General features: G+C 37.1%; 1 protein-coding gene and 1 pseudogene across 2 annotated transcripts; one reads left to right on the forward strand and one right to left on the reverse strand.

Moving 5' to 3' along the window:
- The first annotated feature begins 37,589 nt into the window (after nucleotides 1-37,589).
- On the forward strand, nucleotides 37,590-180,414 carry LOC131070284 (nucleotide pyrophosphatase/phosphodiesterase-like; annotated as a pseudogene). Its single transcript, XR_009112303.1, has 11 exons — nucleotides 37,590-37,900; nucleotides 38,198-38,270; nucleotides 38,487-38,609; nucleotides 103,223-103,315; nucleotides 108,934-109,066; nucleotides 157,050-157,131; nucleotides 157,403-157,535; nucleotides 158,018-158,223; nucleotides 158,372-158,497; nucleotides 179,071-179,380; nucleotides 179,774-180,414. The product of XR_009112303.1 is annotated as a nucleotide pyrophosphatase/phosphodiesterase-like (transcript).
- On the reverse strand, nucleotides 152,948-154,195 carry LOC131875271 (uncharacterized). Its single transcript, XM_059219350.1, has 2 exons — nucleotides 153,703-154,195; nucleotides 152,948-153,590 (listed from the first exon to the last, which is right to left on the reverse strand). Exons 1-2 carry the CDS (start codon nucleotides 154,188-154,190, stop codon nucleotides 153,263-153,265), a joined length of 816 nt encoding a protein of 271 aa, XP_059075333.1. The 5' UTR covers nucleotides 154,191-154,195; the 3' UTR covers nucleotides 152,948-153,262.
- Nucleotides 180,415-264,924: the final 84,510 nt, after the last annotated feature.

Consider the following 264,924-nt stretch of genomic DNA (forward strand, 5'->3'; position numbering starts at 1 on the left):
GATGCCTTATGTAGAAATACATATACTACTTGCAGGTCATAAGCTGTGTTTTAATGATTAATAGTCTTAGGTTGTGAAAAAAAAAGGATTTTTTCCCTCTTAGGACTGTGATTATCCAGCCTGTTTATGAAGCATTGATGCAAGGGTTATGAGTTGTTGGTCAGTGTAAAAAAGGGTTTAGTATCATTGCTGTACTGTGTGTCTTTTGCTTAAGATAGATTCCAAAAAGAATACCATCTGGTGCAATCACCTTAGTTTCAAGTTTTAGTTTTGCATTTTCTCCTCCTTACTCTTTTCCCCTGAAGAGATTGTTAGTTTAGGTGCAGAATCTGAAAAGAACCAGCTTACTCTGGAGGTTCTCTCCATTTTTTAGGCAACCCACAGGCCTAGGAGGGTTCCCATGTGTCACAGGCCTGCTGAGTTGATAGCTTAGCAAATAGGGGTGCAGGTCCAAGTGATAACACTAACATCATCCTCTATTTCGACTAACCTATTTGTTTCCTTCATCTTGTCTCGTAATCCGCATCTGGTTGTGCAGGATAAATGCCTAAATCTACGGTAGAATCCTCAAAGACACCTGGTGCAACAAGAACATCTTGGGTCTCTAAATATGACATTCCCCGTAAAGGCGAGAAGATGAAATACCAGTATTAGAGAGGAGGACTGAGGGAGTCAAAAGTTCAGAGCATATGAGAAAACATAGGTGATACCGATTTGGGTCACATAGACATTCAGGACTTCAGAGACCAGGTATATTCTCCTAACGCCTATGGCAAGCTTAGGCAGATGGTGGAAAGTGGTATCGCGCAGGCAGTAGGATTTCCCCCATCCGTGCAAAATTATGAGCTAGTAGTTGAGGCTGCCCGACATTATCAGCCAGAGACCAGACTAGTGGTTCTAGAAAATATGGTGCTAGCTGACTTCACACCTGAGGCCATTGGCGATGCATTTGACATCCCATTCTCGGATAATCCCATTGCTACAACCATAGATGAAGCACAAGTTGCTTATGACATGAACCCTGCTAAATGCAGGACATTGATAAATGAAGAATAGTATAAGGAGAGAAGGCCTCCGAGTATTAGAATCAGTAAAAAGACCCCCAGAAGCAACTTTCATAACGAGCATGGTGACATGGTCACCTTACTCAGCTGGGTTATGGGAATCCCTTAGTCTAACCTTGTTGAAGAGTGGATGTTCTACTTTACGGAGCAGGTCTTTGCTGGAAAATCCAAGTTCGACTGGGATCAGATCATCAGTGATAATATTCTTACACAGCTGGTCAAACTTGAAGAAAAGAAGTACTTCACCATGACCTCTTACTTGGTTTATGTGTTCGCCCGGCACCAGCCACTAACGGGATTAATCAAAATAGGTGAAATCGGGAACAGCCCAAATCAAGTTAGGGTGTACGATTGCTATCCTCAACTACATTACTACGACATAGCTCAAAGGGAAAAGAACAACCCAACTTATGCAATTGGTCAATATGAGCATGTCAATGACGCCTTCACAATGCGCCTAGTCAGGTTGATGCAAGGGGGATTGCACATAAGGCTCTTAGAGCAGGTTAATTTTGGTACAAAAGTACGACACTTGGTTTTTTCAATTCCCTAGGTTCTCCTATATCCGGATAACCGGCTTTGAGGGGGCTTCGTTCCGACTTCCATGCTATCCAACAGACAAAGTAGTTCTTATGGAAGTTGCAAGGCAAGCAAATCTAGTTGGTAGCTTACTCAGAGATAAGAAATAGTCCGGATTCACCTTCCCTATGATTTTGGGTAGCCTCGATGTGCATTTCAAGAATTCAGTGCAAGCCGATGAGTCACTTGCTGAATTAGCATCTTATGGCCTACAGGAACATTTCCCAAGGAAATGTTTTGATCATGACAATTTGGCAAAAAGAGCCTATGGCAAGCACTACAGAGCAAAGGAATCAATTGAGGATATTGGAGAAATTGTTCCGATGACTATGAGGTCCAACGACATGAATATTCAAGGTTAAGTGTGCAGCAGATGTGACTTTGTGAATACCGTCGGGTCCCGGATCAAGTGACAGATTCTGACAATTGCTTGCAAGTTCAGGAGTTTGAGGCAGTAAAGTACCTCTTGCTGGGCATTGATTGGTCTCAGGATCCGATTATTGATTTTGGGGCAATTATGGCAGCTCCAGGAAGGTACACCGATCATTGGTTACACCAGCAGATTGAGAGACTAACCCATGAAGGAATTCAATTTACATACCATATGATGGGTAGTCTCAATTCCTAGTCTTTGGAAGATGAGGGAACCTCAAGTGCACCGAAGGAAGAGGTTGAGAAACCCGAAAAGAGGAAGAAAGCCAGTGTTAATAGAGGGACTCGGATATCAAAAAGGACTAGAAGGGAAAAGATCCCTATTAGAAGGCCAGAAGTCAGTTCGTCATCCAAGGACCCCAGTTCCGAGGATGATGTAGTTGAACTTGACTATATACCTGCTCCGCCCTCCCAGAGCGATGTCGATGCATTCGAGGCTAATAATTCTCCGACACAAGATGAGCTAGATGCAGAGGTAAGGATCATTGTTTCTAGTGAACTTGGAAATCAAGTTGAGGAAGGAGAAATTCCGCCTAATCAAGAGGCTGATATGCATGAACTCACCTAGGGGAGTCAGCATGAATTACAACTGAATAGTGCCGACAAAGATGACACCACCATCGAAGGAGAACGAAAGGCGGATGAGACCCACGAGCCCGACAGAACTGAAGAGCAACCATCACATGGGGATACCCGACAGTTGTTCAGTGAGGTAGGGGAGAACTCAGCTATAAGTAAAGGGCTAGATACTGCATCTGTTCCTTCTATGACAGATCAATTGCAGATAGGCAGTGAGCCAGCTGAAACCTCTAAGGAGTAGAGTGGAAATTTGGCCATAACATCCGGGCAAGCCATCCCTCAAGACTGGTTAGTTGCTCGTGCACAGCGGAAGGCAGCCACCAAGCCACCTATCGACTGGGAGGATATTTTCTCTCACATAGGGGAAACAAAATCCAAAGGCAAAAAGAAGCCCAAGACCTATTCCTGGATCACCAAGGATGAGCAGAGGAACTGCACCATCCATATCGCTTCCCCACCTCTCGATAAGCCAACAAATCAAATTGCGCTGGCCGATTATAGCATTACAACTGCCCCGATAGGGCAAGCCACCAAAGAGCAAGAAAGGGAAGAGTTCAAGGACTCCGTGCAAAATATGCTCAGGCAACTCGACGAAATAACTGCTGAGAGAAACATGTACCAAGTTCGTGCTGAGCAAGCTGAGGGGTATATTGATCACCTGCTAAAACCATTGCAACATGCCCCTGAATCCCACGTCCCCCCATTGGCATTGGCGCAAAGGACTACAACAGAGTTTGAAGGAGTACGTGATACCGCCAAAGCTGTCAAGGAATGGATTCGAGACATTAAGGAAAAGGGAGAGTGGATCATTGAAGATGTAAAGGAAATGGCCCACCACAGAGAGACCATTCTGGTCAAATTGTTCGAGGTAAAGAGGGAATGTCTTAGGGGTCATGAGGTGGTTGGTACAACTCTTCCCCTCATGAGGGCTCTTTTCTGGACCCACGTGAAGATTCCCACATTGTCCGCTATCCTGGATCCCTATGACATCAGCATCTTTAAAGAATGGTACTGGACCGCCACCATGAAGAATGAAACAAAAGATACCATTAATAAAGAGCAGGCGGAATGCGAGGAAATCTTGAAAGACATGAGGGACCTTGGTGGAATGATCCTCCAATCAATGGTTTTGGGCTAGAAAATAAGTTTGTCCGATGACCAAGTGCAACCAGACTGGGAGGATAGATTGAGAATTGATAAGGTCGCATACTCCACGAAGGACCTGGAGTTTGCCATTGGATTGCATTCAGACATTTTATGTTTTGAGGCTCATCGGTCCAACTGGAAGGATGGGTTAAAGCATGTAGATCGCCACTTGGAGGGTATGCAATACAAATACGCCATCCTCCTATGCCTCAAAGCATGGTGCTGTTCCAGCTATGCATCAGATTTCAAGACTATGTTCGGGCAGAGCGTGCAGCAGGTTGGGACCTCTGGAAAGAGTATTTGCAAGACGAGGATGAATTTCTAGAAAAAGGTTCTACAGCAGAAAATAAAAGTGCTTTCATAAAGTGCAAAATTCTTTTAAAATCTTAAAAAGCATTTTTTGGCCATAAAGTTCATTTCTAACTACCAAAACAGTTGTAAATCTTGAGCTTCGGGCATGTGCACTTTTTGAGCTGCTTTTTGGTAGTTATTAATTACCTTTTTGGGTAGTTATTATTTCTCCTTTGGTGGTTGTTGATATTTTGCCTCCCATTTATGGGCATGGGTACTATGTTGTATTGATGAATCTGGGCCACTTGTTTTGTTTTAATCTTGGCCATTCATCTAAGTTCTGAAACTCTATTTAAAGGGGTTGGTTTTCCCTTCTTTTGGTAAGAAGTCTAAGATTGTTGCTGAAACTCTAGCGAAATTCATGCAGAATTAATGGAAATTAAAGCTGTCTTATTTCTTTGTGAGTGCATGGTCTCCTTCTTCACCATTTAATATTCTTGTTATGCATTTTGCTTTCAGATAGTATTTTTGGGATAATATTTGATAGAAACCTTGGTGTTCATACCATTAAGCATTGGCTGATTGCTATTTCCCCCTGCATGGTTAGTCTGAACCCATTTATGTGTTTAGTTCGGTTGTTAAACATCAAATGAATTGATGTCAAGTTTTGCATTTATGTTTAGTAACATGAAAATTCAACTCCCTTTGAAGATTGCACTAGATTTTACAACATAGTGCTTTATTAGCTGATAATGTTAAATCTGGTTTTTTTTTTAGGTTTCCGTCTATTTTCTTGAATATGTTATCTTAGATAGATTAATTAGATATTCTCTATCTCTTTTCCCTTCCCTTTTCCTTTTTTTTAAATCAAAAGAAACCATACAGTGAAGCTGAGATAGTATCAATCCAAGCAAAATCAAATGATATAGGACTGTTGAACTTTAGGGAACTCGCTCGAAACCGATTCCGTCTAACCTTAAGTCCCTTTTGTGTTTCCAGCCAGACACATCAAACTGCTAAGCTATCCTATGGTCAAGACCTGACAACCAAAACATTGAGGTCATCCCCATTGATCAAATTTACACAGCATTAGGGATTTCCTTATCTCAAGAGAGGATAGGATTCTTAGCATTTCTATTTTGTGTTGGCCGGATGAAGTCGTAAGCTTAGCGATTTTAGACACGTCAACATGTACCTATGCTTATTGTAAAATGCCCTTTGGGCTAACCAATGCAGGTGCCACGTTCCAAAGAGCAATGGACATTCCTTTCAAGGGTGTATTAGCAAAGTTTGTGCTTGTGTACCTTGATGACATAACTGTTTATTCGAAGCATGCAACTGACCATCTTGGTCATCTTAAGCAGGTTTTCATGAAATGCAGGGAGTATGGTGTATCCTTGAACCCTAGAAAGTGTGTATTTTCTACTGAGCATACTGTTATCACAAAAGCTTGCAAACTTGGCTTTCAGTTGGACCAAGGAGGGAAGGGCTGGTTTCGAAGAGATCAAACAAGCAATTGCTCAGGCCCCTACCCTTGTCAATCCTAATTATGAAAGGGATTTTATCCTCTATACCTTCGGAGGAGAATCCAGTATCTCAGCTGTCTTAACACAGCTGAACAATGACAATTTGGAGCAACCCATTGCTTTCTTCAGTGAGGGGCTAAAAGACTATGAGCTTAAATATAGCTATGTAGAGAAGTAGGTACTCACTGTTGTAAGGGCATTAAAAAAATTTAGACACATGCTGTCCAACAACAAGATCCAACTCTTAGTTCCATATGCAAGTGTCAAATATTTCCTTCTGAACAAGGACATCAGTGAGAAGAGGGCTGGGTGGATAACCAAGGTCATGGAGTATGACATCAACATCAAGATCACCAAGCTTGTAAGAGGCAGGGGCCTATGTGAACAGCTTGTCTCATCTTCTGAGACTACTTCAGAGGTCGCCCTTGTGTTACAAGAGGATCAACCAACTGGCAACAACACTCAATTCAGTTGGGTAAGTGACATGACCACCTTTTTAATGGAAGGTAGATACCCCAAGGTCTAGACCGGACCAAAAGAAGGCACTTCAGGTTGCAGTCCATTCCCTATGCCTTAGTGAATGACACTCTTTTTTGAAAAGATTCTAATGGGGTCTTACTAAGATGCATCGAGCAAAACCAAGTCAATAATGAGGGCTGGTTATTACTGGCGATCCTTATTTAGTGACTCACATAGATGGGTGAAGAATTGCAAGAAATGTGCTCTCTTCTCTAGGAAGCAAAGACTAGCTGCCCTACCTCTTCACCCCATCCAAGCAGATCAACCGTTTGCACAATGGGGTTTAGACTTCATTGGCATGATAAACCCATCTTATAGTGCTGGCCATAAGTGGATCTTGGCTGCAATAGATTACTTCACTAGGTGGACAGAGGCAATTGCATTGAGGGATGCCACTGAGGCCTCAGTGTTGGAATTCTTTGAGGGAATTGTGACAAGATTTGGTGTTCCCTCCATCGTCATATCAGACAATGTCAGGGCATTTGTTGGAACGCAAATCAGTTCTTGGGCAGTTAAGCATGGTGTATACTTGAAGACATCATCCAACTATTATCCTCAGGGTAACGGCTTAGCCGGCTTAGTCGAATCTTTCAATAATAACCTCATCAGGATAGTTAAAAGGACAATTGAAGACAATCAAAGGGCATGGCACACTAAGTTGAGGACAACCTTATGGGATGACAAGATCACACCCAAGAGGGCGATTGGTAACTCCACTTTCATCTAGTATATGGGAAGGAAACAAGACTCCCAACTTCCTTGTAGTTACCCTCTCTTGAACTAGCACATCAACTAGAATGACACCCTTGGTCCATCAATGAGAATCGATCAAAGATATGTTCCATGGACCAGCGCTGCCCCAGTTGATCAAGGAGAGAAGAATCATGAAGTGTGAAGTGTTGCCTTGTCCGGAGGAAGTTCCTCCCTTGGCCTTTTCTTCTTCCCTGGAACTTTGGAACCCCGAGGTTCCAAAGTTCTTTTCCCTTTGCCTTCTCCTCTTCTCCTTCTCCGGAACCCCGAGGTTCCGAAGTTCTTTCTCTTTCCCTTCTCTCGCTTCTCCTTCTTAGGAACTCCGGAACCCCGAGGTTCCGAAGTTCCTCTCCTTCTCTCCCTTTCTTTTCTTCTCTACCGGAACTCTAGAACACTGAGGTTCCTTTCTTTTTCCCTTCCTCGGAACTCCGGAACCTCGAGGTTCGGATGTTCCCTCCCCTTCTTCTCTCCGGAACTCCGGAACCTCGAGGTTCCGAAGTTCCTTCCCCCATTGTCTTCTCTCTCTAGTTCCTTTGGAACTCTGGAACCCCGAGGTTCCGAGGTTCCCAGACTTCCTTCTGACTGGCGACACTTCCAGATGGCGTGATCGGCACTCAAGGCTTTTAATGCTCCGACAGTTTTGGTAACTTGTGCACTTTTGTTTGTGGAGCCACAAGGGTGCATGTCATAACCCCTCTTTGGACATTGGATTAAATAAATACGATAATTAAAACATTTATTAATTAACATTTAATGATATTGGGAAATCGTCTCATTTATGAGACTTCACGATTTTCCTCTAATATATAATTATTAATGTTTATTATTATTTGTTATGATTATTAATTACTATTATTGTTATATATGATTATTATTTATTATTATTTATATTGTAACTATCAAACAATTATAATGCAATAAGCGTTGGAATAGATTGAGAACCCATTAGCAAAATTGAAAATATCTCTTGAAGCCAAACTTTAATGTTTACCGTGATGAGAACAGGTAAACACGGGAATCATTATAAATACTGATAAATCAATTATCGGAAATGTTTGACTGTTTATTCTGTCATATCCCCTCCTTGATCGTTATATATATATCCAAAATGAACCAACTATTATTATATTAATTACCAACAAATAATTATTTATTTATTAAATATTATTATTTAATTAATATTAATTAATAATAATATTCTTGGAATATTTAAATTAATAATAATATAAATTTTACAACTATTGATACTATCAAGAAGTAAACAACAGCTGAAGAGGCCCTTAAAAAATATATATAGGCATAAATCTTATAGATCACCATTGGTAAACCAATTGGTCAACAACTGCAAGGGATAGCCAACATGCTATTAATCAATATCACAAAACCAGTCGATAACACATGAAGAACACGACATTGACCAAACATTGGTCGATAACAATGATTATGTTATTAATGATTAGAATTATGAATGAATTGTGAGGGGTCACAGTTATATATCAGCGATTATCCTCATATCGACAATCAGCATCCAACCAAGGGACGGGTATAGAGGAAGCAAGAATGATTAGGATAAATTCCTAAGTGTTATTAAGTGGAGGTTAATGTTACATATGGAGAGTCAATAGTGAAGCATTGAATAAGGGTTAGTCTTCCCATGAAGCCGTTCATGAGCATCAATGTTAATAACGTTAGTATCGGAACTATACAAACCAGAAGAAAATGATATCTAAGACATAACAATTACCTTGAAGAGACGAGTTATCATATGCGATATAGATCAAAAGGAGTAAGGATATCATGAAGAATAATATTACATTATAGATAAATTGAAGCCAAGCATCAATGACTTGTAATAATGACACCGATCACATTATCATAAGCAAGTCAAAATAATACACTAATCGATATCTACTGGAAGACACAAGAATCGGGATGGCTAAAGGCAGCGACTATAATCGCAAGCAACCACTACCAAGTTAGATTGAATAAGATAACCTATGCGCCTATCATAAGATTAAGATTGGTTAAAGGCAATCGATAACCAAATTAGTAATGAAGTGGTGCGTTAACATAAGACATGTCTCTTGGCAGCATAACTTATCAGTCCCACGAAGATATAAGAAATCATTCACAATCATCCCAGGAGGCATCGGGGGGGAACCTTATTAGTCAGACGTAGTAATGGAAATAGGGAAAAGGCTCAGATAAGGAGATGTACGGCAGAGAATAGGAGGGAGGATTGGATCAGATCAGAACTATTATTAAATTACAGGTGGAACATCCTTGTTCCTAATGGTATGCATGGTGATGTGCTTAATTTGTATGCTTGGTATATGAAACCCGATAATGTCTTAATGAAGAATTTCAATAATAGTATTAACATAGTCTGAAAATATGTATTATAGTAATATATAATTTCATGACAGTGGCAGACCAGATCTGACATGCGTCAGATCTGTCTGCCATTACAGCCACTAAATATACTCATAACTAATAATGTACTAAGCACTGGTAGTATTAATAATAGGTTATTAGCAAATATATAAATAATTGATAATATTATTTAACTTATTTATTTATTGATTTATATGATTAAATCAGAATAAGAATCATATATTATTGTAAATAAAAAAAGGAGCCCATAAGATAAAAGACGGTAAGGAGGATATGTCTATATGTCCTTGTTACTACTGTCAGTGTTTAAGAACTTGGGAAGGAGATGTTTCTATGTTAGCGACATCAAAATTGGTTTGACACTCGCATTAAGGATTATGGATGTGGGATAGATGAACAATTTATTAATAATTTGGGTAGTGTAATATCACTGATTAGATTCAAGTTAAGGTGGAAATATCTCCTAATTTATTTAGTTTGCGTCATAAGTATATTGAAATAGATTGATTATGGTTAAAACATGTCTAAGCCTAGTAAAGGATAGTTATAATATCAAACCCTCCTTGATAGAGAATTCCGATCACTTATTAATCTCGCTATTTCTATTGAGATATAGATATGTGTTCAAATGTCAAACCATTACTAAAAGACTTATTTCTTTGAGCATACTGGAAGTGATTTCCCTGTATCTGCAAGCTTTAGTATTGCCCAATCTAGGAATATTAACCAGGGGACATTACAGTGCATTAAATGTTTTGGTAGGATTTCCATCAAGGGAGGTACGAGGTCATACTACGTGACTTATGTCATGTTTGACTTTGGAAGGATAATCAATCCACCTTCCTCAGAATTGCCTTTGGAGGTATGGCTAGGTTGCTTGCATGTACAAGTCAAGTGCATGCACTTCCTTGCATTTCCAAACTGACATGCAGGGGTCATGATCACCCTTGTAACCTTTTTTTTCTATATAAAGACTGTTAAGCCTCATTGTAAAGGGTTCTCTCCTTGCTGCTTTGAGCTTTCCTATGCTCTTTCTCTTCTTTTGAAGACTTGTAATTATTTTTGCATTTTTGCAACTGTAAGATTGGCTTAAAATCACCATTCTTGCCTCCTTTCAACCTATGTATGCTGTGTATGCTTTCTTACCTTCATCATAGGTGTATGTCTTGTGGCTTTTCTCTCTATATATGCTGTGTTAACTTGTTTTTTGAGTGTGACTTGTGGGAATCCTCCTCCCCTCTTGACACTTAGCAAATTGTAACCTCCATACATGCGTTTGGGTCACTTATGCAATTGAAGTTGTGCATCTCTTGGGTTTTTCAGTTGGTTCCTTGTGCCATTTCGGTAGGGAGAGAAACAATCTCTTCTTGGTGCATCACCTCCCTTTATTTCAAGCATTCTCTCTTCCCTTTACCTCTGCAAATTGTTAGGATATGCTTAGGAGTTAGTTTTGAAGTGTTGAGTTGGTTAAACACCTGCACCTGGATTGAGTAGGAAGCCGGCCTTCTTCGGAGATTCAACCCCCTCGCGCAAAGTCCCACACTTCGGGGTTGTTTCCATGTTTCACAAGGTTGTTGAGTTGACAGCTCAGCAAGGGTGCAAGCTTTTGTGATAACAGTATGCTCAGACTTGTTTTGCTAAGATGTCATACATTCTCTGACAAAACAGAGAGCATTATTTTTGAGGCCCTTCCAAGAGATCCTCTCTCTAATCTACCTATAGGTTTGGAAGTAACCCAGATGCTCTGCCAATGGAGTGTTGTGAATAGCTCTCAAAATTTTCTCTTTTAGTTTAGACTCAAGAACTAAGAAAATCCCATCTTTGTAGTAAATGATATCATCTACTACCTTGTACTTGTCATCCAGAATTTGACCATTCATCATTTCATAGGCAATAGTGTTCTTGGAGTACTTGACCAATAAGTGAGCTCTCCGATGAGTTGAAACATTTGATAGTTAGCATATAGTAGGTTTCCTGGATAAAACATTTGCAACCATATTCTTCTTCTCCTTCACGTACAATATATCAAAATCATACGCCTGTATCTTACTAATCCATTTTTGGTGGCGTTTATTTAGATCCTTCTGCTCCAAGAAGTATATCTCAAACTATTATGGTTGGTATACAAACCTCCCACCAACCAAATACTGTCTGAATTTTGTCAAGGGCGTGCATTATGTTAAGCATTCCTTGTCTTATATAGAGTATAATCTCTCAAAATCTCTAAGCTTCTTGCTCTCATAGGTGATGGGGTGCTTGTTTCTTGCATTAAAACTGCTCCAATACAATCCCCTCTCTTGATGCATCAAACTCCAACACAAAGGGCTTGGTGAAATTCGGTAGCTCTCATAGGTGATGGGGTGCTTGTTTCTTGCATTAAAACTGCTCCAATACAATCCCCTCTCTTGATGCATCAAACTCCAGCACAAAGGGCTTGGTGAAATTTGGTAGTGTAAGAATGGGGCAAATACTCATAACCTCCTTCAGTTTATCAAATACTTGTTGTGTCTCATCTATCTACTTGAATGCTCCTTTCTTGGTAAGATTTGTCAGGGGAGCCCCAAGCTACAAAACCCCTTAACAAATCTCATGTAATAACTGCATAAGACAAAGAATCCTCATAGCTCCACGAGTGTTCTTGGTGGTGGCCAATCAAGAATTGCTCGAATCCTCTCTTGGTGCACTTGAACCCCATGGGCACTAATGATGTGGCAAAAGGACTCAAGTTGGGCTTGATGTGTCCCATGTCTAGTAGTTCCTTGATGACTTTCTCATTTTCATTAAATTTCTTGGCATGCTTGTAAGGGGTAGTAATGACAAGCTTAGCACCCTCTAGCTCTATAGTCTACTCAAATCCTTGATCACGTGGTCTCCCTAAAGGTATATCACAAAAAAATGGCTATGCAAGACTACTTGTAAATCATTCTAGTAATGCTTAGGTCTGCTATCCAAAGACTTAGAAGAAACCAAACATTGCGCTGCCCATGCAACATCTCCATGCTTGAAAACTGCCTCCATCCGCTCGATTGAAACAATCCTGGGTGCACGGTTGGACATGCCCCTCAATACCACCTTCTCTCCATCAAACTTGAATGAAAACTTTAACCTCTTGAACCTTTGGGAATATTTATCAAGAGATTCTATCTGTTGAATGCCCAAGATATCATCTATATCATCTAATCCCACCACATAAAAATCATAGTAATGATGTAGTTACCTAAAGTGATACTCAACCATGGAATTTTGTATAACCAAGGCAATTGATGGCCACTAGCCACCTTAACATCAAATCCTTCATGTTCCACGGTTTGCAATCCACTCTTAGCAATCAAAATGACATCTATGAAGTTGTGGGTAATGTTGTGCGTTGCACACACTCCTTGTCGTCGACAGGATCCCCCTCACTTCTTTTCCAGCCTTCGTCTTGCCAGGTTTCGAATTTAATTTTTATCCGCCATTTTGCGATCCAGCAAGTGGTAGTGAAGCAATGAGCTATGTAACCATTAGGAGATGGGGCGTCTGTTAGTTTTAAGCAACATGGCCTGGGAGTCCTGCGCAAAGAGTGTCACAATCTGATTGCTTAAAATCAATCCAAGGGAGACAAGTTTTAGAGCAAGCCTGAAAATCGGCTAAATAGGCAAGGGTGTCAGTTGTCCCTAGGTTTGCAAGATCGCTTTGAGGGCCAAATTTGGTTTCAAGGTCAAGCTTTTCAAAAGGGTCTTCTAGCCCGAAATTGCAAGCATAAAGGGCGTTTCACTTTCAAAGTTTTCAAACTCCCTGTTTACCCCGAAAATCGCCTGATCAAGAGAAAATGCTAAAGTTTAAAACTTACAAAAGTGCTTTCCAAGCCGAATTTCGATATAAGACAAAACGTTTAAGTTTGAAACACTTTTCAAAATCGGAAGTAAAGGAGGAAGGCATTGAAAATGAAAAGTTTGCGAAATCGCTTCCCGGCCCGAAAATGGGCAAACATCAGTGAAATCGCAAAGTCGCCAAAAGGAAAAGGGTGTTTTAAAAGTTTACATTTTGGTCTTTCAACCCGAAGAACACCAAATTTGCAAAAATACCCATCTAGCCGAAAAGCTAATGAAAAGGTGTTAAGTCTTAAAACTTTTCAAAATTGTTGTCCTCATTTTTGAAAACAAAAATAAAGGACCATTACATGAAATTTTTGTCAAAAAATGAAAATTTTACTCTATGGCACGCTTCTTGAGGCATAATTTTGCCTAATCCTTGGACGGGCTTAATCCTCAGTCCATCCTTGAACTACGTTTTGAATTTCGTTGCATTCTGGGTCCGTTCGCTATATCTTTCCTTCAATTTCGGGTTTTTTCTCCCTGACTGCAGGTGGGAAATTTTCCTTGAATTGCAAGTTTTAATGATTTCTTTTGTTTTGGTCTTTGTAGGGAAATTTTAGGCTGATTGCAAGTGCACTTTATTGAAAAATAAGAACTTGTAATTTGCTTTTTATTTCCCCCTTGTTGCTTTTTGGTTATTTAAGTTATAATAGGGATTTTTTGGATAAGTTACAAGTTAACTTGTAATTCTTTTGAAAAACCCCTATTTTAATGTCTTTTGCTTGTAATAGGGATTTTTAACCCATATTACATATGTGCAAGTTATTAAAACTTGTTGTAGGGATTTTATTTTCTCTTTACAAGTAATTTGTAACTTGCACATCTCTCTCCAAAACTTTATTTTGCCTAGAAATGAAATAAAGTGACATTTAAAACTTGTTATATTGTCCAAAAAATCCGATTTTCTCTATAAAGTGCAATTTGAAAGATTTTAAACTTGTAATTGCATTTCTAAAACCCGATTTTGCCTTGTTGATGAAAAAGTGCAATTTTAAACTTGCTATTTCATCTAAAAAACCCGATTTTCACCCATACATGCAAAATTGAACTTGTTCATCTTTCTAAAAAACCCGACCAACCAAGAAAAACGGATTTGTTGAAGATTTCAAACCAAATTTTGTGGAGATTTATTGGAGATGCAAGGCGTTTAGGATTCCTTCCTATTCTGCTGCAATTGCAAACATCTTTCACGCCATTTGGGGTTCTTGTTTGCTGATTTTATGCTAAAATCGCCTTCCACGTGGTTCGTTGAATCCACATTTTGGGGGTCGTTTTTGCCTCTTTTGCCTAGGCGTTGAAGTTAGAGGGAGATTTGGCCACTTCTTATGCCATTTTGCTTGTATTTGATACCACTTTTTTCTGCCGTAGGCTTTTTGGTAAAAACGTCGCAACGGTTTTGGGAGTTCATTCATTGCTTATTTAAGGGATTGTTTTCTTCATTCAAAGATTAATCATCTTGTTGAAGGAGCATTTTCAGATTGGAGCAAGGTATGATTTCTTTCCTTTTCATGTTTCATTTTCTTGTTTTCTTGTTTTCTTATTTTCCTTTCTAGTTGTAAATTTGTAAATATGTTGTTCTTGCCCCAAAAATCGGTGTTGTGAGAGATTTTTTCCCCCTTGATAATCAATTTTTGAACTACATTAATCTTCCCCATTTTCCCTCTTTACTTGTATTCGGGATTTTAAATCCCGATGACAAGTTGGATGAAAATCATTGTTCTTCCCTTACGGTCAAATTTTTTTGACCATCTTTATTTGAAATTACAAGTTGCAAAGATGAAAAATGCCCATCCTTCCAAAATCGGGTTTTTAGAACCGGATTGCATGTTCAAATTTCTTCCCTTTTTCATGAAAATGTCATTCCCAGAATCTTTCCATTTTTATCCATCCATAACGCCTATATCCGTACTTTCCGTTCACGTCATTTCCTGCAAGTCTAATTCCCATTTTTCACCCATTTCTCCATTTATCATTTTACAAGTGTACTTGCATTCAGGTTTTAAAAGTCTGATTGCATGTGCGCTCTTCCAAACCTGTATACTTGTAGAATTTTCCCCAAGATCCGAAATCGGTCAAAGTCAAGATTCTTGGCATTTCCCATTTATTTCCCCTCTTTCTCTCACAAAATCGTGAAGTGCAAGGGTTGGAGTTCTTCCCATTTGAAGAAGGAAAAATGTTAGTTGCAATTGATTATGATGTTGCCTTAACACTTTTAAGTCTTCATCGTAGTATACTAGGTTGTCCTTCAATGTTAGATTTACCCTCATCTCTAATTCCAAAGAAGATGAAGTATAAATATGATAAGTACCTGTTGACGTGGATGAAATCGCATTGCTGCAAACTCCATACGGTCAACGCAGAATAGAATAGCCAACTGATTATCCTATCCTCTCTTGAAATAAGGGAATTCCTAATGCTATTTTCTACGCTTTGATCAAAGGGGATAACCTCAAGGTTTCTTTTGTCAGGTCTTGACTGCGGGATCTCTCAGTGGCTTGATGTGTTTATGCTGGAAACACAAGGGGACTTACGATTTGCAACAAGCTAGTCTGCTGTGATTCTCAAATTACGCAATAAAGAGCAAAAGGAAAGGTTTAGGAGATCTAAAACTAACAACACGGGTATGCGGGTAGACGGATTCCACATAACCAATTCCTGCTTAGCCAGAATAGCTCACAACCTTGCAGGAACGGTGCAATCTTCAAAGGGACTTGAAAGATTTTCAGACTGGAGACGCATGGCTAAGCACCCAATTCTGGCGCAGCTTAGACGGACACCTGCAATTGAACTAAGCACAATCGAAGGCTCAGGTTAACCACACAAAAGGATACACAATCAGCATATCTTCAATGGTATGAGCCCGAATCTATCAAATACCTGCACACCCAAAATAGAAAGATCCATCTAAAATGCTGAAAGAAACCATGCAAACAGGATGAAAACAAGACAATAAACACCAAATCAATGTTTATATATTGATTTCAACTGCCTATTACAACAATTTCTGCAGCATCTCTATGCTACTGCTAAGATCTAACCTATTCTAACTCTAAAATCTAACTATCTAACAATCTCTAACCTTTTACAAAAGAAAGACCTCTGCCTTTTATAGATATTACAATTTTGAACTGAAGGCTAGGATGGACTTCATCCAAGGGTCCTGATCTGCCTTCCAAAAGCTGGCAGCTTTAACCCATGCCTAATTAATTCTCAGTTATCCAACCAGCAACTATCTCAACTACCTACCACTATTTGGCTTTAATTCAGGTCTATCTAGTCTTCTTGGTGGTTGGGAATAGTTATCCACAAAAATATCTTGCATGGGACCCATAGGCAGTTTACAATAAAGCAATTTCAGCTTTTTAGGAATTGGATTCCTTGAATTAAATCCAGCTGTGCACTTTTTGAGAATGCATAGACTGAGTGTTCTTTTGCCTTTTGCCTCCAATTTCGCCGATGGACTTCATCTTTGTTCAATGACACGGTTCCCAATGCTCGGTTGTTCTCGCGCTCTTGCATCTTTTCTTTTCCAATCTTTAGCGCCTGGCCTTGAATTGCGATCCTTCCTTGATTTGCGTTTGAGGTTTTTCTCCTAGTTCTTCGATGACGTCCTGCGATCAACCAATTTCACTTAATTAAATTAATTTGGAAAATTAAATAATTTAATTTTAACAAACATTAAATTTAATCACGACGTCTGGCTTGAGAAGCTCTTTGCGAGATGTATCTTGAAAATGCTTCTCTTTCTCTTCGAATGTGAAATCCGATCCTTGGGCTGTTTACTTTTGCGTGATTTTACCTTTCGAGTGTTGGGCGTTTTGAATGGGTTTATGGCACGATTCTGGAGGTTTGAAGAGCTTCTGCAGATTTTAAAACTCTAACTCTCATGCTTTTCTGGTGAATTTCGGAGAACTTAGACGCTATTCTGCAATTTCAAACTGCGTTTTCCAATCCTAAGGGTGAACTTCGTATGCCTTGGCATATTTTGTGATTTTGAAAGAACTTCGGAGCATTGGGCGCCCTCTGCAAGTTACACAAACTTCGGAGCTGTTGCCTCCCTCGCGATTTTCGCGTCTTTGGCAATTTTCGGAGCTTTAAATTTATTTGTTTTACCAAGGCGTTTTCGGACCACTTAACACATTTTGCGAACTCAAAAAACTTTGGACCTTTCAGCATATTCTTGCAAATTTAATGAATTTCGGACCTTTGGACATGTTTTGCAACCTTTTTAAAAGACTTCGGACCATAAGGCGTTTTTATAAATTTCGGAGCTAAATGCATTCGCAAATTTCGACGGTTTGAAGGCATTTTTATAAATTTCGGAGCTAAATGCGTTCGCAAATTTCGGAGGTTTGAAGGCGTTTTAACCCTCTGGCGAATTTCGGAGCGCTTGGGGTTTTCGTTCCAGCTGAAGGGTAATTTTCGGATCATTAAACACTTATGCAAATAAAAAAAAACTTCGGACCCTTCAGCAAATTTAGAATTTCGTGTTTTAACCCTTTTTTATCCCAAGGTCTGAATTTGGGAATACTTAAGTGATTTCGGAGCTTTCAAGCATTTGGCGAACTGGGAATACTTTCGGAGCTAAACACGTTTTGGCAAATTTGATGGGTTTTAAAATTTCGGGGCCGGGGTCCGAAAATGGATGTCTAAGGCGAACTTCGGACTTGGAGGAGCCTTGCAAGATTTCGCACCTTTATACCTTTTTTTTCGATTTCGCCCCATGGTCCGAAAATAAAAACCTTAAGCGATTTTCGGGGCTTCACAATTTTCGCCAACTTTGGAATTTTCGGACGTTAAACGCCTTTTGGCGAATTCACATTTCCTTATATCCTTCTCCTTTCTTATACTTTAAGTTATATTCCATATATACTTTCAGGATGTTTGAGAGTGGTTTCAGACCTCCAAGAGTTATATCGCAAATTCTGGTTTTTGGAGGTTTCCTCAGTTTTCAGAGTTAGCCAAATTTCAGGATCAAGACATTCCAGACTTAGCCAAATTTCAGGATCAGGAATGAAAGGCACAAACTGGGGGGTCCCTATCCAAGACGGGGATGGGTGTGCGATTCGCACAACAGTACCAAAATGAGGTTTCACCTTCTTAAGTATCTTCTCCTTTGGATCGCATAGAAGATACAGAGATAGGGCATGTGGACATGTTAGAATTTGTCAAGAGAGTGGAGGATCCGCAGGATAGCAATATGCAGCGGCTGTTGGACATCCATATCCATCGCACATCTTCTTTTCCAGTGGCTGCCCTAGAACCTGAATTTGTTCTCGCTTGCGCCCATCACTTTGACAATGAGACAAGAACCATTAAAAATGATGATGGCGAAGCAATAATCCGCCTTGGTGCAGACACAATTGAGAAAGTCTTCAGAATACCACCGGCACCTATTTATATGGAAATCTCCAAAGATAGTGCAGCTGAGTACTATGTGAAAAGGGAAAAGGACTACGAACGTCATATTAACAGGTGGATTCATGAGCCATGAGCCGCCTTCTCAAGGTGGGCTAAGTTATACTGCTGTGACTTCAAATGGGAGATTGGAGACATCATAACCCTCCTCAACAGGATAATGGGTCTTGAGCATTCTAATGTTTTTGAGTCTTGGATGTACCAGTTCGTCATGTTCATAAGGCAGTCCCATCATATATCATGGGGAGAAGTCATCAGTGATGCCTTGTGCGAACAACTTGCAGCAGTCCCTTCCACCATGAATTTTTATATGAATTCATACTTAGTGTATTTGGCAGCGTCACTCAGACATTTCCCTGGACTTTCTACCAAGGGTGACCGCTCGCTTATACCGGTATGGTAATACTGTGATCAGCTTCCTTTGAGACCCAACAGATTGCATTTTAGAAGAGTTCAAGATGCATTCTTCGGTCACTTCATGTGTTAGTTTGACAGAACTCTGAATAACAAAAGGGTATTAGATGAGGCATGGGAAAGAGTGAATGAGTATGGATGCTTGTTTCTTCAATTCCTGACCTTTACCTATATGAGAATCGGATGCTATAGTGGGCAGCCATACATGCTCCCTAGATACCCAACTGATAAGATCATTCTTATGGAGTTGGGAAGACAGATGATTGCTGTCCACGCTCATCAGTTCGTCAGACATAAGGTTGGAATGGGGATCTCTACAACAAACCCATTAAAAATTGGCCCGTATTCTCTTGTCACATCCGTCAAAGCCAAGGCTATGGAGACTGAGATGCAGGAAATTAAGATCAAAAGGTTTAAGTCCAAAGCTGATTTTGATTACCGGGGTATGAAGGAAAAGATCAAAAAACCCTTCGTGCACGTGCATCATATTGAGGATATCTGGGTAGGTCTCCATACAGAGGTGGAAATTCTGAAGATGGATTACTGCAGGCTCACTGTTGAGCAAGTTGTTGATTTGAACTTGGTGGATATTCCACAAGGGATGCTTAACGATGGGCACGTACTTGATCGTGAATATATTTCACGAAGGGTTGAGGAAGCTCCACTTCCTTTAATCCAATGGTCACACAAGGAGTGCATATCCATTCTTGAGAGATTTCAGCCTATCTTGGCTAACATCAACGCTTGGCTGAAAAGTAATGCTATTAGACTTGTTGTCCTCATTTTTATTTTTAAAAATGAAGGACCATTACATTAGTTTTTTTTTTTTAAATGAAAATTTTACTCTATGGCACGCTTCCCGAGGCATAATTTCGACTAATGCTTGGACAAGCTTAATCCTCAGTCCATCCTCGAACCACGTTTTGAATTTCATCGCATTCTGGATTCGTTTGCTATGTCTTTCCTTCAATTTCGGGTTTTTTCTCCCTGACTGCAGGTGGGAAATTTCTCTTGAATTGCAAGTTTTAATAATTTCCATTGTTTTGGTCTTTGTAGGGAAATTTTTGGCTAATTACAAGTGCACTTTATGGAAAAATAAGAACTTGTAATTTGTTTTTTATTTCCCCTTTGATGCTTTTTGGCTTTTTAAGTTAAAATAGGGATTTTTTGGATAAGTTACAAGTAGACTTGTAATTCTTTTCTAAAACCCCGACTTTAATGCCTTTTGCTTGTAATAGGGATTTTAAACCTCTATTACATATGTGCAAGTTATTAAAACTTGTTGTAGGGATTTTATTTTCCCTTTACAAGTAATTTGTAACTTGAACATCTCTCTCCAAAACCCGATTTTGCCTAGAATTGAAATAAAGTGACATTTTAAACTTGCTATTTTGCCCAAAAAACCTGATTTTCTCCATAAAGTGCAAATTGGGGAATTTTAAACTTGTAACTGCATTTTTAAAACCCTATTTTGCCTTGTTGATGGAAAAAGTGAAATTTTAAACTTGCAATTGGATTTTTAAAACCCGATTTTGCCTTGTTGAGAGAAAAGTAACATTTTAAACTTGTTGTTTGCTCTCAAAAACCTGATTTTCCTTATTGCATGCAATTTCAAACTTCTTGTTCTTTTCTAAAAACCCGACCAGCAATATTGGAGAATTTTGTTGAAGATTTCCAACGATTTTTTGGAGAAATTCAAGGAGGAGGAAGACGTTTTGGATGTTGAGACATGGACCAGCTAGGACTCGAACCTAGGACCTTCCATACGCTGCTGGAGTGCTCTACCACTGAGCTACTGACCCCTCTTGGACCAGTCCATTCTCATTCCGGGTGTGGCTTATTTCCAACACCAACACCCCCCCCTTAAGCCACACCTCTCATGTGCTTGGGGCTCCTGGCCTGGACGTGACTTTGATACCATGTTGAGACATGGACTAGATAGGACTCGAACCTAGGACCTTCCATACGCTGCTAGAGTGCTCTACCACTGAGCTACTTGCCCCTCTTGGACCAGTCCATCGTCGGTCCGGGTGTGGCTTATTTCCAACACCAACATTGGATTCCTTGCTATTTTCATGCATTTTCCAACTCTCTTCATGCCATTTGGAAGACATTATCACTAGTTTTATGGGGTTTTAACAACAAAAACGTTTTTTGCCAAAACCATGATTTTCTTTCCCAAGTTGCCACGTTTTCATCTCTCCTTTAGGCGTTTTTGCTTATTATGCTAAGTCGTTGGGGTTTGATGGAGGATTGATCACTTCTCGTGCCATTAAGTTTGCATTTGGTGCCACGTTTTGCTGCCCAAGGCGTTTTGTTAAAATGTGGCTAGGGTTTTGGAATGCGGTTAATTTCTTTTTAAGAGTTCTCCTTCCTTCTTTCAAAGATTGTCAACCATCCAGAACCCGAAATTGGTCCAAAATGCACTCAAAAAACACTTGAAAAAGAGTTTTAAAGGTCCAACTACAAGTGCAAACTTGTAGTTACCCATTACACAAATGAAGTTGCATGTTTGTTCTCCACAATTGCGAGTTAATGCTCTTGTTTTCCCCACACATGTAATGCAACATCCAAAACCGGAAATTCACTTGTGAGCCCATTTTTGCATCAATTTATCCCTTCCCTTGTCAGTTCGGCTTGCACACACGATCTACAAAATCAATGGATTAAGGCATGGGCCTTATTTTGCAAGAAGATTTCAAGAATGGAGGATGATACAAAGAAGAGATACAACAACAATTCATGGTTGAGAGCATAAAATGCTTTCAAGACAAAGATGGGCATGACGTGAAAAGAGGAAGGCAACCCTTTCCCTCCTAAAAAGATAGTACTACCCCAAGCAAGAAGACAAAGACGCAAGTTCCAGTTCCGGTTCAAGATGTCTTTACCAATCCAGAATACTTCAAGTTGTAGCATCCTGAAGCGACATGAAGATCATAACAGACAAAGGATGATGCAGTTAGAGTCGCGTCTTTAGACACATGGAATAGTTTTAGTTATGCATTTGTAATTTTGTTTTGACAAGTTACATGAAAAAAAAAAAAAAAAAACTTTGTATTTGCAAGTTAACTCATTACTTGGACTTTTGCAATTACATGTAAAGCAACTACAAGTTGTGTTCAATTAGGACTGTAGTTGGAATAAGTCATAGTTAGTTATTGAATAAGTCTTGGTGGTTGAGAGAATTTCTCAAGTTAGTTGGGATCCTCCCACCTTTTTCTCATAACTCCTCTCCTATAAATACTTGAGGGGGTCAATTGTAATTTTTATCTTTTGGAAAGCAAGCAAAAACTCTACAAAATTTACAGCAAAGAAGTCTTTGAGCTTTCATGTGTAAATTCAAGAATTGAAAGGAATAGAAGGAAATTGCTCAAGCTTTGAGTCTTTGTGCAACATACTTGAGCTTGTGTTCTATATTATCTTTCTTGCAAGTGTTTCTTAAAGAGCTTAATTGTATTTGATTTGCAGTCTTTGTGCTGCAAGTATTTGAGGTTCATATAAATTAGAATAAATATTCTTTTGAGCGGAGCTGTAAGTCTTTGTGCTTGCACTTATTCTTAAGAGAGTTTAGAAGCAGATTTTGTGAGAAATAGCTGTGAGTCTTTGAGCTTATACTACTTCCCATTGTTTTAAGTAGAAAAGAATAAGATATTCCAGTCTTTGAGCTGTTATAATTTGTTCTTGATAGCGTTAATATAGAAAAGGGTAGATAGAACTTCATATAATCAAGACTTTGAGCTTGATATTGTTGTCCCGTCCCGAAGGAACTGACGGAAGTCTTTGAGTTTTCAGGAAACTTCATTTCCTTTCTCTCATTTCATTTCAAAAGTTGTTACTGTTGTTTTATATCAAATCGCTATCACTTTTTTGTGAAGAGAAAAGGATATTGTCTTTCTTGAAAGAAGAAAGATTGTTGTCCCATCCTATTTTATTTTTAAAGTTCTAGTTAGATAGGGGGAGCCTTCCTTAATTAGGAGAGTTCTACTCACACACTGTGGTTGAAACCACAATTTTGTATATTTCCCCAAGTGTACAAAATTTTCAACCAACAAGACTCATTAAAATCAAGATTGGAAAAGAAGATGATTCTACGGGGCCTCTTGGCCGTAAGTCTGAGATTCAGGTTGACAACAAGGAAGGTGCATCATCTTTTGGCACCAGGATCATATTGCGAGTTAGTCAGGCAGTAGTGATTCCTCCTGAGGATGCGACAGTTCGTGGAAAAGAAAAGTCACGGTTCCATGTTCAGGTGATTGATCTTGATAATCCAAAAGAAGGGTAGCAATTTGATGATGTTCCTAAGTCTCCAGCTTCGGACTCGCCTCATGAGATCCCTTCCTCAGTTTCCATTGAGACGCCCCTTTCTCCTCCTGACTTAATGGTGGAAGAGTCTCCTTAGAATGTCGTTCCTATTTCAGCATATGAGCCGCCTCCTGATCATCAACAAGAGAGTGTGCTAGAAGTTCCTGAAGATGCTCCTGCATGTATCCAGCAATCAGAGATTGATACCTCCACTTCTGGCTTTGAAGAATTTATGAGGCAATCTTCATGCCCATTGGTTACTGAGCAAACCGTGGTTGCCATCCAAACAGATACTCCTCCCAGGATGACCACGGTTGTTCAAACATAAACTGCTTCTCCTTTGCTTACAATTGCTACTGAAGGAGAGTTGATAGCTTTACCTCCATGGCTTAGTTCTTTTACTCCAAAAAGGAAGAAGCAAAAAATCTCACCCAATGCCTTTGATTATCAGCAACTTAAACAGTTTAGACCCAAGGTTGCTAAAAAGGCCAAGACTATCTCCAGAGTAACTGTTGACAACAACAAGATGAAGGTAGCTGAAATTGTTGAACCCATTGTAGATAAGCCACTTGAAGAGATGTCAGCTGCTGATTACAAAGTTACAAGGATAGAATTGGGTAAGCAAACGCATGAGGTGATTAAACATGATGCCCAGTATTATGTAGCTTCACTAGTGCAGCGATACGATGAACTTCTAGCTAAGAAAGATAAACTAAAAGAGGACAAGCGGCAACTTGTTGCAGCTGTTCGTAAAATCACAAAACCAACTGGTGAAGTGAGTAATTCTACAAGTCCTTCCGAGGCACAAGAATCAATCCAGGGAGTTGAGAGAGCTGCTCAAAAGGTACAAGCACTAGAATCTTGGGTTGATCAGCTTCATAATCTATCTGCACAAGTCTTGAAGGAGGTTTTCCAAATGATAGCCAAGTTGAAAACCATTGAAGAACAATTGAACCAAGTTTCTGATACTTTCAAACGGAATTTGGAAAAGGTAGAAGACAACTTGACTATTTGGCTTAGAATTCCTCAACAAAAGTTAAGCATTTATTTCCTTCAAGAGTTGTATACTTGGAATATCAAGAGCTCTTGGAGAACAAAACCCTTGTTCCTAAGTCACTTATTGAAGACATTGATGATGCTATGAGGCTGCGAATGGAATTTTTTCAGGATATGGTCTCTCATTGTCAGAAAGGTTCTTGCGCCATCATAGGTCATGATGGAGAATTGTTGATAGAAGGAAATGTTCTTTCAGATCTACAGTTGAAGATCCGTCAAGAGTGGAAAAGCGAACCATTTTCAGCAACATCCATTCAAGCCTTAGTGACTTATCAAGGTTACTTATGGGAGATTCAGTCTTCCTTTGAGAGAAATAATGTCACAATCCTTCGTTGCAGCGATGTTGTCATGAAAACCATGATCGTGGCCAAGAACACCCATGAACCGGATCTTGATGAGCTGCAAATGATCATCCAAAGTTCGAAGGATTCATGTCTTCACATACTGCAACTTAAGTGTTGTTTTAACACTTAGTTGTATGTTTTCCAAATTTGTAATCTTTTAGTTGTAGTTTTTCTTTTGACATGTTACATGTAAAAGTCTTTTTGTAAATTGCAAGATAAGTCATTACTTGCACTTTTGTAATTACATGTAAGGGAACAAGTTGTGTTCAGTTAGGACTGTAGTTGGAATAAGTCATAGTTAGTTGTTGAATAAGTCTTGGTGGTTGAGAGAATCTTTCAAGTTAGTTAGGATCCTCCCACCTTTTTCTCAAGCCTCCTCTTCTATAAATACTTGAGGGGTCTATTGTAATTTTTATCTTTTGGGAAAGCAAGCAAAAACTTTGCCAAATTTACAGCAAATAAATCTTTGAGCTTTCATGTGTGAATTCAAGAATTGAAAGAAATATAAGGAAATTGCTCAAGCTTTGAGTCTTTGTGCTACATTCTTGAGTTTGTGTTCTATATTATCTTTCTTGCAATTGTTTCTTCAAAGAACTTAATCGAATTCGATTTGCAGTCTTTGTGCTGCAAGTATTTGAGGTTAATATAGATTAGAATAAATATTCTTTTGAGAAAAGTTGAAGTCTTTGTGCTTGCACTTATTCTTAAGAGAATTTAGGAGCAGATTTTGTGAGAAATAGCTATGAGTCTTTGAGCTTGTACTACTTCCCACTATTTTATATAGGAAAGAATAAGATATTCTAGTCTTTGAGCTATTATAATTTGTTGTTGATAGCATTAGTATAGAAAAGGGTAGATAGGACTTCACATAATCAAGCCTTTGAGTTTGATATTGTTGTCCCGTCCCGAAGGAAGTGACCGAAGTCTTTGATCTTTCAGGAAACTTCATTTCCTTTCTCTCATTTCATTTTGAAAGTTATTGCTATTTTATATCAAATCACTATCACTTTTTTGTGAAGAGAAAAGGATATTGTCTTTCTTGAAAGAAGAAGAAAGATTGCTGTCCCATCCTATTTTATTTTTAAAGTTGTAGTTAGATAGAGGGAGCCTTCCCTTAATTAGGAGAGTTTTACTCACACGCTGTGGTTGAAACCACAATTTTGTATATTTCCCCAAGTGTACAAAATTTTCAACCAACAAAAATAACCTTTTACCCCGAAAATGTAAATACATCAGTAAAAAGCGTTAAGTTTAAAAACTTTTCAAAAGCCATTACCAGCTCGAAATTGAGGAAGGCGTTTGTTTTTATAAAGCAAAATTTCAAAAAGGGTCATTCTCGCCGAAAATCGCGAGTCAAGTGAAATTGGGTAACTTAGACGTTTTGCCAAAAATGCCTCCCCTACCAAAATAAAGCAAGGCGCGAAGTTTGCAAAGGGGGTTTTTACCTCGAAAAAAGGTAAGGCAAACTCATTAAGCTTGCAAAAGGTCGTTTTGGCCCAAAATTGGGCAAGCCCCAAAAATCGCGAAATTTTAAAACACTTTTGCAAAGTGCCCCTTACCCGAAAATTGCGAAACTATTGATGAGGGCGCTTTATGAGTTTGCATTTTACGCTTTTGGCCCGAAATTGGGCAGGCAAGTGAAATCACGGGAAAAGGTAGGAGCGTTTTAATTTTGAGACCTTGCGAAACTCCTGTTTCCCCCGAAATGGAGAATCGAGATAGTAAAAAGTGTTAAGTTTGAAAGCTTTGAAAAGGGGGCCTTTAGCCCGAAACTCCCTCTTACTCGAAAATCGCCTGAAGGGGGTTAAAACACCAAAAGTGATAAAGACTTTTAAAAAAAAAAAGGGTTTGCATTTTGTTTCTTCAGCCCCAAAATAGAGCCTCGCGCGTTTTAACAGAAAGGGGCAGTGTTCTTTTAGCATTTTTACTAAACCTCTCTTAGCCTGAGATCGCGTGATGAAGAGAGGTTTAGCTCCCCCGATTTTGCAGTCACCTTTTTTGCCGAAATACAATATCGCGCAGTTGTAAAGGGCGTTTTATCTTATTTTTGAAAGTTTGCAAGGTGGGGTTTCAGCCCGAAAGTCGTCAAACAAAGAATCACGCGAGGTGGGAAGGATAGAGAGGCGGCATTTTTTTTTACCTCAGCAAGTTTGCAAGATCCCTGCAGTCCAGTATCGCGCGGGAGAGAAAAGTAGAAAGGCGCAACATTTTGCAAAAACTGCCCAAATCTCTGAAGTTCGTTCATCGATTGGGCAATTTGCCAGGTATGATTTGATTCTCTCCTTTGAATCTTTAATTTGTGCAAAACTGGTTGTAATGTTTAAACTTTAAATAGTGAATTGAAGAGTGAAGTTTCATAGGTTGTAATTTTACAAAGCATTAAACGTAGCGCAAAAGCAAAGCCTGTCAGGAAAATTAACCCTGAAATGTAAAATTCAGACTTAGGGAAATTTTGAACATTTTGAAAACTGAACTTAGGCAAGACTCTTCTTCGAGTGCGAAAATCGACAATCATTAAACACCCAAGCCCTAAACTGCAACCAAGTAGCAATTTTTAAACAGAGCCAGCTTAATTTCTTATTTCAAATAACGTTTCACTTCCAGTTAATTAAGCTCTTTTACTGAAATGTTGTACTTTCTTCAATTTTGGTTTTCCCATCGATCGTTATGTGCTAGCATTATCCTCTGTTTTGACTAACCTATTTGCTTCCTTCATCTCGTTTCGTATTCCGTGTCCGGTTGTGCATGATAAATGCCCAGATCGGCAGTAGAATCCTCAAAGACGCCTGGTGTAACCGGAACATCTCGGGTCTCTAAATCTGACATTCCCTGCAAAGGCGAGAAGATGAAGTACCGGTACTAGAGAGGAGTCAGGGAGTCGAAAGTCCAGAGCATATGGGAGAACGTAGGTGATACTGATTTGGGCCACATAGACATTCAGGATTTCATAAACAGGGTATATTCTCCTAACGCCTATGACAAGCCTAGGCGGATGATGGAAAGTGGTATCGCTCAGGTAGCAGGTTTCCCTCCATCCGTGCAAAATTATGAGCTACCAGTTGAGGCTGCCAGGCATTATCAGCCAGAGACCAGATTAGTGGTCCTAGAAAATATGGTGCTAGCCAATTTCACACTTGAGGCCATTGGGGAAGCATTTGACATCCCATTTCCCGATAATCCCATTGCTACAACTTAGATGAGGCACAGGTTGCTTACGACATGAATCCTGCTAAATGCAGGACATTGATAAACGAAGAATGGTATAAAGAGAGAAGACCTCCGAGCATTAGGACAAGTAAAAAGACCCCCAGAAATGACTTTCATAACGAGTATGGTAATATGGTCACCTTACTCAACTGGGTTATGGGACTCCCTCAGTATAACTTTTTTGAAGAGTGGATGTTCTACTTTACGGAGCAAGTCTTTGCTAGGAAGTCCAAGTTCGACTAGGCTTAGATCATCAGTGATAATATCCATACACAACTGGTCGAACTTGAGGAAAAGAAGTACTTCACCATGACTTCCTACCTGATTTACATGTTTGCACGACACCAGCCACTGACAGGATTAATCAAGAAGGGTGAAATCGGGAAACGCCCAAATCAGGTCAAGGTGTCTGAATGCTACCCTCAACTGCATTACTATGACATTGCTCAAAGAGAATAGAACAGCGTTGCTTACGCAATTGGTCAGTATGAGTGTGTCAATGACGCCTTTACAATGCGCCTAGTCATGTTAAAGCAAAGAGGATTGCACATAAGGCTCTCAGAGCAGGCTACCATTTCGGTACAAAAGTATGGCGCATGGTTTATTCAATTCCCTAGGTTCACCTATATCAAGATAGCAGGCTTTGAGGGAGCACCATTCCAACTTCCACGCTATCCGACAGACAAAATAGTCCTTTTGGAAGTCGCATGGCAGACACATCCAACGGGCAGCTTACTTAGAGATAAGAAACAGTCTGGATTCGCCTTCCTCGTGATCTTGGGAGACCTCGATGTGCATTTCAAGAATTCGATACAAGCTGATGAGTCACTTGCTGAATTAGCATCTTATGGTCTACAGGAACATTTCCCAAGGAAGTGTTTCGATGATGACAATTTGGCAAAGAGAGCCTATGGCAGGCGCTACAGAGCGAAAGCATCAATTGAGGATTATTGTAGCAACTGTTTTGATGACTATGAGGTCCGACGGCATGAGTATTCTAGGTGAAGTGTACAACAAATATGACTTTATGAGTACCGTCGGGTCCTAGATCAGGTAACAGATTATGGCAATTGCTTGCAAGTCCAAGAGTTTGAGGCAGTTAAATACTTCTTACCAACCATTGATTGGACTCAGGATCCAATTACTGATTTTGAGGCAGTCATGGAGGCTCCAGGAAGGTATACTGATCACTGGCTATCCCAGCAAATCAGGAGACTGACCCATGAAGGGATTCAATTTACATACAATATGATGGACAGTCTCGATTCCCAGTCTTTGGAGGATGAGGGAACCTCAAGTGCACCGAAAGAAGAGATTGAGAAACCGAAAACGAAGACGAAGAAAGCCAGAGCCAATAAAGGGCTCGGACATCAAAAAGAACTAGAAGGGAAAAGATCCCTATCAGGAGGCCGAAAGTCAGTTCGTCACCCAAAGACCCCAGTTCCGAGGATGACGTAGTTGAGCTTGACTATATACCTGCTTCGCCCTCCTAGAGTGATCTTGATGCATTCGAGGCTAATAATCCTCCAATACAAGGTGAGCAAGATGCAGAGGTTAGGATCGTTGGTTCTGATGAACTTAGAAATCAAGTTGAGGAGGGAGAAATTCTGCCTAATCAAGAGGCTGGTAATCATGAGCTGACACAGGGAAGTCGACATGAATTACAATTGATTAGCTCCGATAGAGATGACACCACCATTGAGGGAGAACGAAAGGGGGATGAGACCCAGGAGCCCGACAAAACTGAAGAGCAACCATCAAAAGGGGATACCCGACAATTGTTCAGTGAGGTAGGGGAGAACGCAGCTGTGAGTAAGGGATTGGATATTGCATCCGTTCCTTCTATGACAGATCAATTGCAGATAGGCAGTGAGCCAACTGAAACCTCCAAGGAGCAAAGTGGGAATTTGACATTAAGATCCGGAAAAACTATCCCTCAAGACTGGTTAATTGCTCGTGCACAATAGAAAGCAGTCGTCAAGCCACCTATCAACTTGGAGGATATCTTCTCTCGCATTGGAGAGATAAAATCCAAAGGTAAGAAAAGCCCAAGACCTCCTCCCGGATCACTAAGGATGAGCAAAGGAACCATACCATTCATATTGCTACCCTGCCTACAGATAAGCCAACCAATCAGATTGCATTGACCGATTATAGCATTACAACCATCCCGACAGGGCGAGCCACCAAAGAGCAAGAAAGGGAAGAGTTCAAGGATTCCATGCAGAATATGCTCAGACAACTCGACAAAATGATTGTTGAGAGAGACATGTACCTAGTTCGTGCTGAGCAGGCTAAGGGGTACGTTGATCACCTGCTGAGACCATTGCAACATGCCCTTGAATCCCATGTTCCCCCTTTGGCATTGGCACAAAGGACTACAATCGAGTTTGAAGGAGTACGTGATACTGCCAAGGCCGTCAGGGAATGGATTCGGGACATGAAAGAAAAGGGAGAGCGGATCATTGAAGACGTAAAGGAAATGGCCCACCAACGAGAGACCATTCTTGTCAAATTGTTTGAAGTAAAGGAGTGTTTGAGGGTCCATGAGGTGGTTGGTACAATTCTTCCCCTCATGAGGGCTCTTTTTTGGACCCACACACAGATTCCCACATTATCCGCTATCTTGGATCCCTATGACATCAACATTTTCAAGGAGTGGTACTGGACTGCCAACATGAAGAATGACACAAAAGATACCATTAATAAAGAGCAGGAGGAATGCGAGGAAATTTTGAAAAACATGAGGGATCTTGGTGGAAAGATCCTCCGATCAATGGTCTTTGGCTGGAAGAATACTCTGTTCGATAAAAAAGTGCAACCCAACTGGGAGGATAGGTTGAGAATTGATAAGGTTGCATACTCCATGGAGGACCTAGAATTTGCCAGTGGATTGCATACTGACATATTAAGTTTTGACGCTCATCGGTCCGACTGGAAGGATGGGTTAAAGCATGTAGATCGCCACTTGGAGTGTATGCAATATAAAATACGCCATCCTCCTATGCCCCAAAGCATGGTGTTGTTCCAGCTATGCATCAAATTTCAAGAATATGTTCAGGCAGAGCGTACAATAGGTCGGGACATCTGGGAGGAGTATTTGCACAGCGAGGATGAATTTTTCCACAACAAGAAAAGAGAAAGTGCTTTCCTAAAAGTGCAAGTTTCTTTTTAAAAATCTTAAAAAGCACTTTTTAGTCAAAGTTTATTCCTAACTACCAAAACAGTTGTAAATCTTGAGCTCCATGCATGTGCACTTTTTGGAGCAGCTTTTTGGGTAAGTTATTAATCACCTTTTTGGTAGTTATTGTTTCTCTTTTTGTTGTTGCGGATATTTTGCCTTCCATTTATGGGTATGGGCAGTTTTGATAGAGGATGAATCTGGCCCACTTATTTAAGTTTAATCTTGGCCATTCATCCATTTTTGGAATTCTATATAAAGGAGTTAGTTCCTCCTTTGTAAACAGGAAGAAAACAAAGATTGTTGCAAAAACTCTGGCAAAATATATACAGGATTTAATGGATGTTAAAGCTGTGTTTGTTTTACTGTGAGTGCATGGTCCTCTTCTCCATTTATTTCATATTTCTGCAACTGTATATAATTCCAGATAGTTATTTATGCATATATTTGATGGAAAATCTTGGTTCATGCCATTAGGAAATTGTTGATTATTGTTTCTTCTGCATGGTTAGTCTGAACCTTTTGTGCTAAGTTCGGTTATTAGATTTGGATGAATGGGTGTAAGAGTCCATTGTTCGTATCTAATAAACTTGAAAATTCAAAAAAAATCCCTAGATGATTGCACTGGTTTTTACCTAGTTGTGCTAATTAGCTGGCAAAGTAATTTCTAGTTATTTTGAGACTTCCGTCTATGTGTTGAAATATGCTGTCTTAGTTAAAATTAGTTAGCTGTTCTTATTCACTCTTTATCCTTATCCTTCCTTTTTTCCCTTTTTATCAAAGAAACCCTCCAGTGAAGTTGAAATAACATCAATCAAAAGCAAATCAGATGATATAGGACTGTAAGACTTTAGGGAACCAGTACAAAACCAATTCAGTCTAACCGTAAGTCCCCTTTGTGTTTCCAGCAAAACACACCAACTACTAAGCTATCCTGCAATCAAGACCTGACAACCAAAACATTGAGGTCATCCGCATTGATCAAATTCACACAGCATTAGGGATTTCCTTATCTCAAGAGGATAGGATTCCTAGCATTTCTATTTTGCATTGGCTGGATGAAGTCGTAGTTCCGCGAATTTAGACACATCAACAGGTAACTCCACTGTTGAGCATCATAATCACTCGTTGTCCTTGTAAAACACCTCACACCCGAAAAATATTATAATGTCGTGTACCGAATAGAGCAGCAATGGTTCCACCTTTTTTATCAATAGGTGTTGATTTCTCCTCATGAGGCTACTCCTCATTTGACTCATAACGTTTGTTGTCCTAATCCTTCTTTGTGCGTTCTTCCTCTTCACTATTTGATATAGCCTCAATGTAGTGAATCTTTCCCTTACTAGGACACTTATGTCCTAGTTCCTGAGGCTTCTGGCAACTAAAACATAACTTCCTTCTTTGCAGTTCCTATCTACTCTCATCATTTGTTTTATTCCTCCTAGGCCATTGCTTCTGAAAAGGCTTATTTTCTTTGTCCTTCTGAGAAGATGATCCCTTGGATTGTAATTTGTTCTTTGAAGTAGTTGAATCCATGTCCCTAGCTTTCTTAACTTCCTCCTAAAGTGAGCTAGGACCAATGGCTTTGATCTAACCCCTTAAAGTGTCCATCAATCTATCCATGAGAAAGACAATTAATCTCCTTTCAGATATATCGGTGACCAACACGGAGAGCCTTTAAAAATCAACAATGTAGCTATCAACCATACCCCATTGTTCTAGTTGTGGTAACTCCTTGAAATGGAGTTTCGGGTCTTTCTTGTCAAACCTCTCAATAAAATCAGCATATGAGGTGATTTGATCATGGCCCATGGTGATCATACCATGATGCCACCATTCATGAGCAACTCCATCAATATGTAAAGAAACATATTTGATCACTTCATCTTCAAGCATCAGATTAAGCTGAAAATGTGTCAACCTTTTGAAGCCAGGCACGTGCTAGAGGCTTCCTTGAACCATCAAAGAAAGGCAAACTAAGCTTGCCGATCTTCCTCCTAAGATCATTATTGTGATCTTTGTTACCTCTATTGAGCAAGTGTCTCATCTTGAGCTTGATATAATCCTTAAGGGACATATTCGGCTATAAACCTACATCAACCTAATCCTGTCTGAATTGATCCTGTTATTCTATCAATGTGGGTCCATTGCCCTTTCGAGGCTCAAATCTACGTGGAAAAACATGCATCATTGGCCTAGAACTGATTGTAGTGGCACGTTGATTGGGAGTCCTACCACTGGCTGCATTATCACCTTGTCCATTATTACCTGCATTGTTGCCCCCATTACTGTTTGCACCAATATTCACTCCCATTTGATGAGCCATCATTTTTGTTAATAACTGCAAATGCTAATTTTGTTGTTGTGCCCTTAAGCTTGCTATCCTCTAATGAGGGCTTTTAACAAATTCAAAAACCTTTCTTCTCCTTGATCTTTGGCACTCTTGTCACCCAAATGATTTCTCTTTGCTCACTACTCTTTGTCAAAATCTTAGGATTGTTTGCACCATTATTTGAATGTGATCTCTGATGTGTACCCAAAATGTCCAAGGCTGTCTCGCCTTCCGGAACCTATGTAGTCTACCACCGTCTCCTTAATTCTCTATTACAGTATCTTCTCTCTCTTTCACTCATGAAAGACATAGGTTGGCAGGAAGACCAGCTTTGGTACCACTGAAATATCCCTGGCTATGTTTCCAAACAAATTGCAATATAATCCTAGGAATTTTTACAAACAATTTGCACAATGTAGTAGACTTAAATTTAGAACTATACTCTATTTTGATTCAATCAATAGATATTTGCAATTCATCAAATAATAGCTGATTAAGGAAGCCCAACTTTAGTATATTTGATTATAAACAATATTAAAATCTTGAGTGGTAACAATGATAGAAATGTTATGCACCTGTTTGGATCGTCCCTATAGAGATACAAGGATTGGATACACACGCCCAACAAAGTGGTGCTTAGGCAAGTCGAATTGATCCTGCTATTGTTTGGATTGAAGGGAGCTCCATAATCAATTGGATTCTCTTCAATGCATTATGTCTCGGTATTCCAACTAAACATAGGTCGATTATGATCTGGCAACCAATTTTTTTGTATATGCTGCAATAATTATTACTATCCACAAGAGTGTTTATGCACACCAATAAGGGATTATCCACACGCAAGGAAGAATAATAATAATATTATTGGGTGTTTACAGTATCCCTACGTTTTGCATCTAGTTCTATTCCCATATGTTGTCACCTTCAATATATATTGCAACATCTGCACAAAAATAAGGGATTATCCACACACGAGGAAGAATAATAATATCATTATTGGCAATTTATATATTTTCTATGTTTTGCATCTAGTTCTATTCCCATATGTTGTTACCTTCAGCATCAATTGCAACCTTTATTGCCATTCATAAGAGCAATATTAATACGTGAGGTCCTCATATCTGATCACAACCTTATCAAGGGACCCTCAACACACCATACACAATGAACATAGCAATTGTAAATTCCTGCTGCACTATCTCAAAGGTGACACCAGAAGTGTTTATTCATGGTAACAATCCATATCCAATACAATGAGAATATGATCGCTCCTAATCAACAATAACAATGGCTTCAAAAATGATCACTTGATCTGTAATCAATCCATCCCGCATTCATTGATTCTCTATTATATCCAGACTTGCAAAATTTGTTTTCTATAGAGACTTTACAATTTTGTTCTCACATTGGAAGCTAGGGCGGATTCATTTCACCACTGAAACCCCCAATTGAGTATACTCTTGTAATCATTTCAAGGGAATTTGTCAATTACAAGCTTGTAGCAAATCTAAATAATATTTTAATTTCCAAAATTGTTGTTGTAATCAATCTAGGTTGTAAGCTTTCGTTGGTTGCATCAAACCTTTCTACACACCAAACAAACAACCTTCTACACTCTCCAGTTCTGAAAGACCACTTTCAAAATGAAATATAGTATTATTAATCTAAAATTAACCAGCAGGTTTCAGTTTCAGTGTTGCACCTGGGGTGGGACATTATAGTGGTATCAGAGCTCAGTACACAACAACAACCAAGAATTGTTGTCTTCAACATCCTAAATGAGTTAGATGAATGTTTAGGCTTGGTGGAGCAGTCACCTTCAGAAGTCCAATGTCACTTCTAGGATGATATGTAGTGCTGCTTAACAACTTTCTTATGCACATCGAGAGGAAAGAATCCTTGGGTGCATTATACTACACAGTTGGCCTTGTTATTGCAATGTGTGGTTGATTGGACCCAACAACAAATGTCATATTGCAATGGTTTGATTACATCTCTTTTCCATTTCCTCCTTTAGTATGAAGATGTGACTTTTCACCCAAGATTTCAATTAACCACTCTCACCACACCCATTGTGTGTCTAATTGCATCCCTCAAAGATAAGATTCAAAAGTTTGTTTGTCATAGAGCCTTGCAAAGGTTCTCATTTCTTGAGTTTGAGATGGTAGTGCTTTATTGGTTTGCTTAGATGGGAATGCTATCACAATTGGTCCATTGTGCTTGGTTTGAATGGAGCCTTATGAGGGTGGGGTTGCTTCTCTTCTTGTACTCGAATGAATTCATCATTGTTCTCCTTCTTAGAGACCAAGCTAAGTTGATTGTTTATTGTTACACATTATGTTTGGAATGGTTTTGAGGAGCTTTGGTGTTGGCCTCTTAGGGTGCCTTCGTGAATGGATTGAGTAATTCTTGGTAAGGATGGGGGTGTGCTGCTACCATTCTTGGTGACAATAGGGGTGTGCCACCACCATCATGTGTGTGGGTTAAATGAAGTGCCTGTATATGTAATTCTGTCCGCCATTATCTTTGCATCTACCTTGATTGAGGCCCAAATCTCGTGGTGACTTCAGCTCCATGTATAAATTTTTTTAATATTGCTATTAGGAGAGGTGATTTATTTAGTTTCCAATCTCACTTTGTGACTACCCATACCCCTGACAATATATGGGATGGGAGATTTGGGTTGTGCTGTGTTCTTGTGTTTGTGACTTTGATATCAATATGGTGCCTTCTCCCAAAATACTTCTCATTGGGGGGCTGTGTGAAGGTAACTATAGTCATCAACCTTTGATACATAAATTGCAAGTGCAATTCTTGATTCTACTCTTCCTTTATTGTTGATGCTTGTGTTTGGCCCAATCTGTGTTTTGGTGCTCTCCATAAAGAAGCTCCAAACCCTTGATATTGGGAGATCATAGTTCTTTCTCATAATAATCTTTCTAATAATGACCTTGTAATAATACAAAACATGAGGGACAAGGAGTAAACCAAAGCTGAAAGTAATACTCATTCTATGAGTTCATTGTCTTTTGAATAATCTCATTGGTGAGATAGTTAAGTCTTTGAAATGAGTGTGGTTACCACAAATAGTGGTTGCATTCATTCACACCTTGTGAAAAATATTGATTGCAATATGACATCATGTGATCCTTACCTGCACATTAGTCATCTCATCTACTAAGATGCTTTTCTATAACTGACCAATGTGTAGATTTTCTAGGCTGACCATTGTGTGCTTGGGTCTTGCAAAGGTGTGTCATCTTTACTTAACATCGAGGCATATGCAAGACCAGTTAGCTTCAATATTGTGTGTGTGGATTAACTACCATCACATTGAGATTGTTCAAGTACATCTTGTTTTTGAACCTATTGAACAAGGACTGCATCGATTTATTCACCTTTCTAAAGTATGGGAATTCGTGTTGGTCTAAGACTATTATATGAGTCAGCACCTAGTTGGCATCTATGAATGTTTGTCTTTTTTGTCCTTAAGGAATTGTATAGGTTTTTGTGATAGGATCAATAAATAGCTGAACATCATCGGGGTTGAGATGGTTCCATTCGTTGATAATGAACTTCTCTACCTCTCTATAGATGTACCATGTGATCTTGCAACCCCCAAGGATCTGCGATAGCTTTAAGGAGAAGGTGATGCCTCCTTGCATGTTCATCCTGCTTGTTGGTCAGTTGCTGATCCTTTTGAAGGGTTTCTTAGTGCACTGTGCCCCCTTGTTTACATTATTCTTCTTGTTGACCTCCTTGTGGTTCAGACTCTAGTCACTTCAGCACATCTTGCTCTCTTCAGTGCTCTGCAAAGTTGCAAACAGCTTTCCTTTTCACTTCTCTGCCTTACTAATCATGTTGCCTCACACTTGTGCCCTATGGAATTTATCTATTGCTCAAAATTTCTTTCAAATGCTCCGTGGTTAACAGTGAATGCTGAACTGCTATTTATCAACTAAATACTGCAGTTTGCGTCATAAATGTGCTTCAGTTCACCTTAATGCACCTTAATTATATCCCACTCTTCTTCCACAATCACTTATGGAATCTAAATGTTTATCTCTCTGATATCACCAAATAAATTTTATTTCATAAGCTGCACAGATTTTTGATATTATCCCACATTATCCTCACTCTGTTTGCGTTGAAGGCCCCCTTTCACATATATTCGTGGGGCATAATATTTTAAAAACTCATGTCACCTGTTTGGTTCCTTTTCCTCGTTTGCAGCTCTGTATCATTTATATTTGTAAGTGCTTACTGCTTGTGATTTTAGATGGAGAGTCCTACCTCATAGATGATTATTGTAAAGATTATATTTTATGAGAAGAGATAGATTTTTCATAGGCTAGTACAATTATACTTTTCAAATTAATGCTCTTATTTACTTTACAATTGCATTGTGAATCTGCAGGGTGAAACATCTGGGTGGGTGACAGTGAAATTCCACCACATTTCTCCATCAGATGATGATTGGGTTGGAGTTTTCTCTCCAGCAAAATTCAAGTACTAATCTTTCGTTGTAGTTTTCAGATAGAAAACATTCAAAGCATAATCAATATATATTTAGTTCTCATCTGACTATCAATTCTTACTTTTCCATGACCACCTTTTATGTTTTTGATTTTTTACATTTCTCCTATATTTTTAATCTTGAAAGAACAATATATGATAGTAACTAAATGAAATTAAAGGGTTGTGTTTCTTTTAAAGAAATCGTTCAGGTTCATGCAAATTTAGTCTGATCTCATATCATAAACAGAACTTTTTCAACTAACAAGCATATCTGTTTAAATATTTCAGTGGTTCTGTCTGCTTAAATGATACTGCTCCTGAGAAAGATAAAGCCCCATTTCTATGTACTGCACCTATAAAGGTAATAAGCATGTTTATAGATTATTCATATTTCATATGAATTGAATTATGTATATTAGAGGGAAAACAGTTAATTTCAAAGAAAGTACTGCTGCATAAGATTCATCTTTCATGTGGAATATGAGGGAAACTATGTATATTAGAGGGCAAACTGTTGATTCAAAAGAAATCATTTCTGCATAATGTGCATCTAATAAAATTAATATGTGCTTCGCAGTTCCAGTATGCAAATTTTTCATCACACAACTATGCTCGCACGGGAAATGGATCTTTGAAGCTTCTGTTGATCAATCAACGAGCCGACTTTGCCTTTGCATTATTCGCAGGGGGGGTTTCTAATGTACACACTTCTGTATAAAATTACTAATTTGGAATTTCTAGAAATGTTTGCTTTATTATTATTATTATTTTTTCCTTGTAAAGTTTTACATCTTGTGCAACATGGTTCCCTAGTTAACAACTTTTTTTCAATTTGGTAATTTGTTTTCTGTAATATATTTCTATGGCTTCCTTTGCTCAAAATGGTATTTTAGACTCAAGGAGAGGTAGTAATTAGTATGGACTTTGCATTAAGAAAATGAAAATTGTTTGTGGGCCCAAGTTGCAGCCCATTAGAAATAGCAGCTTCTTTATGCAAGTTTAATATTGTTTGTGCAAGGGGGACAAAATACTGAGAAATCTAATTCCGATTTCCTATCTTTGGTGAATAACTCCTCCTTTGGTCTGTTTACAGCCCTATGGAGTTTTAGAATATATCTGGCCTGCACCCCTACTTGATAAAATCTTTGACTTAGAATATATTGGGACACGTTGTGAACAGGAGTGTTATAAGAGACCGCCAGGTACGTGTTGGTGGCGATACGCCTCTGAGGTCAAGGTGAGATCCCATGAGGGACTGAGAGGGACGAAGAGGAAAGTAGACTATGAGTATGATGAGTATGGTGAAATAAACAAAAAGCAAAACCACAATAAAGGAGAAATGAAAAATGGAAAAATTAAAGGGAAAAAAGATGAATAAAATATGGTGAAAGAGAGCCTTGGAAAAAAATTAAATTGGCCAATGTGATGGTGACGAGGACAATAAAGAGAAGCATGGATGAAAAAGATAAAAAACTGTTGGTGTAAATAATTATTCATCATGGATATTATTACACCTTACTTAAGTTTACTTAGGAAATGCATTTCATAGTAATTTGGGTATGAGACACTTGGGTGTTTGTGCCACAATGGGATAGTGTGTGTAGGAGAATTTCCACCTTTTATGGTGTTGATCTTATCTTGTTGTTACACTCCACCTCATGTGGAATATTATATTATTTCTCCTACCTACCCACACCTATTTCCTACCTACCCTTGTTTCTTATTGAGCCACATGTCATGTTTGTGTGCTCACATATCCCTAGCCTTGCCTATATAAGAAGACTCATCTACATTGTTTGTACGGGCAATCAATTTATATCTTGTAATGATCCAGTTGATCATATTTTGCGTCTTGATAGAATATAGTTTATTCCTATCATATATTTTGTCTCTCTTATTTGTGCTTTCCATTGCCTCTTGATCTTGGCAAAATCTCACATGGTATCAGAGCTGGTCCATGTCTCACATGGTATCAGAGCTAGTCGATGTCTCACATGGTATCAGAGCCATTAGAGTGTCATTGGTTTGCCAATTGAGAGAAATTTGGGGTTTTGCATTTTGGAGCTTTCTATTGCAGGTTATTATTGGAGCTTGATGGGTCAAATCTGAGGTCACCATTGGATTGAGGAGGTTCAAGAAAGTCAGTTTTGCCTTTTGTTTCATCCAAATCAGACTTCGGAGGCCAAATCTAGAGACATTTGAAGTTTGAAGCTGCGGCGGAAATTTTCGAGAAATTATAATTTTCCAGGCAATTTTCAAGTAGCGATATCTCACTCATCCGAACTCCTTTTTTCGAGCAATTTTTTTTGTTTTGGGGTAGAATTTCGTGATTTGTACAGTGGTGTAGGAATGTTCTATTTTTCGGATATAGGTTTTTCGGAAATCATGAAATCCCAATTTTTACAACTTTGAAGGCTTCATTTGGGCTCACATGTGTAAAGTATATTCAATTTCTATTGAAGAACAAGTTAAATACTAGCAATGCTATGTGATTGCAATTTATAATTTTGTGTCTAACAATTCTGATTTATTTATGTGCAGACTGTGGGAGAGAGATCATTTTAATATATTTTCTATGTCTTCTCCAAATGAATTCAATTGGTATATATATCATTTAGGCAACCGGTCAATAGGTGTATTGACCGGTCATGCCTTTTGGCATGACCGATCAATGCACCCATTGATTGGTGCCTTTTCAATATACTTTTGTTTTATCTCTTAACACAATGCTATTTACATAATGGATTGGTTCACATATAACCCCAATAAACATATTGCATATCATAATTTGGATCGGTGCCTTAATGCACCCGATAACCAAAGTGCACATTGTATATTTGAATCGGTGCATATTTCATTAATTAACTAAAGTGTTTTACCAAGCAATGAAGAGGTGCTTGTTTACACCCGATAGCAAATACTGAATCGGTGCTTTATTAACAACAGCATTTAGTTGAGGTTCGATGCACATAATATGTTACCGGGTTTTAACAACCCGATAACATATCAATATATATTATAGCAATCGAATGAATACCATTATTTATAGCAATTTATCATGTTTCAAATCAATAAGAAAAATATAAATGATAACAGACATATATGAGTATGGTTTACTTATCTTGCAGGAGCTACAATGCATTAACACTCCCTCTGTAATGTCCCCTTCTCAGGCATGATGTTTCAGTTGACCGATGGCCTATTTCGGAGACCCACAGGCTACTCAATGGGTGAAATTAGAGTTTCCAGTTTTGAAGGTTGTTGTTGCTCGTGAATTAGAGTTTGGATCACGGATTCTTTCTGGGTTTTCAGAGGGCTTTGTAGTGGTATGTCCGGCTTTGCGTTCTGAGCACTTTTTGGAATTTACTATTTTTAGTAAATTCTATTTCTCGCAGTGGTCCTGATTATTTCGGCACAGTTGGTTCTCTTCTTCAGTTGGTTCAGTTGGCTTCGTCACTTTTGGCCTTGGGATGTTTTTGGAGAGATAAGTTCATTTCATTTAAATAATGTTGTGTTTTAATGTTATATTTTAAAGCTGACCCCTTGGCCTAGCTTCATCACTTCAAGTTGTTTTAAAAGGTGGTCTTCAAGGGTGGATGCATCATGGAAGGGATTTAATATTTCCTAAGGTCTAAAATCTTGCTTATGAAAAGGGGTGCCAACTTTATGAAGAGAAGTGAATTAAAATAAAGGTTAATTAAAGCTTTTAAAAGTGGCGCCATCTCTTGGAGGAAAATTCAAATGTGAAATTAGGGCGCACTTTTTAGAAGCCTCTTGAGATTCCTTGTTAAGCTTATAAATGGAGGCCTCTTCCCTTCATTTGGGCATCTTATGTCTATTGTAACGTTACTCTGCCGGAATGGTATTGGGGTTGCTTCAAGGAATGAATGCCTCCTAGCCTTGGCATTGCTTCTTGCTTGAAAGATAGCAACTAGTGGTGATTTAGTGTAGTTGTGAGAGTTTGTAGCGAGGATTGCATTGTAGCTTGAGTTGTGTTGGAAGTTCAGTTATTTGCATTTCATTTCATTTTTCGGGAGTCGCGGTTAGCAGGGCAGATTTGTAGTTTCACTCATATATTTCAAAACAAAAACATATTCATTCTGGGTATTGCATATTTCCTCTTGTTTTGGCTGGGCGCTCCTTTGTGCAAATTTGCAGATTCTAATATGAAGTGTTTTATTTTATAGAGAAGAATCGCCATTCTTGCCTGGCGTCACTGCTATGAATTGTCTTGGGGTTCGTGTTAAATGATCTGTTGGGTTAATGTCTGATTTCTTGGCATTGGTTTGGTCGCCTCCTTCATAGGAAGCCATTGCTTTTGGTTTTGGGTCATTCGGACTAGTATTGAGAGAGTAATGAGCATTGTAGTGATTCCATGGTGTTGTTGATTAAGCATTTCAAGTGCAGGTCTGTCATAAATCAGAATATTAAGATTGATCCTTGAGAAGAATTTCTTGGACTTATCATTTTTGTTAAGCCCAAGAGAGTCTTCTATATTGTTGCAGCATTGTATAGTCTTAATCTTATGATATTGGCAAGCATTCACTATCAAATTGTAAGTTGAACAGTAGTACTGGCAGCATTTCTTCTCATTTTCATTTCACGCTTGTTATTTACATTTAATTCCATTTCTAAGTTCTTAGCATCTCCGCCATATGGTAGCTCCATTCCCACCTTGGGTTTGAAAGCACATGCTTGGTGTCGAGTTTTCCTTTCAGCAGTTGTAATTGTAAAGATCCTCTAACCATATGTTAGTCCATCTTGGGCACATTCTTGGTTAGAGTTGCTTTCAGCATGCACTAAGATCCTCTGACCATATGTTAGTCCATTTTGGGCACATTCTTGGTTAGAGTCACTTTCAAAATGCTTTAAGACCCTCTGACCATATGCTCACGCCTTGCCCAACCCGGGATCCTGGTGTACATTCTTGGTTAGAGTTGTATTCTGCATCGTTTTGGTTTAAGTGCTAACCCTAATGGATGTGTGTTGCATTACTTTTTGTAATTGAAAAATTGAAAAAATTGGTCTGGGATATTTCACCCTCTTAGCTCTGGAAGATAGGTAACTTGCATCACATTTCTCTTTCATAACCAAGATAATGTCAGTCATCAAAATCTTTATCATGTGAAATATCATCAAAACATATGATATGAAAAATAAAAGAACATCACTTGAGCATGTTATATAAAGTATCACCTAAGCATGTGATACAAATATTTATCAAGATATCACCTAAACATGTGATATCTGTATTGCCTAAACATGCAATACTTTTAAGGATAATCCATATGAGAAGTGTTAAGTTCTCATCATATCCAAGTTGTAATAAGTGCAATAACATTTTATAAATTTTTCTCACAACACAGTCATGACACATCCATGACTTACCAGAGATCCAACATGATCACAGGTTGAGATATCACCTAAGCACGTGATATCAGTATTGCCTAAGCACGCAATACAAGGATAACCATATGAGAAGTGTTTAAATTCTCATCATATCTAGGTTGTGATAAGTGCAATAACATTTTATAAATGTTTTATCACAACGCAGTCATGGCACATCCATGACTTACCAGAGATCCAACATGATCGCTGGTTTGACTACCATAAGATCGTCACCTTATGATGTCTACATGCAAGTGTTCAGTATCTGAGAGATTGTCACCTCTTAGATATGAACATAGGTGGCAAAAAAAATCAAAGATTGTCCAAACATGACAAAGAAGTTTACACATAAAACATCTTAAATATATGTAAGTATAGATTACAAAGCAGATTACCTTTCTATCATACCTAAGCCCTTTCTGAACTGATCAACCTTCACTCTGGAAAGAGGTTTGGTCAGAATATCTGCAGTCTGATCTCCTGTACATACATATTCTAATTTAATCACATTCCTGTCAACCATATCTCGCACATAATGGTATGGAATCTCAATATGTTTGGACCTGTCATGAAATACTGGATTTACAGAGAGTTTTATGCAGCTTTGATTATCACACTGAATAACTGTAGGTTTCATAGGTTCTCCAAACAATCCCACAAGCAACTTCCTAAGCCATACTACCTCTCGGGCAGCCATGGAAGCTGCAATATATTCAGCCTCAGTGGAACTCTGAGCTACTGAAGATTGTTTTTTGCTGATCCAGGATATCATGGCTGAACCTAAACTGAAGCAGCACCCTGAAGTGCTCTTTCTGTCAGTCACACTGCCAGCCCAATCTGAATCTGTAAATCCATGTAGGTCTATGTCAATTTTCTCATATTTAAGACCAAGCTTTAGAGTACCTTGTAAGTATCTCATTATATGTTTTACTGCAACCAGGTGTATCTACTTAGGTTCACACATGAACTGACTTAGAGCATTAACAGCATAATAGATATCTGGCCTTGTATTTACTAGATATATCAGGGACCCAATCATCTTCCTGTATTGAGTAGGGTCAGTGGGTTTTGACTCTGCTGCCGCTTCTTTAAGTTTATGGAAGTTGGTTTCCATAGGAGAGGTCATGGGCCTGCAGTTTAGCATTCTGAATCTCGTCAATATGTCCAAGGTGTATTTCCTTTGGTTCAGTACAATATTATCAGGATTCTGCCATACTTCCAATCCTAGGAAGTAATGAAGAAGCCCCAAGTTCTTCATATCAAATTCTATAGATAGATCTTTCTTGCATTGATCTATTAGGTGATCATTTTCTGTGATTAATAAGTCATCAACATATAAAATCAATATTAGCATATCACCTTTATTTCTTTTGAGGTAGAGATTAGGATCTGCATCATTCTTAGAGAAACCTAGCTTTGAGAGATAGGTGTCAATTCTTTCATACCAGGCCTTGGGAGCCTATTTGAGCCCATAGAGAGCTTTCTTGAGTCTACACACATGAGACTCTACATCATGAATTTCAAACCCTTCAGGTTGCTCTAAGTAGACTTCTTCTGAGATCTCGCCATTTAGAAATGTTGTCTTTACATCCATCTGATGTACCTTCCACCCTTTTGCTGCTGCAATGGCTAGTACAACTTTTACTGATGTATACTTGACAATAGGTGCAAATGTCTCTTCATAATCTATTCCTTCCTTCTGTGAGAACCCTCTAGCTACAAATCTGGCCTTGTGCTTTTCAATACTGCCATCTGCAGCATGCTTGATTTTAAACAACCATTTAGAAGACACAACAGATTTCTTGGTTGGCCTAGGGACAATCTCCCAAACATCATTCTTCATAATGAACTGATACTCTTCAGACATGGCATCTTTCCATACTTGATGTTTGAGTGCATCTGATACATTGTTTGGTTTAGCTTTAGAGAGATCATTCATAAGGGCAACATAGTTGGTGAACTTATTAGGCCTCTTGCTTTCCCTGAAGGTTCTTGAAGGAGCAGCGAACTTCTGAGCTTCTGCTACAGTTTTGGTGGCCCATAGTGGTCTTTTCTTGAGTTTTTCTATAGGTGGGTTTTGTGTTTCACCTATAGTTTCCTCAAGATACTCCCTCTGAAGCTCAGGAGTAGGATCTTCTACTAGGTTAGGAGTAGGATTATAGATTTCAAGTTCTATTATATTTTAGGCCCTTTTGAAGGCTAAATCTTCTTTGAAGATTACATCCCTACTGAGTTCAATATTTCTCTGCCCTTGTACATAGATTTTGTAAGCTTTAGAAGTTTCACTGTACCCTACAAGTATTCCCCTTTTTCTAGAGGGCTCTAGTTTTAGTCTTTTCTCTTTAGGTACATGTATATAGACAGGACACCCAAATATCCTAAGGTGGCTGATATCTGGCTTTGTTTTGGTAAAGACTTCCTCAGGAGTTTTATCTTTAAGGTGTGAATGAGGACATCTGTTTTGTATATACACAACAGTGCTAGTTGCTTCTGCCCAAAGATTCAAGTTTAGATTTTGATCTAGTATCATAGCTTTGGCAGCTTCTACTATGGTCCTATTTTTTCTTTCAGCTACTCCATTTTGTTGAGGGTTATAAGGTATTGTAAACTCCCTCTTAATCCCATAATTTTTACAAAAATCTTTAAATATTTCTGATGTGTATTCCCCCCCATTGTCAATTCTTAGGGTTTGAATTTTGTTTTCTGAGAGGTTTTCTGTTAAAGTTTTAAACTCTTTAAATCTACTTAGGATCTCTTCTAATTCTTTACATTTCAGAAAGTAGATCCAAGTCTTCCTAGAGTAGTCATCAACAAAAATTACATAGTACAAGAATCCCCCTAGAGAGGGTACAGACATAGGTCCACATACATCAGAATGAACTAATTCCAAAACTTTGCTAGTTTTCCTAGTACTATTCTGAAATGCACTTTTGGTATTCTTACCTAGGGCACATCCTTTGCATGCCTCTGAATGATATTGCTTCAACTTAGGTAGACCTGTGACAAGGTTTCCCATAGTTGACAAAGCTCTATAATTCAGATGGCCTAATCTCCTGTGCCACACTTCATTTGCATTAGTGGCTTCATGGATCAAGGCTAGATTGGGCTCTATGCATAGCTCATACAAATAGCCTTGTCTTTGACCAATGACCTTAGCGTTCTTGATGGAGGATTTCTTTGGCCAAGCCAACACCTTGTTTTCCATGAAGGTCACTCTGTATCCTTGATCTTCTAGTGCTGATATGGAGATTAGATTTCTTCTGATGCCAGGAACATATAGTACCCCTTCAAGTCGTAATGACATGCCTGTCTTTAGTTTGATGGTGCAGGTTCCAATTCCTCTGACTGGATGTGATGAATCATCTCCGATGGTCACTTCCTCATCATCCTCCTCTATCATGGAGTCTAGTACTTATCTAAAACCGGTGATGTGTCCGGATGAACCACTGTCGATCACCCATGAGTTAGATTTGTTTGAAGCATGGCTTGTAAGTGCTGAGTAGAGGACATAGTTCTCGGAGTCATTTTCTCTTTTGGATTTCCTCACTATGGCAAATGTGGCTTGCTTTCCTTTCTTTGGACACCTTGCAACATAGTGTCCGAATTTGTCACACCTATAACATTGAACATGTGATAGGTCTTGCTTTGAAGTGTTCTTGCCTTGGTAAGCTTTTCTCTTCCTAAATTGCTTCTTCTTGTACTTCTTATTAGTGTTTGTATTTAGGACTTGCAAGTCTTTGTCTATATTCTTCTGTTTTATTCCTACCTTGTTCAATCTTGATTCTTCTTGTAGACAGTCATCTCTTAATCTTTCAAACTTGGGCTATTTAGACCTAGCATTGATGCCTTGGACGAATGTGTTCCATCCACTAGGCAACCCATCTAGAGCAATGAGTGTTAACTCTTTGCTTTGGATCTCGTATCCAAGAGAAGCTAAGTCATCTCTTAGGCTTGATATCCGCATAAAGTAGGAGTTAATTGTCTCCCCTTTGTTCATACTGATATGATTGATCTCTCGTTTCAATGCCAGAGTACGACTTGCATTTGATATCTCAAATGTCCTTTCGAGTGCCTTGAACATTTTATAAGCTGTCTCATACTTTTTAATGATGGGCATTATGTTATTTCTTACCCCATCCACTATTATTTTAATAGCCTTTTCATTTCCCTCAATCCATGTTGATTTGTCAGGTTCATCTTCTGGCTGTGCATTTTTAGTTTGAACATATGAATCAACTTTGTTTTCTCTCAAAATCATTTTGATTCTAAACTTCCAAGCTGAAAAATCTTCGCTACCTCCGAGTCTATCTTCGAATCTGATAGCATTGGCCATTTTAGAAATTTGATGTAGCTTATAACTTTGTCCTTGAATTTATCAAAATCTAATAGCCTTAGGTTCGATTACCGTGGCTCTGATACCATGTAAAGTATATTCAATTTCTATTGAAGAACAAGTTAAATACTAGCAATGCTATGTGATTGCAATTTATAATTTTGTGTCTAACAATTCTGATTTATTTATGTGCAGACTGTGGGAGAGAGATCATTTTAATATATTTTCTATGTCTTCTCCAAATGAATTCAATTGGTATATATATCATTTAGGCAACCGGTCAATAGGTGTATTGACCGGTCATGCCTTTTGGCATGACCGATCAATGCACCCATTGATCGGTGCCTTTTCAATATACTTTTGTTTTATCTCTTAACACAATGCTATTTACATAATGGATTGGTTCACATATAACCCCAATAAACATATTGCATATCATAATTTGGATCGGTGCCTTAATGCACCCGATAACCAAAGTGCACATTGTATATTTGAATCGGTGCATATTTCATTAATTAACTAAAGTGTTTTACCAAGCAATGAAGCGGTGCTTGTTTACACCCGATAGCAAATACTGAATCGGTGCTTTATTAACAACAACATTTAGTTGAGGTTCGATGCACATAATATGTTACCAGGTTTTAACAACCTGATAACATATCAACATATATTATAGCAATCGAATGAATACCATTATTTTATAGCAATTTATCATGTTTCAAATCAGTAAGCAAAATATAAATTATAACAGACATATACGAGTATGGTTTACTTATCTTGCAAGAGCTACAATGCATTAACAACATGGACTCCTTTTCAGGTGCCGTTTTTTTTGAGAGTGCATAATTTTTCATCTACTTTCATAATATACCATTTGTTTGCAGTGATTTTGAGTAGAAATTGTACTTTCAATATTTGGCCATTCTTGGCCTATTTGGTACTTGTATTTTTCTTGGATCACAGTTTAAATCACTAGCAGTATTTGTTGAAGTCTCTTATATCTCATTTTGAGAAGTTGTAATCATTGAAATTAGAAGTCCACTTTTTCATTATTTGCAAGTGCCAACATGATCTTTTTATGGGGGGTCAGTTGTTCATTTATATCTCTTGGTGAAATTCCATTCGGGGGCATCTTCATCTACAGTATTCTACATGGCTTCTTTGTTGGTGGCATCATCTTCATGTTTCTACATTTGAATATTTTATCATGATGTATGCTCTTGCTTGAGCAATGTTGTACTCGCACTATCATAAAGTGCCACACTTCTTTGTATCTTGTCATTGTTGACTATTTGATGTAATCCTCTTGTACACATAGATTAGGAATATCTTGTGAGACTTGGTGCATGGCTCCAGTTGACACTTAGATTGTACACATTTGTGCATGGCTCCCGTGAGACTTGGATTGTACCAGTATTTCTGCTATTTCTGAGTATCCAAATGATGCTCACAACAAGTTGTCTCCATGCCTGATCTTCATTTTGTTGCAGCGAGTGATTCATCATCATCGACTTGGTACCTGGTTTTGTCACACTTTGACATTATTGGTGCAACATTGGCTCTTTCTTCCTTATGGGGAGGAATTTTGGTCTTCATCATTGGACCATCTTTGCAGGAGATTTGACATTGAGGGGGGGCTTCATGGTCTCTTCTTCTCTCTTATGGGGGGGACATAGTTTTGTTCTTCTCATTCATCATTGAGAGCATTGTGTGCTTTCATCATCTCTCTTTTGGGGGAGGGTTTTTCCCCATTGGGTTTTTCTCTCTTTCCTCGCTTTATGTGAGATTGCATTTGCATTTGTACATGGGTACCTAACATGGCCTCGTAGCCGGGACCCCTCTTGCATTGCTTAGTTGCATTGTAGACTTAAGTGCATTCCCCTAAGTTGCACTTAAGGGGGGGTGTTGGTGTAAATAATTATTGATCATAGATATTATTACACTTTACTTAAGTTTACTTAGGAAATGCATTTCATAGTAGTTTGGGTATGAGACACTTGGGTGTTTGTGCCACATTGGGATAGTGTGTGTAGGAGAATTTCCACCTTTTATGGTGTTGATCTTATCTTGTTGTTACATTCCACCTCATGTGGAATATTATATTATTTCTCTTACCTACCCACACCTATTTCCTACCTAGCCTTGTTTCTTATTGAGCCACATGTCATGTTTGTGTGCTCACATATCCTTAGCCTTGCCTATATAAGTAGGCTCATCTACATTGTTTGTACGGGCAATCAATTTATATCTTGTAATGATCTAGTTGATCATATTTTGCATCTTGATAGAATACAGTTTATTCCTATCATATATTTTGTCTCTCTTATTTGTGCTTTCCATTGCCTCTTGATCTTGGCAAAATCACATGGTATCAGAGCTGGTCCATGTCTCACAAAAACTAAAGGTGAAAAATTATGGTGGAGCAATAAAAGTAAAGAAAACAAAATTAAAAAATACAAGGATGGGAAAAATATGGAAAAAACAATTTTATATATATATATATTAGAGTATTAAAGTTGGGAAATATTAGGTTGGCACAAAGTGTTATAAAGGCAGAAAGTACAAAAAAATCATTGCAGTACCAAGAAAAATAAAAAGTTGGAACAATATTGACAAACCTAAAGATAGAAAGGGTTGGCATAATAAAGGTCCTTATTAGCATAGAACAACTTCATTTTATAGACTTCCTTTTGGCAAAGGGTGTGTACGGCGAAGTAATCTCCAAATTCATTTTGGTACGGTACGATTTCCACGCATATTACATACTCTCCATTCCATACATCACACTCTTGAATCCGTACAACATGTGCATCTCCCCTATGCCGTATGACCCCATCTTGGCATTCCTCACCTACGGAACTATCCTATACGACCAACACCAATCCTACAACATCGAATATCTGGCTGAGAAAACACTATTCAATCATTCTCTTATCGAATTGTAATAGATGCCACCAACCAATATCACCTTTGGGTTGTCTTCATTGCGTAGATTCACTTTGTTCATGTTTGGCTCTTCATACTTTATGATTTTGTCCCTTTCAAAATGATGGGTTGGCATGTCATCCACTCGTGCCACTCCCTTCTTGTACTCTTCATACTTTGAGGGAAAGGTAGCACTCTTCGTACCCTTGTCAACTTTATCAATCTCCTAGATTTGCAACATTTTGTACTCGAGGTGGAAGACTTCATAGTTCTCTATCTACCAATGGATCAATCCATTTAGGGAACTTGTTTCATCCTTCGAGCAGTCTTCCAATTCAAGTACTCCTTCGTCAATAGCTTCCATTACTCTTCAAACTTTGTCCATCTCAAACTCTCCATCTTCAGCCTCTGAGTTGGAGGATGCCAGCTCTTTGCTCTCCAGCTAATTCCTCAGGTTGATGACATACTTCCTTCACTCTCGATTGAAAGTATGTTTCTCTTCTAGTTATGGTTCACTTTGGCAGTGATCAACCAACCCCTCTCGAGGAGAGCATCGTACGCCTTCTTTTCAAGTGGGATAACTACAAAATCAAGGAAGAAATATTGTGTGCCTATTTTTATTTTTTGTGCCATCAATATCCCCAATGGCTTGATGCCATGCTAGTTGGCACCCACCAAATGGAAGGTTGGCAGCTAGAGTGTTGGCTTCCCTAGACATTTCCATGTTTCCTTTGGCAACACATTGATGCCCATGTCTTCGTCGACGATGGTGTTTGTTAGCTTCCTTCCCATTATCTCCATCTTGACGACGATTGGCTTCCTCCCAATGCTTACTACCCGTAACATGGGATCGGTGGCCAGGTCGCTGGAAGGTTTCGCCATTTGTTCCTTCACTGGTTTGCATTGTTTCTGGCTGACTGTGTCATCACAAACTATATTGGTGATGCCAATTTTTAAATGTGGCATGGTTTGTAGAATGTTAGTTACCTATATAGGTATTATGGTTTGCAGCACCTGTCTTACTATGTTCTTCTCAGACTTTGACCGTAGTGGAGTATTGGCGGCTTCATTTGAGGCCCTTCTTTTATTTGCCATTGCCTGTTCCACCTCGGCTTTGGCTACCCGAAATATTTCCTTCTCCATATGGGGATCTGGATATACTACGTTCTTTGTTATCACTAGCACTTCCTTGTCCGACTCTTCCACGACCATCATATTTACCCCTTTCCGATTCGGGTAGTTGGCATCTTCATACTTTCTGGGTCCACACCACTTGCACAACATGTCTGCATTGTTTTGACTGGTTTGGCATTCTCAGGCGCAGTGACCCCATTCATTGCATTTGACACTGGATCATGGGTTTCCTATTCACATCATATTTTATCCTACTCCTTTTGCCACTATTATTGTTATTATAATTGTAGTGGTTGTTCCCTCGCCTGTAGTTACGATATGCTATCTTAGGCAATGGAATTAGCAAGTGGTTTTGGTGGTGTGGTCAGAGGGTTTTCTTGTTCCGCTTGGGCAAAGAGAACTTGTGTGCTTCTTGTTTTTAAGTTGTACAGGAATTCTTTGATGGAATGTCCCAGTACTTGATAAATGTCGCAAAATAGTTTCTTCGAACAAGTCATTTTTGTGTGACCTTCTACCTTGTTGTCCTCATTTTTTTTGTTCTAAAAAATGAAGAACCATTACATAAATTTTTGTGAAAAATGAAAATTTTACTCTATGGCACGCTTCCCAAGACAAAATCTAGACTAATCCTTGGACTGGCTTAATCCTCAGTCCATCCTCGAACTACGTTTTGAATTTCGTTGCATTCTGGATTCGTTTGCTATGTTTTTTTTTCAATTTCGGGTTTTTTCTCCCTGACTGCAGGTGGGAAATTTCTCTTGAATTGCAAGTTTTAATAATTTCCATTGTTTTGGTCTTTGTAGGGAAATTTTTGGCTAATTACAAGTGCACTTTATTGAAAAATAAAAACTTTAATTTACTTTTTATTTCCCCCTTGATGCTTTTTGGCCTTTTTTCAGTTAAAATAGGGATTTTTTGGTTATGTTACAAGTAAACTTGTAATTCTTTTCTAAAACCCCTACTTTAATGGTTTTTGCTTGTAATAGGGATTTTGAACCCCTATTACATGTGTGCAAGTGAATTAAAACTTGTTGTAGGGATTTTATTTTCTCTTTACAAATAATTTTAAACTTGCACATCTCTCTCCAAAACCCGATTTTCTCTTTAAATTGCATTTTTGAAGGATTTTAAACATGTAATTGCATTTTAAAAACCTGATTTTGCCTACGAATGAGATAAAGTGCATTTTAAACCTGTTATTTCCTCCAAAAAACCCGATTTTCAACAATACATGCAAATTCGAACTTGTTATTCCTTCCAAAAAACCCGATCAGCAAGGAAGAACGTTTTTTGAGAATTTTAAGCAAGTTTTTGTGGAGAAATTTTTAGAGGTAGAAGGCATTCTGAATTCCTTCCTATTCTTGTGCATTTACAAACATCCTTCATGCCATTTGCAGGTTATGATTGCTGGTTTCTTGGTTTGGAACAGCAAACATGTGTTTGGTGAAAACCACGATTTTCTCCTTCAAGATGCCACGAATCAGCAATTTCCTAAGTCGTTTTGGCTTGGTATGCTAAGGCGTTGAGGTTAGAAGGATATTTGACCCCTTCTTGGGCCATTTCTCTTGCATTTCACACCAGGTTTTTATGCAAATAGCGTTTTTGTAAAATGTGGCTAGGGTTTGGCATTGTGGATTATCTTTATTTAAGGGATTGTCTTCTTCATTCAAAGATTGTTTCATCTTTTTGAAGAGGCATTTCAAATTAAAGCAAGGTATGTTTTCTTTTCCTTTCTTGTTTCTTATTCTTGTTTTCTTATTTTCCGTTCTAGTTGTAATTTTGTAAATGTGTTGTTCTTGCCCCTAAAATTGGTTTTGTGAGAGAGATTTTCCCCCTCCATAAGCAATTTTTGGATTGCATTGTTCTTCCCCATTTCCCCTCTTTACTTGTATTCGGGATTTTAAATCCCGATTACAAGTTGGCTAGAAATCTTTGTTCTTCCCTTATGGTTAAATAATTTAACCATTTTTGCTTAAAATTCAAAGTTGAAAAGATGTGAAATACCAATCCTTTCAAAATCGGGTTTTAAGAACCGGATTACATGTTCGAAGTTCTTCCCATTCTCATGAAAATGACATTCCCGGATCTTCCCATTTTTATCTATTCATGTCACCCATATCCGTACTTTCCATTTTCGTCATTTTCCGCAAGTCTAATTCTCATTTTCCATCCATTTCTCCATTTGCAAGTTTACAAGTGTACTTGCATTCGGGTTTTAAAAATTCGATTGCATGTATGCTCTTTCCAACTTGTATACTTGCAAACATTTCCCCAAGATCCGAAATTGGTCAAAGTCAAGATTTCCCCATTTCCATTTATTTCCCCTCTTTCTCTCACAAAAATCGTGAAGTGCAAGAGTCGAAGTTTTTCCCATTTGAAGAAGGAAAAATGTTAGTTGCAGCTGAATATGATGTTGCCTTAACACTTTTAACTCTTCATCACAGTATTCCAGGTTGTCCATCAATGTCAAATTTGCCATCATCACCAATTCCAAAAAAGATGAAGTACAAATATGACAAATACCAAAACGAAGTTGCACCTTTCCAAGTTTCCTCTCCTTTGGATCGTATCAGAGAGACAGAGATAGGGCATGTGGACATGTCAGAATTTGTCAAGAGGGTTGAGGATCCAGAAGATAGCAATATGCAACGGCTGTTGGACAGCCATATCCATCACGCATCTTCTTTCCCAGTGGCTGCCCTAGAATTTGAATTTGTTCTCGCTTGCGCCCATCACTTTGACAAGGAGACAAGAATCATTAAAAATGATGATGGCAAAGCAATAATCCGCCTTGATGCAGACACGATTGAGAAAGTCTTCAGAATACCTCCTGCACCTGTTTACATGGAAATCTCCAAAGAGAGTGCAGCTGAGTATTATGTGAAAAGGGAAAAAGACTGCAAACGTCATATCAACAGGTGGATCCATGAGCAACGAGCCGCCTTCTCAAGGTGGGCTAAGTTGTACCGCTGTGACTTCAAATGGGAAATAGGAGACATCATAACCTTCTTCAGCAGGATAATGGGCCTTGAACATTCTAATGTTTTTGAGCCCTGGATGTACTAGTTCATCATGCTCATAAGGCAGTCCCCTCATATATCATGGGGAGAAGTCATCAACGATGGCTTGTGTGAACAAATTTCAACAGTCTCATCCACCATGACTTTCTATATGAATTCATACTTAGTATATTTGGCAGCATCACTCAGACATTTCCCTGGTCTTTCTACCAAGGGTGACTGCTCGCTTATACCGGTATAGGAATACTATGATCAGCTGCCTTTGAGACCCAACAAATTGCATTCAGAAGAGTCCAAGATGCATTCTTCGGTTACTTCATGTGTCAGTTTGACAGAACTTTGAAAAACAAAAGGGTATTAGATGAGGCATGGGAAAGGGTGAGTGAGTATGGATGCTCGTTTCTACACTTCCCGACCTTCACCTATATGAGAATCGGATGCTATAGTGGGAAACCATATATGCTCGCTAGATACCCAATTGATAAGATCATTCTTATGGAGTTGGGAAGACAGATTATGGCTGTCCACGCTCATCAGTCCGTCAGACATAAGGTTGGAATGGTTATCTCTACAACAAACCCATTAAAAATTGGTCAGTATTCTCTTGTCACACCCGTTAATGCCAAGGCCATGGAGACCGAAATGCAGGAAATTAAGCTCAAAAGGTTTAAGTCTAGAGCTGATTTTGATTACTGGGGTATGAAGGAGAAGATCAAAAAATCCTTCGTGCAGGTGCATCATAGTGAGGATATTTGGGTAGATCTCCCTACAGAGGTCGAGGTTTTGAAGATGGATTACTACAGGCTCACTGTTGAGCAAGTTGTTGATTTGAACTTGGTGGACATTCCACAAGGGATGATTGACGATGGGCACGTACTTGATCCTGAATATATTTCACGAAGGGTTGAGGAAGCTCCACTTCCTTTAATCCAATGGTCACACAAGGAGTGCATATCCATTCTTGAGAGATTTCAACCTATCTTGGCTAACACCAACGCTTGGTTGAAAAGTAATGCTGTTAGACTCATAAAAATCAAGATTGGAAAAGAAGATGATTCTACGGGGCCTCTTGGACGTAAGTCTGAGATTTAGGTTGACAACAAGGAAGGCGCATCATCTCCGGGCACAAGGATCAAATTGCGAGTTAGTCGGGCAGTAGTGCTTCCTCCTGAGGAGGCGACAGTTCGTGGGAAGGAAAAGTCACGGTTTCATGTTCAGGTGATCGATCTGGACAATCTAGAAGATGGGCAACAATCTGATGATGCTCCCAAGTCTCCAGCATCGGACTCGCCGCATGAGATCATTCCCCCAATTTCCATTGAGACGCCCCTTTCTCCTCCTGACTTGCTTGTGGATGAATCTCCTCATAATGCCATTCCTATTTCGACATACGAGCCACCTCTTGATCATCAAGAAGAGAGTGTGATGGAAGTTTCTGAGGATACTCCTTCTTGCATCCAGCTGTCAGAGATTGATACCTCCACTTCTAGTTTTGAAGAATTTATGAGGCAATCTTCATGTCCATTGTTTACTGAGCAAACCGTGGTCGCCATCCAAACAAATATTCCTCCCAGGATGACCACGGTTATTCAAACAGAAACTGCTTCTCCTTTGCCTACAGCTTCTACTGAAAGACAGTTGATGGCTTTACCTCCATGGCTTAGTTCTTTTACTCCAAAAAGGAGGAAGCAAGAAATCTCACCTGATGGCTTTGATTATCAACAACTTAAACAGTCTAGATCCAAGGTTGCTAAAAAGGCCAAGACTATCTCCAGAGTAACTGTTGACAGCAACAAGATGAAGGTAGCTGAAATTGTTGAACCCATTGCAGATAAGCCACTTGAAGAAATGTCGGTTTCTAATTACAAAGTTACAAGGATAGAATTGGGTAAGCAAACGCATGAGGTGATTAAACATGATGCTCAGATTTCTGTAGCTTCATTGGTACAGCGGTGTGATGAACTTCTAGCAAAGAAAGACAAGCTAGAAGAGGAAAACTGACAACTTATGGCAGTCGTTCATAAAATTACAAAACCTGCTGCTGAAGGGAGTAAGCCCACAAGTTCTTCCGGTTCCCAAGAATCAATTCGTGGAGTTGAAAGGGCTACTCATAGGGTACAAGCATTGGATTTCTGGGTTGATCGGCTTCATGATCTATGTGCACAAGTGATGAAAGACATTTTTTAGATGATGTCTAAGTTGGAAACCGTTGAAGATAAAATTGGATAAGACTTCCGATACTTTCGAAAAGAATCTAGAAAGTGTTGAAGATAGTCTGACAATCTGGCGTACCATGCCACAACAATAGTTGAGTGTTCTACAGGAACATGCCATTATCTCTTCCAGGGTCATGTACTTAGAATTTGAAGAGCTTCTGGAAAATAAGGCCCTTGTTCTTAAATCCTTCATTCAGGAGATTGGTGATGCAATGAGATTACGGGAGAAGTTTTCTAAGATATTGTCTCTCATTGTAAAAAGGCCTCTTGCAACATAATGAATCAGGATGGAAAGCTGATTCCAGAAGAAGAAGTTCTTGCTCATTCACAGATGAGGATTCATAATGAATGGAGGAGCGAACAATTCTCAGCGGCTTCAATTCAAATGTTTGATGAAACACCAAATCTTTTTGCATGAAATCCAGTCCATTCTGGGGAAAAACAGCTTTGTGCTCCTCTGATGCCATGATACCATTGTGAAGACCATGGTTGTTGCGAAGAACACCTATGAACCAGATCTCGATGAACTACAAGTGATCATCTAGAAGTTTGAAGGATTCATATCTTCACGTGCTACAGCTTAAGTGTTTTTCGACACTTAGTTGTATTTTTCCGCATTTGTAATCTTTAGTTGTAGTTTTTGTTTTGACAAGTTACATGTAAAAGTAACTTTGTAAAATGCAAGTTAACTCATTACTTGCACTTTTGTAATTACATGTAAAACAACAAGAAGTTGTGTTCAATTAGGAGTATAGTTGGAATAAGTCTTAGTTAATTATTGAATAAGTTTTGGTGGTTGAGAGAATCTCTCAAGTTAGTTGGGATCCTCCCTCCTTTTCTATAAATACTTGAAGGGTCTATTGTAATCTTTATCTTTTGGAAAGCAAGCAAAAACTTTGCCAAATTTACAGCAAAGAAGTCTTTGAGCTTTCATGTGTAAATTCAAGAATTGAAAGGAATAGAAGGAAATTGCTCAAGCTTTGAGTCTTTGTGCTACATACTTGAGTTGGTGTTTTATATTATCTTTGTTGCAAGTGTTTCTTAAAGAGCTTAATCACATTTGATTTGTAGTCTTTGTGCTGCAAGTAGTTGAGGTTAATATAAATTAAAATATATATTTTGTTGAGAGAAGCCGTAAGTCTTTGTGCTTTCACTTATTCTTAAGAGAATTTAGGAGCAGATTTTGTGAGAAATAGCTGCGAGTCTTTGAGCTTATACTACTTCCCATTGTTTTAAGTAGAAAAGAATAAGATATTCCAGTCTTTGAGCTGTTATAATTTGTTCTTGATAGAATTAGTATAGAAAAGGGTAGAGAGGACTTCATATAATCGTCTTTGAGCTTGATATCGCTCTCCTGTCCCGAAGGAAGTGACTGAAGTCTTTGAGCTTTCAGGAAACTTCATTTCGTTTCTCATTTCATTTCGAAAGTTGTTACTGTTGTTTTATGTCAAATTGCTATCACTTTTTTGTAAAGAGCAAAGGATAGTCTTTCTTGAAAGAAGAAGAAAGATTGATGTCCCATCCTATTTTATTTTTAAAGTTGTAGTTAGATAAGGGGAGCCTTCCGTTAATTAGGAGAGTTTTACTCACACGCTGTGGTTGAAATCACAATTTTGTATATTTCCCCAAGTGTACAAAAATTTCAACCAACAATTTTTTGGCGACTCTACTGGGGACATGGACGCATTCAGAAACGTCATGCTTTCGTTTGAAGACTGGTGTCTTGCTTATTTTAAAGAAGAAATAACTTTTCTTGGGTTTCTTGTTGATAAGAGCTTGGAAATATTTTAATTTCTCTAAGTTGGAAGTTTTGCGAGTTTACGCTCGTCGCAGGAGAGGTGAACATATTGAAGAGATATCTCTTGTTGAACGAGCTAGATTCCATTTGCTTATTAGTACATCCTCCCTTTCACGAACCACAATTTACCCTCCTCCAAGAAAAAAGAAGTCTATCCCAAGTGAAAATTCCCCTTTCTTTTTCAAACCACTGATATCTTCATCATCTAGTATGGCTAATCCACCTCCACCTCCTCCTCCCGGTCGGTGGGGAGTAGCTTTTCGTCCTTTGGCCTTAACCCCACCTCTTAATCCACTTCCACAAGGTTCTCGTAAAAATCTTCCCAATTTCTATGGAGATGGAAAGCAACATCCTAATGAGCATGTCAAATCTTTCTATATGGCATGTGGTGTTCTTGGAGTAGAACATCAAGATGTTGTTGTTCGTTTGTTCGTAGAAACTCTTCAAAGTATTGCAGCTGATTGGTTTTTCAATCTTGCTGCTGGTTCAATCGTTTCTTGGAACTCGTTGAGAGACAAGTTTGAAGAACGTTTCAAGACCGCGAAAGATGAACACGCCTTGTTGGCCCAATTGACCCAAATGAAGAAGGATACCCATGAAGGCATGTGTGAATTCATTGCTAAGCTCAATAAATTAGCAAATAGAATTCCTATCAATTCTAAACCTACTCCTGAGAATCTCAAGTGCTTTTTCATTAATACTCAGTTGCTCGAGGTCAGTTTCTTTTTGAGGCGAGCCTCTCCTGCTGATTTGGCTGTTGGTCAATCAATGGTGACTGAAATTGAAGATGATTTGATCCTAGCTGGTAAAATAGAAAAGGATTCTAATCGGTCTAAAGGAGGTTCACATATGGAGAGTTCATCTTCTGGTTCTACCGACCCAATGGTGCAGAAATTGGCGAATGAACTTCTTGCTTTAAAGAAGCAAGTATCTCAGAATTCCTATCCTACACCATACAAGGATATCCCAAGACGGACGTATCCTAATGCTGCTACCAGTTATGCTGCTAAGAATCAACCCAAGTTACCTCCTCCTCCCGAGAGGCTTGCGCTTGAACCACCTCCTTCAAAGGCAGCAGTTGGCTATTATGAGACGGATCAAAATGAGTCTTTTTATTTTGATTATCAGTCTGATGACGTTGCACTTCCTCAACAAGAAGAAGAATAAGATGTAACTGGCGACTCTACTATATGCTATATGCACTATGATGACTCTAATACTACTGAAAGGACTCATAGTCAAGCATTTGCTGTGATGACAAGATCCCAAACTCGGTTGGCTCAACAAGATGAAGCCGCAAATGTTGCAAGTGATTTAGAATCACCTGTTATTATTGCTAAAAGGGTAACACAGCTGCCCTACATCCCAAAGGATGCAGCAAAAAGTCAAGTATGTAACAAAAATCCTCCTTTTGCTTCTTCTATTGATTCCAAGCCCAGTATGCCTAACCCTGGACCATAATTGTACAATGTTAATCCCTCTCTAGCTGGTTCGTTTCAAGCTTTCGATATTATTGACCATGCTAGGAAGACCAAGATTCAAATGTCCAAAGTCGAATACTTACAAGTTAATCCTGATCAATTTGATAATTTAGCTGACTTTGTTAAAATTAAGGAAACTCATCCTATACTTGAAAATACTGCCCCTCAAGAATCAAAGAATTTGCCCAATCATTTGGTGACCATTCCATCTACTAACCAAGGAAAGAAAGAACCTTTTTACATTTCCCTGTTGATCAATGGTTTTCAATTGAGCAATTGTGTCTCGGATTTTGGTGCTTCCGATAACGCATGCCCGCAAAAGTTGCTCAAGCTTTGGGGCTGACCTTGACCAAAACTTTTGGTCATTGTTATTCTATGGAAAACAAACAAGTGCCTCTTATTGGGCAAATCAAACATGCTCAATGAAAAATTTGGTTGAAATCTTCAACAAAAACATTTCTCCTTGCTGGTTGGGTTTTTTGAAGGAAATAGCAAGTTCGAATTTGCATGTATTGTTGAAAATCGGGTTTTTTTGGAGGAAATAACAAGTTTAAAATGCACTTTATCTCATTCCTAGGCAAAATCGGATTTTTTGGGCAACATGACAAGTTTAAAATGTCACTTTTCCCTCAACAAGGCAAAATCAGGTTTTTAAAATGCAATTACACGTTTAAAATCCTTCAAAAATGCACTTTATAGAGAAAATCGGGTTTTTTGGGCAAAATAGCAAGTTTTAAATGTCACTTTTTCTCATTCCTAGGCAAAATCGGGTTTTAGAGAGAGATGTGCAAGTTTAAAATTACTTGTAAAGGGAAAATAAAATCCCTATAACAAGTTTTAATTCACTTGCACACATGTAATAGGGGTTTAAAATCCCTATTACATGTAAAAACCATTAAAGTAGGGGTTTTAGAAAAGAATTACAAGTTTACTTGTAATTTAACCAAAAAATCCCTATTTTAACTGAAGAAAGCCAAAAACCATCAAGGGGAATATAAAAAGCAAATTACAAGTTTTTATTTTTCAATAAGTGCACTTGTAATTAGCCAAAAATTTCCCTACAAAGACCAAAACAATGGAAATCATTAAAACTTGCAATTCAAGGAAAATTCTCTACTTGCAGTCAGGGAGAAAAAACCCAAAATTGAAGGAAAGACATAGTAAATGAATCCAGAATGCGACGAAATTCGAAACGTAGTTCGAAGATGTACTGAGGATTAAGCCAGTCCAAGGATTAGTCAAAATTCTGCCTCGAAAAGCATGCCATAGAGTAAAATTTTCATTTTTTCACAAAGTTTTTATGTAATGGTCCTTCATTTTTGAAAACAAAAATGAGGACAACAATTGGCTCTGACTAGGGAATTATTTCATTTATCCTTCAAGATTGTGAAAGAATAGAAACCAAATGTCTAAGTGCCTTCCTCTTATCCATTGGGTCAAAGAGTCAATCAACGCAAAAACAAAGAAACAAAACACAAAAATCAAACAAGAAAAAGACATTATTTACAAGAAGTTACCTCGAACCTTCATTCAAAGTAATGCTTCAAATGCTGACCATTATAGGGCAGAGCAAATGGTCTACCATCATGATAAGCCAAAATAAAACTATCTTCTCCAGCAATACGGTGAACAGTGAAGGGTCCTCGCCAAAGAGAATCAAATTTTCCATGTAAACCTTTCGGTTCCCTTCGCTTATCCCAAAGCAAAACCCGATCACCAACTTGGAATCCTCTTTGCTTTGCTTTTTTAATAAAAAGGACTTTGACTTGTTGCTGATGCTGAGCAATCCAGTCCACCACTTGTGTTCTTTGCTCTTCCAGTTGATAAAGATACATGATCCTTTTGTCTAAAACATTCTCAAAAGTTTGATCTTCAATTATTTTAGCCAACTTAAAAGCAGGAAGTTCCAAAGTGATGGGTATTTTTGCATTGATCCCATAAAGAACCTGAAATGGTGACATACCAATAGACCTGTTGGGTGTAATTTTGTCCACCCATAAAGCATCAAAAAGAACTTTATGCCAAGACCTTTGATTTTCTTCCACAAGCTTGCGAATAATATAATCAAATTTTTTTTACTTGATTCCGCCTGACCATTACCTTGGGGATAATAATCGGATGAACGAGTTAGCAAAATATTATATTCAAAGCAAAATTGTGAAATTTCAAAGCAAGAAAAGGTGGCTGCATTATCAGTCACGATTTTGAATGGAACACCAAATCTAGAAATAATATTCTCCTTGAGGAATCTGCACACTATCTTAGAAGTAGCATTCTTTACTGGTTTTGCTTCCATGCACTTGGTGGAATAATCTGTAGTAGTAAGGACATACGAATGACCTGCACTTGAAGAAGGATTCATCACACCAATGAAATCAATGCCCCATTGACGGAAAGGTTCTTCAATAATAACCGGCTTCAGTGGTAATGCTGCAAGCTTTTGTTTGCCCACAAACTGTTGACAATGTATACATTTACGCACCCATCTAAAAGCATCTTGAAAGAGCCTAGGCCAATAATACTTAGCTCTCAAAATTTTGTGACCAGTCAGTGGTGCAGAAAAATGACCACTACAAGCCTTGTCATGGAAAGATTCCAGCAATTTGGTTTGTTGTGCTATGTCAACGCAACGGAGGAAAGTACCATCAATTGCTCTTTTGTACAAACCAATATCCCATAATACAAAGTTCACAACTTTCAACTTGATACTCCTTTTTTCCTTGAATGACAAATGTTGTGGACATTCACCATATGTCAAGAAAAATGCTATATTAGAGTACCATTCATCAGTAGTACTGACAAACAACACCTTGGGAAGATCTTCAAAATCATCCAATTCTCGCTCCTCTGGAATCCCTTCCGCCATCAGCTAACAGAGTCCTCTTCCTCGAACAAGCTTGGTAGGCTTAATCTCCAAATCATACTCTTGGATTTTAGCAATCCAATTCCCTCTTTTTGTTCCAAACTCCTGTTGTGTTAAAATAGACTTGACTGATGTATCAAGAAGTAACACAACGGTATGAGAATTCAAGATGTAAAAATGGAAATTCTTGACTGCTTTAACAACCGCATAGGCATTCTTCTCAATAGAGGAATACTTGAGTTCATGATACTTTAAAGGACAACTCATGAAAGCAATAGGAGATTCAATCTCTTCTGAATTCTTTTGCATCAAAATAGCCGACATAGTATGCTCGGAAGCATAACTATACATGATGATCTCCTTGGTGTAGTTGGGACATACCAACACGGGTGCATGAGCAATTGCATCTTTGATATCATTGAATGCAACTTTGCCTTCTGAATTCCAATGGAAAGCAGTCTTTCCTTTCATCATATCCACAATATGACGAGTCTTTTCTGCAAAGTCAGGAATGAATCTCCACAGAAAATTTACCTTACCAAAGAAGGAATGAACAACAGTCTTATTGGACGGCAGAGGAAGAGTTTGAATAGATTTTACCCTTTCAGGATCAACTCTTATCCCTTCCTTGGAAACAATATGACCAAGGCGTTTTCCCTCTGTCACCCCAAAAACTGACTTCTTAGGATTAAGGGAGATGCCGTGCTTGTGACATCTTTCAAGTACATCTTTTAAGTGAAAAAGATGATTCTCACGGTCTTTAGAAAAAACAATGAGATCATCAAGATATACTACAATATATCTTCCCACAGTACCACGGAAGGCCATGTCCATAGCTCGTTGGAAAGTAGCTCCTACATTGATCAACCCAAAAGGCTTTCTGCGGTAGGCAAATGTAACCCATGGAGTAGTAAATGCAATCTTATGTTGATCAGATTCACTAACCTCAATCTGATTGTATCCCAAAAATCCATCTAACATAGATAGCATTTCAAAACCTGTCACTGTTTGTAAAACTTGATCCATGATTGGCAATGGATAATTGTCCTTGAGTGACAGTTGATTAAGATTTCTGAAATCAACACAAATACGTATTTCTCCATTCTTCTTATGCACCAGCACTATATGTGCCAACCATGTTGAATGATGGATGGGAAAGATAATCTGGGCATCAAGCATCTTTTGAATTTCAGAAAGAATGGTACCTGAAATTTTTGGATTATACTGGCGCTGCTTTTGTCTAAAGGGAACTGCAGTAAGCTTTAGGGGAATGTCATGCTGCACTTCCTTGGGTTGAAAGGATTTTAGATCATCGTATGAATATGCCAAGACATCACGATATTGGCGCAAAAGCTGAATAAACTGATCTCTTTCATCTGAAGTGCAGTTATTGCCAATATTGACAAATTTGAGATCTTCATCTGAGCCAATATTATATTTCTCATATCCCATAGGAGAATCAACACTTTCTTGTTGCCGCCTCTTGATATAATGATCATTTTGATCGAATTTTTTTTCAAGAGAAACCAGGCCCTTGGGAATCTTATTTCCTTTCAGCTGAAGAATATTTTCATCCAACTTGGATTATGTTTCATACATTGAATCTGATGACGAAGTAGGAAAATTACTTCCTTCGAAATACAGGTTGTTGAAACCATCTTCTGCTTGTAGGAAATTATTAATCTGTTTATCATAATTGAAGATCTGCCAATGATCCCAATTGTTAGGCACACTAGGCTTGCAAATTAACTCAATAATGTATTTATCTTGACCAAAGTCAAGATGGGGAATTAACAAAGTAGCTGAAACAGCAAGGGAATCAGCCCTATCATTGTACTCACGAGGCACAACTGAGATGCTAAAAGCATCAAAATATTCAATATTTTCCCATACTAAATTACGGTAATGCCCGAGTCTGTCATTTCTAGTCTGATATATACTCCTTACTTGACAAGCTACTAATTCTGCATCACCTTGGACGTGAAGATTTCTGATTCCTCTTTTCAATGCAATGCTCATTCCTAACAAAAGCGACTCATATTCAGCCATATTGTTAGTATTAGCGAATTGCAATTTTAAAGAATAAGGGAAGATCTCTCCCTTAGGAGATATGAGAACTACGCCGGCTCTGGATCCATTTGTAGCGCAGCTACCATCAAACTCAAGAGTCCACACATCATTCTAATTGTCGTTTTCATTGGAATGATTAGTGCTGCATTCATCCCAAACGGATGCATTATCAAAAGAAAAATTGTCATTTTCTTCCATAGGAGAAGATTAACTCTCCTCTTGTGTAGGAGAAGAGTGAAACTCTTCTTGTCGAGAAGGTAATGAAATACTTTCATCAGCAACAAGAGATGAAACTTCTTCAACCATAATATATGAACTGGAAGACCCATCTTCCGATGCTTGGTCTTGATCAGTATCAACAAATTTTTCATTTGCTGAAAGTAGTGAAATGTCGGAGTTGCTAGAAGGACAATCTTCAGCAAATTATGAGATTTCATCTATATGGAGATAATAATTCCCGAAACCCAAAGATTCAAAAAGAATCTGAGCATGGGGATCATTAGACTTGACAACCGTGTACTTGGTTTCTCTTTCAGGAATTAACTTCTGCACAACACCTTTGACAGGTATTCTTGCTTCCGGCATATCCATGTTGAGTTCACCTCCAACATCCTTGCAAAAGTTATGGCTAAGTAACATTCCATATGACGCAGGAACATCAGCTACCAAAACAGTCATCTTTATTTTATTATCTGGAAAAGCTGCAAATGCAAATTGAGCATCTTTAATTTGCCCAATAAGAGGCACTTGTTTGTTTTCCATGGAATAACAATGACCAAAAGTTTTGGTCAAGGTTAGTCCCAAAGTTTGAGCAACTTTTGCGGGCATAACGTTATCGGAAGCACCAGAATCCAAGACACAATTTCTCAATTGAAAACCATTGATCAACAGGGAAATGTAAAAAAGGTTCTATCCTTCCTTGGGTTGTAGATGGAATGGTCACCAAATGATTGGGCAAATTCTTGGGTTCTTGAGGGGCAGTATTTTCAAGTATAGGATGAATTTCCTTACTTTTAACAAAGTCAGCTAACCTATCAAATTGATCAGGATTAGCTTGTAAGTATTCGACTTCGGACATTTGAATCTTGGTCTTCCTAGCATGGTCAATAATATCGAAAGCTTGAAACAAACCAGCTAGAGAGGGATTAACATTGTTCAATTGTGGTCTGGGGTTAGGCATACTGGGCTTGGAATCAATAGAAGAAGCTAAAGGAGGATTTTTGATACTTACTTGACTTTTTGCTGCATCCTTTGGAATGTAGGGCAGCGGTGTTCCCCTTTTAGCAATAGTAACAGGTGTTTTTAAATCACTTGCAACTTTTGCAGCTTCATCTTGTTGAGCCAACCGAGTTTGGGATCTTGTCATCACGACAAATGCTTGACTATGAGTCCTTTCAGCAGTATTAGAGTCATCATAGTGCATATAGCGTATAGTAGAGTCACTAGTTACATCTTCTTCTTCTTCTTGTTGAGGAAGAGCAACATCATCAGACTGATAATCAAAATAAGAAGATTCATTTTGATCCATCTCATAATAGCCAACTGCTACCTTTGAAGTAGGTGGTTCAAGCGCAAGCCTCTCGGGAGGAGGTAACTTGGGTTGATTCTTAGTAGCATAACCGGTAGCAGCATTAGGATACGTCTGTCTTGGGTTATCCTTGTATGGTGTAGGATAGGAATTTTGAGATATTTGCTTCTTTAAAGCAAGAAGTTCATTTACTCATTTTTGCACCATGAGGTTGGTAGAACCAGAAGATGAACTCTCCATATGAGAACCTCCTTTAGACCGATTAGAATCCTTTTTTATTTTACCAGCTAGGATCAAATTATCTTCAGTGGCCATTGATTGAGCAACAGCTAAATCAACGGGAGAGGCTCACCTCCAGAAGAAACTGACCTCGGGCAACTGAGTATTAATGAAAAAGCACTTGAGATTCTCAGGAGTAGGTTTAGAATTAATAGGAATTCTATTTGCTAATTTATTGAACTTAGCAATGAATTCACGCAGGCCTTCATAGATATCCTTCTTCATTTGGGTCAATTGGGCCAGCAAGGCGTGTTCATCTTTTGCGGGCTTGAAACGTTCTTCAAACTTGTCTCTCAATGAGTTCCAAGAAACGATTGAACCAGCAGCAAGATTGAAAAACCAATCAGCTGCAATACGTTGAAGAGTTTCTACGAACAAACGAACATCAACATCTTGATGTTCTACTCCAAGAACACCACATGCCATATAGAAAGATTTGACATGCTCATCGGGATGTTGCTTTCCATCTCCATAGAACTTGGGAAGATTTTTACGGGAACCTTGTTGAAGTGGATGAAGAGGTGGGGTTAAAGCCAAAGGACCAAAAGCTACTCCCCACGAACAGGGAGGAGGAGGTGGAGGTGGATTAGCCATACTAGATGATGAAGATATCAGCGGTTTGGAAAAGAAAGGTTAATTTTCACTTGGGATACACTTCTTTTTCCTTGAAGGAGGGTAACTTGTGGTTCGTGAAAGGGAGGATGTAGTAGTAAGCAAATGGATTCTAGCTCGTTCAGCAGAAGATATCTCTTTAGGATGTTCACCTCTCCTTCGACGGATGTAAACACGCAAACCTTCCAGCTTAGAGAAATCAAAATATTTCAAAGCTCTTATCAACAGGAAACCCCAAGAAAAGTTATTTCTTCTTTAAAAGCAACAAGACACTAGTCTTCAAACGAAAGCGTGAGGCTTCCGAATGCATCCGTGTCCCTAGCAGAATCGCCAAAAAGCTATTGGTTGAAAATTTTGTACACTTGGGGAGATATACAAAATTGTGGTTTCAACCACGGTGTGTGAGTAAAACTCTCCTAATTAAGGGAAGGCTCCCCCTATCTAACTACAAGTTTGAATATAAAATAGGATGGGACAACAATCGGTCTTCTTCTTTCAAGAAAGACAATATCCTTTTCTCTTCACAGAAAAGTAATAGCGATTTGATATAAAATAGCAGTAACAACTTTCGAAATGAAATGAAGTTTCCTGAAAGCTCAAAGACTTTCGTCACTTCCTTCGGAACGCGACAGCAATATCAAGCTCAAAGACTTGATTATATGAAGTCCTATCTACCCTTTTCTATACTAATTCTATCAAGAACAAATTATAACAGCAAAAAAATTGGAATATCTTATTCTTTTCTACTTAAAACAATGGGAAGTAGTATAAGCTCAAAGACTCACAGCTATTTCTCATAAAATCTGCTTCTAAACTCTCTCAAGAATAAGTGTAAGCACAAAGACTTACAACTTCTCTCAACAAAATATTTATTTTAATCTATATTAACCTCAAATACTTGCAACACAAAGACTGCAAACCAAATGCGATTAAGCTCTTTAAGAAACACTTGCAAGAAACATAATATAGAACACAAACTCATGTATGTAGCACAAAGACTCAAAGCTTGAGAAAAATCCTTCTATTCCTTTCAATTTTTGAATTTACACATGAAAGCTCAAAGACTTCTTTGCTGTAAATTTGGCAAAGTTTTTGCTTGCTTTTTAAAAGATAAAGATTACAACAGACCCCTCAAGTATTTTTAGAAAAGGAGCCTTGAGAAAAAGGTGGGAGGATCCTAACTAACTTGAGAGATTCTCTCAACCACCAAGACTTATTCAATAACTAACTAAGACTTATTCCAACTACAGTCCTAATTGAACACAACTTGTAGTTGCCATACATGTAATTACAAAAGTGCAAGTAATGACTTGCATTTTACAAAAAGACTTTTACATGTAACTTGTCAAAAGAAAAAACTACAACTAAAGATTACAAAAGTGGAAAAAATACAATTAAGTGTGGAAAAACACTTAAGCTGTAGCACGTGAAGACATGAATCCTTCAAACCTCTAGATGATCATTTGTAGTTCATCGGGATCCGGTTCATGGGTGTTCTTGGCAACAACCATGGTCTTCACAAAAGTATCATGGCATCGGAGGAGCGCAGAGCTGTTTTTCTCCAGGATAGACTGGATTTCGTGCAAAAAGATTTGGTGTTTCATCAACATTTGAATTGAAGTGGCCGAGAATTGTTCGCTTCTCCATTCATTATGAATCCTCATCTGTAAATCAGCAAGAACTTCTTCTGGAATCAGCTCTCTATCCTGACTTAATATGTTGCAAGAGGCCTTTTCACAATTAGAGACAATATCTTGGAAAACTTCACCCCGTAATCTCATTGTATCACCAATCTACTCAATGAGGGATTTAAGAACAAGTGCCTTATTTTCCAGAAGCTCTTCAAATTCCAAGTACATGACCCTGGAAGAGATGATGGCATGTTCGTTTAGAACACTCAACTGTTGTTGAGGCATGGTATGCCAGATTGTCAAACTATCTTCAACATTTTTGAAAGTATCGGAAGTCTGATCCAGTTTCTCTTCAACGGTTTGCAACTTAGACATCATCTGAAAAGTGTCTTTCATCACTTGTGCACATAGATCATGAAGTTGATCAACCCAGGAATCCAATGCTTTTACCTTCTGAGCAGCCCTTTCCACTCCACGAATTGATTCTTGGGAACCAGAAGAACCTATGGAGTTACTCCTTTCAGCAGCAGGTTTTGTGATTTTATGAACAACTGCCATAAGTTGTTGGTTTTCCTCTTGTAGCTTGTCTTTCTTTGCTAGAAGTTCATCACACCGCTGTACCAATGAAGCTACGGAAAACTGAGCATCATGTTTAATCTCCTCATGCATTTGCTTACCCAATTCTATCCTTGTAACTTTGTAATCAGCAGCTGATATTTCTTCAAGTGGCTTATTTGTAATGGGTTCAAAATTTTCAGCTACCTTCATCTTGTTGCTGTCAACAGTTGCTCTGGAGATAGTCTTGGCCTTTTTAGCAACCTTGGATCTACTCTGTTTAAGTTGCTGATAATCAAAGGCATCGGGTGAGATTTATTGCTTCTTCCTTTTTGGAGTAAAAGGACTAAGCCATTTAGAGATTTTCAAAAACAAAGGAAATAATATTGTATTTATTTATTTTTGAGTTAATTTTCCTCAAAGTTATAAAATTGCAATTTACGTACTTTTTCATCACCTTTTTATACCATGAGCCTAGCAACACTTAAAATTAACATTTTATAATTTTGTTTTAACTAATTAAATATATGTTGTTTTTTAATTTTTACTTTTTTACAACTTAAATATTTAATTTTCTCTTGAGAAGGGGACATGACACACTATGAGAAATACTACCATCCCATTAGTCTATGAGAAAAATATGATAATTAGGCTAAGGGTCATCTATGATTTTACGCTTGAGAAGGGGACATGACACACTAGTTACAATAAGCATTGTTATTGTAAGAAGATATTGGAAGGTTTATCATTGAATCCACTTTAAATTGTATATCTTTATCCACAAATGTAGTGCTGATTTAGAGGTGAATGATATAGTCTACTATTTTGTCAGTGATGCATTTTTGCTTTTATTTGCCAGTTTAGAATTGTTTGAAATTTGCATGAATATCTACTATTTGGGCTTGATTGATTCTATTAGTTTAAAAAGGGCAAATATTATTGTTTTATTATTTTCTAAGTTGTCCTGGTTTGATGTTACCCTAATTTTTCATTGAATTTTTGTATATTGGGGCTTTGGCTTTCTTTTTGGGGAAGTTGAAGATTTATGATATTTCTCTCTGGAGAAAACCCTTGGGTTTTGGAGATTGACACAGTTCATCTCAGCCTTCTAGAGGACGAAAATCCTTTTGAAGAAGATTGGTTTTGGTGGTGGAAGATCTACCCAGGTTAATGCAGTGGGATTCACTTAGAGTCTCAGCTTGGGCATAATTGTAGGCTTCAGATAGTTGAAGAGTTTTTCGTTGTATCCTATCAGGTTTGCAGATTTGAATTTATTGAAGTTTATTTTGAGATGCTTGTGTGTGTGCTTAATATTTCTATTGCTGGTAGCTGTTTTCAAAGAGAATAAATAAGTATTTTTATGAGCTCGTGGGAAGAGTCTGTAGCATTCGAAAGGGTCGATCTTCTCTTTTATAAGACAAAAAAAATGAACCGTTGAGGTTCGGCTGTATTGATTTCTTCTTTAGTTGGCACTGCAGACAAATCTAACAAAGACAAACACAGACAGAGGCAAATTCTTGAATCCTTATGTGGACTACTTCTTTCGAAATGGGTGCGAAAGCAAAATAAGGAGACGGCAGTTCTAGACAAAAAGATTACCTTCTCTTTTTTTAATCTATTTTGACTAAGGAAATGCATTCTTAAGTCTTGTGTAACTCATAAAAAGGGAAATTGCAGATTGAAGGAAAAATCAGATATATCGTGCAGGTTTGACTGGTCCAAGTGGTGGATTAAGGGTGGTTACGTGGAGAGGCAGCAAGAAATTAGGAAAATGGAATCTAGAAGATATCGTTGAATACTGGGAAAACAACTACAGCAAACTTGTCATCTTCATAAGTTATAACTGAATTATGCAGGTCAGACTGTAAATGTCTTGTTAGAAGTTTTCAGAACAACAATATAAACTTCTTTCTGCTCATTAGAGCCAATGTTTTTATAATACAAATATGTGAGCACTGCAAATCTGATCTATATTACATGAAATTGTATGTTCAAGCAAGACAACTGTGTTGCATTAATTCAGTAATTTATTGCAGAGTACTCTGCATATCCCTTCTGTGCAATGCATTTTAATTTCATGAATGAGTATCAAACAATGGGAATGTCATACGAGTAAAACCTTGCACATCAGTAATACACCATAAGAGACAAATAGAAACTCAAGTTTTGCATTCATGCAAACTGTTTGATGAATTGACAATTGTAAAAGAGGGCAAACAATTGGTTGCAAGTCAGGGTAGGACTTTACATTGGGATCTTGGTGATCAGAGAGAGCTAGGATTAGAGTTGATTGAAATTTGTTAGTTTTGAGTTACCCATATTGCAAGGGACATTACACTGTCACTTTAATTTTAAAAAGTATTACATTTTATTTTAAATTGAGGTGTACAAAAGGAATTTATAAAAGGAGGGAAAATAGATCAGAAACATCAAACATTTTTGTCATTGCAGTCAAATTCTTTTTCGAGGCTTGAGGACTTGTGCTCATCATTTCATTGATGACAAAAACCATTGGTGTGTGAAAATTAAAGGATGAAAACTCCTTTGGTTTCCAATTGGGATTGGAGGACAAAAATCCCTTATTCGACTGAGGTGATTCCATTTGGGGATCACATTGGTATTGAATATTGAAAGTTTAGTTCCATCTTTGGGCGACTAAAGAGCATTTTCAAGGGTTTCAATTGTGCTAGAGGTTATTAGCAGGTTGCAAGTCTGATTTCTGAGGAGAATTAGAGTTCTTCACAGTTTTGTGCTCTAGGCTCTAAGATAAAAAATAGACAGGTCAAGTTTGCTTATTAAATTTATCTTTATGGAAAAATCTAAAGAATAAATTGTACAATATTTTTATTAGCAGGGTTATTTTTGTTTTAGAATTTAGAGTAGATTAAGCTAGGGGGGTTCCCATGTGAATTTGAAGAGAGATTTTCCTCGTCCATTTATTTGTTTTTGATTAGAGAAGAAGGGATTAAGGGCCCTGACCCTTTACATCGAATAGTGGTGCTTATCCCGAAAACTAGAAAAGGCCACGATAGGCACTCACAACACACGGGTCAAAACCCATAAACAACAGCCCAATGACTACAAAATGAAAGAGGCCACCAAACTACAAACAGCCCCTAGGCCAAAAAGGTCAACCAGAAACAAATGACTTCTTGCAAAAAATAGTGAGAAGACAACCCACAGAGTGGAGAAACCAAACAAGCAAGGTAAGAGGCTCCCCAAGTCAACCAGAAGATCACAACGGCCGTCCCCCAACAGGAAGTCAAACCCCCTTCAACAAAACCCCTTTTCACCTCAACAGAAAAGGGGAAGAATGGTAGACTAGTGAGCCAGCCAAGAGTCCATTGAACAACGAACCCACCACAGAGAAGAGAAGACCACCAAGAACCAACGACTTCAACCCCGCAACCAGTCACCACTTCTAAAGGAGACGCATCCACCTCCATAGGATTTGCAAAGGAAGAAGAAGAGAAATGATGGAGCCAAAATCTCATCATGGGAAACAGAACACTCCCCACCTCAATAGGGGCAAAATCAAACTTCGAGGTAGCCTCAAAGGTGAGCACGACCCCAAAACTAACACCAATCCATAAATGAAAACTAACAAACACAGGGACGAGCCCTTGAAAACTAACAAAAAGCCCCTGGCCATGGCCAACAGGGATAACATGATAACTGTCCATAGAAATGAAGAGTCTCATCGAGGAAACAAAATGCAACCCAATGGTGAAATCAGAAACCACCACTGGCCAAATCCAAAAGGCATAACCCCTATCACCATAAACCAGAATAGATACCATCAAAGGAATCACAACAAAATAACACATGGAGAACAAAACCCTAGTCCAAAAGCATCGGGAGCCACCCATAGAGCCCAACGAGTTCCATGAAGGACGTACCCCTGCCACAGTTCAAAATCTCACATGAGGCATTCACAATAGTCCACCTAGAACACATTAGCATGAACATGAAACCTCACGTATTCCATACCCCAATGTGAGCACCAAGCAGGCTCAACACCACATGACCACCAAACCAACTCCATGCCACAAGGGGAAATGGGATCAGGCCAACATGAAGGGAAAGCAAATCCATCGAGTTACACTTAGAAACCCACTAGCTCACACACCTCAGGCGCATCCACAACAAGTCAAGACACTTGCACAACACGCAAAGGGAGAGAGGGGACAACTCCCTCCACAAATAGGTGTCATAACCACCAACAACACAATTACCAACAACTCTCCTGCAACCACAAGAGGGAAAAATCCATAGTAGCAACATGGGCAAGGAATAGCCCAAAAATCGCAACTAGAGAAACACCAAACGCAGGCCAGGCATACACCCCACAATCAGCTCCATCCAAGGCTCATGGGCAAAGGTCCTCAAGACCTCAATGAGCACCTTGAGTCAAATGAATCAAGGCAAATTAAGAACAAGGCTCAATAAGATCCCTAACTAAACACACACGAAGGGAAAACCTACTCTAGAGCTATATACAAGACTCCTAGACTTGACATGACTTGAATAAGTGACATATGTACATGACTTTACATGATTCCTCAAGGTATGCAACATGCACATGGCAAAAGTGATAGTTCGTAATCGAGCAAATTCATCCTTAAATACAGAAAAGCAAACTCTCAACACACATCTCTCATATTCAGGTAGTTCCTTAAGCAAGATAAGCAATTGAGGCAATTCATTAGGACCGTGATTAATCCAGATGCAAGTTGTTTTCCCATAACCCCCATAATCAAAATCATAGCATTCAAAATTGAGAGCAAGGAAAGAGACAACTTGGTGTCGTTCGTGCTTGAATGGAAGTGCTTGCTCGAAAGGAAATGTTTGCTCACCATTCAGTGCATTGTCGGAAGCGAGATCATCAGTTGTTTTAGGAGGTCGCCATGGTGATGTACTATTTCACGAGCATTCACAACATGTTGATCCTCACTTGCAAGCTCTTCTTGAAACAAGTTTAGCGCCCCTTCGAATAGCTCAACTTTCTTTGCTTTCACAATCACATCTGGCTCATCTCTATGCATAAACCACACATCTTCATGAAACACTGTAAGCATATCTTAAAAAAATAGGGACTCCTTGATAGATTGAGCTTCACTTCAAAATTTTCCTCTAGTTGATCAAATATAATCTCTGGTGGTATTTCATCTTCAAGGATTGTCTCGGGAGGTTGGAGTTGATGATGAATCACATCACTTACCATAACTTGTTTGTCTTGATATTTTTTTGACAGTGATTTCATTTGTAGTTCATCCATGAGATCTTTCAAAGCCCCCTCAAATAGTATGATGATGATGATGATGTCTTTGAGCACCCCCTTGAATTGTTCTTCATATTTAGGCTCGCTTATGATGATTTGTAACTCTTCGTTCAACATGTCAACTTGATTGTCCTCTTCAAGGATGCTACTTAAAATCTCCTGTAATTCACTCTCAAAGACCTCCTTTTGTATCACCAATGGAAATTCGTTAAGGAATTCCTCTTCTTCTTGCTTGATTGTTTACTCAACACTTTGATCACCACTTGTTACTAATTGCACATTCTTAATTTTTTCCTCAACTTTTATTCCATTGTACTTATCTTCAGGTGCAAGGCATGGTGAGATACTCACTACAATACATTGATCATTAGGTGAACTTGTATCTGTTGAGACATCGACCAGCTAGGAGTCGAACCTAGGACCTTCCATACGTTGCTGGAGTGCTCTACGACTAAGGTACTGACCCCTCTTGGACCAATCAATCGTCGGTCCGAGTGTGGCTTATTTCCAACACCAACACCCCACCTTAAGCCACACCTCTCGTGTGCTTGGGGCTCCTAGCCTGGACCTGGCTCTGATACCATGCTGAGACATCGACCAGCTAGGAGTCGAACCTAGGACCTTCCATACATTGTTGGAGTGCTCTACAACTGAGCCTACTGGCCCCTCTTGGACAAATCAATCGTCGGTCCGAGTGTGGCTTATTTCCAACACCAACAATATCATCAACTTGTAATTGCCTTCCTTCGCTGTTTGGTGATGTAGCAATGTCTTGCTCACATGTTCTTCTAAATTTGGCTGCAAGGTGTGCACTCCAAGATCTATTCGCAATACACTCTTCCTCAGATAAGGTTGGTAATCCAAACTGATATCTGACTTGGTTGATAGCCATTTCACATAATGGGCAAGTAAATTCGGAATGGGGTGAATTACGAATCCTACACCACAATGGTAGCAATATGATTTCTAAATGCATTTCACCATTTAAAATAAGCTAACTTTCAATCATCCATAAAAAACTTGAAAGAGGATCCTTTCTCTCTAGGACATTGAAATGGTTTTCTTCCGCTTCTGGCTTGGGGACATCCCAAAAGAAGATCTTTCCTTGCGTTGTCGATTCCATCCTTGATAGGTATGTCAATCAATGTATCTCATCATGTTCATTTGTCTCATGGATTCGACACTGCCCTGGCCTTGCAAACTCGGACAAACGGTGTGGGTAAAGCTGTATATTCAATCTCCACCAAAGTTAAGGAATATCAACTTGTTTCTCATCATGAAACTATTGTTGCTCCATCGAGAAATCTTTCTTTTTGATTTTTTGATTTTTGTTAATGTTACCCGATTTTCATCTACATGCTCAATCAGGTAGAGCCACTAAGTTTTTTTTGTGAGCAAATGGTATTTAATGGCCTCTCTATGTTGCATTTCATTACAAATGAAATAACCTCAAAAGAATGCAGAAAGCAAAGATTGCAAAGTAAAAGCATTTCATTGATATAAATGTACGAAGCATAGAAAGATTAGGCAAGTCTTTTGGAAAGAATGTAATCTTTATTAAAATGATAGAATGCATGTCTCACACAATAAACCGTGAGACTGACCGTGTTCATTCAATATGCATGATGCACATGAAAGCTAAATTATACATGAATAAGTAAATGCCAAAAATGCATGTCTAGAGGGTGACCAGTCATTGCCTGAATGATTGGCGCTTGTTGGCTGATCCATAAATCTGCTGGTATCGTCCTGCTCCTCCTTGCTTCCCAAGTCCTCAGTGCTCCTTTTTCCTGCATGATTCAATAGGCAATAAGTTAGAACTATGTTCTAAGCAATGAAAGGTCATACACTATACATGAGCATTCACTTATACATGTATAAGTCAGTCTTGATGTGCAAAGAAAGGAAATGCATATTTTAGGTGTCCAAGAGAATTCAAGAAAATCATCATACATAGGCATATAATTTCTAATATTTTTGCTTCATGTGCAGCTACAGGTTTGATTATGTTCATTTTCAGCATGTGGGTTAAAATGGGCTCCCACAAGGGTTGAGCCCAACATGTTGTGATATTAGGGAAAATTATTATGACAAAGATGATTGCATGATTATCATGAGGAAATAAAGCTTATCATTTAATGTGCCAATATCAGAGAGATGCCATTACAGTGTTCCAGAAGCTACATTTCTAGAGGTCAAAGCCAATAACAACAAATGGGATCTTTGTCAAAAGGTAGCTCAGAACAGCGGTGAATAAAGTTTTGAAGCTTTGTTGCCAAGGGGACAGCCCTCTTCCAAAGGACAGTTAATATCTTTTTAAGGGTCATGAAAGGATGTAAGGCATTAATGGTTGCCAAACAACAGAATGACAACTATCCTATATCAGTCTCCAATCATAAGTCACCCACAGTATCATGAAGAATGCAGTCAATAGGTGCAGTCCCGAAGCGATAGGGAGGCATCAAAGGGCAAACATATGAATATATATTCTAAGATAAAAGTGAAAGATGTATCCATGCGAATATGAGTAGCTTTAGTACAGCCCTACTGCTTAAAGATGGCAATCCGTTTGACTGTCATAGGTTTGACAGAGATTGATCTTTTCATCAATAACATTTAAAAGAGAGATGTATTCATCACAAAGACAAGTGTATAAAAATTTGCAGTCAAGGAAGATAAGTGCAGATCCAGTCACAATGTATAACAGCAGTCACTATGATAAGTAAGTGATAGGCCTGGTGCGAAGTTAGAGCAATATAAAATATGAAGGTTGTATCACAAGTTCTGTGCAGGCAAGAGAATACACAGTTCTAGAGGCCTCCTTTGACAGTGTTCAAAGATGGTTGCAGTCATAACCATATATCAAATACTCCAAGATGGATAACAATACACACTTTATACAACTGAATTTTCAACTAATAAGAAGAAATTATTTGTCAAGACATCAAAGGATGATAAGTGGTGTGCTGGAAGCCTGGAAGAGAAGTGATCACAATTAATTTCTATCAATTGCAGTTCCAGTTGTGATATTATTTTATGACCCGGGAATGAAATGAGATCTTTAGAGGACGCAGATGATAGGTAATACATTCAACAACCTTCATGAGGGAGCTATTGTTGTCATCAATTTTCAGACAGTCATATCCAACAGATGCAATGACAAACAAAGACTGTTATAAAGCTGAGTTTAAGCAGACCAAGCCATTAATGTGCAAGTTTGACATAAAATGGAGCAAATCGCGTACGGTTAACAGCAAATAATGGCTTGAAAATATATATCAAAAAAAAAAAAAAAACTCAAGGCACACAGATGTTTATAGTTTTCAGTCAATAGTGGTGAAATGGAGGAAAAGTCAAGTGCTATGCTCAAAAAAACAACTTTCAGAAAAGAACTATGCTCAGAAAATCCATTTTCAGAATTAAGAATTAATGTGCACCTGAAGTCGCCATTAATGGCGGAAAGATCTGCATTTTTTTTCGTTCCAAAAACCTAGCATGGCGGCCAAAGAAGATAACACCCAGAGCAAACAGAATTGGCAAAAGGATGAGTGAAGGCAGCCTTAGCACGTACTACACAAAAAATCAATGGCGGTTCCCCTAATATGGATGGAGATCGCAGAAAATCGCCCAAAAATCAAGCGTGGCAGCACCCAGCAGAAGGAAGAATCATGCCTAGCACAAGAGACCTCAGAAAAGCAACCATGGCGGCACATATAGATGCTCAAAATCGATAAATCTGCAGATTATCTCCTACAGGAAACCCTCATGGCAGCTACCTCACGATATCAGAAGAATAAAATTTTTATCGAATGCCAAAGACAAAGATGAAATGAAAACTTTAGGGTTCTATTTACCCTATATGCATCGCTTATTACATTGGCATTTATTTTGCCTTTGTTTTATTTTTTATTTCTCTTTCTATATCTCCACGTGATTTTCCAAAGGAGTGAGCTTTATTATATTTTTACATTTTAAGTCAATGCTATATACTTATTAAGTGATTCGTATCTTATCACTTAATAATTGGGGATAAATAATATATATATTTATTAAGTGGTAATATACAAATCATTTAATAAGTATAGATAATAAAGTTATAAAAACAAGACATTAATGAAATAATAAATTTATTTAGTAAAATGATTTTTTTTAAACATTTTATTAAATATATTTCTTATTATATTAATGTCTTGCTTTTATTCTTTTATTATTATTTTTTTTATTTTAATAAAAATATTAAAATTACTTGTTAAAGTGAAGTGATTTATTTATCACTTTAATAAATAACTTTATTATTTTTATTAAAATTTTGATTTAAATGTAAAAGATAAAAGATAATGTAAAAGCTTATTAAAGTGATGTTTTATAAATCACTTTATGAGATTTTATTTGCATTTTTGATAAAGTCAAGGAGATATTTTTGCATTTATGAAGGCTTGCAGGCCTGTCAGTGATATTTTGGGGGCATTTATGGTGCTTTTAAGAGCTTTTATGATTGCAGCATGGGTTGGCTTGACTTTTAGCCCAAGTTTCTCCCTTTCAGACCTGTTTCAGGTCTTTTGAAGGTGGATATATACTACCTTCCTTCTTCATTGTAAGGGTTCTGACTTGTTCATCTTTTGGCAGATTGTAATTTCAGAGTTATTTCTGCAGAAGTGGATGACTTTGTAACACATTTCCAGGGATAATATAGCTTGGTGATACCTTTTGGCAGGGATAACAGCTTGTACCTTCTCATTTTTTTTGTTATTGTGTGTCTATAGTGTTAGGTAGTTCTTTGTGGTTGGCTTTTTGCCCCCCTTAAAATTGCTCTTTCTGTTGATACATTATACAAGAATACATATACTCTTGCAAGTCATAAGCTGTGTTTTCAGTAATTATCAGTCTTAGGTTGTGAAAGAAGGAGTTTTTTTTCTCTTAGGACTATGATTATCCAGCCTTCTTATGAAGTATTGATACAGAGATTATGGGTTGTTGGGTAGTGTAAAAGAGCTTCATTATCACTGTTATACTGTGTATCATTTGCTTATTTGAATTTCAACATATCATCTGGTGCATCACCTTAGGTTTAGATTTTAGTTTCATATGTCCTCCTCACTCTTTTCCCTAAAGAAATTGTTAGTTTAGGTGAAGAATTTGAAAAGAACCGGCTTACTCTGGAGGTCCACGTCAGTCTTCAGGTTACCCACAGCCTCGAAGTGTTCCCATGTTTCAATAGGCAGCTGAAGTTCATAGCTTTAGCAGAGTGTGCAGGCTTAATTGACAATAGTTAAGGATATAGCTTCATTCGGATTGAAGCAAGTAATATATAACGACAATGAATGAAGGGTCATGTCCTTGTAGGGTCATGACTCTACGTGGCATAAGCCACGTAGAAGTCATGCCCCTACCTGGACATGAATCTTCATCCTTTTATTTATAGGCATTGACACTTGCTGTGAACCGAAACCAATAACTGTGGCAGTTTCACGAACCAGCAAGCTGTCGATATTATCATAGAAGATTAATAGTTAGAGTTATGTATATATATATACATATCGGAGGTAAAACATATTCATTGCAGTGATCTTATTAAAGTCTATCCTCACTACAGATTACCAGACTATTGTATTCTCTATCTCTGATCTAAATTCCTTAACATGGTATTAGAATCAAGTTGGTAGAGAAATAATAAAATAGTGACACCTCTTTTCTAAAAAAATTCAGACTTGCACTCAGAATCAAAGGAAAAACAATCATGGTGAACAGTGTTAGAGTGGAGGATAGACTCAAAAGCACATCCAACTTCGTCTCATGGAGAATTCCAATAACAACAATTCTTCAAGAACTTGAACTAGATGCATACATAGAAGAAGATACTTAGATGCCCGAAGACGATTCAGAGAAAACAACTTGGAAAAGACACAACAACAAGGCTAAGAAAATCATAATTGATGTTGTTAAAGATCACATTCTCCCAACTATCTCAAAACTAACTACAACTTATGATATTTTCAAGACCATTCAAAACTCATATGAAATAAATAATGCAAGCAGATTGCTCACTTTAAAACAACAATTGATGCATATCTACATGAACAATGGAGAAACAATCACATCCTATTTCATGAGGATTTCAGAATTAAAAGACCAATTGTCAACTATTGGGAATAATATAGATGATATGGAGCTATCTCTAATAGCACTTAAGGGATTACCATCCAGTTGGGAATCCTTTATTCAAGGCATTAGTGCTCGTCCGACACTACCAAACTTCGATCAACTCAAAAATGATTGTACTCAAGAAGAATCTCGACTAATCACAAGAGGATTGGGTCCAAACAAAGGGGGAGAAATTCAAGCACTACATGCTAACACAAGCAACAAAGGGAAGAAAAGGAAGTTCAAACGGAAGAGAGGAAATAATCACAAAAGCAAAGACTTCTCCAAGATTCAATGCTACAAGTGTGATAAATTTGGACACACTCACAGGTTCTGCCCAGAAAGAAAGAAAGCTCAAGCAACCATAGCTGAAGTCAAGGAAGTAGAGAATCCTCTATTTTTCTTAGCCTTATCAAGCGAACTAAACTCAAACAAACAAATGTGGATAATCGACAGTGGAGCATCTCGACACATAACCGGTTTTAGAGATCAATTCGAAACCTTTGAAGGCCACTTAACTGAAGAAGTTACAATAGGAGACAATTCTACCTGTCCAGTGAAAGGAATTGGGACCTGCTCAATTCAATTAAGAATAGGAGTTACATTACAATTGAAAGATGTCCTCTTTGTACCAGGTATCAAAAGGAATTTGGTCTCTATTTCAGGACTAGCTTATCAAGGATATCGTGTCACCTTCCATGAAGATAAAGTTCTACTCTGGCATAAAAACTCTAACATAAAGAATGCTATTCCTATAGGATCTAGAGATGGCAGTTTATACAAATTATGTAATACTCAAAAACAAGCACTAAATCATGAAGTATCAAACTTTAATGAAATTTGGCATAGAAGATTAGGACATCTTTGATTTAGTGCCCTACCTTCTATAGGAAAAATTACCACAGGATTACCCAATCTAAAATCTGATCATGTTGGAACTTGTAAAGGATGTGCTCTAGGGAAGAACTCAAAAGGGTCCTTTCCCTCAAGTGAATACAAATCAAAAGTTGTACTAGAACTTGTCTACACTGATTTGTGTGGTCCAATGTCATTACCATCACTAGGGGGATTTTTGTATTATGTGATATTTGTTGATGATTACTCTAGGAAAACTTGGATTTATTTCATAAAAATCAAAGAATCAAATGAAGTGTTATTGAAATTTAAAGAATTTAAGGCCCTAGTGGAAAATCAAACTGAGAATAAAATAAAGATTCTAAGATCAGATAATGGGGGTGAATATATCTCTGAAAATTTTAAAGAATTTTGCATTTTTGTTGGGATTAAGAGGGAATGTACTCTACCTTATAATCCTGAACAAAATGGAGTTGCAGAAAGAAAAAACAGAACCATCATCGAAGCTGCTAAAGCCATGATGCATGATCAAAATCTACATATCTCATTTTGGGCTGAAGCCTCAAATACAACTGTGTACATTCAAAACAAATGCCCTCATTCAATCCTAGAGAATATAACACTTGAAGAAGCCTTAATAGGAAATAAACTAGATTTAAGCCATCTAAGAATATTTGGTTGCCACGTGTATATTCACGTTCCTAAAGAAAAGAAAACCAAACTAGAACCCTCCGGGAAGAAAGGCATATTTGTTGGCTACAGTGAAACCACTAAAGGATACAAAGTCTATATTCCAGGACGAAGATCTATTGAAATCGGTAGAGATGTCAAATTTGAAGAAGATGATGCTTATAAACTATCTCTAAGTGCAGAAGATGATCTAACCGCAGAATCAGATGAAAATCCTACAATTGAAAATTAGAGGGAGAATAGCATAGAAAATCATGAACTTCAATCACCTAATTTCGAGAGTGCTGAAAATCCTAACAACAAGAAAAGACCACTATGGGCAAGAAAGATGATTGAAGAAAATAATGTGGAACCCGATGAAATCTTCAAAGAGAATAAGAAAACAAGAAGTCAATCATGCTATGTTGCACTCATGACCGAACTTACAAAATCTGAACCATCAAATGTTGAAGAGGATTTAACATGTCAAGCTTGGAAAGATGCAATGATTGAGGAAAACTAATCTATCTTAAAAAATGATGTCTGGGACATTGTACCTAGACCAAAAGACAAATCAATTGTCTCATCAAAGTGGTTATTCAAAATCAAATATGCACCCCAGATTCGTTGCCAGGGGGTTCTCTCAAAAGGCTGGAATTGATTACAAAGAGACATTTGCTCCAGTTGCCCAATATACTTCTGTAAGAACCATCATTGCCTTTGCAACTTCCAAAGGGTGGAAGATACACCAAATGGACGTGAAGACCGCATTTTCGAATGGTGTTATTGAGGAAGAAGTATATATAGAACAACCTGAAGTTTTTGCTACACATGATAGAAATCTCTATGCGTGTAGACTAAAAAAAGCTCTCTACGACCTTAAGCAAGCTCCCAGGGCATGGTACGGAAGGATAGATAGTTATCTCTCCAAACTAGGATATTCCAAAAATGAACCAGACTCTAACATATACTTCAAAATATTGGATGGTGACATGTTAATACTTGTTCTCTATGTTGATGACTTGTTGATAACAAGAGAAGATCACCTGATTGCAAAATGCAAACAAGATCTTGTGGCTGAATTCGATATGAAGGATCTAGGTCTACTGCACTATTTTCTGGGCCTAGAAGTATGGCAAAAAGAGAATTATATTTTCCTAAGTCAAGGAAAATACACCACTGATATCCTGACCAAATTTGGTATGATAGATTGTAAGCCTCTATCCATTCCAATGGAAACAAATCTTCATAAGCTCAAAAGTGAAGCAGTAGATTCAGAACCTACAGATCCTACATACTATAGACAAATTATTGGATCTCTTATGTACCTAGTAAACACTCACCTTGATATTTGTTACGCTACCAATGTGTTAAGTCATTTCATGTGTGAACCTAAGAAGACTCACCTAATGGTTGCTAAGCATATTCTGAGATACTTGTGTGGCACTATTGGACTTGGCCTGAAGTATAAAAATTGTTGAGATACAACTCCAAGGGTATTGTGATTCCGACTGGGCAGGAAGTTCCATTGATCGTAAAAGTACAACGGGGTGTTGTTTTAGTCTTGGATCAGCTATGATATCCTGGTTTAGCAGAAAACAGTCTGCAATTTGTCAGAGTTCCACTGAAGTCGAATATATGGCTGCCTCCATGGGAGCACGTGAAGCAGTATGGTTAAGGAAATTGCTAGTTGGACTATTTGGGAATCCCCTAAACCCCACTGTGATTCACTGCGATAATCAAAGTTGCATCAAACTTTCTATAAATCCAGTTTTTCATAATCGATCCAAGCATATAGAAATCCCATACCATTACATAAGAGATATGGTAGACAGAGATGTCATCAAATTGACCTACATCAGCACTGAAGAGCAAAGTGCCGACATATTCACCAAACCTCTTGCAATGTTGAAAGTGGAGTACTTTAGAGGTAAACTTGGTATGGCTAAATTATAATGGAAATTTCTAATATTAATCTTAATCATATGTAATTGATATATTCATGAATATCTTGAATGCAATATTGCATGTATGTGTTATGTCATGGAAGGTGACGATCTCTCCTGTGATGTAAGTGTAAGATCGCTATTGTAAGGTGACGACTTTCACAATAGCCTGATCTGTTATCAAGATTAACTACATTAAGTTGTTGTCCCGAAATGTGCCGGAAATCTTGATACTGAATTTGCTATGATGAGTTATTGAATTGTTATCATTAAATGATTGTTCCGAAATATGTCAAAAATTATGACAACAATCATATCATGATTGACTACATTAATTTGCTGTCCCAGAATGTGCGGGATATCATGATACTAAAATTATTTTACCTGTGATAATGAGAATGTTACAATTGTCACTAGAATCAAGGTTGTAATCTGATAAGACTTCAAGTAGTTGTTGTCCCAGAGTACTGGATATCAGATAATCCATATCTCTCTGAGATATGAAGCATTTCACTAGTAAGTGTTACTGAGTGAATGATCATGTCAAATGAATGTGTATATCTAGAATGTTGTTCCTTAAAACTTAATCATGAAATTCAATCCTCTTTTGCTAAGAGGGAGTGTTAAGGATATAGCTTCATTTGGATTGAAGCAAGTAATATATAACGACATTGAATGAAGGGTCATGTCGCCGTAGGGTCATGACTCTACGTGGCATAAGCTACGTAGAAGTCATGCTCCTACTTGGACATGACTCTTCATCCTTTTATTTATAGGCATCGACACTTGCTGTGAACTGAAACCAATAACTGTGGCAATTTCACGAACCAACAAGCTGTTGATATTATCATAGAAGATTAATAGTTAGAGTTATATATATATATATATACATATCGGAGGTAAAACATATTCATTGCAGTGATTTTATTAAAGTCTATCCTCACTATAGATTATCAGACTATTGTATTCTCTATCTCTGATCTAAATTCCCAGACCGACGATAGACTGGTCCAAGAGGGGCCAGTAGCTCAGTGGTAGAGCACTCCAACAGCGTATGGAAGGTCCTAGGTTTGAGTCCTAGCTGGTCCATGTCTCAACATGGTATCAGAGCCAGGTCCAGGCTAGGAGCCCCAAGCACACGAGAGGTGTGGCTTAAGGGGGGGTGTTGATGTTGTAAATAAGCCACACCCAGACCGACGATGGACTGGTCCAAGAAGGGCCAGTAGCTCAGTAGTAGAGCACTCCAACAACATATAGAAGGTCCTAGGTTCGAGTCCTAGCTGGTCCATGTCTCAACAATTTTCTGATTTTTTTGAGTTTTCTGGTTTTTCACCTTTTTTTTTTGGATTTTTTGGAATATAGAGAGATCTTGCAATTCTCAAATTTAGCTTGAAACCTCATTGGTTTGGGCTGCGCGAAGTGCTTCTTTCCTTTGTAAGACCATCTTTCTTTTCTTGTACAGATTCTGTTGGTGATTGCTTTAAAGTATGACTTCCAACATCAACTACTTCATTCATGTATCCACAATCATGCCTTGTGCTTCAATTCTGTTGAGGGCGAAGAGGAAGATGCGAGTCCTTAAGATTACTCCTTGCAAATATGAATTGAAGTTCAGCTGTTCAAACTTATGCAAATTTTGTTGAGCATGAAGATGACTCTCCATTGATCTTCCTTGGATTCACCTATTCAAGAGTTCGCATTCGCTGTCATGCCCTCCTTCTAGTGCCAATTCTGTTGATGTGTTTTTTACGCACATGCGAACACAAAATAAAATACTTAAAAGTATCTTATCCTCTCTTGAACAAAGTTTCTCAAATGCTGAAGATTAGCTTAAGGATCACTTGAGATAACTCCAGGGTTCTTGTATGCCAGGTCACGACGTGTGGATAAGCATAGTTGGTTGATGTGATTGTTGGTTATCATAAGGGCACTTACGTTGAATTGTGGAATGCTTGAATCGTTGGAACTTGATCATCTAATGTCGCAATCTTGTGATGCTTTTTGATCCTAAACAAATTTGAATTGAAGAAAAGGGCAAAAGACAAAGGGTCGAGAAAGTCTATTCTAAGGCCTAGAATGTAAGAAGATGGGTGAATGATTAGATGGAATCCTACTGAGCGAGGTCTCACCATCAACTTGAACAATTTGACACAAGCCCAATGCAATTTTCTAAGGACATTTCAAAGATGTTCAAATCATTACCATCAAACATTTCTCACCATCCAATTTAATGCATAAACAAAGGACACATAACAATTTGAGGTTAGATTCCTATCATTCCAGTTGACCATGCAAGGCACACTTACAATCAGCAAGAGGCTAGTGGTATGGACAAAACAGATTCCACACAAATGCATTCAACAATTTCTTCCATTCAATCTAATTAACATGAAAATAAATTGAGAAGTAAAGATCATGCGAGTTGTTGAAGTAACAAATCAAATTCACCATAACTTCAATGAAATCAATTGTTCTTTACAACAAGGTTTGGCAACAATTTTTGCCTTCTCCTAATCTAACTTTTATTCTAATCTAGCTATGCTTCAAAAACTATCTATTTGCTAATTATTCACTATTCACTATTTATTAACTATTAACGTTTACAAATGAAAGAGTTGAGTCTTTTATAGTGCTCTCAATACAATTCATTGGCTCAGATCAATTTAAGATCAATGGGCGATACTTTACAATGAAAACCCTAATTAGGGTTTGTTACAACAAACTCAATTCTAGCCAATGAAATATTTACACACTTTGTCATGACCAATAGATGATAAGGGTAGGTGCCTCGAAGTTTGTGCCATCACGGGTGAGTCAAGTACATTGCATCTAGACATGCTAATGTGGAACTTCTCTGATTGGTGAGTGGTGACTAGGATGACTAGAAAGCCGCTTCAACTTGCACTTGTAGACTTGATTCATGACCATGAAGGGATGTTGAGAGATATCTCTTGATACTCAACATTTGAAGCTTGCTCAAAGTAGTAGTGATGGGAAGCATTGAGGCAGTTGAGTCCTTCCTTCATCCTCGCTTGCTTGCCTTGGGTTGATTGTATAACTTTTCTTTTGCACTCCTTTGATCTCTTCATGTCTCCTTGATGCGGTGAAAGTACTTGAGATTCTTCCTCCCTTGATACTCTTGTGCTTGCTGATGTAATTTTTCCTTTGAAGTTGCATGATGTAGATTTTGCAATCTCCTTCTCCTTTTGCCTTACAATCACCATCCTCTCTCATCTGCAAAACAAAACGAACGTAATATCAAATACACATAATATATAACCTTAATAGTTCTTCTAACTTGATATACTCTTTGATTTTATATGATTTGCAGGTTTGATAGGAGGATTTAGAGAGAATTCGCCTTCATGAAGGAGCACTTGAAGTTGGTTTTTGCTCCTAGACAGGAGCTCTTGAAGTTCGCTCCACCCTTGATGTTCTTGAAGTTACCCTTAACTTGCCTTTGAACTCACTTTCATTCATTTATCTTCATTCTATGGGTTCCAACATTGATCCTTTCCACCATTTATTGATGCAAACATGATGAACTGTCCTCGAGGAAGGCTACTAGAAGAAATTTGCTCCCCTTGCTCAGTTTATGAAGTCCGCTTTCAACTCAAAATCACTATTTCTTTGCATATGAAGTTCACTCTTGGAGGTAATCACATGAAATTCTCTCTCAAACTCATTCTCATGAAGTTCACTCCATCCACAAGACATGAAGTTCGCTCATGTATCTCCAAACATGAAGTTCGCTCATAGGTGCTTGAAGATGAAGTTCGCCCTTATATGCTTGAACATGAAGTTCACTCATATACCTTGAATCTTGAAGTTTTCTCATATACCTCAATTTGTGAAGTTCGTTCATCTATCTCATTTCTTGAAGTTTGCTCATGTTGTTGAATTTGTGAAGTTCACTCGTGTAGTTGAATTTGTGAAGTTCACTCGTGTGGTTGATTTTGTGAAGTTCGCTCATGTCATTGATTTTGTGAAGTTCGCTCATGTTCTTGAGAAAATGAAGTTTGCTCTTATGCTCCATTTTGTGAAATTCCCTCATGTGGCTTTATCCTTGAAGTTCACTCATGTAGGTTGATTCTTGAAGTTTGCTCATATGCTTGAGCTCATGAAGTTCGCTTATGTATGCCAAAACATGAAGTTCAGTCATGTAGTGGAGTTCATGAAGTTCAACATGAAGTTTGCTCATATTGTTGAGTTTGTGAAGTTCGCTCATGTAGCTCCAAACATGAAGTTTTCTTCTTTCACCAAGCACATGAAGTTAGATCCTATCATCCATCACATGAAGTGACTCTTGAACTTCCTTTGATCTTGCTTTTAAACCACTCTTTCCTTAGCTTGTGAAGTTCGCTCCTATGTTGCTAAAGGTGAAATTCACTCATCTCCCTCAAATTGTGAAGTTAGCTTATCTCCCCTCAAACGTGAAGTAAACTTGCCTCTTGAGTGCTTGGAGGTGAAGTAGATTTCAAATGAGCTTGTCTTCAATCATTTTGTTGCATATTGATTCCATCCTTAGACGATCTCATTCAAACACTCAAACTCATACAAGGTTATCCACTTGACTCCTAGCTTCTTGATCATCAATACCTCTCTAATGCAAAGGCTAATAGCCGAGGACTCAAACACTACCCTAGAAAGAAGAAAAAAGTGGGGGTCCCCATTTGCAATGGGGCGATGTGTGAATACCTCACAATACAGCCCAGTCAAAGCTCTCAGCCATAGAGTACAGGCCCAAGGAAACACCAGGCTAGAGCATCCAGTGTAGATGCATCCAAACCGCCTCTTGAAGTCTGCAACCGTCTCTATCATCATCTGCCTTTGCATCTCCACCATCACTCATAGTTTGAAAACCTTGGTTTCCCGCTCCTCTCTCCCATTTGGGTCTTTGTTTCTCAGCTCATCCATTTATTTGTTGTTGTGATGAAAGAGACAAATTAAAACACTAAAAATAGTCTCCATTTATTCTAAAACTATCGTGTTTTACTATTTGTGTTATGTGAGTAGATGCTTAAGCTTGTGGCTTTGTATTTCATTGTTGCATGTAGGCATCAACTGAGGAAGTTTCTAACAACATTTCTAGGCCTATCTTTTACATGCTCTATTATTATCTAGTATCCTTGGCATGCTATGTGTTAATGTGGGAAAAATATTGCTACTCTTTCGATCAACACATAATAGAATGCTAAGTATCGTATCTTCTCTTGAAGAAGGAAATCCCTAATGCTGCTAAAGACGATCAATAGGGACAACCTCAAGGTTCCAATTGTCAGGTCTTGACTACTCAGGATAACTCAGCGGTGATGTGTTTTGCTAGTAAACACGAGGGGACTTACGAATACAACAAGCTGGTTTGCATCTGTTGATGCCTTGATTTTAGATTGGGGAAAATAAAAGCAAAAGGGATAGGGTTTAGGGATCCTAAGGACAATGATACTAACGATTAGTGTTGTGGGTAGACAGATTTCAAACAAACTAATCTCTATTTTGCCAAAGATATACTCACAACTCCACAGGAATAGTGCAAGCTCCAAGGGAATAAAGGATTTTCAGACTGTAGATTTTCATTCAGACACCCAATTTTGTTGCAACCTGAAAACAGACAACTACAGTTGCACTAAGAACAATATTGGGTTCGGGCTAACCATACACGGAGACCTACAATCAACAAACCCTCAATGGTATGAACCTAAAATCAAATCAGATACCTTCACACTTCACCATTTAAATCATTGAACACTAACTAACCAGATGAAGAGAAACTACGCAAACACACTAAAACAAACAACAAAACACCATGCTTCAATGTTCAATTTATTTTTTCTAGTTGTCGTTACAACAATTCCTTTCTAATTGTCCTATTCTACTTCTACTCCTAATCTACTAACTGCTAACTTGCTAACTTTTTAAAAACTCTAACTATCTAACCCCTTACAAAGAGAGAGGCACTAGCCTTTTATAGATTTTTACATTTTGAACCTGTTGTGACGTATTCACACGTCGCCCCATTACAAATGGGGACCCCTACTTTTTTTTTGCTTTCTGGGGTTTGCTTTCTAGGTGTTTAGGGTTCGTCTATTAGCCTTTGCATTTTGAGTGTCGCCAGGGGATCAATAGGATGGTAGGCTTTGCTTGAGCCAGGGGAGTCAGCAGGTGCTCCAGGTTAGGGTTTCTTTGAGAATCATCTTTAGGGCCTGGTTTTGCGCGTATTGCTAATTGTGTCTTGCTTTGTGATTGGGTATCATCCTTGAAGGTCTGAGTTAGGTCGAGTTGGTGAGTGATGAAGTCTGGAATGTCATCCTGATCTTCAAATACCCTGAAATTTGGCTAAGTCTGGAATGCCTTGCCCTGAAATTTGGCTAAGTATGGAATGTCCTGATCCTGAAATTTGACTGTCTGGAAAACTGATGAATCCTCCAAAAACTAGATTTTGCAATATAACTCCTGGAGGTCCGAAACCACTCTCAAACATCCTGAAAGTATATAAGGAATATAACTTAAAGTATAAGTGACATTTCCTTTATACTTAAATGTTATATTCCATAAAATGATCCTGACGGAGAGTAAAAAGGGTCCAAAGCAAATTTCGCTCTTGACCCTTCCAAAGGGTCCAAAGCGAATTTCGCTCCTGACCCTTCCAAAGGGTCCGGAGTGAAATTCACCATAAGACATTCTAGTTTGACCCAAACTTAGAACCAACTCGTTCCCAGGCATTTTTGAGGGCAAAACACTTGTTTGGATGGAGAAATGTGAAAATGAAGTCAGGATCTTGGCCAAGATTAGGAATTTCGCTCCTGACCCTTCCAAAGGGTCCAGTGCGAAAATCTTTATAACTCTTGTTTTCCTCCTTATTTTGGCTAGGCGTTGGCTTGATGGGAGATGAATGGGTATGTTTTTGCCTTGTGAGGTGGTTTGAAACTTGAAAACTGAGCAATTTGGCCTAGAATGGAGATTTCGCTCCTGACCCTTCCAGAGGGTCCAGAGTGAAAATCTTATTAGAGCTTATTTCTTCCTAACTTTGGCCAAGTTTTGATGTGCAGGGTCTCTTGGAATGAAGATTGGACTTTATTTGATACCTTTGTGGATTTGGAAGCATGTAAAAATGAAGAATTTTGGACAAAATGGTGGATTTCGCTCCTGACCCTTCCAAAGGGTCCAGAGCGAAATTCCCAAATGCTCTTATTATGCAGTGAAGAAGGTCAAGTCTTTGGCATGAATGAAACAAGAATAGCTTGTTTTTGCCTCCTGAAGAAGTTTCAACTTTGAAGAATGAGGGATTTTGCTTAAAACCTAATTTTCGCTCCTGACCCTTCCAAAGGGTCCAAAGCGAAAATCTCTATGAGGGATATTTCTTGCCTTGTTTGGTCAAATTTAGGAGTCTAAGGCATGATGAAAGGAAGAATGAGCGTATTGAAACCCTTGGGCATGTTTAGAAGTTATGAAAATGAAGGATTCTAGCCAGGAAAGGAAATTTCGCTCCTGACCCTTCCAAAGGGTCCAGAGCGAAATTCCTTGTAAACCCATTTTTTGGCCTTTCTTGGACATGAAACCTTGTTCCTAGGGTAATGAAGGATGAAATCCCACTTGGCAAAGAGGTTTCAAGGTGAAAAATGAAGGATTTTGGTCAAGATTGAGAATTTCGCTCCTGACCCTTCCAAAGGGTCCAGAGCGAAATTCCTAAAAACACCTATTTTCTTTGCAAGGTCAAAACAAGATTTTTCTATTCATGACTTGGATGGGAGTGAGGCGTGATGTTCCATGCCTTGGAAATGATTTGAAGATGAAAGGATGAAGGAATTGCCCTAAAACCTAAAAATCGCTCCTGACCCTTCCAAAGGGTCCAGAGCGAAAATCCTCAAAGTCATCCTTTCTTCCAAATTTTGGAATAAACCAAGCTTAGACATGGGTGTGAGAAGGCATTTGGATTGCCTTAGAGTGGAAATGGATTGCCAAGAATGCAAGTTTTGAAGCCAAGAAACAAATTCGCTCCTGACCCTTCCAAAGGGTCCAGGGCGAAATTTCTAAATCCTCCTTTTTTCCTTGCAATTCAAGACAAGATTTTTCTTTTCATGACTTGGAGAGGAGTGAGGCAAGATGTTCTATGCCTTGGAGGTGATTTGAAGATGAAAGGATTGGAAAACTGCCCTAAAACCTGATTTTCGCTCCTGACCCTTCCAAAGGGTCTAGAGCGAAAATCCTAAAACCAATGAATTCCTTTCAAGTTTGTGCTAAGACAAGACTAGGCCAAGGTTTAAATTGCCCTTGAGACCACCTTTGAGTGGATGTTTGTTTCAAAAAAATGATGATTCTAGGTCAAAGAAGGATTTTCGCTCCTGACCCTTCCAAAGGGTCCAGGGCAAAAATCTCAAAATCCCCTATTTTGCCTTGCAAGAACAAACCAAACTTGGGTGGAGTGAATGAAGAAGACTATTGCCTAGCCTTGAGGGGTGGATTGAAGTTAAAATGATGGAGGAGTAAGCCCAAGCAAGGAAAATCGCTCCTGACCCTTCCAAAGGGTCCAGGGCGAAAAACATCAAAGTCACCTTTTCCTCCAAAATTTGAGTAAAACTAGGCCTGGACTACAGTGAAAGAAGCCTTTTGGAATGCCTTGGAAAGATTTGGATTTTCAAAAAATGAGAATTTTGAGCTCAGGAGAGAATTTTGCCCCTGACCCTTCCAAAGGGTCCAGAGCGAAATTCCCAAAAAGGTGGTATTTCCTTCAAAATATTGATGAGTCAACTCAGTGATTGAGATGAATATACCCTGGAGATTGCCTTGAAGGAGGTTAATGATCAAGCTAAGGTAAATTGTGACCTAAAAAGAGAAAATCGCTCCTGACCCTTCCAAAGGGTCCAGCACGAAAATCACATTTTCACCTAATTTCCTCATGAAAAATGATAAAATTTGAAATGCAAGACTTTGATTAGGTCAAAGCAAACATGAACTCGCCTTCCGGGAGATTTTGGAGTGAAGGGAATAAAGTATTGAAGTCTTAATTGGAAAAATCGCCCCTGACCCTTATAGAGGGTCCAGGGTGAAATAATCAAAAAACCTATCATTCAACCTTGCTTGATTAAGTTTAGGGAAAATTGCAAGGTTGTAAAGACAAAGACATGGAAATTTGCAAATATAGGTTGGGAAAATTTCGATTCCATCAAGGGAACAAGCATGGATAAAGGGTTCAAACAAGTCTTGAAGTGAATCTTGACCTTCATCAATTTAAATATTTCAAAGCCTAAAGAGAAAGGAAGCTTCACTAAGCCTCAATCAAACCTCCATATTCCCAAATTTTCGCCAAATTTACTAAAACTAAGACATTTGGGGAGGTTAGATCAAATGCGCATGAATTAAGGTCATTATAATTGAATTAATTAGTTTTTAAAGCCTTAATATAAATATAAAAGACACCTTTCAAGTCTTAAAATCATTTTTAAAATGTAAAAAATATAGGTGAGCACTCAAAATGAATTTACTTGCTTTTACAAGCAAGTCGGCCTCTTCCTAAAGGGAATTTTATTTGTTTTGTTGCTAAAAAACTAGGTCGGCCTCATAGTTAATTAGGGTGAGCGCCCTATATAAGAGAGGAGTATTGTTTCAAAGTGCAAATCATTCATTCATTGTTTTAAATGCGATTTTGAGAGGCAGATTGGAGGAGCGAAATCTAGCAGATTGGAGGCGAATTTCTTAGCAAGTTGGAGGATAATTTCCAGATTTTGAAGGTGTTTGAAGGCGAATTTCCAGATTTTGAGAAGCTAGTGGAAGGCGAAGCTTTTTGAAGGCTAATTGAGGCGTAATTCATCCAAAGGAAGACCACAATTCAATCCTTATCCAGCAAAATCTGATCTTCTTTCTTCATTTTTCAAGGTTCATAGTTAGGCTTTCAAAGGAGAAGGTATGAAGAATCCTTTTTGAAGTTCTTATTCAAGACTTGTTTTGATTTTATAGCAATCTTTTAAAGTCTAAGTCTTGAAAAATCTAATTTCTATTCATAATTAATTTGAAAATTTAGAATTCTTGAATTTATTTTGTCATTTTCAAATTAATGCCTAATATGTACCTGTTACCTATTTTTCGCTTCTAGCTGAAAAATAGGTTAAGATATGCTAGTTTTTACAAAATGAAACAAGTGTGTACTACTTTTGCTATTTTGGTGTTCCAACTGCACTAAGGAATGAACTAAAGATGGTATTTTTTAAATACTTCTAGTTTGTAACAGCAAGAGAGAGAGACATCTCATCAAAAGGAGAAGTATTTTTATTAATATTCAAACATGCGTCCTACACAAAGAGCCGTGAGACTAGCTACATGCATCAGGTGTAGAAAGGAAATACACAGACATGTATACATAAGTACAAAAAAATGAAGAGAGCATGTTGAGAGTGGAACCAGTCATTGCCTGAATGACTGGAACGGTTGGAGTAGACTCGATGTTGCCTTTGTCTTGCTGCTTCACCCTGGTCCGTATCTGCTTTCCTTCTGGTATCTGCAAAAGAGTTAAAATATGCAATGCGTTAGAACATTTTGTTCTAAGCAATGGCTGACTACATTCCTAACATGTGTACTAATGCATGCATATATATATATAATTCCTACATGCATCAGATGCATATAACTAGCATCACAGAGGGATCTCAAAAGGCAAATATCAGATCAAAGGAAAATCACCATACATATGCATATTTTTGCTAACATGTTTGCTTCATGTGCAGGATTAGGAAAAAGGACAGCTTGCTGGTCATAAAATTCACAAATGAGTGGGGATAAATGAGGCTCCCACAAGGGTTGAGCCCAGCTCAAATGAAACAATAGCAAGGTCTCATACAATTAAGTTATGTCAGAGCTGGGGATAGAAAAAGAGTAACAAAACGCAAGTATGCGATCACATGATCAGCCAATAAGCATGATAAGGCTGCCCTTTCTAAAGGACATGGACAAGGTATTTATGCATGCTAATGAGATATGCAGTGCATACATAAAGTTGTACACTAAGTATAGAAAATGCAGCAATCAGTTTTCAGTAATGATACAGTAAGTCCCTATGACTAGATGCAGTGGTAAAATACAGTCATAGGATTTTTTTTAGAGATAAATCATGAAAGAGACAGTCCCAGCAGCAATATGGGCAGCGAAGAGCAGTAAAGGAAAGTTATAATACTAATTCAAGAGCAGCTTTAATCAAATAGCTCCATTTATGATTGTGCATTACCACTGTGCAACCCAGAACTAAATAGAAAGCTCAGACATTAAGGCAGGAATCAGTGATAGAAGCAGTGACAAGAGAATTTTCGTGCCTATTACAGTATGATTAAGAATACATCATTAGCATGAACGAAATGAAGGAATATTATAAGTAATATACTGATCAATGGAAATGCACGTAATAGAATAGTCACAGCAGTTTCGGAGATGGCAAAATCAGTCATGTCAAAAAGAACATCATAGCAGCAATGAATTTTCAGCGTTCTGGGTTAATAATAGTGGCTGAACAATGATGGAAATACATCAAGCATAAGGTGTTATGACATAAGCAACCATCAACGTTGAAGATATGATAATCAAAGGATTTTCGACCATTACAATATAAGCCTTTCAGCTATGAGCTGAATGTGTAAAGAATTGCTAATGCCATTATCATTTGTTGAAATCCAAATGAGATAAAAATGAAGAGAAGCATCATCTACTTTTACTAGAGCTACTGAAGTTTTCAGAAAATGAATATTTTTGTAACAGTTTCAGGCATAGACCAAATTTCAAAAAGCAAAAGGAAGGTTTATAATGCTTTTTCCACCATTTTCAATCCTTAGAGATGTTCAAAACCAAAACAGAACAGATCGAATTAAATGGAAACAGAGGGAAAATTGCCTGAAGCAGTCATTAATGGCCAGCACACAACAATATTGTTTTCACATTTTTTGTTCAGTATTTTTTTTAAGAAAAATCTGATAAAACCATTATTTTCGAAAGGAACTATGCTCAGAAAATCATTTTCAGAATTGAGAAAAATCGAATTGCTAAATGGAAAACAGAGGGTTACCAGTGGCAGCCATTAATGGCGAAGAATACCTGCAATTCCTTCTAAAAACCCATGGAGACCTGAAAATCGCCCAGAAATCAGAAAAACGCATGCCTAGCTTGTTTTTTTTTTGCAAAAAGTATGCAAAATCAGGCCACGATAGCCCAGTATGTGCCCAGAATCGGCAAAGGAGAAGAGACTCTCATGGCGGCACCCAACACTTGGAAAAGTCACGCCCAGCCAGAGATAAATCATCAAAAAATCATGGCACCCAACACTCAGGAAATAAAGCCCTAGTTCGCAGCGCACGATAGAGGTTTCCATCAACAGCAGAAAGATGAAAACATCAAATGCCGCAGAGAATGCGAAGAGATTCGTGTATTTTACAACCAGTACACAGCAAATCATCCAAATTTCCTTTTTTTTGTGCCCTGTTCAAACCCCAGCATGGCGAGGAGTTCTCAGCAGCAGAAAGATGAAAATATCGAATGCAAAATGAGGAGTGAAATGAAGAGTTTTAGGGTTATATTTTCCCTAAAATATCTATCGATGACTTAGGCATTTTTTTTGCCTTTCATTTTCATTTTTATTTTCTCTTCTCTCATTGCCACGCAAAATGCCTTGGGGGGTCGGTGAAATGGTCTTCATCCCCTTGTTAAAATTTATTAAGTGATATTAATAAATCACTTAATAAATTTTATTTCTTTTATGAAGACTAAGCATAATATTATTAAATAATAAATGTAAATGAATGCATCTTTTTTAAAGTGGTCTAAAAAAAAAATCTCATTCCTTGTTTTTTCCTTTTTTTATATTTAAAGTAAAAATGTAATAAATATAATAAAGAAAATTATTTATTAAAATGACAAAAATAAAACACTTTATTAAATATATTTTTTAAATTACATTTATTATTTAATAAATAAAGATAATAAAATTATCTTATTAAAGTGATTTATTTTATTTATCACTTTAATAAAATAATTTTATTGTTTTTACGTTATTAAAATCTTTATTTTAAATATAAAAATAAAATTAAACAAATGTTCAAATTAGGTAATGAGATTTTTTTTAATCACTTTAAACAGATATTTATTTTCATTTATTAGGAGGTCAAAGGGGATATTTTTGCAATTAATGAAGGTTTGCAGGCTTGTCAGGGATATTTCAGAGTCATTTATGATGCATTTAGGGGCTTTTATGGTTGCAGTATGGGTGGCTTGACTTTTTGGCTCAAGTGCATTCCCTTTCAGACATGTTTGGGGCCCTAAAAGTGGGTTTTTTGAGTCTACTCGACCCAAGAAGAGGAGATGGAGTCTTTTTGACTGCCTTTGCAAAAGCATATATACTAGAAGACTTCATTTTTGTAAGGGTTCTTCTTCATTCATCTTTTAGCAGACTGTAATTTCTGAGTTATCTCTGCAGGAAAGAATGTTTTTTGTAACACATTTTCAGGAATAAGAGAGCATTGTAATAACTTTGAGCAGTAATAAGTAGACTATACCTTCCCATATTCTTTTGTCATTAAGTATTTGGTGTTTATGCAGGTTTTTTGTGATATCCTTGTCCTTTAAACTGTATGTTCATGAGGGTACTTTATGCAGAAGCATAATTATTTGCAGGTTATGAGTTGTGTGAAATAGCAGTTTTACATTGTGAGAAGTGTTTTTCTCTTCCAAGGACTGTGACTTTAGCCTTCTTATAAATTATTCATGCAAGGGTTATGACTTACTGGGTTGTGTAGGTGAGTATTATTACTGTCATATTGTTTGTTGTTTGTTGTTTTTATTCCTCAAGATATTCAGTTTGGTGCATCACCTGTTAGACAGTAGGTTCATTTTCATGTTTTCCTTCTCTTTTCTCCACAAAAATTATCAAAGGTAGTCAGAATTAGGTGATAGCCAGTTAAGAACCAGCTTTATCTGGAGGTTCACTCCAAATTTTAGGCAACCCACAGGCCTAGGAGGGTTCCCATGTGTCACAAGCCTGCTGAGTTGATAGCTTAGCGAACAGGGGTGCAGGTTCAAGTGATAACAGTTCCCTTGAAAGGTCTTAGATCCTATGCTATAAGATATTATACTCAAAGACTAACTTTAATCTTTTGTGTAGGCATCAAATGACGACCCCCAAAGCCGAAGGATCAACTACTTGGCAGACCCTCATCAAAGAAGATCAAGTTAGGACAAGGACGATCTCCTCCAGTCTAGCATCATTAAGGACGACCTTCTCCATCTATCTTCCAGTCCAACATTTGAAGGAAGGCATCACCAAATTGGCATCAACCAAGTGTTTGACAAGGTGGCATCCCAGTCATCACTCCTCCATTCGGATTGATCCACCTCAGCATGTCCAGATTCAATGTACCTGATTCATCAAGAGATGGCACTAACTTCGATGTACCTACCCCGGCTATCCATTGGTCGAATATTCCAGAGAAGACATGTGTCCAAATAATGCAATTATTTCATTGGTCAGAATTAAGTTTGTTGTAACAAACCCTAATTAGGGTTTTCATTGTAAAATCTTGGCTATTGATCTCAAATTGATCTAAGCCATTGAATTGTATTGTGGGCACTATATAAGCCCTGGCTCTTCATTTGTAAAGGCTAATAGCAGGTCATTAATAGTTAGAAGGTGAATAGTTAGTTCATAGAGGTTAGAATAGCTAATGATTAATAGCAAATAGAATAGCAGTTAGAGTAGAATAGGAGGACAAGGCAAGAAATTGTTGCCATTGATTGTAAATAAACTCCATTTTCATTGAAGTTATGGTGAAGTGTGTCGTTTCTTGCAATATGCATGGTTTCTTGTTGAATCTTCAATTCTAGATGGTAGATGATTAGATTGAATGAAGAAAATTGTTGAATGCACCTGTGTGGAATCCGTCTAATCCAAACCACTAGCCTCTTGCTAATGGTAAGTGCGCCTTGCATGGTCAACTGACATAAAATGAGCTTAATCTTAAGTCGTTACACGTCTATTGTTCATACATTATCTTGAATGGTGATCATTGTCAGATGGTGTATGATTTGAACATATTGGAAGCATCCCTTAGAAGATCGCACTGAGTTGGTGTTGAATTGTTCAGCCTGATGGTGAGACCCAGCCCAGTAGGATTCCACCTAGTCATTCATCCTTTTCTCGCATTCTAGGTAGTAGAGTAGACTTCCTGAACCTTACATCTTTTGCCATTTGTTTGTCTTCCAATTAGTAAATAGGACTTGTGATTCCAGCGTATCAGACGTTTAGTCATCAAGTGTAAGTCCCATTGTGATTCCAACAAAATCACATCATACCACAAAGAGCTTATCCACACGTAGAGATCCTACAACAAAAAACCTTGAAGTCATCCCGATTGATCCTTTTCGCAACATCTTCAGCATTCAGAGACTTTAATCAAGAGAGGATAAGGTACCTTTAGGTATTTTATTCTGTGTTTGGTTGTGTAGAAAATACACATCAAGAGAACCAAAGGCCAGGATTGAAACCATTGAATGGCTTTGATCTGCCTTCTAGAAGCCTAACAGCTATAACCCATACCTAGTAATTCTCATAACTTCCCAACCGCCCCTTTTCAACCACTTGAGCTAGTTGCAACTGTTCTTAATCAATTTTGTCTAGAAGACAAGACCTTTCTGGGCTCAAGGCAAGTCGGGTAGCTAAGAAATAACTGACTTGTGTCCCCTTTGTTTTAAATTGCATTAAATGGGGCCCACAAGGAGTCATTTTACAATAAGGGCACTGTTTTACAAATAGATTCAATTTTATGAAATCTCCAACCGTGTATTCTTTATTTCTGCATATCCCTGTAGCATTCTGTGTAACCACTAGCCTTCAATCTTGTGATCTTGACCTCATCCTACTGTTGGTGGTGGTTGTAAGGGTCTTTGCTCTTCAAGTTTTGTTTCTTTGATCTTGAGCTCCATTCGTGGGCTTCCTCAGGTTGCTAGTTGTGAAATTTTTTTCTCTAGCTCCATCTTGGGGATCTTCGGAAGGGTAGCATCATAGAGCTCCTTTTGTGTCTTCGTTACACCTGCCATCCTACATGAACACGTAGGCAAGGATCAATCGATATTTTCATTATTCCTTTATCACCCTCCAAATGTGATTTAAATATTTTTTTTACCATCACACCAACGAGGGTATCTTGGCTTTGAAAAAGTTGTAGGCCATGAGCTTGGGATGGAGATTTTCTAACTTCAATTCTCCGATGAACATTGATTTTGGAGTGCAACCCAGTTGGTCTAGAAAAGACCCATGACGTCTCCTAATCTTACCTCTTGTGGCTACATAATCCAACCTTGAGATGTCAACTTGGATTTGAACCTTAGCATGCCGAGGATATCACCGAGCATTGGCCCAAACTGAGAAAGTTCAAGCTTGGGTGCCATGTCAAATGCCGAACTTTGCTTGGCTTGCATTCCTTTTAAATTTTAACTATTTTTAACACCTATTTTGGTACTTTCATCGGCCTTATAAGGCATGATGGGAAAGAGTACGCCTTGTTTCAAAACATACGAATTCCATTGATGATTGAAATGATCCCCACTTTCACCATTTCATTGGCATCTTTACTTCAGTATAAGTTTCGGGCTTTTTATTAGTATATGCAAAGGTGTGATGATTCATTCTTTTCTTTTTAAAAGAAAACCCCAACTTTCCTTGCTTTGATTTTTACTATGTTGGCCTTTTGATTTTTTATCACATCGTGCCTTTTTCGGTATTTATGTCAGCCCTTTTAGGAGGCTTGCGATGACCAATGAAAAGACGATTTCATTTTTCTTTTACACAGATGTTCGAGCTTTATTTCTCTTCGTTCTTATCTCGAGTATGCTTGGCATATGACTCTGCAAGAAAAATATGTTGAACCTAGACCCTTTCAAATTTTCACCCTCCCCATCATTTAATCGCTTCGCTTCAAGTGTTCGGATTTTTGGTATTTTTTGTGGGGATTGGAAGGAGTGATAAAACAATTCATAAAACAAGAAAAACCGAACCTATGCTTAGTTTGGCTTACTTGGGCCCGACATTTCATTTGCTTTTGATTTGGCTTGGTATTTCCCACAGGATGGGTAGGCACGAAATATCACTACGATCCCAAAAGGGTTGAACTTTATTTGCTTTGACTTCTCTAAATGCTATCTTTTTCGGCATTTTTATCGGTGTTCTTAGGGGCCTTAGAAGGATGCGACTTTGGACTTTGATTCGTGCCTCTTAAGACTTTCGATTTCGCACCTATTTGCTTTGAGATGCAACTCAGCGTTGCTATCGACATTTTTGGCGGAACTGGAAAGGGATTTAGGAAATGCTATTTTCATTGAGCTTTTGCTTTGTTTGGCAAGTTCCTTGGGTGGCTTTGACGTCGATATTAGAATTTTTATCGGGTCATTAGCAAGTGATTTCAAGATGATCCTTTTAAAAGCGTCCAGGCTTCCATTTGTTTCGACTCATCTATGTTGCATTCCTTTGGCACATTTTCGGTGCTTTCTACGACATTGTGAAAGGTGATGACAAATTTTTGGTCATAGGAAAAAATAGGCTTCCACTCCATTTGTCTTCAAAAACGCAAACTTATGCTATCTTGAATATGTTTACGGGTGCTACTTCGGGGCTATTCTTAGCATTGGACATGTAAGGAAACCGATAATTTATGATTTCGACTCCTCATCGCCTTAGAACAATACCTTGATGCTTAAATTGGTATGTTCGACTGGTTTAGCAGGCTACTGGGAGGCAACTAAAAGCTTGAGTTTTGCTCAAAGCTTCTCTTCTTTCAAACGGAGCAAGCTACAGGCAGGGGGTCCCCCTCAGGAGGCGGGGATGTGTGTGCATCGCGCAACACTATGCTCTAATGCACTAAATGAATGAAAATAATGATCTTTTTCCCTTTCAATTTAGTCTCTACTTGTATTGAGACCTCCAAAGTTCTGGCATGGAAGTTTTATCTTTGCTCATCATTATTGAGATGAAACCAACCTGTTTATATGGAGTTTTGGATATCTATATGATTATTTGAGGATGCTCTTTGTGTGCAGCGAAGGAGGGTCATCAACAAACTTTCTAGAATATCTATTCTTTGTTAGCAATAATAGGGGCCATCGGTGGAGCTCTACACAATGTTTTTGAACTAAAATGTTTGGCTTTTTTGTTATGATATTCACATAGCATTGTTATATGTCAATCTATTTGCAAGTCTTTACAATTCAAGAACAAATAGTATCCATTTGTACTTGTCCTTGGGACATTAGCATTTAAGGTTCAGATGTGGTGTTAGCTTTGTATGAAATATTTTAAATTGGTAAATTTGTTTTATATTCAGATGCTTTAAAGTTCCATGATTTATATGGGATGGTAGGTTCTGGTTCATTTCTTACGTTCCCTATTTCTATTGACAGGAAAATATAAGTTTAAACCATTCAACTAAAAGGAAGTAGACAATCTCATTTTTTTGGTTTTAGCTGTCTTTGGTTTTGTTGCATATAGGATAATCTTAGATCAGATTGTAAGAAAGTGTGGTACTTTTAGTGCATTAAACTAACAAATCTGATACATTTTTCTCTGAACAGCCAGTGTTGTTGGCAATCTCAAATACTGTCAGCTTTTTGTATCCAAAATCTCCAGTTTATCCACGCCTTGCACAAGGAAAATCCTGGAATGAAGTAAGATTCTGCATTTATTACAACATAGAATTAATAAAAGGCCTCTTGTTACTTTGTCTTGTACTGCAATCTTTCTTTCAGAAATTACTGGATCTCTTTTCATTTTCTTTCAAATCATATTCTTTTCTCTAGAGTTTTTGCAGGCTGATGTTTGTAGTGAATTTTGACTTTTCTGTGGCTTAACTATCTATCTGATAGATCATGGTTATAATATTTAAAATTGTGAAATATACTAAGGACCCCTTTCAGATAACTGTAGCCCCTATTTAGTATCAAAATTTGCAATTTTAAAGTCTAGTAATAACGTAAAATTCTGAATTATAATATCGTGAGATTTATTTACCATAATGGTACATTGATCCATAATATTTATTGCATAGATGTAGGGAAAATTGATAAATATTTCACAAGAGTAAAGTAGTATCACAAGAATAACACTTTAAAATATTTTATAAAACGGTCAAAACTAGTATAAAATTTTGAACTTTTAGAAATGTGGTCACATTTTTTATTTTTTTTAAAAACGCAAAACATTGTATTAACAAAAATGAATGGATTACAATTTGTGAATGCCTGAAAGGAAAACAATTACGCATTCTGTAAATTTCTACATACATTTCAGAATTGCATTAAAGTCTCGGGTTCTTGATTGTGAGCGTCCTTCCTTTCAAATTCAACCCACTCGTAATAGACATCACTATCACTACCAATATTATCAAACTTGCTGAAAGGACTGTAAAGACCATGAATAGCTACAAATACCTTTATCCTTAGTCTTTTTTTCAAAGAGAAAATTGTCGTATTAATATTAATCAGTGGATTGCAGTTTGTGACTGCTTGAAAGGACAAAAATCATGTATTTAGTGATTTTTCACATATATTTCAGAATTAAATTAACATTGGTGTCTTGGATTCTTGATTGAGAGAGTCGTTCTCAGCCCACTTGTAATAGATATCACTACTACAACTACCATATTATCGAAATTGGTAAAGGGACTGTAAAGACAATTATTTATGAAGAGCTATACAGAATGTCATGTCCCCTCCTTATAGATATATATGAAGTAATTATTATTTATTAATTAATATAATATTTATCAATGAATGATTATTTGAAATTATTAAAAAAAAAAATTTATTAATATTTATTTATCAATAATAATCTTCTTGAAATATTTAAATTAATATTATATTACATAAATTATAAACAAATATGGTGATGTTGATTATTTACTTAATATATTTGGTATAGTAGTTGATTAATTATTTATTTAATTTAATTATTTATTTTATTTACTAAAGGATAACTAAGAAGGAATATCATTCTCATCAAAGAAGTGATATGATCTTAAGAGTGTCGACTTAAGGTAATTGACTAAATACATGAGCAATCAGCTTATTCGATAAAGAGGCTAAACAATGTTTAAATTAATAATTTACGAAGGTTAACTAATGATGGGACACGATAACTATAATGGAAGGGTACGATCTGGAACTCAATCACTTAGTTAATGAAAGGAGAATGAAAGGAGGTGATTAAAATACGAGTCTAATCAATTAGCATTAAGACAAGAAAATGCTATGATTAATGAAGGGGTGCGTTAGACAAATGTAGAAATCAATCTGACTAGAAGCTGTTATAGAGAGTGGCGATTACCAAACGGGATGAGACATGTCTCGTCCAATATGACTCCTCATTCAAAAACATCGATAAGAGAAGACATTTCCATCATTCGTTGAAGGGGGAAAAAGGAAGAAAAAAATATAAATTTTCTGGCAGCATCGATCAGATCAGATCAGAACTGTTATTAAGTTACATACAGTAACATCCCTGTTCTGGGTGGTATGCATAGGGGATGTGTTTAGTAAGTAACAACCCTGTTCTGGGCGGTGTCCCGATAATGTTTATATGCAGAATTTAATAATAATATTAACATAGATTGTAGATTGTAATATGTATACTAGTAATAATTAATTTCATAACAGTGGCAGACCAGATCTGTTATGCATCAGAATCTGTCTGCCCTTTTACCAGCCCCATTGAATATATTAATAACTAATGTCTTAAGCTGTGGTAATATCAATAATGTATATTATAGGTAATTAGCAAATATATCAATAATGGATTATATTAATTAATTTATTTATGTGTATATATGTAAATCATAATTAGAAATAGATAGATAGATAGATAGATATATAGATATGGTGTGATATCAATAATATTATAAACATATATATACATAATGTCTTAATCAGACAAATAACAATATTAGATTGTAAATTAGAAAGAGTTCATAAGATAATAAACGGCAAGGAGAATATGTTTATATGTCACTACTGTCTGTGTTTAAAAAGTTGGGTAAGGAGATGTTTCATGTAGGGGACATTACAATTGGTTTGACACTCGCATTAAGAATTATGGAAGTATGATAGATGAACAATTTAATTGTTCATAGTTAATTGATTGAGTAGTGGAATATCACTGTTTGGATTCATATTAAGGTGGAAATGTCACCTAATATATTTGGCTTGAGTCATAAGTATATTGAAATAGATTAATTATGGTTAAAACATGTCTAAACCTAATAGGGGACATTACACAGAACTTTCTCCTTATATTCTTATTATTGTTAAAGAACTATTGCAACTTCCATATATCTGGCTGACCCATTGATATATCAAGTTTGGTATGATTAAAGTAAAGACAAAAAAACAAAATAAAACTGCTCATAAAGTTAAAAATATCACTTGAAAGGATGATCCATTGCATGTGTGGACAAGAGCAGAGTGATGTCATTGTTGGAGCAAGCTTTGGCAGGCTGGATTGGAATGAGTTGCTTGAGGTTTATATAGGGGTTTGTGTCATGCGGAGCTCCTCATTGTTGTTGCAGCTGAACATGTGAAAGGGGCCAAGCTCTGCCAGCTCCTGTAACATCTCACAGTTCTTGCATTCTATAAGAAGAAGAAACTATTAATAGCTTTAAATGTTTGTTCATGCTGCTTATAAGAGTGTTCTTACGGTCAATACAAGTGTTCATTGTATCAGTTCTTTCATATTGTTTAAGTGTAATAAACATATTAGGTACGTAGTAAATATATAATAGATTTACATAATAGAATATAAAATAGATTATATAATTTGATAGTTTTGTATGAATGAATATAGGGTGATGTTTATTTATATATAGATCAAGGGGCATGCTCAGCAAGACACATCCTATTAAGATGAGAGCTCATATCTCTTGGTATTGATGATTAATAACTAATTGAGATTAATTACTTATCTAGCACTAAGCAACCCATTTTGGGGGGGTACAGTGCAACACAATAGAGATCAATTTAGATCATGGACACTCTGAAGGTTTTAAGCTTAGCATTTAAAGGGTTAGAAATTGGATTCATTTGAGGACTGGAGTTAAAAGAGCTTTTGTCACTTTTACATCTCATTCTATATTGTAGTAATACTTGTCTTTGAACTAAATAAAATACTTCTTTGTCAAAAAGATTTTTTTGTGTGTGTGAAAGGATTTTGTGATGGCATTGGGTTTGAACATAGATGGTTTCAATAATCAAGAGTTGGATGAACCCAAAAGAAAGTAGAAGGTCAACCTAGTACTATTTGAAAAGGATAGGGCTAGAGTGTCTAGAAGCCCTTTTTGGCCATTGTGGTCTTTTGATAGAACCCCATTCTTGACATTTGGTTTTAGGTGTGTTGTGACGTTTTCACACATCGCCCCATTGCAAATGGGGACCCCTCTTTTCGCTGGCTAGGTTAGGTGTTTTGTTAGTTTAGTGTTCTCTTGGCAACATTTTGTGGTCTTTAGCCTTAGAATAAGAGGGTTTCATCTGGACAAGTCCAAGAATGAATCCAGGATTGAGAGAGAGGTCTTGAAAGATGAGGTTGGAAGATTTATTGCTTTAGCTGTTACAAGGGTGGAATTGCAAGCTCCCCTTGCAATTTCGCCCAAATATTGCCTTTAACCTTTGTATCCTTGAGTTGCATTACAAGAGTTGCCTAAGCTATGAGTGCCAAAAGTGGTGAAGTGATGAAAACTGTGTGTGAGCACTACACAAGCCCGCCATCCATGCATGAGCACTGCACAAACCCACCATCTTTGCTTGAGCACTGCACAAACCCACCACCCCTACATGAGCACTGCACAAACCTAAATTAGCCCACACAAATCTAAATTATGTAAATATTTTCATTTTTAGATAGCTTTGAACTGAGATCCTATGCCATTGTTTAACAATCTTAATGGAAGAGTTTGTTTCTATTTCGTAATAGATGATGGAAAGTACTTTTCAAAATTTAAATGACCTTTCAATTTTAGGATGAATAGTGATTAATAATATTAGGATAATCTTTTGATTTGGTAGACATCTTGATATGTTAGTGTGGTGGTTGAAAAGTCATGCAAGGTGAAAGTCACCTTGTCTTGATCTCACAATGGGAGGCAAGATATAAAGAAGTTTGATAAATATTGGGTGAGAGTTAATGGTGCTCATTTGAATGTTCATGCAGGGCCACCAGAGATTTTTTTTGAAATTTTAATGGTCAAACTAAATCTTGGAGGATATCACGGTTTTTCCCTATAGGTGTAATTTTTTTATCTTGAGAAGAATGTAAATTTTACCTCACAAATAAAATAGTAAAAACAATAACAAAAAGTAAAATTACAAGTTTGAGTAACAAACATTGTAATAACTAAGTTCCATCTTTTACCAGACATTTTTTTAAATATTGAACTCTATTAAAGACTTGTGTATTAGTGTAATTAGTGTATGGAAGATCTCATATTTTAAAAAACCTGCCGAGTTACTTGCAGACTTGTGAGTGTATTTGTGAGCCAAAAGTGCTTGGTGAATTTCTTGCTAGAAACTTGACTGCTGAGTTTTGTCAAATTTCACATAGAGTACACTCCAGAAAATCTCCAGTTAGTAGAAAAAAAATCTATTTTATTTTCAAATTTGTCTTTTTGAAACACTTCTCACTGTTGTGGGATTTAAATGATCTTTCAACAATTTCTCTATCAACTCAAAATTAAGTTATTTTTTTATACTTCTGAACAATATTTGGCATGTTATTCAAGTTTATTTTATGAATTCATGTGTTTTTATAATATGCCAATTTTTTCTGAGCATGGAGTCCAAGTCTGCCGATTGTTGTCTGAGTCTGTTCTTTGAAATATGAGTGATTTGATAAAATTATATATATCAATGTATGGAATACATTTGTCTGAAGATTTTTATGAGTTAATATCATTTGGGATTCAATAATAACTTATGAGTTAGATGATTGGTTACAAAGGTTTCTACTTAGGATAACCTGCAAAAGAAAGATCTTAATATCCAGATAAGAGTTAAAAAAAGCTCAAGGGGCTTGTAGAATAAGGAACAATATAGTGGATATCCTGTGCTTTAGTTGTACCAAAGGACACAATTTTTATTGTAGTAAGATGCACATGTGAAAACCTATCTATATGAATCTATGTTGTGGGTTTTGTTTATATGGTAATTAGCCAATGATATTTAGATTCTCTGAAATTGAAAGTACAGTTCTATGTTCTGTGCTTGAATAACTTGGAAGCGAAATTTACACTCTGAATATACAGATGACAGTTACATGGACCAGTGGTTATGGGATTAAGGAAGCAGTGCCTGTTGTTCAGTGGGGTCCTGAGGGAGAAGAGTCAACGTTTTTGTCTCCAGCTGGGACATTGACATTTAATCAGAAGAGCATGTGTGGTACTCATATTCACCCTGTCTTTGGCTATTTTTTGAATACTTGGATATTGTAAAACAATAAGAATGCTAAATAGGAAACAAATTGCATTATAAACTAGTGAGTCTTCACACTAAATTATGAAGGTGCAAACTTTAAATTTATCTTGATCAAAATCTTAATTAAAATATGGCTGTTAAACTCTACTTTTAAAAAGTCAGGAAAGACTTATTATGCTTATCTGCAACAAATTGAAATTGTATATTGGGTCAATAAAATGTTTAGCATTCAAAAAATCATCTTCAATAAGAGTTTACTTCCCATCTCTCTCTTCACTTGTATGGCTGCAACACCCACTCACAGGTCAGGTTGCATGACTTGAAGTTTGAGTTCCAGGTTAGAAGCTCCAACAGAAAAGGGAAACTCAATTTGCAGTCAAACAAGAAGCAAATAAGGTGAATTCAGTTGTCTAAGGGAAGAGGTCAATTGCTGGTTTTCTATCAATGGGATTTGGCCTCACCTATCTTATCCTCCCATAAGTAAAAACCTTTATTTCAAATGAATCTGTGTCAGCTTTAAACTTTATAATATGTTTGCAATTAAACATAACATACTATGACTGACTAGCTTCCAATGGTAGGCATGATTTCACATATAATTAACACTCCCATACTAGCTATTGTTATTGACAAAATATTGTGATACCGGGTTCACTTGTCTAAAGGCTCTAGCCCGGACCGGGTCCACGTACGTCTTGATTCACACTGGGTTTGCAGCGGGTCTGACCAAGGTTCACTATGGATTCGACCAAGGTTCACCCTAGGGGCCCTAGGTTCACTGTGGGTTCGTGTTCCTGGGTTCATTGTGGGTTCGTGAACACGAACCCACAATGAACCCAGAGCCCCTGGGGTGAACCCTGGTCAGACCCGGACGAACTCAGGCACGAACCCAAGTTCGCCGGCTGGGTTAAGTCACATAAAGTGACTTTTAAACATTAAAAATTATTATTTTTTGCCTTTTTCAATCAAAAAACCATATGGCATATGACATAATATGATATTATTGAAATTTTGAACTATCAATGATTCAATTGGCATTTGGCATTGATCAATGATGAAGAAGCATGCTATTAAATGTATTTAGATTCTTGATTTGGCATATTTCTTTAAATTTTTGTATATATGTATGTATGTATGTATGTATGGACGAACCCAACCCACGAACCCAAAAGGCATAAAGAACATTTGTAGAAATTTTGTTTCTACTAATCATGTCCTTCTAGAGATCCATAAAGAACTTATAGCAAGCATCATTATCCAAATTATCCAAATACTCTTTGACTTGAGCACCAACAATCATATCTTTTCTCCACACAACATTTTTCATTCCGGGCAATGCATTTAGAAAGTAGAATACCAAGAAAACAACAAGAGAGCCATACTGAAAGGGGTAATACTCATCCTTTGTCATCCGAAGATTGTCTAGCAGCTAATGCCTCAAGAGCTCACAAAAATCATAGTCCTTGTTTTCCTTTACCATTTGATAAGCCACATAGATTGTTGTAGACGAAGATCCTTTTTGATTTCTGAAATAAACTTTGTACAAAATTCCCATCGTCGCATATCTCACACCCAAATCTGCAATGCTGTCAATTCGGAGGGCTCGCTTATTAGATACAACTCCAGTTAGCCTGTTCACTTCTAGATTCTTAATTGATTTCAAAGTAGGCACCTTTTCGGTAGAGCAAAAGCCGGTCACACCCCTTAGAGCTTCCTTGGAAATTAGGTGTGGTTGATCCAACCATAAGTAGTCTTCATGAATTCTGCTCAACATGATCTTTACTACCTCATTGGAAAACATAGAAAATTACTTCAAGTATCCAACAAGAATCCAAAGATGGGAAAATCACCAAGGACTCGCCAAACTTGGCGAGTCCGAGTACGATACATGCCCCCCTGAGTCTGGTGAGCTTGGATTCGGACTCGTTCGAGTCTAGGGGGCGAACTCGCCAGACTCGCCGAGTTGGTGAGTTTGGCATAAACTCGCCAAACACGGCGAGTCCCGTGCCTGGAACTCGGCCAGCAGCAAGGCCCAAAAAAGGCCAAAAAAAATGCATTTTTTAATTTTTTTTAAAAATGAATAATCTTGTCTCTGTTCACTACAACCTCTGCCTAAGAATGAGAAAAATTAGGGTTACAACATGTCAGCCAATAGAAAAATAACACCTAATGCCTTTACTAAATAACGGGTTGACCCTGCAAGGGGTGATGCACCTTGACCCCACCTTGTGGGCGCTGCCCCCAAACCCTCGTTGAAAAATATAGGGGGAAATTGCGTCGATAGAAGTAGGGAAAATTTAACCTCCGAGTCTGACACTGATTGGATCGACTAGGTAGATATAGAGGTTGAGACGGTAGCCATGGCAGAGGAGGAGTGGAGAGCACGAGCAGAGACAGGAGATTCAGAGGTAGATAGTGACATAGATGTTCCCGATGTTGGTGAGCATGGCATGGTGTCACGAGGAGCGGCTATGGCTGTCGAATCATCCAGGACCTACCTTAGATGCCTTTGCAAGGGGTCGGGGCCGGAGGGTGTAGGCTCCTGTGAGCCATAGGCTTGTAGTTGTATTTACCTTTGGTATTTGTATGGAACATTTGATGATGATCATATGATAACATGGATGTTTTATTCCATGAGTTTTGTAATATTGTATACATTTGACAATATTTATAAATCTATGTTTGTTATTTCCTTCACCTACAATTTGCGTTTATGCTTATGTGATTGATGTATACTTGTGTATGTAATCAAATGAGCCGAGTTTGATGATGTTATTATGTCTTTAAGGTGTATTCAATAAAGGGTGCATGAAACAAATTTTAAATCTTTAAAAATCTCTAAATTTCTTGAGTTTTTCACTTTCCCGAGTCCAGCCGAGTTTTGACTCCGAGTCCCGAGTCCGAGTCTGAGTCCCGTTTCTTTGATCCAACCCCATGTGCCCTAGACTAGCATAATCAGGTTTAAACCTCTGCAAAGTATCAACTAGATGAATTCTCTCGAAGTCATTGATTTTTCTATGATCATGCTCATCCATAGAAACATGAATGTAACAATGGACATCCTCTTTATGAATAACTTTGTTAGGAACAATAGAAAAAGCATTGACAGGGTCTTCTACCGCAAGACTAAAGGATCGAGTCCCAAAAATAGGTCGAGGCTCTTCAAGAATATTGACAATTTTAGAGCTAGCCATGGGAAGATCACAATTTGAAAATAGCTTCGATCGAATGCAGTAACTTTTTTGGTCCTCTTCGCATTCACCAGCTCCTCAATCGCAGTTTGACAAAATGAATTCGAGAAAACAATATATACTTGTCACTTAGGGTTCCCAAAGAGCTACTCAAAATGCTGATACACTGTACACCAGAGACCACAAAAAAAGTTCTGAACCAACAAATTCACTAAAAAACCATCTGAATTACTTTCCTAACTTTTGCCATGCTGAAAACAACTCAGCATCCGAATCATAAGGGGGCGCAAGAGATCTGTGTTAGGTTATGTTGATGGTGATTTTACGCACTATGCAACATAGAATAAAATACTAAGTATTCTATCCTCTGTTGCACAAAGATTCCCAAATGCTAAGCTGCGTGATCTAGTGGGATGACTCCCAAATGCTAAGTAATTTTTTGAGTTGCCGAATACTGGCCGATTTTTTTCCGAGTTTTTCTTTTCAGGCCTTGGCGAGTTTTTGCTTTTGGCGAGTAGTTCAACTATGGTTACACCTATTGCAAAGCATTTAATGTTTGACCAATGATAACATTACATTTGATGGGACACATGACCTTTGAAAATTCAACCAATAGATGACAATGGTAGGTACATCAAACTCTATGCCCACATGTAGTAATGATCTTATTTGTAGGATGAGTCAAGTTCATTGAGTCTGAACGCCTTATCATGATTGGATGCAATGATTGGGCGCCACCTCAGCTTGCTTGATCTTTGTAACTCATCAAAAGTGTGTGAATGTAAATGAATGAGGCATATCTCTTGATACTCAACATTATCAAGCTCTTGATGTGGTGATGACTTTGCTCAAGTTGAACCTCTAACTTTGATTAACTCTTCTGAAACTATCCCTTTTCTTGATCACTTGCATTCTAATGCTTTCATCTGGCTATAGTCTATACTAGCAATGATTCTTGGATTTCCGAAGGAAATTCAAGATTGTGAAAATTTCTCTTTGAGTGCTTGATAAATGTCAACCATGCTCCTGCCATGCTTTACCTGCGAGAGTTGTCTAAGTTAGTTTTGTAAAATGATATTCAATTAAAACTTAATGATCTAGGCTATAATGTTCTCAACCCTAGAGTGCATCTCTAACCCTTAACATGAAATATGATCACCCTGCTGATAATAAATCCTTGTAAATGCTCAAAGATGATAAGACCGTATTAAAAGAGTCTCCTTGAAATAAAAGTTTAATGAATAGAGGTCAAATCAGACATAGATAAGGCCCAAATCAATCTCAAATTGATGAAATACACTGTATCTCAGACCTGCGATTTGTTTCAAGACTGACGAGTTGTGTAAATCTGAGTACCCTTTCACAAAATTCGCTCTCTTTCAAATAAATATACTTCTCTGATTGACCTCTGAATACTGTCAAATTGTGGCGAAGATTCAATAGTTCTTTGTAATTTGCTGATGGACTGATGAATTTGCTGAGTCAACAAACGACTTCATCTTTGCTTGGATACACATCACTGCCTTAATGAGATCAATTGCAACATCGTCCTTGTGTTGATTCAATGAAATGATCAACACAAACTCATAGTTATTAAAAAAAACTCGATACCTCATCATAAACCGATTGGTGATTCAAATTTAATGTCTGGCAATTAAAAGTAAAACAATAGATCGATTTGGTGGCATCCATTTAATGTTTTATAATCATCAATGTTAGATTTTAAATGAAGGCATCTTTTCTCAAAATCGTGGGGTCCTTGGAAGTGAATTGGTTTCAAATTGCCATTTATATTAAATCCCTGATAATCAATTTATGAATGTATCCTGTATTGATTGGATCAAATGCTTGTAATCAATGCTTGGAGTTAATCTTGAGTATCAAAGTTCATACTTTAAATGCATGTATCCAGCTTGCATCATGGCAGCGTTAAGTCTTGGAGTGGCACCAATCAGACATGCTTCAATCAAAGTCAGCTCACCAAATTAAATGTTTCCCTTTGCATGCATAGCCTTATCACTTGCTCAACGCACCCATTAAATGAAATACTTTATGTTTTAAAATTCAAGGCAATATCATTTCTCCAATTTGGAATTCATTAAATGGCATATTTTAAAGCGAAAATTTTCCCAAGGCGTATTTGCCTTGCCAGGGGAGATCATTCTAATCATGGAGCAGTTTGGTCAAAGGACGAGGCATTCTAGCCTAGGACAGGTAGCTTTGGACAAGAGACGAGATGGTTCTAGCCTAGAACGGGCTTTGTACCCTAGGACGGGTTGAATTATATGCCTTGGCCGAATTTTCATATATAACATCAAAGGTGGATCGGTATTATTGTGTTCATTTGTATTTTATCCTTGATCAGATTCAAATCTGATATTTGTGGCTTTGTGAACCTCATTTGTATAAGCAAATCGGCCTTTCAACATTCCTTTGCATGGCAGCAATTAGACCTTTGTTTGCATGCTGGCAGCATTTCTCCTTTCATTCGTGTAACTATGCTACCAGCAAGTCGGCATTCTATCCTCCATTTGTATTAGATTTCAACCTCAAGGGCCTCATTTGTAGTAAGTTATTTTGTGTGATAAGTTTTGATCACCTTGCTCCATCAACTAATCAGATCGTTCCTAAGGGCTTGGTTTGCGAAAACCCCAATTTGATGAAAACCCTACTTATCTCCTCTAGCACCAATTCTCCCATTGCCAATCTGTGTTTTGTCCTCATTTGCACAAAGTTGGTGATTAAAACCCTTTCACTCATTCAAAATTGCTCAAATCTGGCATAGGGTGGCGGCTTTTGAGGCATGCCTTTTGAATCCTCCTTGATTTGTGTTTGCCTAGATACCCCTCCAGTCTTTGGGACTGCCATCTATCTCCTGCTATTTCAACACCTTGAGTTACGGTACTGAAAGGATACTAAGCTGAAAGACATGTGGGCAACATTGAAAGCAAAAATAAGGGGTAATTAGATTCTGGAAATCAGAGAATTAATATAAAATCTGATAGCTATTCTGATTTCCAGCCTTAAATTCATACCCTAGCCCTTCATTAAACTCAGATTTTTACTTGATTGTGATCATGTTAATGCAGTTTCAAAAACTATAAAAGCAGAATTTGATAATTGAAAGCCTAGAAATGAATCATCCTAAGGCAATCATAATGTTCAAAACTCTTCATATGTCTGATCTGAACCTGCACTAAAAGAGGTTAACCTAAATCAGGTCTGACATTTAATGAAAATATCTTAGAAATCCCAAAAACCAAACCCTTTCTGAGTTTGATTGATGTCTATATTCAAATTTGTACTCTTAGGATTTGAAAATGATGATGCTCAGACATGAAAGTCGAATTTCAACACAGCAAATGATGTTTCCAGGTCTAAGATTGCTCAGAAATTCACTCTAAGAGGTGGTTAAATTCACCTTAATGGTGTTTTCTTGAATTTGATATGGTTGATATTGCTCTTGGTAGCTGATCAAATTCATTGGTATTGCTTGAATTCCAATCTTAATGCTTGATTGAATCTTTATCTCTGCTCCAATTTTAAAACTCCAGTGTTTTATTTATGTGACACGTCTTTAACTTCAAAGGCCAGCTTCCTATCCTTAACGCCACCTCTTGCCTCATGGTTCATCGTGGATTTAAGGGGCTTAGGCATGTGCCATAATTACAAGTGAAAGGGAATGGTGAGGTGGATGCTCCCTTTTTTTTATTAAAAATTTTTTTTTTTATAAAAAACTGCCTTGAAAACTTTTTCTTCCATCTTAGAGTTCGGTGAGGCCCAAGCAATGACATAGTAGAGAGGGAGAGGAATGTGAGGTGGATGGAAAGAGGTGGTAAGGAAAATCCACGGGGGTAGTGTTGTGCGTTGCACATGCTCCCTATCGCCGACAGGGTCCCTCTCTTTTTGGCTTTTAGCCTTCGCCTTGTTGAGTTTTGTGCAGGGTGTCTCGCGTTTTTTTTTTAAGTGCTCGTAATTAGTCCAGGGGACGATGTTGTCATGAGCGTAAGCCTGAGAATCCGCAAGGTGAGCTTAACGCTCAAGCATTAAAATTTCAAAGGATCGCTTAAACTGAAGTAAACGCCTAAGTCTGAAACTTTGCAAATGTCCTTTTTCAACTTGCAAAATCGCCCAAGTTAAAAAGAGAAAAAAGCTTGCAAAAGTGGTATAAATCCCGAATTTCGTCAAAAGGGGGTTAAAACGCGAACTTTTTTTAAACTTTGAAAAGCTCATAAAACGCAGAAATTCGCACAAAGGTAAAAATACTTCAAAGTATAAAAACTTTGCAAAGAGGGTGTATTTCCCCAAAATTCGGCAATAATGGATAAAATGCGAGACTTTTCAAAAGTTTGAAAAAGACCAAAAACTGCCGAACTTTGGCGAAAAGGCGCAAAATGTCAAAGTATAAAAATTCACAGAAGGCTCCTAAACGCCGAACTTCGGCGATAAATCGCGAAGTGTAAGAGGTTTGCAAAGAGAGGTAAAACGCCAAACTTCGGCGACAAAGTGCAACAAGTTAAAATATTGGAACTTGGTAAAGAAGACCAAAATCCCGAAAATCGGCAAGAGGATAAAACGCGAACTTTTTTTAAAGTTTGAAAAAGGTCATAAAGTGCCGATTTTCGCCAAATTGCTTAAATGTGAAAAAAGAAAGTGTAAAACCTTGCAAAAAGACCCATAACGCTGAACTTCGGTAACATAAAGAAAATCGCGAAGTAAAAACTTTGCAAAGAGTCATGTATCGCCGAAGTTCACCATAGTGTAAATCGCGGAACCTTTTTTTTTAACCTTGCAAAGAGGCCCGAAATCACCGAACTTTGGCCTGGAGGTAAATCGTGAAGTATAAACTTTGAACAAGGTCAATGAAACACTGAACTTCGGCAGCATAGATAAAACACAAACCTTTTTTTTAACCTCGCAAAGAGGCCACAATCGCCCAAGTTCGAGAGCAGAGGGTAAATCGCGAAGCGTTTGAAAGTTTGCAGTATTGCGGAGCCCAAACCCCAAACTTCGGCATAAAACAAGTGTCAAAGAGTTAGAAACTTCACAATCGCAAACCCTACCATTCTGCATGAAAGTCGCGAGGTAAATTTCCGACCTTAGGGAAAAAATCATTCCTTTTTTTGTGAATCACGAGCTGTGCATTTTTTCCAAAAAACGCAAGGCATTTTCAAATTTCAAAAAAGAAACAACCCTGCAGGTCGAATTTGTGTAGATTGACACCATATTTGCCAAGTAAGCTCGCTTTGTCTCCCTTGGAATCGTTTGAAATATATGCAAGATTGGTTAGATGTGTTTATGCAAAATTGATTAAATGATTAAATCCCGTAGACCGCATCTTTTCCCTTTCGAAAGCATCAAGCAAAGCAGCAAAATCAGAGTCTGTCAAAAGTTAATCAGGAATGCAAATTTCAGACTTAGGGAATTTTAAACCTCATTCATTTTTGAAAAAACTGAACTTAAAGACTAAGTGCAAATTTAGCGATCATTAAACACCTAAGTCCTTGAACCGCAGCCAAATAGTAATTTTTTAATCAAAGAGCTTAATAATATTTCATGTCCAAATTAATCAGGTTCTTTTTCTGAAGTGTCATGCTTCCTTCAAATTTTGGTTTTCCGTTGATCCTTATTCGCTAACGTATCCCTTTTAGCTAACCTGTCTTGTTTCCTTCATCTCGTCTCGTAATCTGCATCCGGTTGTGCAGGATAAATGCCTAAATCTGCAGTAGAATCCTCAAAGACACCTGGTGCAGCCGAAACATCTCGGGCTTCTAAATCAGACCTCCCTTGCAAAGGCGAGAAGATGAAATACCAGTACCAGAGAGGAGGACCAAGGGAGCCAAAGGTCCAAAGCATATGGGAAAACATAGGCGCTACTGACCTGGGCCACATTGATATTTAGGACTTCAGAGACCGGGTATTTTCCCCTAACGCCTATGGCAGGCCTAGGCGGATGATGGAGAGTGGTATCGCCCAGGCAGCAGGATTTCCTTCATCAGTGCAAAATTATGAGCTGGTAGTTGAGGCTGCCCGACATTATCAGCCAGATACCAGATTAGTGGTTCTTGAGAATATGGTCCTAGCTGACTTCACACCTGAGGCCATTGGCGACGCATTCGACATCCCCTTCTCAGATAACCCCATTGCGACAACCATAGATGAAGCACAAGTTGCATATGACATGAACCCTGCTAAATGCAGGACATTGATAAATGAGGAATGGTATAAGGAGAGAAGGCCTCCGAGTATTAGAATTGGGAAAAAGACCCCAAGATGTGACTTTCACTATGAGCATGGAGATATGGTCACCTTGCTTAGCTGGGTTATGGGACTCCCTCAGTCTAACCTTTTTGAGGAGTGGATGTTCTATTTTACGGAGCAGGTTTTCGTCGGGAAATCCTAGTTCGACTGGGCCCAGATCATCAGTGACAATATCCATACCCAGTTGGTCGAACTTGAAGAGAAAAAGCACTTCACCATGACCTCTTACCTAGTTTATATGTTCACCCGACACTAGCCACTGCTAAGGTTGATCAAGAAGGGTGAAATCGGGAACGGGCCCAACCAAGTAAAGGTGCACGATTGCTATCCTCAACTACATTATCATGACATAGCTCAGAGGGAAAAGAACAACCCTGCTTATACTATTGGTCAGTATGAGCATGTCAATGACGCCTTCACAATGCGCCTAATCAGGCTGATGTAGGAGAATTACACATAAGGCTCTCAGAGCAAGCTACCATTTTGGTACAAAGGTACAACGCCTGGTTTATTTAGTTCCCTAGGTTCTCCTATAGCCGGATAGCCGGCTTTGAAGGAGCTCCTTTCCGACTTCCATGCTATCCAACCGACAAAATAATTCTTATGGAAGTTGCAAGGCAAGCACGTCCGGCGAGCAGTTTACTCAGAGACAAGAAGCGGTCCGGATTCACCTTCCCTATGATTGTGGGTAACCTTGATGTACATTTAAAGAATGCAACTCATGCCGATGAATCACTTGCCGAGTTAGCCTCTTATGGCCTACAGGAACATTTCCCAAGGAAATGTTTTGATCATGATAATTTGGCAAAGAGAGCCTACGACAGGTGCTCCAGAGCAAAGGAATCAATTGAAGACTATTGGAAGAATTGTTCTGATGACTATGAGGTCCGACAACGTGAATATTCAAGGTTAAGTGTGCATCAAATGCGACTTTATGAATATCGTCGGGTCCCGGATCAGGTAACGGATTTTGGAAATTGCTTACAGGTTCGGGAGTTTGAGGCAGTACGGCACCTCTTTCCGGGCATCGATTGGTCACATGATCCAATTACTGATTTTGAGGTAGTTACGGCAACCCTGGGAAGCTACACCGATCATTGGCTACACCAACAGATTGAGCGGCTAACTCATGAGGGAATTCAATTCACCTACCATATGATGGGTATTCTTGATTCTCAGTCCTCGGAAGATGAGGGAACCTCAAGTGCACCAAAGGAAGAGGTTGAGAGGCTCAAAAAAAGGAAGAAAGCCCAAGCTAGCAGAGGGACTCGGACGTCAAAAAGGACTAGAAGGGAGAAGATCCCTATTAGAAGACCAGAGGTCACTTGATCATCAAAGGACCCCAGTTCCGATGACGGTGTAGTTGAACTTGATTATATACCTGCTCCGCCTTCCCAGAGCGATGTTGATGCATTCGAAGCTGATAATCCTCCGGCACAAGGCGAGCTAAATACAGAGGTGAAGATCATTGATTCTGGTGAACCTGAAAAACCAAGTTGAGGAAGGAGAAATTCCGTCCAATCAAGGGGCTGATGTACATGAACTCACCCAGGGGAGTCGGCACAAATTGCAACTGCATAGTACTGGCAAAGATGACACCACCGTTGAAGGAGAACGAAGGGCAGATGAGACCCACGAGCCTGACAGAACTGAGGAGCAACCATCACATGGGGATACCCGACAGTTATTCAGTGAGGTAGGGGAGAACTCAACTGTAAGCAAAGGACTGGACACTTCCTCAGCTCCTCCTGTAACAGATCAATTATAGATATGCAATGAACTAGCTGAAACCTTTAAAGAGCAGAGTGGAAATTTGACCATAGCATCCGGGCAGACCATACCTCAAGACTGGTTAGTTTCTCGTGCACAGCGGAAGGCAGCCACCAAGCCACCTATCAACTTGGAGGATATTTTCTCTCGCATAGGGGAAACAAAGTCCAAAGGGAAGAAAAAGCCTAAGACCTACTCCCGAATAACCAAGGATGAGCAGAGGAACCGCACCATCCATATCGCTACCCTGCCCGGATAAGCCAACAGACCAAATGGCGTTGGCCGATTATAGCATTACAACCGTCCCGATCAGGCGAGCCACCAAAGAACAGGAAAGGGAGGAGTTCAAGGACTCCGTGCAAAACATGCTCAGGCAACTCAACGAGATAACTGCTGAGAGAAACATGTACCGAGTTCATGCTGAGCAGGCCGAGGGGTACGTTGATCACTTGCTGAGACCGTTGCATCATGCCCCCGAATCCCATGTTCCCCCATCAGCATTGGAGCAAAGGACTACAATAGAGTTCGAAGGAGTACGGGATACCGCCAAGGTTGTCAAAGAATGGATTCGAGACATTAAAGAAAGGGGAGAGCTAATCATTGAAGATGTAAAGGAAATGGCCCACCACCGAAAGGCCATTTTGGTCAAGCTGTTCGAAGTAAAGCGAGAATGCCTCAGGGTTCATGAGGTCGTTACTACAACTCTCCCCCTCATGAGGGCCCTTTTCTGGACCCAAGCGCAGATTCCTACATTGTCCGCCATCCTGGATCCCTATAACATCAACATTTTAAAAGAATGGTACTGGACCATCACCATGAAGAGCGAAACAAAAGATACCATTAACAAAGAGCAAGAGACATGCGAGGAAATTTTGAGGGACATGAGGGACCTTGGTGGAAGGATCCTCCGATCAGTGGTTCTGGGCTGGAAAAATAATTTGTCTGATGACCAAGTGCAGCCGGACTGGGAGGATAGATTGAGGATGGATGAGGTCGCCTACTCCACGGAGTCCACGGAGGACTTGGAGTTTGCCAGTGGATTATATTCAGACATTTTGTGTTTTGAGGCTCATCGGTCCGACTAGAAGGATGGGTTAAAGCATGTAGATCATCATTTGGAAGGCATGCAATATAAGATACATCATCCTCCTATGCCTCATGTCATGTCCCCTCTTTAGCTTTGTCTAGCAGAGACATGTGAGTTAGCCTATTATGGAGTCTTGTAGGTTGGCAATGGTGGATAGAGACTCAGTCAGGATATTCAGTGTTTGGATTTGGTGTTTCTACCAGTAGTAGACTAGTTTGGAGCAGTTCCTAAATTTTAGGAGGCAGTTGCTACTTTTTAGGAGGTTGTGACAGTGTCCAGGGTTGGGGTTCCATGAGACCATTCCTTGGTTTCAGTTTCAGGAGATTTGGGTGTGTTTCCTAGTTTCTAGGAGCATCCCTAGATTTTGGGGATAAGATTGCCAGTGGATCCATGATTTCCGACTTCAGTCACAGATAGGTGGCAGGTTCCGTTTCAGGCTTTTGGAGTCATTTGAGCCTTCTGCGGCTATTTGGGTTATATTTTTAATATATTTAAATATTTCCTAAGTTAGCGTTTAATTAATTAAATAAGGCTATGATTATAGCCATTTTGGAGTAATAAGGGGTTTTTGGCTTCATCTAGATGCATATGCCCATGTGTAATAGCTCGTTGGAAAGGTCTTGGACTTTTCTAAATATTTCTCTTTTGACTCAGATCCTTTCGGTGAACGGATTTCTTTATATTTGAAAAAGGGTCGTTTTTCTATGCAATTGGCAACTTAAAATGAGAAATATAACATTTTAACCCTAAACACCACATTGAGTCACTTTTAGGGTTCGAGCTAAGTGGGAAGGTGTTATAAGGAAGTTGAGACCTAATTCTTGGTATCTTTTACACATTTTCATCTTTGATTTGGAGAATTTGCTTTGGAGAGCGATTCAGCATCTGGGACGAAAACCCCAGGGTCTTGCCTGTCTAGGACGTAGCCCCCAGCACAGTGGTTATTGGTTCTAGCATTCAGTTTCAGTGCCTTGGAGTTGGTATGACATCTTTCTGGAGGATTTAGTGGACAGAGTTACGGTTCAGCGTGGAGGTTGGGGTTTCCAGCTTGGCATCACCTAACAGCCGTACGGCTGTACCTTGCAGCCATTTCTCTTCCCACGTGGAGCTATGTAAGAGCATTGGACATTTGCAGCAGCTTCATTCTTGATTGCAGTATTCACTCTTTATCCAGGTTGGAATCATTGTTATTGTAATCTTCCTGGAATTGTTTGGAATCACTATCTGGATAATTATTTGATTTAAATAATCAAAAATCTGCTTGGTACGATTCTGATTTGGCTGTGTATGAACATTTATTTCCAGTACTCTTTTCATGTACTTGTTCTTCAATTATTACTTGCTGAAAAACTATCAAAAACACAAAAATAAACAAACCTTCTGCAACTTCTGTCTATTCTCTAAAACCATTAAAGGAAACATAGGAAAATTTAGTTTATTAATTTAAAAACTACAGCAGATCAGCAAGGGGATCCATGAGGGATCTTTCAGTGGTATCAGAGCCTACATCCTGCTAGCCTATAGGTTTTATGAGAAATTGTCACATCTGGGTACTTGATAAAAAGTTTTGATAATTCATTCCAGCATTTGGATATTTGATAAAAGGTTTTGATAATTCATATCAGCAACTGGGTAGTTGTCAGCCTACACATTTATGCTTACAGTTGACAGCTGGTAAGACAATACGTTGGGCAAAGTCCCAAAATTGTTGAGAACAAACTTTTATTTCGACCTCCGAGATCCGTTGGGATATCAATTTAGTTACAGGTAAATACCATGGCTAGAACTAAAATTGGGCACTCAAAAGTTTCATCTTCTCCAACACGTAAAAGTAGGATGCCTTCTGCCAAGATATTTAATGATACAGTTATGAGCAACTATCATCAGTATTGTTCTCTTCCTAAGATGATACGTGAGCTCCTTTCCTTCACACAATTTATGGGTGTACCTGGAGCAAACGAAGATAACTTGGTAGTTACAAGTTCAGATCAGTGGCAAAGAAGGAAAGAAGAATGAAGGGTGCAAGAATCAGGAATGGACAGAGAACTTTCATTTAGGGGTAATATACCTCTACATAAGAATGTTTTGGTGCCCTCAAGTTCCGATGAGTGGGACAAGAATTTATGTGATGGTTTTGTTAGACATGTGGATTCAACTCAAGGGGACATTAGGACAGCTTTGGATAATGAATTGTCCTCACCTTCCGTGCAGGGGATTTCCCAAGAGGCAACTGATTTAGAGGTTAGCAATTCTGATTTTCATGACAGCAGTGAGGTACCTTTGCATCAGCTTGAGATATCAATGTCTACACTTGTACAAGATGGTGCCAATGGGCTGTCACATGAAGGTATTCAAAATTCGGGTACCAATGATGCTTTGAATGTTGAGAACTCATATCATGATGATTCTGATTTTATAGATCAGACCTTAGAATCCAGCCCAGTATGTTCTCTTAGTAGCACTGTACCCCAGGATCGTGAGCCAGTGGGTTGTGCGGACACATGGGATGCAGAAGAGAGTGATGACAGTGCATTTTCAGCAGTATCATCATTGACGGATGTGGTGTTCTCAGAGGCACAGAGCAGCAGTACTGTGGATGAGGTTGTATCCATGGTTGAGTGCATACACGATGTTGACTACAGAGAGGTACAGGATACAGATACAATTTCTTTCCACAATGTAGATTTTGAGTTTGTACAGTTACAGGAGAACCAACATTCTCGGACTCCTTGTCACCTAATTGGACAACTCAAGGTTGATGACAGGAGTATAGACACAGTTATTGAGCATTTCGATGTCACTGGCCAGTTGTTGGCTACACATAGTTGGAGCACCCTCATGATTGATGAGCAGGGCAGCAGTGATTTTTCCTTACCAGAGTTTCATGCTCTTTATGGAGCCATTGGGATACTAAAGCATGAGTATTTACAGTTAGTGGCTGACCGAGATTATCTCCTTCAGAGGGATTTTATTAGTTATGGTGCTTTGTTGAGGGAAGAGGAGGAAGTTGATATCCTCTCTCAGGAGCTTGAGGCGATTGTTGTTGCATGGGAGGATACCCAATTGTCCCTTCAGAAAGCGAACTCTAGATTGGAGGAGCTTTCTGATAGATTGAGAGTGGCACAGACATCATTAACGACAGATACAGAACAGTGTTCTATTGTGACACTGCGAGATTCACCAGAGAGTTGTGATTTGACTCACGATATTACTCCATCATTGTTTTCACGGGCAACTAGCAGTTTGTTAGCTGGTTGGGAGTATGATACTCCTGTTGACTTGTTTCCTTCTCTAGAAAGCAAATCTTCTTTTACACCTCTTACAGCTGACGAGGGAAACCAGTATGTTTCACCGCAGAGCCACAGTGCTCAGTTGAGGTGTATTTTGGATTTTGGATCTCAGACATATGAGTTGTCTTCGGATTCATGGTTTGAGAGCAGTGGGAGTGATGATGAGTTTGATGGACAAGATTATGACACAGAGCCATTGAGTGAGCCTACGAGAGTCCATTTAGATTACCTCGCGAGGAGCGCACTTCATTTCTCTTTTAGTCCAATTGTAGATGATTGGATGGCTCGCAGATGTGAGTTGGTTCGGGACTTATACTATCCGTGTTGCGATAGTGCTCTCCCATCTTCAAAGGATAGAGTTATTGATTGCAGGCACCTGATCCAGCAGTTTGGGATGGATGGTTTGCGGGATCAGCAAACAATCAACCGTTATGATGAGCAATGACCGTCAGAGTTTTTCATCTCCTTGACACAGAGACTTCATCCAGGATCATGGGGGAAGGATGATGCATGGATTAGCAGGTGTGTTGTTGTGGATTGTTATCACAGGTGTGAGAGTTTCACAGTGGTTGTAGAGAGACACGGTATCGAGGATGCCTCTTACTATCATTGTCTCTTTATGACAGATGGATGTGGATTTAGTTTTATTTGGGATCCAGGTGCTGATTCATTTGATACAGCATCTTATAGGGATTATGGTATGTTGCTCTAGATATTAAGATTATATGGCACTTATATCAGAGGAGAGCAGCAGGAGCAGTTTATGTCCTACAGGTGGTTTGTGTGGGATCATGGTATAGACATGTGTAGTACCTTTCTTTCGTGGATCCTACATGGGTTGCTTCACTTTAGATGTATAGATGTAGTCATGGGTGTACAATGGTTGTTGACACTTGGACGGTAAGTTCGGAATTTCACGAGGATGGAGCTGGAGTTTACCCACTATCCATCTCAGTTTATCGAGCAGAGTGGGATGACAGTTGATCCACAGGTTGATTATCATCAGATAGCTGACGTGGATGAGTTATGTGATGTTACTCCTAATGAGTACTTTGAGCCAGTTGATGTCGCAGTTTCACCTGATTCTCTAGACAGGGTGATTGTTTCATTGCTGGTTGGTGATTACATATTTTTAGATGCCAGCCTGGACAGTGATGATTTTAGTCAGTATTATATATTGTCTAGTGAGTTGGCATTAGATCTTCTGGCACATCAGCAGCAGTGTGTGGCAGTTGTGTGTCACTTGTGTCAAATGGGGTCAGATCACAGAGGGTCTTCCATGGATTGGCATTCATTGGATATTATGACGAATGTTATGCATGTTGGTGATCACAGACACACTAGTGATCTTGGCATTTATGGAGATTTGATCTATAGAGATGATATAGTTTTCCATTGCTCACTTGAGGTATTCAATGGGAGCTATGCTTCGCTCTGGGACCCAGGCAGTGTTTATTTGACAACACGGGTGCTTCAGCGTTTTGAGAAGCCATTCCAGACCGGGGTATTGCATGTTGTTTATATCAGAGATGAGCAGTAGTTACATGCAATGATTTGTTTACATCTTATTTGGGATGGTGGAGGATTGGTGTTTCAGTTGCTTGTGGGCAAGCATCTCCGAGAGGGGAGGACTGTCATGTCCCCTCTTTAGCTCTGTCTAGCAGAGACATGTGAGTTAGCCTATTATGGAGTCTTGTAGGTTGGCAATGGTGGATAGAGACTCAGTCAGGATATTCAGTGTTTGGATTTGGTGTTTCTGGTAGTAGTAGACCAGTTTGGAGTAGTTCCTACATTTTAGGAGGTAGTTCCTACTTTTTAGGAGGTTGTGACAGCGTCCAGGGTTGGGGTTCCATGAGACCATTCCTTGGTTTCAGTTTCAAGAGATTTGGGTGTGTTTCCTAGTTTCTAGGAGCATCCCTAGATTTTAGGGATAAGATTGCCAATGGATCCATGATTTCCGACTTCAGTCACAGACAGGTGGCAAGTTCCTTTCAGGCTTTTGGAGTCATTTGACCCTTCCGCAACTATTTGGGTTATATTTTTAATATATTTAAATATTTCCTAAGTTAGCGTTTAATTAATTAAATAAGGCTGTTTATAGCCATTTTGGAGTAATAAGGGGTTTTTGGCTTCATCTAGATGCATATGCCCATGTGTAATAGCTCGTTGGAAAGGTCTTGGACTTTTCTAAATATTTCTCTTTTGACTCAGATCCTTTCGGTGAACGGATTTCTTTATATTTGAAAAAGGGTCGTTTTTCTATGTAATTGGCAACTTAAAATGAGAAATATAACATTTTAACCCTAAACGCCACATTGAGTCACTTTTAGGGTTTGAGCTAAGTGGGAAGGTGTTATAAGGAAGTTGAGACCTAATTCTTGGTATCTTTTACACATTTTCATCTTTGATTTGGAGAATTTGCTTTGGAGAGCGATTCAGCATCTGGGACGAAAACCCCAGGGTCTTGCCTGTCTGGGACGTAGCCCCCAACACAGTGGTTATTGGTTCTAGTATTCAGTTTCAGTGCCTTGGAGTTGGTACAACATCTTTCTGGAGGATTTAGTGGACAGAGTTAGGGTTCAGTGTGGAGGTTGGGGTTTCCAGCTTGGCATCACCTAACAGTCGTACGGCTGTACCTTGCAGCCATTCCTCTTCCCACGTGGAGCTATGTAAGAGCGTTGGACATTTGCAGCAGCTTCATTCTTGATTGCAGTATTCACTCTTTATCCAGGTTGGAATCATTGTTATTGTAATCTTCCTGGAATTGTTTGGAATCAGTATCTGGATAATTATTTGATTTAAATAATCAAAAATCTGCTTGGTACGATTCTGATTTGGCTGTGTATGAACATTTATTTCCAGTACTCTTTTCATGTACTTGTTCTTCAATTATTACTTGCTGAAAAACTATCAAAAACACAAAAATAAACAAACCTTTTGCAACTTCTGTCTATTCTCTAAAACCATTAAAGGAAACATAGGAAAATTTAGTTTATTAATTTAAAAACTACAGCAGATCAGCAAGGGGATCCATCAGGGATCTTTCACCTCAATTCATGGTGTTGTTCCAGCTGTGCATCAGATTTCAAGAGTATCTTCGGGCAGAACGTGCGGCAAGTCGGGACCTCTGGAAAGAATATTTGAATGCCAAGGATGAATTTCTAGAAAAGGGGTCTGCAGCGAAAAAGGAAAAAGTGCCTTCATAAAGTGCATAATTCTTTTAAAAATCTAAAAAGACACTTTTGGCCATAAAGTTCATGTTTAACTGCCAAGTCAGCTGTAAATTTTGAGCTCCGTGCATGTGCACTTTTTGAGCTTCTATTAGTAGTTATTAATTGCCTTTTTTAGGTAGTTATTATGTCTCCTTGGGTGGTTGTTGATATTTACCTCCTATTTATGGGCATGGGTACTATGTTGTATGGATGAATCTGGGCCACTTGTTTTGTTTAAGTCTTGGCCATTCATCTAATTCTGAAACTCTATTCAAAGGGGTTGGTTTTCCCTTATTTTTTGTAAGAAGTCGAAGATTGTTGTTGAAGCTCTAGCGAAATTTATGCAGAATTAATGGAAATTAAAGTTGTTTCATTTCTTTGTGAGTGCATGGTCTCCTTCTTCACCATTTAATATTCTTGTTATGTCTTTTATTTTCAGATAGTATTTTTAGGATAACATTTGATAGAAGCCTTGGTGTTCATACCATTAAGGACTGGCTGATTGTCACTCCCCCTACTTGGTTAGTCTGAACCCATTTCTATGCTCAGTTCGGTTGTTAAACATCAAGTGAATGAATGTCAAAATTCTGCATTTATGTTTAGTAGCATGAAAATTTAGTTCCCCTTGAAGACTGCACTAGATTTTTACAGCATTGTGCTTTTTTAGCTAATAATGTTAAATCTGGTTTTTTTGGAGGTTTCTGTCTGTTTTCCTGAACATGTTATCTTAGATAAATTAATCAGATTTTCTCTCTCTTTTCCCCTTTCCTTTTTCCCTTTTTTTTACCAAGAAGAAACCATACAATCAAGCTGAGATAATATCAATCCAAGTGAAATCAACTGATATAGGATTGTTAAACTTTAGGGAACTCACTCGAAGCCGTTCATGTAACCTTAAGTCCCTTTTGTGTTTCCAGCAAAACACATCAAACCACTAAGTTATCTTGCAGTCAAGATCTGACAACCGAAACATTGAGGTAATCCCCATTGATCAATTAAAAACAGCACTAGGGATTTCCTTATTTCAAGAGAGGATAGGATTCTTAGTATTCTATTCTATGTTGGCCGGATGGAACCGTAGTAATGCGATTTCAGACACGTCAACAGGTAGGATGGAAGGAATGTAGGGGTAGGATAAGTGCTACGGTGTCAGTCATAAGGGTTTAAGAAAGGGAATAAAGAGGTAAGGAAGGCGGTAAGAGGGTAGAAGGTTAGGAGGTGCGGTGGGTTAGGAATTAGGAAAAGAGAGTTTGGGGAAGGTGATAAGGGAGGTTTCGGGTGATGGGGAGTAATAAGGAGATAGTAAGGGGGGTTGGGTGTAGGGTGTAGAGTGGATATGATAGGATAGCTAAGGGAGTGTGAGATAGTGGATGGGTAGGATAAAGGGTAATAGAGGGGATAAAGGGTGTGAGATGAAGTTAGGATATGGGTAGGTTAAGATGGGGTTGGGGTTAAATGATATAAGTTGTGGGTTAGGATAAGTAGTTAGGAGGTATAAGAGGTAGAAGAGTGTGAGATATGGGATGTAGGCTGGAAGATGTAGGGAGTGGTAGTTATGAGGTTAAGAGGAGGGATGTGAGATATGGGATGTAGGGATGGGAAGTTAGAAAGTGGGATATAAGATGAAAGAAGGTAGGTCAGGGATAAAGGAAAGGACATGGAGGAAATGAAGGTATAGGTGAGGGATGGAGTTGATAGGTGAAGGGTAAGAAAGGTAGGGAGGAAAAATAGAGGATGGAGGAAGAAGGTTAGGTGAAAGGTGAAGGGTAAAGGTAGGACATAAGGATAAGGAGTGAAATAGAGGGAGTGAGGGAAAGTAAAAATGTAGGATGGATGGAGAATGGGAGAAGGTGAAGTGGAAGGGATGAATGACGGAGAGGTAGTGAAAGGAGATGGGAGGGAAGCGATCGAGCTTGGGCATCCATTGGTAGTATTGGGAAAGGTAGGTCAGAAGCTTGGTTGTGCAAAGGAAGCGTTGTGCCTCATTTCATCCTAATGAGAGAGACTAGACTTGATCAGCTCTTGAGAAACTACACCTCTTCAAAGCAAAGGTTAATAGAAAAGGACTTGACAACTATCCTAGAAAGCAGAAAATTGTGGGGGTCCCCATTTGCAATGGGGCGATGTGTGAAAACGTCACAACAAGTTCTCCCCCTCAAACAATGCTATTTGAATTAGTTTCTAGAAGGAGGGTCAACATCCACATTAGGGGTGGATCCATCTTCAATTTTCTCTTCCACTTTATCTTTTGATTTCTTCATCCATGCCATCTTCATTTTCTCCTTCTCCTTATTGATATCAATTTTCTTTTTCGGATTAACTCTCTTCTCATTACTTCTTCTGCAGTGTCTCATGATATGTCCTACTTCATTACAATTATAACATATCGAACTTTGTTGTGATTTACTTCCATTTATTTTGCCATTTCTACTTCTTCCAAAACTCCTATTTGACTTGCATCCAACAACTTTGTGCCCATATACATTGCAAATATAACAATGTCCATTGAAAGATTGAACATCTTTTGCTAAAACCTGAATTTCCATATCTATTCCAATTCAACCTACTTTTGCATTCACTTGCCTTGTGTCCAAACATATTACAATAGTGACAATTTCCATTAAAGAAATGATTTTTGATCCAACTTCTGCATTCACTAGCTCTGTGTCCAAATTTATTGCATGAAAAACAGTTACCATTAAAAGATGAGGAATATCACCTATTGATAGACATCCGGACCAACATCCAGATACAACCAATATCAAAGATTTAACTAGAATACTATTAGACCAAATACTTCTGCATCATTAGTAAGAGGCCACCCCAATTTACACCTAAAAAATTTTGCACTTCTTCCTAAGACAATTTGTCAAACAGTTTTTATGCATTGAAGTAAAACTGTTTTAGACTGAAACTTTATGTGAACTTCTGATTGTTTGTCAGTGAGTAAATGTTTTGGGCGAATTGTTAGGTATTTTCTGATTTAATTTTGACTTTATGTTGCAGGGGCAACATTCAAACTTGACATGCATACATATGTATATGAATTTGAGCCAAATGGAGTATACCAATCAACTAATCTTTTGAGCTCAATAAGATGACTGTAATACAGAAGAGAGAAGTTAATTAACACAAATCTGACCTTAATTCTTCAGAAAATAAGTGTTGACAGTAGTTTTCATTTACATCAGCAAGGGAACTTCCTCTAGCTTCATTCTGAGCTTTCCATTCCTCATGCATAGGACTATGAATGACTCAAACAAGTTCCAGGTACCAAGTCCGGGAGTACTGATGCAAAGGAACTGATTCAGACTTCACAGGGAAACTCATATGACCTTGTACAAGCCTTCATAACCCTTCAGCAATTTCTTTTCCACCCACACTTATAGAAGGAAACATATATACTAATCTGAGTTATATAACAACATCAATAAACTTCAGAATATTTCAACTGACCAGCCCATGTCCAAGTATGAAAGGTTTTTATCTACCTTCAATACTTCCACAAGGGGCACAACTGGAAATGCATAAATCAGCACTCAGCACATTCACAATTCAGTCCTCTTAACTTGGGTTTTATTCCACAATCTTATTTCACATATATAATTCGTACGTACTCTTTACTCATTTTGTTTTATGCCCTTTCGTCATTTTCTGAAAAAATGTCTTTTCTAACTTGTCTTATCCTTAATTCAACACACAGCTTAGAGGCTCCAACATTTATCTTTTTGCAGAGTTCCAGAGGCTGCGATTTGTCTTCCTGCACACTTATTTCCCTTTTTCTTCTTTTAATCTTTTCCCTGATTTGTCACTATCTGAAGACTATTTGTCCTCTTCAAATTTGTCTTCTAGTGCCACTGCAAAATTACTTTTCTCATTTGTCTCTTTCTGAAAAGTTACCCTTTTTGGAAACTTCCAAGCTCCAAATAAGAAATAATCACCCAGCAAAAACATTAATAAAATTTCCCACGATAACACTTCAAGGGCTCCATTCTTTCTGTCCTTTCAAATACCTCTTTGTCTTCAATGCTGGCACTAAAAGACAAACTGATCTTTGTCTTTCTTTTCCAAACCTCGTTATCGATTTCCAATTGAAAGTCTCCAATTTTAAACCCTTTGACAGCTGCAATGAGGAAATAAATGCCCAGCGAACTTTAATCATCTGTTTCCCTCTAGTTCCACAACTTCATAGGCAGATGATTTTCTTTCTAAATCCCACGATTCAGAGAAATACAAAAAAAAATTGTCTTACATGACTTATGGAATTTTCAACACAGGCTCCAAATTTAGTATCAGCAATATTAAAAATTGATTCCACAAGCCACCATATCCCCAACCATATCCCCAAACTTAGAATAATCGATTTCTCTGCCTTATTAATTTCAACACTCAAATATTTTAGAACTAACAATACCCAGCAACTTGTGAATAAGTAATAAACCTTTCTTCACCTATCAACAAGCACACAGGCAGCTGTAATAATCTTTCAAAGCTTAATCTGCAAACCTGAATATCTGAATGGATAAGACTTTGAATTTGAAACTGCAAATACCTTAACCTTGAATGCACAAGCTGAGACTCCGTTTGAATCCCATAGCATTAACCTGGGTAGGTCTTTCACCACCAAAGCCAATCTTCTTCAAAAGGGTTTCTGTCCTCGAGAAGGATGAAACATCAAACCTCAAACCTCAAACCACAAGGGTTCCCAGAGAGAAAAAATCATCATTATGTTCAACAACTCCAAAATGAAAGCCAAAGCCCCAATATATAGAAACTTAATGAAAAATTAGGGCAACATCACAATACGGCAACTTGGAAAATAATAAAACAATAATATTTGCCCTTTTTAATATTTCTTTTTTTTTAACTTTAAGTTGTCAAATAAGTCACTTCATAAAATATTTTATCCTTATTGCTCCAAAAGTGACTTAATTAAAATATTAAATCTTTTAGCACTTTGACACTTTATAAATAATTAATTAAAGTTGTCATTTAATATTTTTTTCTTTTGTCCGACAACTTAAAATTAATTAATTATTTTCACCTGAAAATGGGGACTTTACAATCATGGCACTTCCAAACCAATAGCCATACCACCAACAAGACTAGACATCAACAACCACCAATCAGACCAATAGCACCAACAACCGAACCACCAATAAGTTTGACATGAATGACAACCAAGACTCATATGTGCAACAAAATATTGATAATAACATTATCAAGTTAAGACATTTTGTAGTGTTAGTAGTGATAAAAATACATGGCTGTTCACTTTAACATATATTAACACCAAACATATGTGTCAATCATTATTACAAAATAAAATAGAACATATGGACAAATATGCAATGGATTTTTATAATTCAATAAAGAACTTACATATTGGTAGGCAATCAGCAAGTAGAACTTATGGGCTGAATAAGATGTGCTCTCTCATTAGATGCCTTTATTTTAGACTGATTGTAAAAAGAAGTAATAAAATGTGGGCCTTGGTGATGCATGAAATGAAAGATTTATTTAACATCTACTATACCAAAATGTCTACGGACCAAAATTCCCAGACTCGGACTCGGCTCTGACTCGGCAAGGTTGACTCGGCTCAGACTCGGCAAAATAAGAAAACCCTTGAAATTTAGAGATTTTTAATGATTTAAAACTTGTTTCATACACCCATTATTGAATTAAGCTTAAAGACACTATAACATCATCAAATAGAAGCTAATTTGATCACATACATAAACATACATCCATCACATGCGTAGAAATGTAAATTGTAGCTGAAGGAACTAGAAAACATAGACATATAGAGTTATAAATGTTGTCCAATGTATATAAAATCCATGACTTCAAATGTTCTCAAACATATATGTAACTGTAAAGTGTAAACAAAAACAAGTCTATGGCTCAGGCTCTAGCTCAGCCTCGTCTATCTGCCTCCTAGAAAGGCGTCTAAGGTAGGTCCTGGATGACTGAGTAGCCATAGTCTCTGCCTATGATGTCCTAGTCTGAGTAGCCATAGGTGTTGTTCCTGATTGTGCTCTATCCTCCTCCTCTGCCATAGCCACAGCCTCAACCTCTCTGTTTGCCTAGTCAAGGCACTCAAGGTCCTCATCAGTGAAGACTGGATCAGTGGACTCAGTGAGCCAACCGGACTTGGGGTCGACTTCCTCTAGAGTGATCGGAGAGGAGTCAGCGTCCAAAATCTATCTGGTCCTGAGACGGAGGTTGTAATGAACAAAGACTAGATCATTGAACCTCTCCACAGACAATCTATTTCGCCTCTTTGAGTGGATGTGCTCAAACATGCTCCAGTTGCGCTCACATCTAGAAGCGCTGCATGGCTGGCTCAATATGCGGATGGCAATTTTTTGAAGGTTTGGGGTTGAAGGCCCAAACATTTGCCACCATCTATCTGAGATAAGGGAAAAAAAAAAACATTAGTCTCATTTCCAACTTTAAAGGTAGATTATAAAATGAAAAATTAAAATGCATAAGTCATAAACTTTAGAATTTTCTACCTGGCTGCAATTTTGAACGACCCTCTTTGCACAATTGGCTGGCAAAGATCGCCCCTACTGCATTATTAAATGCATCCATCTCGAGCAGTGTAGCTATGGTATCAGTGCCCATCCGTTGTACTATTGAATATAGCCCGCTAAGAACCTCCTCATCTGCTTTGAAATCAGCACGGAAATGAAATGATGGATTGAGGTAATAAGCTGCTGCATGGATGGGCCTATGAAGTTGGTTATGCCATCTTCTATCAATTATGTCCCAAATGGGCCTATACTTATCCTCAAATCCAGCATATATAGATCTAATGGCCTCCTTGGCCCTATCCATGCCCTCATATATGTAGCCCATAGCGGGCTTCTCCCCATCAACAACTCGTAGGAGAACTACTAGGGGCTCAGTGACCTGCAAATAATGTTAAACAAAAATAGTTAACTCACAAGTGTGCATGAAAATAAGAAAAATTGCAAAGTTGCACAATGCAAACAAAACAAAAATATGCATATAAATTTATAAAATTACCTGCACGATCTCTGCACAAGGGGTCCAAAAACCTGGCTCATCAAAAATGCAATCTGCTACATCCATCCTTGCAGTGGTCGTAGCATAGGATGAGGAAGTCCACTCCTCACCAACAAACATGCGCCTCAAAGATGCCTTTGATTTTAACAAGGATTTCAATGTGAGGAAATTTGAGGCAAATCTCGTTATACCAGGACGAGCCAACTCCCTTTCCCCTGTGTATTGCCTCATAATGCTAAGGACCAATGCATGATTGTAAATAAATTTGCATATATTCTTGGCCCTTTCAACGCATTCTTTCACCCATCCAAGCTTACCTATATCCTCCAGCATGAGGTCAAGGCAATGGGCCGCACATGGAGACCAAAAGATTTTTGGGTGCCTCTCTATCAAAATTTTTCCTGCAACAATTTTAAATTAGTTAAAGAATTAGATGTGATAAGTATCAAGAAATTTTACCATTAATATTTAAAAGTTAAAAACTTAAAAGTTTAAAACTTAAAACTTAAAACTTAAAATAAAACTTTTAAAGTTTACCTGCAGCAACATAACTTGCTGCATTATCTGTCACCACTTGCACCACATTTTCTTCCCCCACCTCATCTATAACTTCCTCAATAGCCTCACATAAGTATGCCGCATTTTTGACATGTGAGGAAGCATCGATGGACTTAAAAAACATGGTGGATCCTGAAAATAAAACAAATTAATTATCAATAAATTAGAATGTAAATTATTCAATTTCAATCACAATGCATTTAGAGAAGTAAAATGATCAATCACCTCTGCTGGAAACAAGAAAATTTAAGAGTGTTCTATTCCTTCTATCAGTCCAACCATCTGTCATGATGGTGCAACCCTTGTGGCTCCAAGATTGGCGGTGCTCCTCTAGGTCAACTTTCATATCTTCCACCATTTCCAACAAGAGAGGGCCACTCAACTCAGTATCACTTGGGGCTTTAAACCCCGCCCCACAAATGGTTACTGCATCAATCATGGCTTACCAATAAGGAGACCTGTCACAAATTGAAATAGATTAAATAAGAAAAGTTCAATTTCAATTTTAATTTAAAACAATCAAATAAAAAAGTACCTGGCTGCAATAAATGGAATATTGCAGAAGTACCAAAACTTGCAAATTGCTTTTCTTCTTGCATCATGGACCTCCTTGTTCCAAGACATGCTCTCAAGCGAGGGTTGTGCGCCAGGAGTAGTGCGTGGTACAAAAACATTGTCTATCTTGGATTTTCGCACTCTAGGACCAAAAGTGTAACTAGTAGGAGCAGAAATAGAAGTACTAGCACTAGCAAAAGCACTAGGACAAAAGGGAGACATAGAAGAACCCTCTCCAACACAACTTATCAATGCAGTTGTGGATGCAGATGCGGATGTGGGTGGAGGGGAACCAATATGACATAACTCCTCTCTTTGTCTTTTTTTTGTTTGCTTATGTATTTCAAAATTTTCTAATTGGACGTAACAAAAACGGACTGCTTCGGGAGGTGCCTTGTTACAAGGCTCAGTATCATGACCACGTATGCCAGCAATATGATATTTCAATCTATTTATCCCCCCATGGTTAATTTCCTTACAAAAACTACACTTGGTTTGATTTCTTTGTCTACCAGGGAATTCTTCAGTGTATTTCCATGCCTCATCTTTTTGACCATGTTTCCTAGGCTTAGGTTGTGGAGCATTAGGATGAGCCATTAGGAAAAAAAAATGTTTACAAAACGAGAGGGCTGCTGCAATAAGACAATTTTACAAATCACCATTTGAGCATTGTGTTTGACAAAGTTTTAAATTTTAAATTTTAAACTAATTAAAAAAAATCAGCAAAGACTAATTTGTGCATTGTGTTTTTTCTTGAAAATTTTTCAAATTTCAAAGAAAGAAATTAAGAATTGAGAAAAATCAACAAACCCTAGATTTTTTTTAGAAAAAATTGTAAATACATGTATACAATTTTTTCAAAAAAAAAATCTACGGTTTGCTATGCTATTGTTCTATTTATCTCATTGTGATTGATCATTGAAGTATGCAATATAGATTTGGAAAGTTGAACTTAAAAAAAAAATAACAACAAAACAAAAAATCCATAAATATAGAAAAAAAACCAACATAATCAATAAAAATTAACACTTACCTCTTTCAAATTTGTTGAGAAGCGTTTGAAATGAGCTTCTATGGACTCCTTGATGCTCTCAATGCAACTGTAGTGCTGCCCCAATGTGATTTGTGCAAGCTTTTCACCTCTTCCTCTCAGTTGGTTGCAAAACTATGGCTTCCCATTTTTCTCTCTTCCTCTCTCTTTTCCTCTCTTCCACTCATAAAAGTGAATTGCAATCCCTTTTAGGGTTATAAGAAAGGGAAATGAAAAAAAAAACATATAAAAATGTTATATTTTTTTAAGTTTTTTGTGACTGCACGTTTTGACATGACATGGTAGGGTCACGAGCCTCGGACTCGGCGAGTCAGGGTGTGACTCGCTGACTCGGCAAGTCACACTCCTTGACCCGTCCGAGCCCGGGTCAGGGTCACCGTGACCCAGCGGGGGTCACTCGGCCCGCTGACTCGCGTGACTCGCCGCGAGTCACGGAACTCTGCTATGGACCACATAGAAGCAAGGTCAAAGAAGTTTACATTAACCATGTTAGCCACAAAGTGAAGAGGGTACATAAATGTACAAGGGTGGTTGTCCTTTTAGTCTTGGTCAGAAATCATTCCATATTTGCTAATTTTTCCTCTTCAAAGGAGACCAACTAGAATTGAAAGCAGCCACTTATTGACTGCATAACAACTGTTGAATGATATAATGACTCAGTAAATATCGATTTCTACATGATTCAAATGCTTGGGTACTCTGGTGATTCCTTTATGTGTTTTAAGTCAGTTGGTGACCAAGCCTTAAATGGTTCATTAATCAACTCTATGATGGACCAATAATTTTTTGTTCAACAACTCAATGTTTTTTTTTAAATACATGAATTAAAAGTAATATAAATGGGTAAAATAGAAATGAAGTTCAGGTCATCCAGTAACTAATCCAGTGACATGTTATTTTTGTCCAATATTAAACCAGGAAATTGTAATGTCCCTTCCTTAGATGGTCCAATTGTCAGCATGGGTTAGCCTATAATCAAGGTTCCCATGGGCTAACGTGGTGGATATGGAGCTCATTTGGGGATTGGTGACCTTTTGAGGAGTATCAGAAATGTTTTAGGCATTCTAGGGTAGTTTCCTTATTTTAAGGAGGGTTCCTATTTTTTAGGAGACTACCAGTTGACTGTTTGACCAGTCGAGGGCTGAGGAGCATAGCAGAGTGGCTTAGGAGTGTTTATCATCGATTTGTGATAGTATCCTAATTTTTAGGACCATCCCTACTTTTTAGGAGACTGCTAGTTGCTCTTCCACATCCAGCCATCATCCTTGGACAGGTTACAACATTCAGTTTTCAGTTTGGAGTCCAGGTGATAGCTTTATCAATGAATCTGGATTAAATAAATTATTGTCTAAAGTTTGATTTAATTAAGTCACTTTATATTATAATAAAGGGGGGGCCCTTGTGCCATGATGCCTAGGAGACATGAGTTAAGTTGTTTTTAAAAACAACTTAATTATATTAATAAAGGGAGTCTAAGGGGGTCGTACATCTCGAGGGAGACATAAGGGAATGAAATAAAGTTAATAAGAGGATGAAATAAAGTTTAATAAACATTATTTAAGTAAAGTCTTGCAACCCTAAAATCGAATTAGGGTTTGGAGTTGTTAAAAAGACATGAGGAGGCTTCATTCATTCATCTTTCAATCATTTTTACAATCAGATTTTTGGGAATTGTGCTCTACAATTTATTTCTACAGCATAGAATCTTTTTGAGGATCGAAAAACTCCTTGAGGAGAGGTGGATTTGGATGATACCCCAGTTCACAGAATAGAGGGATTCATTCAAAATTCCTTATTGTGCTTCAATTCAGACTTGTTACAACAGTTTTAGAGGATTATTTGCAGATTGGAGAGGGTTTGGAGACTTTAGAAGGTAGCCATACCTTCATTTGTCGCAGCCGTACCCTCCCATAGCAGGCTGCACCATCCTACAGACCCCAAATTGTCTAGAACAGACATACAACACAAGAAAGGGTTTGAATTTGCTCCTATCTCCATTGTCCACACCTATCAGAAAGAATTTGATAATTACTTCAAGCTACAGGAGGCATATGTGGACCAGATCAATGATTCATTGAGGAAAACTTGCTTAACTCAATAATCTTTCCTGCAGGCCAGGCACAATTCTTAGCAGTTTCAGTATATTTGTTTTATTTAATTATGGTTGATGCCAATAAATTTGTTTGAAGTCGTTGAACCTCCCTGGATGCTCATGTACTATGATCTATTTGAGAATTTTCAATAACACCACCCTAGCTGAGTGTTGAACTCCTAGTATGCGATCTTGTCTTGTTGCAAATTAATTTTGGAAAGTTGCTACCTTACTGTTTTAGAAATCAGAATTCAGAAAATAAAAATCAGAACTTTATATTTCTGCAAATTGAATGTCAAAGTATTATATATCTGGTGTATAATTCCATTCCAAGAGTTGTTCTATCATTGGCATCCTAAAACACATCAAACGACTTGAAAACTATCCTAAATTAAGTTGCAGGGTTCGCCGGGTTCAGGGCTTGGTACTTGTTCGGTTCGTTTCGGGTTCGGGTCTTGGTCTGGCTCGCCTTTGGGTTTGGCTAGGGTTCGTACCCAAGCAAGCTAGTTCGTCCAGGGCGATCCCATGGCAAACCTGGACACTTGGGTACCCAAATTTACATTTTTTTTGCAAAATTTTATAAAATTTATAGCAATAAGTTTAGACTTGCAGATTTGTGTGATTGTTTTGCGAGTTATCATATAGGTTTAAGACTTAAATTTATTATGAAGAACAACAGATGATAGATTTATTCAAAAAATTTATGTCTGAAGCAAGATAAAATAGAGCAGCAAACAATTGAGTTCTAACCTCTTTATTTGTTAACCTTATTTAATGCACTAGAGCAATGCTCAATCAAAACAGAAAAATACCCATACATTAGCTCATTCTAATTTACAATCCTCAGCTTATGAAAAGCAAAAAAAATGTTTAGTTTCTTGAGCTCACTTTCTTGACTGCTCATTCTTCTTCTTCTTCTTCTTCATTTTCAATGGCATTAGTTGTTTTCGTGAAAGACTTTTGCTGTTATTCTTGATTGCTATTGCATTTATTCTTGACTTGCAATTAGTCTTGTTGTGAAATATGGATCGAAGAATAATGACAGTGATTCTAGAAGACTGATTGCCGTGAGTTATTGATCGTCTCCATCATTGAATCCGGTTTAAATACAAGAGGAAAGGTTGCCTACGTAGGGACATGTCCATACATGGCAGTTGCCACATATGGACATGTCCGTACGGAGGCAACCGTTCATAACAATTAGTTTGTTTATGTTTAATTTCCAAACTGTATGCTCTGTTAATATATCACTCTCCAGATAATAACCGATTTACCATTAGTTAGATTCATGAGGGCTATATCTTAACACTCCCTTTTAGCAGGAGTGGATCTAAGTAATTTTCTTGGGAGCATATTCTGTCATGACTTCCGACACAATTCGGGACAACATTTAATATAGTCTTGTCATGACAATAAACTCAATATCATGATATCCAGCTTAGTCCGGGACAATCACTTAAGAAGTCAATCATGAGATGATCACATACTTTAGGCTCAAGATATCCGGCATAGTCCGGGACAACAACTTAATGTAGTCAATCTTGACACTTGGTCAACTATTGTCAAGATCGTCACCTTGAAATAGTAACCTTAAACATAAGAAGATCGTCATCTTCTTGAACACAATTAGAATATTGCAATATACATTTTATTTATTTATTCATGAACAAATTACACATGGTAGGAATTTCATCCTAATAATCTCAATCATAATCTAGTCATACCAAGTTTACTTCTGAAGTATTCTATCTTCAATCTTGCAAGTGGCTTGGTGAAGATATCAGCATTTTGTTCTTCAGTACTGATGTACACTAGTTTTATGATGTTTCGATCTACCATATCTCTTATGTAGTGATAAGGGATCTCAATATGTTTGAATCGATTGTGAAAAACTGGATTTACTGAGAGCTTGATACAGCTCTGATTATCACAGTGAATTATTGTTGAATTCAGTGTTTTTCCAAATAATCCAAATAATAACTTTCTTAGCCATACCGCTTCACGAGCTCCCATGGAGGCTGCCATATATTCTGCTTCGGTGGAGCTTTGTGCATCTGCTGACTGTTTTCTGCTAAACCAAGATATCATAGAAGAACCAAGACTAAAGCAACACCCTATAGTACTTTTACAGTCAGTGGTACTTCCGGCCCAATCAGAATCAAAATATCCTTCAAGTTGAATCTCAACATTTTCATACTTTAAGCCAAGTCCGATTGTGCCTCGTAAATATCTTAGAATGTGTTTAGCAGCCATTAGATGTATCTTCTTAGGTTCACACATGAAGTGACTTAATACATTTGTAGCATAGCAGATATCAGGATGAGTATTTACCAAATACATGAGTGAACCGACGATTTGTCTGTAGAGTGTGGGATCTGTAGGTTCTGAATCTTCTGCCTCAATTTTCAGCTTGTGCCAATTAGTTTCCATTGGTGTAGCTAATGGCTTACACTCCATCATCCCAAATCTAGTTAGAATATCTGTGGTGTACTTTCCTTGATTTAGGAAGATGTATTTTTTCTTCTGCCATACTTCTAATCCCAGAAAATAATGTAGAAGCCCTAGATCCTTCATATCGAATTCTGCTGCCAGATCTTGCTTACATTTCTCAATGAGATTATCCTCTCCTGTTATCAAAAGATCATCCACGTAAAGGACCAATATAATCATATTGCCATTTGAAGCCTTGAAGTAGATGTTGGGATCTGCTAGGTTCTTGGAGTACCCTAGTTTGGAGAGATAGTTGTCTATCCTTGCATACCAGGCCCTAGGTGCTTGTTTTAACCCATAGAGAGCTTTCTTTAGTTTACAAACAAAGCAAATTTTATCACGTATGGTGAATCCTTCTGGTTGTTCTATATATACTTCTTCTTCAATTGAACCATTTAGGAAGGCAGTCTTTACGTCCATTTGGTGAATTTTCCATCCTTTGGATGCTGCAATTGCAATGATTGTTCTTACTGACGTATACCGGGCAACTGGGGCAAATGTCTCTTCATAATCAATTCCTGCTTTCTGAGAGAATCCCCTGGCCACAAAGCGAGCTTTATGTTTTCTAATGCTGCCATCAGATGCATATTTGATCTTGAATAACCACTTGGATGAGATAACTGATTTGTCTTTTGGTCTAGGCACTATATCCCAAACATCATTCTTTAGTATAGATTGATATTCTTCAACCATAGCATCTTTCCAAGCCTGTTTTGATAAGGCTTCTCTAACATTTGTTGGTTCAGAATTTGTGAGTTTGGTTATAAGTGCAACATAACATTTTAGAGTTCTTGTTCTCTTATTTTCTTTGGAAATTTCATTTGGTTCTACATTATTCTCTTCAATCATTTTCCTTGCCCATAGAGGTCTTTTCTTGTTATTGAGTGTTTCAATATTTTCATCAACAAGAGGTTCAGAAGCTCTTATGATGTCCTCCCTCTCAGTGTCTGAAGGTTTGGAATTTTCTATGATATTCTCCCTCTAAATATCAGTTATGTGATCTTCTTCTTCTTTAGTAATGTTATCATCCTCAGGTTCTTTGAGTGTAGTGTTTTCTTCAAACTTTACATCTCTACTTATCTCAACAGATTTTTTTCCTGGAATGTAAATGCGATATCCTTTAGTATTTTCACTATAGCCAATGAAGATACCTCTTTTTTCGGATGGTTCTAGTTTTGTCCTCTTTTCTTTAGGAACATGTATATATACGGGACAGCCAAATATCCTTAAATGACTTAAGTTTGGTTTGTTCCCTGTAAAAGCTTCTTCAGGAGTTATGTTTTCTAGAACTGAGTGCGGACATCTGTTTTGAATGTAGACTGTTGTATTTGAAGCTTCTGCCCAGAATGAAGTGTGTAAGTTCTGGTCATGCATCATGGCTTTTGCTGCTTCAATTATGGTTCTGTTCTTTCTTTCTGCTACTCCATTCTGTTGTGGATTATATGGTACAGTATACTCCCTCTTAATCCCAACAGAATTACAAAAGTCTTTGAAGTTGTCAGATGTATATTCTCCCCCATTGTCGGATCTTAACACCTTAATTTTCTTCCCTGACTGGTTTTCTACTAGTGCCTTGAATTCTTTGAACTTAGATAGTACTTCATTTGAGTCTTTACACTTTAGAAAATATATCCATGTTTTTCGAGAGTAGTCGTCAACAAAGATTATGTAGTATAAGGATCCAGTTAGGGATGGTGTTGACATGGGACCGCATAGGTCTGAGTGAATTAGTTCTAAAATAACTTTTGATTTGTGCTCGCTTGAGGGAAAAGAAACTTTCACATTCTTTCCAAAGGCACATCCTTTGCAAATGCTTGTGTGTTCAGATTTTAGTTGGGGCAATCCTGAAGTAATCTTCTTTATGTTGGATAGAGCACTATATCTTAGGTGTCCTAATCTTTTGTGCCATAATTCATTATTATTTGAAACTTCAAGATTTAGTGCTTCCTTTTGATCACTGCATAGTTTGTATAGGCTACCATCTCTTGAACCTACTATTATGGCATTTTTTATATTTGTATTTTTAGGCCAGAGTAGAACTTTATCTTCATTGAAGGTAACCCGATATCCTTGATCAGCTAGGCCTGAGATTGAGACTAGATTTCTTTTTATTCCAGGTACAAACAGAACATCCTTTAATTGTAGAGATACTCCATTTCTTAGTTTGATAGTACAGGTCCCAATTCCTTTCACAGGATATGTGGAGTTATCTCCAATAGTAACCTCTTCACTTGAGTGCCCATTAAGTGTTTCAAACTGATTTCTGAATCCAGTTATATGCCTTGATGCTCCACTGTCTACGATCCAAGTGTTTTTATTTGTATTTATTTCGCTTGATAGGGCTAAGAAGAAAAGTGAGTTTTCTCCTTTGACTTCGGCTAGAGTAGCTTGTGTTTTCTTCCTTTCTGGACAAGTCCTGTGAGTGTGCCCATATTTGTCGCATTTGTAACACTGAATTTTAGACATATCTCTTTTCTGATGGTTTTTATTTCCTCTATTCCGTTTGGAGAACTTTTTCTTTTTGTTGAAGGTATTTGTATTAAGTGCTTGGATTTCTCCTTCTTTATTTGTCCCTAATCCTCTTGAGATTAGTCGAGATTCCTCTTGAATGCACTCATTCTTAAGTTGTTCAAATTTGGGTAAGGGGGGTGTTCTGCTAATACATTGAATGTAGGATTCCCATGAAATTGGTAATCCTCTTAGGGCTATGAGAGAGATTTCTTGATCATCTACCTCATTTCCAATAGTTTGTAATTGGTCTTTTACTTCAGATATCCTTGAAAAGTATGTAGATATTGTATCATCTTTATTCATCTTTATTCATCTTTATGTTTAAAAGTTGTTGTTTCAAGGTTAACATCCTGCTCGCATTGTTAACTTCATATGTATCTTTAATGGTTTTAAATACTTCATATGCTTTAGGCAGTCTGGCTATAGATGGAAGAATATGATCTTTGACTGAGTCAATAATAATTTTCTTTGCTTTATTATTACGCTTTTTCCAGGTAGATTTCTCTGGTTCATCATTTGGCATGTCTAGATTATGTAAGACTCTAATTCTAGTTCTTCAAGAATGGCAATGATTCGTATCTTCCAGGAAACGAAGTTGGAGGCTCCTTCGAGTCTATCTTCCACTCTCATATTACTTGAAATTTTGAATATTTTCTTAGTCGGATATATCCTCTGCGTATATAGCCTCTGCGTTGATTTGTTATTTACTTCCGATAAATGCTTATGAGTAATATGGCTGTCTAATTTATTCTCTTAATATGCTGGCTCTGATACCATGTTGTGAAATATGGATCGAAGAATAATGACAATGATTCTGGAAGACTGATTGCCGTGAGTTATTGATCATCTCCATCATTGAATCCGGTTTAAATACAAGAGGAAAGGTTGCCTACGTAGGGACATGTCCATACATGGCAGTTGCCACGTATGGACATGTCCCTACGGAGGCAAGCGTTCATAACAATTAGTTTGTTTATGTTTAATTTCCAAACTGTATGCTCTGTTAATATATCACTCTCCATATGATAACCGATTTACCATTAGTTAGATTCATGAGGGCTATATCTTAACAAGTCTTTCATATTCTTAGTCCTATTCTTGACTGCTATTGCATTTATTCTTGACTTGCAATTAGTCTCTCATCTTCTTAGTGCTATTCTTGACTACTATTGCATTTATTCTTGACTGCTATTGCAACAAGAAGAAGAATCCATTACATGATTTAATCTTAGTATAAAGTTCCAATTGTTGCAAGCTGAATTTTGAAACAATGATGCTTGAACTTGATATTATCATTTTAATATTTGGATGTTGAACTTGAAGTATATGATACTATGATGGTATGATAACAAGTTTATGGTGTGTGTGTGTGTGTGTATGTATATATTACATGTTTTTGTACTAATGAACCCAAACCCCATTTTGAAGTTTTGTTGTACCAGCGGACCGGTTCTTCGAACCCAAACCCGAACCAGCAACTTAGTCCTAAAACCTCAAAAGAGAAGCACTAAGATTCAGAAAAAACTGTATCAAAATTGGCTGGGGATCTTTCAGAAACATCCTTACAAATTAGAGCAACCCTAGCTCTAATAGATCTGGCTATTTCCTTGACAGCCATCTGTAAGACAGAATTTACAGAAACTAAAGAGCTATTTAATACAGAATCACACATACCTTTCTACATGCAGAAGAAGCAAACCATCCTAATATGCTGCCAGATACCTAAAAGATGAGAATGGAAGGTATGATCGTTACCCAAGAGAACTTTGTTCCTGCAAAGACCTAAATCGAGATCTGGCTAATCTATGTGTAAAGGAAAATCTCTAATATATCCTCATCATAAGAAGGCCTTCAGTTTGAAGGCTACTCGATATTGCCATACAAAACTCAACCTGTGAATCCATCTGGATCTGCAGCAAGTGGATCCCATCTTAGATTCAGCGTGGGAGCTGACTCAAACTGCTTGTGCATCAAGTGATAAAGTTTTGTAGTATAATACTTCCTATGAGTCTACTACCAGTCTCTCTAGAAGATACTTGCAGTTAGAGCTTCTTAAGCTCAGAATTATGGATCAATAGCTCAATAATGGCTAATCATTTTTACAATTCTTATTTAAGTGTTTTCTACTTTCAAGCCAAAATATCTAAGTAAAATACATGAAAAGATAGGTGTAGTCATATTTCTTTTAGATACTATACAATTTTAAAAATTAGGATGCTGAAAGTTCAGCCAATGGTATAGTTGGATTAAAAAACCTCTAGAATAATGGCTTTACTAAGTAACATGACCATTAGTGGTGAATTCAAGGGCTTTGAAGAGTTCACTCAGAGAGATATCAGTCACTTTTACCATTCTATGTCTGAATAGTTTTAGCCTTGTTTTTGTGGTCCTCCCCACGGGGTTTTCTATTTTCTTATTTTAGTGTTGCACTCCTACTTTGGCCTTTATAAATTTCAGATTGTATTTATAATAATTGTGATTTTCAGCAGAACGGTATTATTTTTCACTTGGGATGCCATCTTGAAAGATTACTTATTGGATATTATTTTCCTAATCAAAATGCTGATGGTTTAATGTGGTGCGAGTCTTATCATATATCATTGTTATCATGTGCTATTTCACCCTTGAGTGTTTGGGATACTTTTAGTTAAAAATTTTATTTGCTGGAAATATTTTTACTATTGTTTGAACAATGATGGATTGGTTCAAGATGAGTCATAGAAATGCAATAGTAAAGGGGGGAAATATTGGAAAAGTTTGCACTAGAGAAACCTAGAAACCTCTTTGTTGTGCCAACCCCTAGAAAGACATCCTTCTTCAAACTTGTTTCTCTCATATGGATGAGAGGCACCTTCTCGCCGAACTAAGAAGAAATGAGTGCCAATTCTAGTGGATTTCAAAGGGGAAATGGTGAACTAAGATTTGATTTTTGGTGGAAACAACTGATGTAAATTAAGTGAAAATGCACCGATAGAAATGAGGAGCTAAATGTCAAAAACTAAGATAATCATTCAATGCTGATCATGCTAATGATCCTTTTTTATCATAGGAATCTCAACATATTAGTTGGATGATGCAATGTCCCCTTCTCAATGATGTGCTTTCAGTGGTCCATTGGCCTATTCCGGAGACCCGTAGGCTATGTGGAAAGGAGAATTAGGGTTTCCAACTTTTGTGGAGTTTTGCACGAGCTTTCTAGGGTTTATTAGGGGGGAATTCTTCAGTTTTGTCTATGGTTTCCTTCTGGGTTTTTCATGAGCTCCAGGGTAGCATAACATGCATTGGATTTCTTGGTGAAGTGAGAACTTACTATTTTTAGTAAGTTAGGGTTTAGTTGTTTGGATGATGCTATCTTACTGAGCTTTCCAAGATCTTCCTCTCGGTGCGAAGATCATTGTAATAAACCCTCTTAATATTTTTTTTTAATTTTTGCAATAAGATTTACAGAACAAACACAATAACCCATTAAGGTTAGAGAAATAATCCAAAGCAACTAAAGGGAACCCTTCCACCTTTTGTTCACCGAGAGCCCAATCTGGGATGGTGAGAGCATACGGTGTTCTGGGGATTGTTAGCACCAAAACCAACTGAAAATTACAATGCATGGGCGGCAAGCCAGCCCTTTCTGCTTATCCAGCGGGATAGAAACTAAACTTCTTGGCGGTAAACCAGCGAAGGAAAACAACAAGAAACTTAACACAATCACTCCACCACATCTTTCAGTGGGAGGCTAATACATAAAACTAATCACTCTACCGCATATTTCAGCGGGAGTACAATATCACTCAACCGCTTATTCAGTGGAAGGACAAAAGTACAAATTGAAATTACAAATACTAAGGCGGCCCAGCCAACTTCTTCCACTTATGCAGTGGGGATTACAATGAGCACTTCAAGTTCAAATAAGAGGTTAGTACTACTAACCAATGATACAAAGATTATTATAGTGAAGTACTTTGAGAATACAATAATCAACTACAACAAATTTTAAGCCACTAACACAAAATTAACCAATCTGATATAAAATGACAGCAACTCCCAAACTGGACCAGCAACGCTGAAAATGCCCACAACTCACTCCAAACCACACTGAATCACACCAAAATGGAAGCAAATGAAACTTACAACTAAGGCGAACTAACTCAAACATCAAACCAGCACAAAGGAGGCCTCAACTGTGATGCATGCAACCCAATGCACCTTCTTGAATGGTACGACCTGCTGCAAAATTCGATGTGCCACCAAAAATCAAAAACACTTCGTCCCAATCTGCAATTTGGTGAAGTTTATCGCCCAGGGGATAGGGTGAGATAGAACTGATATCGAGAATGCAATGCTCGACAGGCAAGGAGATATGAATGAAATGAAGCTTCAGCCACCACATCCAGCAACTCCACAAATCACAGCAGCAACTAACTTCTTCAAATCCACACCAACAAAAACCAAAGGAACACCAAGCAAACACCAAAAACGAACCACAGCTAGGAATGGTGTCTCACACTCAAAACTGCAAAGGAAAATCTAGGAGGTTTTCACCCTCGAAGAAGTCTGAAGTCATTCCGACAACATAGCATTATAATTTCTCTGGATGATCAATTGAGGAGCCAAGCACCTGTATATATAGATTTCCAAGTCTGAAATTCAAATTGAACTCCCTCCAAATTCACCTCTCAAATTTGCATTTCATTTCAAATGGTGGACCCAAGCATGGCGCCCCCTTCCTTAGTCAAAAATCACGCCTAGCAAAGAGGACCACGATTTTGGCATAAAATAAACTTGGCCAAATAAAATAAAGTCTTCTCAATATTCATTTTGGCGTCCCCCTTCATCACACCAATAATTCGCCAAGCAGAACTTAGGATAAATGAAAATATGCACAATTCCCAATATCATTAATCAGTAATAAAATAATTAAATATTAAACCTTAGGATAAGGAAATAATATTTAATTGAATAACTTATAACTCCGATACTAGTTACCCCAAAATCCAGGATGAAGCCGAGCAATGAAGACCATTGAACTGCACTGGATCAAGACCTTGTGTAAGACTGCTAAAAATAGAAATAGCCATTGCTGCCACTTACTAAAATAGTAAGTCATGAAATACTGCTCCGAAAAGCATGATCTTCGCACCCAAAGAGAGCTTGGGAAGCTCAGCAAAACTGCATCATCCAAACAGCCAAACCCTAACTTACTAAAAATAGTAAGTTCACAATTTACCAAAGAGTCAATTGCATGTTATGCCACACTGGAGTTAATGGAAAACCCAGAAGGAAACCACAAGCAGGACTGAAGAATTCCCTTCTGACTAACCCTAACAAGCACGTGCAGAACTCCACAAAAGTTGGAAACCCTAATTCTCCTTTCAACATAGCCTATGGGTCTCCAGAATAGGCCAATGGACCACTGAATGCATCATCACTGAGATGGGGACATTACAATCATTATTCTCGGAGAAGTATTTCATGACTTACTATTTTTAGTAAGTGACAGTATTGAGCGTTTCTATTTTTAGCAATCTCGGACAGCGTCTTGATTCAACACAGTTCAGTGGTCTTCGTCGCACAGCTTCATCTTTGATTTTGATGTTAATCAGTACTGGAGTTATAAGTTTTTGAATTAAATATTATTTCCTTATCCTCAGGTTTAATATTTAATTATTTTATTATTGATTAATTGTGTTTTGGGTGACTTAGGAAAAAGGATAAATATCTACTACTAATATTATTATTTCCCCTAGTGAGGTGGCGTTGAGAATGATTAAACATGTCATGTTTATATTGTTTTAATATTGCAAGTTGTTCATCTAGCAAAAGTTCGAACTTTGCTTAGGGAGTTGGGAATAAGTGGACGCCATTTTGAGGGGACATGTTTAATAAAATTCAAATGTGTTGGGCGCCTTGGAGTGTAATGAAGCGATATGTAATTTGGGGCGTATTTGTGTGCATTTGCATTTGAATTTGGTGGAGCAAGAAGTTATAAATGGGAACTAGGAGTCGTGCAAGCTAATGTTGGAAACAAAAGGGGAGAAGAGGCGAGTTCTATTGTTCTTTATGGGGGGTAGTGGGCATAGCCCTTACTCGTATACTTTGGAAGGAAGGCTCTCATTTTGGTTATCTTGAAAATTGCATCGTTATGCTGCCGGTTTGGCAATAGAAATCTGAGCTTCGAAGTGAGCCTTCCTAGCTTAGTGCAATTTCGTACTTGCAAGACAGTACCAAGCTGCTATCCATGTTCTCTCAGTGATCTTTGTGAGTTTGTTGAAGTGTGGGATTGTTGGTTCTACTGTAGTTCGAGTTTCAATGTGTTTCCAGGCTACTGGGAAAGTCATGGTTGAAGCATACTTTAATCCATAAGTCTCTGTGTGATCACCTGCTGCTTTTGGGTATTGGCTATTTGTTTTTCTATGTCCTAGGCGATTGTATTTGTAAGTTTTCAGAACTAATCTCTGAGTGTTCATTTTTATATTGCAAATCGAAATTTCCAGCTTTGGCGTTTTTCTTTGTGTGGGCATTTGGAAGCAAGTTGAGTTGAATGGGATGTTTGGTGGTCAGTTTGTTGGTTGTTCTTGGTCATTATTGATATATTAGTAGTTGGGGTTTGGTTTGTAGTGATTTGGGCGAGTTGTGAGAGTTTTATGCATTTTAGTGTGTCTTGGTGTTGCTGGTTGTGCATTTCCAGCTTGTTGTCAAAAATTACAAATTTCCAAAAGTTAGTGTTTGGGTGTGCATTTAGGAGTGTGAGTAGATTAGTTGATTTGGGAATGATTTGGAAAAATTTGGGTGAGTTTGGAGAGAGATATGAGTATTTCATAGCTTCTTGAAGTTGTTGGTTTGCGTGTCATTGCTCCTAGAATTTCCTAATTTCATGTTGAAGGGATTTTGGGGAGTTAGCACTTGCTTGGGAATATTTATCAGCTTGGACAGCATTACTTCTCTATTCAATCTTTCTATTTTCTATATTGTAAGGTTAAGTAGTAGTACTACTCATAGTTGAACTACTCGCGACTCGCCTTGAATTGCCAAGCCCCTGGGAAAAAAACTCGACGAAAACTCGGAAAAAATCTCAGAAAAACTCGGCAACTTAAAAACACGCTTCAACTTAGTAAAAAATGCATTTTTTTTGCAAAATTTAATGAGAAGATGCATCCAATGAGTCAATAAATGATAACACAAAAGAAACAAGCTGATTCTAGATATATTTAAATGCAAAGTGTCTACAAAATCGCATCCTCATGAGGAATGCTGATGGCTAGAAGCCTGGATGCAAAATAGTAAATTACTAAATAGTTTTTGTAAAAACAAAAGTAAATACATCATTACAAATTACAATTACAACTTCCTCTTCCCAGCTCTAGCAAAAACATGGGGAGAGGTAGAACTAGAGGGTCTAGACTGTCTAGTCGTATAAGTCTGCTGTGGGACTGGGCGTGACTGTGCCTCCTCGCTCAGTATGGTTGATTGAGACTCATCCTCCATCTTGGATGAAGCTATGTCTCCACTTGCCTCTGGCACTGGCAATGAATCCTCCTCCTCAATGTCATCCAGCCTGAAACCAAATCCACCCCCCTCCTCCATAGCCTGCCTCTCCAAATCAGTGATGTCAGTGTTGGAAAACAATGGAGGCTGCTCCTGTGATTTCCAATCACTATAAGGATCTATATCATCCAAGTCAATTGGACCACCTTCTAGTTCCTCTACCTTCTTTACGCGCAATCGAAGATTATATTGCACATAGACAAGGTCATTGAGTCGTTTCTGCACTAACTTGCTCCTCCTCTTCATGTGGATTGCTTGAAACAAGCTCCAATTGTGCTCACAATTGGATGAACTGCAAGGCTGACATAAGACTCTGAGGGCAAATTTTTTGAGATGTGGGGTGTTTCCACCCCAATTTTGCCACCAAGCATCTGCAAAATAAATAAAATGGAAAAGTTAGAAAGCAAAGAGAAAAGAGAAAACATAATTTATCAATCATTTTAGTCTTTAGATCCCAAAATCCAAATGGCAAATTTTATAAACTTATACATATACCTGGGGTTTGAGTGGTTCTTCCTCTCCTAGCCAGCTCTGAAGAGAATAGCTTACCCCTTCCTCCCTCATAATTTTGGAGCTCACTCACAATGAGATCTCTCTCCTCAACATCAGATACCATCCTCTCAATGCATGTACTGAGGCCCTCCATGACTTCTCCATTCGAATCTGAGTAAGAACCCCCGAACCTAAAACGAGGGTTGAGGAAGTACCCTGTTGCATGAACGGGTTGGTGGAGCTGATTGTTCCACCTCCTATCAACAATTTCCCAAATGGGATCAAATTTGAGCCTATCTTCCTGTAGTAATTTTTGATAGACTCCTTGGCCCTATCCATGGCCTCATAAAGATATCCCATTGGGGTTTTATCCCCATCCACCAAGCGAAGAACTCGAACCAAGGGCTCTGACACCTACAATTGAAAAATACAAATTACAAAAAGATCAAAATTTAAATAATGAAGTTACAAATTAGTAATCAGAGACTTGAATCAAGAATAACTAAAATTTAAAAATTAAAGTTTTGAAGTAAGTTAGTAACAACCTTCACAATCTCTGCAGCCCTTTGTGCAAATTGGCTGTCGAAGACTATGCATGCGACAGCCTCTCCTTCAGGCTTCTTTGAATAAGGTGAGTTAAGCCATTCTCCACTCACAAACATTTGTTTCAAAGAAGTCAATGCAGCAAGAATGCTTTGCAACGTCAAGAAAATCGTTGCAAACCTTGTGACACTAGCTCTCACCAATTCTTTCCCTTGGGTGTGTTGTCTCATCAAATTTAGGACCCAAGGGTGATTGTAAATATATTTGGTGATCCTCCTTGCATCTTCCACAACTGGAGTCACCCACTCAAGTTTTCCTATGTCCTCCAAAAGAAGGTCAAGGACATGTGCTGCACAAGGTGTCCAAAACAGAGTGGGGTGCCTCTCTTGGAGGATTCTTCCTGCAAAAGAAGAATTTATTCTTAAGAAATATGCAACCAAGTAAAACAAAGCCCACAACAAATGAAAATATTGCTAATGCCTAAAGGTGATAATTCAAAAGGATTCTACCTGCTGACACATATGCTGCTGCATTATCTGTGATGATTTGCACCACATTCTCTACCCCCACCTCCATGATGACATGCTCCAACATTCCAGCCAATGTTTCTGCATTTTTCACCTTGCTAGAGGCATCAACAGATTTCAAGAACAGTACATTGTCCTTGCAAGCGACCAAAAAATTGATGATGGTGCGGTTCTTGCCATCTGTCCACCCATCAGAAAGAATGGTGCAGCCATAATTTGCCCATTCAATTTTTTGATCCTCCATCACTTCTCTTGCCCTAGCAACTGCATTTGTGAGCAACCTGTAAGTGCAAAGTGAAATTAGGTCTTAGTACACAATTTTGATTTAATAAACAAGAAATCTTAAAAATAATTAAAAATGAAATCAAGTGGACTATGTAGTAATTTACTAACCTCCCACTCAAATCCCTACGAGAAGGGGCCTTGTACCCCTTTCCTGAAACTGTCATAGCAGTCACCAAATTCAGCCAATAAGCATTCTCCGCCACATTGAATGCAATGTTGTTGAAGTACCAAAAATTAGCAACTACAATGTTAGTTTTCTCATGTACGTCTTTATTCCATCCAGTGGCCTCTAATGATGGTTGTGCTCCAGCTGTGTTCCTGGACACAAAATAATCACCTATCAACCCTGATCGTTGTGATGGAAGTGGAACAGTGCCAGGTACTCTACTAGAGGAAGCAGAAGCAATGGGCGAGGTGATGGTGGGTTTGCGGATACATGGGCCACGCCGAGAGCCCACTATGCCCTCAAGTGCTTCTTCTTCCTCTTCAAGGTCAATAGAAACACCTTGAGATTCAGCTATGGCTGTTCTCATGGCTAGCTTTGCCCTCTCCCTTTGCAGTTTCTTCTCTTCCCCAGCTACAAGTAGGGCATTCATTTGTCTTTTTATTTCTTCACTGGTCCCAAGGCATGCTCTAGCATCATGCCTATCTATTCCTGCAAGGTGGTATTTGAAACGGTTGATGTCTCCATGAAGTATTCTCTCACACTTTATGCATATAATTGAGCCAGGATTGGGTCCCTCATAGGCATACCTCCATGCCCCATCTCTAGCACCTCTAGGACGGGTGCCTATATATCCAAATGGGCATGGATCTAGTGGCCATTGCTCTCTTGCCATGATTAATGCTTACTTAACCTACACATACAAAGTGAAAAAAAAAATTAACATTTTAGTTAAACAATTTAGCACTAAGCAAACTATCTACATTAGTTTAAATAAATTTAGACATCATTCGAAGTTTTTTTTTTTTAAAAGTAGGGTTTGAATTTTTTTTTGGAAACTAGATTCTTCAAACAAATTGTGAAAATTCAACAAAACTTGTGTTAAATCTTGTGTAAATAACTTAGAAATGATTTAGACTACTTAGGAATCATTTGTAATCAATCTAAATGCAACAAAAAATAAACAAATTGTTTTAAAAAAGCATAGAAAAAAAAATAAAGAAACTTACCTGGAATCTGATTTTCCCTTCAAATCCCCTTCAAATCCACTTGGAATCACTCAATAATCACTCCAAATCACCTTGCAAGCCCTTCCAAGTGAGTTTCCCCCTTCTTAGCCCAAAACAATATTGAAAAACAAAAAATGAAAGCAGTTTAAGCCGTTTTCGGCTGATAAGGAAACGCGGGCGAGTTTTTGGTTAAAACTCGCCGAGTTTTTGGCAAAAACTCGGCGAGTTTCCTGGCGAGTAGAAGTCGTTTCTACTCGCCAAGTCCAAAAACTCAGCGAGTTTTTGTCACTCGCCGAGTTTTCGGCGAGTGTGTCATCTTTGGTACTACTAACCATTTCTGATGTGTTGCTTGCCCACTGCATAAGTGGAAGAGGCTAGCTTAGCCGCCTTCTTGCTTTGTAATTCAGTTTATGTACTCAGTCCTCCCACTGAATAAGTGGTCGCATGATAAGTTTTATGCATTGTCCTCCCGCTGAAATATGCAATAGAGTGATAGCTTAATGTAATGTCCTCTCGCTAAAATACGTGGTAGAGTTATTGAGTTTTAGTTTCTCAATATTTCCCTATGCTGGTTTACCACCAAGAGTTCAATTTCTATCCTACTGGATAAGCAAAAGGGGCTGGCTTGCCGCTCGTGCATTGTAATTTCAGTTTGGTTTATGGTGCTCACGATCCCCTCAGCACTGTATGCTCTCACCCTCCCAAGTTGGACTCTCGGTGATCAAAAAGTGGAGGGTTGCTTTCAGTTGTATGGATTATTTTTCTAACCTTAACGGGTTATGGTGTTTGCTTTGTAATTCTTATTACTAAAAACCAAAAAAAATAAAAATTAAGGGGAATATTAGAGATGACCTATCATACAAATCATTACCTTTTGGTTTGCCTGGCACTCATCCGAGGTCACAGAGACAAGCAATAAGAATCTTTTGAGTAATCTTCCTTTGTCAGTTGGAGTTTTGGGCATCTAACGATAGCAGATAATTTTTTTCAATAAGGAAAATCTAAAGAAAACTATTTCTCTTTTTCTCGTGTATCTTATTATAGATAATCAGGTTTCGAGTACAGGAAGGAGAAGAATGATCACTTTTAATTCGAATATCATTGTTTGAACTGTACTGGATTGGCATATGCATCTATTTTGTGTTTCTCTCATATTTATATTGGTTGCGATGTTGTTAAGGGGGTATGTAATGTCCCCACTTTGAAATATAATTTAATAATAAATAATAATAAAATTAAAATATGAAAAATTAAATTAAAATATAAAAGAACATAATTAAATATAATTAAAAGTTGATTAAAGTTAATGAATGGTCAAAAGGCATGGAATGATAAGTTGTGACTCCCCCAAATATGAGGTATAAAAGGGAGAAGAGAACTCATTTGAAGGGAGGATAATTGGGAATCAGAAGTGAAGATCTAATTTAAATAAGAAGTGCAGATCTGATTGTGAAAGGTTGCGTCCCTTTCAAAGGGGAGAAATAATGAAAAGTTGCACTCTTTCAAAGGGTGCTAATGGTGAAAGGGTGTATCTCTTGCCAAAGGGCATACATGATGATGAGGTGTGACCTCTCCCTCACATTGAGAGATATAAAGGAAAGATTTCAAAATCATCCAGTGACATCACCATCAATCAGATCAGATCAGAACTGTTATTAAGTTACAGACAGTAACATCCTTGTTCTTGGTGTATGCATGGGGATGTGCTTAATTTGTATGCTTGATATAAGAAGCCTGATAATGTTCTTATGCAGAATTTAATAGCAATATTAATATAGACTGCAATCTGTATAACAGTCATACTTAATTTCATATGCATTCATAATACATGACAGTTTATTATAGTAGTGGCTTAGTCTTAATTCATCTACCAAGGCCTATGAGTGGATAGGTTGGTGTGTGTCGGGAAAGGTGAGTAAACCCAATCACAAGTGATGGTAAGCCTAAAATGGGTAGGGACATAGTCCTGGGCCTTGAAGGAGCCTCCTTGTAGGTGGTGTCAGTGCCCTATGACAGTAAATCCCCATCCCTCATTAGGATTGGGGAAGAAGCTAAGATAGGCCTTAATGTAATGAATGTTAATGTGATATGAATACTAATTTATGTAATATTATTTAGAATTATAAAATAGAAACATAATACTATATAGTAATGTATGTTATTCATTTGGTAAATGGAAGCCTCCTAGTAGGAGACATTACAGGGTAAACAAAAATGGATATAATTTTCATAGATTCAAATAATGTTATTTCATTTTACATAGATGTATTATTTGTTTACAGGTCCTCCTGCTCGCACTGTTGGCTGGCGGGACCCTGGTTATATACACACTAGCTTTCTAAAAGATTTATGGCCAACCACCAAGTAAGTCTTCTTTACACTATCTGATCATTATTTTTCTGTTTTAATTTTTAAATAGTCCAGCAATGATTTGTGGTCCTTTGGAGTTATGTCTACTCTTGTACACCTTACCTTTTTTTTGGATTTTCCTTATCTTGCACTTGCAGTACAGCTTCTCACTTGCAAGTTTAGGAGAATAGATGTAGATTTTTCTCATGTCAAGAATATTTTATGTATTTTGTCACAACTTGATTTGTTCGTATTTCCTCTATTGATTTGGCTATTAATGATACAGATATAACTACAAAGTTGGTCATAGGCTATTCAATGGCTCATATGTTTGGGGGCAGTTGAATTCATTTATGTCATCTCCATACCCTGGGCAAGATTCTGTACAGCATGTAATTGTTTTTGGTGACATGGGAAAGGTAAGTTCCGTTGCTTTTTTCTTTTTTGCCGCTGTAGTTTTAACTGCAAATGCAGCTTTAGCATCTAATATATTCCATCTATCTAAAGATTACAGAAGGTAAACGGAAAAATACACTCATACAGTTCGAAGTTTACCTTGATTTGTAGATCAATTTTTTTTATAGGAAAATGACAGCTTCTCTGTACAAATTAGAATGTATAACATAAATCCAAAAGTTGGAGAAGATACTACCTGATTTATATTTCAAAAAAAAATTAGGCTAATGATTCCTAGGATTTCTTGCCTTTCCAGATTACTTTTGCTGCAGTTATATTGGTTTAGTGTCAGAAAGGATAAAATATTAACGTCTCTCAGAAATCTTTCTTTTGGGCCTAAAATTAACTCACTAAATTTTTTTAGGAGTCAATATGAGTCCATCAAGTTTAAAATTGTCTGTTGAAGCTTTCTACATGTGTCAACGAGGTGATTTATTTTTTGCAGGCAGAATTTGATGGGTCTAATGAGTATAATAACTACCAGCCTGGGTCGCTTAACACTACTAATCGATTAATTGAGGACTTGGGGAACATTGACATAGTATTTCATATTGGGGACTTGGTTTATGCAAATGGATACCTTTCTCAGTGGGATCAATTTACATCTCAAATAGAACCCATTGCTTCAAAGGTTCCTTACATGGTAGCCAGGTTTGTGAAAAAGTTTCATTCAACATTGATTTCAAATTTAATTGTTTTTCCTCTCTAATCACATGCAGAACTATACATACTTCTGGGACCATAGAAACATATGCAATAATAGAGTTCACAACATCTTGAACTGTTCTCTCTTTTTCAGTGGGAATCATGAACAGGATTGGCCAAATACAAGTTCCTTCTATAAGAATCTAGATTCCGGTGGAGAATGTGGCGTACTAGCTGAGACTATGTTTTATGTACCAGCAAAAAATAGGGAAAAATTTTGGTACGTTACTGGTCATATTGTGATTAGAAAGATGTAAAGTGGATCTTTAGTGATAAATCTTTTGGAGGTAATTTTATTTTGAATATCTTTATTTAATGGTTCACATTTATTGCTATTTAAACCAAGATTCATCTCTCATTGCATAGTAGTTGAGCTTGTAAAATGTTTTAGCCCAGGATGACACTATGATTTAGAATATATTTCTCATTTAATGAACCTTAATCTCATTCAATTGCAGAGAAACTTTTGCAATCTGGTTCATTATTTTTTCTCTTAGTATTGTAGATGCATAAAAAGTTAACATAAACTGAATTCTATTTGTAACTGAACTTAGAATGGCGGCTCTTCAATCATCCATGGAGTTTGGTCCTTAAATAGCTGATTCAACATGTGAAAGCGTAATTTATATATAACTAAAGTTTGAAGTTTCTAAATTTATTCTTTGATTTAGTAGTTATATGTATTTATAATTATACAGTAAAATGCACAACCACTTGGCTCTTAGGCAAGTGACAACTACTATGATTAGCATCGCAATTAGCTTCCTAACTACGTAGGGAGTGTCTCCTAACATAGGGAAGAACTAACAAATCAGCTTATTCAAAGAGTTATCATTTTTTCTGAATACATATATTGTGTTTGCAAAGATAGTTTTGCACCTGTGTATCCAAAGAAAAGAGATACCAGGAAACTTGACGATGCTCCCAGTTAACCTCTCCAGATTGTCTAGTGATGCTTTATTTATTTTGTACATGTAGGAATGTGAATAGCTTAATGAAGCCCCGTTTTTTCCCTTGAAAGGCTCAAGTTGTATAGGTAACATCTCATGTCTACTAGATGCTAGATAACACAAAAATAGCAAGAATGGAGCTAAAATTTAATCAAATCAAACAAAATAATGAAATGGACAGAAAGAAAGAGTCATTCAAACAAACCTTCATGTGGTAGCAAAGCTTGTAAGCCTGTACCTTGGCCAAGAAAGAAGATTTGGACTGCTTGGGATCTTGCCACAAATGGTCAAGCCCCTATTTACCTTTCGGTTTCCACGTGTAGTCAAAGATGCATATGAAAGAGAAATGAGTGTGTGCATAGCCTAAGTGTTTCTAGAACTAAGGGCACAAAAGAAAATCTGTGAATATCACTCCTACGTCTACAAGAAGCAATAAAGTAGTGTGTGAGAGTGTAAATAGAAGTGTGGAACACAAGTGCCAGCAACACTAACGAGTTCACGAATGCCTAATAGAAAATGAAAGCAAAGAGTAAAGGCTTGAAAACAATCATTTCACACCAAAATGGTAGATGAAAACTTGCAAATACCACAAACAAGATGTCCTCAAGAATGCAAGATTGCCAAGGAAACCTACGTTGGACAGTAGAGTGCTCGAAGAATCTTCAAATGTTGGTAAAGAGTGCTGATAACGGTCACATGAGAGATTAAAAACAAGAGAGATTGCTTGCAAAGAGTGCAGTGATCTTAAATGCTTGAATTTTTTGAGTTTTGTGATTCATAATGGAGATAGAATGGACTATGAAGAGACAAGCAGTTTGAACTAGCTGTTGGAATTTGTTCCAGGCCAGTTACTGTTACCCGATTTTACTTCCAGCCCAATCAGGTAGAGCTGAATAGTTATTGCAAGGAAAAGAGAAAGAGGTACACATTTTATTTTGGCATTGGCTCGTTCTCATGCATGTGGTTATCGGATTGATTACAAATTATTGTGCAAGTTTGTAAAATAGAACACATTTCATAAAAACTTTGCATATATATTGAGATTGATCAAAATAGTTACAAGTGTATAGCTTCCCACACAAGCCGTGGGTCTAACTTATTCTATGCTATATGAAAATAGATTATAGATTTGATGAACAAGAAAGGAAAAAAGCATAAGAAGTGGATAGGGATCCGTCATTGCCTGGAATGACGAACCCCGAAGGCTGCTTGTTGAATCTAGTTGAATTCTCTTGTATGTTACTCCATCGTCACTAAATACCTGCAAGTGAATAGGAGAGTGATGTTAGAGCTCGGGATCACTATACACATCATATACATCAATAAATGTATAATCCATCCCGATAGAGCATTGAACAAGTTACACAAAAATCAGAGAACAAAAAAAGGTAGAGCAATGTCATAAGAGTGCCATAAGATCCTCAATGGAAGCCTCTAAGCTTCATCATTTTTTATCTAACATTGTTTTTTTCCTTGTGCAAAAATAGGTGAAATTATATCATTGACTTTCAATCAATGTTATTATTACAGCATGTGGAGTAAATGGGCTCCCACAAGGGTTGAGCTCAGCATGCTGCAAATGTGTTTGAAGGTGATTAGATTCTTATTGCTTCATAATAACTCAATCAAGAAAGGGTTCATTATTCACAATAGTGAATTATGAATCTACTAGTATAAATAACGAATCATTACTGTTGTCCGTATTTTTGTATTCACATAAATAGACAACCCCTTTAAAAATTTTGTTAAAAAATGAAAAAATTTACTCTAAGGCATGCTTCCCGAGGCAAAATTTTGCTTTGCCCCTGGACTAGATTAATCCTCGATCCACGTTTCAAATTTCATCGCATTTCGAGCTTGCTTGCTATGTTTTTTCTTCTATTTCGGTTTTTTTCTTCCTGACTGCAGGTAGGAAATTTTCCTTTGATTGCAAGTTTTAATTTTCTCTTGTTTTAGTGTTGTAGGGAAATTTTAAAACAATTACAAGTGTACTTCATTTAAAACTTGTAACTTACTTTTTATTTCCCCTTGCTTTTTATGTCTTTTAAGTCATTGTGGGAACTTTTTGGACAAATTACAAGTGAATTTAAAATTATAAGTTTAAAAGGAACTTGTAATTTCTTTTCAAAGTTCCTACTTAAGTGATTTTTAGATGTAAAAGGGATTTTATTTCCCTATTACATGTTTTATGTCCTTTAAGCCATTTTAAACTTGTAAAGGGGATTTTATTTCCCTATTACAAATTATTTTGGCATGTCTTTTTGTTCTTTCCTCTCACAAACCTGAATTTGCCTAAGTGATGAAAATTGAAAGATTTAAAACTTGTAGAAGGTTCTTTAAAACCCGATTACATGTCTTTTGCAAAGCATTTTCACTTGTAGTTTCTTGCCAAGAACCCGACCTGCCTTTCCCTCCAAGGAGTTCAATTTTGGAAGAGTTTGAATCCGATTTTTATGGGAGAATCCATGAAATGAGGGAGGCGTGTCATCTTGGAAGCGTTTTTGCTGCATCTTGGGCCACGTTTTTTGCCAAATGGAAGGCGTTTTGTTGTTCATTTGCCACATTTTTGCCTCCTTTCAATTTGTTTTTGTAGAATGTATGGAGGCGTTTTTGGTCTCCTAACCTAAGCAATTCATCTCTTTGCTTCCATATGTGGGTTTGCTAGGCGTATTGGCCCGTTCTTTCTCGTCCTTGGATGTCGTTTTTGGTTGAAATTCGAGTTTGCTTGGGACGTGGCAAGGGTTTTCAATGTTTTAGTTTTTCTCTCTATTTAAAGAGCTGGTTCTTCCTTTCATCTCTTTGAAGGGCATCTTGATCAAGTTAGGTATGGTCTATTTTCAGTTTTTCTTTTTTTTCTTTTTAAGTTGTTTCCATTTCCTTGTTTGATTATGATAGATGTTTCTTTTTCTCTTGTTTTAGTTCGGTTTTTTTAGAGGCCTTATGAGCATGATGAACTTATACATCCATGGTTCAAAAACATTAGAATGTTCCAAACCCATCATCCTACTTAGAAGAGTGATTGTGTCTCCGATCTCCCATTTGAAATCACAATGGTACAACTTAGCCCATCATGTAAAAGCAGCATGTGGCTCATGGATCCACCTATTGATATGGTGTTTGCAATCTTTCTCTCTTGAAACATAGTACTCAGCTGCACTATCTTTGGAGATTTCTATGTACACATCTCTTGGGGCGAAATCATTAGTGATACCCTTTGTGAACAACTTGCATCAGTTCCTTCCACTATGACATTCTACATGAACTCATATTTAGTGTATATAGCAGCATCACTCAGACACTTCCCTTGTCTTTCTACCAAGGGTGATCGCTCGCTTATACCTGTGTGGGATTACTATGACCAGCACCTTTGAGACCCAGTAGATTGCACTACAGGAGGGTCCAAGACGCCTTCTTTGGTCATTATATGTGCCTGTTTGACAAGACATTGAAAAATAGAAGACTGTCAGATGCCGCATGAGAGAAGGTGAATGATTATGGCTGCTTATTCCTTCAATTCCCAACTTTCACTTACATGAGAGTTGGATGTTATAGCGGCCAGCCATATATGCTTCTTAGATATCCAACTGATAAGATCATTCTTATGGAGTTGGGGAGATAGATCATGACTGTTCATGCACATCAATCTGTTAAGCATAAGGTTGGAATGAGAATTTCCACAAATAACCCATTGAAGATTGGCCATTATTCCCTCATTACATCCACCAAAGCCAAGGCCATGGAGACCGAAATGCAAGAAATAAAGCTCAAAAGGTTCAAGTCAAGAGAAGATTTTGATTACCGAGGCATGAAGGAGAGGATCAAAAAGTATTTCACACATGTGCATCGGATAGAAGACATATGGGTTGATCCTGAATATGTTGGAAAGAGAGTTGATGAAGCACCGCTTCCATTGATTCAATGGTCACATTAGGAATGCACTTCCATTCTTGATAGATTTCAGCCTGTCTTAGCTAACACCAACACTTGGCTCAAGAGCAACTGTGTTAGACTCATCAAGATCAAGATTGGTAAAGAAGATGATTCTTCGAGACCTCTCAGATGTAAGTCCAAAATCAAAATAGACAACAAGGAAGGTGCATCATCTTCAGGCACAAGAATCAAGTTGAGAGTTAGCAGAGCAATGGTACTTCCTCCTGAAGAAGTGACAGTTTGAGGGAAAGAAAAGCCTCAGCCTCATATTCATGTAATTGATTCAGAAGATCCAAAGGAAGAACTACAATTAGATAATGCTCTCGAGTCACCAACGTCGGAGTCACCTCATGAAGTTCCTCCTCAGATTCCTTTAGAATTACCTATGTCTCCTTTTGACACGAATGTGGATGCTTTTTCCACTGTTCATATTGTTTTTTGTTTCAGTGGATGAATCTCCTCAGAGGGTCATTCCAATTTCAGCAGTAGGGTCATCTCTTGATCATCCTCAAGAGAATTTGATGAATATCTTTGAGCATAATCATGCATATGTCCCTTTGTCAAAAATTGATACTTCTACTTCTAGTTTTGACGAGTTCATGATGCAGTCATCATGTCCTTTGGTTAATGAGCAGTCTATAGTTGTTCAAACAGTTGCTTCTCCCTAGATGACGATTATTGTTCAAACATAAACTGCTTCTCCCTCACTTTCAGGTGTTACTCAAGCAGAATTGATGGCTTTACCTCCATGGCTTAGTTCTTTTACTCCTAAAAGAAAGAAACAGGAAATCTCTCTTGACACCTTTAATTTCCAGCATCTCAAGCAATCAAAATTCAAGGTTGCCAAAAGAGCTAAGACGATTTCAAGGGTAACAGTGGATAGTAACAGAATGAAGGTGGCTGAAATTGTTGAACCAATTGTAGACAAGCCACAGTAAGAGATGGAAGTTGTTGATTACAAGATCACAAGGGTGGGGTTGGGCAAACAAACACATGAAGTGGTCAAGCATGATGCTCAACAGTTGGTAGCCTCATTGGTGCAGCGGTATGATGAACTTCTAGCGAAGAAGAATAAGCTAGAAGAGGAAAATGTGCAACTTGTTCTAGCAATCCAAAAGATCACCAAGTCTTCTAATGAAGAGGACAATCCTTCAACTTCTTCAAATGCAAAAGAATCAGTCCAAGGAGTTGAAAGAGTTGCTCAAAAGGTACAAGCATTGGATTTGGGTAGATCAACTTCATGATTTATGTGCCCAAGTGTTGAAAGATGTGTTCCAAATGATGGTCAAGTTGGAGACCATTGAAGAAAAATTGAATCAGGCTTCTGAGGTTTTGAAACAAAACTTGGAAAGAGTTGAAGGCAATTTGATGGTTTGGAACAAGATGCCTCAAGAAAAATTGAACGTTCTTCAAGAACATGACATTATTCCTTCTAGAGTATGTATCTAGAATTTGAAGAACTCTTGGAGAATAAAGTCCTTGTTCTCAAGTCACTCATTGAGGATATTGATGATGCCTTGAAATTACACACTGAAGTGTTGCAAGATGTTGTTTCTTGTTGTGAGAAAGCTTGTTGTAATATTATGGATCAGAATGGAGAATTGTTGCTGGAAGAAGAAGTTCTCTCAGATCTACAAATGAAGATTCATCATGAATGGAGGAATGAACAATTTCAGCTGTATCGATTCAAGATTTGGTGAAATACCAATTCTTCTTGCAAGAAATCCAGTCTTCTCTTGAGAAGAACAACATTACAATCCTTTGTTGCAACGATGTTATTGTAAAAACCATGATCGTTGCGAAGGATACTTACGAACTGAATCCTAATGAACTGCAAATGATCATCCAGAAGTTCGAAGGATTCATGGCCAAACATGCTACAACATAAGTGTTTTTCAACACTTAAATGTAATTTCAATATTGTAGTTTCCCTTTTGACAAGCTTACTTATAAAAGCAATTTTGTAAATTGCAAGTTAAGTCATTACTTGCATTTTTGTAATTACAAGTAGGTTGATTACAAGTCAATTTAGAATAGGACTTGTAATTTTGAGTAAGTCTTAGTTAGCAGTTGAATAAGTCATGGTGGTTGAGAGAATTCCTCAAGTTAGTTGACATCCTCCCACCTTTTTCTCAAGACTCCTCTCCTATAAATACTTGAGAGGGTCTTTTGTAATTGGGGATCTTTTTGAAAGCAAGCAAGTAAACTCTGCTAAATTTACAGCAAGAAAGAATTTTTGCTTTTTTATGTGTAAATTGAAGTTGAAAGAAATAAAAGAAGATTGCTCAAGGATTGAGACTTTGTGCTAAATATTTTGAGTTTGTGTTCAATATTATCTTTCTTGCTAGTGTTTCTTTAAGAGCTTAATCAAATTTGATTTGCAGACTTTGTGTTGCAAGTATTGGAGATTAATATCAGTTAGAATAGATATTCTGTTGAGAAAAGTTGTAGGTTTTTTGTGCCTACACTTCTTGAAAGAAATTAGAAGTAGATTTTGTGATAAGGAATAGTTGTGAGACTTTGAGCTTACACTAGTTCTTGCTGTTTTATATAGAGAAGGATAAGATATTTCAGACTTTGTGCCAATATACTTTGTTCTTGTTATCATTAATATAGAAAAGGGTAGATAGGATTTCACATATTCAAGACTTTGAGCTTGATATTGTTGTCCCGTCCCGAAGGAAGTGACGGAAGTCTTTGTGCTTTCAGGAAACTTCATTTCCTTTCTCTCACTTTGTTTTATAAGTTGTTGCTACCGTTATTTTCAATTGTTATCACTTTTCTGTGAAGAGAAAAGGATATATTTTTTCTTGAAAGAAAAAGAAAGATTGTTGTCTCATCCATTTTTAGTTTAGGTATAGTTTATAGATTGGGGGAGCCTTCCCTAAATTAGGAGAGTATCATACTCACACACTATGGCTGAAACCACAATTTTGCACATTCCCCAGGTGTACAAAATTTTCAACCTACAATTACCCAATGGAGTCACCCTGAAGCGAGAAGAATACAATGCCAGTCAAGACCGTTCAAACACATTTCCAGAAGCTCAGAGCATGGTGATGAATGAAAATACACTCACAGAAGCATGCTACAAGAGCACAAAGAGTAGTGATATCTCCTTAAGACAATCATGTTCATGAGTGAATAGAATGGAAAGGGCAATTTATAGACTTCATGCACAATGAGCAATTGACAGTATGCCAATGCCTAAGGTTTAGAGCAGCAATCAAAGTCACAAAAGTCATAGCTTCATTGAGAAAGGATTGGGGAGGCTCAGAAGCTGTCATAAACCAATAGGAAGGGATATATTGACCTTCCAACAAACACTGCTACGACAAAGTTACAATGGACTAATACAAGTGTTTATTCTAAATGGGGACAGTTTTGAATACAAGATAGCAAAGTTCAAGGACAATATTGTGATACACCATTCACTGTCATATACAAAAGACAATTATTCCATTGTTCAAAGGATATTCATGGGGTGTCTTGAAGACTACAAAGATATCATAACAACAGAACATTCTAAAAATAGTGCTACAATCAACAATAAATCTCAGCCAAAGGCAGATTTGATGACAAAGATCAGAGAAAAGATTAAAGAAAAGTCACTGTTCTTTATAGTTTGTAACAAAACCTTTTTTTTTGCAGTCCATTATCAAAGATGTATGACAAAGTTCCATGTCTCAAAGCTATGAACATGATCAAATCCTGATATATATAGAGCAGCTACAACAGATCAACAATGCCATCTCAGTTTTGACAAAAGTAAAATCATTTCAAAACAAGGGTAGATCAGTAGCATTCACTATATAAGGAAGAATCTGTTTCAACTCATAGCTTTATCTTCAACAGTCATGAGAGAGGGTTCCAAAATCATAGTAATCAAGTTGTTGGGTTGCAGTAAAGGTGCAAGGTCTAATCAATGTCAAATTACAAGACTATCATCCACAGTCCTGGACAGTAAATGTAGCAATAGCAGTGACAATGGGTCCAAAACTCAAGAACATCAAAACAGTGAATGATTAATCAAAAGACATGACAAGGGTTAGGGCAACCTTCCAAAAAAAATCACTCATTACCAGTAATCACTAAGCTCATTCAAAAAGCATAATACAGCATTAAGGGTACAAAAAATAGTGATTTTATTCATTGTCAAAGGAGCATGACAGAATGCTAAACTTCAGGGTAACAAGTGAAGGATTTCAAAGGAATACAATGCAGTTATCATGAAATGAGCCACAACATTCATAATGGCTGGAAGCCATGAAACTTCTCCAAAAAAAAATGGTAAATATTCCAGTGCAGACTGTAATAAAAGCCTTTCAATAAAAAAAAATAACAAAATATATAGAGGATTGCTCATGCCATTATTTTTAAATCAAATGGAGTTTTGAATTAGACGCATTAGGGAAAAAAACACCAGATAGCCATGCCATTAACTATTTCATCAAGGAAATGCTCCAAATCGAGTTGTTTTTGCTCACTTGTGGTGCCATAAAGGGTGGTGAATTTCTGCAACAAATGCCCCAAAAACCCTGCAAACTTCCAAGCATGGCAGCCCTATCTGTGGTTGATTTCTTCAACAAACCCCATGGTGGGGCTACAGAAAGCAGAGTGAAAAGTATCGAATGTGAAGAGAATGAAATGAAGTATTTTAGGGTTATTCAAGTACCCTATATCATATCATCGATTGAGATTGGGCATTATTTTTGCCTTTTTATTTTTCCTCTCTCCCTACTATACCCCTCGTGAGCCTAAGGTGTGGTCGAACAGTGTTTTGCATACCTCAATAATGTCGATGTAATATATCTTATTAAGTGATTTATTTCTTATCACTTAATCAATAATGTCATGTAAAAATATTTATTAAGTGACAATATATAAATCACTTAATAAGTATAGGAAAACATAACATAGGAATATTAATAAATTAAATAATAAAAATATTTATTAAAGTGATATTTTATAAATCACTTTATTAAATATTTTTCTTATTTATATTTATTAAATATCTTGTCTTAAAATAAATAAATGAAATAATAAAAAAAAATTATTAAAGTGATTGATTATATATCACCTTAATAAATAACTTTCTTATTTTTATTTATTAAAATCATGACTTAAAATGTAAAAATGAGATAAGAAAGGTATTTATTAAAGTGATATTTTATAAATCACTTTATTAGATATTTTTACTTATTTGCATTTCGTAAGAAGTCAGAGATATTTTCCACATTTATGAGGGATTGCAGGCTTGTTCAAAGATATTTAGGGGCCATTTAATGCACAATTAAGAGCTTTTATGGTAGGATATAGGGTGGCTTGACTTTTTCTCAAGCACATTCCCTTTTAGACTGGTTTAGGGCCCTAAAAAGTAGGCTTTTTGGGTGGATTCAACCAGGATGGTTAGGGTTTCGTTTTAGGATGCAGCTGTTGGGAAAAGCATATATATCTTCAAACTTCATTTGTTAGAGAGTTCTTTTCATTCACTTGCATCATTGTAACTCATTTTCAAAGTTCTTTGTTGTAGAGAGAGATTTGTAACTCATTTTTCCAGATTTGTACATCAGACTACCTTTTGAGATTAATGGATAAGTGTTTACCTTCTCATATTTATGTCATATTGTATACACTTAGCTGATTTAACATCGCTATTTGTGAAGTTTCTCACTTCCTTGTAGTTTATGTTTTATTATTAAGTGTCTTTTGCAGAAAGATTATGCTTTGTTGCAGATTTTGATAAGTTGTGTTGTAGTTGTTCAGGTTGTGAAGCTTATTTCTTCCTTCTTGAATCAGGTGCAATAATGACCTTTTGTAGAATGTCTATGCAAGGTATACAATTAGAGTTTGTGCAAGTTAGCTTGTTTCTTAGTTGAAATTGTATCATTACTGAAGTTGATTTTACAAATTTGGGTAGAACACTTTGGTGCATCACCCATTAGATTATAGTTTCAGTTCATGCAATCTTTCTTACCCTTTTCTCAACAAAGTCATTAGAATAGTTAAACTTAGGTGATAACTATCTAGGAACCAGCCTTATCTCGAGATTCACTCCAAATTTTTTGGTAACCCACAACCTAGGAGTGTTTCCATGTTCCTCTACAGTACCAAGTTCTACAACTTCGTGAGGGTGCAACTTTTAGAGATAACAGTTACAAAGCTTGACCAATGGAAGAAAGGCAGAAAGATTCAAGAGAAATGGCTATTGTATGTTTGAAAGGTTATTGGATGCTAGTGTGTCATACAAGCATCCAAGCACAACAAGTCATCTGAATACTTGACAAATTAGCATGGCACAAGATAAATGCAAAATTAACATTGGTTAACACAAAAAGAGGAAAATACACAAAAAAACACAAGTTGGCATCAAGGGAAGAAAAAGACTAAGGCAAATCCAAATGGAGCCTAAAAACACACTAGGGGATACAAACACTAAAATGAGTGTAAAACATAACATGAAAATAGCAATTGTATGCAATTTTCGATATTACAAAAAGGTTCTTGTGACTATAGCAAACTATTGATTATTTTAAATTTTTAGCTATAATGGGCTAATCAAGTAATGCTAAGCTTCTTTGATTACTCAAAAATGATTTGCAACTTATGTGTCCTCTGCTTTTATGCCTTTTGCTACCTAAAGTAATAAAAAGAAGAGGAAAATCAAGTAGCAACTAAAGTTTTCAATTTTTAATTTGCAATAGGCTGATTGAAGAATGTCCTACAAGTTTCATATTAGCTCAAAAAAGGATTGTGAATTAGTGTATCCTTTTCTTCTATACCTCTTGCAATTCAAAGTAAGAAAAAATAAGAAATCATTGTGTTTGTACTTGTAGCAACTAGTGAATTGGGTAGAGCTAAAAATTGGGTCTTGAGTCCTTATTTTATGAAGTAAAAAGTAAGGTTTACTTTGTTTCTATAGTGCTAGTATGAGTTCCTTTAACCTAAATGACAAGAAAATTGTCTTATTTAAGACTCCACAAATTTTTGCTATCTAAATCAGACCAAGACAAACAGAGAGAAGGCATTTATTCTATCCTATCAGATGATAACAATCTAACCCAGCACCGATGCATAGGTTGATATATACATAGCAATCACTGTACAAAGGCATATATAATTATCATGGAGGACGATCTCATCATTAATCAAGGCTGCGATATCATCATTAATAAATACAGCAATCTCATTGTTAATAAAGGCAGCGAATCTCATTATGGATTACAGTTGTGATATCCCCTACTAAGTTTAGGACTGTTTTAACCATAATTAATCCATCTTAACATATTTATGACTTAAACTATATTGATTAGGGGACAAAAACTATCTTAACATGAATCCTATCAGTGATAACATAATCTTTTCCCGATATTGAATTGATAATTCAATCTTATTCAAATTTACTTGTTCATTCAAATTACTATTGTCTATATATACATATATATATTTATACATTTTTATTTCTTTTCAGATAGTGTTATTGTAAGAACCCTTACTAACTTTGCCCTTAAATCATTGATTTCTACCCTTGGGAATTTTGTCAAACACTTGTCTTGCAAAGTCTGTACTTGCTGTTATGAGTTTTCTGTTTGGATTGTTTGGGTCTTGTACACTGCAATTAATGTTTTGAATGCCTCTAACCATGAAAGATTGACTAACAATGTCATAGAAATGATATGCCAATTGATTTTGATGCATATAAGTAACTAAAAATAACAACTACAGCTGCTTGACAAATCATCAAACACTTGGCATGCAAACTAGAAATTATGTGGCAGCAGCATAATGAAGTTTTTATTAGTTATTCTCACACCAAATAGTTACAAAGGTATAACATGTAATTTCCAAAACTTATGACAGCAAAATTAGAGAACCTGATATGTAAAATGCTTGCTGCAAATGATGGTCTCCACTCTTCAATGGACTGCCAATTAAACACGTTCCTGCTATAGCTACGAATAATTGGCATGATTTCTTAGTACTGTAGCACGTCACTATTCACGCCACTGTAGCGTTTCACTATTCACGGATTACTGTAGCGCGAGTACTGTAGCGTCTACTGTAGCGCGGGTACTGTAGCAGCAATTGTATCTTGAAATGATTGCTTCAATTCTGATTTTTAATGGCTGCCAAATGAAACTGTAGGTCTGCAATTGATATATATTCGAAAATCTGCATACCCTAGATGTCTTCCCTTCTTTTTAAAGCCCAAATAGAACTCCAGAATGAAGCTCTCCTGAAATGCCAAATTCAGTGGATATTTCACCACCTCAAATGGTTGCAACACTGAAGAATTGTCGCTCTCCAATGGCTGACTGAATCAAAAACCCTTGGCTTCTTCTCCCAAGTTTATAACAAACAAATATCAATTCTCTGGATGGATCATAAAAATGAGCTCTTAAGTCCCTTTTATTCTTTCTTATGAGAGCTCGAACACTTTCTTGGCCAATGTGGGATTAAAGACATATTCACACATTATAATATTAAAGTGACTTTATTATTATAAAGTTACTTTATAACTTTATAATAACATTAAAATATTTAAATAAATCACTTAAGTCACTTTTAATTAAATTAATTAAATATAAAGTCACCTTTTTTTATTTTATTTTATTTAATGACTTAATAAGAAATTAATTTAATCAATTTCTCCTTATTTCTCCACTTAGCCTTCGGAGAATGTAAAGGCTAAGAACTCCACTAAGATGCTAAAAAGGTGGGGACATTACAGTTATACTGTATATACTTTACTGCAGAGTAGTTCTTATAAAATATTATAGTAATTATAATCATTGTATTATTCTCTATAATTATATTATTATTATTAAGTTTTGTATAAGAACATTATAGTGCTTCTTATATTAAGCACATCCCCATGCATACCACCAGGAACCAGGATGTTACTGCATGTAACTTAATAACAGTTCTGACCTGATCTAATCTATTCGATGGTTGCAGATGATATTTCTTTTCTTTTTCCTTCCTAATCTCCTGAATTCATGTTTGAAACTCCTTTTATACCTTTATTTTCCTAAATGTCATGTCTTTTGGAATAGTTGTTCCTTGAAGAGTGATGTCTTGTCCTTTAATGATTTTGTTAACATAGGAAGTTGTCTTAATAATTAATGACATCGCACCTCTTCATAACTACATCGATCTGCATACTAATGATTATTTTATTACCTCTTTAATCGCTGCCACACCTTATAATAATTGCTCATTACACAGCTAATCATCTGATTAGGATAATCGCTGGTTTGACAAACATAATCCATCCTTTCTTATTATTAGTTATGCTATCCCAAATATTAGTTCCTGCCTGCAGGAAACTATAGCGGAGGCTTCATCATTAAACTCTTATTAATCTTTTCCCCTTCAGCCAATCAATTTGCGAGAAAATTTTGCAAAGTATTATTTTCAACTATATGCAATCAGAAAAGATGCTCATTTTTTAGGCAAAATTTTGGTGCACCAAATTTTGGCAATCACTGATTCTCATTGCAGAGGGCTGCTCGGATTTCGACGAGAAAGAACGCACGATTGCAGAGGCATGCACGGTTTCAAAGGAGTCTATAGAAGCAGTGCTGCTAGGTAACATTTGGTTGTTAGGTTTATAGCTGTCTCTACATGCTGGTTTCAAGTGGAAGATCATGGAATATTTTAGGGCATAGGGTGGAGTGTCGGCCCTAATAAAAAATACCAAAACCTTTTCAGAATCCAACGGTTGCACTGGATACTAGGGAGTAAACGCGGTATGTATGACCAAAATTTTACACAAATATTTTACTAATAAGTTGTCACCAGCATTGCAGGTTAGTTGCAAAAAAACACCATGCGAATTGGTGCAGATTTCGCTGTAAAAGTTCACGGCGACTGAAATTTGTATGTAGCATTCGCAGTTTATGTGTGCTCTGGTCATTGTGCCATACCCAAATTTCTTTGAAATAGAATTGATCTTCAAAAGTCATTCAGTCTAACCCATGGATTCAATCTAATCTGATTTTCAATTCCATTGATTAGGTGAATAAATATCAGACCTGATGTTAAGGATTGCTTGGGATAATCTAGATCCTGGGATTTTTTTTTTTAAATGGATTGTTTTTTGTTAGGAAATGCACTTTATCCATCAGGTGAGGACATTCAAAAATCAACTCTGGCTAGTTTTATGTGAGTATGGGCATTTTAGCTTTGCCTTGTTAAGGTGAGTTGAGACCATGTTGTTGTTGACAGTTTTATGTTTTTCATAGCCTATCATTATTTATAATTGTTGGCCCCAACAAAAATAATGCTCGTATAGTTGAAATACAATTTATCTCTGATGGCGGGGATGATGATGGTATATTATATTCAATTTTCTTAAATCATATCTATTTCTCTGTCAAAGTTCTTAGATTGGTCCCTCCCAATGTTGCAAAAAACCGAGTTAGGGTGTCTGTTTCAGAAATCAAGGTTAGTTTTGATGCAACCTCATACAGTAGGCTCATTCTATCATGGCAGTTTCACATCTATGTATCTTCTTATGCTATTGCTTTTATTAATTTCTTTTTATTTCATTGCATCAACTTTATTATCATTAAGGCTACGAGCTGCTTGGTAAAGGTAGCAATCTTATGGCAGGAGCATGAGATGATTTCTTCCCACGAAAGCTTCTTGTCATCTTCTTCAGCAGCTCGAAATGCTGTTTGAATTTTATTTCAGTTTTATTTAATGTTTTCAGACTGGATACCTATTTCCAGAAACTTGAGAATCTAGCATAAAAGAAAAAAGTAAAAAAAAAAAGATTTCTGAATTTGTTTTTAGGATTTCTCTAACAAGCCAGTGTTACCAAATTTGACTCTAAATCAAATTTGTTAACCATGAACTCTCATTTTTTAACGCTCCAATATGTCTGTGGTGTTTACAGACTAATCCAAACACTAGTCAGAGGAACAATAAACAATCAGAGATAGATTTTATCTGGATTATATGATCCAGCAAATACATCTGCAATGGTTGCTCCTCTAACTTGTCTGTGATAACTCACCCAGAGAATTCCTACAATTCTATCATTATTCTTTGCAAAGGATATATCAAAAAGACCCCCTAACATTATCAAAAAAATTACAGTCCCCTTAGGCAGAGAAGCTCATCAACACCAGGATATCACATATAAAGAAATACAAACATCAAAGATACAATTTTAGGGATTTTGTGGCATCATTTAATCCATAACAAAGAATAAGACGAAATACAGACATCAAAGATACAATTTTAGGGATTTTGTGGTGCATCATTTAATCCATAACAGAGAACAGGACAAAGTTATACCTTCAAAACTTTCGCTCTGAAGTGCTAGTACAGAGATTCTCTCCTACATGTCAATAAATTATCTATCAGATGTATTATAGATGTGAGTGTTCCTATTACTCAACCAGATCAAGCACTCTGTTATTTGCCTAATTTGCAATCATTTTCTACTATGATGTATTATCGTTTAATTTTTGTTGAGTGCTAGAGAAATTTCCTAAATGCCCCTTCTAATTTTAGATTTTTAAAATCAATGCAAGTAAGGCTTAAGCTGATTTTCACATTATCAAGTTCAGATGGCTCTTGAGACTTATTTTCAGATTTAAAATGACAATATGGAGTTGTTATTTTGAATCCAAAACTTCGATCAGAAAAATTTAATTTCAAGACAATTCAAATCCTAATAACTTGTGCAATAACCAAGGATTCTTCACATTCACAGATACGGGCTTATTAGTGCAAGTAGTGCTTTTGAGTTCATCTATATTTATTTCCTTACCATCTGTTCTTATAAAAATGTGAGTATTCATACCAGCACCATTGTTCATTGTTGACTTTCATAATAGTGAAAACATGAATTCTATTCTACTGCCATAATTTTCAGTTTTTCCTCATAGTAATTACAAATCTACGCATACAACAAACACAAGCAAAGACTTTCCAGTTTTTCCTCATAGTAATTACAAATCTACGCATACAACAAACACAAGCAAAGATACAAATCCACGCATACAACAAACACAAGCAAAGACTCCCGGCAGGAACTTCGCTGCTTGCAGCTCTTGTTATAATCGCTGATCAATGTTTGTTATTTGTTCTAGTAACAAGATACCGTTTTATCTTTAAGTCACAGTCATCGTAACTAGGGACGTCAACTATGTTGTAAGTAATCCGCTCAGCCTTGGTCATTCGAATATAATTGCCAATCGCATATTAATGGAGTCAACCGCTTCTGCTGCTGTGTCGATCTCTTGGCAATGTCCCTTCACTCGTTACCTCCCATGTATCTATATAACCATAATATAACAAATCGCTGACCCACGATATTCTTTAGAGTAAGACTATTGGTCGAATACTCCATACAGCACTCCATAATCTCCCAACGGCTGAGCTCATTTTGTATTTACCACCTGTACTATCTTAACAGATCACCCTTATTGACCAACCATACCGCATAGTGGATGCGAATAACTCAGAATTGGTATTCTTCTCCTACATCGCAGACGGGTTATTATCGATACATATTACTCTTAATTGTCGTCACCAATCATCATCTATGTTCTTTATATCTAAATAGTTGTATATCATCTTATTCTCACTTGCTGGATGTTTATCGATGCCCTGTTTATTACTTGCTCTGTCTACTGTAACCATATGGATGTCTAGGAATCTGTTCATACCTTGTCGATATAATCATATTCGATTATATGTCTTGATTGATCAATATCCTTGTATCATATAGGATCAATGATAGTGTTATTTAAGTTGCTCTCTGCAACACTAATTGTCCGTATCATTCGTATTGATGCAATGAACATATGTCTTATCTTTGTCTTTGATATTACACGGTGGCAGTGCCTATTCTTCAAATGTCAACCTGGACGGTATTGACACAGGTGGTTGAATGTCTTCATTATAGTTATCTGGAGAATATAGACGATGACTGGCAGTGGTATTGCTATCAAGATGTATTGATGGTTTTAATAATAAATATCTTTAATTAGATATTATTTTAATCGTATATCTTAATGTCCTGAATTGGGGACATTACAACAGTAGCGATTTCAGCATGTTAACAACCATGAGTTGGAAGAGAGATCACTTTTGAAAAGAGCTATGATCAAAGGAAGGGACATGACCCTCCATGGTAAATTGAAGGCTACTTAAGGAGAGATTTCAATGGAAGAAAGGCATGGAACAAGATCAAGGAATTCAGGTCAGATCTTCTCTAATATAAGAACCTGTATTTCTATTCAGCAATTTGGTGCTATAGTAAATAATTGTGGTATCCAATGTGATAGTATATTCAATACATAACTTCATATATTTTTTATAGGCAATAAAATGAAATGATATTCCTTATTCATTAAGTGACTTAACATGCAATCATGTGGAGGCGAGTAAGGAAATATGAGGGGGGAGAACAGATATGAATTTCCCTTCCAAGTAGGCTACTCCATGATGGATGGATGACATCCTGCCATATGTGGGCCAAGGGGATGTTTTATCCTGCCCTTGGACTTAGACGAGAGGAATGTTCTGGGCGCCCTATTGCAGTTTCTTCTCCAACCTTTACGATGGTTGATTGTTGGAAATGAATTAAGAGAAGTCACAATCATAAGCAGGTGAATAAGGTGACACGAATTGGGAGGGTAGAGATGAGCTCCCCCACTAGACAGACCACTCATCCATCCTGCCACATGAGGGCCAAGGGGGTGTTGTATCTGCCCTTGAGCTTAGTGTGAGGGATGCTTTGGGCACCCTATCGTGCTCCCCTCAGTCAACTCCTATTATGGTTGAATGGTAGATTTAAGTATGTGGTGTTAATTGCCTATTTACTTTTAAGTTCAATGAACACTATATGATTTAATTGCAGAATGCTATTGCAAATGATTATTAGTACAATTGATTATAAATTTATATGTGAACATTTGTATAATATTAGAACCCTAATTGGTCTTATGAATTACATTTCAAATATTGGCTAACGTTATTGTAGGGATTGCACCATAGTTTATGTTGAACAGGAAATCTTTAACTAGCAAGTTTGTATCGAATTTGTAATTTTAAGGCAATCCCAAAAAGGGGACATTACATAATCTCAAGATAGATTTGGCACCGTTGGATCACACGATCGATAGTGTGCATCTCACCAAAATTACCTTTAAAACCAAAATAAATTAGAGAATTAGAATGCTAAAATAACCTAGGGGTGCGCTGGATGCAAACTTTCACATCACACATGCCTAACATTGTATGAAATAAACTTTGAGGAGATAAAAACTGTCAATCATGTGCAAGTGTGTGAGATTGTGCTAAGTGGCAGGATTGCACATATTGTAAAATATGGTGTGTGTGCAATGTTTCGAAATGTGTGAAACTTTTGGTTTATTAAGGATGCGTAGAATTGTCACACTTGTTATTGATAAATGAGTAGATATCACCAAGAACTGATTTTTTGTGGGGAAGTGGAGACGTGAGATGATGCCAACTGACACCATTCTCCCTTGAGATATCAAAGCAAAAGGAACATAAGTACAGTAAAAAGGCTTTGCAGAATGATGGTAGTCACTATCGTGTATGCTCAATAGATTTTAAAAGTTTCTTTGTCCTCGGGAAAAAAAACAGTGTGTGATGTTGTAGTATTTTTGCCAATTAGCTAAACCACTTGAACTCAGGTACAAAATATTTATCCTTTTTTAAATTTAAGCGTTAATTTGACTTGAACAAACATCAGAATGCATTAAGAAGTTCTGATGCTTATAAACTTGAAACACAATCCAAGGAATTAGAAAACTTAACAACATAGAGGAAAAACCCAACAATATATTCAATGGAGAACTTAATTTATACATCAGTATCCAAAAAAGGTCAAGAATGGATAGAAGTTGACAATTAAAAAACCTTAAGTTGAGAATCTTATATTTTAGAGCAAGCATCATCAATCCTTAATTTGTCCAAATTAAATGATAGCCCCAAATTTTAAATCTGGGTATGTTGGTAAGTAGCGTGGACATTAATTAAATGTATACATCATCTGTGTTTCAATATAGAATTATATTTTCCCTTCTGTAGGGTAAATTGGAGTCAACCTTGAGTGTATTGTATCATTTTATCAATATTCATGAGGTTAAATCTTGATATTCATAATTTCCATATTTATTTTAAGTTATATATTTTGAGTGCGTATGTGTTTCAAAGCTACATTCTGTCTGTTTGCCAGTTCTACCCTATACAAGAGGGGTGCGTGGATTGCTCGTAAATTTCTTTTAATTGCAAACTTCTCAGATATGAATTTTCAATTTTGTCGATCCCATTCTTCTATGATAAGCACTCAATGTCCATTGAATTTTGCTCTCTGGAAGAGTATTTGTTGGGTTCAAATCTTTTCAAGGTCCTTTTATTTATTAATTTTGGAGCCGTTCTTTTGACAGAGTTTGCTTGCAAACTCCATTTTTTTTTTAGAAGTTTGAAGGGTCTCATTAGAGACCCTGCCCACCAAATCCTTTATTGGAGCAGAAAACACTTCTACGGTTTTACCTACCCGGCAAAATTCACATCCATGTCTAAGCCCAAAGAATAAAACCCATCCCATGGGGAGAACAGGCCAGAGATACCCAAAAATAGAATGCCAAGTAAAATATAAACTATGCTTGGCATGGTTCCATTTATAAATGTTATTAAGTGAAGAATAAAAGGAATGCGTAGACAGTAGATATATGGAGTATCACATCTTTTCAGTTTCCTACATAACCTAATGCTTATGTAAAATAAAATCGTATTCTATCTCTTCATTGGAAGCAATACGAGCTAAGAAATTTAAGTAAAAGATTTATGGTACTTCTGTGTACAGTTCCAATTATGCAATTAAGTGCACTAATAAATGTTTGTGAAAATAAACGTTCAGGTATTCTGCAGACTATGGCATGTTTCATTTCTGCATTGCAAATTCGGAGTTGGATTGGCGAGAGGGAACGGAACAATATAAGTTTATTGAGGAATGCCTTGCATCTGCTGATAGACAGAAACAACCGTGGCTTATCTTCATTGCACACCGTGTTTTGGGCTACTCCTCTGGATCTTCATATGCGGAGGAAGGATCATTTGATGAACCTATGGGAAGAGAGAGTCTCCAATTGTTATGGCAAAAGTATAAGGTGGACCTTGCCTTTTATGGCCATGTTCATAACTATGAGCGAACATGCCCCATTTATCAAGTAAGTTGTTTATGCTATTGCTGATGAATAGGTGAGAATTGGGTAAAAATTTATATGCTTTTATGATCTATAATGCAAATGATACGAGAAATTAAGAAGTTTTTTCTCTTATTCTCATAGACTGTACAAAGTTACAAACCTTGTCTTCATGAATGTAGATTAAATTGAGTGGTGATGAATGGTTTTTCTTAATTTCTATGTACATCACCCATGTTTACTTTTCTGATTTTTGTTATTTAATATCTAGTTTGTAATTCTTTATATAATAATTCATGAACTGTGAAAATAATATTATGTTAATTTTGGTGAAATCTGGGCAATTTTTTTCCTTTTAAAAACAATAGATTATTAGACTAACAAACTCACTAAAGACCTCATGTTCAAATGGTGCAGAACAATTGCGTGAGTGATGAAAGGTCTCACTATACAGGTACTTATAATGCAACTATCCATGTAGTAGCTGGTGGTGGTGGAGCACACTTGGCTGACTTTACCACTTTACAGACCAGTTGGAGCTTTTACAAAGATTATGATTTTGGATTTGTGAAGCTCACAGCTTTCAATCATTCATCTTTGCTATTTGAGTACAAGAAAAGCTCAGATGGGAAAGTTTATGATCAATTTTGGATTACGAGAGAATACAGGGACATTCTTGGTTGTGATACCATAGGCAACTGTCCAGCTACAACCCTGGCTTCATGATTCAATTCTTTATTGACTTTGTTGAGCAGCATTTGTTCCACACTCGATATTCAAAGGATGTAACATTTTGGTTCAGTTGCGATCTATCTTTTAAGTATTTATTAAATTTATTTACATTTAAAAAATAAACTTCGATCTTCTAATATTTTCATCGGACAATGTTATTGTAATTGGTTAACTAGTTATTAGTTTCTGTCAACATGGAGGAATACTAATACACACATTGGATTTTTTTAATACAAAGAATCATGAATTAAAATAGGCTGATTAATTTTACTAATGTATATATTTTTTCAATTTTATTTCAAAACATACAAATAGTTTTATCTATATTAATTTACATAACTATTTATTAATTGTTAGAATCTTTGGTCTATTTATGTTAATTATGCAACAGTTACAAGCCAGCACATTGGACTAGTGAAGGCACAGTGTGCAATCAAAAAGGTTTAGGAAGAGTTTGAACCTTGATGGTCACAACAATACCACCACCACTTAATCAACACATTTTGAAAACCCCTTTATTGACACAATTATAAATGTCAAACATGTTATATATTATTATTATCCATAATTATTATGTTAGTTTAAATTAACTATAATTATGATATTATCATATTAATTAATATTTAAATATTTGATATAATATTATTATATTTAAAATAATTATATAATATAATATGTAACATATATAATAACATTATTATTTATTAATTGAACTGATATTTAAGTTTTTTTTGTATATAACAAAAATTTAGATGATTATATTATATATTATATTATATAATATAATATATAATGTTATATTATTTATCTGGTTATAATTTTCATTATATTTATTATACTACATATATCATATTATGTGTATTGACATTATAATTATTATAATAAAACTACTACATTATATATTATACTTTATGATAATTAATCATCCAGATTTTTAACAAAACAAAACAATAAATGTCTTGTCATATTTAAATGTGAAAGGACAATGATATGAATTATCTCTTCGTCTTGACTATTAAGAGGAAGGTGTGCATGATTGGTGGCGATATGAAGATCGTGATTTACTATGCCCTAACTATTTGAAATTTGTGTTTTTAAATGTTGTCAATAATAAAAAAAAGTATTTAACATTGTTTGAGCTCAAAAGTGTGAGCGAGTATGTTGTTGAATAGTGAATGGTGGCTTGGAGTAAAAAATAAAATTATTCATTTAGAAAGGTATGGACTAATGACCTTTTTTATTTTAATGTTCTTTTCAAATATTTTTTGTAAAGTGTTAGGATTAGCTTAAAAAAAATTTGTCTTAATGTTGTAAGTAACTTCTCTTATTGTATTTTTTTGTATGAATTGAAAAAGTTTATGTTCTTATAATGTTAAATAATAAAATGAATCTCCAAACATATATATACATATATACTTTTGTGTGTGTATATATATTTGTGTGTGTATGTATGTATGTATTCAAAAAAATTCATCATGATAAATTACATATATTCACATTATAATGGGATTTTCATTTGCACATGCTCATTTCTTGTTACTTGATAATTATATGAATCCCCTTAACATAATAGGCTACTTGATAAGGGATCCATTGGTCCATTGAGTTGTATGCATGACTTCTACGTCAACCTATTATACTTAGTAGGAGTCAATCCTTTTTGCATCATTGCTAGGGACGTTGCTAAGGTTTAGGACCTCTGAGTTTAGATTTCTTTACATGTTATTTTATTTATGATGTTTGCTTTCATTAATTAGGAGTTTTGATCTTTCAACATTATGATTAATAGATTTGGAGATAAAATTCACACCATTCACTAACAAAAGTGCATGCCCTTAAGCTTAGCTTCCATTACATGCGGTGATAGAGGGATACCTTAGAAAGATTCCTTACATCCACTTAGAATCAAGAAGACGTTTGATACAACAAATAGTTCAACACCCTCTGAGAAATCAACACCATCAAGTGCATCCACAACAACAAAAGAATCACTCTATACAATGGCTAATGAAAAAGTAGAGAATCATGTTGAACTTGTAACCTTTGAGTTTGCAGTTACTAACTAGGAGTGTGTTGTTTCTCTTTAAAACATGCCTCCATCTTCCTTGCCTAATTTCTATGGTCTAATGATGAAGGACCCTGCTACTTTTTTGTTTGAATTTGATGTCTTTTGTTAGAACTATTATTAGACAATTAATTCCTATATATTGAATTTTTTCCCAACAAACTTGAAATATGCTTTGTGATGGTTTATGGGATTGGGCATGAACAACATTACAAGTTGGGACACTATGAATGAAAAATTATTGCAATAGTATCTAGATTATTGCCAAGAATAAGACATTAAGAGATATGGTGTCTTTAGGATGTCACAAAAGGAGGATGAGCCTCTTGAATATTATGTGGAAACATTTCAGTTTTGTTTGAAGAAATTACATCAAAATAAGCTATTTCTTGAATCTCTCGAATTGGTGTTTTTGAGACAAGTAAATGAAAACTACATAGATGGCCTAAACCTCATCAAAGTGAGGGATATTTTCAATTATCCTTTGATGAAATCTATCAAATTTGTAAAAACTACTCACGATCAACTCTAAGGAAATAAAAAAGCTTCAAACTCCTTCCTACCACTAATACATCTACTGGAGCCTCTAGAGTAGAGCTTATCAATCTTCTCTCCAAGATGAAGGAAGACATTATTAGTCATCTTGCAACACAATTGGACACCCTGCATATCAAGAAGAAATAGGAGGAAGTAAAGCCAACACTCACTAAGTATTGTGCACATTATTGCCAAGGCATTGCCAAATTTAAATGCAAGAAGATTGCTAGCATTTTTGAAGAAAATCAGGTAAGATCGAAGTTTTGTTCCTTAGAAGATGAAGAAGGACAAGTTTTCTACGTCGCTTAGCATAAGCCTTGGCAGCAAAAATAAGGTGTGTCTCAAGTCCCCCTATCCTATAATACTTCATTTCTTGGGTTCAATACAAATGTTGCAAATTGAAACAATCCACCTTGGATTTCTATGCTTAACTGACCATGGCCAAACACTTCATTATCCAATTAGATGCCATGACAAGGTATTTGGCCACAACAATAACCATACCATTTTCCCAACTATAACCAGCAATGGAAATATTATCAAATTCCATGGCCACAACAATGGTGAGGAAATCAATAGTGTCAAAATTCTAATATAGCTTACATGCAGCAACAATAATCGTTATCTCGGCAGCCAACAATCATGCCTAATCTAACCACACCTTTTGCAAAACCAAAAGAACCACAATTTCTTGCTTAACTTGCACCCAATCCTAACAAAAACCCCATTCAACAAGCTTATACTAATAAGACCCTCTAGTATGCCACCTACGTGATTAAGATCTACATTTATGGAAAACCCTTGCTAGTCCTAGATCCCCACAAATTACATAGTTAATGATGAAGAAACAGCTCTAGAAGTTACTAGCGATGGGAAACCTAAGTAGAACCAACCACCTGTAGATCTCGAGTAAAGAACCACCATTCCTAGAAAGGCTATCCACCCAAAATTATCACCTTGAGCTTGAATTTTATGTCCTGGGTCAATTAAAAAATGTCTTTGTAAAAACTCCTCTTATCCAAGACATCAAGGATGTGTCAATCTAAACTAACTATTAGGGAATTTCATCTCAAAAGGACAAGAAGGAAAAAGAAGGATACCCAGATTATCCATTTTATAGTATAGCTAATTGACATTACGTCAAAAACCTTAGTTGTCTCTAAGTACTCATATCCTCGTAGTCCTATAGTGGATGTCCATATCAATAGAATGTCAATCAAAAGCTCTTTGATTGATCGTGGCATAGCCATAAACATGATGAGTAGGGAGACAATTGACAATTTGCAACTGATGAACATAAGACCTACACCAACTATATTACAATTTGAAGATAGATCAAGTGTCAAACAAGAAGGGATGATTAAAGACTTAGTTATTACACTTCACTCCTGAGGATACTTTATCAACTTCATACATCTTTAGCCAAAAACCAATTTGGGAGGATACCCATTGATCTTAGGACGACCATGGTTGGCCACAACAAACACCTTTATTGGTTGTAGATATGAATATATGAACATTTCCAATAGAAATGTAACAGATTTGTGTCTCTATCCTCTTGCATACTCTTGTGTTGATTTAGATAAGCCTATATGTCCAAACTTGGAAGATGAAGAACACTATTATATCCAAACACTTATGAATATATAAAGGAGACTCATGATACAAATTCAAGATGAGGATGAAGTTCTTGTCCAAATTATATAGAAATCAGTTTGGATGGATCCACAATAAGATTAATTCCTATCATGTCTGACTTGCCCATTAAATAGTTTGATATCCAATGTAATAGAATCCACTTCTAATATATTCCACAAATTTCTTCCACATGACTACAACCTTAATATAAATGGGCTAGACATTACATCTATCATGAATGCAACAACACCCAAAGAAGTGTCCCTTTGTAAGACACTCATTGTTGGTAGTGAGTTGAAAACATCCCAAAATTTTGAATTGATGCACATACTACAAGCTCACACATCTACATTTGCCTTGGACTACCATGATATGAGATGCATGGACCCTAGCCTTTTATGTATTAGATATATATAAATGAAGGTTGTAGAGCAGTAAGACAACCATAGTGGAGAATGAACTTGTAGTGTCATAAATTGTATACCCTTAATTAGGGTTGTCCAATTTCATGCTTAGATTAGCATCCACATTAGTGTATTGCATTTTGTATTTTAAAATTCCTTTAAGCATTTAATTAATTAATTTAATTAAATCTAAAGTCCTCCCTTATCATTCCACACATTATAAAATTGGGCCCTTAGCCTTATGTTTGCCCCTTTTATTTTGTCTTCTTTAATTAATTAATTGATCCTAATAAAGTCCTATTTTGACCTTCAAGGCTCATTTTCGCATATCTAAACACCTTGGATTGACGCACCGAGCTGGATTTGACTTTGTAATCATGATACCTTACATCGCTAAAAATTTGGGAAAAAGTTGATCGGGCCATTGTGATTCCTCCCTAAATTTTGAGATCTCAATTTGGCGGTATTATAATGTTCAAATTCTTCTTTGTGTGAAATTTTATCAATTCTAGGTCGGCCTATGATCAAAATTAAAGTTAGGGTTTCATATATATAACATTTTCTTTCCTCATTTGAAGGATCCATTCACTAGAATTGAAGGAGCATCTTATGAAGTGAAAGTGTAGGTTTTATGTGAAGTCTTCAATCAACAAATTTATCATCAATCAAGTCTTCATCAACCTTTTTCATCAATCATGGAATCTTAGGAGATGTTGAAGAATAATAAGGGGATCACCGACTGTCGATTGTCTTGTACCTCTCCCTTACGGTTTGGTACGGTTTCATGTTATTTTCATATCTCCATGTGAGTTCTCAGATCTACATATCATTCATTTTCAGATTTACATTATTTATTTAGATCTATATTGCATTTGCGATTTGAAGCATTTATACTATGTTCATTTAGGGTTTTTACTCCAAACATAGGGTAGAACTCTAGTTTTGCATTCTAGCTCATTAGGATCTTACAAACACATGATATTCTAGGGCACACACGCTTTTCAATATATTATTGGCTATTTGTCGAGGTGGAAATCACCAAAACGATTTGTGGAGGTGGACATCACCAAAACAAGGGGTTTACTAAGGCAAAACCTTATATAGCCACCTACACACCATTTTTCAAATTATAGGTACAAGTTTCCGATGAAGCTACGAACTTTCAAGAAGTTATAATCAACAATCACATATCCATATCCAGAAGCAAGAACTAGACCTCTGGGACTAGAGAACCCAATGCCTTGGTCCTCTGCATTTGGTGGTAAATTTTGGCAGTTCATATCTTTGGTGCTTCAATTTACATATCTTCAATTTCTATCTCAGTTCGGGAACAAGGACCAAAGCGTCCATCACCCTGGTCTATCTTAGTCTGGCTCAAATTTTAGTTGTAGGTGCATATCATAATTCCCTAGTTATATATGTAGTCTATGTCTCAGTTTCATTCTTGTTTCAATCTGTTATTAGTGTTGTTCTACTTGATTTCATTCATCCTATTAACATAGTTTTGCATTCTCCTACATTTGACTCATTCCTCTTTCATATCAGCAAAGGAATACAATTCCTAAAGGTATTTCTTGACTCTCTTTCACAAGAGGAATTCAAAGTGAATCACCTCCTTAGGCTCCTTCGTATTCCAATGTATGAATGAGAGTGGGGTTAGGTCCTAGTTTACCCGATCCCATTTTTATCCATCACATTTTGGTGAACCCGACATTCTTACACTTGCATTAATTCTAATTTTCGTCTTTAGATCTGATTTGTATGCACTTAAACATTCATTTTGAAATCATTTGTTACACATATAGCTTATGTACTTTCATTAATGATATTGGTTAGTTCATATGCTTACACTTAGTTAATCGCATAATTGCTTCATTGTATAGACATTCAGTTTACTTTCTTTACTTGCATTGTTTCTTTCATTGCATTTTATAAAAAAATAAAAAAGGACAATTTCAAATCTTTTCATGTTGCCAAAAAAAAATTTGGGGTGCTGCCCCGAACCCCATTCCATGTCGTCAATCTTAAGGTGACATGTCGGCCTTCGACTGACTTATCTTTGCATCATAATAGTTTCTTAAACCTTGTTCTAACACTTCACCCCTTCCATATGATCCTAATAAGGACATTCTGAGGCAAGAGGATGATTTCAGTAACACATTTATTAATGCTCTTCCTTCTAAACATGAATCATTAATAAATAGTGTTATTCCCTCTCCCAAGATTATCCCTACCCATGAGGACATCATAGTGCAAGGAGATTTTTTTAACACTTTTGTCAATGATCTCCCTATTTGGGATGAACCATTAGATGATGATGTTGATTATTCTCTTAATTTGTTTCTCCTGAATCAAAGTACCTTGGTGAAAGAAGATGATATTATGGTAAAAGAGGGTGATATGATTGACAATTCCCTTAATAACACCTTGCCTCCCCAAATTGGCTCTACTCATGAGGATACCCTAGTTCAAGAAGAGATTATTAATATTTCTTTTCAATATCTCCCTCTCAAGGATGAAGCTTTGAAGAGTAATGTTGATCCTTCTCCTAGAGTGTACCTCCCACATGTGGATCCTTTGGTGATAGAGGATGATATGATGGCTACCTTTCCTAGTGACACTATACCTTCTTTCAACAATACTCCCTCCATGGATGAAGCATTATTGATTGGTGCTAGTCCCTCTCCAAAAATTGATCATATTTATGATAACATTTTGGTTCATGAAGAGACTATCAACACTTCTTTCAATAATCCCCATCATATGAGTGATGTTGTGTTGGCTTGATGATGATGTTTTGGTGTAAAGAGTTGATTGGTGACTTATTTTATGTTGTCATTGATGGCAACTACACTTTTATAGTCACATATGTCTTGTAAGCCAACCGGTAAAGCTTAACCAGTAGAGAAGACAGTTTAACAAGGAACCGGCAAATAGGTCCTCAATCAGTTAACTGGAACAAAGTTGCATTCAAGCAACCGGTATAGGTGATTGACGAAGAGTTAGATGATGCGGTTTTACATGAGTGATGGAGACAAGTATTTGGTGTTATCTTCATAACCGCATTAGCAAATTCAATAGGATGATCAAGATTTGATGTACAGAGCAAGCTATTTGGAAGAACACTTAACCCGTAGTGAAAAGTAACTAAGATCGGTAAACCAGTACAATTTTATTTTATTTTTGGTTTGTTATGTCGATGGCCGACATAAGTTCGACGTGTAATATATGTTTTTCTAAATTCATTGAACCTAGGAAATTGTTCCAAGGTTATGAGCCGACTAAGTTCATGTCTATAAAAAGTGTGATGAGTTATGAGATGAGGTATGAGATCAAAGGCGAATATTGAGATTTTGATTGTGTGGTGTTTAGTGAAGCTCTATATTGATGTGTTATTGAAGTTTTTGAGGAATTGAACAGGATCTTATCAGACACAGAAGTGTTACATTAAGATCATTGAATTGTTTTTATCCTAACAGTTACAGCAGCAAAATCCCTTAACCGGGTAGGTCCTAACAGGCCTTAATCTGTAGATCCCCTAACAAGGTAGCTCAACATCTGAGTTTAAATCCTCTTGAGAGGTTGCTCCTAACAGAGCTCATCATAGAAAATCCCTTCACCAGGTGACTCCTAACAAGGTCTGCTCCTAACAGGGCATATTTGTAAGACCTTAACCAGTTAGAGATTTCTATTCAGCAAATAGTGAATCTTGTGGGTACTAACTCCCACCGTGGTTTTTCCCTTTTGGGTTTCCACATATAAATCATTGTGTTATGGTTGGCATGTTTTATGTAGTATTTGTGTATGTTATTATTTTCCTTGCATGGCTATTGATTTTAAAGTTGTTAAGAGGTGTAATCAGATTCTTAAGGTGTAATCAGTGCCTTATAAGTTTATCAATTGGTATCAGATCCAAACTTCCTTGAGGCTTAACCGAGTTGGGAAAGATCCTTAAGGTAGACATGGGGGAAGTAATGAGCTATAGAGAGATGTCTAATAAACTTGCAGAAACTGAGGTGGCCCTATAAACATTCAAAGGCAAGTATAAATATTATCTTGCTAAGAGAAGAGAGCTAACTGAACAACTGTTGGAGGTTTCTAAGAGCAGTTCTTCTGATGAAGCAAACATAGATGCAATGGTTGATGAAGTGGAGAAACTAAATGATGAGAAGGATAACTTGAGGAGAGAGATAAAAGCCCTAACCATCAGAATGAGTCAATAACTTGAAGCAAGGAGGTCAGCAAAAGACAAGATCAAAGAGAAAGAACATGAGATATTTAAGCTGAATCAGGAAGTCGGCACTCTGTATTCTCATTGGCATGAGGAAAAAGAAGAAAAAGAAGAAATAAAGGCAGATCTAGATATGGGAATGTCTCTTAGGGAAACTCCTATGAAAATGAATGAAGACCTTACACAAGAACTTGCTGATGCTAATGAAAAACTTGTTAAGTTTAACAAAAGTTCTACTATGCTTGATGATTAGATTCAATCACAAAGGATGAATGGTGACACAACTGGATTGGGTTATACTACATTTGAGAAAGGTGAGTCTTCCGGTACAAAGGATGACAACATGGAAGAAGGTAAATCTGCACCTAAAATTAAGAAACCCATTGGTAAGAAACCTTATAAACTTGTATGTTTCAGTTGTCATAAGCCAGGACATACTGCTAATGTTTGTAAATCGGATATAATGTTAATAATGGTTATAGACCCAATACATATCAAGGATATAGGATTAGAACTTTTAATGGATATTGTTACACTTGCAACATGCATGGACATAGAGTTGTTGAGTGCAGGTTTGGAGCAAATATTTTGGCACCTCTCATGAGTCAAAGGTCTGGTGGTGGTTGGCAAAGAACCTTTAATGACCGAAGAAGTCCTAATTGGCAGAGACCCTATGTTAACCGGTCTAGCCCCTATGAGATGGAAAAGAGGATGAATGTGGTTTGCACAATTTGTCATAACTACGATCATGTAGCTATGAAATACAGAAGAAGAACTGGTAGAGGCAATGTTGGACCTTGGAGAGCATCTAGTATGGCTTGTCATCATTGTCATCAATCGGGACATTATCGTAAAGTTTTGCAAAGCAAAGGTGAATCAACCGGTAAATCAATCTGATGAATGAAAACGGAAGATGAAAATTGATGTGGAGGAGACCAGAGCTGAAATGAACAAAATCTGGAAAAAGAAGGATGATGAGAAACCATCTGAAGATCATAATTCTTCACCAGTGTGGAGAACCCTTCAATGGAAAACTAAGTTGTTAAAAAGCTTAAGGGGAGCTTAATGTTAGGTCTATTTCAAAACCCCCTGAAGGACCATGAGGTAGGTTAAATCTGCATACTTTGATGCATTATGATATTAAGAAATGATTTTATGATCAAACTGGTAGGTTTGATGTGTTATGAGAACCGGTAGTATGTTTAAAGATGTTTTAGGGTTTTACCCGTAATAGCATTTAATGTGGTAGATAATGGGAAAATAAAAAGAACCTTGTGAATGTCATTTGTCACTTTGGATTCTTGTGAGCACTTGGAGAGCGAGAAGAGCAGAGAAAAGTTTGTGTTTGCAGCATCTAAACTAGATTGATAAAGATTTGAGGAGATTTGAAGTGATCCAAGATTGGTAATCGGTAAGAGAACATTGTCGATGTTGAAACCCTAGATGTGAAAGTAGTAAAAGGTATTTATCTAGAAAATCCTATTTTTTTGTTTTTGAAGTCTAAATCTTTGAGAATGGATACCCCACATCTAGTAGATGTTACAAACAGACCTCATCCTGAATTTAAAAGGCACTCGTTTAAGTCTGTTGAAACCGATCCCGCGGAGCCCTATCCGAAGTTCCCTATGGAGTGTTACATGTAGAAGATGTTAGATCCTTTTTATCATTTTAAATTGGAGGATCTTGGTATGTTTGCAATCTTTGACCAATATAAATTGTTGTGTGATAAGAATGGAGTGGTAAAGGAACAATTTAAGAAGGTTACCGAGAAAGGTTTTCACCATGCACTAAATTCTATTGATGATTTTGATGGTGAACATGTTAGATATGTTCTTAGCGGGATTCGCAACCAATTTATGTAGCTCAATAGACTACATAAGATTACAAAAGAAACTATTCATGTAGTCATCGGACTTTGTGCCACTGGTGAGGTTCCAGTATTGAGATTCATTCCTAAGAATGATGTTGAAAGCCTGACTAATTCAAGATGAGATGGAAAAGAAATGACAGTGAATAATATTAATGATCCGGCAGTTAAATATGCTTCATTGGTTAATGGTTACTGGATATATCATTCTAGCAGGATGAGCAACATCCCTGTTGCAGTCATTCATGCAACATACCGGATGATAAATGAAGATGTTGATTATGATTTGTCTAAGGCATTGCAAAGTCAACTGATGCTAAATCTTGAGTCCATGAAGAAGGATACAGACAAATTTGCTACACTGATTGATAAGCTAGGTCAATTGGTTAATGATGTTGGTGAACAAATGAAAACATTTGAGGATGCGACATATGTTTGTGTAGAAAAGGATTATAAGAAGCAAAGGATAAAGTAGTTAATGAAAGATATTGATCAAGCTTAAGTTGCTTTGACTGTTAATAAGGACCACTTGATGGAAGCATTGGAGACTGGAGGTAAGATCCTTTCTACTGTGGCAAAATTTTCTTTATTTTGTGATGATGTGGTAAAGAAGAAACAGGAAGAAGAAAAATAACTTGAAGTTCTAAGTGATTCATTTAAGCCCCTGAATGATTCTGCAATATACTATGGACGTTCGATTGTTGAACTTCAACATAAGCTGAAATCTTATGAAACTGTACAAGTAAAGAGAACAACATCCCTACAGGAACTACAAACACAGTTGATACCGAAAGTTGAAATCTTGCAGAGAGGGTATAAAGAGTCATAAGCTATCCTTGCTACCCTAGAGATGAGTACTTTAGATGCCATGGAGGAGCTTGTTGGGCAGATTAGGACACATGTGGAGATAATCGGCACTATTTTGGAGACCTAGCATAATTTTTTGAAGCAGTTGAAATCTCATTTTAGTGATTTTTTTCCAAAAATTGCATTGTAAAATCATTTTGAACTCTTATATCTATATATGCTAAAAAAATTTATGCAATTTTGATGTAATTGTATTTATCTACAGTTCATGTATTTACTTTCCTTTGTCATTGTTGTCAAAGGGGGAGTAGTTGTTGAAAAGAGTCAGTAAAAATTTTGTTGTCATCATAATGGGATTAGCAGTATGAGTCTTGTAATGGTTTAATTTTTGTAAGAGAATGTAATTGCTAAGGGGGAGTATGTGTCATGAATAGAGTTAAGTTTTGTATTGCACACTTAGACAAAAAGTTTCCTAAGTGTTGTCATCAATGCCAAAGGGGCAGATTGTTGGCTTGATGATGATGTTTTGGTGTAAAGAGTTGATCGGTGACTTGTTTTATGTTGTCATTGATGGCAACGAGGCTTTTATAGTCACATATTTCTTGTAAGCCAACCGATAAAGCTTAATCGATAGAGAAGACAGTTTAACAGTGAACCGGAAAAAAACAGTCCTTAACCGGTTAACTGGAACAGAGTTGCATTCAAGCAACCAGTACAGGCAATTGATGAAGAGTGGGATGATGCGGTTTTACAGGAGTGATGGAGACAAGTATTTGGTGCTATATTCATAACCGCGTTAGCAGATTCAATAGGATGATCAAGATTTGATGTACAGAGCAGGCTATCTGGAAGAACACTTAACCGATAGTGATAAAGTCACTAAGATCGATAAACCGGTACAGTTTTGTTTTATTTTTGGTTTGTTATGTTGGTGGCCGACATAAGTTCGATGTGTTATGTAAGTTTGTCTAGATTCATTGAACCTAGGAAATTGTTCCAAGGTTATGAGCTGACTAAGTTGATGTCTATAAAAAGTATGATGAGTTATGAGATGAGATATGAGATTGAAGGCGAATATTAAGATTTTGATTGTGCGGTGTTTAGTGAAGCTCCGTATTGATTTATTATTTAAGTTTTGGAGGAACTGAAGTGGATCTTATCAGACACAGAAGTGTTATATGAAGATCATTAAACCGTTGTTATCATAACAGTTACAATAGCAAAATCCCTTAACCGGGTAGGTCCTGACAGGTCTTAATCTGTAAATCCCTTAACAGGGTAGCTCAATATTTGAGTCTAAATCCTCTTGCGTGGTTGCTCCTAATAGGGAAAATCTCCTAACAAGGCTCATCATAGAAAATCCCTTCACCGGGTGACTCCTAAGAGTGTCTGCTCCTAACAAGGCATATTTGTAAGACCTTAACCGGTCAGAGATTTATGTTCTATAGATAGTGAATCTTGTGGGTACTAACTCCCACCGTGGTTTTTCCCTTTTGGGTTTCCATGTATAAATCATTGTGTTATGGTTGGCATGTTTTATGTAGTATTTGCTTATGTTATTATTTTCCTTGTATGCCTATTGATTTTAAAGTTGTTAATAGGTGTAATCAGATTCTTGAGGATTTCCCTTTAATTCAATACAATGAAAAACATATTCATGAAGAAGTGCTTAAGGTTTATAATCCTCTTTATGAACCACTTGATGATTTTATCTCTAGTAGACCTTCCTCACATATTCCAAAACCATCTTTGATCAATATGATACATGTGAATGATTATGAGACACCTAATAGACCCCTCTTCATAGTTCAAGGTGCTAGTCCTCCTCAAAATTATCAACCACTTAAAAATCCTCTCTTGGTGGTTCAAGGTGGTTATAGTAATTATTCCTTTTGCACTCCTATCAAACTAGTTATTACAAGGAAAGGGGGTTATCCCGCTAAGAGTCCTTATGAGTATGCTAAACAAATTACTTGAGAGAGATATAATTCAGTTCCCCAAACATATAATATGTGAAACAATAGGAAACGTAATCCTCCTCCAGTTATTCCTTCTTCACTTCCAACTTCTCAACCTATTCTTTTATCAGCACCTCATATATCATAGACTCTTGGTAAAGAGTATGATCTTATTGAAGAACTTAAAGTTACTCCTGCCAAGATATCTCTTTGGGATTTGATTCAAACTTCATCCATACATCAAGGAATGTTACAAGATGCTTTAAAGAGATTAGATGTCCCACCTATAGTGAGACCTAATAATATGGCTTCTTTGATTGATCCTATGAAAGAATTTAAAGCTCAAATTGTGTTCACACAAGATGAGTTACCCTCTCATGAGATCCAACATCAATATGATCCTCCTATGATTGTTGTTCTTATCAATGGTAATTCTATAAGAAGAACCTTAGTGGACAATGGATCAAGCCTTAATATTTGTTGCATCAATTTATTGCATGAGATTAAAGTGTATCCTTCTCTTAGTCAGCTTGATTCTCTTACTATATGTGGCTTTGACAATGTTGCTAAACAATATTTAGGTACTATAACCTTTCCTATTAAGGTAGGACCTATTATTTTACCCATGCCTATCTGCATCATGCCCGATAGACTTACTTAAAATATTCTCTTAGGATAGCCTTGGCTTCATAATATGTAATTTGTCCCTTCTACAATTCCTTGTAGTGTCAAATTCATTTACAACAATAAGATGTATATTTTGTGGCTGATACCAATTTACAAGCTTGTTTGCAAACCTCATCTTTCAAATCTTCTTCAACTACTTCTAATTACTCTTTAAACACTCCTACTTCTTCAAGTACTCTTGATTCTTCTTCCACTAAAACCAAATCACCATCTTCTCCCCAAGATACTTCTTCACCAGAAGAAGTGATCTTAGGTGACGATTGGGGGTCTTTAGAATTTACACCTTTTGTAGGAGAATATAAAGTCCCTCCAAGAGAACCTAAGATTAAAAAGGAGAAAGAAATAGATGAATCTAAAAAGCAACCCACTTTGTCTAAACAACTAAATAACAATTTTGTGATTGCTTCTAATTCAAACAATTCTTCAAAATCGTCTTCTAATTCACCTAATTATGACATTGAGACTTGTGAGGCCTCACCATCTCTTTCAATCTGGCATCCCTTTATGGTTTGGGTTTTCATATCTTAGCTAAGAGTGGATGTAATGGTAATAGTTGTGGCATAAATGAACAAGGGATTAAGGTTCCTTTAGAAAATAACATACGTGAAACTTCATTTGGACTTGGATATAATCTTTCAAAGACCACCAAAGCATCTAAAATACCATCTATCAAAGTAAATGTTATATTTAGTAGTGATGATGACTTCATCTCAATTAGATTATCCTCTACATCTCTCAACACTCATCCCACTAATAAGGAAAGTATGGTGTTTGACAAGTCTCTTTATGAATCTCCCCAAGAAATTGCCAATCCCATTTATGAGGCTTTATCTTCTCTTTATTCCAATATCCTCTCTTATATAAATGAGTCTCTAATGAATTATATTGGTCCCTCTCCTAAGGTTTCTTTTATGTATGATGAATTTTATGTGCAAGAGGAACATGACTTAGTGGTCTATTCTTCTCCTAGAGACTACTTTCTTGATCAAGACATTTCAATACTTATCAACTTATACATGTTTTTACTCTCATTGATTGTTGAGAATTTAACATGTTTTCCTCAAATTCTTCATCCAACCCATCATATATTTAAATAAAATTAATGGCTATTATGTTGCTCTCCATTATCTGACATTGGTAGTTTACCTACTAGGGGCTCATTGTCATTCATGATAGTACAATTTCATGTGCAAACATACTTTGGAAGAAACATAATAACCCATTTTAGTACCATCCCTTGTCTCTATGTATAGAGGAAATAATGGTTTCAAACATCTCTTCTTCTTAAGATTAAAACTTTCCCTTTTGAGAAGTAGTGTCTTCTATAAGGATATCTTATTGATTGTGGAGGTGTATATCCCTATTTGGGATCTCCTTCCTCTTATTGGAACAAGTATCCCTAATGATGATCTTAAGTACATATCCTTAATTGGGACCTCTTCCTTAGTGTTAAAAGTTTATAATCATTCATCAAATATTTTCTTTATTGAGTAGTATGGTTTATAATGAACCCTTCTATGTTGTGGATGTGCTTTGCTGGCAACAACAATGAAGGAAAACTGAGAGGGGGGGTGAATCTGTTTTCACTGGATCAAGAAATTTAAGCACAACTTCAAATGTGATCAATTGAAGCAAGAACAAAGATAAACACAATAACAACAATACAAATAACACCAAGATTTTTATGTGGAAAACTCGGTCAAGGAAAAAACCATGGTGGGAACCTACCGACAATAAGATGATACTCTGTGGTAGTATGTGAAAATATTACAATGGGGAATGCACATGCATTCAGGAACGCTACCCAGAGCTCACTTCTCAAAAAGAAGAAGGGCTACAACCCTGAGGAAGTCTCACTGTCTTACAAAGATCGGACAACAATTCAGATTAGATGAACTAAAATAACATCTCCAAATGCTTGATGGCAGTTCCGATTAAGCACAATTATTTTCCCTGCAACACTCTTTTCTCTACACTTCTCACTGAAAGATAAATTCTCTTGTTCACACATACACCACTCTCTGATAACGAAGAAACAACACACATACCCAAATTACATTAATATGACACCTATTTATACAAATCATCAACCTTGACTACAAGGTCGGCTCAACCCTTAACACCTAATTACAAAATTACATCACACGATACATAAATCAACCATCAGACCAATACAATTCCATGATGACATAGTGAGGACCCAAATCAAATTCATGAACACGCAACACCAACAAAAATCTCACCAAGATCATCTGCAACACGCTATACCACCGAAAATGTCGCATAACATGAAGAACATCATTGGACCCATAAGATATTCAATAAAATGCACTATGATCAATGCAGACTAGCAAAACAAATAGGAAATGAATACGAAACACTAACAAACATGTTAGAACCATCTGCACTAGCTGCACCAACACCACTTAATCAAATCTGCATCGATCAACACACTGATACACAAGAACACTCAACACCAACAATTGGGACTAGAAAGATAACTTGTGGAGCATCAAATCATGAACCATCTGAATTGAAGATACACATGAACATGCCAAACACTCTCCCAAATCTATAACTCAAGATATAATCATTCCGGAGCACAACAGATCAAATACCAGAACATAGTAACACTGAACACTGAAAAACCAATCCTCATACCAGAATCCATAACCGAATCAAATCACCACATATCATCATGAAACCAACACTGAATCAACTAGAGATACTTTATTACTTAAATCACAAATCTGCACAAGCACATCTACAACATATCAACTGACACAACCAAACCAACTCTTGGCAATATTAGAACTCAAGAATATGTTGACATCAATGACAACAACATATCCTAGCAACAACAATATCCAGCATGCTTATCCTGATGAGGATCTCTTTCCTTCTTTTATAAGAGTGTTTTCTTTTATAAATGATCTCTCCTTGGTGTCCTTGTCTCTATACTTGGGGGGAAAGAATGGTATTTCACTCCTTGATCTTTTCTTCAATGATTCACCTTTCCTTTGTTGAGTTGTATTTTTCATTTGATAGAATATGAGTGTTCCTCATTTAGGACATATTATTTGTTTGAAATGATACATATTTCATGAAAAATATCTCCTTAGTGAAAGTGTGCAATCCTTCACTAAGAATCCACTTTTTCCTAAATATTGGAGAAGGTGTGTATTCTTATTTTCCTTCTCCTCTTTTTAAAGATGTTATCTTTATCAAATATCCCCTATACTCTTGAAGGTGGATGTCTTTGCATAATGATCTCTTCCTCCTTTTATCCATCAAAAATATCAGCTTACACTTGTCATTATTTAAAAGGTAGTTTCTTTTCCAAACCCTTAATCTTTCACATCTTGTGTTAAAGAGCTCTGATTCTTGCACTCTTGATTGTGTTAGAACTGTGATTTAGATCTCTTTCTTACCAAATGATTCTCCATTAGTCTCGATCTTGTATCAAACCTTGTTGTGAGAATTTGCCATCAAATTCTTTCACAATTCAATGTGGTAAACATGATACCCAATTTCAACTCACTATTTAGCAAGCTGAAACAAGGAGCCATATAGGTACCCTTGAATTTTATCACTCCTAGTAAGAATTTAGGTGATTTTGTGTTTTCAACTAACAATATAGTTTTGTAGGATGTGGTTCCTAACGTTGTACTGGAGATATCGTTGGGGGATTTGTTTGACATCATATGGACATATCCTTTTTCCTATGAAGGTTTACTTTTATGTACTTTAGTTTTTATATGCATGTAGTGTCATATGACCACTAAAGTGGGGGCTAAATGTAGTATCATAAATTGTACACCCTTAATTAGGGTTGTCCAATTTCACGCTTAGGTTAGCACCACCTTAGTGTGTTGCATTTTGCATTTTAAAATTCCTTTAAGCATTTAATTAATTTATTTATTTAAATCTAAAGTCCTCTCTTATTATTCCACACATTATAAAATTGGGTCCTTAACCCTAAGTGTGCCCCTTTTATTTTGTCTTAATTAATTAATTAATTAGTCCTAATGAAGTCCTATTTCGACGTTCAAGGCTCATTTTCACATATCTAAACACCTTGGATTGACGCACTGAGTTGGATTTGACTTTGTAATCATGATACCTTGCATCCCTAAAAATTTGGAAAAAATTTGATCCAATCGGTGTGAATCACACTTGTCTCGACTTTTTCTCCCTAAATTTTGGGATCTCAATTTGGTGGTATTACAATTTGTTTAAATCCCGCTTTGTGTAAAATTTTATCAATTCTAGGTCGGCCTATAATCAAAATTAAAGTTAGGGTTTCATATATATAACCTTTTCTTTCCTCATTTGAAGGATCAATTCACTAGAAATTGAAGGAGCCTCTTATGAAGGGAAAGTGTGGGTTTTATGTGAAGTCTTCAATTAGTAAATTCATCACCAACCAAGTCTTTATCAACCTTTTTCATCAATCATGGAATCTTAGGATATGTTGAAGAATAATAAGGAGATCACTGACTATCGATTGGCTTGTACCTCTCCCTTAGGGTTTGGTATGGTTTCATGTTATTTTCATATCTCTATGTGAGTTGTTAGATTGACATATCATTCATTTTCAGATTTACATTATTTCTTTAGATCTATATTGCATTTGTGATTTGAAGCATTTACATTATGTTCATTTACGGTTTTTACTCCAAACATAGGGTAGAACTCTAGTTTTGCATTCTAGCTCATTAGGATATTACAAACACATGAGATTCTAGTGCACACACACTTTTCAATACATTATTGGCTATTTGTGGAGGTGGAAATCACCAAAATAAGGAGTTTGAATAAGGAAAAACCCTATATAGCCACCTACACATCGTTTTTTAGATTGCAGGTACAGGTTTCTTACAGAGCTGTGAACTTTCGAGAAGTCATAATCAACAGCCATAGATCCAAATCCAAAAGCAGGACCCAGACCTTTGGGACCAAAGTGCCTAGCAATCTGGTCCTGGACCAGAGTGCCCAGCGCCCAAGTCCTCTGCATCTGGTGGCAATTTTTAGCAGTTCAGATATTTGGTGTTTTAATTTATAGACCTTCAGCTTCTATCTTAGTTCGAGAATAGGGACCAGAGCGCCCAACACCCTAGTCCATCTCAGCCAGGCTCAGATTTTAGTGACAAGTGCATATCAAAATTCCCTAGTTTAGTATTGATCTTGTAAGGAAGTTAAGTAGTGAAACAACTTCCTACACTAACCTTGAGAGGAGGGTAATGCAATAACTTTTATAGATCATTACAACAGTTATAGAAACTTAATAGAAATAAACATAATATCATGCATACCACAACACAATAATTTACATGGGGAAAACCCTTTTGAGAGAAAAACCTCACACTCCAAAAGTAGCTCAATATATTATTCAGCAATCAATAACATATTATAATATAAATGCAAAACAAGCTCTTCATAGGAGTACCATTAATCAGAGACTCGAAGGTAACTCAATAGCCATAAGACTCTTACACACAACCTCTATCTCACGCACCTCATATATGGGAGATACAGTACAAGAAACTTTCAAACGATATTACAAAACCATGGGCTAAAACCACCCAATAAAGTAGAGTCGAACTTATCTCTATTCTAGATGCCCTATGATGTGTCAAAACACACATCAACATTTGTTCCTTCCTTTTACAACTCATTTATGTGTCCGATGCAATTTAAATTTCCTATTTCAAGATTCCAAACTTTCGAAGGCCATAACTTGTGAACCGTGTGTCTGATTGACAAAACGTTTGATGCACCAGAAATGTTGTGAAGTTCTCTATCACCTCATAACCTGTTTCAATAGTTATGCCCACTTTTCAGGGCATTTTGGAGCCACTAAAGGCCTCAAAATTAAATTTAAACCTTTCATCGCACCCTTTCAAAATGGAAACTTTAATATCTTCAAAACTAGCTATGATCTTGTGATGAAAATTTACCAACATGCTTATCTAGCCAATACAAAGATTTGGGGAGAATTTTGCACCATTTCATGCTCAAATGAAAGCTTACTATAAATAGTAAACTCATGTAAATGCAAGGTTGAGACGCCATTTTCTCAACAATTCTACTTGCTTTCATTCATCCTATTAGCATAAATTTGCATTCTCCTACATTTGACTTATTCCTCTTTCATATCAGTAAAGGAATAGAAGTCTTAAAGGTATTCTTTGACTCTCTTTTACAAGAGGAAGTCAAATTGAATCACCTCCTTAGGCTCCTTCGTATTCCAATGTATGAATGAGAGTGGGATTAGGTCCTAGTTTTCTCGATCTCATTTTCATCCATCACAGAACCCAACTCTTAGAGGCATAGTGAAGGTTGAGTTAAAGAAACTGCTGGATGCATGGTTCATATATCCTATATCAGATAGTGAGTGGGTGTCTTCACTAGTCATAGTTGTTGGAGTACAGAGAACACTAAGAGGGGGGTGAATTAGTGTTCTAACATTCAATTTGAAATCAACACATGTATAAACAAATAACTGAGTGTTTTTTTTAATTCAAATGTGGCTATCCATAAATATCATCAAATATTATGAAGCAGATAAATGAATTTGTATAACAACATGTAAATCTCGTAAAAGAATCATAACACAATGTTTTTCTTGAGTAAAAAACCCTCATAGGGATGAAAAACTAGTTGCAAAATGCCTCACTAGCTTAATCAAATATGCCTCACTGGTAAAGCCTTAGTAGCTACATCAAATGCCTCACTACAAAAGGAACATCACTGGTTACAAGTGTACCTCACTGGCATACAAACAAAATTATAGTTCAAAATATGGATGAACAGAGTATCATCTTTGTTTCAAATTAAAATATTTCCTGAAAAACTCATTTTTCTTGAGATTCAGGAGCAATAGTATATATACAACTCTTTACAATGCTCTATTTTAAGCAATGTGATCAAATTATGTATCCAAATCACAGTATATAGATCAATGCAATATAATCCCCAAATGTCACTGTCAAGGATGTATAATGAAACCCTTTACAAATATTTTCTTCAAAAAAATTGAGCTCGTCTTTTCTTACTTAGTCCGAATATTTTTTATCATATGAAATCCTATAAATATTTTTAAAGAATATGTTTCCAACTAATTTTCAAAAAATTAAAAATTAAAACCATCATAACAGAGTATACCAAACAATCCTTTGTAACTGTCATCAGGCCCCATTAAGGATGCTTAACTAATGTCTGATAACAAGTAGTATATTTAACTACTAATCATAGAAAAACATACTTTTCTTTAATCAACAAATTTACCAACAAATAGATGTAGTAACCATGGTGAATACCTTTCCAAGCTTGAAACCAAAACAATGTTACTAGTTGCCAAGAAATACTATTTGCATTACCACTACACTGCCATCACAACTGCTTTCACCTTTAGCTCCACAGTCCAAATTCATCTTACTATTACTCACAAAACAACCTCTTATCACTGTGAACAGGAATGGCTATCAAAGAACAAACCACTGTAGCAAGTTCCCATGCTCTAAATCCCATGAGAAGGGTTTCAAAAATGAAACCAAACATAATAATGTCTTTCAAAACCTAAAACATCAATTATGCCTTCAATGAATTCTCATAATTCCAAAGTTATATGAAGGAATCATGATGGGATTTAATTCCCTTTTACAAATAATACTATAATGATAATGCACTTGAGGATAGACTAACACCTCACTATCTTCAAAACCAAGGAACACAATGATGCCTTTGGCATGTTAGGACTAATATATCCACTACATTTTTCCATGAATATTATGCCAAGGTCAAAGGGTAATGTAATACCACTATTGTCATTTGAAAATGTTATCCAATCACCATGATCTTGAGAGAAATGATTATCCTTGGAATGCTCCATTATTCACAACTTATTACTTGATACACATGGACCTTATATGCAATATGTCATTAATAACTTATATACTTTGGATGTAATAAGATTTGAATATCTTATCAACGAAACATTGATAAGATATTAATTACTTATTAGAGACAATCATATATGACATTAATATCTAATGCAAAACAAGATACATAGGTTATCAAATAACAAGAATGTAAACTAAGTAAGCTTGTAATATCAAGCATATCAAAGTATATGAAAGTGATCAACCACTCTATATACCTGTCCTTATTATGATTCACTAAAATATACCATATGACAAAGATTTCACATGTAAAATGAAAGATGTATCCCCATATCAGTGCCAAAAACTGATCAAAGCATGTCAATACCAACCATATCAATGAAGAATACATGTTCACACCGAATACCTAAATTGCATGATTAACCATTGTGTATGTATTTCATATGTATGCAAGAAAGGAGATGATATCAATATCAATCAAAGCCAACCAAATGCAACATTGTGACTATATACCAATCAAGTTACCCTACAAAAGAATACCAATCAAGTATTTGAAACATGTGAGAGAATGTAACATCAATCTAACCAAACAAGTATACCATCAAGATAAATATGTCTTTGTCATCAAGTATACCATCGTGTAATTCCTCAACATGTATATCATGTGAAAAATTGAGAACTATTTATCACATTCATGTGTATGCAAGGTATCAACACAAATCACTAATTATCACTCATATGTATACAAGGTATATCATTGTGTATATGAATATACCAGGCAAGTATACCTGTCCAAAGGCATTACTGCGAGTGTACTAAGAAGTTTGTGTCTTTCTTATTAAGGGAAACAACTGAGAGGGAAACAATAGTACCCCAAAAAGGAGGGAAGTAGAGAGTATGTGTTTATTATAGAGAACTAAATGTAACCACTAGGAAAGATCATTTCCCCCTCCATTTCATTGACCAAGTTTTAGATTCTTTAATTGGTAAGAGGTATTTTTGTTTCTTGGATGGGTTTAGTGGATATAATAAAATCAAGATAGCTCTTGAGGATAAGGAAAAAACCACCTTCACTTGTATGTTGATACATATGCATATTCAGTGTTGCCATTTGGATTGTGTAATGCTCTAGAAATATTTCAAAGAGCTATCTTGAGTATATTTTCATTTTCCCATGGTTCAATGGAAATATATATGGATGAATTTACTACCTATGGGAATTGTATATGTTGAAATTTTGAAGACAAAAACTAGTGCAAAACCATAAAAGATCCAACCACATAAACCCTAGTTCTACAATCAAGAATCCATCATACACCAATGAAGAACCTAAAACATGCAAATCACAACAAAATAGAAAGATTATACCATTCACATGATTAATACAGTTTGATCTCCATTGTTTCATATCTACATTGATCTTTTGCTCTCAGATTTTGTATTGTACACCATAGCTCAACAAAGAATGAATTGTGGTTGTGAAGTCGCTTGATCGCTTTATTGAATATGTCATTCTAGTTGTGAAAGGATTGGAGTATCCTCTTATATAAAGAACACCTTATAAAATGGATGGATAGGATTAAGAGGTGAAGGGATAAATGGTCAGCTAGGATTAAAGGATAGGCAGAGGAAATAATAAAATATGAAGGGGGTGGTTAGGATAAAATCAAGAGATAAATGACAATTGTCATGGAGGGAAAAAGAATTAATTAAATAAATAAATGAAGATATATTTAATTAATAGAGGAAATAAATAAAATATTTATTTAATTTAGGGAAAAGATAACTTAAATAAATAAAAATATTTATTAAATAGGGAAACGCTAGAAAAGGCTAAGTGAATTAATTAAATAAATAAAAATATATTTAATTGATAGAAGGATTAGGATAAAATAATTAAATAAATAAAATTTTCATTTTATTAAGTTAGGACAATTCTAGATGTCTACAGGAACTACTATGAGGAAGAATTGACAATTCTAGAAAAGTTACTTCAAAGATGCCAAGACTAACTTCTCTCTTAGTCATGAGAAATGTTTCATAATAATGGATGAATGCATTGTTTTAGATCACTTTGTGTCACATAATGAAATCGAGGTGGATCCAAGAAAAATAGAGATAATCTCTAATCTTCTAGTGCCACAAAAGAAAAAGGGTGTGAGGAGTTTTCTTGTCCATGCAGGTTACCACAAAAAGGTTAATTAAGGATTTTAGTAAGATAACTACCCCCCTATTTGTTTTATTAACTAAAGATATTGAGTTTGAAAGGACACTAACCTACCAACAATATTTTGAGGTATTTAAAGAATCTCTTACACAAGCACTTGTCTTGAGAGGACCTAATTGGAAACTTCCCTTTCACATTCACACAAATGCCTCTAATATTACAATTGGAGTTGTTTTGGGATAGAAGAAAGGGAACTTAAAATATGCCAAATATTACATTAGTAATAATTTACAGGGAGCTAAACTTAATTGCATTGTGATACAAAAAGAGATGGTGCTTATTATATATGCAATTAACAAGTTTACACACTGTAGTATTGGTTATTCGGTTAATGTTCATACTAACCATATGTCAACTTATTATTTGATAAAAAAATGAGTGGTTAGTGGAAAAATTGTTTGGTGGCTATTGTTACTACAAGAGTTTGACATCACCATTATTGATAAGCCAGGTAAATAAAATGTGGTAGCTAGTTTCTTATCAAGATTGACCACTCCAACAAAGGATCTAGTTGTGGATGATTCCTTAATTGATAAAATCTATTTCCTTTAACAATTAATACATCATGGCATACAAACATAGATAACTATTTGGTTGTAGAAAAAACACCCACACATTTATCATCAAAGAAAAAAGCCAATTGGTTGAACATGGATTTCCATATTCCTAGTGTAGACACCTAACCCCTTTCTTCTATTGTTGTGTTACCAATTCAATTATTTAATTAATTTATCTGTGGTCCCTATTCACATTTAATTAAATAAAATTCCATATGTATTTAATTAAATGTTCTTAGCATTTTCTTCCATACTTGAATTATTATTTAATTCACAATCACTCCTTTTTCCCATTTGGAATTAAAAGTAGTTTTTAACTCCACCACTGATTCTCTCTAGATTTCAAACCCCCTACATTCTCCAATTGCGCTCTAATCATTCTTCATTAGTCCAATCATCTTCTTTAATAATATGCACACCCCTAATAATAAGGATTAAGCTCCAAATTCAACCCATGCCATAAGTAGCTTTCTTCCCAAATCCACCTCAACCTTAAATTCCAACTACTTTTAAAAAGGACCCACATGGGTCTCTTCTCCACTTGTCTCCTCCAAGGAATTTTAAAATTTCTTTATTCCATTCTCCCATGTACTCTTGAGTGTAGAGACAAAAAATGCCTTTATGAAAAAATATTCCTTGCACTCTACCCATCACTTCTCCAAACTTCCCATGTCCTTTCCTAGCTTCCTATGTTGACACTTGTCAACCTCTCATGGAAGGTGAGAACTCTAACCATTCTCCACTCTTGATCTTCATCTTTCAATCCTAGCCCTCCACTCAATTTTATCCTACACTTAGCCAAAACTCCTCTTATTCTATCATTATGTAACATTCCATGCAACATGTAATAGGTGAATTTGGAGAGCTCATGAAACTTTGATTGTGCAAACTTCATGCCATTTTGGAGACTTCAAGTTATCATTATTGTCATCCTCTTGCAATCTTCATGATACCACCTTCATGTCATCAACAACCCTATCTTGAACACTTGCAACACCTTCACAAAGCCAAGATCATGAGCACACATCCAATATCTCTACAAAGGACAAATTGTTGTATTAAGGAAACTACACATTCGTACTACATTTGGTTTGTATTTTTTGTAGTTTTCTTCCATACTATCTTGATGTTGTATTGATTTGTGATTTCAAGTGTTTAAAATGTTTTATTCATTCTAATAAAATCACTTTTATTTGCACACATTCTGGCACACTTGATGGCACTCACCTCATAGGTTCAAACTAATCTTTTTAGTGTTTTCAAGCACTTTCACATTTGTAAGTCACGGTGTAGAAAATCCTCACATGCTTCAGTGAGTACGCTTCTAGTTTGGCAAGTTTGCATCCTAAACTTAAAAAATGTTCATTTATAACCCAATAAAATCGCTCTATTGATTAAAAAAACCACTATGTTGACTGGTCGGTATGCTCTGTTCTCCAGCAGATTTGTGCCTAACATCCAGCATATTCGCCCTGACAACAAATAACTCTTTGTAACCCTTTCCAATGGGTGTGCAATTGAAGGTATAATTTTTACTGAATTTCATTGTTTAGTGGGTTTGCATACATATCTAATGAGCTTGCATTATTATTTAGAAAGTTTGCTTGGTGGATTAGTGGAATCATTGAATAATTTAGCGAGCTCACATGAAGGATTAGTGGGGTAATTGATAATTTGGTAGACTTGTCATTATTAGCAAATTTTATCAACTAGCGGGTTTGAAACATTATTCAACGTGTTCACTTTGTTCACTAGCAAGATCGCTTTGTGCATTGGTAGGATTGGATAGGTCTATCAAGAAATCTTTGTGCCTTGGTGGTGTGGATTAAAATACAAATTCTAGAGTTGATTTTCTAGTTGTTTTTATGCTAATTGACTAGCATTTGTGCATTGTGATCAATCCAACCAATTTGTGCAATTGTTATCATTTGTCGAAGGCCCCCTCAAAACTCTCTAATACTTTCATTATAGGACCAAAACATGGAAAAGTGGGTTGAATCTTAAACTACTAATATTTGTTGCAGGGGTAGCTTAGTGTGTGCTTGTGTTTGCTACCATAGATAACACTTCAATTTCTTTAAAGGAACGAATGAATATCTTGTGTGTCTAGTGTGCTTGCACATATCTATTAGGTGGACCCTAAATTGTTGCATGCCTCTATCCTCTCCCCTCACCTTCATGGATCTTGGGTGTAAGAGAAACATGCAATGATGCCCTTCCTTTTATCTTTTAGTAGGAGGCCTACCTAGGTATTCCATCCCCCTAGGGTTCATCCTGACAGCAGTATTTCATTTGGGAAACTATATAAATAAAACAAATGTGAAAGCTAGAGATTGTCCTGCTAATCGTGTTGATGGTGTCAATTCAGATATGAGCTATGACCATGTTGGGTTGACTAGAGGCTCAAGTGTCTCACCACTAAACGTGCATATGTAGGGATCCTCAAATTGTGATTAGACACCTTGTTATAGAGACTTCCATTATTGATTGAGTGATTGTGGTGGTTTTAGTGCAAGGGTGTAGCACCACACCTTGAAGTTAATCACTATCTGTATCTTCTTGAATTGAGACAAAAATTCATGGGTTATAAACTATTTGTAGCTTTTGAGAAGATGGTGGTTGTTTTATGCCTATTGGCCTAGGGCCCCCTATCCATCCTTCTCTTACAAGATACCAAGTGTGGGTCTTATCTCATTGCAATTAATTCTTGTCTTTAGGTTGTAAAACTATGCTTGGTGTGTCTTATCTTGTGCAAGACCAATGTAAGTTTAGGCTTTCAAAAGCCCCTTTTCCATCTCCCTATTTTTCCAAGTCAAACTAGTGTTTGTTGTGTTTTATCTTAAACATCTTTTTCCAAACAATCAATCAAATATAGGTTAGCAAGCCTGCTCTTCCATTCAAAGGACACACCCTATCATTTGGCAAGGCTACTTTAAGTTTGGAAGGCTTCCTTAGAGCAGTCACTAGACTTCTAGTGAAAACACTCTAAGGCCTGGCATTTTTGCATTGTCGTTTAGTGTGTAGGAAAAAAAACATAGCATAGTAATTGTTCATTTGTTTAGTGAAGCACTCTGTCATCTAGAAAATTTTCACTTCAATTAAGCAGGATTACCCTTAGGTCTAGTGGGTTCTCCTAGAGGTTTGATGAATCTATCTAGTGGGTTATCATATTACTTTAACAAGTTAGCTTCCTAGTTTAGCGAGGTAGCTTCCTAGTTTGGCGGGTAGCTTCCTAGTTTGGCAAGTTTGCTTCTTGGTTCAGTAGATTTTCTCCCTAGTCTAGTTATTTTTGTCATAACTTCTAGTAGGTTGGACAATTTATCATTGAATATGAAGCTCTCTTTTGTGAACAATCCCACCTCCCTGTAGGGTCACATCCATCTTGCATCCATTAGGTTTCCTTAGTTCCATCTTACATCTTTGACCTAGTATCTAATTGTATCAAATCCTATCAATCAAATCAATCCTCATCAATTCTTTACCTAATGTTCTTGAGTTGACTACACCTACATCTTAATCTACCCATCATCCAATAGCCTTCTTTCAAACCCATCTTGTCTGGAGTAGGCTAATATGTCATTGCTATCACATCACCTTGGTCTAGAGGTTTGACTAACATTGACTATATCATTGGCTAATAATATAAGTCTATCTTAGGTGATAATCATATCCATCAAAGTGTCAATTAGGCATTTAAACTCACAATTGAGCATCAAGTAATCCTTCATCTAGCATCGATCAGTAGATTCATCCTTAGCATCGAGCATCCATTATCTTCCAACCATTTTTGTTTGCCTTTTCATGTTCCCTCAAACACGTTCATAAAAGAGAAAAAATATGGATCACCAATCATATGTCAATACCTCATCAGGTGCCATGCCTACCCCTATGATTGTTGAGTATGTCCAAGTTGAGGATGTCATGGTCGATCACCAAGAGATTCCCACATCATAATCCATGGAAGCATTCCTTAATCAATCAAGTAATGTCTCTATGATAAGTCACATCATAGGTAACAATTGGGAAGCTATTTTAACCAATCTATTATAACAAGGTACCTCCTTGCCATCGAGATTCACTCCCCCTCAAGTAGCACCTCCCATAGATTTTGATCTAATTTTGCCTTTTTCACAATCAATCAATGGATAATAGTGTCCTAAGATAGGCCTTGGATCCTAGCATGTTGTCCACCCATCTTACCATCTCCATGTTGAAATTTGTGCAACCCATAGGCACAAAGACTGTGGTCCATGCCACTTCTTAATAGCCACAGATACCCTTCACTATAGAAAGGACTCCACCTACACAACCCTAATCGCAACTTGTCTCACAACAACCTACCTAGGTCGTTTCCTATAGCATGACACTATCTTAAGGGAAGACATTCTAGTTTGGTATGTCCTCCATAGGCCCACTTACACAACCCCTGTCATTCCATATCAGCCACTCAAGTTTCCTCCACTAGCATCTTCTATCGTACAACCCACATGATGAATACTAAGAGGAGGGGTGAATTAGTATACCCAATAAACTTACCAAACACTTAAGCAATTTTACTACAGATAGGTATAGTCCTTTAAATAGCAAGTTAGTTAATACACAAACAAGCCAACTAGCAAATACAGCATCCACCCACAATAACACAATCACCATAACACAAGATATTTTGACGTGGAAACCCAAATGGGAAAAACCACGGTGAGTAAAACTCACAAGTCTACTATCTGCAGAATAGCAACCAGACCGATTAAGGTCAGACCGGTTAAGGCCTTCCAATGTTCTTCACCAGAACAGATCCTGTTAGGAATCCTGATCTTTGTTAGGAGATAAGTCTTGTTAAAGACTACCCTATTAAAGGATTTCAGATCCACAATTGTGAACCACCTTGTTAGAGGATTTAGAACAGGCTTAACTGAGCCTATCTGGTTAAGGGTTTCTAACTTGTCAAAGAGATTAGTAATGAACAAGTAAGTGATCTACAAAGTAGCATAAAATGCTTAGTTATATCCTTGATTGCTCTTTGTTAATGCATTGCAGCATTACTTCAATCTTTTATCCTTCACACGTTCAATCTCAGTCGCAAGATAATTTTTGCAAAGACCTAATTTTCTTACGCACAAAACCCTAGACATGATGTCCTCATATAGGAATTTGATTTCATGTCAGTCCAATGAGATTAAATTACAATTTCCTAGGTACAGTGCATTTGGACACAATTGTAACATGGCACAGAATCACCGCATCGGTGTCGGTGGATCATAACCCGTCACACTTTTCAAGTTTGTCAGTTAACAAAACAAAGCATATCAATTACCAGTTTACAAACAAAGACTGGTAAGCTGGAACATAGTGTTCCGATCTTAAAAATATTGACTTCCGCTTGGTGTCCTCATGCCGCTTGAGGTCCTCGGTCATTCTTTGACTGGTAAGCTCCTTCTGCAAACACCAATAGTCTTCTACAAACAAAGACTATGCATACATTGGCATATAATACCGGTTTGAACAATACATCACATACTACTGGTTGAGAATAACTCGATAAGCAAATAAGTATGTGTCCATCAATGACAATCACAACTAAGTACAAACATCATCAAAAAGCCAACAATCTCCCCCTTTGGCATTGATGGCAACACTTAGGAAAATTTGACATCTAAGTGCTTACAAAACAAAAATGATGTCATAATCAAAATTACTCCCCCTAAGCATATACACTACTCCCTTTGCCAAAATTACAAGCATGTACTACTTCCATTTGCATAAAATTTTCATTCAATACCACTCCCCCTTTGCCAACAATGACAAAGTAATGAAAACATGTCGCAGAGATTTACCAAAATCATATTGCATAACATGAAAACAAAGTATATGTTTATGACAATAATGAGTAAAACTTCTCAAAATTGGATTTAAAGTCTTTTAGAAATTCCTGCATGTCTATAGACCAATTATCTAGGAGTGAGGCAGCAATTTCACTCTAAGTCTTCATCTGGAATGCTAACTCCTCCATGGAATCCATAGTGCTAAATTCATGAGTGACAATAATGGCTTCCATGTTCAGAAAGAACTTCTGAAGAATCTGCAACTTAGGTAACAAAAGCAACTGAAGCTCCTACAGATTTTGAGTCCGCTTGCAGATCTCTGAATCAATCCTGGCAATCTGTTGCCTGTGAGTCTGTTTAGTCTGCCCATACACTGTGAAGGAATCATATGGCACTTTGAAGGTCTCCATATACTGCTTTAATTCCAATCGGAGTTGACCTTACTTCTTCATAGCATCATCACAAAATAGATCGGGCTGGCATATTTTGCTCAAACGTTAATGTCCTTCAGCCATTGCCAGAATGATATCATCTTTCTAATGGATTAGCTTGGTTTTGTCTTCGTCAATTTTCTTTACCAATGCAGCTTTTAGTGCCTTTTCATTCTTTTTCTCTGCAGTATCCTGGGCAAAATCTTCCAATGATTGCATTTGATCACCCACTATTGTGCATAGAAGCTTCAACTAGGTCAGTGAGGAATCGGTACCGAGAAGATCAATATTGGGGACTAAGTTTGAAAGAGTATCAACAACAAATCGAATATCATATTTTTCTTTCTTCTTTCTTAGTTCCTCCAATCTTTCTTTAGCAAGTTGAATACTTCTAAGTAGCTCATTTTCATCTTTAGATTTGGTAAGACAAGCAAGAGTCAATTCACTCTGACCGATGGGATCAACCTGTTTAGCTTGAACTTGATCTTCGGTTGCCTTGGGAATCTCAAAAGTCTGTCCTCCTTCCTTTCCTTCGATATCCTCTTGTCTCTTCTTCTCCTGCTCTTCTTTTTCCTTGGCCTTCTTGTCAGCCTTTTCTTTCTCCTCTTTTTCTGCTCTCTCCTTCTCCTCTTTCTCCTTCTCTGCTATCTCCTTCTCTGCTTTCTCCTTCTCCGCTTTCTCTTTCTTTGCTTTCTCCTTCTCTGATTTCTCCTTCTCTACTTTCTCTGCTTTCTCCTTCTCCGCTTTCTCTTTCTATGCTCTCCACTTTCTCCTTCTCTACTTTCTCCTTCTCAGCTTCCTTCAGTTTAGTACCTTCAGCATCTAATGCATCCACATCGATAGGATCATTTTGCTCAGCTTCTCTTTCTCCATAATCATTGAAGGCTTCATCCGGTTTTGATTTTGATAGGTCAATCACTTGCTCAACCTGTAGATTTGCTTCAAATACCTTTTGCATCTTGATAGCTTCTTGAACCTGCAGATGAGTGTCCTTTTCTACTTCAGAGATTTTACCTCCAAGTAACTGAAGTCTTCTCTTTCTCATGAAAAAAAGGCCTTTGTATCGATCAAGAATCTCAAATAATTCAGAATTGGAAGCATATGGGAAATATTGAGGAAAAAATTTCTCCCTATTTGCTTGCTCCTTTTCAATGACAATGCACCATTTATTGTCTAAAGAATCATACAAAGTATTAGAAACTATGAGTTTAATATCGGTTGGAGACCGATCATTATCACATATATACTTAATGAGTTCTTGCTCTACCTCCTTCTTTTCAGTATCATTAAGATCATCAAAATAATCTTTTAGATCATCAAGAATTTTCTTTCTAATATTCTTTATAGTCCTTTGATAATGTGTCATAGGCTTGTAAGAAGCAATGTGTATATTTACCAGTGCAGAGGTTACAGGTACATTACCTGTTAGCTTGGTCTTCTTACTCGATTGCCTCATCTTCTTCATTTCAGCTTCTGATTCAGTGTCTTCTGAATCCTGTTCTTCGTTCTTCATTTTCCTCTTCCTCTCAATTACCTTTGGCAGAATAGCCTTCGGTTTCTTCTTGGTTGGTGACCTCTTGGTCACTTTTAGACTGGAAGCAGATGTAACCAGTGTCGATTCCGATAGCACAACTTTCCTCTTCCTTTGCTTCGATACTTTAGTAGGATTAACCCTCTCAAAGTAGGTACCGATCCTTCTTCTTTGGATCAAGCGGTGAAGCAAGTAGGGTAGAGGCATACCCAATGAGTATATTGTTCACCACTTCATATCCCATAGGCTCAACTTCCTCTTTTCTTGGCTCAACCACTTTCATTATGCAATTATCCACTTGGATCATGAAACAAATATCATCTTCATACTTCTTAACTAGGTCACGTGATAGCCTTTTTCTCTGGTTCATCTTCAATCTAAACTCATCAAAATACCTATTCAAAGTCTCCGGATAAGTAGATCCCACTTCTTCTAGACTCTCCTTGATTTATCTTGTAACCGGTAGGTCACTTGACCATTGAACATCACCAACTCCCAGAAAATACCCTTGAAAGTAGAAAAACAACCCGACAAGTAGTTGACCGAACTTGAACCTTAGTGCCTTTTCCTCTTTGATGGATTTCAAATTCTCCATGAGTTGTTTTTGCATGCAAGTACATAAGTCGTACTCTACATCTTCCTTGATCATTTGATAAGCGGCATGCACCGCAGCTGTAGGAACATAATTCATCCTGCTGGCATATAATACTCTATACCCAATCACCATGCACGCATACTTCACCATGTCATCTCTTATGGTGTTGATAGTCATTGCCCGCTTATCGCTCATAGAACTAGTGAGGTTTTCCACTTTGGCTTTTGTGATCTTACGAAGAACAGGGACTTCTCCAATATTGTAGAAATCAGTCACGACATAGATTGCCTCCGCTGTGATATCATGTGTTCGCTCAAGATACATCTTGTCACCATGAACCCTACTAAAAATAAGTCTTATAAGATCTTCTGTGAATTCCTTGAGAAAATATGTTTCATTATGGAAATTCTTCTTCTCGATCATGTTGTACTCTGGTTTAATCTTCTTATCTTCTCCACAGAAAAAACTCAATTGGGAGTGAATCACTAGAGACCCTAGGTCTTCCAGTCTGCAATCAATGTAACCAAAAACATCCCCTTCGACAATGACTCTGGTGGGAATTTGAGATAGGCAATTGTAATTCAACTTCTTCCCAAGAGATTTGGATGACTCCTCAGGTGTGGAAGAACTAGAAGAGACTTTGGATGTAGAAGTCATGTCTAAATAATTTTGAATGATAAGAGTGATTTGATGAAAAATACCTTTTTACTCTGAACTAGGGTTCGCTAATGTTGAGCACAACACACTTCTCCAAAAGCTTTCTTTACCACTCTGACCTCCACTCTAGATAGCTTGAAATGAATGTTGGATCTTACACAAGATTTCTATCTGGATTTCTTCGAATGCAAGATTGATCGCTTTTGTTGCACTGCTCAAGTTAGAAAAATGCTTCTTCAAAAATAGATAAGTAAAAATGAGTACAAGAGTCTCATTTATACATGCTCCTACCTACCATAATAAATGCATCACTGCTAGGGTACAAACCCTAATTTTACCTTTTACCACTTCATTTCTTTTGTCGGTCGACAAGTAACCAATACCGATAAAAGTACTTTACCGATATACTCCAGGGGTCCAAACATTGTTATCGATATGTTCCCCCTTAAGCTTTTCGAAGCTCAATTTGCCAATTCAGGGGTCTCCACACTGGGTGCGGAAACTAGTACATCTTGTGGCTTCTCTTCAATTTTTTTTTTTTAATTTTATTCACATCTGCCCGAGTGGTTTCAACATCGACCTTTCCTTTACCTTTTGGGTCGACTGGTCTGTCTTCTGATGGATTCTGTCTCAATTTGCATGATCTGGCAAGATGTCTTGGTTTGTGACAATGATAGCATACCATACCAGGTGCTCTCCATGGTCCGGTGTTCACATTTCCATTCTTTCTCCTACATGTTGCAGCAGTGTGACCGCTACCACAATAGATAACATAGGTTGCACTCCAACCATTTGTCGCTCCATAACTATTTGACCAATGGTCATAGGTTCTATATCAGTTTGGGTTCTAGTTCATAAGAGGTTCTTGGATAAATCCTTTTGATCTCAGTGCATAGCCTCCAGGGTTGTTCATAACCGATCTGCACTCAAAAGATCTATGCCCAAACTTGTTGCATTCATAACAATGACCATTAAATATACCAGTTCTAGCCTTGTGGTCATACACATTGTTTTGCATGCAAGGGAAATTATTATAAGTCTTGCTCCTACATACATTGGTAGTATGTCCTTCCTTATGGCAGTTAAAGCATACAAGTTTGAACTTTGACTTACCTTTGCTTTTGTTGTTGTTCTCAGGTACCAGTTGCTCTTTTGGTGCATCAATCTTGGTTCCAAAGGATTCACCTTCCTCATATGCAGAGAAACCAAGTCCAACGGTATCCCTTGATGGCTTCATTGATTCCAGCTTTTGGTCCAATTTTTCAACGCTCCGGTTGAACTTTGTAAGTATCTCCTTCGTCTCAGCAAGTTCTTTGGAAAGATTTTCATTGGTCTTCACTAGGGTTTAATTCTAAGAAATGGCTGCATTGAGTTCTGCTTGCATTTATTCTTTCTCTTCCATACCCTCTTGTAGATAAGTAGTAATGGTACCAATTTCTTGATTCAACTTAAAGATCTTGTGCTCCTTGTCCTTCACTAGATCCTGTCAGTCTTCATTATCCCATGACTTTGTCACTTTATCCGGTCAGTCCATTCTAGCCTTTCTTTCTTATTGAGAGATTGTCTGCGATCTTTTCAGACATTTTTCATCCAATCTCTCGAGGGGGCATATCATTCCCATCTTGGGGCAACTTTGTATCAGTTCATCTTATCTTCTTTGAAGCAACACGACAAGCTGCATTGTCTCAAAGAGGGGCAAAATGTAGACACCCAAAATTGTGCAGTCTAATTAAATAAATATTTTATTTATTTAATTATCTAAGCTTAATTCTTCTATTAATTAAATAAATCTTAATTTATTTAATTAATTCATTTTTCCTCTTCTAGCCTTATTTCTCATTTAAATAAATACATTTATTTATTTAAATTATCCTTTTCCTAAATTAAATAAATATCTTATTTATTTAATTGATCTCACTCCTTCTATTAATTAAATAAATCTTTATTTATTTAATTAATTTATTAACCTTTTCTACCCATAACACATGTCATTCATCTCTTAATTCATACACTACCTATCCCTTTCATTATTTTATTATTTCTTTTACCTACCCTCTAATCATAACCGACCTCCTTTTACACCTCTCAATCTTATCCCTCCATTTCATATAGTGTCTTCTATATAAGAGGATACTTCCTTCATTATCAACCCTAATCAATCAATCTATGCATCCCCCCTGTTGACTACTTGACTACACTACGCTTTTGAACATAGGCGATCCTACTTGCAACCACATTTCGTTCTTTGTTGAGCTCTTGTGCACATAAAATCTGAGAGCAAATATATCAAGCAAGATCAATGGAGATAGGAAGAATGGAGATCCAAACCCTATTGGACATGTGATGGTATAATCTTTGTGATTTCATTTGATTTGCATTGTCTTAGGTAATCTTCATATGCTATGGTGGATCTTTGTTGTTGTTAGGTTAGGGTTTTGTGGTTGAATTCATTTAGCCTTTCAATATCATTATTATTGTTATCCATTTTCACCATATACATTTTGGCATGCCCCGTGGGACATGTATTTTTGTTAGATCTGTGTTTTTTGCAGATTTTTCTAACCCTATATTGTTGTTTTGTAAAACAATTTGGAGAATAATCTTGTGTAGCTAGGGTTTTGGACACAAAATCAAGATCTTGGAGAGATTTGATCATACCTCACAAATGGCTTGGAAATTTTGCACCAATTTTTTTTTTGCAGGTTGAAGAAAGTATCAGAAACTCTCAATCCAAAATTCAGAATTTTTGGAGCAAATTTTCATTTTCTATGAATTTTTTATGATTTTTCATTAAAAAATAATTTTGAGAGCAAATGAGAGAATTTTTCGGATTTTCTTACATTTTTGGAAATATCTCATAATTATACACAAGATCTATTCTTTGTGATTTTAATTTTGATGCAAAATATTTCCCTAAAAATCGGATCTTTAAAAATTAGGGTTTTTCTTTATCTTGATCAGATCTCACAAACGGCTTCGAATTTTGGTATTAAATTTTTTTTTAAGGTCAAGAAAAGTATCAGAAGGATGCAATAAAAATTTCAGATTTTTTGGATCACTTGTTCAATTTATATGAATTGTTTATTATTTTTCATAAAAAATTAATTTTGAGAGCAAATTAGAGAATTTTTTGGATTTTCTTACATTTTTGGAAATATCTCATAATTATATACACATTATCTATTATTTTTTATTTTAAATTTGATGCAAAATCATTCCTCAAAAATCAGATCTTTGAAAATTAGGGTTTTGTATTATTTTACTCATATCTCACAAACTGCTTGGATTTGTTACAAAAAAAATTTTATGCAGGTTTGGAAGACCATCCGAACTCTCCAGTAAAAATTTCAGATTTTTTGGATCGATTTTGCATTTTATATGAATTTTTTATGATTTTTCATAAAAAATTAATTTTTGGAGCAAATTATCAAATTTTTTGGATTTTCTTACATTTCTGGAAATCTCTTGAAATTTTACAGGTGCTCTTTTTTTATGATGAATCAGATCTTTGAATTGGTCAACAAAATGCATTGTTGAAGGCCCCTATTTCACAAAGTCTTTTGTATCTAAAATTTACCTAACTTGTGTGCTTGCAGGAAGGGGTGATTATTTCAAACAATCCAAACTACTAATAAATCTTTGTTGCATTTAATTAGAATGGACAATTTTGGGTGTCTACAGTACCCACTCCACAACTTGTCAATCCAGAATGGGAAGCAATGAAAAATTCCTTGAAGAGTTGTGGGCAGGTGCCAACGATAAAACATTCATGTTTTAGGAGGTTTGTCCCTACCTGTTTGACAAGTATATAACTACAGTCCTTTTCCCAAAATATTTTGATTCACACAAGTTCAAAAAATACAAGAGAAAAAGTGATCTTGTCAACCATGTTAAAGAATTATATATGGCTTTTCCAGAGGTCAGAGTGATAACTACCTCCTAAGATTGTTTCACAAAAGTTTAAGAGGTTCAACATTGGAGTGATTCCTTAAACTCCCTTATGGAAAGGTCAATACCTTCATGGATCTCTCAAAAAAATTCTCCATGGATTATTTATATAACATTAAAAGAAATCTTACATTGTTAGATTTGTGTAATGCAAAACAAAAAGATGGAGAGAGAGTCTTACAGGCTATCAAAAAATATGGTAGACCATGACATCTTGTCTCTCACATAAGCTTCTTAAACTAGAATTGGTAATCCTCATCATTAACAATCTACATCCAAAAATGGCTTACAACATGTGCATGAACTGTGTTAATTTCTTTAAGGATATCAATGAGAAGGGAACCAACATCAAAAAAGGGTTGGTAAATGAAGGGATAGTCAAACTCTACAAGGAACACAACGATAATCCAAGCAATGATCAATCACACTACTGGAACAAGAACAAGAATTTTATTGACGATGGGATTACAAACACCAAATATGTCTAGGTTGTATCTGCAACTCCACCTCCAGCCCCACTTATTTTTCAGTCAACGCCTCACTAGACAAACTCCATCTCAATCCCATAAGGACAACCAAGACCAAGAACTCAAGGTAATAAAAAACATACCTTTACACCCTTGGGTGAACCTTTAGACGTGATCTTGCACAAGATGGGAAAAGAAAACATAGTGGTTTATCCTTAGACACAACCATTTGACAAGTCCACTTTGAAATACGCTTGGTACAAGGAAATTGAAAACTACAATTACCATCATGTTGAGGTACATGCTACTATTAAATGCATGAAGTTGAAGCATTGCATCTTGTATCTTATTGATAAGAGGGACATCACAGTTGAAGATCCTTCCAATTCTTCACCTAATGTTGGTCTGCAAAACTATTAGAATGCATTCCCCAAGCACACTTTGAGTGCCAATACTTCAAGTGTTAATTTTGGTTCACAACACGACAACAATAAAAATCAAAGCAATCGTATAAATAACACTAATTATACCACCATTATGATTGATAATGACAACATAGTTGGTTTTGTCATCGAGGTTAAAGATCACCTAGCTATGATTCATATAAAAGGACAAGATTCCCAATGTGCAGTCACCACTAGACGAGGAAGGATAACTGTTGTTGGTCCATCTAGTGCACCTTCCACCAACACACAATAAAACCTCTTGGAACACCTGGGTAAAAATCCTACACAAATCTCTATCTTGGATCCCCTTCGCACTTCACCCATTCATCAGGAGATCCTCACTAAAGCCTTCCAATATTTCTGCATCCCCAATGATATAGATCTTATGCAATTTCAAGCTCTTGTATCACACTTGGCATCATCATATAGCTTATCCTTCACACCATCTAACATGCCTTCCATCCCTCCTTATCATAATCTTTCACTTTGTATTGTAATCATCTTCAACCACTTTAAAGTGAAGTGTGTCTTGTTGGATACCCTTAATCTATGTACCTTATTTTTTTTAAACAAGTGGGGTACACTGAAATAGACATAAAATTAGACAATTACCATCAAGGCTTATGACAACCTAAAACATACTTCAAAAGGCACTATCTCTCTGATTATTTAGGTGGGCCCTATTTACACCATACAAAGTGTCATGTTGTTAATCTTGACCTTCCATACAACATCATCCTCAGTCACCCATGGATCCATGACATGCAAGTCTTTCTCTCTGCCTTTCACTAGCATCTCAAGTTCCCTTTTGATGGCACTAAAGTCACCATTCAAACATACCCACAACCTTTTAAGTATTGTCGTTATCTTGAGGCTTCATTCCCCCATTCTTGCTACTTCCCTAAGATAAAGATTGGAACTTCAAAGGTCAGCTCTTCTTCACCCTAGGTGGATCCTAATACCATCCTCTCATCTGCTAAAGCAGAAACCACCCTAGCATCTACTCTTTCCTAGGTCAAGATATATAACAAAGTTTGTGGTGAATATCCTTATAGAAACCTTTTTAGTGGTAAAAACTCCCTTGGATCCTCACATGCATGGTAAGCCTTCATGTCAGCAAAAATAGAAAGAATGCCTTGTTAAGGAACATGTTTGTATCACCTTTTAGCCGCATGGGGGCCTTAATGCTGAAGAGATAGAGGAGGGCATTAACAAGTGGAATCATCAAGGTGATATCTTAGTCCAAGAAGAACAATGAATGAGGGCTCCCATTGAACCTCCAACGCTTCCCAAACAATAGGGATTTGGTTTTAACAATGCCACTAACATGGAGCCTTAAAAACTGAACATTTTTCCTATGATGATGGCAATGATTATATGACCATATAAGACATCCTTGAAAAGGAAATTAAGAGAGCCTATGATGATACAGATACACCCCCCTCCTTTGATAATGGTACCATGACTATTCACCCCCCCCACCCCCACTCCATCACCCTGAACCAATTGACTAGGACCAACAAATGATAACACATCTCAATGTTTTTAGAGAAATGAGGCTATCCTAGAATTTATGGGTGCTACTAAGTCCACATTTGATTGGTGGTAAGATTCCACCTATGTCTACAAGCTTGATCCTCAAGATTATTTTGGGGAAGAGGAACTCTTTAGTCACAAAAGTAAAAATGAAAAGAAAAATCAAGGGTCTTGTTATCATAAAAAATTTCGCCCTTGATGACCCAAGAAACCTTGATCATCAACCTTGTGAAACATGGAAACAACCTCGCAAGTGTGGGACTTGCAAAAGTGAGGTTGAGTCTCTAGAGAAGGCCGACTTCCTCTCCATTCCAAATGCAGAGTGTTGGACCAACCCAACACGGATAAAACCAATCTATGATCTGATATGGAAAAGGGAGAGAGAGAAGGGTTTCATGAAAGAAGGGAAAAAAAGTTTTCTCCTAGACTAAAAGTTGATCTACCCCACCTCTAACTTCACAGAACATCAATAAAATTGCCCAAAATATACACTAATTCCTATCTAAGTCTATCATTCTAAGAATGAGTCAAGGTTGGAAATATTAACAATGGAAGAGGAATGAATAATGTCCTAAGATGCCACTCTAAGAGGAGTCGACACTATCATAGATGCTGAGAAAACAAGAAAAAGATACATTCACATAAATAGGTAAGAGAAATACACAAATTTGCATAAACTGAAACTAGGTAAGACAAGCAAAATCTTATTAATGTTTAGGCAAGGTAATTTTTACAGTCACAGAATCATAGACTACTGTAAGAGAAAAAAGAGGAGAAGATCCTTAGAAAATTACAAAATTTGCCTTTATAGTTGAGGCATAAGTGAAAATCGAACTACTGATGGAAATCCTAACCCTCCCAGGGTTAGGTTACAAAATATCTACAGAAGAGGAGGAGATCAGATCCGAGATCTAATGGCATGATGGATTTTCTCTACAAGTGGTCCTCTACCTCTGAAGAAAAAAAGTCCCTATGAATAAGGGGAAAACTCTGCGCTGATGTACTAGGTGGCATTTGGAGGCAAAAATGTCTGCAATTTACATTGAAGAGGCATGGGTTGCATATGAAATCTCCCTGCAGAGTCACGTCTCGAGTAATGGAAAAAGATCCAGCAGCTAGATAAAAATCAGACTAGGGATCAGGAGCCAATTGAGTCCAAAAAATCTCTTGACTACCAAGTCAACAACCACTCACCTGCAAAGCAATTGAATTTTAGTGGTCCCCACAAAATTGAAAGTTCATCGTCGATCAAAAGATCTCGCGCGTAGATGGATGCACGAGATCTCACCATATAAATGCTCAAAAGCCCTCTTGAAGATTAAAATGCAACCATCTGATTGCCCATCAAGCGAGAATCAACGGTCGCAGATGAGCCACATTATTGGCCGGACCCACCAACATCATCATTGTTTCCTCACGAGATAACCTACACCCTTGAAAAATCACTGCAGGGTGGCGGAGAAACCATTCACTTTTGTTTGTTTTCTTACCCCACAAGCCACCCTTAGGAACATTGAAATTCCTGTGGGGTGGCGGGGAACACCTTTGTATCCTCTTAGTATCACCTCGCAGAGCCCTTTTCTGCTATTATTTTCCTTCTCGAGGTAGCGGGGAGAGATTGAGTCTCTATGTTTCCCCACTATCCTGCATGCAACTTCGCCCTTCTCCTTTGCCTATGCAGGGTAGCTGAAATCATAAGCTGGATCACCATCCTGCTATCCTCCAACATAATTAGATGGCCTTAGAAAATCCCACGGGGTAGCAAGGCCCTTAATCTGAGAGAAAACTGCATTTGCCAGTAAGAACAAATAAAGGGGAAGCAGCCCACGAACGACAAGGAACCCTCTAGCCAGTAGAACTTAAGTGAGTTGACCGGCTGACCCAGTCAAATCAAAAATAGAATTGGAGCCCAAAAAGGATGCAAGGGAAAAAGAGACCCCTTCTGTAGATTGTAAACAAAGAAATGCGCATAACACAAAGGTTATGCAAAACATATTTTCTCATACTGGATCCTATGTTGACAGCAAAAGGTCAACATTTTGGCAACTTAGAGGGGGGCCTAAGACTTCTTAGGGTAGGACCATATGTCTTTGGGTATCCATTGGGCATGAGTCAAGGCCTAAACAAAATAAATAATCTCTGCCCCTACAACCTGGATTACAAAATTTTCTGCTATCCTAGCAAGAGCAGAGTGTGCTCATGCACTTATCACAACAGAAGGGGAAAAAATTGAAATGAAAAACATTGTGCTAAAGCTCTTGGAGGAACATAAATCCTACACTACCCTACTCTAACCAATCAACTTGAAGCTGCTAAATAAAGCCATTCATAGATTGGTTAAAGTAGCTACATTCCCTAAATAATGAAGGGTGATTTACATGGCTCTGAAACAAAATACAGAGCTAGAAAAGTGAAGGCGAAACCATAAATAATTGCAAGAAACCTTGCAACCTGGAAACAAAAACACATACCCCACTTTGTTGATCAGACACATTGTTGATCTGAGATACACTTGTGACCTGGGTATGTGGTTGTGCAACTTCCCACTTGGCCCCAATCAAAAAAAGAAATCTGATTGGGCATCCCCTTGATCTGACAAAGGTTGAGCCCTCCCTGTTGGCACAAAAAGTGTCAATTATATTTGAGAATATGTGGAGATCAAGGTCAAGGTCAAACTTGACATCTACCACATGTTCTACCTCAACCTCATCATCAAAATCAGAGAAAAGAAAAATGTATCTCAATCAGCTCTGATTTATGTTCTTGTTTATCTTGGACAGGTACCTCATGCAAGTCATCATCTTGACTTTCCAAAAGCTAAAAGTCCTCATTTGATTTCTCTTGGACTTGCATAGGACAAGGTAGAAAAGTATCCAAACCTTAACAAAAACCTTTCAAGTCGTCCCAAAAAGAGTCCTAATTCTACTCCTCCTCACTTTTAAAACACATGGGATTGACTTGGGCATTGTTGCAGCTCTCTTATCCCACAGTCACTAGGACTAACCTCTTCAAGTGTAGGCCCCTCCTACAAAGAATACACCATGACCTCAGATGAAGGAAGAGCCCCTTCATCCTCAATGAAGGAGGGAAGATGAACAAGACTGATCAAAGCTTCCTCCTTGTTGCATTCCTCTTTCTTGGTGTCCAAATGTTGTGAGTTGTCTTCTTTTTGCTCCTCCAGCACCTTAGGTTTCCTGTTGGATTATTCGGATATTGTTGGATATGGTTGTTAATTACCATTGCTAGGATATGTTGTTGTCATTGATGTCAACATATTCCTTTGAGTTATTCCGGTGATTTTGGGAAGAGTATTTTATCCGGTTTTGTAGTTTGGTTTTGTGGAATCCAGTATTCCCTCCGGTATATTCCGGTGTGATCATATCTTGTGCTGAGACTTTGTATTATTGTTTGGAATGATCTTGTGTATCTTCATTTCAGATGGTTTGTGATTTGGTGCTCTGCAAGTTATCTTTCCTCCTCACAGTTTTTGATTAGTTGTTTTCTTGAGCTTTGAGACGTTGATTGATGAAGATTTGAAAAGAGATGTTAGTGCAACTAATCTGGATGATTCTAACATTCTTGCAGGTGTTTCCTAGTTGTGTCCTATTTTTTTTGGCAATCCGCATTGATCGTTGTGCAATTTTTTGGTAGTTTCTATGAACTGGTGATGATTTTTATGTTATGCAGTATTTCTGGTGGTGTAGCATGTTGCAATTGATCTTGGCGGGATTTCTGGTGGATCTAATCATTTGAGAATTTGAATTAGGTCCATGATATGTAATGTTAATCATAATATTGGTCCTGTGGTCGATCTTTGTATCGTGCAATGTAATTTTTGTAATTATGAGTTGAGGGTTGAGGGTTTAGTCGACCTTGTTATCAAAGTTGATGATTTGTATATATAGGTGAGATGCTTATGTAATTTAGGTGTCGGTATTGTGTCTGCATTATCAAAGAGAGGTGATTGTACAAAAAATAGATTTATCATTTGGTGAGGTGTTGTGGTGAGATTGGTGTTGCAGAGCAGACAACTGTGCTTAACTGAAAATGTCATCAGACATTTGTAGATGATATCGTTGCAATTCATTCCTTCTGAATTGTAGTTTGAATCATATGGTAAGTCAGTGAGAATTCCCTGATGGTTGTAGTATTTCGGGCATATATCTTTTGAGAAGTGAACTCTAGGCAGTGTGCCTAAATGCATGTGCATTCCCCATTGTAATATTTTCACATACTACTGCAGAGTATCATCTTCCTGTACGTAGATTCCCACCGTGGTTTTTCCCTTAATCGGGTTTTCCACGTCAAAATATTGGTGTTGTGTGTTGTGTTGTTAAATTGATTATCTATATGTTGCTATAGTTTATCAGTTTATGTTTTTGAGCTTAATTTGATGAGATCCAATGAAGACTGATTCACCCCCCTCTCAATCTTCCTTCTTGATTGCTGCTAAAAAATGGTATAAGAGCTAGATCCTCTGGTAGAATCTTAATTGCTTGAGGAGATCCGAGATGGAAACTCAAGGTATTCTTTTCAAGAAGGATAGTATGAGGTTTGACTGAAGCAACTATATTGTGTGGAAGAGATGGATGGAGGGCGTTTGAAATGTCTTGGAGAAGATTATTGGAAGATTACTAAGAATGCCTACGTTTTTCCTCGGAATGGACCATCCACTTCTGATGAGGTTAAGGAAGCCGAATATAACATCAGAGTGAAGGAGGCATTTATTAGTGCTCTGACTAATTCTGAAATGACAAATGTTATGGAACTTTAGGCCGCACATGAGATCTGGGTGAAGCTTGAAATCCTATATGAAGGTGATAGTCAAGTGAAAGTTTCTAAGTTGTAGAGTTTAAAAGGAAAGTATGAGACATTGAAGATGGGAGATGATGAGAACATACATTCATACATGGCTAAGGTGAATGAGCTTGTTCTTGGTATCAATTCTACAAGTGGAAGGATTGAAGAAGATGAGATTGTTGCTAAGATGCTGAGATCGTTGCCTCCTGCTTATAAACAAAAGGTTGTCTTTATTGATGAGATCTGGAGTGTAAATATAGTGACAAGAGATGTGATGGTTGGAAAAAATTTTGCATTTGAGCTAAGCGAATTTGGAGAATCACATGGAAAGTCTGAGACAACATTCAAGGCATCAACATCTATTTTGGGTAAGAAGAAATATGATCCTAATGAGTGCAGGATATCCAGATATGAAAGAGAATGAAGAGAGGTAGCTAAGCAAGAAAGAGATCTTGATGAGCTTGAAGCATTGATTGCCTAGAGATTGCCTAAAGGTGTCGGTAAGTATGATGGAAAGTTTCCCTTGAAATGTTTTTCTTGTAATAAGATAGGACATTTTGCTTCTAGATGCCCAGAGAGAATGGCTAAGTATGACAGACATGATAAGTTTGATAAGCATGATAGGAATGATAGATATGAGAAGCATAAAAAGTATGATAAGCCTTATAAGTCTAACTGGAAGTTTAGGAACCTGAAGAAGTATTATTATGTTGTAGATGAAGGTGTTACAGACGATGAATCAAAAGGAGATGAAGTTGTGTTTGTTCCCATTAAAGAGGATAGACCCATGCCTATTGATTCCACTAGTTGTTCTATTGAGGAGAAAGCTTTGGTTTCTAATGTAGAAGAAAAGGGTGAATGGGTGATTGACAACGGTTGTTCACATCATATGACCGGTGATAAAAGAAAATTTGTAAGCATGGAAAGGTATGATGGTGGAATAGTTAGATTTGGAGATGACAAAGCCTGTGGAATCAGTGGGAGAGGTTCTATTTCTTTTGATAGTAAGCATAACACCGATGATGTTTTGTATGTTGAAATTTTGAAGCATAATCTTTTGAGTGTTGGATAGATGGTTGATAAGGGTTATGATCTACAATTCAAAGATGGTAAATGCAAGATCTTGAATGCCTCCACTATAGAGATTGCATCTAGGACTAAGACTAAAGGTAAAAAAATTTATTTGAATGCTAGTGAGAAAGTTGTTTGATTGCCAAGAGAGATGAGAGTTCATTGTGGCATAGAAGAATGTGTCATGTAAACTTTGATTCATTGATTAAGATCAGTTCTACACAAGTTGTTATGGATCTGCCTAAGATTGTTAAACCTGTTAATCCAATATGTAAGGAATGTCAGTTGGGTAAGCAAACAAGGATTTCTTTCAAGAGAAAATGGTATACATCTAATGGATTGTTAGATCTTGTGCGTACTGACTTGTGTGGACCTACAAATGTTAGAAGTGTGCAAGGTAATAGATACTTTATGTTGCTAATTGATGATTATTCTAGAATGATGTGGGTTGCCTTTTTGAAGGAAAAATCAAAAGCATTTGATAAATTCAAGATATTAAATGCTAAAGTTAAAACTATGTCCGGATTGAAGTTGAAGTGTCTAAGAGCTAACAGAGGTGGAGAATTTTGTTCTGGTGCGTTCAATTCTTTCTATGAGATGCATGGAATCAGAAGACAACCATCTGCTCCTAGTACCCCACAACAGAACGAGATTGTTGAAAGGAAGAACCGTATTGTTTTAGATGTTGCAAGAACTATGTTGATTGAAAGAAATATTCTGAAGGTCTACTGGAGAGAAGTTATTAGCACTGCAGTATATACATTCAATAGAGTTCATATCAAAGGTGATACCGATAAGACTTGTTATGCCCTGTATATCTAGTCCCATAATTTTCCTACTCATAAAAATACAGGTCCCCCTTTCTGTCTTTTTCTGTTGGTTTTCCCTTTTTTTTTGTTTTGATCACCTCGGGAGTTCGGGTTCTTGGGATGGCCTTTTGCATGTTTCTTTTTCTTTGTTCGGGAATTTGGGTCCCTGGGTTCCCGAGTTTGTTTCTGTTCTCATTTGTTTGTTTGTCTAGCCTCAGAGGTTTGGGTTTTCAAAATTCTAGGTCATTTTTTTGTTTCCTTGTTTGGAAGTTTGGGTTCTTGAACTCCCGATTCCTCTTTGTTTTGGTTCGGAGCATCACTACAGAACTCTGTGTTCCCGAATTCCCGAAGTGTTTGTTTTCCCTTTTGGTTTTTGCCCTGAAAGTTCCCGAATTCCCGGATTGTTCTTCTGGTATGTTCTTTGGAAACCCAGGTTCCTTAGTCCTCGAAGTGCATTTATTGTGGTGTTGGATTGGGGTATAAATATGATTGGAGGTCATTTTGGAGCTCATTTGTGCATTCACTCTTCCAAATCCAAAGCTTTGATCTCACGATCTTGAACTCCCGCGCACCCGATCCAACACCGTCTTCGCTTTTCATTCTAGGTAGGTGCGTTTCTCATCTCCTTCATACGAATTTTGGTGCATCTTAGGTTAGATTTTGTTTGGTTTAGTTTAGATTTCTTGGTTTTTTGCTTCTTTTGTGTGTTTTTCTTATTTTTCCCCGACTTCAGAACCTCAAGTTCCCTAAGTTTTGGGTTAGGGGTTTTTCTTGTTGTCTTGTCATTTCCCAAGTTTCTGAAATGATAGTCTTGTTCTTGGTTTGTTTTCTTTTTGCCCTATTTCGGAAACCCGGGTTCTCGAGTTCCCAAAATTAGGGTCATTGGTTTGTTTTACAACACTTCAGAAACTTGGGTTCCTACATTCCCAAAGTGATGGTTTTTTTGGTTTTGGGTCTTTGTTAAACCAATGCGGAAACCCGGGTTCCTAAGTTCCCAAATTAGTTTCTCTTTTGCATGTTTGTTCAAATCGAAACCCCATAGTCCGAGGGTCCCGAACCCTCTTTTCTGCTTCATCTTTTTAGTTTGTCGGGACTTCGATTCTTCAAAGTTCCACATTGCATGTTCCGCGTTGCATGTTAGAGTCCCACCCTGGAACTTCAGAACCCCAGAGTCTCGGGCTTGTTCCCATTGTCAATAGTTTTATCACTTCAGATACCCGGATTCCTGAGTTCCCGAAGTAGTTCCCTTTTTGTGCTAAAGTGAAAACTCGAGACCTCAAGTTCCCAAACTCTCGGATTTTCTTTGTTGTTTTTTCTATTTTCTCACCTCGGGAATCTAGAGTCCCGAAGTGAGATGTTTTTGCAGTGATGTTTCTTTGATTAGTGTTTGATGCTTGTTTGGTTGGTTTTGTAGGTTTAGTTGTGTTAATGAAATCTTATCAAAAGGTGAAAGATCTCAAGAAGCTCCCAGTCACAATGAAATACCAATATCAAGGGCAAACATATGCCTCCAAGATGGAAGATGAAATTAAATGGGTAAAAGACACAAAGATTGAGCATATTGAACTCAAAGATATTAAAAAGCAATTGGAGAAACCTAGACTAATTGCAAAATATAGATGGAATAAAAGATCCGGTCTAGCAGAGGCAACTGTGTTCCCACAATCAGTGTAGGCCCCTGAGTTTATAATCCAAATTGCACAATTCTACAATCCCGACACTAGGCAATGTGTCAAAACTGACGAAAAAGTGGTGATTGATTTGTCCCTTGATATTTTGGCCCTAGTCTTCTAGATTCCCAGGAGGAAGGAGGTACTAGTTGAGGGAGAATAAGATGGAGAATGAGAATAGAACCAAAATATGAGCCAATGTAAAAAGAGAATAAATGAGGAATGAATTGAGGAAGAAAGGAAAATGGGCCTGAAAGTGAATGAGATTTTGAGGCAGGATTTCAAAGAGCCGCAAAGAGATCTAATCATAATGCTCAGCAAGGCCTTCGGAAAACCTACCTGTCGACACTTCCAACCGTGGATGTTCTCATACATGATAACGGTTTTCGATGGACGATAGTACTATGACTGGCCCCAAATTTTGTTGGACAACAAAAGAGACCAGTTGAAGGAAGTACATAATACAAAGAAATTTTTCTTTACATCTTATATTGTTTGGGTGGTAGACAGATCCGGTCAATTTCCTGGGCTATAGACTTAGGGCACATTGGGGAAAGAAGAAGGACAAAATGTCGTGTGGGAAAACTACACCTAGTTACCACTAAAAGAATCCTGACTGCATTATAAGAGAATAAATGATACATTTTTGTTTCCAATCATTATAAGGCTAACAAGTGACATTGGGTTTAGACTAAGCAAGGAAGCAATGGAGTTAGTAAAGAAATGGAGGTGTTGGTTTATACAAAACTCCTGATCTACCTATCTAAGAGTGAGTGGGTTCACTGGAGAACCATTTTTGATGCCAAGGTATTGTACGGATAGAATAATTTTGCAAGAATATGCAAGACATGATTCATTTGCAAAATTTGTTGTCCTCAAGGTATAAGATGAGGGTTACAGGTGAAGATTTCCCCTTAAGTTTATCATTCTTTTCATGCCCAAAGATTCATGTGGCAAAGGCTACTAAACAAGAATTGCAAGAACTATAGTTGAAGCCTTTCAATTATGCTAGGCAATTTTATGACCCATACAATAAATTAAAAGGATTGATGCCTAAAGTGTATGAAGGACATCAACCTGCTCTAGAGGATTTTTGGGCCAATTTCCAGGATAGCTTTGAGGCAAGGGAGAAGTACTACCATTGCCTCACTACTCATCAAATAAGGGATTTTGGTATTGAGACCAACCTACGCAAAAAATTACATGATGATGGTATTTTGGTGGATTCCATGTTTAAGGAAACAGGAATAGATAAAAGGTCACTCCCCCAAATCAGATGGTGGCAACAAGAAGTGGTAGACATTGATACCATCTCTCAGTCGGTAATAGATAGAACCAAGAAGTGGTTAAGTCTCAGAATTAAACCAATTGCCTCCAAAGGGAAATAAAAGAATATCCCAACTGACAATCCTCAATCGAGGATACACAAGGAGAACATGGTCAGAGTCGAGGAAGAACACCTCTACGAACTCGGAGGAGGAAACTGAAACTCCTTTAATCATAGAAGAACTAAAGGAAAAGTTGAATGAAAAAATGAAAGAGGATGAATAATTGGTAAAACAAATGAGTTCGAATTATTGGCCACACAATAGGCAGAAATTCATCCTGTTAGGCCAGCTATTGAAGGTGTTCCAGCAACAAAAGAACAAACTTCCCAAGGGGCTCAACCTCCTAGTGCTACCACCACTCCTACCACCATTGCTACTACCTCTGCTACAATAAAACCAGCCACCACATCAACATCATCTATTGCACCAGCTGTGTCAATAATGCCTCCACCTTTGGTTACAACAATGGTCACTCCATCTTCTGTTGTTTCACAGATGCATGCGCCTGCAATGACTCCCACAATCAAAACCATAATTATTCATAATGTGGAGTTAGAATCAGACCAAGAGGAGGTTGATCCTACACCAAAGAAAGTAGAGCCCAAGAAGAAGAAAAGAATGACTCCTTCTAGTGCATTGAAACGAAGAGAGCCTCCCATTCAAAAAGTATCAGAACGTACAAAGGTAACCCCTATGGATGTAGATGATCAGGGTCCGCAAGGGCAGCAGCAAGATGAAGAGGGGGAAATTGAGACAAGGGTAGGATGAAGAGTATGATGAAAGACTTGTTCTCACTCCATGGGATGTAGAAAACTTGTTGAAAGATATCACAGGTGGAGAAATAGAGAAACATGGTCAAGAGCCAACCAAAGACTTCAACAATCAAGTGAGCGAGAAATTGGAAGAATATCAACAATAGAGTGATGTTGGTAGCACTCTACAGGAAAAATTGGATCAACAAATTCTCTCCCAACAACAACAACTCGCCATTCCAGTGCAACCTACCCAAGGAGAGACCCAAACTCCTCCTGATACACAGCATGCAAAACAAGAGCAACAACAGGAGGAGGAAGTGTCACAAGAAGCTGGAAGGATGACGACACAAATAACCATTGAAGGGGGGAGTATAGACGAAGAAACACCATAGTGGTTAACCTTCACTTTTAATAAGAAACAAAAGGTGGTGTTGCCTAAACTCTCACTACATCAAACTATTATGGAGGATCCAAAGAAAACAAATAAGGCCAAAATGATTCATTATTTATCTAGAACCGGCTCCGATGAAGTAATCACCGATATCGCATACTCTATGAAGGATAAAGGGGAAGATCCTTCTACATATCAAGTATCATAGGTTAGGCTAAGGAAGCAGACAAAGTGGGGAGAGCTTGACAAATTGGAATTTGCTACTAGTACAGTGAGGAGCATAATGGAGAAGGAGCATAACTCCCAGTTGCAGATAAAGGTGCAATTAGAACAGTATAAGCAATTGCTTGTGGAGATGGGGAAGCCTTTAGATTCAAGGGCCAATAACACATTGTCATCCACATCATTGCTCCCAGAAGGTGATGTAAGAGCCTTGATTGAAATAAGGAAAGTAGCTACTACTACAAAATCATGGGCGAAAGATAACATTTCTAAGGCAAATATTTTTCTACAACATACAATGGGAATTTATCAAAGAGTCCTTAAAACAGAAAAGGCAATAAGAGATTGTTCAACAAATTGGGAAGTAAGGATCAGGGACTTCACTGAGCAATGTATAAACTTGAATAAAATATTAGCCTTGGGCGAAGAAGTGATTAAAAATGAAGATTTGTTGGGAGGAGATAATTTTAATAGCTTGCAATCTTATATCTTTGCAATAGAATTTAAGATAGAAGTTCTTGAGCAGTGTAGGTAGAGGATTTCAGAGGCACATGCTCCTATTTTGAAGTCAATTAGTAAATATGAGAATTTTGTAATGAAGTTTTTAGGGGCATATGGTCACGACATTTTGAGAGATGGTCGCCTAAAGGAATGTGTAGTGTTAGATCAATGAGACCAGTATGCGGCTCATCACTTTGCACCTACAACGAAGTTTAATATAGAGTTAATGAATAGATACTCATTTTTGACTTCTCAGTGTATACATGCAGAGGGAGTAATTGATAAATTGGTTAACAGATGGGAGAAGGCAAAGAAATTTTTGAAGAAGTCTGAGTTTCAGATTTCATATGTTGTTGATCCTCCTGAAGATACAATTGCATGTTTTATCGGTAACTATAAGAGCTATAAAAGGAGTAAAGGATAAACATATAGTTGCCACACATGCAATTTTGACTACTTTTTGAAGATATTTTTGGCTACCATAAAGGCTGAGAGTTCAATTGCTGCACAACATGGACTTCAGTTTTTGGGCAAATTTTGTGTGGCTGTAATGGCCAATTTTGGGAACGCATGTTTCGTAGTAATAGTTAATTGGTAGTTTTACTGGAGTTTAAGGCAGAGACTTGCATGCCAACTGCATCTCCTTGTTTTTGTAGCCTTTAGTTTAGATATCTCTAATTCCCCAAATTTAGGACTTGCAAGTCTATAAATTAGAAATTTTGATTCATTGTAATGGTTCGCGAATTGATGATTTGATGTCCAATTTAGAGATTTTTTTTAGAGATTTTATGCAGATTTTTATGAGTTTAAAAGATTTTGTGGTACTCTTTGAAGTTTAATACAAAAAGTAGCTAGTGGATTGCTTGATCTACTTGTGTGTTCTATATGGCTACGTTCTTCGTTATCTGGTGACTTCTATTATTTTAATCAGCAACTAGTTCTTTTGGATACTTTGTTATTTTAAGAATCATATTGCACATGTAAATGGTATATGAGGATTAATTTGATAGGGTGATTATTGGCTTGATGATATTCATTTCCATTGGTATGTGACGTTGTCTGACTTTATATATTTTCTGGAGTTTGTCATTTGAATGCTAATTTAGTAATATTGATAATATTGGGTCATGAAATTCTTTTCGTGTGGATCATTTAGGTTTTATTGTATCAATTTCATTGTTATTTCCTTGTTCCCCGACCCTGATCTATCTTTTGTTGTTTATTTTTTTGAGAAAGTCCAAATCAGAAAATACAAAAAATAAAGTAGATAATTTGAAGTTGTTTCAACCAGCAAACCCCTTGATAGGTACAATCACATCAACCATTGAGTTGCCCATCACTGACGAGACCCGACTATAGAGACCTTGGAGTAGTTATTTTCCCAAAACTGACTGCTTTTCAGGTTAGGTGGTGAGTGTTCACATAAACTACCTAACCATTGGTGAGTGTGTCAAAACACTTGTCAACAGAAACTAGTGCTAGAAGGAGGGCAAAAGAATTATTTCTCCTAACTTTCAATTGCATGGTCATAGTATGACTTAACATGGTACTCTCAAGAGATAGACTTTTACCCTTCACACAACCTAACCTAAATTACGAACAAGATGAAATCATTTCCTAGCTATACTCTCTTGCTTGGGATAATAGAAGTAATCATGGTGATTGGTTGTGAACACGACAAGTCCTTGAAAACAAAAGGCAGAAATGTATATGCATAGAAGCGGAGGCTCAAAGGCAACTCCTCGCTCATAGAAACCCTCAACTACCTCCTCCACAACCGAGAAATTGTGATACTAAGTTGGAGCGTATATCATCTTTCTCTTTGGAGAGGTTTTATAAAGTTTGTAGGAGTAACTCTTCTCCATCAGACTTAGTAGAGTTAGGATGTGCAACTAGGAAGAAGAGAAATAAAGGTAAAGGACAACCTTCAATGGACTCACCAGTGCAATCCTCCAAACCCAATGTAGGAGAGCAACTAATCCCTAGTCCTCAACCCATTGTTGCACCTTTCATAACTCAATGTCCACCATCACCGCCTGTAATGGCCTACATCAACCAAGATCATACACCATTGGGAAATATACCTGGAGGGACACATGACCTACCAAGGAATCTAGACAAATTCTATAGTAAGTTCTACTTTGGGGGACCTAGAACTGCAGAGGAGCATATTGAAGCATTCAAGGATGCAGTGGTTCGTAACAACATTCAACATCAGGACATGGTATGTAGACTTTTCCCATATTCACTTGGGGAGAATGAGTATAATTGGTATCTAACTCTACCAACAAATTCCATTGATGGTTGGGATGTTTTAGAGAAATATTTTATCAATCAATTTTAGGTATATGTCGATCCTGGAACATTGTACCATTAGTTTGCCTCTCTAGAGAAGTTACAAAACTAACCTCTAACAACTTTCAATACTAGCTTTCAAAGAGCGTACAAGAGATTACAGACTCCTTACTAAGTAGCACTGAATGTAACAATTGATTCATATTTAAGATACATTGACCCATGGAGTGTGATGTTTATTAAGAAAAGTGTGCCTGAAGATCAAAGGGATACTCTAGCAAAGGTTTATGCTTTGGCAATCAACATAAATCAAGAATTAAATCAGATGCCTGGGGGGATTGGATACAATTTGCCTATAGGAATAAACCAAGGAAATTACAACCAACTCCTCGGGGTGTCGTCATACTTACCAATAGGAGCCCCAACGATGAACACGGTACCACTTTATGCACCCCAACCTCAAACTAGTCAACAATTTGTTGTACAAGCTTTAGAATGTTAGAACAATGTCAATGTTAACCCTATCCAAATACAGTACATTGATCAAGTACACGGGACAGGGAAATGGTATGGTAACTTACACACAATAAACCGAGCCCCAACTTCAATGCCCGAGAGTCAAGGATCACACATATCTGCTGAAGTGGAAGCTTTAAAGAAAATGATTTCCCAAGTTACTTCAGATCTTAGTCAACTAAAGATGAATTCTCCAGGAGGGTACAACCAATCCGAATCGTATAATAAACAACGTGGTTATAATAATCAGAATTAAAATCAAAGATATAACTCCAAGCCATACAATAGACAATGGAACACAGGTCCAAACAATGGTGGGGTAAACTATGACCTTCCTAACACAAGAGACAACCATAAGAATACCCAAAGTGTTATCCTGGTGGATTTGAATTTTCTAACTAATTGGTGTAGGTTGCATGATACAACGTCACATTCGGAAGTCAATTGCACACAGTTCAAAAAAGTGATTAGGATTGCTCAAGCTAACTCTCAACTGAAGGGGTGCTCTAATGAGGAACCAGAAAAGGTTAATACAATAATGTTGGTTGATAAATTCCTCTACAAATAATTTCAAGCAGAAGTTGAAGGTGAACCATGTGTTTATGATGCATAAGCCTTCCAAACTAGAAACAATTACAACCTCAGAAGTCAAGGCAAGGCATCGTTGACATAACCACCTCCCCCAAAAGGTGGATTTGTACCTCTTGATGCAAACACAAGGAACAATCCTCCCCCTCATCAAGCTTTTCAAGGAACACGTCCTAGGCAAGGAAAATGCCAAGAATATGTTGTGAAAGGATATTTTGATGTTACCAAGGAGATGGAGAGGATTGCAACAACTATGTCATTAATGGAAGTGTTGAGGTATTGTCCCAAACAAAAGAAGGCTCTTCTCAAAAAATTAGAACAGTTGGAATCTCAAAGCAGTGAGGTTAAGATGGCTAACTTAAATGAGGTCAATGCTAATATCAATAATGATGGCATCGAGAACCCTCCATTCTTACTCAGCCTCAAGATATGTGGAAAGAATTTACATAAAATTTTGGTAGATTCAGGTGCTTCTAGAAACGTAATGCCTTATTCTATATGTCAAAAGCTTGGTCTTAACCTGATGCATGTAAACAACAAGGTGGTACAATTAGACAAGACCAAGGTTAATGTGATTGGGGGGTTGAAAGATGTGTATATTCAGTTGGGTGTTGATCCGCACATATCTCGTTACATTGACATCCAAGTAGTTGATATTCTAAAAGTATATGGGATGCTTCTCAGTAGAGATTGGTCGAAGACTTTGGGAGGTTACTTTTCAACTTGTTTTACATACTTATAGATTACATGGAAGGGTGTAAGTAACCAGATTCAGATTGATAGTGAACCTAAGTTGAAGAAATTGGTTACAGATTATGGGGCTCCCAATGAGGTAGCATATGCTTAAGTAAGTCCAGGAGTTTATAGAGAATGAAATTCTCACCTTCTCTGCACCTACAGTTCCCCAATCCCATCAAGTTGATGCGACAGAGCATATGGGGAGGATTAATGATTTCATTGCAGGGATGAAACAAGGGATGTACTTGTTAGTAGATCACATCAGAGTATAGGATTTATTTCTCCCGTAATGGTGTAGGATACATCGTCAGGAACACTCAGAGATATCCTGCATCCCTTATCAAAATGAAGTTACAAATTTGGTGTGTCCAGTCCCTTGTGCAGATACTAATTGCGATGCCACAGTTAAAAAAATTGAAAAGAAAATTATGAGAGAATAATTATTCAAAGGGAGAAAATTAGAATAGAAGCTTCCCAACCAAGGCAGTGCAAGAAGGAGGTCCTTCTAATTGGGATAGGCAAGCAGGAGAATGAGGAGACTCAACCTCCCATGGAGCTTCAAGCAGAGAAATTCACTTCCACCACGGTTGAAGTACTCTCAAAGCATGTAAACGAACAACCTCAAATACTGGAAGATATCAAGCTCGGGGAGCAGCAACCACTTTCTGAAAGCAATCTTCAGTCGTTGATTACTGAACCCAAGCTGAAAAATATAAAGAAATTAAAGGATGAGATTTGGTTTCTAAATTTTGATCGATCCAGATCCAAATAAGATAGTGGAGCAGGAGTTGAGTAAACCAGTCCCAAAGGGAAGACCTTTCTAGTCTCCTATCAACTCCAATTCCCTTGCACCAACAATATGACTAAATATGAAGCCTTGGTTAGGGGACTCCTCTTTGCCCATAAAAAGGGAGCTAAATGCTTAAGAGTACAAGGAGATTCCAAATTGGTGGTTAAGCAAATAAGAAGTCAGTATGCATGCCATGACAAAAGGCTACCAGCATATAGAAACCGAGTATGGGAATTGATTGAAGACTTCAACGCCTTTGATATCCAGTTAGTGCCCAGGAAAGGAAATGGAATATCAGATGCATTGGTTGTAGCAGTGATTACATTAGAACCAGTGAGTCAATTCCTTTGAAAATATTTTTTGGTAGAGTTGGTCTCCACACTTGTTGTACCCGACAATATCAAGCATTTCCAAATTTTTGAAGACGATAGACATATCCTAGCTTTCCTATCTAATTCTGTTGCTTTTGAGGAATAGATTATTGATGAAGATGATAGGTTGGATATTAATGATGAATATTGTGATGAAGAAATTGTCAATCTGCCTACAAATGTAATTCCTAAAGGAATGGTCACTTTAGAGCGACCTTTTGACTTTGACCCTAGGGTAAAAGAAACACTAGCCACAAACTTGGATGCTGGAAAATATGAGCCACACAATATTGGTCAAGAAGGTCAAGAGAAGATAGTTTATATTGGGAAGATTTATACTCCCACCAAGAGAGAGGAAATTATACAAATCTTAAAGGAATGCATTGATGTTATAGCATGGGGATATGAAGACCTGAAAAACATTTGATACATCTATTATCACACATGTTATACCTTTGAAACCCAATACAAAGCCATTCAGGTAGAAAAATGACCGATCAATTCATTAATAGAGCCCTTAATTTTTAAAGAAGTTCAAAAGTTGCTTGATGCTAGGGTTATTTTCCCTGTACACCACTCCACTTGGGTGGCTAATTTGGTGCCAATAAGGAAAAAGAATGGAGAGATTAGACTTTGTGTTGATTTTCGTAACCTCAATAAAGCATCAGAGAAAGATAATTATCCACTCCCATCCTTGGATGAGGTATTACATATTGTTAATAGTTCACAGATGATGTCATTCCTTGATGATTAATCTAGATATAACCAAGTGTTGGTGAACCATGAAGACCGCATGAAGACAACATTCACTGCAAAGTTTGGGACTTATCCATACCACATGATGTCGTTTGGGTTGATTAATGTTGAGGCAACATTTCAAAGAGCGATGGACACAACCTTCAAGGACTTGATTGGTAAATGTATTATCACATATATGGCTGACCTCACCATATTCTCCAAAATCAGGGAAGACCATTTGGACCATCTCCGCAAAGTTCTAGAAAGATGTCAAAATTATGGGATATATCTTAATCCCAAAATGTGTCTGTCTGGGTTTGCTGAAGGGAATCTCCTTGGTCATGTAATCTCTGAAAGAGGAATATCCATCGACCCAGATTGAGTGGAAACATTGTTGAAATTGCAGATGCCTGGGAGTAAAAAATGAATGAGATCTTTCTTTGGGAAGATTAATTTGTGAGGAAATTCATCACCGGATTTGCAGAGATAGTCAAGCCACTAAAAAAAATGACGAAGAAGGATGCTAAGATTGAATGGAATGTTGAAGCAAGAGAGGCGTTTGCCCAAATCAAGAAGTCCATTGTTGAAGCTCCCGTATCTAGTACTCCTAATTATACTCTCCCATTTTACATATACTATTTTGCCTCATTGCATTCTAGTGTTGTTGTTTTGACACAAAGGCAAGCAAGGGATGAAAAAAAATCGCATTCATGATATCCCCTTTCAATAATGTCGAGGTATTGTACTCTTCTCTCGAGAAACAAGCTTTCGCTTTGGTAAGAGCAGTTAATAAATTTAGACATTATATCTTAAGGAACAAGATATATGCGATTGTACCTGATCAAGTAGTTAAGTCGCTACTTATGAAATCAGAGCTGGGGAACGCTGAGGAAAATGGATGGCCATTCTACAATAATTTGATGTAGAAATGCAGCCAATGAGGTTAGTTAGAGGTCAGGGTTTTTCGCAATCTATGGCAACTAATATCCCTCATATCAAGTGTCAACAATATACATTACAGTCATTCACTTAGGATCCATGGTACACTCATTTGGTTTTTATCTTGCTAAATAACAAGTGTCCTAAGGGGTTGACTACTACACAAAGACAAGCTTTAATACTCAAAAGTGCTAATTACATGATCAAAGACTCAACACTATACAAAAAGAATTATGAAGGCATCTATCTTAGGTGTCTTGATCAACAAGAAGCTCATAAGATGAGAGATGAATTTCATGGGAAATATGGTACAAGCCATGGGTCGGCAGATGCTACAATACATCAGATATTGAAAGCAGGTTACTATTGGCCTATCATTTTTAAAGATATCTATGAACAAGTTAGACACTACCATACCTGTCAAACTACAGTTGCCAAAGAAAGGAATCCTGCCATGCCTCTTCAACCAGTATTTGAGGTAAGACCGTTTACCCAATGGGCATTAGATTTTGTTGGTGTTATTAATCCTAACTCATTCACATGACACAAGTTCATTCTCACTGCAATGAACTATTGCACCTGATGGACGAAGGCCATAGCATGCAGGAATGCCACTGCAGAAGTTCTTATCAAATTCATTGATGAGTATATCGTCACCAGGTTTGGTATGTCATTTGCTCTGGTATGTGACAATGGCCTTGTTTTTACTTTAGCACAATTAATGCAATGGTCACATGAGTACAAGGTAATCTTGAAATTTTCATCTAATTACTATCCACAAGGTAATGGAGTAGCTAAATCCACAACTAAAAATATCTTAGATGTTATTAAGAAGCTACTTGAGAAGAACCCTAAGGATTGGCATAATCAATTGAGGGACGCCCTATGGGTTGATCACACCAGAGTTAAAGATGCTATAGGGGCTTCTCCATATTATCTTGTTTATGGCCAAAACCTTGTTTTCCCGATTAATTTACATATACCTATCCTCCAACTAAATAAAGAACTTGAAATTGAGAACCAGGTAGAAGTTTGCCTCTTGAATTTATTGAAACTCGATGAGAAAAGGATAAATACCCCGAAACACTTCGCTAAGCATCAAGCAGTTGTTAAACGATGGTTTGATAAAAGAGCCAAGTTGAAAGCCTTTCATATCTCTGACTTAGTTTTGTTATGGGACAAGGCCAAGGAAAAGAAGGGTGATCATCATAAGTTTGAGAGGTTGTGGTTAGGTCCTTATCGGATTGCTGAAATTTTAGGAGAGAACACTTTTAGGTTGAGCTCCTTGACTGGAGAACTTGTACCATTTCCCATCAATGGTTAGTTCCTCAAGCATTACTTTGATTAATCCTAAATGGAGCTGGATCTTTTGTACTATAGTAGTTTAGTCATTTTGGTTTGGTTTGTTGTTTTCTTGGGTTTGCTTGTTGGTTGTTCAGTTTTGTTTTGGCTTCTTGTTTGTTTCCCTTTTGGTTTCTTTGGTGCATTGTTTCATTTTGTGTGTTTCATTTCGTTGTGTCAGGGCACTTATTTATTTTTAAGGATTCTAAGGAAAAGATGATCTTTGCATAACAGATTGGGAAAATATTGAGAGACATCGACTCTTTGCTCTTTACAACTTCATTATTGTTTGGTTAATCTTGCAATCTTTGTCTACATTCGTCCAAGGTGATATATATTGGTTAAATTATGATTTGAGTTCTTGGATCTCAATTGGAAAAGGCTAACCTGATTACTCAACGCCACCATCACACTAAGTCGCATCAGATATTTTTGTAAGGTATCAGATAAAATTGTTTCCAAATGAAAAATTAGAAGTCGGGATGTTTCACATTGTCCACCGTGGTTCCCAACCCAGTAATCGGACTTCAATGTTTGAAAGTTGCTTAAAGGTTATGAAGAAATATTCGTTTGATATTCTATGATGTGAAAAATGATCTAAAAAAAAAGGAAAGAAAGAGAAAAAGAAATAACTCACTTGCAACAACTAAATTTGGGTGTTTCAAGTAATCTCCACCGGGGCTATGGACGCCTGGCTAGAAGTGGAGCACTGCTTGACGGGAGCCAGAGGTATCTCTATCAGAGATATGGATGACTAGCTAGCACTAGAGTTATGCCTAGGATGACCTTGCACGAAACACATTGATTGACTTCACCTACGTAGCTTGGGCCCAATTTCCTTTGCTTATCTTCACTATTGAGAACAACAGAGTAATGAATCACGTGCACACACTTAAGAGTTGATCTTGTTTAGTTCTAGATTCGGTTGCTTGTTCATTAGTTCACTCATCTTTTTCTCTTATACATTGTTTTGAATGATAGTAGCCTTAGGCATCAGATAAACCAATGATTTTGCAGTTTTAAAATGCCTAGAGTCATTTTTCCCAGATAGTCGCCATTTGATATGCCCTGTATATCTAGTCCCATCATTTTCCTGCTCATGAAAATAAAGATCCCTCTTTTTATCTTTTTATGTTGGTTTTCCCTTTATTTTTGTTTTGATCACCTCAGGAGTTCGGGTTTCCGAGTTCCTGAGGTGGGCTTTCACTTGTTTCCTTTTCTTTTCTTGGGAATTTGGGTCCCCGAGTTCCCAAGTTCATTTATGTTCTCGTTTGTTTGTTTGTCTATCCCTGGAGGTTCAGGTTTCCGAAATTTGAGATCATTTTTTTGTTTCCTTGTTTAGGAGTTTGGGTTCCCGAACTACCGAGTCCTCTTTGTTTTGGTTCAAGCATCACTTCAGAACTTCGGGTTCCTGGATTCCTGAAGTGTTTGTTTGCCCTTTTGGTTTTCACCCTGAACTCTCGGGTTGTTCTTCTGATCTGTTCTTCGAAAACCCGAGTTCCTAGGGTTCCTAGCTCGTTGCTTGTGTTGCATTTTGGAAACCCGGATTCCCGAGTCCCTGAAGTGCATTTATTGCAGTGCTAGATTGGGGTATAAATATGATTGGAGGTCATTTTGGAGCTCATTTGTGCATTCACTCTTGCAAATCCAGAGCTCTGACCTCACAATCTTGAACTCCCGCGCACTTGATCCAGCACCGTCTTCGCTTTTTGTGCTAGATAGGTGTGTTTCTCACCTCCTTCATATGGATTTTTGTGTGTCTTAGGCTAGATTTTATTTGGTTTAGTTTAGATTTCTTGTTTTTTTGCTTGTTTTACATGTTTTGCTTGTTTTTCCCTAACCTCGAAACCTCAGGTTCCCGGAGTTCCGAGTTAAGGGTTTTTCTTGTTGTCTTATCATTTCAGAAACTCAGGTTCCCGAGTCCCCAAAATGATAGTCTTGTTCTTGGTTTGTTTTCTTTTTGCGCTATTTCAGAAACTCGGGTTCACGAGTTCCCGAAATTGGGGTTGTTGGTTTATTTTATACCACTTTGGAAACTCGGGTTCCTGTGTTCCTGAAGTGATGGTTTTTGATTTTTTTGGGTCTGTGTTTAAACCAATTTGGAAACCAAGGTTCCCAAGTTCCCGAATCAATTTCTCTTTTGCATGTTTGTTCAAATCGGAACCTCGTTGTCTCGGGGTCCTGAACCCTCTTTTCTGCTTCATCTTTGTAGTTTGTCGAGACTTCGGTTCTACGAAGTTCCGCATTGCATGTTAGAGTCGCACCCCGGAAATTTGAACCCCAAAGTCCCAGGTTTGTTGCCATTGTCAATAGTTTAGTCACTGTTGAAACCCGAGTTCCCGAAGTGGTTCCCTTTTTGCGTTGCAATGAAAACTCGGAACCTCGAGTTCCCAAACACTCGGATTTTCTTTGTAGTTTGTTTTTGTTTTCTCACTTCAAGACCTTAGGATCTCGGAGTCTTGAAGTGAGATGTTTCTGTAGTGATGTTTCTTTGAGTAGTGTTTGATGCTTGTTTGGTTGGTTTTACAGGTTTAGCTGTGTTAATGAAAGCTAACACCTCTACAGACGTCTAGGAAGAAGAACACCTCTACGGACCTAGAGGAGGAAGAACACCTCTACGGACCTCTATGGACCTAGGTTTAGTTTTGGTTGGTTTTGTAGGTTTAGGCTTAGCTGTGTTCGATGTCAGAGTCAAGGAAGAACACCTCTAAGGACCTAGAGGAGGAAGCCGAAACTCCTTTAAACACAGAAGAAGTAAAGAAAAAGTTGAATGAAAAAATGAAAGAGTCCGAATACTTGGCAAAATAAGTGAGTTTAGGGATAAAGCCGACCTAGGGGACACACCATAGGCATAAATTGATCCTGCTAGGCCAGTTATTGAAGGTATTACATCAACAACAAAACAAACTTCTCAAGAGGCTCAACCTTCTAGTGATACCGCCATTGCTACCACCACTCTTGTGACCACTGCTACTACCTCTGCTACAACAACACCTACCACTACATCAACCACATCTGTTGCAACAAATTTATCAACAATGCCTCCACCTTTGGTTACAACAACAGTCACTCCATCTTCTATTGTTTCATAGATGCCTGTGCCTGCAATGAATCCCACAACCGAAAAAATAATTATTTATAATGTGGAGTCAGACTCAGACCAAGAGGAGGTTGAGCCAACACCAAAGAAGGTAGAGCCCAAGAAGAGGAAAATAATGACTCCTTCTAGTGCAAAGAAACGAAGAGAGTCTCTCGTGCAAAAACTATCAGAATGTACAGAGGTAACCCCTATGGACGTAGATGATCAGGGTCTGCAAGGGCAGCAACAAGATGAAGAGGAGGAAATGAGACAAGGGCAGGATGAAGAGCATGATGAAAGACTTGTTCTCACTCCACGGGATGTAGAAAACTTGTTGAAAGATATCACCGGTGGAGAAATAGAGCAAAAAAGTCAAGAGCCAACCAAAGACTTCAATGATCAAGTGAGCGAGAAATTGGAAGAAATCAACAACAACTTGCTATTGATAGTGCTCTACAGGAAAACTTGGCTCAACAAATTCTCTCCCAACAACAACATTTCCCCATACTAGTACAACCTACCCAAGGAGAGACCCAAACTCCTCCCGATACACATGATGCAGAACAAGAGCAGCAACAGGAGGAGGATCTGTCACAACAAGCTGGACGGATGATGAGCTGGACAGATGATGACACAAATAACCACCAAAGGGGGGAGTACAGATGAAGAAACACAACAGTGGTTAACCTTCACTTTTAATAAAAACAAAAGGTGGTGTTGCTTAAACTCTCACTACATTGGGCTATTACGGAGGAGCCAAAGAAAACAAAGAAAACCAAAATGATTCATCATTTATCTAGAACTGGCTTCAGTGAAGTAATCGTCGATATCGCATCCCCTATGGAGGTTGAAGGGGAAGGTCCTTCTACATATCAAGTATCACATGTTAGGCTAGGGAAGAAGAAAAAGTGGGGAGAGTTTGACACTTTGGAATTTGCTACTAGTACAATGAGGAGCAGAATGGAGGAGTGTAACTCCTACTTGCAAGTAAAGGCGCAATTAGACTAGTATAAGAAATTGCTTGTGGAGATGGGGAAGCCTTTGGATTCAAGGGTTGATGACACACTGTCGTCCACATCATCGCTCCCAGAAGGTGATGTAAGAGCCTTGATTGAAATAAGGAAAGTAGCCACTACTACAAAATCATGGGCAAAAGATAACATTTCTAAGGTAAAGCTTTTTCTACAACATACAATGGGAATTTATGAAAGGGTCCTTAAAATGGAAAAGGAATTAAGAGACTGTTCAACAAATTGGGAAGTAAGGATCAGAGACTTCACCAAGTAGTGTAAAAGCTTGAATAAAATATTGGCCTTGGGCGAAGAAGTGATTAAAAATGAAGATTTGTTGGGAGGAGATGATTTTGATAGCTTTCAATCTTATATCTTTGCAATAGAATTTAAGATAGAAGTTCTTGAGAAGTGTAGGTTGAGGATTTGGAGGCACATGCTCCTCTTTTGAAGTCAATTGGTAAATATAAGAATTTTGTAAAGAAGTTGTTAGGGTATATGGTCACAACATTTTGAGAGATGGTCACCTAAAGGAAGGTGTAGTGTTGGATCAATGGGACCAGTATGCGACTCATCACTTTGCACCTACAACAAAGTTTAATACAGAGTTAATGGATTGATACTCATTTTTGACTTCTTAGTGGATACATGTGGAGGGAGTAATTAATAAATTGGTTAACAAATGGGAGTAGGCAAAGCAAATTTTGAAGAAGTCTGAGTATCAGATTTTGTATGTTGTTGATCCTCCTGAAGATACAATTGCATGTTTTGTCAGTAACTATAAGAACTATAAAAGGAGTAAAGGATAAACATATAGCTGCCACACATGCAATTTTGACTGCTTTTTGAAGATATTTCTGGCCTTTCTTCAGTTTTTGGGAAAATTCTGCATGGCTGTAATGGCCAATTTTGGGAACACATGTTTCGTAGTAATATTTAATTGGTAGTTTTACTAGAGTTTAAGGTAGAGACTTGCATGTCAACTGCAGCTCCTTGTTTTTGTAGCCTTTAGTTTAGATATCTTTAATTCCCAGAATTTAGGACTTAAAACTCTATAAATTAGAAATTTTGATTCATTGTAATGGTCCATGAATTGATGATTTGAGGTCCAATTTAGAGATTCCTTTTAGAAAATTTATGCAGATTTTTATGAGTTTAGAAGATTTTGTGACACTCTTCGAAGTTTAATACAAAAAACAGCTTTTGGATTGCTTGATCTACTTGTGTGTTCTATATGGCTATGTTCTTTGTTATCTGGTAACTTCTATTATTTCAAGCAACAACTAGTTCTTTTGGATACTTTGTTATTTTAAGAATCACATTGCACATGTAAATGGTATATGAGGATTAAATCGATAGGGTGATTATTGGATTGATGATATTCATTTCCATTGGTATGTGAAGTTGTCTAACTTTATATATTTTTTAGAGTTCGTCATTTGAATGATGATTTAGTAATATTGATAAAATTGGGTTATGAAATTTTGACTGTGTGGATCATTCAGTTGTTATTGTATCAATTTCATTATTATTTCCTTGTTCCCCTGATCTATCTTTTGTTGTTTATTTTTTTGAGAGAGTCCAAATTAGAAAATACAAAAATAAGAGTAGGTAATTCGAAGTTGTTTCAACCAGCAAGCCCTTTGACAGGTACAATCGCATCAACCATTGAGTTGCCCATCATCGTCAAGACCCGACTATAGAGACCTTGGAGTAGTTAGTTTCCCAAAACTTACTATTTTTCATGAGAGGTGGTGAGTGTTCACACAAACTACTTGACCGTTGGTGAGTGTGTCAAAACACTCATCAACAAGACCCCTTATGAGCTTTGGTTTGGTCATGTTCTTATTGTGAAATATTTCAAAAATTTTGGTAGCAAATGTTATATCAAGAGAGATGAGGATATTGGAAAGTTTGATGCTAGAAGTGATGAAGGTACCTTTTTGGGATATTCTACAAATAGCAAAGTCTATCGGTGTTGTAATAAGAGACTGAGAAAGATAGTTGAGAGTGTAAAATGTAAATGTGAGGGTGGATGAAAACCTTGGGAAGGAAATCAGAGCTTATGATGAAGGTTAACATGTTGTTTTAGCTCCTATTCAGCTTGAAAAACCTAAGCAAAATGATCCGGTAGAGACTGTTAATCTGGATGTTGCTGCTACTAGTGATGATGTGCAGGAACCTGAGGATCAGAATAAACAAAATATTCTGAGGTATGTCAAACTAAATCATTCTGAGAATCAGATTATTGGTGATAAGAATAAAGGTGTGATGACTAGAAGAAGGCAAATATTACTTTACTGGCGAATATTCGCTAATGGCAAAATTTTTACGTCAGCCATGTCGGAAATGGCGAATATTTTGTACCGTCTGGGGGTGGCCATGTCGCCAGAACATTATCAATTTCCGTCAAAGTCACGGCCTGATCGCCATATGTTTTATGCAGTTAAATGTTTCTACGCGATGATTTCACCAATACACTATATGGTGGACACATGGTAAATTTAATTGTTTTGCCTACACTCTCTGAGGTTTCCTTAATAGATGACCTTAATTCGCCTATAGGCATGTGAATATTTGTTAGCCAGGGGGACCCAATTCGCCTGACATCTTGCCGACATGTGTCTCCTTTCACCCCAACTTTTGCCAACTATATTGTATTCGCCTATTATTTGGATGACCTATAATCGCCTCAAAAATTACATAAGTCGTATTTGGACGACCTATAATCACCTTGAAAATTACATAAGTTGTGTTATAGTTACGCAAGATTCGCCAAATATTTGTATACCATATAAAATTCTCGTGGAATTCGCCATATAAGGATTGGTATAAATACATGCAAATATCAGATCTATCTCAACATAATACGGTGGGTTCTAGGCTTTGAATGCTGATCAATAGGGAAGTTTCAGACCAAGGAAAATCATTGTTGTTGACTGTATTGGCGACTGCTAGTGACCTAAAGCCTAAAGGTGAGCGATCATATTTTTGAAGTGGTATATTATACATTATAGTCTGTTATTGCTTCTTCAACAAATTGATATTTTTTTAGCAGCCGTTATTTCATTGGAGATGTCGAACAGGAAGAGGGGTAGGAAACCTGAATGTGGGAAGGCTAGGAGAGGCCAACAAAAAGCAGAACGTTGTCTTCTTACTTTGGCATTGGAAAATATTGTGGTACTGGTGAAAATCAGGAAGGTACATCATCACAAGTACAAGTACAAAATTCGCCAACTGCACCGCATGTTGAAGACGGCGGTGAACCTGATATCTTAGATCATGATGATCTTGCAGAAGATTATCTAGTAGATACCCAAGTTAGCTGGAATGATATAATCGACTTGGGTGATAATGCCATTGATGATAATACACGAAAGGGGAAAAGAAAAGCCATATCAAAAAAGGTTGAACCACAATAAAAAAAGGATCGGGAATATGTCAATGAGGAATTTTCAAATTAATTAGGCATCAAAGTATCCATTCATTGAACTAGTGGAGAATACAATTGAATGCGAGCCTCCAATAGAATGCAGGTGTAATATTTGCACTTGGAAACATAACAAGGAAATTAGGTTGCAGCTAAAATTTGACACCATAGAAAAGTATATGGGTAAAGTTTATGAAAAACAAATGATAGACGGGGTTGAAAAATCAGTGATAAGATGGAAAATAAAGGATGAATGTAAGCATGTGAGGAATGCCAAAGAGTATTATTTTCATGAGAAACTATAGACGAAGCCTTCTAAAGTTAAAGGTTCTATTGAAGTTGTTTTTGGAAAAGCAATGCAAATAGAACAACTGGGAAAAATTGTTCAGTTAAGCGTTGTTTTTCATATTTTGAGCAGAGGGTGTGCTATGACATATTTCCCATCAATTAGTGGTTTATTACACTTTTTGAAAGTTCCTAACTATCCTAATAGACACTAGTCAGTAAACAGTGGATGGGAATGGGCAAGTTGTCTTGTTGAGGTTGAAAAAGAAGATGTATAGGAAAAAATAAGAGCGTCAAACTTCATTGCATTTTCTTTAGACAAAGTTATGGCAGTAGACAATACTTCATGGGTATGCATGCATGTTTATACTATAGAGAATCATACCCGGCAACCTCATCTAATATCTGTTGCTAAAATGAAGGAGAGTGCGACAACGGAAAATTTATTTCAACTAGTAAAGAGAGGTTTAATTGAATATGGAGGTCTGGATGACATGACGGTAGCCAAAAAATTAGTTTGTGTTGGAGCAGATGGAGCTTCAGTAATGCAAGGTCACAGGAACAACCTTTGTACAAAGATTGAAATTTCATTTGCACCATACATTACTGCAATTCACTGCATGACTCACAGAATGAATCTAGCTTTTGGAATTGTGAGCAAGTTTGCTTCGGTTAAAAAAATTGAAATTTTAATCAGAGAGCTCTACTCACACTTCTTTTGAAGTCCCAAGCGATTTATGGAATTTCAACACTTTGTTGATGGATTAACTGATGGGAACAAGCTTCTCAAGGATAATGATACCAGATGGATCTCTTTGGATGGTCCAGCGCATCGAGTGTTTTCAGAATATCCATCCTTGATTGGACTATTTCACACAACTCGCGACGAATCAGATCAACCAAAATTTCTTGAACTTCTTGGCAGGTTAAGTAATTTAGAGACACTCTTAACTTTAGCAGCTCTTATGTCCATGCCAGAGGAAATGAGGAATATTATGAAGGCTACCCAAAAAAGAGCTCTGTATATTGCAGAATATGCTATGCTACGTAAGATGACATGCATGACCCTTGACAATCTCTATCGAAATCAACCAACACTATCTGATGAAAAATTTGTTAAGTGGCGGACACTCATAGATTTGAACAATCCTGATAAATTTTTACAAATCGGTGTAGACAGGGAGGTATGTGCCAATGTACGGGGAGTTGAGATACCAATGCACTTCTATGCCACAGTCGACCCCGAGGAACCAGGAAAGCACCCCAGGAAGAAACTAGCAAGAGTTACAAAGGAAGATTTCGACAAGATTGTTGAGACTGTAACTACTTCTTTGAAGAAAATTGCATATGATCTTTCCTCACAAATTAGAAGCAGATTCCCTCCTGACAACCTACTCGAAGCCATGTCTATTGTGTTTCCTCATTATTGGAGCCTCAATAGTGCATCTTATTTTCGAAGTAAGCTACTGACTTTGGTAAAACAATTTTGCATATCCAGAGAATTTAATGGAGTAACTATAAATGGAATATTAGACGAAACTAATCTTCGAGAGCAATCATCTCATTTTGCATTCACTATGAAAGAACAATATGCCAAAATGGAGAACCCTCGCGAAGAGGGATCAATAACAAGACTTTGGAAATATATAGCTGAGAACGCATCCTTGCGTGATTCAATGCCAGAATATGTGAAGCTTGCTGATTTATGTCTTACCATGATATTGGGTTCGGTGGAAGATGAGAGAGTTTTCAGTGCTTTGGGGTTCCTAAAATCAAAGCTAAGAAATAAACTAGACAAAAATTTGGAAAATTGCTTGAGGCTCTATACATCTAGGTATGATGTCCACACTTTTCCATACGATAGGGCACTGCAAATCTGGAGGTCCAAATGTGAAAGAAGAGGTTTGGGCAACACTTCAAACCAAAGTGCCAATGGAACTACTGGACCTACTGGTAGCATTGAGATGCAGTTCGGCGAAGATATGCAAACTCAGACTCAGAGTGAAGAAACCACATACGAGAATCAAGAAAGCACTGAATTTGATGAGGATGAATGACAACTATAAGAGATTAGTATTTATTATCTTATTACTGTATCTCATCATTCATATTACAAAAGCATATGACTTTTTGCAATTAGAATTTAATATTGATTTGTAATTGTATTTTTCAACTTTCTATTTCCAGATTTAAAATAGCATAATAAAAAAAAAAACCATAATGTGTTTATTGATACAGAGATGTTTATTGTTTATTTATACATGTTTGAGTCTTAAATATGTGTGATACATTTTAGAACCATATGATACTCATACAATTCATTCAATAGTAAATTAGTAACACACATGTCGAGAACTTAGATTTTCATTAATTCTTTCAAAATATAGCCATATGATACAATTCATTCAATAGTAATACACCAATCTATGTGATTCTCCATGCCAATTGCAAAAGTGAATACAACATTTCAGAACCCTTTGCAAATGACCCCGAATTCCCTTTTATAGAAACAAGAGAGCAACAACAACTCCTGTGTGATTCTCCAATGTCCATGCAAAAGCGAATACAAAGTTTCAGAACCCTTTGCAAAATTGCAAATGACCTTGAATTCCCTTTTATAGAAACAAGGGAGCAACAACAGCTTCAGGTCGAATTGCAAGTTTGCAACATGTGAACACTAAACATCAAAATCACAAACTCAACACATATTTATATGGCCATCACAAGCCGTATTAGCAATTTAACATCTGCTACATGTTTGATGTCTCCTATTCAAAAAAAAGAGTTCAAAATTAAATATTAATTCACACCATGACAAATTAGTCATAGATAATAGTAATGCCTAAAACCTACTAATCAGAAATAGAGAAGTGCATAAATGTTAAAGCAAGGGAGAATTTGAGAATACAAACTTATTGGCTGAAGTTTTGCACTATGCATCATAGATTCATAGGCTGGATTAGCAAAATAGCAATAGCGAGTGTTATTTTTTTCCTATTCATAAAATAGATTCATAGGCTGGATTAGCAAAATAGCAAATAGAAAAAACATAAAACTTTGAAATTAAGAATAAAAGAAGAAAATTGTGCAATACATACTATGATTCTTAAAAATTTTGTGCCAGTTTTGTAGGGTGCTCCACTCTTTGTCTGATGGAAGATCAATATTCTGTAAACGATGGAAAGTCAATTCCAACTTCATCAACATTCCATATTTAGAAGATTTACTTGACATCACGGTTTCATCCAATACCGAATTTAGAGTTGTAAATAGTTGGATGAATTCCAGAAAGCTTTTGGGAGTTGTGTCCTTTGGAAGCAAGTCTAAATCAGACTTCATTTTTATCTCCATGATTTTTTTGTAAGCTTCTTCTCCAATTAATTTATTTGATGTGTCAACAGGCTTAGGCAAACCAAGTTTAATCAAATTATTTTTCTTTTCTTGCAGCTTCACTATCTTTTTTCCACAACTGTCCATAACTTCTGATGTTTCCCTTAGCTTCTGGCATTTTTGAATGATAGATGATGTCTTAACTGTGGCATCAATGCGGCTCTTAATTCCCTTAGATGCCAAGTAGCTGTCATTGGAACTATAGACTACTTTCAAAATCTTTTTTGCCATGTCCTCTTTTGAATAAACATGTGTGCTCTTCTCATAGTGCCCTTTGATTTTTATAAAAAATTGTCTCATACTTTCTATCAATTGAAACCATTCACACAAATTCTCACTCCTCTGCATTATTTGCCACCAAATGTTTTCTTGTATATACTTCATTGTATTTTTCATATTATCTTTCAATCTATCCTCCAAAGTTTTTATTTTATCATTTGCATTTTGCAACTCTTCTTTCATTTGTGCACATTTTTTTCTTTCTTCCTCTACTTCCTCTTGCAAATGTTTTTCTTTTTCCTTCCCATGATCCAATAGGTCCTGTAATTTTCTCATTTCAGCGGTAGCAGACTCATAACTTTTGTATAATTTTTGAAAACTGGCTTTTTCCTCAACAATTTTTTTATTGCTTTTAGCCAATTTTTCTGTCAGGTGCTTCAATTTTGCATCCTTCTTCTCCTGCTCTGCAATTTCTACTGCAGAACCCAAATTTTTTATCCTTTTCTGTAAATCATTGCACTTGCTATCTACTGCTTTCCTTTCCTCCTTGATTTTTCGTTTTCTAGGTTTGCCTGTAACTTTTCTATTTGTTTCTCTAGTTTATTTTTTTTCTCTCTCCACCTTTAGCAGTGAAGTGTAGACCACTTCGTTAGTCCTTTTTGACACACTAATTTTGTCCACATTATGTAGTTTGGAAAAATCTAGTTGGAGGGTGCTAACTTGAAATTGAGAGGGATCTATCTGACTGTGTGGTGGATTTTTATCTTTAGATGGGCCCGAGGGCATAACAACCATGAACTCCATCATATCTTTCTGTGGGTCATATGTTGGAAATACCCTGTTCCTTGCAGGTTGTTCGTTTACAACTTCAGACGCAAAATTCCTATGAAATACTTTCTTTTTTTCTTTATTTGCTTTTGTTGTGTGTTCATATTTTTCATAGTAATCACGAAATTGAAAATATGGGCTTGCTGAAGCAATTGAATGTTTGAAAGGTGACATAGGAATACCATAGGCTCCAATTCCTCTTATTCCTGTGGTTTTAACTAATGCTTGACTAGGATTACCAACAATAGTTCCTGATGCTGTCCCACTCCTACTGACCCTTTCATGTGTAGTTTTCATAGTCTTTTGAGGTGTGTGATCTGAAGCTGCAAATGATTGATTTGCAGTGTCAGTAGCACTTGATATAGGATTCTCAATAGTATGAGATTGAGTATCTACCTCTAGTGGCCTCTTGTGAGAGATATTTTGTTGTTGCCCTTGTCCAACACCAAGATAACTAGTATCAGTAGTAGTACCCATGCCAACCCCACCAATCACAGGGGCACTTGACTGAACAATAATAAGAATACTATCCCCAGATTCCCCACCAGTGGTAGTGGCACTTGATTCACTACCAATGGGAATACCATGATGTGGTGGTGGTTGTGGATTTGAACCTGAAACAAATGTAGGTGGACCATGAGGGTTATGAGTAGTACCTATCCGTGATGAATTTGAAGAATCAAGTCCAATGACTGGTTTATAAGGACCTTTTGATTTTGACTGTGATGGAAGTTGTACCTGAAGTGGATACCAAATGCCATCTCCTCTAGCACCTAGACCACCACCTTCAAACCCCATTTTTTCCACAAGGTTTGCCCCTTTTCTATATTTTTCTTTCATGGACTCACTGACTCCACCTAATATTTTTGGGACTGTAGTAGTTGTTGGAAGGGGCTCAACGACAACCTCATGCTCATCATCATCACCTTCAGTCCTGCCATGCTCCATATCCCACAATTTGCTAAACTTTGCATCCTCGTCGATGCTCTCAAATTCTGCACTTGTCTTTGGTTCACTGAGATTCCTCCTCATAGTCCAAAAATCATTTATTTTGGTTTGAGTGAAATAATTCTCTTTACATTCGTGCATAATTGATTTGGGAATAGATTTGTTAGATGGATTAGCAGATTTTAGGTAGAAATTGTAGGACCTCCTATTTTGGATGCCCTGGCCCTCCTCTGTTGTCCTCTCGGTGTGCATTTGCAATACCATAATTTGTGATGAAAATTCTTCTGTTGAAATCTTTTTGTTAGCTGCAATTTTCTCCATCTCTTTTTTAACCTCATCCCATGAGTCCATGTTTCTAAGCTTTTCTAGCAATGGTTTACTTTCATGTTGACATAACGCTGAAGAGTTCCTATTTTTCTTAAGCCTTGCTTGAACTGCACCGATTGGATCATACTGCCAGAGACCCTCATCACCAAAGTTAAAAACTGTCAAAAAATCATGTGCCACATTGAATGCTTTTCTCTCAAATGTGAACCCTCCACATGAGAAAGGCAAGGAAGGAAATATGCTCTTCTTTTGCTAACCATGGAAGTGCCTATCTGTGCTCTCCAATTGCCGTACATACTCTAATGCAAATATCCTGTCTGTCACATGTATTGGAAGTCTGTATGGTTTTACTGCCGATCTGTAAAACCTTAACACAGTGAATTCTTCCATGAAGAACCAGTTAGCCAATTCTATTTGACTTCCAAGTTGAATGCAATCTCTACAAGACATAGGCAACCTAGGCATTGGAGTGCTTGTAATTTCATTATACATTGGTGCCAAAAAGAAGTGTACAAAATGGTTGTAGTTCTTTCTGTTATCATGCATCCTTATCTTTGGGGTCCAATCATATATTGGACACTCTGTTCTCTTCCCAGTCTTCTCATCAATCTTATAGCTCACAATTTGAAGCTTGTTGGTCTTGAATATTGCACGATACTTGGATAGGAGGAGATAACACAAATAGGATGAGAACCTAAATCTCTTACAGGAACCTTTTTTGATCATCAGTAATTGTTTTTGCATGGATTTTACAATGTGCTCAATAAAATTATATCTTACTGGCTGACCTGCACAATGGATATTATAAATCATTTCAAGAAGGCTTGCACCCACTTCCCTATTATTTTCCAATCCCAGGCAAAACGACAACAAGGAAATAGTATCCCCCAACCCATGGAACAAAAATGTTAGAATCATAAGGAGGCTTATGATTCTGATCCAACACAATACCAGTACCAATCTTTATTAGAGCTTTGATAAATGAATCTCTGCGACTTGGATCGAGACTCTCATAATTCCCTGCCATCTTTTCAAGGTCAATTTGGATGTTTGAGTTTTGTGCTTCAAATCCTAGGTTCAACAAACGAGCAAATTCTCTCTTGTTTATGGATATAATTTCCTCTTTTGTATTTTTATTGACAATTGCTTTTTTATCTTCATCATAATTTTCTGCGCAGACCATGACAAAATCAGGGCAAGGAAATACTTCATGTAACACCATGCTTCCCAATCCAACATCCCAAGATGCAATTTTATTTGTTTTTTGTTTTAACATTGGGTTGAAAACAGTAAATTTTGCCCTGGATGCATTTGCCGCCTTACTAGACAATGTATATCTAATATCTATGATACGCTTTTCACCATGGATAGCAGGGTCATAAATATCATGGTATTCATCAGTGAAATCTGGGGTTTTAACCATTTCGGTTAGGTGCGTTTTGTTTTTCACTTGGCTTCTTGTTGAACTACTGCTTCCCATTTTCCCCATTACTATTATTGTTAATAATTCAAAATAATGCTAGATAAAAACCTAAAAATGCTAACCCTCAAATTGGACCACGAGATTACCAAAAGCAAAAAAGGTGGGATGTAGGTGTTTTAGATTTTACCCAGAAATTGGAATTTCTAGTTCACTAGATTGGCGCAGATAGTCTCTGTTGCAACTTGCATTCCTCAATCTAGTCTCTGTTTTTGAATCTCCCTCAATTTACAAGTTTGTCTAAGAAATGAAAGACAATTATGATTTACGAGTCTCTTATTTTGAAAACTCTGAAAAGTAGAAAAGTAAAACCTAAAGAGCAAAATATCTAGAATCATGTTGTAATTTTATTAATTACTATTAATAACTATTCAGTGCCGAAGGAAAAAACATTCATTACTTCAGTATAAATTTCGAGGACATTAAGATTAAGAATCATGTTGTAATTTTATTAATTATTATTAATAACTATTTGATGCCGAAGGACAAAACATTCACTACTTCAGTATAAATTCTGAGGACATGAAATGTAATACGTTCAATTCTGGGCGAAGTTCTCCCAAATGTGTTCACTTCCCACATTCGGGCCGAAATCCACCCTAAGCTGTTGATCTTTTCTCATCCAACAGATGAGGGACCAAGGTACCTGTTGTGACTTTACGGATCTATTTTTTAAGTCTATTTAATAATTTTAAACTTCCACCCGAAAAAGTGCTTTAAAGACTTAATTATATTTAATTAAATTTAAAACGTTTCAATTCTGGGCGAAGTTCTCCCAAATGTGTTCACTTCCCACATTTGGGCTGAATTCCACCCTAAGTCGTTGATCTTTTCTCATCCAATGGATGATGGTACTTGTTGTCAGTTGTTGTGGGTCCCATGACTTCTGCCAGTTTTCAGGCACGTCACCATACTCGTGTCACTTTTTTGGGCAAAGTTCTCAGAAATTTGTTCCCTTCCCACATTCACCTTGAAATCCACCCTAAGCCGTTGATCTTTGTTCATCCGATGGTTGATGGTACCTGTTTTAAGATGTAGTGGGTCCCACGACTTCTACCATTTTTCTAGCACGTCACCATAATCGTGTCACTTTTCGGGTTTGATTTTTAGTCTATTTAATCATTTTAAACCTCCACCCGAAAAAAAGATTTATAGACTTAATTATATTTAATTACATTTAAAATGTCCAATTCCGGGTGAAGTTCTTAGAAAGGTGTTCACTTCCCACATTCGGGCCGAAATCCACCCTAGCCGTTGATCTTTGTTCATCCAACGGTCGATGGTACCTGTTTTAAGATGTAGTGGGTCCCACGACTTCTGCCATTTTTCTGGCACGTCACCATACTCGTGTCACTTTTCCGGTTTGATTTTTAGTCTATTTAATCATTTTAAACCTCCGCTCGAAAAAAGCTTTATAGACTTAATTATATTTAATTAAATTTAAAATGTCCAATTCCGAGCGAAGTTCTCAGAAAGGTGTTCACTTCCCACATTCGGGCCGAAATCCACCCTAGCCGTTGATCTTTGTTCATCCAACGGTTGATGGTACCTGTTTTAAGATGAAGTGGGTCCCACAACTTCTGCCATTTTTCTGGCACGTCACCATACTCGTGTTACTTTTTGGGTCTTCTTTTAAAGTCTATTTAATCATTTTAAAATTCCGCCCGAAAATGAGATTTATAGTCTATAGACTATAGACTTAATTCTATTTAATTTAATTTAAAATGTTCAATTCCGGGCAATAGTTTGAGATAACTATTAAATATAATGTTAATATTATTTGTAATTAAAGATGTGCAATAGTTTGAGATAACTACTAAATATAATGTTAATATTATTTGTAAAAATTTGAAATTCAAAAATAGTATAAAACATGAAACTTAGTTTCTAGAATAAAACAAATAACTAAATAGAAATATAAATTTTGATATGCAATTTGAAAGGTAAAAATTTAATATTAAAAAGAAAACATTCAATATTAAATCTAAAATATTAATTTAAAGTTTAACAAAATTCTTTGAAAATATGTTTACGATATATAATTTTCAAAAATAGTTTAAAAATATATATAAAAGTTCAACATAAATTTAGTGTATTAATTTAAAAAATGTGCAACTGCAGTCCTCAACCTGTTAAGGCGAGCAAATTTGGAAAGTACAAATGCCAAGGTGGCGATTAATTGTTGAAGAAGGAGTTGTCTACGACATGTTGCACGAACGGAGGAAGGGGAGGATGGTAGGAAATCTTTTTCCTGATCTCATGGCATTAATGTCTTATCGTGCACATTCATTACCCGACCTATAAGACAGAGGCAAATTTTTTTACCTTTTGATCTATGTACCACTTTTTGCTTTGAAGCAGCTGCAAAACAAATCTATAGTTCATACAATCATACCTTCTGTAAGATATTTTTTGCAAGAAGTGATTTTGAAATTGCAGGTGACAATGGAGGCCAATTTCACACTTCGAATAGACAAGAAGTTGGTGCCCTTTTTGGGCAAAGTATCTGATAAACGAATGCAAGGACTATTCAGGTTTAAGGAGGAGAAGTTGTGGGCGGCAACTCGACTGATGCTTGCGGAGGAGGTGACACATATCAGTCACCGGTATCGAACTAACATGGAGGTTTACTCTCTGATTATGGCGTGGGCCTGTGAATTCGAATAGGAGGTGGAAAAGGTAAAACTCACATTGGTCAAATTGATTGATGGGGAGTTTTTGATTAACCTAGATTCGATCTTGGAGTGGGTGGTGCTGGGAGTTGGCATTCGAATTAAGGAAGGGGACAACCAGGAGGAATTGCTTCCTTTTATTCGTGGCCCAGAGGATGAAATCAAATACCAGTGTCATGAACAAGCTCGAGTGGGGTGGGAAGCGATGAAACTCTTTGTGAAATTAAAGAGGTTGGATGAAGTCCTGAAGGCTTTGCATGTGGTGGCAAGGATGGAGTTTGGTAGGGCATTGAGAGATAGGGCTGAAGAAGGAAGGGCCATATAGCTACTGGCAAGCTTGGAGGGCGACCCCGACTTCGGGTGCCTAAACTGCATTCCAAAAGTGAAAGCTAAAGCAGAAAAAGGGAAAGTCAAAGCATCGACCTCTGAGGAGGAAAGGGATTGGGAGGAAGCAACCCAAGGAGATAGTGAGACTGAGTGAGCGACCTATCGACAACGAACTAGTTTTTTTGTCTGCTTGCTATAAGCTGTGGGCAAATTTTGTATCTTGAAACTTTTGAATTAATAAAATGAAAAAACCTTTACCGATAAACTTTTGTATCTTGATACTTTTGAAATTTTGTATTTTGAATGACTATATAGTATAACTATATATTTATAAAATTATAATCAACCATAATCAATGTACAAATAATTAATGGAACGAATTGAATTTTTTTTTTATAGCATTACATAAAAAAGATCACGGTATTAAATTTATTTCCATTGTTTAACAAATAATTGAAATAACGTAGCTCATATACAAAAAGCATTTGAAATAAATTAATTAATAAAAATGAAATAGAATTATAGAAAGCATTTTTATACCCATAAGAATGTAAGAGGCAAAGTGAAACAAACTGGAATTTGAAAAATTATCATTAATATTTATGCTTTTAAAATTTACAATTTTTTCGTCGGAGACTTGAGTCCCCCAAAAACTTAAAAGCCAAAATGAGTGAGCCACTAGCAGCCTATTAGGGTTCAAGGACATAGGAAAAAAAAACTACAGGAGGGCAGGGCTAGGGCACAGGTAGTGGAATTGCTTACAATTTTCCCTAAGAATCTGGCCCTCCTTCCATGTAGAATTCTTCGGACAGCATAAGCTGAGAGAATTCTTCAATCCACATGTAGTTTGGAAAGTCGTCCAGGAGGAACCATTTCTGGAGGAAGTCCTTGCCAATCCGCGCCCATTTTCTGTGACGCGTCAGCTGCTCTGCATTCAGGTTTAGGAGAAATGGTTGCCTGGTCACTGGCAGTGTTTGGTCAGGGAGGAGAAGCTTGGATAAATCACTTGCCCAAGGGATCCCCACCCCTACTTCTGTAAGAACGACAAGAGTAATGTCATCTCCGAGGAAGTCTTCCTTAAAAAACTTCCTCAACAACATCAACATATCCACCTTGTCTCCTCCCAGGTCTAGAAGAGATGCTAAGAAGCGTGATGTAAGGTCCGTGTTAACATGGTACCTATTTTCATTTCACAGAAATTCTCTGCCCAACACCATCCGCACAACCTCATTGGTGAACAACCCAACCTCCTTGCAGACTGATTGGAGGGTTGGGTCTCTAACGGAGCCTAGAAAGGCCCTCTGGTCCTCTTTAGAAATTCTTCTCAAGCGGATGGGAGTGTCCATCTTGAGAAAACAGATTAACAAATTAAACAACTTGAGCAGTGAGCCTATAAACCTAAAATACCGTGAGCTTCGACGATTTATCTACCAAATGGAAAAGACTAATTGAAGATGAAAGAAGCAGAGATCGTATATAAATTGTTGAAGCTCTTGATTGTAATAATTACTTCTTTAACAGTATTAACTGCTATAAATTTTCTTAAATCTTTCGTATCTCTGCAAATCTTTCCCATAAATGCACTATTGTGCGAAAATGGAAACAACTTTGAACCAGTACCAAATTGGCAAGTATCACATTGGAAGTCGTGGGGACAGAGTGGATTGCTGTAAGTGAATAGATATATATTAAATGAACAAAATTATTGATCGTGATTCGTGACATTTGATACGTGTCTATTGAATCCAATTCCATTCCGAGCACTTTCTGGTGAGCTATGTTCTCTTCAGAAAATTAGGCTGAAATAAAACTCAATGTATTATGTGATGTGATGTGCCTTGTCTATTAATGGCAATGAATTCATGAAATCACCAATGAATTGTATACTATACCATAAATAACAAAACATTCACCAAAACAAATTAAATAATTTTCAAGCGGTGGAAAAAAATCGCCAATACATTTAAATAATTTTCAAGCGGTGGATAAAAATTGCCAATACATTTAAATAATTTTTCCTTTGGAGTAAAATTTTTCGCTCATACAATTATATATTTGTTCCTTTTAACAAAAATTATTCGCCTCCCACAATAAATATTTTCCCCATAGAACAAGGTATTATTTGCCATAAATTTATGGCATTTTCATACCCTAGAAAAAAAATCGCCAATACAAAATAATTTTTTCCTCATTTAAAAAATAAAATTCTCCATCGATATGAAAATTTCCCCTCGAAAATAATGTCTGATTCGCTAGGATTTTACACAGTTGTCCGGGGGGGTTTCTTAAAGTTATCCCTGGAAGAAGGTTAGCTGCAGAAGAAGTATGTTTGATTTCTAAAGTTGAACCTGAATATGTTGTTGAAGCCTGCAAATATGATAACTGGATAAGAGCCATGGAAGAAGAGTTAGATCAGACTGAAAAGAATAACACTTGGGAACTTGTGCCTAGACCTAAGGATAAAATGTTATTGGTACTAAATGGGATTTTAGGAACAAATTGAATGAAGTCAATGAAGTAGTCAAAAATAAAGCTAGACTAGTCTGCAAAGGATATTCACAACAAGAAGGGATTGATTATGAAGAAACTTTTGCTCCAATTTCCAGAATTGAAGCTATTAGATTGTCCATCAAGAGAGAAAAGTTGGCTTCCATGATAGGTCTAAAAGCACTTTTCAATATCAAACTCTCCATGTAAATACCACCACCCATTCAAACAACACCACTTTTATAAAATAACTACATTAAATACCCCGCTTTGTGGTCATTTAAATCAATTTCATCATTACTTAGCTCAATCCAAATCACACCGGTATGTTATCTTTGTCAGTAAATACAATTACATTTAAATCAATTTCATCATTACTTACTTGGCTCAATCCAACTCACACGGGTATGTTATCTTTGTTAGTAAATACAATTACTTCATCACCGATTTAGATGTTAATTTTAAAGTCATTATGATTATATGTATACATACAATCTTACATTCCTTCTTTTTTAATACATGTATGAAATTGTAGTTGGTTCATCCATGACGAGTCCTAAGTCAATGCAAGAGGCCCTATTGGTGGTATATTTTTGTAGGAGATAAGTTTATGTTTAGTAGTCTATATTTTCCATTTACACATCTACTCAATTTTCATTGTATATATTTCTTTCTTGGTCAAAATTATATATTAATTTATTTCAATTTTATTTTACTAGTTTGATCTATTTCAAAAATAAGTGATGCGATAACTCTACCATCATGCTTTGTTCAGACTTCTGATCATTCTAAAAGAGCATCATTTGTAGAATGACAATAAAAATAAAGAGTTGAAATAATTGAATTGAGTTCTACTTTAATTGATGGTTTAGAGAACTTATATTTGACAATAGCAATTTAGATGTTAATTTCAAAGTTTTAAATTGTAGAAGATAAATTTCTATTTACTAGTCTAACTTATTTATTTACCATGGAATAATCAATCAAATTTGTGGTTTGACTAGCAAGCATTGTGGCATTAAGAGACTAATTTTTGATGATCTACCATAAATTGAGGATTCACTAGAGACATAGGGTCAAGTGAACCTTTAGGATTTGATATAGCTATTCAATATGTAAATTGTATATAGATCTTGAGATAATATATGACACATTTTGTAAAAAAATTGGGTTGACATATATGCCAAATTTATGTATGTGTACAATTATTCTACATTTATATATATAAAATTTGATAAACAATATAATTTGTTCCTTATGTGCATATATTCCTACTTTGCAACAAAAAAAATGAATGTATGATGACTTTACAATGGTTGAGGTATGAACAATAATATGTTATAGATTGATTTCTTATTATATGATTGTTTTTCTTGGTAGAAAGATCATATGTAGTTTCCTACCTTACAAATAATAATCTTGCTTTCTATGATGGTAGTCAAAGTTAGATATAGGATTGTCCTAGAATGACATGTGACCATTTGTTCACCAGATGAGTTACTATATATTTTTCTATTCAAATATCCTTAGTAGTAAGAATTAATACAAAGAGAAGCATAATGATGATCACATGAAATATATATTTATCAAATTCATCTTAATTTATGCTAATCATTGCATAGTTTTTCAATATTCTTTAATGCTAAATTATACCATGTTAGGCAATGTTAGAGCATTGAGAGATCAAATTGCATCATAAATGTTGTGTGTAAAAACTAATTGCACCAATATGTTGGGTGGAGTAGGTAAATAATAAAGTAGGCCACCTTCTTGCACCTATGTCACAAGGTTTAGGTTTGAGTTAAGGTTTAGGTTTGACAACAATAACATTTAAATGAAGTTCGACAAGAGAAAAAATTCAAAAAAAAAGATTGTGATTAAATCTTACATCTCCTTGAACTCTCTTTCATCTCGACGATGGATCATGGAGTGTGATTCAAAATGTTGACGATAAATTTTTAACCAATCAAATCCAAAAGCAACAAATGATATTCACATGGATTGTAGAAATTTGATAGCATTAAGTAATCAACTTTAAACCTTATATAAATTTAAAAATATTAAAATATAAATAATTTTAACATTTTAATTTAAATATCATAAACACTAAATATATTCAATTTAATATAGCAATTAACCATTTAAATTAAATATTTTAAAACATTAAATAATGTTAAATAATTAGCACAATAATCACAATTTAATAAGGCCTCTATTATTAATTTCAAGTAGTCATAGAAAATTATATTGCATAAATTTTTAAATAATAGTTATATAATCATAAAAAGACTATTATAAATAATAGTAATTTATTCAAATACCAAATATATTCAATTTAACATATTGATAATTAATAATTTAAATTAAATATACTAAAAATTATAACAATGATTATTTTAATATGATAAATTTTAATAAGAAAAGATAAACTAAAATAAAAATAAAGAAAAGCCTCGTTTATGGACTTCCTAGGTTTGATCTAGGTAAAGAGTTGCAGAGACATAATATTAAATGGAATCCCCTAGACAAAGACTAAGTTAAGATGAACTTTGATGGAGCGACAAGGGGTAACTTGGGTCAATCAGGTGCAAGATGCGTGTCAAGAGGGCACGATCCCGACAAAGTGTAGACAGGGGCTCAAAATCACAACCAATAACTTAGCTAAAGCTAATGCAACCTTATTGGCTGTCCAAATGACAAAAAGGCTAGGAGTGAGAAATTTGCAGTTGGAAGGGGACTCCAAAATAATAACATAGGCGATATCAAAAGGGGAGGCAACACATTGACAAATTGATAAAATAATTCAGACTATCATTAGACAATTAAATGATTTTCCACAATTCAAAATATCTCACATTGAAAGAAGGAAATCAAGATGTAGATGCACAAGCAAAGGTAGCAGTGGAATATCGACAAGGTGAGATTAAACGGATTGAGGCAGGGATGACGACAACAAAACAGAGCTAAGCCACGATGAGGATACACAACTCATCTAAGATAAGGGTGTAAGGAGTAAAGAAGTACACCGCCTTCAAGTGCAATTAGAATAGGTGTACAGGCGAGGTGGTAGGATGAGGAATGATGAGCCATGCACCAACAATAGAGGTAAATGGCGGCAGTTAGTAGTGGTAGATGGAAATGACACAATTTGCGATCACACATGTGCAAATAAAAAAATCTTCATCCTGGAGTAGAATCCGTAGGTGCGGATGTGTTGCCATATTAATGAGCCATTGCCAAGTTGGAAGGGGGTATTTAAGTTGGGACGCGTCTATTCTGGCTCCAAAAAGGCAGTACGGGTTGACTAACATGCGTGTTAGTCGCGCGTTTTACACTGTCGATTTTGCGATTGACTAACTTGTCACTAACACGCTGTACAACAAGTCTGTTTTGGAGCTAGAATGGCTGCGGCCTTTAAGTTGCAGGACGACCAAACGTAGGTTATAAACCACAGGATACAACTTGACATAATTAGAATTTCTCATTGCAGAGAAGCAAACAACAAGTGACATTTTGGGGATGCATAACGGATGATAGACTCATCAATATCTTTGCTTATGAAGAACGAACCTTCATCACAAGGGTGAAGATAGTGCTTGGGGAGGAATACCTGAATGGCGAGTTTAGATACCGCGCACAAATGCGAACATTGCCTCAATGTGTATGGCGTGGTGTCTTGAATTGGAACCAAGAAGCTCGATGGTGGAGATAATGAACAAACGTGTGAAGAAAGAACGACTGGAGGGAATGGGAAGATTGTTGGCTCTGGTGCGTGACAAGGAGGGCTTCACATGTCCTGGAGGGGCATGGATACATGTCAGTGAATTTACTCCTCCACTCAGGTCGTTCCTTCTATGGAGTGCGAATTGCAACAAGAAGGTGAGGGGAGCAACAACGCAGATAGGGATGCAGGAAATGAAACAATATATGGCGTCTATGATTGCTTGGGAGACCCATCCGGAGCAAGCCAAATGGGGGTCCTATGAGAAATATCGGGCTCTAAAGGCTAAGTCTACACCTCCGAGATGAAAGAGAGGACGACCTGCGGGAAAGAGGAGGATGAGGACGGTTCGCGTCTTTCTACAAGGAGAGCCTTCTGGTTGCAGAGTCAACCCAGAGATCGTGAACCAGAATGTAGTGATAATGGTGGTTGAAAATGAGAAAGGCAAAGTAGTG

Source organism: Cryptomeria japonica, chromosome 1 (assembly GCF_030272615.1).
Source record: "Cryptomeria japonica chromosome 1, Sugi_1.0, whole genome shotgun sequence".
NCBI lineage: Eukaryota > Viridiplantae > Streptophyta > Pinopsida > Cupressales > Cupressaceae > Cryptomeria > Cryptomeria japonica.

Excerpts from the sequence above, each read along its gene's own strand:
- LOC131875271 (XM_059219350.1), bottom strand. The coding sequence starts at position 154,190 with ATGAATGCCCTACTTGTAGCTGGGGAAGAGAAGAAACTGCAAAGGGAG. Across the intron at positions 153,591-153,702 it reads CGTAGGGATTTGAGTGGGAG|GTTGCTCACAAATGCAGTTG; the intron begins GTTAGTAAATTA and ends TTGCACTTACAG.